At 58.6% G+C, this 266,891-nt stretch overlaps 20 protein-coding genes and 1 long non-coding RNA gene across 49 annotated transcripts; 13 read left to right on the top strand and 8 right to left on the bottom strand.

Moving 5' to 3' along the window:
- Positions 1–517: 517 nt before the first annotated feature.
- Positions 518–20,578, top strand: SPATC1 (spermatogenesis and centriole associated 1). Its single transcript, XM_059902265.1, has 5 exons — positions 518–728; positions 11,057–11,689; positions 11,819–12,334; positions 12,444–12,583; positions 20,249–20,578. Exons 1-5 carry the CDS (start codon positions 518–520, stop codon positions 20,576–20,578), a joined length of 1,830 nt encoding a protein of 609 aa, XP_059758248.1.
- Positions 20,579–21,482: 904 nt separating this feature from the next.
- LOC132352087 (sphingomyelin phosphodiesterase 5-like) lies at positions 21,483–41,032 on the top strand. The gene is given in 10 exon segments (XM_059902402.1): positions 21,483–21,543; positions 22,613–23,608; positions 23,611–23,675; positions 23,753–23,819; positions 24,100–24,240; positions 24,317–24,379; positions 24,447–24,689; positions 24,760–24,843; positions 38,489–38,695; positions 39,218–41,032. Coding segments are annotated over 9 exon segments (1,797 nt in total). The 3' UTR covers positions 38,566–38,695; positions 39,218–41,032.
- Positions 24,899–34,838, bottom strand: OPLAH (5-oxoprolinase, ATP-hydrolysing). 7 transcript variants are annotated; one of them, XM_059902261.1, is made up of 27 exons: positions 34,604–34,686; positions 33,891–34,114; positions 33,624–33,815; positions 33,021–33,120; positions 32,817–32,940; positions 32,536–32,731; positions 32,289–32,454; positions 32,043–32,181; positions 31,895–31,962; positions 31,501–31,766; positions 31,292–31,404; positions 31,030–31,200; positions 30,744–30,881; positions 30,514–30,652; positions 30,280–30,392; positions 29,937–30,088; positions 29,252–29,407; positions 28,826–29,000; positions 27,654–27,862; positions 26,989–27,173; positions 26,719–26,865; positions 26,500–26,634; positions 26,163–26,312; positions 25,878–26,035; positions 25,620–25,780; positions 25,358–25,455; positions 24,899–25,110 (listed from the first exon to the last, which is right to left on the bottom strand). In XM_059902261.1, the coding sequence occupies exons 2-27, from the start codon at positions 34,059–34,061 to the stop codon at positions 24,964–24,966; spliced, it is 3,969 nt and encodes a 1,322-aa protein (XP_059758244.1). In that variant the 5' UTR covers positions 34,062–34,114; positions 34,604–34,686; the 3' UTR covers positions 24,899–24,963. The 7 variants fall into 7 exon arrangements, with proteins under 7 accessions (XP_059758244.1, XP_059758243.1, XP_059758242.1 ...); XM_059902260.1 differs by lacking the exons at positions 27,654–27,862; positions 34,604–34,686 and adding an exon at positions 29,072–29,173 and having other exon boundaries at positions 29,252–29,412; positions 33,891–34,452; XM_059902259.1 differs by lacking the exon at positions 34,604–34,686 and having other exon boundaries at positions 33,891–34,452.
- Positions 41,033–46,425: 5,393 nt separating the features above from the next.
- Positions 46,426–48,369, top strand: EXOSC4 (exosome component 4). Its single transcript, XM_059901673.1, has 3 exons — positions 46,426–46,645; positions 47,641–47,847; positions 47,968–48,369. The coding sequence occupies exons 1-3, from the start codon at positions 46,475–46,477 to the stop codon at positions 48,325–48,327; spliced, it is 738 nt and encodes a 245-aa protein (XP_059757656.1). The 5' UTR covers positions 46,426–46,474; the 3' UTR covers positions 48,328–48,369.
- A 553-nt stretch (positions 48,370–48,922) lies between these two features.
- On the top strand, positions 48,923–53,113 carry GPAA1 (glycosylphosphatidylinositol anchor attachment 1). The gene is made up of 12 exons (XM_059901672.1): positions 48,923–49,746; positions 50,006–50,185; positions 50,271–50,382; positions 50,670–50,817; positions 50,898–50,999; positions 51,086–51,282; positions 51,355–51,551; positions 51,648–51,801; positions 51,966–52,061; positions 52,203–52,393; positions 52,475–52,645; positions 52,795–53,113. The coding sequence occupies exons 1-12, from the start codon at positions 49,673–49,675 to the stop codon at positions 53,036–53,038; spliced, it is 1,866 nt and encodes a 621-aa protein (XP_059757655.1). The 5' UTR covers positions 48,923–49,672; the 3' UTR covers positions 53,039–53,113.
- Positions 53,114–63,121: 10,008 nt separating this feature from the next.
- Positions 63,122–65,611, top strand: LOC132351488 (cytochrome c1, heme protein, mitochondrial). The gene is made up of 7 exons (XM_059901271.1): positions 63,122–63,289; positions 63,894–64,090; positions 64,173–64,299; positions 64,387–64,544; positions 64,631–64,791; positions 65,105–65,205; positions 65,308–65,611. The coding sequence occupies exons 1-7, from the start codon at positions 63,158–63,160 to the stop codon at positions 65,410–65,412; spliced, it is 981 nt and encodes a 326-aa protein (XP_059757254.1). The 5' UTR covers positions 63,122–63,157; the 3' UTR covers positions 65,413–65,611.
- A 1,133-nt stretch (positions 65,612–66,744) lies between these two features.
- Positions 66,745–70,702, bottom strand: SHARPIN (SHANK associated RH domain interactor). Its single transcript, XM_059901685.1, has 9 exons — positions 70,107–70,702; positions 69,634–69,808; positions 68,020–68,157; positions 67,806–67,947; positions 67,630–67,720; positions 67,411–67,564; positions 67,213–67,331; positions 66,997–67,125; positions 66,745–66,907 (listed from the first exon to the last, which is right to left on the bottom strand). Exons 1-9 carry the CDS (start codon positions 70,461–70,463, stop codon positions 66,824–66,826), a joined length of 1,389 nt encoding a protein of 462 aa, XP_059757668.1. The 5' UTR covers positions 70,464–70,702; the 3' UTR covers positions 66,745–66,823.
- Positions 70,703–70,943: 241 nt separating this feature from the next.
- On the top strand, positions 70,944–74,056 carry MAF1 (MAF1 homolog, negative regulator of RNA polymerase III). Its single transcript, XM_059901686.1, has 8 exons — positions 70,944–71,305; positions 72,043–72,168; positions 72,273–72,401; positions 72,476–72,641; positions 72,774–72,895; positions 72,983–73,102; positions 73,273–73,413; positions 73,540–74,056. Exons 2-8 carry the CDS (start codon positions 72,086–72,088, stop codon positions 73,559–73,561), a joined length of 783 nt encoding a protein of 260 aa, XP_059757669.1. The 5' UTR covers positions 70,944–71,305; positions 72,043–72,085; the 3' UTR covers positions 73,562–74,056.
- Positions 74,057–74,128: 72 nt separating this feature from the next.
- Positions 74,129–83,928, top strand: WDR97 (WD repeat domain 97). The gene is given in 21 exon segments (XM_059901687.1): positions 74,129–74,304; positions 74,509–75,427; positions 75,596–75,717; positions 75,910–76,615; positions 76,687–76,829; positions 76,909–77,145; positions 77,222–77,547; positions 77,638–77,967; positions 77,969–78,070; positions 78,242–78,391; positions 78,470–78,697; positions 78,779–78,904; positions 79,000–79,083; positions 80,066–80,464; positions 80,548–80,742; positions 80,845–81,042; positions 81,118–81,239; positions 81,319–81,481; positions 81,864–82,318; positions 82,415–82,476; positions 82,582–83,928. Coding segments are annotated over 21 exon segments (5,400 nt in total). The 5' UTR covers positions 74,129–74,174; the 3' UTR covers positions 82,785–83,928.
- LOC132351702 (uncharacterized) lies at positions 76,719–90,642 on the bottom strand. The gene is made up of 3 exons (XR_009498463.1): positions 90,451–90,642; positions 79,872–83,332; positions 76,719–76,806 (listed from the first exon to the last, which is right to left on the bottom strand). It is a non-coding gene; the product is annotated as an uncharacterized LOC132351702 (long non-coding RNA).
- A 121-nt stretch (positions 90,643–90,763) lies between these two features.
- On the top strand, positions 90,764–93,510 carry HGH1 (HGH1 homolog). Its single transcript, XM_059901444.1, has 6 exons — positions 90,764–91,451; positions 91,524–91,624; positions 91,723–91,821; positions 92,023–92,114; positions 92,210–92,332; positions 92,420–93,510. Exons 1-6 carry the CDS (start codon positions 90,826–90,828, stop codon positions 92,597–92,599), a joined length of 1,221 nt encoding a protein of 406 aa, XP_059757427.1. The 5' UTR covers positions 90,764–90,825; the 3' UTR covers positions 92,600–93,510.
- Positions 93,511–100,143: 6,633 nt separating this feature from the next.
- On the top strand, positions 100,144–168,566 carry MROH1 (maestro heat like repeat family member 1). 10 transcript variants are annotated; one of them, XM_059902356.1, is made up of 44 exons: positions 100,148–100,337; positions 111,749–111,851; positions 113,262–113,339; positions 114,276–114,421; positions 120,555–120,686; positions 121,094–121,256; positions 121,495–121,593; positions 126,429–126,580; positions 126,971–127,111; positions 127,356–127,448; positions 131,919–131,997; positions 132,224–132,337; positions 136,361–136,434; positions 137,967–138,089; positions 142,898–143,005; positions 143,140–143,284; positions 143,375–143,415; positions 143,730–143,871; positions 144,214–144,266; positions 144,772–144,879; positions 145,571–145,690; positions 145,901–146,023; positions 146,818–146,964; positions 147,057–147,083; positions 147,999–148,121; positions 148,252–148,331; positions 148,412–148,523; positions 148,604–148,699; positions 149,229–149,333; positions 151,292–151,427; positions 151,540–151,652; positions 152,727–152,879; positions 158,621–158,775; positions 161,786–161,951; positions 162,564–162,760; positions 165,526–165,663; positions 166,099–166,144; positions 166,460–166,606; positions 166,796–166,984; positions 167,161–167,316; positions 167,395–167,529; positions 167,605–167,707; positions 167,777–167,842; positions 168,288–168,566. In XM_059902356.1, exons 3-44 carry the CDS (start codon positions 113,318–113,320, stop codon positions 168,371–168,373), a joined length of 4,854 nt encoding a protein of 1,617 aa, XP_059758339.1. In that variant the 5' UTR covers positions 100,148–100,337; positions 111,749–111,851; positions 113,262–113,317; the 3' UTR covers positions 168,374–168,566. The 10 variants fall into 10 exon arrangements, 9 of the variants coding, with proteins under 9 accessions (XP_059758344.1, XP_059758346.1, XP_059758341.1 ...); XM_059902354.1 differs by having other exon boundaries at positions 166,030–166,144; XM_059902355.1 differs by lacking the exon at positions 147,057–147,083 and having other exon boundaries at positions 100,149–100,337; positions 166,030–166,144.
- LOC132351946 (putative proline-rich protein 21) lies at positions 127,715–130,511 on the top strand. The gene is made up of 3 exons (XM_059902073.1): positions 127,715–127,768; positions 128,352–129,174; positions 129,246–130,511. The coding sequence occupies exons 1-3, from the start codon at positions 127,715–127,717 to the stop codon at positions 129,581–129,583; spliced, it is 1,215 nt and encodes a 404-aa protein (XP_059758056.1). The 3' UTR covers positions 129,584–130,511.
- Positions 168,567–168,654: 88 nt separating the features above from the next.
- BOP1 (BOP1 ribosomal biogenesis factor) lies at positions 168,655–189,331 on the bottom strand. Its single transcript, XM_059902364.1, has 16 exons — positions 189,032–189,331; positions 187,364–187,561; positions 181,778–181,858; positions 171,404–171,558; positions 171,203–171,320; positions 171,023–171,124; positions 170,715–170,927; positions 170,480–170,641; positions 170,301–170,381; positions 170,158–170,227; positions 169,947–170,079; positions 169,688–169,868; positions 169,313–169,601; positions 169,156–169,240; positions 168,970–169,077; positions 168,655–168,888 (listed from the first exon to the last, which is right to left on the bottom strand). The coding sequence occupies exons 1-16, from the start codon at positions 189,314–189,316 to the stop codon at positions 168,735–168,737; spliced, it is 2,415 nt and encodes an 804-aa protein (XP_059758347.1). The 5' UTR covers positions 189,317–189,331; the 3' UTR covers positions 168,655–168,734.
- SCX (scleraxis bHLH transcription factor) lies at positions 173,147–175,075 on the top strand. Its single transcript, XM_059902372.1, has 2 exons — positions 173,147–173,825; positions 174,741–175,075. The coding sequence occupies exons 1-2, from the start codon at positions 173,250–173,252 to the stop codon at positions 174,777–174,779; spliced, it is 615 nt and encodes a 204-aa protein (XP_059758355.1). The 5' UTR covers positions 173,147–173,249; the 3' UTR covers positions 174,780–175,075.
- HSF1 (heat shock transcription factor 1) lies at positions 189,316–208,865 on the top strand. 6 transcript variants are annotated; one of them, XM_059902366.1, is made up of 14 exons: positions 189,316–189,566; positions 203,350–203,458; positions 203,766–203,902; positions 204,111–204,268; positions 205,752–205,827; positions 205,895–205,956; positions 206,045–206,141; positions 206,222–206,358; positions 206,439–206,708; positions 207,075–207,158; positions 207,891–207,996; positions 208,069–208,134; positions 208,237–208,282; positions 208,362–208,865. In XM_059902366.1, exons 1-14 carry the CDS (start codon positions 189,450–189,452, stop codon positions 208,565–208,567), a joined length of 1,671 nt encoding a protein of 556 aa, XP_059758349.1. In that variant the 5' UTR covers positions 189,316–189,449; the 3' UTR covers positions 208,568–208,865. The 6 variants fall into 6 exon arrangements, with proteins under 6 accessions (XP_059758349.1, XP_059758348.1, XP_059758350.1 ...); XM_059902365.1 differs by having other exon boundaries at positions 189,317–189,566; positions 208,213–208,282; XM_059902367.1 differs by having other exon boundaries at positions 189,318–189,566; positions 204,144–204,268; positions 208,213–208,282.
- Positions 208,866–210,314: 1,449 nt separating this feature from the next.
- On the bottom strand, positions 210,315–219,931 carry DGAT1 (diacylglycerol O-acyltransferase 1). 2 transcript variants are annotated; one of them, XM_059901490.1, is made up of 17 exons: positions 219,644–219,930; positions 215,368–215,455; positions 213,156–213,196; positions 212,978–213,063; positions 212,843–212,895; positions 212,504–212,609; positions 212,245–212,358; positions 212,067–212,141; positions 211,879–211,982; positions 211,753–211,791; positions 211,600–211,641; positions 211,481–211,525; positions 211,289–211,401; positions 211,139–211,204; positions 210,962–211,049; positions 210,815–210,877; positions 210,315–210,718 (listed from the first exon to the last, which is right to left on the bottom strand). In XM_059901490.1, the coding sequence occupies exons 1-17, from the start codon at positions 219,835–219,837 to the stop codon at positions 210,563–210,565; spliced, it is 1,473 nt and encodes a 490-aa protein (XP_059757473.1). In that variant the 5' UTR covers positions 219,838–219,930; the 3' UTR covers positions 210,315–210,562. The 2 variants fall into 2 exon arrangements, with proteins under 2 accessions (XP_059757473.1, XP_059757474.1); XM_059901491.1 differs by lacking the exon at positions 210,815–210,877 and having other exon boundaries at positions 219,644–219,931.
- Positions 219,932–226,359: 6,428 nt separating this feature from the next.
- SCRT1 (scratch family transcriptional repressor 1) lies at positions 226,360–229,453 on the bottom strand. Its single transcript, XM_059902089.1, has 2 exons — positions 229,339–229,453; positions 226,360–227,303 (listed from the first exon to the last, which is right to left on the bottom strand). The coding sequence occupies exons 1-2, from the start codon at positions 229,451–229,453 to the stop codon at positions 226,360–226,362; spliced, it is 1,059 nt and encodes a 352-aa protein (XP_059758072.1).
- Positions 229,454–246,964: 17,511 nt separating this feature from the next.
- Positions 246,965–249,397, bottom strand: TMEM249 (transmembrane protein 249). Its single transcript, XM_059901289.1, has 7 exons — positions 249,020–249,397; positions 248,733–248,886; positions 248,501–248,651; positions 248,148–248,242; positions 247,837–248,032; positions 247,546–247,631; positions 246,965–247,267 (listed from the first exon to the last, which is right to left on the bottom strand). The coding sequence occupies exons 2-7, from the start codon at positions 248,754–248,756 to the stop codon at positions 246,983–246,985; spliced, it is 837 nt and encodes a 278-aa protein (XP_059757272.1). The 5' UTR covers positions 248,757–248,886; positions 249,020–249,397; the 3' UTR covers positions 246,965–246,982.
- Positions 247,874–263,315, top strand: SLC52A2 (solute carrier family 52 member 2). Of its 8 annotated transcripts, none has more exons than XR_009498362.1 (6): positions 252,296–253,032; positions 253,363–253,554; positions 253,642–254,509; positions 254,598–254,721; positions 258,503–258,657; positions 263,003–263,315. XR_009498362.1 is itself a non-coding variant. In XM_059901285.1 (6 exons), exons 3-6 carry the CDS (start codon positions 253,425–253,427, stop codon positions 255,040–255,042), a joined length of 1,335 nt encoding a protein of 444 aa, XP_059757268.1. In that variant the 5' UTR covers positions 252,298–252,691; positions 252,963–253,032; positions 253,363–253,424; the 3' UTR covers positions 255,043–255,138. The 8 variants fall into 8 exon arrangements, 7 of the variants coding, with proteins under 7 accessions (XP_059757271.1, XP_059757270.1, XP_059757268.1 ...); XM_059901285.1 differs by lacking the exons at positions 258,503–258,657; positions 263,003–263,315 and adding an exon at positions 254,830–255,138 and having other exon boundaries at positions 252,298–252,691; positions 252,963–253,032; XM_059901288.1 differs by lacking the exons at positions 252,296–253,032; positions 258,503–258,657; positions 263,003–263,315 and adding exons at positions 247,874–248,222; positions 254,830–255,138.
- On the bottom strand, positions 249,420–252,980 carry FBXL6 (F-box and leucine rich repeat protein 6). The gene is made up of 9 exons (XM_059901281.1): positions 252,061–252,980; positions 251,646–251,804; positions 251,417–251,480; positions 250,977–251,108; positions 250,794–250,901; positions 250,589–250,702; positions 250,289–250,520; positions 249,954–250,200; positions 249,420–249,660 (listed from the first exon to the last, which is right to left on the bottom strand). Exons 1-9 carry the CDS (start codon positions 252,474–252,476, stop codon positions 249,477–249,479), a joined length of 1,656 nt encoding a protein of 551 aa, XP_059757264.1. The 5' UTR covers positions 252,477–252,980; the 3' UTR covers positions 249,420–249,476.
- Positions 263,316–266,891: the final 3,576 nt, after the last annotated feature.

Raw genomic sequence — 266,891 nt, 5'->3', positions numbered from 1 at the left:
AGGTGTGCCCAAGATGCCAAGGAAAGGGCACCCTCTCCAGGAAGGCAGGTGATGACCCTTCAATCAGCAGATGTTCACTGGTTACCTACCTACACGGCACCCGGCCCTTTGCTGGATGCTGGCGAGTCGCACAATCCTTGCCCGGGATGTGAAGTGAGTGAAACAGCGCTAGAGAGCTAACTGCACAGAGCCAGGTAAGGGCTGTGATGGAGGACACGCCTGCGGGGAAGCCTAGAGGGCGGCGGTTGGGAAGCTCCACAGAGGAAAGCCGGCTGGACAGAGAAGGGGTGGGAATGTTCCAGGCTGAAGCAGGGCCTGCGCTGAGAGCTGAGCCTGGTAGAGCAGAGAGGCCTGGAGGAGGTGCAGCCTCTGACCTCACAATACCCAGGCCCACGGGCCAGCCTTGCAACTTGCAGACTCTGGTGCCCTCTTCCAGCCCGGGCGAGGCCCCGGGCCCTGGGCAGCCTCCAGGTGCAGCGCCCTGCTGAGGGCCGCACCCTTCCCGCTGCCCTGGGGCATGTCTCTACTCACCAATTATGAGGGGCTTCGGCATCAGATCGAGAGGCTGGTGCGGGAAAACGAGGAACTGAAGAAGCTGGTGTGGCTCATTCGGGAGAATCACGAGCTCAAGTCGGCGATCAAGATGCAGGCGGGTGGCCTGGGCATCAGCGGGTTCAGCAGCAGGCTGGGCGAGGCAGCGACCGGCCCTCCTCAACACCAGGGTAACTGCAAGAGGCCTGAGTTCAAGAAAAGCGGGGAGGGAAGGGTGAGACTGCACCCGAGAGGAGAGACTCTGTGCTGGGGTCTCGGGAAATCGTGGAGAGAAGGGCGGAGATAGCAACAAACACCGGGTGAGGGGAGGGCGAGGACATAGGACAACCAGGATAAAAGGACAAAACTAGGCACCAGCCCCATTCACCTGATGGCAGGAGTCCCTGCCCACCCACGCACGCACGCCTCCCCTCAGGTGAACTTCCAAGCAGCTCCACAGACTGAGAATTTCCCAGCCCTGGAATCCAAAGGTGCTGCCCCACTGGACCCAATACGGCACCCATCCTCAGCTTCCCCCCCATCCCCCCCTCAGCACCCTCAGCCCCCTGCCCCGTCCCTCTCCACTCAGAGGTGGCCAGAAGGCAATTGACCGCCGGAGTCTAGAAACCAAGGAGAGAAACCAGGACTGAAGCTTGAGGTTTGAAATCATTAGTGTGTGACAGCCCTGGGGCTGGAGAGGAGGTATGGGGCAGGGTGAGACAGAAGAGTGGGCAAAGAAGTTAGAGGCGTTCACACAGAAGCTGGCCAGGACCAGCGCTCCCCAAGCCACCACATTCTGGCACAGAACTCCAGGGAGTACAAGAGTCCTAAAATCAAACCTGACCTTCCAGGTTGTTACAAAGGTTTATTTGTCAGGTAAGCAGATAGAACATAATTTAACAGTTCGTTAGCTTGACTGATAACTTTTAACTGACATATCATATGTAAGCCTCCACTTGTGCTCTTGGCCAGGGTGAACCTGGGAGAAGGAAATTCAGTCTTGGAGGAAGAGAACAAGTTGTACTTTGGACAAACTGACTCTAAGACGTTCTCACGACATCCACCTGGAGCATCCAGGAGGCAGTGGAGGTATGAGCCTGAGGCTCAAAGGAGAGGTCAGGGCTAGAGAGAAAAGATCGAAGAGTCATTGGTAACTGAAGCCGCAGGAAGGGTGAGACGATCTGGAAAGAGAGAGGAACAGTGAGAAGAGACTGGGGACAAGTCCTGAGTCAAGACAGGCAGAGAAGCTGGCAAAGGGGAACTCAGAGAGACAAGGGACACCTCAAAAGTGTAATGTCACAGAAGCCGAGGCAGCTTCGAAGGGGACAGAGTGTCAGCAAAATAAAGGCTGCCTGAGAGGTCGAGCAAGCGAAGTGCTAATGACCTGGCGTTAGTAACCTTGGCTAGAGCAGCTTCAACCCGACTGTAAGTAGGAAAGGCCCGCGGAGTGAGGTGAAGAGTGAGTGAGAAAATGGAGAGAATAGATGGCTGACACTTCGTTCATGAAGTAGGGCTTGGAGGGGGGCACTAGCTGGAGAGGAGTTTGGCATCCAGAGCTGCTTTTCCTGATGGCAGAGACCTGAATTTATTTCTATGGAAAGGGAAGATACGAAAGAGAAAAGGAATACTTTATAGAGCAGAGGCTGCCTTGACTGAAGGAAGAACATCTCCTCCACTGTCTGGGAAAGGAAGGAGGAAGGAAGGGTGAGTGAGAGTTGCCAGGTGGGAAGCTAAAAAAACTCCAGAACCATGGCTTCAGTTTTCTCTGGAAAAACGTCATGCTCTGAGAGTCAGGGTGGAGAGAAAAAGACGGGGAACGTCTGAAATAGAGTGAAGATGGCAGGAGGAACTGAGAGGGGAACCGGGGAGGTGTGTAACGGGCCCAAATGAAGCCGGCATGTGTGGACCATGAAGGCAGCAGCCACCAACCGTCTCCAGCAGCATTTGGCTGGCGGGGGTGGGGACCGACATGGGGAAGGCAGGCAGGGGGAGCTAAGGGCCAGTCAGCAAGAGCCTGGGCACATCGAAGAAGGAAGTGGACGCCAGCCGGGCTGTCACATGAGAAGAAAATACAGAGGTCAGCGTACCAGAGACCTGGAGAGGCTGGCAGTGATGGCAGACGGCACACCTCTGTGGTCAGAGCGGGTGACCTGCGCGGCAGGAAATCAGCAAACATTGGCTGTTGGCTGGATTCATTTCACAGGGGAGAAAGGCCATGAGGTTCAGGCGCTGGCCCTGTGAACACGGCAGGTGGCAGGTGGAGCCAGGATGGCTTAGGGCTGTAGGGCCTCCTGTTCCTGAGGGCTCAGGGACTCACTCGGGCCGTGCCGGGAAGTCTCGCAGCCGGAAGATGCGTGGGGAGTCGGGGCAGTTGGGGCAGAGAGGAAAGGAGGGCTGCGCTGAGGGCTCAAGCCACTAAAACAGGGACCGCCCCCCACGCTGGCTCCTCCCTGCAGAGGCGGCCAGGCTGGGAAAGGCTGTCAGGGCAGGTGGGCAGCAGGGCTTCTGTTGCCCTTTCTGCTGGGCACCCTCCCCCGCTGCCCCCTCCTTCCTCACCGAAGCCCACCCCCTCCCAGGCCGCCAGCCCTGCTGCCCGCTCTGTCTCCTCTTGGGGGCTGCAGGCTGGTGGAAGCTTCCTTAGGCAGGGAGCAGCCTTCTTCCTCTTTTCCGAAGGGCTTTTGCCAGCCCTGCGCCTCACCGCCTCCCTCCCCCTCCCCCCAATCCCAGAGCCTTCATTACCCCAGGGTCTGTTACCCCATCAGGGCCTCCTTCCTCCCCTCAGGAACTGTCCCCGCCTCAGGACCCATCCTCCCCCAAGTCCCAACCCCCACCCCGGACCCTACACCCCACCCCAGGGATTGACCCTAAGCCCCCTGGATCCATCCCTCGTGGGACCCCAGCCCTCCCTCAGGACTTGCCTTCCTCTTAGGACCCTGCTCCCCCCTCAGAACCCACCCCCCCGGGGACCCCATCCCCCCTCAAGACCCACCTTCCTTTTGGGACCCCTGTCCACCCTCAGAACCCACCCCCTCACAACCCTCCCCCCTCAGGACCCCATCCCGCCCTGCCTTTCTTTTAAGACCCTTGTCCCCCGTCGGAACCCGCCCCCATTACCCCCTCAGGACCCACCTTCCTTTTGGGACCTCTGTCCCCCCTCAGAACCCGCCTCCACCTCAGGGCCAGTCCCCTCCTCAGGACCTGTCACCATCCCCCCTCTCTTTCTCACCTCCCGCCGCCCCAGACCTCTTGGAACCCTGGGTTCTAGCGGCCTTTGCTCACTCGTCTCGCCTCCTCGAGCCCGGCCTTAAGCAACACCTTCCCGCCCAGACCCTCAGGCCCCGCCCCTCAGGGCAGCCCCGTTACGCTAGCTCCGCCCCTTGAGCGGCGCCGCAACTCTGGCCCCGCCCCTACGCTCGGGCTCCGCCCCGTCAGGGCCCTTCCTGGCGCCCCGCCTTCTCCGACCGCCAGGTTCGACCCCCGCCACGTTGACTGTCCCTCGCCTTCGTCCCCGCGTGGACCGGGGGGTCTCGGTGGCCGGGCCGCCCTTGCCCGGGTGTGGGCCCGGCCTGTCCCTCGCGGGGCCGACGTCCTCGCGGAGGGAGGGTTCCGAGGCCGGAGGGGCCACGGGCGGTGGGCAGGCCCGGGAGGGACCGCTGGGGAGGCTCTGCAGCCCGGAGCCCGAGGGCCGGCCAGGGAGAAGGCGCGAGGGCGCGGCCGAGTGCAGGACAGTGTGGCGGCCACGTCCTGACCGACGCGACGAGGGACGGGAGACCAGAGTGGGGCCCCTCCAGAGTCCCGCCCTCGGCCTCGGCGGGAAGGATGGAGCTGCCCCTGTGAGGAGCAGGCGGGAGGAAATCACAAGTTCACTTAAACGGTTAAAACATTGTAAACTGCATTTGTAGATCTAAGACATTTGCTTTTCTTTTTAGCTTCAGTAGTCTGATGTAACAAACAAACCTTCCTGGACCCAAATAATTCTTATGCATAAAGTAAACATATAGGGCTTCCCTGGTGGCTCAGTGGTTAAGAATCCGCCTGCCAATGCAGGGGACACCGGTTCGAGCCCTGGTCTGGGAAGATCGCACATGCCGCGGAGCAACTAAGCCGGTGCGCCACAACTACTGAGCCTGCGCTCTAGAGCCTGTGAGCCACAACTACTGAAGCCCGCGCGCCTAGAGTCCATGCTCCACAAGAGAAGCCACCACACGGAAGAGTGGCCCCCACTCACTGCAACTAGCGGAAGCCCACGCGCAGCAACGAAGACCCAACGCAGCCAAAAAATAATTAATTAATTATTTTAAAAAGCTAAAAAAAACCCATATAGATGCAGTGAATCTAAGTTCTCTTTTAAGTTTCTAATACTGTATGTAGTAAAGTACGTAGGAACATTTCAACTCATAAATCTAAATCAGCAAAATATAAATTATAAGGTTAAAACAATCACTTGCACATTTTGCATTACAATACAAAGCTATAGGACTGAAATCTCAAACCGAGGCTCGACCTGGGTTGGCTCAGAACACTCCTGTTCATGAGAATTCCCTGGAGGTCCAGTGGTTGGGCTGTGGCTCGCGGGCTCTAGAGCGCAGGCTCAGTAGTTGTGGCGAACGTGCTTAGTTGCTCCGTGTCACGTGGGATCTTCCCGGACCAGGGCTCAAACCTGTGTCCCCTTCATTGGCAGATGGATTCTTAACCACTGCACCACCAGGGAAGCCCTGAATCTCTTTTTAATTAACAACTTTATTAAGATATAATTCAAATACCATAAATTCGCTCCTTTAAAGTGTACAATTTTACGTTTTTTGGTATATTCACAGATATGTACAAACACCACCGCAATCAATTTTAGAACTCTTTCATCACCCCCAAAACAAACCCTCTAGCAATCACACTCCTACTGCCCAACCCTCCTCAACTCTAAGCAACCACTAATTTACTTTCTATTTTTATGTATTCGTTTGTTCTGGACAGTCCATATAATTGGATTCATATATAAGTGGCTTTTGTGGCTGGCTTCTTTCATTTAGCATAATGTCTTCAAGGTTTATCCATGCTGTAGATGAGTCAGTGCGTGTACGCGGGATGTGGGGAAGGTTGTTTTTATGGCTGAATAATATTCTGTTAACGGATTACCACATTTTGTTTATCCATTCATTGGTTCTTGGACTTTTGTTTCCTCCTTTCAGCTATTATGAATAATGATGCCATAAGCATTCATGTATCAGTTTTTGTGTGGATGTATGTTTCTATTTCTCTTGACTATATATCTAGGAGAGGAAGTGCTGCATCATATGCTAACTCTATGTTTACCTGTTTGAGGAGCTGCCAGATTGTTTTCCAGTGGGGCTACACAACCTTACGCTGCCACCGGCAACGTATGAGCATTCCAATTTCTCCACATCCTTGCCAATACTTATTTTTTTATTTTATTTTATTAGCGCATAATTGCTTTACAATGTTGTGTTAGTTTCTGCTGTAGAACAAAGTGAATCAGCTATATAAATAAATATATCCCCTCCCTCTTGAGCCTCCCTCCCACCCCTTGCCAATACGTATTAGCTGACTTTTTGATTATAGCCATCCTAGTGGATGTGAAGTGGTATATCATTGTGGTGTTGATTTGTATTTCCCTGATGACTAATGAGGCTGAGCAAATTTTCATGTGTTTTTTGGACATTTGTATATCATCTTTGGGAAATGTATGTTCAGACCTTTGGTCCATTTTTTTAAAAAATTTATTTTTGGCTGCGTTGGGTCATCGCTGCTGTGCACGGGCTTTCTCTAGTTGCAGCGAGCGGGGGTTACTCTTCATTGGGGTACATGGGCTTCTCATTGCAGTGGCTTCTCTTGTTGTGGAGCACGAGCTCTAGGCACTCAAGCTTCATTAGTTGTGGCTCGTGGGCTCTATAGCGCAGGCTCAGTAGTTGTGGCCCACGTGCTTAGTTGCTCCGTGGCATGTGGGATCTTCCCAGACCAGGGCTCGAACCTGTGTCCCCTGCATTGGCAGGCGGATTCTTAACCACTGCGCCACCAAGGAAGTCCCTGGTCCATTTTTTAATTGGACTATTTGTCTTTTTTTTATTATTGAGTTGTAAGAGTTCTTTATATATTCTGGATATAAGTCCCTCATCAAATATATGATTTGCAAATATTTTCTCCCATTCTGTCTTTTCATTTTCTTGATAGTGTCCTTTGAAACACAGAAACTTTTAATTTTGATGAAATCCAACTTATTGTTTCTTTTGTTGCTCATGGTTTTGATGTCATATCTAAGAATCCACTGCTAAATCCAAGGTCATGGAGATTTATCCCTATGTTTTCTTCTAAGAATTTTATAGTTTTAGCTCTTACATTTTGGCCTTTGATCTGTTTAGTTAACTTTTGTATAAGGTGTGAGGTAAGGATTCAATTTCATTCTTTTGCATGTGGATACCCAGTAGTCTCAGCACAATTTTTTAAAAAGGTTACTCTTTCCCCATTGAGCTTTCTTGGCACCCTTGTCGAAAATCAGTTGACTGTAAATACATGAGTTTGTTTCTGGACTCCCTATTCTACTCCATCGGTCTGTCTGTCTCTCCTTATCCCAGTGCCAAACAGTCTTGATTACTGTCGCTTTGTAGTAAGTATTGAAATCTGAAAGTTAGTTCTCCAACTTTCTTCTTTTTCTTTTCTTGCTTTTTTTTTAAATTGAAGTATAGTTGATTTTCAGTGTTGTGTTAATTTCTGGTGTACACTTTGGTGAGAGTTTTCTTTCTTCTTTTTCAATATTGCTTTGGCAATTCTGGGTCCCTTGCAATTCTCTACGAATTTTAGGATTGGCTTGCCAGTTTCTACAAAGATGCCAGCTTGGATTCTGATAGGGAGTTCACTGAATCTGTAGATCACTAGGGGAGTATTGCCATCTTCACAATATTAAGTCTTCCAATCCATAAACACAGGATGTGTTTCCATTTATTTAGATCTTCTTTCATTTCTTTCAACAATGCTTATAGTTTTCAGAGCATAAGTTTTGCATATCTTTTGTTAAATTTATTCCTAAATATTTTACTCTTTTTGATGCTATTAATTTCATTTTTAGATTGTTCATTGCAAGTGTATGGAAATACAATTGATTTTTGTAGACCCCGCCGATGAATCTTGCACTCTTTGTATTCTAAGGACCACGCAACTCCTTCAGATAGTTACCTGTTACCTGATTGAGTTTTGGATCTCACATGGCTGTCTCAGTGGTCACAGTTTATAAGGTCATTCTATGGATAATCCTATACTGACCTTTTTTAATCATCAAGTTTTATCTGTGCTCATATATACATCATGTTCTTCATATTTATTGAACACTTTCTGTGGCCCAAGTACTGTTCTAGGCACTGGGAAACAGCAGCAAACAGACAAAGCCCTGCCCTCACGGAGCTTCCATTCTAATTGAGGGAAACAGGACAAACCAATAAGTCAATGGAGAGTATCTTGGAGAGAGATAAGTGCTAAGGAGGAAATAGTCCAGAAGAAGGGGAAGGAACAGGTGGGGTGAAGGAAACTGGTGATTTGGGATGGAAGAGCTCATTGAAGAGGTCACAACTGAAAGGACGGGTGGAAGTACGCGACCAGCTGTGCACACGGGAAGAATGTTCCAGGCAGAAGGAACAGCAACGCAAAGACAGAGGCAAGAGCGTGCCGGAGCATTTGAGGAACAGCAAGGAGGTCCGAGGGGCTGAAGCAGAAGGTGCCAGGGGGAGACCAGGAGGACAAAGACAGAGAGATGAGGAGCCAGGCCACGGGGGACACGGAACAGCCTAGCGCTCAGAATGAGACGGTGAGCTAGCTGGTGGGCATTTTAACCAGAGGGGGACATTTTAACTGGAACAGTCTGGCTGATGTTTGAGGGGAAAGGCCAGAAACAGGCGGCAAGCCAGGGGGCTCCTGCAATAATCCAGGCAGGGTAATGTTGGTATGCACCGGAGTTGGGGGGAGCACACGTGCTGAATTCTGGATATACGTACTTGAAGGTGTTGCAGACGGATGGGATGCTCGGGGCTCCTGAAAGAGAAGTGTTGAGGCTGCACCATTTGAGGCCTGAGCCACTGAAAGAGCAAAGATGTCGGCTGCCGGCACGCCAGGGCGGCAGAGTCCCCAGCAGAGCCCCGGGAAGAAGGGGGTCAGTTCGCTGGGATGTGAGTCGGAGCGCAGCTGGAGAGGGAGCAGGCTGCGCCGGTCCCGAGCGTCTGAGCTGCATCAGCTCCTGAGAAGAAGCAGACTCTAGGTGGGCCTTGGGGCTGCCCCCAGGGCCAGAGGATGTGGGCCCAGAAGCACCTGGAGGAAGCCGGGTGACCGGGAACCTGGATGCCAAACCAAGACGGGATTTCAACAGGGAGGAACGTCCCGCCGCGTGGACACCACCCGCCACCTGCGAGAAGAGCCCCGTGGAGCGCGCGCTGGGTTCTGCAACGCGGGGTCACCGGCCCCTCGACCGGTGTTTGGGTGGAGGGACGGAGGAGGAGAAAATGGCCTGAGATGGTGAGCTGGTACAACGCCCAGGGACGTCTTCGAGGGACACTGAGGACACCAGTGGAGGTGGGGACATCAGTGAGATGGAAACCAGATCCCCTGGGTCTCAGAGACCATGAACACCTGGCCATGCAGGGACCGTCTTCTCTCCCAAGTCCTGAAGACGCTGCCCGAGTGGTCCTTTCCCATGTCATCCGGACCCTAGGCTCCGCCAAGAGGAGACAGCCTGAGAAGGACAAACGGCCCGGGCGGCTCTCCGTGCCCCGTCGCCCCTCTGTGCCACGCCGGCTGCTCCTTGCCTCATGCTGTTCCTCTCCGTGGGACACTTCCCTTTGGGCCACAGGCTTCACTGTCTCTTCAATCCTAAAGCAAAAATCCAAAAAAGCCAAAGTAAGAAATCATACAAGACTGGTTGATGTGATTCTGAAATTTTAAGTTATTTGTTTGGGAAAACATAACGAAACTTAAAACAAAAATAAATGGCAGGACATCCTGGCACACACTGTGCAGGGCAGCGTCAGTGTAACAAGTCCCGGACTTCTCAGGGAATGTCAGGTGTTTCTGAGGGGCCTTAAAGTGGATAGATTTAGCAGTGTGCATTAAGAACCTCTAAAATGTCTGTTTTCGGGGGGAAAGATAATAAAGATTTATATAGTAGAATTTTTGTCACTGGGAAAACTGGAAACAATTGATTCGCCCAACAGCTGAAATAGGCTCAATAAACAATGGCACGTGCACAAGACGGACACCACCGCAGCCACAATAAGCGCTGTTTTCCAAGAACGGTAATGCGGCAGGTAGCCATGGTGCAGGCCCAGTACGAAGAGGCGGGGCACGTAAGGACACGGGCAACATACACAGTCACCACACGTGTGTGCGTGGCCTGGGAGCTAGGAATGGATTTTACCTTTTTAAACAGCTGAGAGAAAATCAAAAGGAGAGTGCTATTTCACGACATGCACTAAGCCCATGAAATTCAAATATCAGCATCCGTAAGTACAGTTTTGTCGCCAAGCATCCACGTGTGTTTGTTTCCGTGCTGTCTGCGGCTGTTCGACAGCAGAGCGGAGCAGCTGCAGCAGAGGCCGGATGGCCAGGAAAGCTGGAGCTCTTTTCACCAGCTCTTTACAGAGGGGTTCGCCAGCCCCTGAGCGACATAAACACGTGGAGAAAGTCTTCAAGCCTTCGCGGAGCTTTGCTATGTGACGGACGGTGGGATAACAGGACCACCAGTGGTTTTCATCTTTTCTGACTTTTCTGTATTTCCATTCTTTCCCTATAATAAGCGTGTACTGCTTTTATTTTTTTTTAATGTGGACGTTTTCAATCAAACTGCACACTCACAGAAACCTTTCCTGCACCCTCCCTAGGGGCCTTCTCCCCCAAACAGCGGTCACTTGGTCATCCGAGGGCAGTCTCCTCAGGAACCCAAGGGCACACGGGCTCCCAGGCCCCACGCAGGGGAGAAGCAACACCCCTCCTGCGCCTGCATCCCCGGCGACAGGCAGGCAGGGGCGCTGTACCGGGGCCGGGCACACCCTGGGCTCCACGGGAGGCTCCCAGCAGCTTTGAGCTCTGGCCTCCCTGAGGGTCCGCCACGTGGTGAGGCTCAGCTGTCCCCAAGAGGACGGCAGTCAGGAGGCCCGGGCCCACTCCCCCACCACCTGGGAACAGAGGGGTCCACTTGGCGACCTACGTGTTGCAGACCCTCCTCTCCTCAGCGAGGGGTCAGCGGCTCAAGGCAGTGGGCTTGTCTGAGGGACAGGCAGCGTGGAAGGTCCTGGTGGCTGGGGGGCCGGCGTTTACAGAGGCGATCCTGGGAGGGACCGGGCTCCCTCGGAGGACAGGGATGAGGGGCCAGACCCTCACGTGGGGTCCACTGAGCAGCCCCACAGACGCCCGCCTAGAGGTGAGGCTCAGAGAGAGTCGGTCAGCTCATCAGAGGCGCATGGGCATCTCGGTCCAGGCCCTGCCACGGTGCGGAGAGAGCCTGGGGTCTCAGTGCTTTCTCTGTGTCCCCCAGGTGTCTTCCTGCCCCCGTCCCCGGCAGCAGCAAACGAACCCGTCCTGGAAGAAGTGGGGATTGTGGCTCTGGCGCCCCTGGCCGACGTGCTAAACAGCCCGCAGCCCAGCCCCGCGGCAGGCCCCGTCGTGAGCGCCCTGATGGGCCCTCTCAACACGCTGCTGCCCGGCCCGGGGCCCACCTCACAGAGCGGCCCACTCACCAGCCTCCTGACTGGCCCCCCGAGCAGCCACCTGGCCAGCCCCGTGGCAGTGCCCCCGGCGGGCACACCGGCCAGCTCCCTGAGCCTGCCCTCGACTGGCCCCCTGAATCCAAGCAGCCACCTGGCCAGCCCCGTGGCAGTGCCCCTGGCGGGCACACTGGCCAGCTCCCTGGGCCTGCCCTCGACTGGCTCCCTGGCTCCAAGCAGCCCCCTTACGGCCCCTATAACAGGCTCGGTGGTCCTCTCTCTGAGCAGCCCCCTGCTCCCCTCCACGGCTGCTCCCCTAGGTGTCTCTCAGAACCTTCCGGCCAATCCCATGAGCAATCTGGTGCTGTCGGAGGCCCCAAGGGTGTGGCTGGCAGAGCCGCTCCAAGGATGCCCCTCTGGATCCCATCCCTCAGCGGGTGGGGGACCTGCTGCCACCGCCGAAGGTAACCGGTGCAGGGGGGAGGGGCAGCGGGGGGCCCAGGGGGAGGGGGCTCCTGCCAGGCTAGTAGGCCCTGGCCCTGCCTCGCTCTAATCCTCCTCCTCTCCTTTCTGCCCCTCCCCCACGTCGCTAGTCCCACCCTCCGCTGAGCACCCCCAGCCCGCCCAGGAGCCGGAGCCCCTCAGCATGACATCTGTGGGTGCGCCCATCCAGACCTCCACGCCCGTCGGTCCCACGGGCACACCCGGCCCCGCGACAGCCTTCTCCTATGGCACCCCAGACGCCCGGACACAGCCTGGTGGCCCCCAGGGACAAGCGGTCTCTGCCTCTGTCCCTGCCTCGGCCACCTCCCACAGCATCACCGTCCTCGCCTCTGCCCCCACTCCCACCCCCCAAGCTGCCACCAGCTACAGGCCCTCAAGCACCCCGCACCCCTCCGCCCGCACGCACCGCTCCCCGACCCGGCCCTCGCCCACCCTCCACTGCCCTGCACACAACCCCCACTCCCCACCTCGAGTCTCGTCGTCCCCGGCTTCAGTCAACGACACCCGGGCTCCACGCGTGGCAGAGCCGTTTCGGAAAGGCATCCTGGAGTTGGAGCGGAAGCTAGCCCCCCGGAAGAGCGGCAAGCTCCCTGACAGCTCCCGAGGTCAGCACGAGTCTGGGGTCTCCTCGGCTGCCCTTGGAGACCTCCCAGGCACCCCCTGGGCTGCTGACCACGGTCACTGACCACTCCCTCCACCCCTTGTTGTCCCCAGAGTCGAAGCAGCTGGCCTGGGAGAGGCTGGTGGGGGAGATCGCCTTCCAGCTGGACCGCAGGATCCTGTCCAGCATCTTCCCCGAGCGTGTCCGGCTCTACGGCTTCACGGTCTCCAACATTCCGGAGAAGATCATCCAGGTGTGTTGTGCCTATCTGCCACTCACCGCCTGAGGGCCTGCCCCGCCACCTGCAGGGATGGGGACGGCCTTCTGGGGGCCCCTGCACTCCCGCTAGGCAGAGCGCATCAGAATCTGCGGGCACCCTGGGATGGAGGAAGCACCGCGCTTAGTCCAAGTGGCCAGCAGGTGTCCACGGCACCTGGCAGCAGGAGTCTGTGGTCCCAGCCACACGGGCGGCCTTCCCAGAGGGCAGAGCAGCAGAGGGGCCCCAGCACTGCCAGGCCTGTGAGCTCCCACTTTGCCCCTGCAATGGCCTCGGGTCTGCCAGGCCCCGCTCCCACGGGCCCTCCCCAGACTGGCAGAGCTGACGCCTTATGCGTCTCCCTCGCCCTGTCCAAGTCCTCAAGTGTCACTGGGGGGCGCAGGGGAGGCAGGTCTCAGAGCCTCTGAGCAGCGGGCCGCCAGGTGGCCGGGGTCTTCAGGCCGGGCTCGTTCCATGTTCCCAGCATGCCATCCACTGAGGGACACGGAGGGCGGTGTTTCCCAAACACGCTTGGGCGCGTCTCCTCGCCACCACGTGTAGGAGGCACGGAGGAGTGGGATCCGTCGGGGGCTTGGGCTGCGCGGGGGCAGGATGAGCTGGGGCGCCCTTCCCCACCGACACACCCACTCGGGTCGAGCGGGGGAGGGGGGACAGGGGGCGGGTGTCTGCGCCCTGGCCCTTCAGCCGTTTACTCCTCCCTCACGAAGTAGCCCTCGGTGCTCCCGGCCCCTTCCTCTCTGGCCGTCCTTATCCGTGGATAGACTGTGGCTCTGGGTCTGTGAGTGGGCAGGAGTCACGTTCAGTTACAGTGGGCTCATCTGTGTCCCGGTGTGAGCTTGCCTTCTCCTTTTGTTAAGGTGTCCTTTGGTTAGGTTTTTAATTTTGATGAGACCGAAATTATCCACCTTTTTTATCCACCTTTTCCTTTTTTCTTCTTCTTTTTTTTGGCCGCGCCACGCGGCATGCAGAATCTTAGTTTCCCGACTAGGGATGGAACCCGCGTCCCCTGCAGTGGAAGTGCGGAGTCTTAACCACTGGACCGCCAGGGAAGTCCCACGTTTTCCTTTTTTGTTTGTACTCTTCGAGTCCCATTTAAGGCTGGAGCTGCCAGCCCCGCCTCGGTCCCCTCTCCCGGTCCCACGAGTGTGGGCTCCAGGTCTGCAGGTCTGGCCCTGCCCAGGCGACAGCGTCCTAATCCTGGGAGGCCCAGGGAGCCTGGGCGTCTCTCCTTCCAGGTCGTCATCGCTCCTCTTGGCCCTTCGCTCTTCAATATTAACTTTAGGATCAGTCTGTCAAGTTCCAAGAAAAACCTAGTTCAAATTTTTAGTTTTTCATTGGTTTATAGGTTGAACTGGGGAAGTTTCCCATCTTTGCCACGTTGGCTATCCCTGTGTTGCTCGTGTCAGCGGGGCGAACTTTGGCCATGTTGGGTTTTACGACCCTTGACTCTTGTCCTGGACCACCGCCACCACTGCTGTGCCATGAGTGCAGCCTGGCAGCGGCTATTTAAAAATTGGCAGATGACGCGGGAGAAGCACAATATTTATGTCTCTAAAATGCTGCATCCGATATCTAGTTGGCAAAGACTACACTTAATCATAAGTGAAAGTCTAGTTGCCCACATAGAAGTTAGACATCAAACTGTGGCGAGAGGTTTCTGGTTGTTTGAAACTGCTGTTTATTCGGAGGATAAGACACACCTTCCGGGAGGGCGTGGGCTGTGCAAGCCCTCCCCTTCCACGCTGCTCTTCCCCTTGCCTGCGAGTTACTGCTTAGGCCGGAGAATTTAAGCCACGGCACTAAATGGCGACTCTTTAGAGAAGAGGCAGGAAATGGAAGCAGAATGTACGTAAGGCAAATTTTTTGGTATTTAAGGAGGTCGAGGAGCTTGGTGCCCCTGAGCCTGTGCTTCAGCCTTCACCTTGGCGGCCTCTGGGGAGCTGGCGGTTCTCACCACAACACTCATCTGGTCATTCTGCCCATTGGCCACCGTCACCAATTCCACAGCCTCTGGCCCCACTCGCCTTCCATCCAGCACTGACCAGAGCTGCCAGGGTCGTACACTTGCTGCCCTTGTTCCCAGGAAGCTGCGCCATTGCAGCCCACCCGCACAGAAGTTGTCTTCAGGATACCCCCCGGCTGGCCTTCTGTAGGGCCCACTGCAGGTTGACTGAGGTCTGGTCCCACCTGAGGATCCTAAAGATGCTTCCTGGTCTCGAGCCATCCTGCCTACTTGGCTGGATCATCTGTTGATTCCTATCTGCATTTAATTCCACTTTGCCCAGCCTTTTACTTCCCTTCATCAAGGCATCTTGTTTATTTCTCTGCACATTGAACTCCAGTGTTGGTGGTTGCTAGAACCCCTAAATTCTACCTAGATTCACCAAACCAGGTGAAACCTGGTGTCGTCCAACTGGGGTCCTTTGCTTCCCGAATGGTGTACAGCTTTAACGCTGAAAACTGTAATGGAACCCGATATTCGATAAGGACTCGCTGACTTTTTGCATAGAACGTGGCTATCTACTTTTTTGTAAGTTCGCAGACAGTTATGCCACCTTTTAAGCCCAACTGAAAGTTACCCCAGTGCTCATGCCTGTCAGTTCTACCCAAACACAAAGCTCTGCTCCATGGGAGATGCTCTGGCTCCCTTCCTTTCTGCACCCTTGTCCTAGGAGACCCTGAGTCCAGCTGCATCAGTGTGAGGGTGACTGAGGGTGGTACCTCAGTCCTGCCCATGGTCCCCCCTGGATGCTCTCTGGAGTCCAACTCATTGGCCTGCCCAGACATTTTTGATTTCTGTGTAATGATTTGTTATTTAGCTACCTTGCCAAACCCCCTCGCTAGTTCTGATAGCCTGCATATCATTTTGGCTTTCCTCTGTAGACAATCATATCATATAGCACTTAAAAAAATTTTTTTTTTATTTTGGCCGCGCTGGGTCTTAGTTGCGGCACACGGGATCTTTTAGTTGCGGCATGTGGACTTCTTAGTTGCGGCAGTCAAACTCAGTTGCGGCATGCATGTGGGATCTAGTTCCCCGGCCAGGGATCGAACCCGGGCCCCCTGCACTGGGAGCTCAGAGTCTTACCCACTGGACCATCAGGGAAGTCCCATATAGCACTTTTTAAAAGCAGATCGTAAGGCAACCTCATCTTGTTTCTGACTTGATTACAAACAAACACTTCTAGTCTTCCGGTTAAGTATGATGTGTGTTCCAGGCTTTTTGCCAGATCTTCTTTCGACAAATCAGTCAGAGTCCTTGGTTGCACATAACAGAATCCACACAAGCTGATATAAGCAGAAAGGGGTTTATTATAAATGTTTAGGCGTTCAGACAGGCTCCAGGAAGGACACCAAATTGGGCTTGCCTGCTATACAGCCAGTAAAAATGCCAGCACAGCAAGGGAGTCTCCTAGTGAACACGCCATTGTCATGCTGCCCCAGGAACAGCATGCAGACACCCAGTCGGATGCCTGCAGTTTGCTACAGCTGCCCCGAAGAACCGGCGCCACAGCCAGTGCACTCTCCAGAGAGCCCAGTCCCCTGCATGCACTGTCTCCTCCAGGAGACAAGGTCCACCCACCTGCACTTGCTGGGCAGAAACCCAGGTCAGAGGGGTACCTAAGCCACAGGGGAGTCTGGGATAGGTGATGTTTAGCGTCCAGCCTCTTAGAGTTCAGGAAGGTGCTGGAACGCACTGGGACAGAAGCCAGGTGAGCCACATTCAGCATCTGCCACATCAGGTGAAGAAGTTCCCTCTTCCTCCTTTGTTCAGAGTTGGGTTTTTTCTTACTCATGAACAAATACTGAGTTTTTTAGAATGCTGTTTCTCTCTCTCACTGAGATGATCACACAGTTTTCTTCCCCCTCCCTTTTCTGGTAACATATTGATACACACGAGAAGATGCTCCGCTCATAAACCACGCCGCATCCCTGTGTTTATAAATGCGCTGGGCTGCTCTGTTTGCTGTTTATGACTTCTGCAGCTTCGCTGCTTTTTTAGAGATCGTGCCAAGTTTCTGTGACAGAAATACATGGCTTCAATAAGCCAGAGGTTTATCTCTCCACAGGGGTGTCGGGCCCTGCTGACCGGCCCCTCGCACACGTCAGGGTCCCCAGGGTCCCCGCGTCCCGGGACTCGGCCTGGGGGGTGGTGCTCGAAGTCCGAGGCTTAGTGACGTCAGGTCCCCCTGCAGGATGGTGGGACACATGGTGGTCTCAGCTGGGCATTTCATTACCTAAAAGAAGGGGGAGGCGGTGCCCTGTTCAGCGGAGGGTGTGGGCTCTGCTCGTCCTGTTGGTCCTTCAGACTGTGTTTCCTCACCTCTGCTCTTTATTATTTCTTTCCTTCTCCTTCCTTTAGCTTTGCTTTATTTTTCTTTCTTGGGTTGAGCTCTTAAATCATTTTATTTTACATCTCTTTTGTTTCTACATTTGGGATAAGGAAGTTCCTTCTAGTCAGGGAGATATTCAAAATATTCAGCAACCGGTACCAGGGGAGCACCAGCCAGCGTGGATCCTGTTCCAGGGTCCAGGCAGAGCGGGAGGCTTCTGTTGTTTAAGGCTGGTTGGGAAAAGCCACAGCCTCCTGGCAGCCCCGGCTATGTCCGCCAAGGCTCCAGCCTGACTCTGGTGGCACTCTGGCTGCAGCCCTGCAGGCTAGAGGGGTGGGTGTGGGGCTGTTCAGGTCTGAATATCTCACGAACTGCATTGCATTTCCTCTCTAACCCCTGAGTCAGTCAGGACCACCATCTGAGGGGCGTTTGGCTGCATGTGAGTGTTGGCTTCTAACACACCTGCCCTGTGTTTGGAGAATGAGGGCCGTGCCACACTGATTCTCTGACATTTGCCGCCATTTCCCCTTTCACTGAGCACATGGTCGATGCTGCGTGTGGTCCAGGATGGAAAGACTGCGTGACGAGCACGTGTGCTGGGTCTCGCAGGTGTGAGTCTCTGTGCCTCCCCCCGCCCCCGCCCCCGCCCCCCACCGCATCCCCTCCAACACCAGGTCCTGCGGCTTCGCGCTGTAAAGATTCTTCCCATCCACTCTGATTTTCTCTACGTCCACATCCACATCTACGTTCTCTTCTCCTCCACTCCTACCCCGTGGTCCAAACTGCTGTCACCTTAACTGGTCCACAGCTAGCCTTGTTGCTCCACCTATTCAGGCCTGGCTAGTGTCAAGCATTCAGAATATGCCAAGCAGGCACCAGACACAGGCTGTGCCCTCGGGGAGCTCACTCTCCCCCTCGGAGGCCTTCAGTCGACAAGAAAAGCCGTCAGGAGCTCTGCCTCTCCTTCTTCTCCCCACCCAGACCTGGGCTCACCGGGGCCAACTTCACCGCCCTGGGCGCCCCTCCTTCCCTACTCCTACGCCTGTAGACGTGACCCCCCAGGCAGCAGAGCTGACCGGCCCGGGTGCTGTGCTCGACGCCCCCGGAGACGTTTCCTTTGTCCTCACAGCAGCGCTGTCGGGCGGTGCTGTGCTTCCTGCGGTCCCAGCGGGGAACACGAGGCTCACACGCAGGGTGGTGGCGGCCGTTGAACCCGACTCTCCCCGGGGGCCCTGCTCTGCACCCGGCGTCCTGGCACCTTCCAAGCCATGCATGCTGCTCCTCAGCCTGGAAGTTTCTTCCCTCCATTGTCCTTGTCCTTCAGGCCTCGGTCCAGCGACCTCTCCCTCCAGGACCCCCTCCCCAGTGGCAGCGCTCACAGTACCATCCCTCTCCTGGGCCGCGTCCTCACTGTAAGCTCTGAGGGCCTTTTGCTCACACGTGAACCGGGAGGGCTCGGAGGAGATGTGCAGAGTGAGGATGGATGGACGGAACCCTTCACCCTCTCTTGCCGGCTTCTGTCCAACCCCTGCCAGCGGTCAGCATGATCGCTTAAAACCACAAAGCCCACCAGGCGTCTCTGGCCCTTTCGGACAGGGCACTCCGCTCGCCCACCCACCCCAGCCCCGTGCTCTGCTCAGGCCTGCAGCTTCTCAGGGGAAGCCTGAGGGGACTGGGGCCGGGGACCCACACCCGCTGCTCCCGTGCTGTGGGGGTGCTCGTCCTGCTCTTCCCCCCTCCCTCCCCCTTGTCGCCCTCCACTCTCACGGGGTCACTTCCTGGGGGCAGCCCTGGCCTTGTCTCTCAGCGTAAATGTGCCCCCGTCGGACCCCTGCTCATGTCTTAAGCTCCATGTGCCCAGCCTGGCACACAGCAGGAGCCCAGCCACGGCCGGGGGTGAGCAGGTGACGGCTGTCGATGCCCCTGCGGGGGCCAAGGCTTAACGCTCTCCACCGGTTTGCTCCCTGGGTCGCCCTGGTGTGAGCAGCCGTGGGTCTGCTTGCTCACCCACAGATGCTGGCTGAGCTCCTGCAGTCTGTCCCACCGGGGCCTGGAAACAGGCAAATGGAAGAAGAAGACTCAGGTGCCCAGGTCAGGAAGACAGGCCTGTCCTAGTGTCACCAGACAGCAAAGGTGCTGAGCCTAGGGCTCGGGGTGCCCCTGCCAGAGGTCAGGGCTCACTTCGGCCGAGCCCAAGCATCAGCCTGGTGCTCTGCTCACATGACCATCCAGGGAGCAGACAGGGCGGCCTTCCTGGAGAAGGCGATGTCTGAGCAGGCTGTCGCGGCATCCCTAGCAGGTTGGGAGCCAGCCTGGTGGACGTCTAGGGAACTGCGGGAAGAGGGCGAGCAGGGCCAGATCCGGGCCTTGCGGCTGCGCCCTGGCCCTGGGAGTTGGAGCAGTGGAAACTGCAGGGGGGCTCTAGCGGGGAAAGACCCTGTCCCACTACGTACACTTCAGACCTTCGTTTTGCAGGCCTGGGGGCAGCGGTACCAGTGACAGATACCTAATTTGCAGGACCCAGTGCACACAAAAACACAGGGCTCCTTGTTCAAAATTATGAAGAACTTCAAGATGGCTACAGCAGAGACTAAGTTGAGGGCCCCAGAAGGCAGTGGAGGGAGGGACTGGGAAGAGGGATTGATGCTGCAGGATGCAGCGGGGAGGTCACAGGTGATGAAGACGTAGGCAAAGACAACCCGGTTGCTGGCAGACCCCGGGTCCAGGCGCTGGGAGCCGGCACCCGGTGGCAGCAGACCCCCAGCGCTGGGACTCAGGGCCCTGGCTCTGGGCCTGGGGTCGTCGGTGCAGCATGAGGGGTGGGAAGGGACTCCCGCAGGGGGGTGTGCAGGCCACGGGGTGCTGAGGAGGCAGCCTGGGGTGCTGGGACGGGGGGCCCGGAGGAAAGACTGAGAGGAGGCAGGGCAGGACCCAGGAGGCGGCGGTGTCTTCTGGGTCGGGCAACCCTGGGGGCTTTGGGAGGCCCCCTCGTCTTTCGTCACCCCCAGCCATGCTCTCTGTCCCCAGTTCCTTGTGGCCCCCACTCAGTCCGAATCCCTGGTGGTGGATGGAGCAGGTGATGGGGCGTCTGGAACCTCTCTGCTCAGGCTCAGCCCACAGGGCTCCCCTCACCCTAGAGCCCACAGGCGTCTCTCTCAGGGCCTCCAGGACACCTCCCTTGAGGACACTCCCTCTGATGGCGATCCTCCCACAACCACGCCCCTGGGCCTCCATCGCCCCTCACCGGCCTGCCTGCTTCTGTGCTGCGGTGGGGCGGGAGGGTCCCTGACGGCTGCTGTCCCCTCAGGCCTCCCTGAAGCCCAGCGACCACAAGCTGGACGAGGAGCTGTGCCAGACCCTCACACAGCGCTACACGAGCATCATGAACCGGCTGCAGAGCCTGGGCTACAACGGGCGGGTGCACCCGGCACTGACCGAGCAGCTGGTGAACGCCTACGGCATCCTGCGGGAGCGGCCCGAGCTGGCTGCGTCCGAGGGCGGCTCCTACACCGTGGATTTCCTGCAGCGTGTGCTGGTGGAGACCGTGCACCCCAGCATGCTCACTGACGCACTGCTGCTGCTCTCCTGCCTCAGCCAGCTGGCGCACGACGACGGCAAGCCCATGTTCATCTGGTGACGCTGGCTCGCCGTGGCCCGCACCTGGGCGCACAGCCATTAAAGCTCACCTCGGACGCTGGCCTCTGGGCCTGCGCTGGTACTTCTGGGTGGTGCTGCCTCCTCTGGGGGGCTCGCCAGCGCCCCCTCCCCAGCTCCCCTTCAGTCCTGCCTGCCCTGTGGGTTCATGCCCCTTCCGGGGCCCCTGGAGAGAGCCCCAAGACCAAAGCTCAGCAGCTGTCTTACCAAGGGGGATGTTCCAAAGGCCCCAAAGCTGGCCTGGCAGTGGGAGCACAGGAGCCCCTGAGTCCTGGAGGGGGAAGAGCAGGAAGCAGGAAGGAGCCGAGCTGGCGGGGAAGGGTCGTGGGTGTGCCAGCAGGCCTGGTGATGAGCATGGAACTGAGGCCTGGGCACAGAGCAGGAGGCAGAGGCGGGGTCAAGAGAAGGATGTGGGCCTGGGAGCTCCTCCCTCTGCACGAGGCAGCGACAAGGAGGGTGCGGACAAGTGTTTCTGGAACCTCACTGAGGGCAGGAGGACATTAAAGGGAGGGGAGCCAGGAGGAACCTGGGCACCGGGCAGCCCAGGGAGACGGGGTCCCTGCCAAAGGCACCCGCAGGAAGGGACCGGACTGGGAGAGCCAGAGCTGGCGAGGGCAGATCCCACCTACTGCAGGGGCAGAGCCGAGGAGCACAGGCCGGATGGAAAACCGAACAGAGCAGGGGAGAGCTGGAGTGGGGGTGGGGTGGGGTGGGATGGGATACCTGGAGGTGACCTGTAGACTCGGAGGGGGAAGCGCTCGTGGAGAGTGCGGGGTGCAGAGGGGTGTAGGCCAGGATGCTTGTCCCTTCAGGACGTGCATGAGGAGAGGAGAGCAGTGTGGGGCAGAGCAGAGGGCCTGCCTGAAGAAGGGGAGGAGGTGGTGGGGATGCGGACCCCAGCCAAGGAGGCTCTGGAAGCACCGCTGCCTGCCAGCCTGAGGACCGCAAGTGAACAGAGGAGCCCCTGGGTCTGGGTTCAAACAGGGGAATCATGTCAGCAACCAGCAAGGGGTGCAGAGGAGAGGGGGTGTAGGGCGTGCTGGGGTGCTCTGGCCCCAGAGCTCCCCGCCTTCTTGCTCCCCTCACTCCCAGGCCTGCTACTTCAGGAGATGAAGCCAGACCCCTGGGAAAGGCAGGGAAGGCCTCTGCGCACAGATATGTTAGAGAGCTATACATACAGACCTTCTAGCTCTGTCTGCTGAGAAGGCTTAGCAATATGACAAACCCGTAGCAACGAGCACACCCAGCACCAGATCTTGATTTGTAAAGGGGATCAGGGATTTCTGGAAAACTGGGGGCTGGCGGGGGAGAGCAGAAGCCCCTTCTCCTCCATGTCTGTAGGTGTGAAGGGCAGCCCTGGCCCAAACTTCAGGGCAATTTAAGAGACAACCTTAAGAGCTCTAGGAACTGGTTCACAGCTCGAATTAGGAAGGTGGAGGGCAGGGCAGCGCCTGAGCAAGCGTGAGGCAGCTCGGTCCTGGGATGCAACAGAGCGGGTGCAAGAGGGATCCGCCGGTGGGGAGCTGGCTTCCACCTGGCTCGCGTGCCCCGGTGGCCCGGCCTGCTGCGCAGAGCCGAACCAACGGCCCTTCCCCCAGCTTGGAAGCTTCTTGGGGAAGGGTCACAGAGCCGCCTCCACTGTGGGCTCTGCCGGGCGCTGAGCCGGTGGCTGGTTAGGCCTCTCCGAGTCCGCCCCTTCCTCGGACTGGGGGAAGCAGGTCGGGGTTGGGTAGATCCCGCAGTCTGGGCAGCGGGAGCGCCGGGGCCGTTTCACTCTGACCTGCGGGAGGAGGGAGAGGCGGGTGCAGCGCGCAGCGCGCTCCACTCCCTGTCGTTGCGCCGGCCCGCAATAAAAAGTGTCGCCCTCCACTTGGTGTGGGCTGCACCCAGAAGTTGCTCCCATCGGGTGGGTCTGGGGGTTCTCCCAGCGGCTCTCAGAGGAGGGCGGGGCGAGAAGGATCTGGGGCGGGACCAGGGTCTCTTTCGCTTTCCCTTTTGTTCTCCAACCGCCGCCGAGATTCCGCGCGGGTGAGGAGAGGGCGGTTTCCCGGGTGGCTCCGCCTGTGCCCATACCCCCACGCTCGCGGGGGCTCAGCGCCTTGCCGGCTCCGCGCACAAGTTGTGCCACGTGGCCCTGACCCCTGTGACTCCCCTGCAGCTCCCGGGCACGCACGAACGAGTCGACTCGCACGCTGGAAGCCAGTGAGTCGTCGGAGAGACTTGCTACCAAGAGCCCCGCGCGCCACGCCATCCCCGCCCGACTGGCCCCCGACGCCCTGCGCCCTACGGCCCTCGCCCTTCCCGCACCCTGTGCTGCACGCTCTCCCCGGCCTGGCCCGCGCGCTACTTTTCCCGGCCTACTGGGCCCTGGACCAGCTGCTGGGCTGCTGGGCGCCGGCCGCACGCCCAAGCGACCAGATCTGGCTGAGCGCCGCAGCGGGCGCCGGAGCGGCTCTGCTGCTGCTGCTGCTTCTTGTCGGCCCGCCTCTGGCGCTGCCGGACCTGCTGCTCTGGCTGCTGCTGCAAGCCTGGCGCCGTCCCTTCTACTACCAGCCCTCTCCGCAGTGCGGGGCGCCCCCCACGCCCTGGCGCCCCCCAGCTGAGCCCGCGCGCAGCTTCAGCTTCTTCAGCGCCAACCTGTGCCTGCTCCCCGACGGGCTGGCGCGCTTCAGCAACTTGCCGCACAGCCAGCGGCGGGCCGAGACCTTGGGCGCCGTGCTGCTCGCCGGCCTGCGGCATTCGCCCTATGGGGCTACCGGCTGCAGTTCGCCAGTGCAGGGGATGCCGTGCGGGGTGCTGATAGGCGCCATGCCAGCGAGTCTGGGCTTCACGTGCCTGCAGGAGCTGTTCGATCTTCGCGCAGAGCGACGCCTGGTGAGCCGCCTGGCACCCAATCTGGGCCCGGTGTCGTACGACGTGGGCACATTCGGCCTGCAGCCCGGGCTACACCTGAAGCTGCTGGGCAGCGGGCTGCTGCTGGCCTCGCGCTACCCGCTGCTACGCGCGGCCTTGCAGTCCTTCCTCACGCACGTCGCGAGGATGCGCTGGCCTCCAAGGGACTACTTTCTGCACAGGTGCCCGCCCACCGGCCGCGGCGCTCCGGCTCCCGGGAGGGGGCGGGGCATGGGGTCGAACGCGCGAAGATCCCCAAGCGCAGCTGGGCATCCCGGACGGGCGCCGCATCGTGGGCTTCCTGCACTCCATACATTTGCATGCGCCGAGCAGTGAGCCCGACTGGCTGCTCGTAGGCTCGTGGGCGGGCCGCCCCCTCTCACTCTCTCTGCGCAGAGTCCCAACCCTTGTCTGCGCCTCCCCTCCCCCCACCGTTTATTCACTGCCCCAGGCGCCGCCAGTCCCTTCGAGTGCCGGTGGGCTCACAGATCGGGACCGGGCGGGGCGGGGGAAGGTGCGGGCGCAGCTGGGTATCCAGGAGGCAGAATGGCACCTCGGACTGAGCCTTCCTTCCCTCCCCGTCCCTCCCCTCCAACCCACCCCGCCCCGCAGAGGACGGGCTCCTGCGCCGCAAACAGCTGACGCTGTTGCTGGACTGGGCCGAGCGGTCCTAGGTTGAGAGCCGCCAAAGTGACGAGGCCGTGGCCTTCAGTGTGCGCCTGGGTGACCTAAACTTCGACACCTGCTCGCTTAGCTGAGAGGAGGCTGCAGCGGGGGGAGCGGGGGGGGGGCGGGCGGCCCCGCCCACCGAGCGCCGGCCTCTCCGCAGACCACGCGCAGGAGCCGGCGCACCAGCAGTTCAGCCGCTTCCGGGACCCCTGCCGGCTGGGGACGCGCCGGGGCTGGGGGCGGGCGGACCTAGGGCGGGCTCGCGGGCCGAGGCTCCCACTGATACCGCCCTTGCCCGCCCTCCCCAGGAACGCGGCTGAGCACCTCCAATCCCCGCCACTCCGTGGCCTGCTCCGCGGAGATGCTGAGGGGAGTGGCCACCTGGGGGCCAGGCCACGCCCGGAAGGAGGGCTGCCCTGACCTTGCCGACGCCGCCACCCTCCTCAGGGCCTTGGAGCAGGGGGAAGGGCGCCGCCGGCGCCTGGACTACGTCACCTACCGGGGAGGGCCCGGGGGCATTCTGAGCCCAGGAAGTGCCAGAGCTCAGGGTGCTGGGCCTGCTGGCGCTGGGGGCGACTCCTCAGCCTGACTCCTGCCCCCAAGAGGTGGAACAGGTGACTTTCAGCACCGCCCTGGCGGGGCTTACGGACCACCTGGCTGTGCGACTTCCAAGCCCTCCTAAGGCAGGTACGGAGGAGACAGGTGCCAGCACGGGTGGAAAGACAGACAGGGACGCAGAACGTGAGCCTGGCCAGCCGCCACTGGAACAGGACGTCTTCAGGGATCTTTATTGTACGGGGCCCTCCCTCACACAGTCTCCTGGGCCCTGCGGTACTCATAGACGCTGCCCCGCTCAGGGAAGGCTTTGGGCTGCAGCAGCGACGCCGGCAGTGGGGCGGGGTCCTCTGGGTCCCCATAGCCCCCGCCGCCTGGTGTGCGGAGACAGAACACATCCTGTGGGGCAGAAGGGAGGTTCAGCCTGGGAGTGGGCTCTGCCTGTCCGCTGCCGCAGCCCCAGCCCCGGTGGGGCAGTGTACCCACAGCAGCCCGCTGGGACCCCAGAGAGCCGGCCTGCGGCCCCCATCCTTCAGGAGCCGGGTTAAACTCCGTCTCTAGTTACTTCTGCACTCCATTCACCCTGTGGGATGAGGGCGGCTGGGGGTGGGGGCGGGGATGGGACAGGCCAGGCCGCAATCCTTACCCCGGGGCACACGGGCACCGAGGTCTTCCCACCCAGATTCACTGTCCGGCCGTCCTTCCGGATCAGTAGGTTTAGGCCACGGGTTCCGGGCTCACCCCCTGCAAGGAGAGGCAAGGTGGGGGTGGCCCAGGAGGCAAGGAAGTGAGAGACATGGGGGGTTGGTGGGGGAACAGGGGGGTAGCTGGGACGGGAGGTGGGTGGGGAACTGATGGCCGTGATGGGGGAGACTGGGCTGGGGGGAGAGGGGAAGGGAGCCGCTTACCCATAAGGCCGTAAGGCTGGAAGGCGCGGCGCTCGGTCAGCACCGACAGTAGCGCCTCCTCACGAAAAAGCAGCTCGCGGATAACACCATCGCCGCCCCGGAAGCGGCCGCGCCCCCCAGACCCCAGTCTCAGCTCGAAGCGGCGCAGGATAACTGGGTACCTGCGCGGGGCCAGGGGCTCAGCCCAGCCCGCCCCGCCCCGCCCCGGCTCCACCCCAGGCCCCGCTCCTCAGCCCCACCCCTTCCTGCACCGCTCACCTGCTCTCCAGGATCTCGGGGTCGGTGATGCGCGTGTTGGTCATGTGGCTGTGCACGCCGCTGCGCCCATGCCAGCCGGGGCCCGCGCCCGCGCCGCCCGCCACCGTCTCGTAGTAGCCCATGTGGGCGTTGCCCAAGGTCACGTTGTTCATGCAGCCCTGGCAGGGGCAAGTGGCTGCTGCGCTGGCTGGGGGTGCGTCCCCTCTCTGCCGGTCGCAGCCCGCAGCCCTCCCCCCGCCCCCCGCCCCCAGCAGCCCCAGAGCTGTGCCCACCGGCCCACCACACCTGGGAAGCTGCGCAGGCCCCGAAGGCCCCCAGGATGACGTCCACCACCCGCTGCGACGTAAGCACGTTGCCGCCCACCACCGCCGCCTCTGGGGACGGGTCCAGGATGGAGCCCTTAGGGATCACAACACGCACCGGTGCCAGGCAGCCCTGTGGGGAGAGGGGCCAGCGCTCAAGAACAGTTGGGAGGTACACCACCCGCTTCCCCCAGGCCCACCTGGGGGATCAGTCCCTAGGATCAGTCCGACCTTGGGCTGACCTAGCCCCAGGCTCCCTCAGGGTGACATGGGGCTTGGGGTTGACCTGCTGTCCGTGTGCACAGCACACCCTCGCGCACCTGGTTGAGTGGGATGTCGCAGCCGACCAGACAGCGAAGGCAGTAGATGAGCGCAGACAGTGTGATGGCCCGAGGCGCGTTGAGGTTGCCGAACACCTCGGGCCCCGTGCCGCTGAAATCAAACACCGCGCTACCCTGCCCGCCAGAGAGGAGGGGAGAATCAGCAGCCAGGTGACCACGGCCCTGATGCCTGGGGAGATCCTTCCTCCCAAGACTGACCTGACTCAGGTTGATCTGCACTCGGAGTCGGATGGGAGAACCGTCGTCCATGTGGTCCTCTGCAGACACCTCCAGGGGCAGGCCTCGGGCCTGCCGGGAGGTTCCAAAGGCCCGAAGCATGTCTCGCACAGCTAGCTCAGCGTTTGCCTGGTGGGAAGTACGTTCAGTAACGGCCACGCCACCTTCCAGGTGGGCCAGGTGCCCCCCACCTCCGTCCACCTGCCTGGGGCAGGCGCAGAGCTGCCCGCTTGCTCCTTCCCCCAGGCCCACCTGAATATGGCCCATGTAGGCCTGCACCACATCCAGACCATACTGCCCAATGAGCTCGCCCACCAGCTGGATGCCCTTCTGGTTGGCTGCCACCTGGGCACGCAGATCTGACAGGTTGTCATGCAGGTTCCGTGTTCCGCTGCAGCCTGGAATCTTGCCTGGTGCCCGCAGGGCTTCAGTTACCGCTGAATGAATGGGATCGCCACTGAGCCACTCTCAAAGTCCCAGGGCCACCTGGTGCCCTGCTCCACACCTGCTGTACTTCTGCTGGGGCACTGCAGGGACCACATGTTGGCCCATCACTGGCTCCCCACTACCCTGCTGGCTCTCCCAGGTCCCTGAAAACCCCCAGCTTCCCCCCATCAGCTACTGAACCTTCTTCCCACACCCCAATCCCCCAGGGCACCCTAGGACGGGACAAGCAGCTTTGACCATGACCATGATCTCATGTGGGCTGGAGGTACCTGGGGCAGGGGGCAGGGCAGGGGGCAGGTTCCCTCAGCAAACTCTCCTCCCTCCTTCATTCCTCCTGCCCTACCTCCCCACCACCTGGCCCACACTCTCCAGCCTTTTCTGGGCCCCCCTCCCCTCTCCCAGCAGGAAAAACCACTTCCCTTAACCCTCCCACACTCACACTGCCCTCAGCCCTGGGGCCCCGAACTCACCGCCACAGCCAGTCGTTTTGAAAGAGCGCCAGCATGGCTGCCTGTGCGCCCCGCCACCGCCCCCAAAAGATCTGGACAAGGCCTCCACCTCGGGCAAGCAGTGCAGGTTCTGGACCCATGGACCACTCCCTGCTTCGGGAAAGCTCCCCTCCTGAGTCTGGATCAGGGTCCTCTCAGGCTCCCTGGCCACTGGGTCCTCTGCCACATGCCTGCACAGGTCCCTCAGTGATCCCTGCCCTCTGCCCCCACCCCATACTGACCAAGGGAGCAGCCAGGCCTCAGTCACTCTCTTCGTGTTCTCAGCACCCACAGCAGCCCATGGCTCTGCTCCCCCACCTTCCACCCCACCCACATCACCTATTCTCACTCTGGGATGCCCCCAAGGCTCTCAGACCCCTGCAGCCTCACACCAGCTGACCCTGACCCCCAGGTCCCACTGCAGCTTCTGCCCCACCTTCCTGGCAACTGCAGTGCCAGATCCTTCATCCTACAGCTGCCCAACTCCCACCAGTTACCAACCTCACCTCCAAAACACCCTCGCCGTTGCTTCCCGGTATGAGGCTCAGCATCATCCGGGGCGAGTGTAGCTGCCCCCACCCCACTCCCCCTGCCTGGCCTGCAGGACCCTCCATGCCCGGGACCCTCCATGTGCCCTGCACGTAGGCAGGGGACTTGCCTGGTGCACAGGCAGCTCAGGCCCAGCTGAAGCCCTTCACAGCTGCCCGGCCGCCCCACTGCCCAGTGACTGACCCAGGCCCAGGAAAGCTCTCCGAGAGCCTGCAGCCCCTGGCCGCTAGTGCTGCCGTGTCTCTGCAGCCCCCAGACCCAGCGCAAACCCAGTGCAAATCATAAACGCCATGAGCAGCCGCCCACCTTAAAATAGGCTCCTCCCCCTCCTGCACCCAATCCCTTGGGTATCCTGGCCAGCTCCCCACCCCCAAACCTTCCAGGCCTTCTTGGGCCCAGGCAGAGCTCAGCTCAGCTGGTCTGATCACCTCTGAGAGGCGATCTGCAACCACCCTGGGGGGTCACCGCCCGGCTCCCTCAGCCTGGAGGCCGGCCTAGGCCAGGGGGGAGGGGGTCAGTGGGGGCTGCATCCCCGTGTCCGGCCCAGCCTGGCTGCAGGAAGCGGCCAGGTGTTTCAGCCCCACCCCAGACCCGTTCCCACTCACCCTCCTCCTGGAAGACACCCGCCTGGACAAGTCTGAAGGACAGAAAGACGGCGCCCTCCTGCTGCAGGGTGGTGGAGTGGGGGGGCATGGAGCCCGGTGTGGTGCCCCCAATGTCCGCGTGGTGCCCGCGGCTGGCCACGTAGAACACAGGCCGCGTCTGACCCGGCCAAAACACCTAGGGGTGAGGGCAACGGTCAGGGGCGCCGGCAGCCCTACAACCAAAGGTACCTGGGCAGCGACCCTCACCGGTGTGATGACGGTCAGGTCTGGCAGGTGGCTGCCCCCCGCGCTGGGGTGATTGCTCAGCAGCACGTCGCCGGGATGGAGGTCAGCCCCCAAGTGCTGGATCTGAAGCCAGGAGACGGGTGCAGAGTCGGGAGAGGGCCGGCGCGAGGGGTGGGGGGCAGGGAGAGGGGCCCGCCGAACCTGGAACTGCACCGTCTCCTGCATGGCACCCAGGTGCACGGGGATGTGAGGGGCGTTGGAGACCAGCCCTCCGTCGGGCCCAAAGAGGGCACAGGAGAAGTCCAGGCGCTCCTTGATGTTGGTGGAGATGGCCGTGCGCTGCAGGATGCGGCCCATCTGCTCTGGGGACACAGAGTGACCAGATGCCCGCTGGCCCCACCCCATCCACAGAGCATTCCCGGGGTACGGAGAGGCAGGGTCCACCGCCTTCAAGGCCTCCGAGTCCCGGACCCAGGACCCGAAGCGGGTGATGGTCCACCTAGACACAGTGAGGCCATGGCCAAGCCACATCTTGCTCATGTGAAGGACACCCCCTTCCTCCCCAGCCCTGCCCGGCGCCCCCATCAACCCTACGCCCTGCTTCGTACGTTAAGAAACTGATGCGCGAGGCACAGGCTTCGGAGCCTGGGTTCACTGTGCAGAGCCCAGATCACACGGTGCTGGGAGGAGAAAAGCGCCCACCCTGCCCAAGGCCTGCAGTGCAGCGGGGCTGTGCCATCCCAGGGCCAGGGCCACACTGCCTGCACCACCGCAGGAGGGCTTCCGCTTCTGCCCCTTCCCCCGGGTCACGCTTTCTCTCTGCACACCCCTGCCGGGCACGCCGCAGGGAGCAGGGCGGGGGAGCAGGATGGTGGAAGCCACTCACCAGCGATGCTCATGAAGCGGTGGGAGAAGATGGACAGGTGGATGGGGTCGAGCTGGGCACCCACCGTGCTGGCGACCTCAGCCCCCACGGAGATGCGGATGTCCCCAGTCTCAGTCACCTCTGCCTGGCAGCCTGGCTCCACCAGGATGGTACTGGGGGCAGGGAGCAGAGGGGCTGCGGGAGCCCGGCCACACACCCCTCCCAACCAGGGACCCCCTGTGCCCAGGCGCAGAAACAGCCCAACCATGAAGGGACCCCAGAGTCCTTCAGACTCCTGCCGCCTGGGCCAGAGAACCCCCCGCCAGGGCCCCACAGGTCACCCCAGCCCCGGCCCTCACCCCACCTGTTGCTGTCAATGATGAGGCAGGGCCCCTGCAGCTTGTGCCCATCGCCCAGCTCGCCCAACAGGTACACGGGGGTCTCCTGGTAGCCCCCCTCGAAGTAGCAACGGGTCATCTGAGGAGGGTGTCAGGTGAGCGAAGTTCCTAGGGCCGGGGCCCTCCCTGCGTCTCCCCCTCCACACCTGTCCCCGTGTCCCAGTGGGTGTGGGCGGACGGGCACAGGCAGGGCCACCAACCTTGTCTACCCGGGGAGGCCCACTCTGGGCTTTCGGGACGAACTCGAGGCGAAGGCCACTGTGGCCAGTGCCCCTCACCCGCACGTCGTCCACCACCACTGGCCGCTCAGGGATGGTGAAGCCAAACTCCCTCATGTACCTGCGCACCCGGAGGTCCCGGAGAGCCGTCAGGGCGGGCAGCCAGGCCGGCGGACCCCGGCCAGGGCGCCCAAGACGCGGAGCTCACATACCTCTCGACGAAGCCTGCCCCAAAGTCGCCCGCTCTGGGTGAGCAGGCAGTGGCTGGGTGCTGGTGGGCGGACACCATCAGGGCGCAGTCCGTGCCCTGGTAGCGCAGGTGCAGGAAGCTCTCGGTGCTGATCTGGGCCCTGCAACGGTGACAGGCAGGGCACTCGCACAGGGTACCCTTGAGGACACCTAGTCCAGCCCTCCCTGACTGCCGCCGAAGAGGCCCCAAGTGAAGCGGCTAGGAGGCGGCAGGCCCTCCGCCTGGCCCGGCAGCCCCCGGAGCCCCACCTGGGGAAGCCCTGGGCCCGCAGAGCATCCACACACTGCTCCTCCAGGCGGCTCAGCCTCTGGTCCAGCTGCACAAAGGTCTCGGGAGCATAGGGCAGGGAGCAGGGCTCCTGCGCCTCGTGTACCACGTCTGCCAGGGCCAGCCCCAGTGCTGACAGCAGCCCACTATGCCTAGGGGGACAGGGACCGCACAGCGAAAGGGTGGGGTGCCTCCCAAAGTGGCCCCCCAGCCCCAGGACACACGCACCACACCCAGACACACCTATGAATGTGCACGGTGTCCATGCCCAGGGCCCGGGCAATGGCGCAAGCGTGCTGCCCACCAGCTCCCCCAAAGCAAGCCAGCACGTGGGCCGAGGGGTCGTGGCCTCGTGCCTGGAGAGCCAGAGGGGGATCAGTGGCCTACCCTGCCCCGCCTGGCCCTCCCCCATCCTGCCCCCCACCCCCGGGCGAGGGCGAAGGCGGCTGTACCTGCGTGAGCGCACGGATGGGCCGGCACATGGCCTCGTTGGCCACACGCACAAACCCCATGGCCACCTCCTCCAGGCTCAGTGGGGAGGCCGGACAAGGCCCGTTGGTCAGGAAGCTGTTGACCTCAGTGGCCACAGTCTCCAGGGCCTTTCGGGACGCCTCCAGGGACAGTGGCTGGTCCTCTCCCGGCCCAAAAATGCAGGGGAAGGAGGCAGGCAGCAGGCGACCCAGGACCAGATTAGCATCCGTCACGGTCACAGGGCCTCCTGGGAGGTGTGCACGGTGTGGGGCTGGAGGTGAGCGCCGGGAGCGGGCAGTGGGGGTGGGGCTGGAGGGGTCGGCTGGGCCTGGGCCGTGTGGGAAGGGGATTGGCAGAGCACGTGCCAGCTCTTACCTTTGCGGTAGCAGGCGGGGCCAGGGTGGGCTCCTGCAGACTCTGGCCCCACCACGAAGAGGCCTGACCTTTGGAGAGAGGAACTGGAGGTGGAGGTGGGTTGGGAGGCAGGGCTGGGGGTCCCGCCCAGGTGCGGGATGGGGCTGACCTGAAGAAGAGGCGGGAGCCCCCACCAGCTGCCACGGTGTTGATGTCCAGCTGGGGGGCCTGGAGGGTGACACCAGCTGTGCTGGCCTCGAAGACGTGCTCAAATTCGCCAGCATAGCGGCTCACGTCGGTAGACGTGCCTGGTGGGAGACGGGGTGGTAAGGAGTCATCCCACAGACCTGGATGCCTGACGTTGCCCAGCCTGGCATCTGAGGCTCCCCCGGACCCCACCCTCGGGCCCTCATACCTCCCATGTCAAAGCCGATGACAGGATGGCCACCCTCCACCCGGTAGGTGGTGGCTGAGTAACCAACCACGCCGCCAGCAGGGCCCGAGAGCACAGCGCGGGAGCCACTGAAGGAGTCCACGGGCGCCAGGCCACCATCGGAGCGCATGAACAGCACCTGCACGTCCTGTGGGCGGGCAGGGGGGCAGTGAGGGGCGGGGCGGCGCAGGGCGGGGATGGCCAGGGGCGGGCAGGCGGGGGGCCTCACCTTGAGCTGACCCTGGAAGCCACGGCGGAAGCCCTGCACGTAGCGCTGGATGGTGGGTGTGAGGTAGGCGTCAGCGCAGGCAGTGTGCCCCCGAGGCACGATGCGCACCATGGGCATGGCCTCCGAGGACAGCGACACGTGTGTGAAGCCCAGCTCCCGGGCCAGGGCGCCCACCTGCTGCTCGTGCTGGGCCCACCTACGATGACGTCCGAGTGCTGCTGAGCTACCCGCCCACCCGCTGGCCCACCCGCCGCCCGTGCCCCCAGCCAGCCCACACTCACGTGTATGAGTGCATGAGCACCACGGCCAGGCTGCGGATGCCTCGGGACAGGAGCCCCTCCAGCTTCCCTCGCAGGCCCCCCAGGTCCACAGGCTGCTGCACCTCCAGCAGGTCCCCTGTGCGGCCTGCAGGGAAGCCCGCCGCTGCCCCGTCAAAGGCCCATCTGGGCCTGCTGCCCTGCGCCCCAACACTCGGGCATCCGTACCTTTCACGGGCGTCCCAGCACCCGGCTCCCCTCGATACAGCACCACACGCTCGTCCACTTCCAGCACCTCCTCATACAGCATCTCGGGCATGGGCACGGCCTGAGGGCAGGCAGAGGCTCAGAGGAGGCCCAGGCCTGAGGGTCCCTGCTGGGGCCCTGCATGGGTGGGGCAATGCAAGTGAGGGGATATGTCCCAACAGGCCAGTCCACAGGCCCAGGAGACACAGTGAGACAGGGTGACACAGTCAGAGCGGGTGGCCCCAGGAAGGCCCACCCAGGGGGTGGCTCTCTGCCCCCAGGCCTCTGAGTGCAGCCAACTGCCCCACCCCCACAAAAGCCGCTCCTTCCCAGAACCCAGCAGTGGGGGTGAGGGTCAGGGTCCAAGACAGGGCGGAGCGGCAGACAGGCACAGGACAGCACGTGACCAGTCAGGGCTAGGGGGACGCAGCGTCCCACTACGAGTGCCCGGAGCCTCCTCTCTATCAGCTGGTGGCCTTGGGCTGGCACTGACCCTTCCAAGGACCGCTCTCCCTGAGGGGCCACAGCACTCCAGGGAAAACGTGCGCTGCAGAGCTGGCCGCCTGCTGGCGTGGATGAACTCACCAGGTCAAAGAGGTCTTCACGGGCCTGGGTGCCCACATGCAGCAGGTCTCGGAAGCCGCGAGTCACCAGCAGTGCCACCCGCTCCCCGCGCCGTTCCAGCAGTGCATTGGTAGCTACCGTGGTGCCCATGCGGATGCTGGCGATGCGACTGGTGTCCAGCGGCCGGTCCCGCGGCAACAGCATGCCCCCCTCCTGGGAACCACGTGGTCAGCCATCAGGCCTCTGGCCCCAAGTTTCCTCCCCACCCCACCACTCTGCCCTGGCCACCTGCTCCAGGATGCGGCGGATGCCCTCGGTGGGTGCGTCCACATAGTTGGCGGGGTCTTCTGAGAGCAGCTTTAAGACCCTCACGTGCCCCCCTGGGCACTGGGCAAAGACATCTGTGAAGGTGCCTCCACGGTCAATGGCAAAATGGAAGCGCCCCTCCGGGCTGCCCATGGTGATGGGGCTGGAGTCCAGCAGCGACTCTTCAGCCGGCAGTCCTGGGAGCACTGGACAGAGGCAGTGGGTCAGCAGGGAGGCCTGGGGGTCATCCACAGGCGGGCAGCCCTGGGCAGAGCTGGGATGGGGAGAAGACAGGGATTCCATGCCCATGAGGGGCCCTGGGTGGAGCCAGAGCTGGGCAAGTCCGGCAGGGCCTAATGACCCCCACTCCCCCGTTCCAGTGCGCAGGCTTGCAAGGGACCCCAGGGCCTGGAGCAGGCCTTTCAAAGGAGGAGGCGTGGTGGGAGCCCTCGGGCTGGGGTTTCTGGGCCCTTCAGCACGAAGAGGCACGTGGGTTGGGGGCAGGTGAGGAAAGGCCCACTTCCCAACGGCTCGACCTTGGAGCAGAGGCCGAGAGGGACACGGGGACGGGGCGGAGCCTGTGCAGACGACGGGGCGGGGCCGGGGCCGGGAGGCGAAGGGGAGCGGGCGGTGGGGGCGAGTGGGGGCCGTGGGTGCGGACAGGGGAGCGGGGAGGATCCTGGCGCGGGACCCACCTGGCCTGTCGGCTCCGGTCGCTCGCCGTCCGTTCGGCCGCACTAGCTCCGGGCCCTGCCCGCGCCCGCCCCCAGCCCGGAAGCGGCGCCCGCCCCGGAGCTAGTGCGACCGGTCCCGGCGCGCCGGGCTCTCCGGTTGCGTCAGGCTCGGGTGGCCCGGAGCCGCCCCCTCCCTCGGCCGCGAGCTGCCCGGAGGACTGCGGGGCGGGGCCGGAGCTGGGCCGCGGGCGGCAGGCGTCTCCATCCTGATCCCCGGCGGGGCGGCGCTGTGCCGGCGCAGCCCCACCCCGCGGCCCGGCCCCCGGGCACCTGGGGTCTGCGGCCGCCCGGCCCTGCGCCGGTCCGGAGCTCGCTGAGCGCGGGCGCCCCGGGTACCCTCCTCCAGGTGCCCCGGGGCAGGCGGAGCCGGCTGCCCAGACGACCTCGGACCGCGCCCGCCAGCGTGCGGCGGTTGTGACGGCCCGGGGTGGGGGGTGGGTGACGCGGGAGGGCAGAACTGAGTGGCCCGGCCGGGGGCGGGGGGCAGGGGGAGCCCTGGAGAAACCCCTCACTCCCCGTGGGCGCGCCAGGCGCTGTGGGCTGGGGGCCCTCCACACCGCCCTCCCAGGCCGACCGCGCGACGCTCGGGCTGATATCGCCGGACACTGTGGTCAGTCTCGGGACCACGGGGCGGGTGGCTGCTCTTCCCCGGCCTGTTTCCCCCGCCAGCTGAAAGCTTCCCCGGGTGCCTGCCCAGGCCTCAGGTGGGCTGGAGCTGTGAGGGGCTCCCGCAGAGGAACGGTGGGGGACAGGGGGCTTCCCGAGCAGAGGAACAGCAGGTGAAGGGGCCACCTCACCTCACGGGCCAGGCAGACGGATGGCCAGGCAGGCAGGGACACTGTGCATGCCCTGGCCCCATCCCACCCCAGGCTCTCCCGCTTCCTTGAGCCTTGCTGGCCCTTGAAGCCCGCTTGGTCCCAGGAGGAGAGAGGGAGGTGGGCTGCTGTGAGAGCACAGGGTCTGGGCCGCAACCCAGGCTGCAGCAGGGCTCCCCACGGACTGGTGGCCTCTGGCCGCTTCACATCCTCTGTATGATGGGGGATTAAAGGGCAGCCTCACGGCTCCCTCACTTCAGTCCAGCGCTGCTCTGAGGTCACTCTCTCAGAGATGTCACCTTCTCCCTGCTGCACCCCTAAAAGAGCCCCCCGACTCCATTCCTCGCCCCTTCCTCCACAGCACCTGTCAGCACCTGACAGGACACGGCCCCACGGGAGCAGGGGTTTCTCCCACTTTTCGCTGTCCTGCACGGCTCAGTGAGTGCAGCCTGTGGGTCCCTGAGGAGACCCCCACGGCCCTGGCCCACGCACCTCTTTCAGCATCCTTGAACTTGATGGTTCTGCGCCGGGGCAAGCGGGGGCTGGCGGTCACCTCGGCCAGGAGCCCGGAGCTGCAGAAGCTCAGGCTGCTGCCCCGGTTCCTGAGCACCAGCTTCAGCTCCTGGTTCTCCTGGATGAGCTGCACCAGCCGCCGCAGCTCTTGGTTCTCCTGTGCCAGCCGCTGGATCTCCTGCCGCAGGCCCTCGTAGCTGCTGAGGAGGGACATGCCCGGCAGTGGTGGGCGGCAGCTGCCGGCAGCCGGCGGGCTGGCGAGGGGCAGCGGACCCTGCCATTGTGAGGTCAGCGCTGCCCCTCCCCCCAGGCCTCAGCCGCATTCCAGGGCTTCAGAGCCAGGGCCCAGCGGTTCCCAGCACCTGGAGCAGGGCGAACTTGACCTCTGACCTCTGGCCCCCTGAGGGTTGAATGACTAGAGGAGCCCAGACCTGCCCCAGGCCTGGAGTCCCCCTAGGAAGCCCCTCCTGGAGGACAGAAGCTTCTGCATCCCAGCCTAGGATGGCGGTGTTGCAGGTAGCGGGGTGCGAGATTCAGGCATCCTTCCCCACCCATCTGGCCACCCACTGGCCACCAGCTGCCCGTGCCAGGTTGTGGGGCTGGCTGACTGGGCACAGTCCCAGAGGCGGTCGTGGCCAGCACAGCATCTGAAGGGGTCAGGAGGGTGGATGTTTGAGCTGCCCTGAGGGAGGCGGCATGTCTGGCCCAACAGCAAGGGGGAGCTGGACTGCAGAGACTAAGGTGGGTCAGAGCTTGGGGGCGTGGGGTAAGCCAATGAGCACCTTAGGGCACGGCTGGAGGCAAAGGTGGTCCTGCTGTTGAGGTGGCAGGGAGTGTCATTGTCACATGGAGGACGAGGCACCACATTCAGGGCCACAAGCTCAGGGAATGGTGGCGGGGAGGGCAGGGAGCAGGGAGGCCCCAGGAGACACTGAGGACAGCAGGTTCCTGGGGACAGGGGAGCCACCTCAAGGACAACAATTGGGTTTACACTTAAGATCATATAAAGGACTTCTTTCCTTCACCCAATGTGCCTTCTAATGGGACGGCTCTGTGCAGTTGCCATTATTTTGTGTCATTTTTTCCATTATGATTATTGTTTATTTCACATCATCGTTTCCTTTTTGCGGGTCTGCTGTTTCCAGTTGTTAACCAGTAGTTTTCCTGGGATTTGCATGTCCTTTCCCCACTGCTCCAGGGTGGCACACTGGCAGGAAGTTCTCACCGGTGCTGAGCGTCCGGGGACAGTCCTGAGAGTGGTGTTCCGGGAGACTGGGGAGCAGCCACACTTAATCTCGATGGAAGTGATGTCAATTGTAATAGTTTCCATAAGTGGGAAATAATCCTCATTCTAAGGATTATGAAGTAGAGTGTTTACGACAGAACTAGAGATCTTACCCCCAAACAACGACAGGCTCAGGGCAGTCAACTTCCAACTCAGACACTCTCTGGAGGCCAGAGGGTGGACCGTGGTAGGCAGCATTCTAAGAAGGCCCCCAGGTTTTCCTGCCCTGGCGCACACGCCCTGCATACTTCCAGGACTGTGAGTGCAATGGCTTTTACACCCATGATCGTGTCGTGTCACGTGACACAGCTGAGGTATAAAGGGATATTATCCTGGGCGAACCTGGCTTAATCAGGAGATCCCATATAAGGACAGTTTTCTTCCTGGAGGAAGGATGCAAAGCTCCAGAGAGATTCACGCAAGGGAGATTCTCCACTGCTGGGGGGCCATGAGGCAGGACATGTGGGAAGCCCCTAGGACCTGATATATCATAGCCAAAGTATTGAAAGACAAAAAGAAAACTTCAAAAGTCACAAAATAAAAATAACTCATCACATACAAATAAATACCATAAAATTCACACCTAACTTCTCATCAGAAACAATGAAGGCCAGGAGACAATGGGATGACAAACTCAAGTCATTAAAAAACTCAAGCAAGAATCCAATATTTTGGAAAATGATCTTTTGTAAATTAAGGTGAAATAAAGACAGTCCAAAATAAACAAAGAGAGAATCTGTTGTTAGCAGACCTACCTTACAAGAAATACTAAAGAAAGTTCTTCAAGCTGAAAGGAAGTCACATGAAATAGTCATTCAAGTCCAATTGCCCAAATGCAGCCATGCTGCACCCAGACTTGTGACCTACAGAGCTGTGAGTTTACAAGCGGATGTAGTTTTAAGCCACTGCATTTGCAGCAACCTATTACATAGCAGTGGAAACTAACACAGCCTCCTGTGTTGAAGGAAACACAGGAGCCGATTATACAAGTAGCTGGGTTGCAAAGGAAATGGCATGTGCGCTGTCCCGGGGCAGAATCAGCCTTGAGACCTGGGATGGGAACTTTGAGCGGATACACTTGAATCTTAGGCTGCCAAACTCCCATGAGCCCCTTCCCGGCAGAAGCAGCCCCTCCTTCCTCTCTGGAGGAGCGGGGAGTGGCCTCCCCTGGGCACTAGGGGGCCGCCGACCACTGCTGCCACTGCAAGTGCACGTGCTGTCTCCCCTCAACAGGTGCATCCAGTTCTCAGTCCTTGGACTCTGAACTGGCCTTCTGCCTTATTTTGACCGGAAGAGCGTGGTGGAAGTGACAGTGTTCCTGTGCGGAGCCGTGACCTTGAGAAGCCTGTCAGGGGCAGGAGTTCCGGGAGTGACCCTGTCACTCTGGAGATTGTCACTCTGGGCTTGCAGCAGTTATTCGTGGAGGTCTACTACTTCTTGGTAAGAAGAGCGGGACCTGCCCCTCCCCGCCCTGCTCTGCACCATGACAGCTCGTCTCCGAGAGGCTGTGGCCAAGAGCACGGGGCACCCCGTGCTCAGCTCCAGCCGAAGGCAGAGGAAGCTGGGAAAGAGGAGGCCTCCCCTGCAACACCCGCGGGTCGGGGCATCTCTGGGAGGGGCAGGCTCCCACCCGCCCCAGCTCCCCCGGGCCCCGCCCAGCGGTGAGGAGGCGAGGCGGAAGGACTCGTGGCCGAGCAGCTTCCTCGGACGCTGAGTGTGGGGTTGGGGAGGACGGCGGAGACCCTAGTGGTGAGGAATTACTAAGGAGCCCAAACGGAACTTCCCTGGCCGTCCAGTGGTTAAGACTCCCTGCTTCCAATGCAGAGGGCGTGGGTTCAATCCCTGGTCAGGGAGCTAAGATCCCACATGCTGCACTGAGCAGCCAAAAAAAAAAAAAAAAAAGCTCAAACACGTTACCACAAACCCGAAGGCTTAAAACAACAGACATTTATTCTCTTCCAGTTCTAAGGGCCAGAAGTCCAAACTGAGTCATTTGGGCTAAAATCAAGATGTCAGCCAGGACAGTGCCTTCTGGAGGATCCGGGGGGAACCCGTTCCTTGCTGCAGCCAGCAGTCAGCGCTCCGTGGCTTGTGGCTGCATCACTCCAATCTGCCTCCAAGGTCACCTCTCCTCCTCCTCTGCTTCTGCAGCCGAATACCCCTCTGCTTCTACCTTAAAAGGATACTCATGATTACATGTAGGGCCCACCTGGATACTCTAGGACACTCTCTCCTTCTCAAGACCCTTAGCTTAATCATACCTGCAAAGTTCCTTTTGCCATAGAAGGTGACATTCACAGCCTTTGGGAATTAGGACCTGGCTATTCTTCAGCCTGTTACACTGGCTGGACGTGGGGCAGACTTGAAAGTGTTCCTCAGCCGCTGATTCATCAGCAAAGGGCAGCACGTCACCGGCTTGGGAGCTGAAGCACAGCCTTTGCCCAGCCGGTGGCTGAACCCTAAGCTCTGCGGACTCGGGTGCAACTTCTGGGCAACCAGGCTTAAGTATAAGAAGGGGGAGGGGGCTTCCCTGGTGGCGCAGTGGTTAAGAATCCGCCTGCCAATGCAGGGGACACGGGTTCGAGCCCTGGTCCGGGAAGATCCCACATGCCGCGGAGCAACTAAGCCTGTGAGCCACGGCTACTGAGCCTGCGCTCTAGAGCCCGTGCGCCACAACTACTGAAGCCCACGTGCCTAGAGCCTGTGCTCCGCAACAAGAGAAGCCACCGCAATGAGAAGCCCACGCAGCGCAACGAAGAGTAGCCCCCGCTCGCCGCAACTAGAGAAAGCCCGCGCGCGGCAACGAAGACCCAGCGCAGCCAAAAATAAATAAATAAATAAATTTATTTTTTAAAAAAAAGAAGGGAGGGGGGAGGGGGCCTGAGTAGTGACATCATAAGCTGCACACTGTGGAGGAACAGACTTCACAGAACTGCTGCAGACAAGCCACTGGACTAATTAACAGCCAACAGCAACAAGCCCAAGGAGGGGCCAGCTAAACATAACCCAGAGTTACTGCAACAGATCATTTAAAACGTCCAGTTTTCAGCAAAACACCCTGAGACGTGCAGAGAAACAGGACAGGGTGATGGTTGCACAGGAGAGGGACGCAGCAGTCACTGCCCTTGAAGGGCCAGGTTTTGGATTCGTAGACAGAGACATCAAAGCTTCGCTTACACAAAGGCCCATGAAAGGGGTGGCTGCAGTGGCAGGTGGTGGCAGGCCCCTCTGCCACTGCAAATACCCCGCCGGCAGCAGCAGAGACCCACAACCTCACTCGCACCCCTTCCACCTGGAGGGGCAGTTATTTGTTCTGCCCCAAACCAGCCCCTATTCTGGACACGGCTTTGCCCTCCCTGACAGCTCCTCTCCCAGCACCTTCCTCCCAGGCTTGCCAAACGCCTTACCTCCCGCTGGATGCTGCTGCACACCAAGGACCCATCTGAGAGCCAACGGCCCATGGCAATGAGCTCACGACCCCGGGACTCACTGGTCTTCCCAGGTTCCCCATCGGCCTAACAGAATGGAGACAGTCTGTTGAAGGCCCTGCCATGCTTCCAACTGGCTGTTGACCCCTCTTGGGATGGGATGCTTGCTGCTGAGATGCATCTGTGCTGCCTAAGGGGTCTGGGGTCTGGGGACAGATTCACTGCGAAGTCATGAGGCTCAGCTCGGGACTCTTCCAGACCAGGGCCCCAGCAAAGTGTTCACAGGGTCGCACATTTTGTAAAATTTGCAAAAGTACATAATTTAATCACAGTCGGTTAATGCTGTCTCTTCCCACTGCAACCCGCTTTGGTTCATTTCCTCCCCTGCCGCACGGAACGGGGTGGGGGGGCGTCGCGGGCTCCACTCAGGGAGGCTGAGTCGGGAGAGCTTTAGTGTGGTTCTGGGGGAACATTCACTTCCTGGTGTAGTTCAGTTATTGCTCTCATTCTGGTGTAGAAGTGGCTGCTGCCAGGAACACACCCGCCCTCTGTGCTCTGTGTCACTACACATCAAGCTAATGGAATTGGCTAAGGAGTGTCGTCAGTTCGAAAACCATCTAAGTTAGTCACAGACAAGGGCCCCCAAAGGCCCTGAAATCTTAGGGCTCATATGTAAAAGAAATTTGATAGAGGTTTTCTCAAATTTAATAATTCTAAAAATTATTTACACAATATTAGCTAAAGGTGCTGTTACCTGAAAACAACTTTTCTCCTAAGCTGTAAGTTATAAAAATAAACTTTGATGGGACTTCCTTGATGGTCCAGTGGGTAAGACTCTGCACTCCCAGTGCAGGGGGCCCAGGTTCGATCCCTGGTCGGGGAACTAGATCCCGCATGCATGCTGCAACTAAGAAGTCAGCATGCTGCAACTAAGAAGCCCGCATGCTGCAACTGAAAAGATCCCATGTGCCACAACGAAGACCCGGCGCAGCCAAAATAAATAAATAAAAATAAATATATTAAATAAAGTAAACTTTGATTAAGCATGTTTGTTAGAGGGGAGACTAAATTATCCTCTATATATAGAAGGTGACATCATGAAAGTGTCATCATCTTAAGAGGTGACAGATTTTGCGTCTGAAAAGCACAGGGGAAACATGTTAGGGAAATACGTCAGGAAGTTAATTGATGACATTATGTTTGTTTCCTGTGTTTTGTGATGTTTGTGATATCAGTCGACTTTAAAAATTTGTGTTGCATGTTGGGATTTCTTTCCTCTATTCACTTAATTTTGTATATATGATTTTGTCCTCTGTTTCTTTTTTTTTAAAAATATTTATTTATTTATTAATAAAATTAGTTGCGGCACATGGGATCTTCATTGTGGCATGTGGGATCTTTAGCTGTGGCATGCGGGATCTAGTTCCCTCACCAGGGATTGAACCTGGGCCCCCTGCATTGGGAGCACAGAGTCTTAACCACTGGACCACCAGGGAAATCCCTGTCCTCTGTTTCTTAAAGAGGGCCCTGAGACTGCTCTCCTTCAGACGATGTTTGCAAAGTTGTGGCGTCTGGGAACCTAGGTTTCAGAAGGGTTCCTACCATTCCCCGATAAGAGTGGCTCACTGAACCTAAACTCTTTGTACAAACAAATATGGTTTATGCTAAACTCCTGCTTTCCTCCCAGGACTCTGGGTACATACCAGGCAGGGGTGCCTACATGACCGTGACCAGCCCCCTATGAAAGCCATAGGCCCTGAGTCTCCAGTGAGCTTCCCTGGTGGCCAGCATTTCACACACATTGTTGCAACTTGTTCCTGGGGGGATGGAGTGTGTCCTGAGCGGTTTCTCAGGGAGAGGGCTCTGGAAGCTGGGGCCTGGTTTCCTCTTACTTTGCCCCACCCGTCTTTTCCCTTTGCTGATTTTGATTAACATCCTTTCCCTTGGATCTTGGTCATGAGTACAACTGTATGTGCCGAATTCTATGAGTCCTAGTAAATCACTGAATCCAGGGCTGGTCTTGGGGATCCTCAACACAGCTCCCAAATGTGTATAAGCTTTAGGCCCCCAAACGTGAATCCACCCATGTGTGTACCCTGTGGCTAGAACACAAGGGCCAGAGAACCAAGCGGTTCTCATTCCTGAACAGCCCATCCCCTAAACCAGAGATGCTGCCAGGTTGGAGATCTTAGTTCCTGGGGTGGGGGGACACTTCCACAAGGGGACACAGTAAGGTTTGCACTGATCTGGAAGGAAAAGCCGCCCCCCAGTCACTCTGGGCTCCTTAGGCCCAGAACCAACATTATCCTAATTATCCTGAGCTGCTAGGGCCAACCATGCAATGAGGGCGGGGCACCCGGGGGGCTTCCACCTGCGTCAATGGACTACAGCAATCTTGACCTAGTAAGAACTGGGACAGTAAGAGCCCACACTGCTGAGGGAAGAAGGCCTGCTCAGTCCAGCTGAAGAGTCAAGGGTGAGGGGATGGGGGATGGCTAGTGGCAGAGAATGACGGCCATCATTCACGGCCTTCGACCAGGCACAGTGGCAGGGCCTCATGCCCCAGTATTCTAGGAGACCACCACCTTGGAGGGGACGCTCTGCCTAGGACTTAGGCCCAAGCCCACCACAGTACGTCCATTCCACCTGCTCTTCTCATGGCTTGACGCTGAACTGCTCCTATGGCGGGGGTGGGCATGTCCCCTCCCCTTGAGCCTGGCAGACCTTTGTGACTGCCTTGACCCAGAATTTGGCGAGAGTGCCACTACGTGACTTCTGAGGCTAGGTCTTAGAACACCATGCAGGACTTCCCTGGTGGCACAGTGGTTAAGAATCCACCTGCCGGGCTTCCCTGGTGGCGCAGTGGTTGAGAATCTGCCTGCCGATGCAGGGGACACGGGTTCGTGCCCCGGTCCGGGAGGATCCCACATGCCGCGGAGCGGCTAGGCCCGTGAGCCACAACTACTGAGCCTGCGCGTCTGGAGCCTGTGCTCCGCAACGGGAGAGGCCACGACAGTGAGAGGCCCGCGCACTGCGATGAAGAGTGGCCCCCGCTCGCCGCAACTGGAGAAAGCCCTTGCACAGAAACTAAGACCCAACACATCCAAAAAAATAAAAAAATAAAAATAAAAATAAATTTTTTAAAAAATAAAAAAATAAATTAAAAAAAAGAATCCACCTGCCAATGCACGGGACACAGATTCAATCCCTGGTCCAGGAAGATCCCACATGCCGCGGAGCAACAGCTACTGAGCCTGTGCTCTAGAGCCCATGTGCCACAACGACTGAGCCCACGCGCCTAGAGCCCATGCTCCTTAGCAAGAGAAGCCACCGCAGTGAGAAGCCCGCACACCACAAAAAAGAGTAGCCACAACTAGAGAACGCTAGCACGCAGCAACAAAGACCCAACGCAGCCAAATAAATAAATAAACAAATAGACAAAGGCTATAAAACAGACACAGAGTTTATTAGAAGCACAGCACATGTGGGAGAGTGCACAGAGAAGCAGTTTATTTAAGAGAGAAGCAAAGCAAAGTTACACATCCAGGGAAGAAGATGTGTGGGTGTCCTCCCTAATGAGGAGCGCACCAAAGAGGCAGTTAAATCATTTCTATAGGGGCGGTTTTTCCGGGTCTTTCTTTCCTCTGGCCAACCATCTTGCTTCATTTCCCACAACTGATTGGACCAGGGCCCTCCCCAACATATGCGTGCATCTTTTAGCCAAGATGGATTCCAGCATGAGGGTCTCTGGGAGATTGACAGCACCTATTATGGGATAGTGCCCCCTCCCTTTCTGACCCCTGAAGAGCCTTTCTGTGCATGGGCAGTTGGGGAGGTCTCCTGGACCTCAAGAATGATAGATGTGGTCATCTTGTCTCTTTACTCCAGCAGAGCTCAACTCCTCTCTGCTCCTGCCATTAACTTTTTCCTTGAAAATGTCAGGGGAAGACAAACTCCAATTTACTCAGCTTGACAAATTCCAGCTGCTCAGCCCAGGGGCCCATCTACCTCCTACCTCAATAATATATTTATTTTTTGTTATTTGAAGGCACTAAGGCCATGCATCAAGAGACAGACAGACACACAATCCCATACAATTCCCTTCTGGAAAGGGTGAGGATCTCTTCACTCTCAAATGGAAAAAGGAGGCCCATTTTATTGCATGTGGGAGCTGGATGTAATGGGGGAGCATGAGAGGACCTGAAAGACACTACGTGCAGGCGGTGCTGGGACACAGGCCTGTGCCCTTTCCTAGGCCCCTGTGAATGTCACCTCCTCTTGGTGAGTGTTGTAACCCTGCTGGTTCATCCTTCCACGTTCAAATCTGAAGAATGCAATCTGGCTTCCTAAGCACTGCAGAGGGGCTGAATAATGCAGCTGGTGGGAGTGGGGAGCAGTGGCGAGGGGGATGAACTCCCTGATGGTAACCTTGACCACCGAGAAACAGAGGTACCTGGAAACAGGAGGCAGCTAGGGAGAAAAGCATCTCATTTCTCCCTTCTGTAGACCCCTCAACAGTTCCAGGGGACTTGACCGACACAAGATGTTGGAATACATCAGGCAAAGAAATGCAAGAGTGATTACAGCATGTCAATAACACTCTGCAGGTTGGCAAGGATTATGTAAAAACTGTAACACTTTTTCTTGGTGGGAAAGGAGGGAAAATGTAACCCACACTTACAGCCTTCACCCAGTTAGTCCCTACCCTGGGGTTCCATCTCCCAAGCCCCTGGACACACACCCACTGCCCACAGTGGGGCAGTAGATGGGTAAATTCTGGTACATCCACCCCATGAGTATCAAGCAAAAAATTAATAGAGTTCCACAGGATTATCTGGACAGATTTCACTACATATTTTTTAGTGAGAAACAGAAAAGTGTGTATGAAATACCATTAAAAAAAATAACCAGAGTTCCAACAGCCCCTATATATCTGTACAACTGCACATTTGTTGTGACTTGTATGTAATTATGTGAGTGTGGAGAAAAACATAAAACCAGTATTTAAGCTACGGCAGATGCTGGGGGGCGTGGGGTCGTACGGAGTGAAGGAAATTAAAACTGCTCTAAAAAATACAACCACGTGTATGTACAGTATAAACTATGTGGTGTTTTTTTTTTTAATGGACAATTGTTAAAACTAAACGGTAAAAAACAAGAGAACAGAGAATGTGTCTCAGCTTGGGAAAACGAATGCATTTACGAGCGCGGAAGAACAGAAGCCGTCAGACAAAACGATGCTATCATTCTAGCAGTCGCGGCTCTCACCCGCGAACCTCGAGGAAGACGCCTGGCGTCAAAGAGAAGCAGAGGCGCACCGGATGCGCGGAGTCCGAGCGGGGCTCGGCCGCAGATGGAGAGGGAGAGGCGGAGGCGCGGCAGGGCCGGCGGGTCGCGGGCGCAGTGGGAGGCCCAGGACCCTGGGTCCGGGAGAAGGCGCGCGCCGGCGGCGACCAGGGCGACGCAGGGCGGGTAGGCCCCGAAGGTCGTGGGAACCGCCCCCACGACAAACCCGGGGGGAAACGACATAGGGATTCCACGCCCAGCGGGTCTCCAACCCTGGCAGCCGCGGGACAGTCATCCCAAACGGCCGCAGCCCCACCTCCCCGCGGACCGGAAGTGCGGAAAGTGGCGCCGCCGGGAACCCTGGGAGAACCGTAGTTCTCCGGCACCGGAAATGGGAGGCGGCGCTCCGGAAACCGTAAGACCCCGGAGGTCGGAAGTGGGGCATCCGGACCGCCGGGAACTGTAGTTCTCCAGAGAGCGGAAACGGGGCTAGCGGCCGGGCGGCATGGCGGGGCTGGAGCTCCTTTCGGACCAGGGCTACCGGGTGGACGGGCGGCGCGCCGGGGAGCTGCGTAAGATCCAGGCGCGGATGGGTGTATTCGCGCAGGCCGACGGCTCGGCCTACATCGAGCAGGGCAACACCAAGGCGCTAGCGGTGGTCTACGGGCCTCACGAGGCGAGTGGGCGCGCGCGAGCCGGGCTTCCTCTGGGGCGGGCAGAGAAATCCGGCGGCGGCAACTGCGGGGTGCGCGGGGCCGCCAGGCTGAGCAGAGGCTCGGGAGGTGAGGCCGGCGCGCGCCTCCGTGTGGGGCCGCGGCCAGAGTCCTAACAGCGTGATGCACGATGGTCCCTGCCTTTCTCATCGGCCACTGTCCCCTGCACCCTCCACTCCTCTTTGCTATTCCTAAACCCGCCAGGTGCGCTCCCCCTCGCTCCCTCACCACTCAGCTCTACTCCGACGTCACCCTCCGGTGACACTTTCCCAGATCACCTTACTCACCTGTCAGATTCCCTCCCCTACATCCACACACTTCCCTGCTTTTCTGCACCCGCCTCCTCAGACATCAGTTTAACTTATTTCTCACCGTTTGTCTCCCCACTGGAACAAACTCCGTGAGGACAGGAACTGTAAATAAAGCCGCCTGGGTATATTGCCACCCCAGCGCTGGAGGCGTAAGGCCGAAGGGGAGGAAGAGTAAGCATGACACGCCTGCAGATCAGAAAGGCTGATGGTGGGGAGGATGGGGAGTATTTCCAAATGAGATTGAGGAATTTGTAGAACAGGGAAAAGATTTAGGATTTTGGTCTCATACGTGGTGGGAAGCCTTTAAAGGTAAGTAGTATATGTATTGCCTAGAGAAGGCAGAATCAGACTTGATATTTGTAAACAGACTCTGATACAAACAGAGAGTGGGTTGGGAGAAGATGAGTCAAGGATGGAAACAGGGAGGCCTGTTAGGAGAGAGATGAGATCCAGAGGTGATGGTAGCTTGGGTGGCCCTCCCCCAGGCTATGTTTTGGAGGTAAAGTAGTTGCTTGTTGAGACGCTGCAGATAGAGGGAGGGGAGGGAGGGAGGCCAAGGCTCAGGGCAAGAGCCAGAGGAAGGGGTGGGTAGTGTGAGCTGGGAGGAGTGGGCCTGGCTCACGTGTCCTCCCCCAACCCTCCCCCAGATCCGGGGCTCCCGGGCACGAGCCCTGCCTGACAGGGCCCTGGTGAACTGTCAGTACAGTTCTGCGACCTTCAGCACAGGCGAGCGCAAGCGGCGGCCACATGGGGACCGTAAATCCTGCGAGATGGGCCTGCAGCTGCGTCAAACCTTCGAGGCAGCCGTCCTTACGCAGCTGCATCCACGCTCCCAGATTGATATCTATGTGCAGGTGAACAGACAGCAGCCCTCAACCCAGGGAGGGGAGAGAGGAGGAGGGTGTGTGGGGGGTGGGGGTGGGGATGGGGTCAGCAGCCTAATGGACTGATGCCACTTGGGGGGGTCCCTGCAGGTGCTGCAGGCAGATGGTGGGACCTACGCGGCTTGCGTGAATGCAGCCACGCTGGCAGTGTTGGATGCAGGGATTCCCATGCGGGACTTTGTGTGTGCCTGCTCAGCTGGCTTTGTGGATGGAACAGCCCTGGCAGACCTCAGCCACGTGGAGGAAGCAGCTGGTGGCCCCCAGCTGGCCCTGGCCCTGCTACCGTCCTCAGGCCAGATTGCACTGCTTGAGATGGATGCCAGGCTGCACGAGGACCACCTGGAGCAGGTGCTAGAGGCTGCTGCCCACGCTGCCCGAGACGTACATACCCTACTGGACCGTGTGGTCCGGCAGCACGTCCAAGAGGCCTCTATCTTGCTGGGGGACTGAGCACATGGCCACCCAGAGCCAGAATAAAACCCACGCACACTCCACTGTACTTTGATCTCTCCCCGCAGCACTTGCATGCCCTCAGAGCCTGGCCTGGTGCTGGCTCCAGGGGTGACTAAGGATGCTCCCCCACACATGAACTGCGTACCCCTTGCAGCCTCAGGAGTCAAAGCCTGAAGAAGGAGGGGATGTCCCTGGGTGAGGAGAGCAGCTTGGGCCAGGAAGGGATCAAGGCAGCTGAGCAGTGAGACATGGCCTGGTGTAACGAGCCAAGCCCTGAGACCGTGGAGTCTGTCATTCTCACCCCGGCACATCCAGGGCCCTGAGCACAAGTGCTGAGGGAGAACTCAGCTGGCTGTGGTATCCCCCGTGGTGATGTAAGGGCCCATATCCCACATCCTCTGGATTATGGCTTAGACTGAATGCTCTCTTTCCCCCGAGGAATCCCCTGGGCCTGTCCTGCTACTTACCTTGGGCTCCAAAAGTACAACAGACACATGATCTAGCCTGGAGTCTTCTCAGCTCTGATCCTTTCTCAGTCAGACACAGACACTGCCTGCTGCCCCACCACTGCCCCTCCCTCTTCAGACTCCCCTTCTCCCACCTCCTGCCCTCAGACCTGCCCGAGCCCCTGCAGCCTACCCAGGGGCTGCTTCTCCTCCAATATCCCAGGCACCTCCTGGCCTGGACAGGGGTGCGCCCCACTTTCTACTTAACACACCCCAGCTCCTTTGACACCCCTTTGGCCAGTAGTATCACGCACCTTCCTCCCTGTGGTCATCTGACCCCAATGACCTCGGTTCTGGGCACACGCTGTGATTCCACTCGGCTGTTTTTGGTGACCGACACCCATAGGAAAGGGTCCGCCAATGCCTTGGTCTCTCAGCCCACGGAAGCCCCCTCACTTCCCACCACGGCATTCACACCTGTCACTGCCAGTGGCAGCACCTTCGGGAATCTTCCGGCGTCTATGCTCTGGTCGCCGCTTCCGGATTTCCTCCCACCTGCCCTACTCTGATTCCCCTTCGAGCCGAGCTTTCTCCAGCGGCCCGTCGTCTTCATTGCCCTCCGGCGTTGCACAGTGCCGGCGGCCTGCCTGGAGGACGCCCTCCGCAGGCGGGGAAACCCAGACCCGGGTCCCGCTCCCTCCACAGCGGCTCTGCTCTGGGCATGCGCGGCGGCGGTGCGGGGTGACTAGGGGGACGGCGCAGGCGCAGCGGCGTGAGGGCTGTCGGGACCGGAAGTGGGGGCCGGCGTGCAGCCCCGGGTCTGACAGGAGAGGCGTGCCTGGCCGGCGGCCGTACCTGACAGCGGGAGCGCGGTCCCGGAGCCGCCCGGCCCTGGGATGGGCCTCCTGTCGGACCCGGTGCGCCGGCGCGCGCTTGCCCGCCTCGTGCTGCGCCTCAACGCGCCGCTCTGGTGAGGGCGGGGCCCGGGGGGCGGGGAAGGGGGCCCCCCCTCCGGCAGCGCGTGCCGGTCTCCTCCGGCATCACTCGGGGCCTCAGGCCTGGGGCTCAGCTCTCCCGTCCGGCGTCCCAGGTACCGGGACTCTGGGTCCAGGTCCCAGAATCCGCCCGCAGACATGCCTCCTCCACCCCTAGTGCAGAGGTAGAGGCTGCGGGCCGGGGTGCCACGGCCCGCTAACGCTCTGGTGGTCCCTCCGTCCCTCTCCCCGCAGCGTGCTGAGCTACGTGGCGGGCATCGCCTGGTTCCTGGCGCTGGCTTTCCCGCCGCTGACCCAGCGCACTTACATGTCGGAGAACGCCATGGGCTCCACCATGGTGGAGGAGCAGTTTGCGGGCGGAGACCGTGCCCGAAGCTTTGCCCGGGACTTCGCTGCCCACCGCAGGAAGTCGGGGTGAGCGACAGAGCCGTGGGTATGGGGGAAGCAATGCCAGTCAAGGCCAGAGAGCTCCGCTCAGAAGCTCTTTTTGTGTTTCCAGGGCTCTGCCAGTAGCTTGGCTGGAGCGGACGATGCGGTCAGTGGGGCTGGAGGTCTACACACAGAGTTTCTCCCGGAAACTGCCCTTTCCAGATGAGACTCACGAGCGCTATGTACTGGGGGGTGGGGGGGTTAGGAGGGTGGGAGGGGGGTGTGCCTGCGACCAAAAAGCACTTTAAGGGGGTGGCCTTGGGGCCAGGAAGCTCATTGGGGGCGGGGGGTGTCTTGGGGCCAGGAAGCTCATTGGGGGCGGGGGGTGCCTTGGGGCCAGGAAGCTCATTGGGGGCGGGGGGTGTCTTGGGGCCAGAGAAGTCACTGGTGGGCGTTCTAGGGCTGAAAGCGAGGGGTTTCAGCCATCTAGAGTGGGGCCGTGCTGAGGCTTCCCCAATACCGCATGCAGATGGTGTCGGGCATCAACGTGTACGGCATCCTTCGGGCACCGCGCGCTGCCAGCACTGAGTCCCTGGTGCTCACCGTGCCCTGTGGCCCTGAGTCTACCAACAGCCAGGCTGTGGGGCTGATGCTGGCACTTGCTGCCCACTTCCGGGGTGAGGCTCAGGGGCTACTGCTGGCAAGGGAGGGTTTGGCCACCGCCTCAGGCTTTGCTGACCCTGCTTTTGGTCTTTAGGGCAGATTTACTGGGCCAAAGACATCATCTTCTTGGTGACAGAACACGACCTTCTGGGCTCTGAGGCTTGGCTTGAAGCCTACCACGACGTCAATGTCACTGGTGGGTGTTCTTGCCCTGCCCTGGCCCCCACAGGGCCACTGTCCTCACCAGCCCCGTATTGGCAGCTCATTCACCTGCTTCTACAGGTATGCAGTCATCCCCTCTGCAGGGCCGGGCTGGGGCCATCCAGGCAGCCGTGGCCCTGGAGCTGAGCAGTGATGTGGTCACTAGCCTCGACGTGGCTGTGGAGGGACTCAACGGACAGCTGCCCAACCTGGACCTGCTCAACCTCTTCCAGACCTTCTGCCAGAAAGGGGGGCTCCTGTGCACGCTGCAGGGCAAGGTAGGGCCACCTGCCTGGGGAGCACGGGGCCTGTGTGCAGGGTTTGTCTGACCTTGTCTCAACCTCTCTAAGCTGCAGGCCCAGGACTGGCCGTCAGTGGACGGGCCGCTGCAGGGTGTGCAAACGCTGCTGCTCATGGTTCTGCAGCAGGCCTCTGGCCACCCCCACGGCGCCCACGGCCTCTTCCTGCGCTACCGCGTGGAAGCCCTAACACTCCGTGGCATCAATAGCTTCCGCCAGTATAAGTATGACCTGGTGGCAGTAGGCAAGTAAGTGTCTTCTGGTCTCCCCTTTGCATACTCGGGGCGGGGTTGTGGGTGCCTGGGGGTGTCTGGCCAGCCGTGACCCCAGCCCACGCCCGGCAGGGCTCTGGAGGGCATGTTCCGCAAACTCAACCACCTCCTGGAGCGCCTGCACCAGTCCTTCTTCTTCTACCTGCTCCCTGCGCTCTCCCGCTTCGTCTCCATCGGCCTCTACATGCCTGCCGCCGGCTTTTTGCTCCTGGTCCTCGGTCTCAAGATATCCTCTGCTGCCCGCTGTCCGTTTGTGGCCAGCCTCAGGTCCCCCCCACTCTAGGCTGGGGAGAGCTCTCCAACCTCGGGGCGGGGGAGTGGGAGTGAGCCCTGGGTCCCCCACTGGGCAGAGCCCATCACACCCCTTGTCAGGGTCCTTGACTCAGCCACGCTCTGGAACTGTGGATGCAGCTGCATGAGGCTGGAGTGGGTCCTGAGCAGGCTGGGGGGACCTCTGGGTCCAGTCCTCCCCTCCCTGCAACACAGGTGATGGGCCCCCCCTCCTGCTGTTGGGGCCCCGGGTGGTGGTTACTGCTGCCGCTCAGTCTCAGCTGGTGGAGGGATGGTGAGGATCCCTGGGACGCCCCTGGCCCGGGATCTGTCTCCAAGTGCCCGTGTGCCCTGCAGCGCGTGGGGCTGGCCTCGCTCGTGGCTCCCTTGCTGATCGCCCAGGCTGTGGGCCTGGCCCTCTACGCCCTCCCAGTGCTGGGTCATCGCGTGGCTGCCCAGCACTTCCCCGTGGCCGAGGCGGAGGCCGCGGTGCTGACGCTGCTGGCCGTCTATGCAGCCGGCCTGGCCCTTCCACACGGCGCCCACGGGTGAGGAGCTGGGCGGGATGGGCACGGGCAGGGTGCACCCTGGACACGCAGGCGGCTGCCCCTGAGCCCCTTGCCTTGCAGGGTGGCGAGCACACAGGCCCCGGACAGGAGCTGGATGGCGCTGAAGCTGGTGGCCCTGATCTACCTGGCACTACAGCTGGCCTGCATCACCCTCACCAACTTCTCCCTGGGCTTTCTGCTGGCTGCCACCATGGTGCCCGGCGCTGCACTCACCAAGCCCTCCGGGCCCCGGTATGTTCTGGTCAGTCCCCACCACAGAGCCCGCCGTGGCGTGCCCACCCCGTCCAGGGCCTCTGCCCCTCGCCACAGACTCCCCCTCACGCGTCAGTCCTCCTCCTCCCCCACCTCAGAGGCCCCCTTGACCTTGCTTCTCCACCCAGGCCGCTGTGTGCTGCCCTGCTGGTGCTGACAAGCCCAGCAGCCACACTCCTGGGCGGCCTGTTCCTGTGGCAGCAGCTGCAGGAGGCACCGCTTTCCGCGGCCGAGGGCTGGCGGCTCTTCCTGGCCGCGCTGGCTCAGGGCGTGCTGGAACACCACACCTACGGTGCCCTGCTCTTCCCGCTGCTGGCGCTGGGCCTCTACCCCTGCTGGCTGCTCTTCTGGAATGTGCTCTTCTGGAAGTGATGAAGGCAGGTGGGAATCCCCCACACGTCCCACGTTCTTTCTTTCCTGGGAAATAAACAGTTCTGTTTAGCTGCCCTTCGGGCTCCTGGTCACATTGTCTGCTGTGTATGTGGGGCCCCGGGGCCTGTAGCAAGAGGCTCTGCCTGCAGGGTTAGACACCCTGCTCAGCCCCTTCTGGTCCACTTCCTGATGGCAGGAGGGAGGGCCGCAGCTGCATCAGCCTTGGGAAGAGGTCCTTGGATGGATGCTCGGGGTGTGGAAGTGGCACAGGCAGGCCTGGCCGCAGCCCCAGGTGCGCTCGCCCAGCCTCGGAGGTCTCTGCGCGTCGTGGTCCAGCGCTGTGCGAGAGGAGACGCAACAGGCAGGGCTGGGGGCCTGACAGGAGCTGAGACACCCAGAGACCACACAGCACGGTCTTCAGCGCTGGAGCTGAGAGGGCGAAGGAGCTGGAGCTGGCTCCCTCCAGAGGAGGAGAATGGCGCCCCAGCCAAGGCCAGAACCTTGTGTGGGCTTGGGATGGAGCAGGAGGAGCCCCCGGCCCGGCTTCCTGGGTGCCAAACCAGCCCAGGCCGGGTGCCCACCCAGCACCACCCAGAGCAGACAGGCCACGGAACAGGGACCACCTGAGCCCCGGGGGTTGGGGGGGTCACTGATGGGCTGGTACACAGAGAGGTCACTGGTTGTACCAAGACCCCTGAAAGGGACTGGGGTGTCCAGTGTCCATTTGGGAGGGGAGAAAAGCAAAGTGTAGCCCTCTGGTGATGCCACGGCCACATGTGGCTAAGAGACCTCACGGGAGGGCCAAGGTGGCCCTGCCAGCGCCCCACAGGGCAGCGAGGCCGGTACCACCTCCTGCAGGCCTCAGAGCTGGAAGGGAGGCAGAGATGCAGTGCCTGGAGCATCAGCTCAGGACCAGCCTCCCTCCCTTCGGGACCGCGTCCCGGGACGGGGTGGCCGGAAAGTCTCAGGCAGGAAGCTTCGCCCCCGGCCCCCGCCCAGGCCCGCCTCTGTGGTGGGGCTCATCTTCCTGGGGGGCTCCCCTCAACAGCTGGGGCTCCCTGACTCCACAGTGGGGGGCAGCACCTGGAGGGGTTCACTTTGGGGCCTCTTACTGCTGAAGGGCACGTGTGCTCTGTGTCCAGAGTGTTAGGGATGGGGTGGGGCAAGGGTGCTGGAGGCCCACCGTGTCTAGCAGCCTGTCTTTGGTCTGCTTGTCTTCTAGGCATTTTGAGGCCAGAGGAGGACTTGCAGCCCCACACCCTGCACCCCCAGAAGTGCCTCCAGACTGGCCTCTCTCGGAAGCCTCCCCTGATAAGGCAGGCACCGCCTGCCTGTGGCTTCCCATCTTCCAAGGCGCATAGAGGTCTCTGCTCTGCTGTGGTCTCCTGTCGTCTCTGTCTTTGTGGACTGGCGTCTAATACAAAATCCCTTCCACACATTTTACCTGCACTTTGGCGCCAGTCAGTCATTTTTAACTGGACTTAGGCAGCCACTTAAAACGCAAATAATGAAAATACCTTACATCATGAAACATACAAGTGGGGACAAAAGCTATCCGATCATCAGTTGTTTTGGGCTTACCCACACACAAGAGGTGGAGGGGAGCCTTGGGAGTTTTGAAGCTGATATGTCGGGGAAGCGGAATTTCTGCTCTGATTTTCATTGATGTCGCTTGTGCAATACATTTTAAAACGAAAGGAAACGTCAGGCTGTAAAGGTACAGATGAGATGTACAGGGGGTGAGTATAAGGCCCCGCAGGCTTTACTCTGAGGGTGCTTGCTGCTGGCCCCCATGTCCCTTCTCCTTAGTCATGGCACCCTACTTTTGACATGAGCACAGGCACACTGCCAGACTCTGTGCAGCTTGGTGTGGTCGTGTGACGGCTGTGGCCCACAGGACCTGAGCAGAAGCTTCGAGGGTGAATTCCATGCAGAGACTTCAAACAGAGGATGGCCCTCTGAGCCACTTCTCTCTCCTGCCCGGGGCCATGTGGAACCAGAAGCACGTCTGGGACGTGAGCTCCAGCCCAGGCTTGGGGTGGAGATGAGGAGGGGCTCCCTGACCCTCCAAAGCCCTTGCTAAACTGGGGTTAGCCGTCGCCCAGGGTTGCTAAACTGGGCTTCATTTGCAAGAAAGAAACAAACTTCTACTGTCCTTAAGTCGTTGTTATTGGAGTTTTCTGACACCTCAGTCTAGTTCATGCAAGAGGGACTATTGCTGAGCCCAGCTCACATGGGGCTCTCAGGCGGTGAGCAACCGGGTGCATCTAGAAGTGTGTGTGTCTATTGTGTTGGTAGTAAGTGCTCATTCCTTGGTCGCTTGCCTCCCATGCCCCAGAAGAGCAGCTCTATGGCACAGGCTTTGTCTTTCTTCCTGCCTCTTTTCCAGCACAGAGCCAGGGACGTGGTGGAATATTCATACGTATTTCTTGAATGAAAGAAGGAAAGAATCAGAGGGAGCCCTTCTGGAGGTCCAGAAGGAAGTCCAGGGAGCAGACCTTTTGGCTTCCACAGGGACTCCTGTCTTATGGTATGGGGTGAGGGCCCGGGAGTTTAGGGTGCAAGACTGGGGAGGTCCTGAGCCAGGCAGGACCCACCTCAGGACACCCAGCAGCTTCCTCACGACCCGACCCTCTGCAGACGTCCTCCTGCAATTGGCTGGCTGTCCCAGGTTTCCTCTGTGCTTCTCTCAGACCCTTTGCCAAGTCACCCCATGCCACCTCGGGCTTCAAGGTGGGGCTCCAGGGCTGCCCTGGGGGCCTTTCTCTGTGAGCCGCCCCTGCAGGCTCCAGCTGCCCTCATGCCTGCCCTCAGATCCTGTCTTTCCTCTAGACCTCTGCCCTGAGGCCACGTCCTGTCACCTCCGCCTCCTGGCTGTGCCATGGTCACCTTTAAGTCATCTCTTCCCAACCTGAACACCTCCCACCCCGCGTGCATCTCCTCCCCTGGTGCCCTCACCCAATCCTGGCCCTGCGGTCCACCTTGTCTCTCTTCAGGAGATGCCTATCGCCTCCAGGATAAAATCAAGCTTCCTTACCTTGGTCTCCAAGGCCTGCCTGGCCAACTCCTGCCTTGTTCTTCAGAACATTTTTATTGCCCCCCAGAAGGAACCCTGTACCCCACTTCCCCCTCCCCTTCCAGCCCCTGGCACCGTTAACCTACTTTCTGCCGCTATAGATTTGCCGAATCTGGACTTTCAAATGAATGGATTCATGCAGTACAGTAGTACCCCTTACCTTCAGGGCTTGTGTTCCAAGACTCCCAGGGGATGCCTGAAACCCTGGATAGTACTGAATCCTATCTGTTCGTGTCTTCCACCCACAAACTTAATGCTTTTTCCATTTTAACCAAATTCTTATCATGCACTGCGGCCATAACTTTTGCAGTTTTTGAGGTGCACCAGCAAAACTAGCACGAATTTCTTTTTCCTTCACAGTTTCACGGATAGAAGATTGGTTCCTAGCATAGATCTTAGCAACCTCAGCATACAATTTTTTTCCTTTCCTTATTAAGTTGAGGACTTTCACCTTTTCGCTTAAAGGAAGCACTTCACTTCACTTAAAGGCTTCTCTTTGGTGTACCTGAATCACAAGCATCCCTACTCTTGCACTCTGAAGCCATTCTTAAGTAAAATAAGGGTCACTAAATGTAAAACAGCTAGCTAGTGGGAAGCAGCCGCATTGCACAGGGAGATCAGCTCCGTGCTGTGTGACCACCTAGAGGGGTGGGATAGGGAGTGTGGGAGGGTGACGCAAGGGGGAAGGGATATGGGGATATATGTGTGTGTATAGCTGATTTACTTTGTTATACAGCAGAAACTGACACAACATTGTAAAGCAATTATACTCCAATAAAGATGTGAAAAAACAAATAAATAAAATAAAAGGGTCACTTAGACACTGTGATGCCTCCGCAGTTGATCTGATGACCCAGATGGCTACTAAGTGACTAATGGGCAGGATATACTGGACAAAGGGATCATTTGTGTCCCAGGCAAGACAGAGGGGCGGGTGCAAGATTTCATCACTCTACTCAGTATGGGAAGTATTAACATGTGAGCAATATTAAGACTTCCAACCTGTGAACACAGGATGTCCTTACATTTATTTAGGTCTTCTTTAATTTCTTTCAGTAATGTTTTATAATTTTCAGTGTACAAAGGTTGTTAAATTTATTCTTAAGTATTTAATTTTTTCTTTTAATTTATTTTTGGCTGCATTGGGTCTTCGTTGCTGCACGCAGGCTTTCTCTAGTTGTAGCGAGCGGGGACTACTCTTTGTTGTGGTGCGTGGGCTGCTCATTGCGGTGGCTTCTCTTGTTGTGGAGCACGGGCTCTAGGCGCACGGGGTTCAGTAGTTGCAGCACGCGGAACTGCAGATACAGAGGGCTGACTGTAGAGTTATAGGTGGATTTTCAACTTTGCAGAGGGTCGGGCGCCCCTAACCCCTGCGTTGTTCAAGGGTCAGCTGTGAAACAGTAGTTGTGGCTTGCGGGCTTAGTTGCTCCGCAGCGTGTGGGATCTTCCCAGACCAGGGATCGAACCCATGTCCCCTGCATTGGCAGGCGGATTCTTAACCACTGCGCCACCAGGGAAGTCCCCTAAGTATTTAATTTTTTGATGCTATTGTAAATATAATTAGTTTCTTAATTTCATTTTCAGTTTGTTCATTGCTGGTGTATAGAAACACAACTGATTTCTGTATATTGATCTTCAATCAAACTTGATGAACTCATCCATTACCTCTAATATCAATAGTTTGTGTGTTCCTTAGGATTTCACAGTTGACCCTTGAACAATGCAGGGGTTAGGGGCGCCGACCCTCTGCAAAGTTGAAAATCCACCTATAACACTACAGTCAGCCCTCCGTATCTGCAGTTCCGAATCTTCAGATTCAACCAACTGCAGATGGTGTAGTACTGTAGTGTGTATTTAGCAAAAAAATCTGAGTATGAGTGGACCTGCGCAGTTCAAACCCATGTTGTTCATGGGTCAATTGTATGTAATTCATGTTATCTGCAAATATAATTTCATTTCTTCCTTTCAAATTTAGATGCTTTTTATTTCATATTCCTGCCTAATTGCCCTGGATAGACCCTCCTATATAATGCTGAATAGAAGTGGCAAGAACCAACATCCTTCTCTTCCTTCTAATCTTACTAGGAAAGCTTTCAGTCTTGCACCATTGAGTATATTAGCCATGAGGTTTTCATAGATGTCCTTTATCAGGTTGAGGAAGTTACCCTGTATTCCTGCTTTTTTGAGGTTTTTATCACGAAAATGTGTTGGATTTTTTTTTCAAAAGCTTTTTCTGTGTCTATTGTAATGATAAAATGTGGTCCTTTTCCCTTTATTACTATTATGTGTTATATTGAGTGTTTTTTTATACATTGATTGATGTTTGCATTGATTTATCTTTACATTACTGAGAGAAATCCCACCGGGAAAAAGATGTACTGCATTTTTCAAGCATTGGGTTGAGTTTGCTAATATTTTGTTGAGGATTTTTGTATCTATATTCATATAGGATATTGGCCTGTAGCTTTCTTTCTTATGATATTTTGTCTAGTTTTAGTGTCAGGGTAATACTGATCTCAAATAATGAGTTGGGAAGTATTCCCTCATCTTCTATTTTTTGGAAGAGTTTGTGAAGTATTGGAGTTAAGTCTTCCTTAATTTTGGTAGAATTCGCCAGTGAAGCCATCTCATCCTGGGCTTTTCTTTCTGGGAAGTTTTTGTTGTTGTTGTTGTTATTATTTAATTACTAGTTCAGTTTCTTGTTATCGGTCTATTTAGATTTTCTACTTCTTCTTGAGTCAGTTTTGGCAGTTTGTGTCTTTCTAGGAATCTGGCCATTTCATATAGGTCATCTAATTTGGGGGCATAAATTATTTATGGTGTTCCCTTATAATCATTTTTATTTCAGTAAGGTTGGTAGTAATGTCACTTTTTTCATTTCTAATTTTAGCAATTTGAGTCTTCTCTTTTTATCGTAGTGAGTCAAGCTACAGGTGTGTCATTTTTGTTGATCTTTTTAAAGAATCAACTTTTAGTTTATTTTCTCTGTTGTTTTTCTATTCTCTATTTCAATTGTTTCTGCTCTAATCTTTATTATTTCCTTCCTTCTGCTTACTTTGGGTTTAGATTGTCTACTTTTTGTAGTTTTTAAAGTTAGAATGTTAGGTTATTTATTTAAGATCTTATTATTTTTTTAAAGCTCTAAATTTCCCTCTTAGCAGCTCTCTTGATGGTGCTAAGTTTTAGTATGTTGTGTTTTTGTTTTTATTCATCTCAGAGTATTTTCTAATTTTCCCTGTGATTTTTTTTTTTTTATTTAATTTTTACTTTTGGCTGTGTTGGGTCTTCATTGCTGCACACGGGCTTTTCTCTAGTTGTTGTGAGCAGGGGCTACTCTTCATTGCAGTGCGCGGCTTCTCATTGCCTTGGCTTTTCTTGTTGCAGAGCACAGGCTCTAGGCGCGTGGGCTTCAGTAGTCGTGACCCATGGGCTCTAGAGCACAGGCTCAGTAGTTGTGGCTCACAGGCTTAGTTGCTCTGCAGCATGTGGAATCTTCCTGGGCCAGGGATCGAACCCATGTCCTCTGCATTGGCAGGCAGATTCTAAACCACTGAGCCACCAGGGAAGTCCCTCCCTGTTATTTCTTCTTTGACTAATTGTTTATTTTGGAGTATGTCATTTAATTTTCACATACTCATGAATTTCCCTACTCTCCTTCTGTTATTGATTTCTAATTTCATCCTGTTGTAGTCAGAAAACATACTTTGTATGCTTTTACTACTCTTAAATTTATTGAGACTTGTTTTATTGCCTAACATATGATCTATCCTGAAGAGTATTCCATGTGCACTTGGGAAGAATATGTACTCTTCTGTTGTTGGAGTGTTTCATTGCTGCCCATTACGTCTAGTTGGCTTATTGTGTTGTTCAAGTCTTCTCTTTCCCTGCTGATATTCTGTCTAGCTGTTCTATCCATTACTGAAAGTGGGGTACTGAAGTCTCCAACTCTTATGTTAAATTTTCTATTTCTCCTTTCAATTCTGTCCAGTTTTGCTTCATGTATTTTGGGGCTCTGTTAGGCAAATATATCTTTATAGCTGTCATTTCTTCTTGATGAATTGATCCTTTTTTCATTATAAAATGTCCTTCTTTAACTCTAATATAAACATTTGTCATAAAGTTTATATTGTCTGATATTAGTATAGCCCCTCCAGCTCTGTTTTGGTTACTGTTGGTGTGGTGTCCTTTTTTCCAAATTTTACTTTCTATTTGTGTCTTTGAATATAAAGTGTGTTTCTTATAGGCATTATATAGTTGGATCATGACTTTAAAAAGAAAAATCCACTGTGCCAATCTCTGCCCTTTAACTGGAGACTTTAATCCATTTACATTTAATGTAATTAATGATACAGTACAATTTATATCTGCTCTCTTGATATTTGCTCTCTATGTTTCTTATATCTTTTTCCCTCCCAATTTCTTCATTATTGTCTTTGTGTGTGTGTGTGTTATTTTCCAGTGTACAACTTTAATTCCTTTGTTATTTCTTTGACTATATTTTTTGAGTTATTTTCTTAGTGGTTACCCTTGGGATTACAACTGACATCTTAATTTGTTAACAATCTGATTTAGATTAACATTACATTAATTTTAACTGTATTAAAAGATGTTGCTCCTGTATAGCTGTTTCCCCCTTATTTATTGCCACATATTCCACCTCATATATTCTGTGTCTATACCCATAGATTTGTGTTTTTTTGGCCCCACCACACAGCTTATGAGATCCTAGTTGTGGCACATGGGCTTAGTTGCCCCGTGGCAAGTGAGATCTTCCTGGACCAGGGCTTGAACCCATGTCCCCTGAATTGGCAGGCAGATCCTTAACCACTGCGCCACCAAGGAAGTCCCTGCCCCCTTGTTTTGAGAGATGATTTTGCCAGATATAGAATTCGTGGTTGGCAAGTTTATTCTTTCAGCACTTGGAATATGTCATACCACTGCCTTCTGGCCTCCATGGCTTCTGGTATGAAATCTTCTGTTAATTTTATTGAGGACCACTTATATGTGATGAGTCACTTCTCTCTTGCTGCTTTCAAGATTCCTTTTCTTTGCTTTTCAACAATGTATAATGTGTACAGGTGTGGACCTCTTTTACTTCATCCTGCTTGGAGTTTTTTAACTTCCTGGATGTGTAGATCCATGTTTTTCATCAAATTTTGAAAGTTTTCAGTCACAATTTCTTCAAATATTCTTTTTGCCCCTCTTTCTCCTCTGCTCCTGAGAATTATGTATAGGTTGGTATGCTTAATGGTGTCCCACAGGTCTCTGAGGCTCTGTTAATTTTTCTCTCTCTCTATTTTTTTTTTCTGTTTTGCAGACCAGACAATCTCAACTGACCTAACTACAAGTTTGCTAATCCCTTCTTCTACCTGCTCAAATCTGCAGTAGAACCCCATAAGTAAAAATTTTCAATTCCATTATTGTACATTTCAACTCCATAATTTCCATTTGGAGCCTGTTTATAATTTTTTTTTACTGACAGTCTCTATTTGATGAGATATTATTCTCATACTTTCCTCTAGTTCTTTAGACATAATGGTTTCCTTTAGCTCTTTGAACATATTTTAAAATTTAATTTAGTTTTTTATTAAAATGTTTTATTACTTTTAAATTTTTATTGGAGTATAGTTGATTTACAATATTGTGTTAGTTTCTGCTGCACAGCAAAGTGAATCAGTTATACATATACACATATCCACTCTTTTTTAGATTCTTTTCCCATATAGGTCATTACAGAGTATTGAATAGAGTTCTCTGTGCTATACAGTAGGTCCTCAGTCCTCATTAATTATCTATTTTATACATAGTAGTATGTATATGTCAATTTCAATCTTCCAATTTATCCCCCCCAAACATATTTAAATAGTTAAGATTCCCCAGGGATAGTTTCTATTGATTGGTTCTTTTTTTCCCTATTTATAGGCCAGACCTTCTTGTTTCTTTGGATGTCTCATAATATTTTGTTGAAAACTAGACATTTTAAATGATATAATGTGGCATTTCTGGAAATCAGATTCCAGGTTTTGTTGCTGTTGCTGCTATGGTAGTTGTATTTGTGTATTGGCTTTTCTGAACTAATTCTGTCAAGTCTATTATTTGTCATGGGTAGCCACTGAAGTCTCTACCTGGTTAGCTTAGTGGTCAGATAAATGATTGGACAGAAATTTCCTTACGTGTCTGGAACCAATAAATCTCTGTCATTCCCAAGTGGCTCTGTGTGTATGTGGGACATGCTTTCGGAATTCAGCCAGGCAGTTTACAACTCTACTTTAGGCTTCACCTGTGCACAGAGACTCAAGGTCAGCCAGAAGTGAGCACTTAGGGCTTTTTCAGGTCTTTCATGAGTATATGCACAGCCCTACTTATGTTTTTGACCATCTGTATTCCGGAAATTTGTAGGGCTTTTCAACGCCCCTGTGGACAATGTAATCCCCAGTTCTTCCTTTTAAACTTTTTGGTTAGTCTGTTATTTGCCCCAGCTGTTCTCCATTGCTTCAGGGAGATTACAGCTTTGAAACTACAACACTTGCCCGTAATTGCCTTCAACAGCCTCGGGGAATAGGCTACTAGCACTGGGCAAGTTGAGTGGGCTCGGCAAGAGGGGCCTTCCAGGGGGTCATCTGACTGGTTAAATAATATCACTGCTTTGCAGTGAGGGTGTTCTGCCACCGCGCCAGGTCTGGAAATGTTGCTGGACGAAAGCGTGCGATGGCTTCGAAAAGCGGTGGATCCCGGGTTGGGGGCGTCCGGGCGTGGGGGGCGCAGCACCGCTGAGCCCCGGAGACCAGCGGCGGGATCAGGGAAACCAGGGTTGTTGGGAGTTGTCACGGCAACAGAGAGACGCAACGAGGACCCGCCCAACCGCTGGTTTCCACGACGTCCGGAGAAGCGCGGCGAGGCGGTGCGCGGCCCTGACGGACAGAGCCCCGCCTCGCCCCCGCCCCGCCCCGCCCCCTCCCTCACTCCCCGGTTCTCGCGAGATTTAAGCTCTTTTGGCGGCGCAGAGGCCCACGGTAGCGGTGGCCGCGCTGAAGGGGGCTAATATGGCGGCAGCGGCGGTGGCTTCGCTTCGCGGGTTGGTGCTGGGCCCGCGGGGCGCGGGGCTGCCGGGCGCGCGGGCCCGGGGTCTGCTGAGCGGTGCGCGGCCCGGGCAGCTCCCACTGCGGACACCCCAGGTGAGAGCTGGTCCTAACCCTGGCCGCCGCGCGGCCCCGCAGCCCAGTGAAGGTCACTGCTGGGAGGCTCCGGGCGCGGGCCAGGCAGCGCGAGAGCAGCCTCCGCACCCGGGCCCCCGCCCCGGCCGGACCCCCGCTGCCTGCCGACCTTGGGAGCAGGGCTGGGCTCCCACCCCTCCGAGCAGCACAGGCACCTGGTGCCGAGCGTGGGGGGCGGCGGGGCGGGCTCGCTGCCGGCTCGGGACTGGGCGCTTCCCCGGGGGGCGCGCCCAGGCCCGCTCCCGCTGCGGCCTTCCAGACTGGGCCCGCGTCCTAAAGTGACCTCAGCCTGATCTCGGCCAGCTGCTTGTGACCTTGGCCTGCCCCAGCACCCTTGCTCACTTCGGCCCGATTCCTGGCCCAGGATCTAAGAACACGCCTCACAAACTCCCCCCTTCAGGGCCGAATTCCGGTCAAGGGGTCCGCAGCGGGGAGGGTGGGGAGGGCAGTGGCGCGGGAGGTGGCCGGTGCTGGGTGCCTGAGTTGGGAGAGGTAGGCGCTGAGAGTCAGATCCCCAGGTAGGGCTGGGTGGTGTTCTGGCAGGCGCTGAGCGGGACTCTTGCAGGCAGTGTCCCTGTCGACGAAGTCTGGCCCGTCCCGGGGCCGGAAAGTGATTCTGTCAGCGCTGGGCATGCTGGCGGCAGGGGGTGCAGGGCTGGCTGTGGCTCTGCATTCTGCGGTGAGTGCCAGTGACCTGGAGTTGCACCCCCCCAGCTATCCGTGGTCCCACCGCGGCCTCCTCTCCTCCCTGGACCACACCAGGTGTGTGGCCGGCTGGGGGAGTTTCTGGGTGGGCCGGGTGGGGTGGAATCCTCGGCGCCCTTAACCCTTTCTATGTCTCTAGCATCCGGAGGGGTTTCCAGGTGTACAAGCAGGTGTGCTCCTCCTGCCACAGCATGGACTACGTGGCTTACCGCCACCTGGTGGGCGTGTGCTACACAGAGGATGAAGCTAAGGCGCTGGCTGAGGAGGTGGGGACGTGGGGACGCGGAGGACCCCACAGATGGGGGCTCCTGCTGTGCTGGACAGCAGGGTTGTGATGGGGCTCTTGGTGGCAGGTGGAGGTTCAGGACGGCCCCAACGAGAACGGGGAGATGTTCATGCGGCCGGGTAAGCTGTCTGACTACTTCCCCAAACCATACCCCAACCCTGAGGCTGCGCGAGCGGCCAACAACGGAGCACTGCCCCCTGACCTCAGCTACGTCGTGCGAGCTAGGTACTGGCCTGCGGTGGGGGGGTGGGTGCTGGGGGAGGAAGGGCTGCCTCATGCCAGGGGCTGAGGAGACCCCGATCTGGTCCCAGGCACGGTGGTGAGGACTACGTCTTCTCCCTACTCACGGGCTACTGTGAGCCACCCACTGGGGTGCCGCTGCGAGAAGGCCTCTACTTCAACCCCTATTTTCCCGGCCAGGCCATTGGCATGGCGCCTCCCATCTACAACGAAGTCCTGGAGTTTGACGACGGTGAGAGGCCCCCACGCTGGGGGTGGGCAAGCTGGGTCCTACTTTCCCCACTGCCAGGGATGCGCTCCTTGTGTTCTTGGCCCAAGAGTGCCTGCACCTTCCTCGGCTGGGACACTGTCTGTCTGTTTCTGAGGAGGCTCATGGGCAGCCTTGAGGCCATCTGTGTGCTGGGTGGTGGTAGGGGTGGGTCCCATCCCTTTTGAAGCTGTGGGCAGGAACCCGTCTCTGCCCCATGGTGGAGGATGGTCTTTGGGCTACCCCACATTGGGCAGGGACACCCACGGGCAGCTCGTACCACTTGTCCTTGGCCCAGGCACCCCAGCTACCATGTCCCAGGTAGCCAAGGATGTGTGTACCTTCCTGCGCTGGACATCTGAACCAGAACACGACCATCGCAAACGCATGGGGCTCAAGGTGAAAGGGCTGGGCGGAGGGGCACAGTGGGCCTGGGGGAGGGGCTGGGAGCTGGGCAGGGGTCCTTTCCGCCTCCCTCCTCTGAGCCTGCCTCCTCCCCAGATGTTGATGATGATGGGCTTGCTTTTGCCCCTGGTTTATGCCATGAAGCGGCATAAGTGGTCAGTCCTGAAGAGCCGGAAGCTGGCGTATCGGCCACCTAAGTGACCCTGCGCAGTGTCTGCTTGCTGTCCTGCCTGAATGGGTCCTCAAGCCAAGGAGCCACCCTGGGCCTGTTCAGGTCCCAGCTGGCCCTCCTGGCCAAGCCCCTCTTCCTCTGGGACAAGGGGGGAAGGGGCAGGAGACGGGGTTCCAGCTCCAGATCGTTCAGCGCCCATCATGGAAATAAATTAAGTTTCTCAACATACCCATTTGAGCGACTGTGTGATGGGAACACAGGTTTGCAGAGGACTCTGGGACTAAGACCCTTGCCCCCAGGGCCCCCAGGGGCGTCCAGTGCAGCGTGGCCAACATTGTCCTGCGTGCTGGGAGTCCAGTCAGCCCTGAACGTGGGACAGGAAGCGGAGACCTAGCTATTAGAGGAAGTGGCAGCACTGACTGGAGCGGAGAACCTGGTTACAGGTGGAAAGGGCTTCGCTTGGCTGGACACAGCCCAGGGGCCCAGGGCCCTGCTGCAGTAACCCACCCGTGTCCATGTATTGAACCACTTGGCCTTCATCCTGAAGGCGGCAGAGAGCCCTGTGTAGCATTTCAACCAGGGAGAGGCTGGCCTAAAGTAGGAGCTGCAGGAGCTGTTCCTGGGGCTCAGGGGCAGGCAGGGCTGGGCGGTGGCCGGGAGAGGAGGGGCAGCGCTCAACCTCTCCAAGGAAGCAGAGAGGCAGGTGGAGGCCACCCGGAAGGTGCTTCTGGTCTCTTGGCTGGGCAGCTGGAGGCGCTGTTGACTCAAGGGTCACGGTCTTTGTGAGGGGACGGTACCTCCTCGCAGTCTACAGGGCGGCTGGGAGTGGGTTCAGGCCACACGGCCAGACAGTGGCCAGGCTCACACAGCCGTGGACCTGTCAGTGGCAGGAGGCCCATGGCGGTGTTTTCTTAGTAGTGGCCCTGGGCCCTGGCTCAGGGCTCTTATCTTGAGCTGTTTTTGTTCCCAAGCAGGGAATGTAAGAGGCAGCCTGGCGGGAATAGCCCAGAGGAGTGGGGACCAGCGTGGGGAGGGCAAGAGCAGAGAGGAGAAAGGCAGAGGGAGGGTGTGTACCTGAAAGGCTCTGGTTGGAAAACGAGGACCAGTCAGCTGAGGGCTGGGTGGGGCTCAGAGGGCCCAGCCCAGTGGTCAGCAGGCAGGGGGTGTCCTAAGCACCCTTGGGGCCTGGGAGATTTCAGGGGACTTGCGTCCCAAGTATGCTCTTCAGTAGCCAGCTGGGCCCAGCTGGGGAGCCGCCACCCCTGCCTCTCTGCCAAGTTTCATCTGAGTGGGGCTGTGCCCTGCTCTCCATTCTGCCAGCAGCCCAGTCTGCACAAGGGCACAGTGAAGGGGCACCCAGCTGGCTCACAAGTGTATTTAATGACTCCAGCTCACAGCCCCTCCCCAGCAACCCCGGCTTTGTCCCCAGCGAGCGGTCAGTCAGCGGAGGCTCCCCGAGAGGCTCAGGAGGGGGTCCGGGGGCCTTGGGCCTGGAAGAGAAGGGCCATCCTCTCTTCTTGTGACCTGGGGGCAGGGGGAGAAGATGGGTCGTTCTGCTTGTTTTGCCCCCCTGTCCCCATGCCCTCCCCTGCCTCTGCCTCTGCCCCTGGTACCTTTGGTAGCTGCTGGGTGGAGGCTGTGGGAAGGGGGTCCCAAGCACAGGGCCTCTGGGTGCTGCACATCTCACAGCCGGGTCGGCTTGGGGCATTGATGAAGGTGCAGGAAGGGCAGGGCCAGCCGGGCTGGGGAGGTGAGGACACAGTCACTGCTTACCCATTCCTTCGATGCCCACAGCCTCCTAAGCCCTCCCTGCCCAGTCCCTTGCCCACCTGAAGGGGGTTGGGCAGGCTGGAGCCAGCTGGCTGAGGGGCTTGGGGCAGCCCCAGTGACTGAGGAAACAGGCGGCCTAGTTCCCCATCCATCTTCTGGGGGCGCTGAGGATTGCGTCCTGCCATAGAGGGGATGAGACTCAGGACCATGTCAGGCTGCACCCCACCGTCCTCATCCCACTGCAATCAAGGACTGACCTGGGGCCTCTCGAGGGGCTGAGAGCAGGTAGAGGAAAGCAGGGTCCCCATCCCGCCGGACCCCATAGAAAGCAAGGCTGTATTCGGGGACACACAGGCACCTCCCGATGACCCAGCGCTGCACAGCCGGCGGGAAGCCAAACTCCGAGAATACCTGGGGCCAGAGTGTCGGAATGTCACCCAGGTCCCCCCAGCAGGGTCCCCAGACCCCGTGCTCACCTGCTCCTGGAGGGCCGCGATGGTGGAGTGGGGGTGGGCTGGCAGCGAGACGTGGGCGGAGGATGCAGCGTCTTCAACTGTAACCTGCAGCCTGGGCCAGAATGTAGGTCAGCGGTAAGGACCGGGGACCGGAGAGGTCCGGGAGGTCAGGGAGAGACAGAAGTCCCAGGCCTTACCTGATGGGGCCAGGAGGGAAGCAGGCCTCCTGGAGCTGGATGCTGAGGGCCACGTGATGCTGGGCCAGGATGGCTGCTGCTTGGGCTGCCCGCTTCTCATCCCCACTCTCTATGGCCCGGGTCAGGTGCCCTGCTAGGTCCTCTGCAGGGGAGAGAGGGCCGTCACAGCCCCCCGCGGGCTGCCCCCCCAGCCCCTCCAGCCCCCTGCCTTTACCTTTCTCCATCAAGTCTCCAGGGCGCCACGGAAGATCCACCTTGGGCTGGGGGGCCTTGGTTGCAGGCACTTCAAGGAGACTGGGCGGGGAAACAGGGCACGTTTCTGAGCCTAGGGCTGGGGTCTGGCTGTCACTGCCTAGGAGGGAAGATGTGGGGTGGGCTGGTGGTCTCCTGAGATCTAGCCCCCAGCTGAGTACTCACCCAGGCCTCTGCTCTCTGACCTCAGGTTTCCGGTACCTTCGTCTCCTCCCTCCTCACCTCAGCCCCTGCCTGGGCCCCACCTTGGCCACACTTCAAGCCAGGCCTTTTCCCCAGCCTTGGCCCTTGCAAACCCCAGAGGTCCCGGCTGACTCCACTCAGAGCTGCACTTGGCTCTTCCTTGGGCTCTGGAGTCCTTTTGGTCCCTTCTGCTGACCAGTCCCACCCGTGCCCCTCCTCCACAGAGGCATACTCAAGGCATGCATACTCTTGCCTTGGGGCTTTTGTACCTGCTGCTCCCAGGCCACATCATTCACCCCATGATCTTTAAATTTCACTCAAGGGTCACCTTAATGAGGATTTCCCTGCCACCCTATTTTAAATTGCAAACCCTTCCCTTCCAGCGCTCCCATCCTTTCCACCATCTCACAGAATTTATTTTACTTATTTTATACGTCTGTCTCTTCTCTGGAAATGCCAGCTCCAAGAGAGCAGAGATTTAAAGTTTTATTCATGCTAAATCTCTAAGACCTTAAAAGAGTGCTTACTACAGGTGCTGAACACACATTTGGTGAACCAACGGACAAACGAATGAACGAAAGAAAAAGGCCTTTCTTTCTCTGCAGATGCTGTTGTCTGGACCTCTCTTCCATCTCAGTGTGTGGTTTTCTTCTCATCCCTCTGACAGCTGTTCTGATGCATCTGTGGACTCTCCCTGATGCACTGTGTGTGTCTGCCTTCCAGACCCTCTTCTCTTCCCACTTCTCTCTCCTGGTGACCTTGGTTGACCTTTTCTACCCCCAACCTTTACCTCTTTAGAGCCCCAGCTCCAGTCCAGATCCACCTCCCTCCCTTCCCTCCCACATGTTTAAGAACTTGACCACCTCTATGCCCTCCCAAAAAGGCCCTCTATCTGGGAGCTCCCCAGTGTCTGTTCCTTGCAGCTTTCTGTCTCAACCACTCACTCTTCCATTTAAACCTCAAGGAAATCAGCCAATTCCATCTCTTAAGCATCTCTGGAAACATCCTTCCTCTCTCCGGCCCTATCTGCACCACCCACACGAATGCAGGTCTCAACCAGTCTTCAGTAGCTCGAATCTGAGCCTGTCACTCTCGCACTGAATACCTTCCCATAGCTTTCCACAGAGTCCGTCTTCTCACCCAGGTCCTGAGGGCCTGCGTGCTCTGCCCCTCCACACTTGTCTGGCACTCCAGGCTCCAGCTCTTCGGTCTCTGTTCCTTTTCTCTACTTCCTCCCTCCTGGGAGTCCTCCCAGAACCCCAGCAGTGGGTAAGGTGGGCTCAGCTTTCCCCACTACTCCCCCCATCCAGACCTGGGGGGTGGGGCTACCCCTGTTCTCTCGCAGAACTAACACTGCCCCAGTCACAGTGAACCTTCACGCCAGGGCACTGACCATTCTGTCCTTCCACGGTGGCACCTCGGACCAGGGCTGCCCACCGCTGAGCTTCCTGAGGGTTGGCGAAGTGCAGGCTGAGAGTCCCAGGCCCTCCCGGTGGAGGCTGCAGCTCATGCTGGCTGGGGCCTCGGACGGTGTAGGAGACGGACTCCAGGGGCCACTCCAAACTGATCTGAGGAAGGGGAGAGTCCGGGCTCAGTGCCTCCCCCCAGCACATGCTGCATGAAGATCAAAGGAACACGAGGTAACATTTGTAGGCCACTTACACTGTCCTAAGCCCTTTACACGTATTACCTTATGAAACCCTCACACTAGTCCTACGAAGGGAGGTACCAGCATTATCCCCATTTTACACACGAGGAAACAGAAGCAAAGAAAAGGTAACTGCTCAAGAGCACGCAGCTGGCGAATGGAAGGGCATGGCCTCGGGTTCAGCGGCCAGGCCGCGCGCCCCCGCCGCCCCCACTCACCGCCCCGGGCCCCGCGCCAAGCAGCTCCAGCCGGAAGCGCCCTGGTCGCTCGGGGTCCGCGCTCAGCTGCAGCCTCCGCAGCTGCGCCTCTGCGTCCGGCCCCGCGCCCAGCGGCCTCACCGCGGCGTGCACGGCCAGGAGCACCGCGGCCGAGCCGGAGTCCGAGGCCGCAGCCGCGCCGCCCGCCGGCGGCGCCATCTCCGATCCGGTCCCGGCCCGGCCCCACGAGCCCGCTTCCGTGGCCTCGGGCCGCTGAGCGCCTCCACCGGCCGGAAACTGGAGCCGCGAGCCTGGGGTTCCGGACGCCGCCCTAGCGTTGGAGCCGTCTGACCCTCCCGCTTCGCCCACGATGGACATGGCCAGAGGGTCTTCGGACTCCGGCGGGCGAGGCTGGGCTTGGAGGCCTGTACTCTGGGCAAAGCGTCAGGGACTGAAGCACCGGCCACGACTGGAAGGCCCTAGAGGCTCGGGTGGGAGCTGCAGCCCAGCGGCCCTTGTCGACCCCCGCGTCCGGCGGGAGCCGGACGCGCCCCCAGGCTCCTTCTGGGCCGCCGCCCGCCTCTCGCCGCCCACCGAACACTCTGTTACCCCCTCCAGCCCACACCTCGATAGTCCGCTACTCCCTCCGGGGAACCCGGACAGCACCCGGGGCGGAGCCGGCGAGGGGCCGCGACCAATGAGCGCCAGGGAGGAAGGCGGGTTCGCACGGCCGAGAAGATGACGGACAGGCGCCACAGCCAGTAGGAGTGCAAGACAGGACTGAGCGGCGGGTACTGTCCCCAATTGCTCTGCGCGCTCCCGGTCCCGGCGGCTGGAGCGGGCCATTCAGACGCGTGGGGCCGGACCTGGCGGACGCTTGTTGTTGTCCGGCCCGGGGAGGTAGAGGTCGTTTGCTCGCTTGCTCGGGCCTTCTGTGGCGGTCGGCGGGCAGGTCGGTCGCGATAGTCGGGCGCCGTGCACGGGCGAGGCTATGTCGCGGTGGCAGCCCGGATGGGCCGGCGGGGCCGGGAGTAACGGGACGTCGCTGCGGAGCTTCTTTCCCCGGATACAGTGCGGCCCGAGCGGAGGCCGCGGCGCCGCACTCCGGTCCTGAGGCGTCCGCGCTGCCCGGGGCCTGCACTGCCTTCTCACCCGCACCGACGCCAATCGACCTGACCCTGCCTGGTCCGGCCCGGCCCGATTGAGCGCAGAGTAAGCAGGTAGGTAGGTGTACGCCCTGTGCCCGGCGCCGACTCGGGCCCTCCAGAACTACGACCCCCAGCAGGCTTCGCGCTGGAGCGCACGCGCGCCTCCCAAGGCGCACGGCTTCCTGGGACTTGTAGTTCGCGCGGCTTGGCTGGGGTTCCCCTTAGACTCGGCGGACGCTGCAGCGCCCTAGCTGCCCGGCTGACAGGCCCTTCGGGGGTCGCGGGGCCTCCCTCCGCTCCCTGTCGTACTTTCGGAGAAAAACGGAGGAGCTCACTAGAAAGCAGCCTGTAGAACAGGAAAGAGCGCCGCGTCCAGGTGACGGCAGGGCCGAGCCCCGGGTTCCCTGGTTCCTAACTGGGTGCGGGTTCTTAGCCGGGCTGAGGATCCCGGCCGGAGGGGCACTACAGGAGTCACGTCCCTGCGCGGGCTCACGGGGCCCCCCTTGGTGGGTAGGGCTCTTGTGTCGGGACGGGGGGTGTTGAGGGAGAGACTAACCCAGCAGCCCCGGGGTTAGCAGGATCCCCGGTGGGTCCCCCAGCCTGGCCCAAGAACTCCTGTGAGGTGCAAGAGGTGTGGCTGATCTGGGGCCTGGACATGCCGCTCTCATCACCTCTCCAGCCAGTGCTCAAGGCCTGGGAGCAGGCTGCAGGAGGGACCCAGGTTGTTTACAGCGGCGCCACTTACTGGGAGGAGGGCTGAAGGTGGAGCCCCAAGGGCCAGACACCCATGGACTGACCTCCATCCTCAGGCAGCACTAGCCCTTCGGAGCACAGGACCTCCTCCCCGAGGACATGAAGCTGTTGGAGAACTCCAGCTTCGAGGCCATCAACTCGCAGCTGACCGTGGAGACAGGAGATGCCCACATCATTGGCAGGTGAGGCCGGGGCTCTGGGGCTGGCGTCTCAGAGGTCACTCTGCCCTGTCTCTGGGTTGAGCCTGAGGCGGGTGGCATCTTCATGGTCCTGCCTGCGTCTCTAGGATTGAGAGCTACTCGTGTAAGATGGCGGGCGACGACAAGCACATGTTCAAGCAGTTCTGCCAGGAGGGCCAGCCACATGTCCTGGAGGCACTGTCCCCACCCCAGACCTCGGGCCTCAGCCCCAGCAGGTGAGCCGGGCAGGGCCTGCCCACTGTGGACTGGCAAGCGGGGCAGTGCCAGGCTGACGCTTCTCTCTGTGCAGACTGAGTAAGAGCCAAGGCGGCGAGGATGAGGGCCCTCTCAGCGACAAGTGCAGCCGCAAGACCCTCTTCTACCTGATTGCCACGCTCAACGAGTCCTTCCGGCCGGACTATGACTTCAGCACAGCCCGGAGCCACGAGTTCAGCCGGGAGCCCAGCCTCAGCTGGGTGAGGGTCGGGTCGGGGAAGGGACCTGCAGGCCCACAACCATCCCCAGTGTCCTCCCTAACTTACTGGGGCTCGGCCCAGTTCACGCCTGCTGTCCTGGGTCCTAGTCAGCCCTGACTGTGACCATCCTAGGTGGTGAACGCAGTCAACTGCAGTCTGTTCTCGGCTGTCCGCGAGGACTTCAAGGCCCTGAAGCCGCAGCTGTGGAACGCGGTGGATGAGGAGATCTGCTTGGCTGAGTGCGACATCTACAGGTGAGCTGGCATCCCTGCAGGTGGGGTGGGTCCTGGGTCTGTGTGGCACTTGGGACCTCACACCACATCTCGCCCCGCACTCCCCAGCTATAACCCAGACTTGGACTCAGACCCCTTTGGGGAAGATGGCAGCCTCTGGTCCTTCAACTACTTCTTCTACAACAAGCGGCTGAAACGGATTGTGTTTTTCAGCTGCCGCTCTATCAGGTTGGCTGGCACCTGTCCACCTCCCTTCCTTTACCTCCCTGTTTGGCCCACATACCGTTTCCCCAGCTTGGCCCACCCCATTCCTAACTTTGTTCTCCCCGGACACCCTCCCTGGGGTTAGCAGCAGGCTGGGGGTAGGCGGTTTTAAGACTGGTCCCTCCCACCCCCAGTGGATCCACCTACACTCCCTCGGAGGCAGGCAATGAGCTGGACATGGAGCTCGGGGAAGAGGAGGAGGAGGAGGAGGAAGAGAGTGGAGGTGGAGGCCGCGAGGGCGGCCCCGAGGAGACCAGCACCATGGAAGAGGACAGGTGTGTGACGGTTGCAGCGGCCTCCCTCCCTGGAGCCTGGGGTGTGCAGGGCAGGGTGGGGCCCCCTCTCCCTGGTCTCCTGAGTGTGGGCTCCTCAGAACTCACCATGTGCCACCCTTTGCCCAGGGTCCCGGTGATCTGTATGTGAAGAGGCGGAACAGAGGCCCTAGCTTCACCCAGCTTCAAACAGTGCCTGGACCTGCCCACCTGAGGGGCCCCAGGGCCTCCACAGCTGCTGGCCAGATCCTGGCGCTGCCACAGCACCAGCGCCACTCCAGGCCACACCTGCCTAGCCCTTTGGCTGTAGCCTGTGGATGTCCCCTCAGCCCCACAGACTCCCGCTGCCCACGCTGTGGCTGGACTGGACAGCAACGGCACAGGGCCTGGTGGGAAGAGCCACTGCCCCGCCCAAACGAACTGACACAGGCAGGGACAGCTGGACCACAGAGTTTATTTTTGTATTTTGTGCAGGGTCAGGCCTGGACCTGCACACTCCAGCCCAAAGGGCCGGAGACCCAGCAGGCGGTCCCCAGGGGTCATCCGCCCACCTGTACTCCCCACCTTGCCCATCGGGCAGCGTGCACTGAGTGTCACTTTGCTGCAGCTGGTTTGCTTCCAATAAAAGTTTCTGTGACTCAGTGTGGACGGAGGCTCACGAGGTGTGAGGGCGGGGGCCTGCGTCGGGCGGGGCCTGTTGCGTCCGGTATCCTAGCAACGGTCCTAGCGGGCTGTTGAGCCGCCTGGACCCCGCAGCTCCTGAAATGGAGCCAGAAGTGTTGGATGCAAGCAACCCCTTTACCGTAGAAGGCGACCACCTGATTCCAGACCTGGACCTGTATGATGCCGACATCTACGACGTCCCGGACCCGGGACTGCTCAACGAAGAGGATGGTGAGGTGGCCGGGCCTCGACCCCCAGACGGCCCGCTTGGCCGCAGGCCTCACTCAAGCTGCTGGTTCTGTCCTCTGGGAATGCAGCACTCCCCGGGCAGTCCCCTAACCTGGCAGGGCCCTCAGGAGGGGCCTTGGCTGCCCATGACCTCCAGGGTTAGGGGCCCAAGGCCACAGTGACAGGGCTTCCGCTGCCGGTTCGCAGAGTCATCGTTTAAGGAGCCGGCCCCACGGCTTTTTACCGGCAACTCTCGGTGGCAGAACGTGACCCCGAGCGCCCGTGCCCGCCAGCTGTGGCTGCTCCTGCGTACAGGCCTCCAGACTTTTGTGGAAAAGGTGCGGCTTGCCCATGGCATCTGTCTCAAGGCCTCTTTCCGGCCTGGCTCTTCCCCTAGGGGTCCCCTGCAGGACCCCAGCCCGGATCCTCTTGGCTCCCCTAGGTGGGTGCTGCCTACAACCCCTTCCCCCGCCCCAACCGCTGGTCCCGGTCCGCAGGAAAAGAGAGCTGAGCTGCGCGTGGCGCGCTTGACGCACGGGCTAGAGCCGCTGCGCCGCCTGGAGGTGGCAGCCGGGCTGTGTTCGGTGGCACAGGACCCCGTGGGCAGACGCTTCGTGGTGCTGGACGGTGCGGGCCGCCTGCACGTGCGCAGAGAGGATGGCTGGGCGCAAGAGAAGCTGCTGGCTCCGGTCGCGCTTACAGGGCTGGTGGCAGTGCTGGGCGAGCTGGGCACTGTGGGCCGCTTTGTGGGCTGGGGCCCAGCGGGGCTGGCCATCCTAAGGTCCGACCTCAGCCTGCTGTGGCAGAGTAAGCCAGTGGAGCGCAGGGTGCCGGGCCACGAGCCAGTCTGCTGCCTGCCGGTGCCCGACCCCGGGCTGCTGCTGGTGGCGGAGGCGGGCGGAAGCCTGGCGCTCTGGAAGTTCCGTGCAGGGGGTCGCTGCCTGGTTCCCCATGGGTCCCCTCTGCGGCTGCCGCCAAGCCTCTCGGGTGCGCTTGCGCGCCTGGCTCTGGGGCCTCGGCATCCCCCTCACGTCCCACGCTGCTGCGCAGCCTACGGCTCGGCCGTGCTCACCTTTGATCTGCACACCTGGGCTCTCACAGATGTGCGTCAGGATCTGCACAAAACGTGAGGAGGGGCCCAGGGGCTGGTGGGAGAGGGGAGAATCATGAGGTAAGTCCGCGACAGAAATCCGGTCGTGGCAGGGGTGCCGGCGCGTGCACACACACACACACACACACACACACACATACACACTGCAGTCCTGAGTCCACGGGCCTCCCTCTCACCCCTCAGCACCATCTCCGACCTGGCGTACTGTAGAGAGGTGGGGGCCATGGTGACAGCTTCCCGGGACAGCACGGTGAAGGTGTGGGAGGCTGACTGGCAGATCCGGATGGTGTTCGTGGGACACACAGGTGCGCCGTGCCACGGTGGCTATTGAGGCCTGGTCTCCCCTCACCCTGGGCACAGCCCTGCCTTCGAGAGCTCCGGGCACAGGATCTCCACGGGCTCCTGGCCAAGCTTCTCCGCCCTGGTCATGACCCTGACCGACGGCTCCCCTTCCCTCAGTCCCTGGTGTGCAGGAGTGACCCGCGCCCCTCCCGCAGGCCCGGTGACTGCGGTGGCCGTTCTCCCGAACACTGCCCTTGTGCTGTCGGCCTCGCAAGACGGGACGCTGCGCACGTGGGACCTGCAGGCAGCGGCGCAGGTGGGTGAGGTGGCGCTGAGCCCCTGGGGCCCGAGCATGCCGTCGGAGACCGTGAGCCATCTGCTGGCTCCCGCCGGCCCCGGCTGGCCCTTGCTCTCCTTGCGCGCCCACAGCGTGGAGCTGTGGCGCATGCGGGAGCTCTATTCGCCATTGGCCCAGCTGTCGGCGCCGGTGCTCCACCTGCAGGTGGCGCCGGCGCTGCCCTCGCCCACGGCCCCGCAAGCGCAGCTGCCCACGCGCCTCGTGTGCGCCTGCGCCGACGGCTCGGTCTACCTGGTGTCGGTCTCCAGCGGACGCACCGTGAGCGTGCTTCTGCTGGAGCCCGAGGACTGCGCGGCCGCCGTGGCCTACTGCCTGCCCCGCGAGGTGCTGTGGCTGCTGACGCGCGCCGGGCACCTGCTCTGCGCCAACGCAGCATGCTGCCCCATGCGCGTGCTGCACCGCCTGTGCCCGCCGCCGCCCCCGGCGCCCCGGCCCTGCTGCCTGCACCTCTACAGCCACCTCACGGACCCCGGTAGTGCGTTCGCCACCTGGGAGATAGTGCGCCAGTACAAGGGCGAGCTGTGCCGCAGTGACGTGGCCTGGGCCTGGAAGGACAAGAACCGGTTGGTGCCGGAGCCAGCCAGGGCTGGGCAAGGCGGCCGAGCCCACACCAACAGGCTGTGGTCACCCATAGGTACCTGCTCATGGTGGGGCACACTGATGGCACTCTGTCCGTACTCGAGTTGTGCTCCTCGAAGACGGTCTTCCGTACGGAGGCGCACGGCCCAGGCCCCGTCACCGCCATTGCGTCCACCTGGAACAGCATCGTGTCCTCGGGTGGGTACCTCTCCCTCCACGGCCGGCCTGGGAACCCCTTCCCTCCCCAAAGGCCCCACCGTGGCTCCCGCCCCCACAGGGGCAGACTTGACCGTGAAGATGTGGCGCGTCTTCCCGTATGCCGAGGAGAGCCTGAGCCTCCTGCGCACCTTCTCCTGCTGCCACCCGGCGGTGGTGCTCTGCGCCCTCGGGAATCGCATCACCGTGGGCTTCGAGGACCGGAACAGCGCCACCTATGGCTTGGTGCAGTTTGGCCTGGGCAACAGCCCACGCTTTGATCACCGGCCCCAGGACGACCCCACGGACCACATCACCGGTGAGCGCGCAGGGCAGAGGTGAAGTCCGGGCCACCAGATGGCTCTGGCCCCTGACCCTGAGTCCTCGCCCCCCAGGCCTGTGCTGCTGTCCCACGCTCAAGCTGTACGCCTGCTCCAGCCTGGACGGCACTATCCGCATCTGGACCGCGGAGAACCGCCTGCTGCGGTGGGCTGGGGGTAGGGGAGGGGTGGGGGCTTGCCTCTGCTGCTGCCTCCGTGTTCTGTTCCGAGGAGCAGGGCCGGACTGTCGGTCTGAACAACTCTCCAGGCTCCTGCAGCTGAACGGTGCCCCTCAGGCCCTGAGCTTCTGTAGTAACAGTGGGGACCTGGCGCTGGCCCTGGGCTCCTGCCTCTGCCTGGTGGCCCACAGGCTCTACCTGCCCACGTCTTACCTGATTAAGGTGTGCACTGAGCACAGGTAGGCGGGGTGGGGCTGTGGTGGGCAGACAAGCCGCCGAGGCCAGGGCTCCAGGCTCCCTTCCCCTGCTCAGAAGCTGTGCCAGGATGCCCCTGACGTGGATGCCCCTGCACTGCCGCTGACCAGCCAGGAGTCGCTGACCTCAGCCCAGCTGCAGAGGCTCGCCAGCCTGCGTGGGGTGCCCAGCCTCAGGTCTGCCGGCAGGCCCAGCCGAGCCGTCCCGGAGGCCCCGGCCTGGCTCCCCTGGGTCAGGGCCTGGCCGAGCGCTCCCAGGCCCCTTGGCCACCCACCGCAAGCCCGTCCCAGTCCCGGCCTTCCCACTCCTGGCTGTTCGTGGTTCCCCACCAGGGGCCTGGCCACCACCCCTGGGTCCCTGTCTCAGCCTCTGCCCTGTCCCACTGGTAATGCCACCCAGCGTCCCACCCGTGTCCCTCCCTGTCTGCAGCGCAGCCTCGTCCTTCATCCATCGCCAGGCGGCCACACCTCAGCAGCCAGTGGTGGAGAAGGTGGGGTGGCTCCTGACCCCCTCTCCACTGCAGTGCCCCAGCCCTGCCCCCCGACCCCGGCTCAGGCCCTTCCCCTTCAGTCCCCGGGGCAGGCCTGGGATCCCTGTGCTTGTCTAGGGGCACGCAGCAAGGCTCAAGGAAGAATGCGCTGACCCCTGACCCTCACCCCAGGACTTGGAAGCCTTCATTGCCCGGGACCAAGACCTTCAGCAGCTGAAACTGGGGCTGGTGGGCCCTGCCGCCCGGCCCCCACCCTCCTGGCGGCAGTGCCAGGAGGCCTTTGACAACTACCTCCGTCTGATTTACGGCCCTGGTCTGCTGGTGAGTGTGGGGCCTCCCCAGTCCCTCCCTCCACCCGGGGCCGCTGACACTGCCCGTCTGCCCTGCCCTCCCTGCCAGGGCAAGCATTCCGGAGGAGAGTCCCAGCGGCGGAGCACCGAGGCCCTGACGGTGGAGAGACAGACCTGGGACGTGTGCGCCCTGCCCACAGATGTCCCCGATTTCGGGGGCATTGAAGCTTCGCCACCACAGGACCTTGGGACCCTGGGCCAGCGCTTTGCCCGCCCTCCCCGAGTCCCCTTGCCTCCCCCCACCACCCACCGGAGGTTGCCCAGCAGAGCATCCCAGGTGAGGCTTACCACCACTCCCACCCCTCTGCCTTCACCTCATGGTTCCTGCCCCACCCCCTGACTCCTCCTTCCACCCCAGCTGCTGGCCCGCTCCTCCCCGAGCCACGAACTGGGCCTTAGTTTGCACCTGCAGCTGCAGTTGGAGCGGCTCCATGGGGAGAAGCTTGTGGGCCCGGATCCACTGTCCTCCCACCTGCAGCGCAGGGTGAGGGGCCCAGGCGGGTGGAGGCTGCCGCCCGAAGGCATTACTGCAGGGACACTGGAGTCCAAACTTGGCTCTGAGCCCTGTCCCATCCCCAGATCCCCCTGCTGCTGAAGAGGCGGCCCCAGGAGCGTTCCTCCAACCTCAGGGGCTTCTTCCCTGCCGCTGTTCAGCCCTATAAGGTGAGAGCCCCTCGCTGTCCTGAGGCCCTTCCCTCCCCGGGGGGGCCCTTCTTATGCACCCCACCTTCCCTTTGCTGTAAGCCTTTGTGCCCAACTCTGGCCCAAGGGCCAGGCCCACCTGCGCCCCTCACCCCTGGGCCCAGTTTTGCTGCGGCTGCTCTCTGTGTGCCCTGACCCCTCGCTCCCTGGGAACTGGCTGCCAGAGGGCCAGGGACTTCAGAGCAGGAGCCAGGCAAAGCCAGAGCCTCTGCCAGCGCTCGCTCCCGCAGCCGCTCCCTGGCGCAAGGGTTGGGAGGCTGGGGCCTCTGTGGACTTTGGGAGACCAGAGTCCCCTCCCGTGAGGGGAGCAGAGTCAGTGCGAGCCAGCCTTCCCACTCTCTCCCCCTCCAGATGCCCAGACAGGCCCAGCCCCTTCTCCCCACACATCTGGCACTCTTACCTTCCCAGGTGGGTAACGGAGCCTTCCAGCTGCTACTCCATCTACCCAAGCCACCAATAGCCCCCCTCGAGCTCCTATTGTCCCCCCTTTTTTTTTTTTGGCCGCGCTGTGCGGCTTGTGGAATCTTAGTTCCCCGACCGGGGATTGAACCCCGGCCAGCAGCGAAAGCACGGAGTCCTAACCAGTGGACCGCCAGGGAAGTCCCTCCTACTGCCCCCTTCTTATCAGCGTCTCTGCTCCAGGACCGGGGGCTGAGTCCTGTGGAGACCATGTGGGTGTCAGGGCTCCCCAAAGGCCAGCTGTTACCCAGATTTCCCTCCTCAGTTACCACAGCTGATGCCACACTCACTGCCTGCCCTTCGGCCTGATTTCTAGAGATTCTCTCTTCTTGTCTGTGTGTCGTGGGCAGGGCGTGTGAGCCCAACTCAGCTCTTGGACATCGGGCGGGCAGAGCTGGGCTGGTGGCCGGGTGCCCTGCCAGCGTGGTCTCTGGGGCAGGTGGAGTCCAGGCCCTCAACCTGCCCCGCTGTGCTCCACCTGCAGTACTGGCAGCGGCCCATCCGCTTCCCGGGCTGCGTGCCCAACTCCGCGGTGCTGCAGCAGATGTGGCAGCCTGTGGAGGTCAGCGGCCTCGGAGCCCTAGGCCCGCTCGGGCGCCGCTGCGAGAGCAAGGCAAGGGGCGGGGCGGGGCTGGGCGGGGTCTGCGGGGGGCGGGGCCGGCTCCAAGCCGCGCCCGTGGCCACGGCCTCGCTCTCCACTTCGCAGCCAGGCGGGAGCCAGGACGACCTGTGGCTGCCGCGGCAGCGCGCCAAGCGGCGGGAGAAGCTGATCCAGTCGTTGGGAGAGGAGGGGGAGGAGGATCTGGACGGGGCCTCGGATTCGCTGGGCCCCTACAGGCAGCTCTCTGACCAGCTGCTGGAGTCCGAGGAGCAGGAGGCGCAGGTGGGCGTCCGGGGCTGGGCTGGGCAGCGGCGCAGGAGCTGCGTGGGGAGGGCAGGGTCTGCAGCTGCTGCCGCTGCCCCTAGAGCCCCGAGTGTCTCATCCCGAAGCCCATGGGCTCCCGCGAGGACACCGCCAGGGCCGAGACCGGTCTTCACTGCCCCCAGTTCCACTATGGGCACTCGCTCTGGGAAGAGCGCTACGGGCATCTGCCTAGGTTCCTGCATTTTTTCGTCGGCCAGAACTGGTTCAAAAAGCTCTTCCCCATCTTCACTCTGCAGGTTCGGGGGAGTTTTGGAAGCACAGGCTCAGGTATGGGAGGGGGAGGCTGGAGCGCCCGGGTGCGGCGCAGGGGGCCAGGCCTCAGCACCAGATCCCTGCAGGCATACCCCGAGGTGGGCACGGTGGAGGGCCTGGCCTTGCTGTTCATGGACCTGCTGGACGAGGCCTCTTGGGCAGACCGCGTGCACATTCTGCACGCGCTGCTGAGGCTGCTGCCCGACGTCAGCAGAGACCTCTGTAGCCGGCTGCAGGGCATCCTCGTGCGCTTGCTCAACCTGGACCGGCCCCCCAGCCTCCAGGTGAGCCCCTAGTCCCGCGAGCGGCCCCGCCCCGCCCCAGGCCTCGGGCCGCAGTGTCGCTCCCCCTGCGCTCAGGACGGGATGCAGAAGCGGTTTGTGATGCTGGCGCTGCAGCTGCTCCTGGCCTGCTCTCTGGAGTCCCGCGAGGTGGTGCTGGAGCTCCTGTGCTACTTCCTTTACTCGCCAGCCTCCTGCCGGTGAGTCCTGCTCCCTTCCCCTCCCCCCTCCCCGCTGCTGCCGGGGAGGCCGCCCAGGAGCCTCCCACACCTGTCCCAGGCCGGAGCTCAGGAAGCTGCTGGATGGACTCGGCCTTCAGGACCCGCAGGGCTTCCTGTTCAAGGAGATGATGACCTGGGTCCAGGGCCCGGACCTCGACTCCAAGGCCGCACTGCGCAAGCGCTGCTGCCAGAAGCTGGAGGAAATGATCTGGCAGCTGAAGGTCTGGGCGGGCGCGGGAGTGGGGGCGGGGCGGGGGCGGGGGCGGGCCACCTGCCCGCAGAGCCTCTTGCCTTCTCCCCAGGCTTTTCCCAAGTGCAGAGCGGAGAGCCAGGTGAGGCCAGCAGTCTCCTTGCCCCGCTCTGGCTCTGCGCCTCTTCCATCCTCCCCCATCTCTCACCCCTTCCCCATCTCCTGGGATCTTCCTGCGCCTCCCCAGGAGGGAGTCTGGGGTGGGGTCTCAGGCTTGGAGCCAAGGGCAGCACCTCTCCGGCCTCCACTGGCCAACTCCCCAGCAGATGGAAACTGTGCCGCCGCCGGTAGCCAAGTTGTCAGAGATGCTGCCCGAGGTCTCAGAGACCTCAGCACTTCACCCTCCTTCGAAGGAGGCCCTGTCGCAGATTTCCATGGTCTCTGGGGCAACTGTTCATATCTCTGTGATGCCCTCAAGCATCTCCCGGACGCCCTCACCGGTGGTCTCACCCGGAGAGCCGGACTCGGCCGCCCTGGAGTCACAGGCCCAGCAGACGCTCGCACAGATGCGCTTTGGGCGGACCCGACGTGCACTGTCTGAAACACTGACGCACTTCTGCCCCTTGCCTGAGGCCCACTTGCGATCCTCCGCGCCAGCCGCACTGCCTGATGAGCTGCTGCCTCTGGAGCAGACGAACTGGTCACAGTCAAAAATGCTGGACCTGGGGCCCATCGACGCACTCAACTTCTTCTGCGAGAAGCAGCGGGCTCGGCAGCAGGGCCCCCTGCAGGAGGAGCCCAAGACCCTGCCCCCTTGCCCGCCCCCACGGAGGCCCAGCATGGTGGTGCCACAGCCCCGGGAACCCCGGTGAGCACGCCACGGGTCCCTGGAAGAGGCTGGGGCAGAGCCTGTGTGGAACAGCTGAGGCGTGGGCTCAGCCAAACCTGCCTCCTTACCCTCCAGGCACTACTCCATCCTCCGGCTTCAGGAGGCCAAGGTCCAGAGGTCTCCAATGAAACTGAGGGGTGAGTAGGGGCAGGGGTAGAAATCGGACCCTGACGTCCACCCCACCCCAGTTCCCGCGGAGCATTCACCCCACCCCAAGGTCTCACTATACTGCTGGCCCCCAGGCCGAATGCTGTCCCGGCTCTGGGCGGGCCGCACCCTGGATGGCGCCATCCGGATGCTGAAGCTGCCACTGCCCCGGGTGGAACTGCAGCCTTTCCCCCCAGACTGGCCCAGGCCTGCCCATCCGCTGTCCCCGCAGCTCCTGCAGCCTGCCCTGCAACGCTATTTTCTGCCAGATGACACGGACCCTGACAGCTACAGCTGACCTGGCTGGTGACCCTGGCCTGACCCTGCCTCCCCCTCTTCCCTCCAGCATGGAGTCAGGACATGGCTCTCCAGCCGGCTGTTCACCCCAGCCAAGGCCCAGGGCTGGAATAAAGTCCAGAGGCCACGGCCAGCACACTGGATGCCACCTTCACCTTTGGGGGCCACTGATGTGGGCAGGGGGGGGGGGTCTGGCTGGTGTGTCACGAACCTGCTGGTGGCCAGCTGCATGTGTGAGGCAGGAGCTGGGGGACCGGTGGGGTCTGGGATGGGACAGGGTCTGGGCTCGGGTCAGCACGTGGTGGGGCAGTGTTCTCGGTGGGGGAGGGCCTGTCTGCCCAGAGAGGGAACCCGCCGCATGGGCGTGGCCCTGCTCAGGCACTCAGCCACGGTGCTCAGTTAATTACTGGGGTCAGGAGGGGAGGGGGAGACTAACGGGTGGGCCGGGGAGAGGGGAGGGTCTGGGTGGTCGCAGGTGTGTGTGGGAGAACTTGCAGTCATTTGATGCAGGTGAAACCAGGAGTCCGACGGAGCTTTGCTACCTTTAGGCTGGAAAGGAGAAAAATTAATGAAGAGGCCCCGTGTGCTTTATCCAAGAAGCAGTAAAGGGGCAGTGTTCTTTGGACCTTTCAACCTAAAAGTCACCGGGAGATTGACCTTGTCTGTGAAGCACAGGGTCTCGGGGCCTCGGCCTTCTTCTGAACTGCCATGACCTCAAAGGGCACTGACCCAACCACACGTGGAGCCCACGTGCGCGCTGGCTATTAGGAAGGCTTTTGTGACGGGCCTGTTCTAGCTTTCTATAGCCTGCTGCTGGGTTGCCTGAGCAGCGATTTCTTTCCTGTATTTTCAGCCTCTGACTTTAGACATTTCTGCTCAATGGCTTTGTGGTTAAAATTGGTCTCCCACACCTTTCCCACAGCCCCTAACCTGTGCAGGGGCTCTTGTTACAGGGCTGCTGCGTGGTCAGCTCTTTCCTAGGCCAAGGAGGGCCAGAAGTGCCAGGTCCAGATAACTGAAAGACTTGACATTTTTATAAAAGGAACTGCACCTGCTAAAACAAGGACCGTGAGGCCCGTAGTAGTCTGCACCTACTGGTGTTTCTATGTTTGGAATTACAGAAGCAATAAATGCTTTAAAAAATACAGACATGGGAATTCCCTGGCAGTCCAGTGGTTAGGACTCCACGCTTTTACTGCCGAGGGTTCAGGTTCGATCCCTGGTTGGGGAACTAAGATTCCGCAAGCCATGCGGTGCGGCCAAAAAAAAACACTAACATACAAACATGAGAAAGTAGGGCAAAAGTTTAAACAGGTCAAAATCCCCACTAATCATAAAGGAAAACACTAATATATTTATTAATACATATTAATATATAACTATTTTAAAATTAGGAAATATATTAATCAAAATATACCATTAAGAGAGTAAAAAGTCAGGCCACAGAGTGGGAGAACATATTTGAAATACATGTAACTAAAAATGGCTTATCTCCAAAATATATAAAGAAGTTCTACAAATTAATAACAATAAAAAAAAATCACACAACCCAATTAAGTGTACAAAAAGCTAGAATGGGATTTCCACTATAGATGTTGAAATACCAAATATATATATAGCAAACATAAATATATATATTTTTCCACTTCCTGACTGTGTGACATTAAGCAAGTTATCTAAGTTCTCTAAGCCTCAGTTTCCAATCTATGAAATGTGGACAATAATGCTATGATACCTCACAGGACTGCTGTGAGGATTAAGTGAATTGTTATATCTAAAGCACTTAGGAACAGTGCTGAGCACAGCATAGGTAGATAGAAAACAAAGCCGGAACCCTTCCTCACATCATTTATGAGAGTAATTTTCAGATGAGTTGAAGATTGGAATGTAGAAAATAAAACTATAAATATATCAGAAGGTAATTTAGAAAAATAATTAACTTAGAAAACTCAGAAAAGACATATATTTGCTGATTTAAAAAAAAATTTTATGGCAAAGGACACCATAAAATTAAAGACAAAACTCAAAGCAGATCATACATGTAAATGTAAAATTATAAAAATTTAGGAAGAAAACATAAATCCTTTGGACCTAGCAATTGACGAAGAAGAGTCTTAGACATAACGCCCAAGGCACCATATGTAAAAGAAAACAAATCAATAAATTGGACTTTATCAAATTTTAAGGAAAGGCCTTGTTAATAAGATGAAAAGACAATCTACATACAGACTGGGAGAAAAATATCTGCAGATGACATATCCACAAAGGACACATACCCAGAATATATAGGCAACTCTCAAAATTAACTGTAAAAACCAAACAATCTCATTAGACAACAGGCAAAAGAAACAAAACAGACATTTCACCCAAGAGGAGATGAAGATGGCAAATGAGCACATGAGAAGATGCTCCACATCACCATCCATTAGGGTAGTGTAAATTAAGAATGGCTCAAATTTAAAAAGTGACGCCACCAAATGCTGGAGAAGATGTGGAGCAACTGGATCTGTGTACGATGCTGGCGGGAATGTAAATGGTCCAGACACTGGAAAGCAATTTGGCAATTTCTTGAAAACCAGGACTCAGCAATCATACTGCTGGGCATTTATCCCAGAGAAATGAGGACTTACGTCCACACAAAACCATACTATGCACCAATGTTTATAGCAGCTTTATTTGTAACAGCCCCAAACTGGCAATGACACAAAGGTCCTTCAACAGGTGAATGGCTAATCAAACTGTGGCACAGACACACCATGGAATACTTCTCAGCGATAAAAATAAATTATTAACACAACAACCTGGATGAATCTCCAGATAATTATGCTGAGTGAAAAAAGCCAATCTCAAAACATTCCATTTAAATAACATTCTTGAGGTGACAAAATTATAGAGGTGAAGAACAGATTAGTGGTTGCCTGGGGTTAAGGATGGGCAGGAGAAGGCAGAGCAGGAGGGAGATCTTTGTGGTGATGAAACTATTCTCTACTTTGACTGTGATATTGGTTACACGAATCTACACAGGGGATAAAGAGGCATGGAAGGACTTCCCTGGTGGTCCAGTGGTAAAGAATCCGCCTTACAATGCGGGGAACGTGGGTTTGACCCCTGGTCAGGGAACTAAGATCCCACATGCCGCAGGGCAGCTAAGCCCGTGCACCACAACTACTGAGCTCGCGCGCCTCAACTAGAGCCCGCGTGCCGCAAACTACAGAGCCCGTGCACCCTGGAGCCTGCGTGCCACAACTAGAGAAAACCCACATGCCACAACTAGAGAGAAGCCAGCACACCACAACGAACAGCCCGTGTGCCACGATAAAAGGGCCCGCGTGCTGCAACTAAGACCCGATGCAGCCAAAAATAAATAAAATAATTAAATAATAAATCTTAAAAAGAAAAAAGAGGCACGGATCTACACACACAATTTCATTTTGACACTGTATTATAGCCTCATAAGAGTAACCACTGAAGAACCTGTAACAGGCAGCTTTGTAGAGACAGAAAATAGCCATGAGGTCACTGCAGGGGGGTTGAGAGGTTAGAGTTTCTGCTGCGGGGGGTGAAAATGTTTTGGAAATACACAGTGGGGATGGTGGCAGAGTGTTGTGGGTGTGATTAATGCCACTAATTATACACTTAAAAATAATTAAATGGGGGAATTCCCTGTTGGTCCAGTGGTTAGGACTTGGCGCTCTCACTGCCGAGGGCAAGGGTTCAATCCCTGGTTGGGGAACTAAGATCCCACAAGCTGCGCAGCGCAGCCAAAAAAATGGTCAATTTTGTTACATGTATTTTACAACCATTTACAACAGTTAATGTAACACACCAGAAACCACTGAACTTAAATGGATGATCTGTACTGTATGTGGATTATATCTCAATATGTTACCAAACGGAACCTGGGTCTGCTCGCCTGATGCACAGCGAAGCCAATCTGCTGACACCGGGCTGTAGTGAAGGAGGATACAGCGTTTATTGCAGGCGCCAATCAAGAAGAACTGGCAGCTCATATTCAAAAGACCTGAACTCCCCAGTGGCTTTCAGGGAATGGCTTTTAAAGACAGTGTGAGGGAGAGGGTCATGGGTTTCGTGATCATCTCGTGCACAGTTCTCTGGTTGGTTGATGGTGAGGTAACAGGGTACTAGGTATTTCGGAAATCTCAATTATCAGTTTTCTGGGGTCTAAGTGCTGGTGGTCAGCATGCAGTTAACTTCTTCCACCTGCTGGGGGCTTTAGTATCTGCAAAATCACTCAAGGATATGGCTCAGGATATTATCTATAGCCTTCAAGTAGAACTAAAGGTCCTTGACTTTGTTTTATGGATAAACTATTATTACTTTGTCTAGACTGCTCTCCCGTTTTTGCTACGTTTTCCCACTTCTCTGATTCAATTTGCTCTTTGGAACTCAGGGACGGCCTAGGAGGCTAAAGCTCTTCTACAAACAAGAGGTGGGGGACGTGGCGGTGGGAGGGGGTGTCTGTCCCCAGGAAGGCCCTGCAGGGTCCTGTTTGGTTTCAAATAAAGCTATTTTTAAAAACACACAGAAGGGACTTCCCTGGTGGCGCCGTGGTTAAGAATCCGCCTGCCAATGCAGGGGACACGGGTTTGAGCCCTGGTCCCGGAAGATCCCACATGCCGCGTTGCAGCTAAGCCTGTGCACCACAACTACTGAGCCTGCGCTCTAGAGCCCACAAGCCACAACTACTGAGCCCACGTGCCACAACTACTGAAGCCTGTGTGCCTAGAGCCCGTGTTCCGCAACAAGAGAAGCCACCGCAATGAGAAGGCTGCACACCGCAACAAAGAGTAGCCCCTGCTCACCACAACTAGAGAAAGCTCGTGCACAGCAACGAAGACCCAATGCAGCCAAAAATAAATAAATAAATAAATTTTAAAAATAAATAAATAAATAAAAACACATGGGAGCCTCCTTAAAGGGGCTTCCACTGACCAAACTGAGGATCAAAATAATGACAGTAAAGTATTATATTTCTTTGAATAAACTAGGAATCCATGAGACTTCATTGACATAAATAGGTAAAGAGAAAGCTTTTTTCCCTACAATAAATGATAAAATTAGAAAATAGCCATTTGGTAACCATCACGGTAATAACTAATTCAGAGAAAAAAACAATACATGCAAAAACTAGGGAGTGAAAGGTGGATGAGGAATGGAGTGCTAACATAGCCTCAAAGTATCCCCCCATAAAATACTTATTAAATACAAAAAGAAAAAGAGTAACCTGACAGGGAAGAAGCTTGGGCCACTCGACCTTAATTAAATCATCAAAATAAGCCTCTCCCGCGCTGAGACAAACTGACATTGTGCCACCTGATCAGACAGGATGAAAAGAACCCAGGATTTCCTCCAGAGCATTCATGCCAAAAATGCACAACCTGAATCTAATCAGGAGACAACCAGACAAATGCAAATCGAGGAACATGCTACACAATAGCTGGCTGGTGGTCTGTGTCAAGGGCATGAAGAGCTGTTCCCACCTGAAGGACACAAGAGGTGAGACAAAGGTCATTACTGGGGTGACCTGGGAATTTGACTGAGGTCTCTGGGTCAAGGCTATATGGGGGTTCTTTGTACAGTTCTTGTACCTTTAACTTTGAAATCACTTCCCAACACTTTGGATCTTTTAACTCACCGTGGGCATATTTAAGGCTCCCTAGCTGGTGATTACTGTAAACACTTCCTTGATCCAGTCAAATCACGGGCCTGCTCATTAGTCCTCTGCTCACGCCAGTGGGCCGTGAAGGTGCACGTTTTTGTCTCAGTCAAAAGTACCCACCAGAGGGCATCATTTCCCTAGGTTATCCACAATATTCTAATTCCATACCTTGAGGAATTTTCAACTCTTATGGCCTGGCCGGGATCTGTGTGTCCCGAGCATGTGGTTGCCTTGGAGAGGTGGCACGTGCTTGGACTCATCCATCCTCTTCCTCAATTTCCATGGGACTTTCAGGAAAGTTTAGATTGGGATTGAGGCTATGGGTCTCAGGCGGGGCAAATCCCGGCTCTTGGACCTTATGACCTCCTGACTTCAGGGGCGTATTTTTCCCTGTAAGTGGCTCTTCTGGGCATCACTGCCCCTAGAGGCTTCGTCCTAGCCCTTAGTGTGAAACAAAAATAGTATCAATCTATTAAGGGGCTTATAACCTATGTAAAAGTAAAGTACATAACAAATAGCCCATGAGTCAGGTAATAAGTGGGGGGAAACCCCTATATTAGAAAAGAAGAAAGGTCTCAAATCAATGACCTCAGCTTCTACCTTAAGAAACTAGAAAAAGAACAGCAAATTAAACTCAAAGTAAGCAGAAGAAAGGAAACAGTAAGGTCAAAGTAGAAATCAATAAACTTGAAAAACAATAAAGAAATGAATCCAAAAGGTGGTTCTTTAAGAAGACCAATAAGGGCTTCCGTGGTGGCACAGTGGTTAAGAATCCGCCTGCCAACGCAGGGGACACGGGTTCAAGCCCTAGTCCGGGAAGATCCCACATGCCGCGGAGCAACTAAGCCTGTGCGCCACAACTACTGAGCCTGCATTCTAGAGCCCGCGAGCCACAACTACTGAAGCCCACGCACCTAGAGCCCATGCTCCGCAACAAGAGAAGCCACTGCAGTGAGAAGCCTGCGCACCACAACGAAGGGTAGCCCCCGCTCGCCACAACTAGAGAAAGCCTGTGCGCAGCAACAAAGACCCAACTCAGCCAAAAATAAATAAATAAATTTATTTTTTAAAAAAAAAGATCAGTAAAACTGACAAACCTCTGGCAAGACAAAAGGAGAACGCAAATTACCAATATCAGAGACGAGAGAGCTGACACCCCGACAGATTCTACATTTAGTAAAAGGATAATAAGGGAATATTATGAACAACTTTATAACAATTAACTCAACAATTTAGAAGAAATGGACTAATTCCTTAAAAGACACAAACTACCAAAAGTAGCCCAAGAAGAAAATGACAACCTGAATAGCCATGTTTCTATTACAGGAACTAAATTTGTAATTGAAAAACCTTCCCAGAAAGAAAATTTCAGGCCCAGATGTTCTTTTTTAAATTAATTAATTAATTAATTAATTTAGGCTGTGCAGGGTCTTAGAAGTAGTACTAGTTTTACAAACTCTTCCAGAAAATTCATAAGGAAAGAATACTTTCCCCAATCCTCTGAAGCCAATACTACCCAACTCCAGACAAAGACATCATGAGGAAAGAAAACTACAGACCAATATTCCTCATAGACTGAGATGCAAAAATTCGAAACAAAACTTTCACAAACCGGGACTCCCCTGGTGGCGCAGAAGTTAAGAATACGCCTGCCAATGCAGGGGACACGGGTTCGAGCCCTGGTCTGGGAAGATCCCACATGCTGCAGAGCAACTAAGCCCGTGCGCCACAACTACTGAGCCTGCGCTCTAGAGCCCGCGAGCCGCAACTACTGAGCCCGCGCGCCTAGAGCCCGTGCTCCGCAAGGAGAAGCCATCGCAATGAGAAGCCCGCGCACCGGGACGAAGAGTAGCCCCCGCGCGCAGCAACAAAGACCCAACACAGCCAAAAATTAAAAAAAAAAAAAATTTCGCAAACTGAATACAACCATATATAAAAACGAAAATATATCACGATCAAACGGAGATTATGCCAGGAATACACTCACTGTAATTGATCCTGCTTTTCCTCCCGCGAAGATGGATGTCTGCCAATAACGGAGGAAGAGGGAATGTAATCGGTCCGCTATCAGCGGCTGGCAGGACCCCCAAGGGACGGTGCCATGCCGGGGCCCAAAGCTTGTCCCTGCACGACCCCCACCACCGCGCAGAACCCGGAATCCCCAGCTTCCGGGCGGCACCCAATCCCACAATCCCCCGGGCCTCGGCGTGGCCCCGCCTCCGCGCGCCGGTCCCGCCCCTTGCGCAGAGTCGGTAGCCTCGGATTGGTCGCCGTGGCTTCCGGTACCCTGGTGGGCGGAGCCGCTGCCCACCTGTAGGCGCATCGCATAGCTGAGCTTGCGTAGCGGAGCACGCCGAGCGGCATGCGGGAGGACGAAGGGGACGTGGGCGGGTCAGCCGGTGGCCTCGCCTCCGTAGGGTCGCCGATGCTGGAGGCCGGCCCGAAGGCGGAGGCGGCGAAGCTGCTGCCCTTCCTGGCGCTCGGGGCGCGGGCTGACCTGCAGGCGGCGGCGGCGCAGCATGTGCTGGCGCTGACCGGCTCGGGGCCCGGCCGCACGCTGCTGGCCGGCCAGGCGGCACTGCTGCGGGCTCTGGTCGAGCTGGCGGTGGCCCCTGCTCCCGCCCCGGCCCGAGACGCCGCTCGCGCGCTAGTCAATCTGTCCGCCGACCCCGGCCTGCACGAGCCGCTGCTGGCGGCCGAGCCCGGACTACCTGCCCGCCTGCTGGGCTGCGCGTTGGACCCACAGTGGCCCTGGGCCGAGGAGGCGGCCGCCGTGCTGGCTAACCTCAGCCGCGAGCCGGTGCCATGTACTGCGCTGATGGCGGCGCTGGCGGCCGCTGAGCCCGGGGAGTCGGGCCTGGAGCGGCTGGTGCGCGCGCTGTGCACTCCCGGCTACAACGCCCGCGCGCCCCTGCACTACTTGGGGCCAGTGCTCTCCAACCTCAGCCAGCGTCCTGCGACGCGCGCTTTCCTGCTGGACCCCGACAGGTGAAGCCCAGGGCGCTCGCGGGGAGGGGGTGGAAGTGAGCAGGGACGGCACTGAGTGGTCTTTCCCTCCAGGTGCGTGGTCCAGCGGCTGCTGCCCCTTACCCAATACCCGGACTCCTCGGTGCGCAGGGGCGGGGTGGTGGGGACACTGCGAAACTGCTGCTTCGAGCACCGTGAGTGGTGGTGGAGAAGTTGTCGTGTCGGGGAATGGGAGGAATAGACTGGACCCCGGGACCCCTCTGGACTGGCCTCCATTCCTGTTTCTCCCCAGGACACCATGAGTGGTTGCTTGGGCCTGAGGTGGACATTCTCCCCTTCTTGCTACTGCCCCTGGCTGGGCCTGAGGACTTCTCCGAGGAGGAGATGGAGCGTGAGTGGCTTGGGTCGAGCCTCAGGGTTGGTCTGGCAGGAGGGGAGGCCAGTGGGGGGAGAGGCAGAAGGAGGTGTCCAGATCAGGGCCCCTCTGAAACCTTCTAGCAGGGAGTTGCTGAGCACAGATGGGCCTTACAATGGCAGGGTCTTGCCTAGCAGTCCAGGGGCCAGCATAGGGACCCAGTGAATTCACCCCTAGGGCTGCCCGTTGACCTGCAATACCTGCCACAAGACAAGCAGCGAGATCCTGATGCCGACATCCGCAAGATGCTCATTGAGGCCATCATGCTGGTGAGCAGGAGTACTGCTACATTAACGTCACCCCCCCCACACACACACTTATATATTGGCACACTGATGTCTGGATAACCTCTGCCCTCTCCCAGCTGACGGCCACGGCACCTGGTCGGAAGCAGGTGAGGGACCAGGGAGCCTACTTGATCCTGCGCGAGCTGCACAACTGGGAGCCAGAGCCCGATGTGCGGGTGACTTGTGAGAAACTCATCCAGGTGGGTGCAGGGTTGGGGGAGTGGTGGATGTCCACAGCGTGCCAGCCAGCTGCTCACCTGTTTCCCCTGCCTCTGCCCTGCTGGCAGGTTCTTATTGGGGATGAGCCAGAGCATGGCATGGAAAACCTGCTGGAGGTGCAAGTACCTGAGGATGTTGAGCGACAGCTGCAGCAGCAGGACCGCCAGGAGCAGGAACAGTGCGAGCGGGTGCAGCAGGCGCTGGAGCTGGCCCCAGAGACACAGGCAGAGGTAGCCGCACCCACCTGAGGCCTGTGAAGCCTGCCACCAGCTCCGGGCCCACCTTTGCTCGCCATCCGTCCAGGCCTCCCCGACCAGGTCTGCCTGCAGCCGCCGGCAGGCCTCTGGGTCCCCTTGCTCTGAGGGTGTGCCCTGCTGAGAAGCAGAGCTGTTCTTAAGCGCCAGGTCTTTGCTGAGGGTTGAGGGCACCTCCCTGTGCCCTGTTGGCTCCAGCAAGAATGCTGGTTGCTCAGAGGAGGACTGTTCAGCCAGAGCTGGCCCAACCCTATGACTTGCTCAGGTATCTCCAGGGGGATGGCCAGCAGGGCTGGACAGAAAAACACTGCAAGCCCGAGGGGCTAGCTGGAGCTTCCCAGTCCCAAGGGTGCTACAGGGGTCTGGGCATAGGGGGGCACCCAGGTGCTTGCAGTGCCCCTTGGTACCAGTCCCACACCAGGCCTCTCCATCCTGGGGCCCTGCCTGAGACCCAGCCTCAAAGGGCTCACCTACTGAGATTTTCACCAGCCACACCCTGTCCTCGGAGCACTTGCTGGGTGTCGCCTCCCCTTCATGCTCCCCACCTTTCCACCTGTGCCCAAACCTACCCTCAGTTCTTTGCACGCTCCTCAAGTCCCGTTTCCCAGTCTTGGACTGACCTGATGCCCTCGCTCTCCCCCACTAGCTAGGCCCTCTCCCTGGTCGGCTTGCCTGAGCCTCAGCTCCCCAGAACCTCTCGCCTACCAAGCTGAGAGCCTCCCTGATGTGCCTGCAGCCTTGCCCTTGGCTCAAGTCTTTCCCCTGACCACCCTCCAAAGCTGGAGGCAGCTTCACTGGCGCGCCCATCAGGGCTGGCTTCTTCATGGGTGCCGGGTGTCTCCCTCCTCTGCGGTCTCCTCTCTATTCCCCCGCTCCCCCCAAACAAATTAAAGCTCTGGCCTGGAGGTATGTGGACTGTTTTCCAGATGCCCCAAGGCCCGCGGCCCTCTTCCTGCATTGAGAAGCCCACACCGTTGGCTCCACAGAATAAACGCTCTATTTGACCTTGCCCCCACCCTCCCGCCCGCCCTCAGTTAACCAAGTAGTGCCCAGGCACGCTCCGGATGGCAGACACGGAGCAAAGCGACAGCGGACGCCTGGAGGGGCCCACCGCGCAACTGGCCGTCTCCGTGCTCCAGAGTCCCAGCGCGGCAGAGTCGCACCTCGTCTCGGGGGAGACTCCCTGGGCTCGGGCGCCGGACCACAGGCGCTCTCAAGGGGGGGGTGCCCTGTTGCTGGGGTCGCCGCAGGTGCAGGAGCGGCCTTGGGGGATCTGAGTCCGCGCTGGGCTGCACGTTGTCTGGGGACGTTGGGAGCTGGGACTCCTCAGGCTTCTCTGCAACCGACCGCAGTGGGAGGGTCACGTGGGGCGCTGAGGAGCCGCCCACCTGCCCACACTGGTGGGCATGCAGCACCTGGAGTGACGCCGCCGAGCACTGTGCGGGAAGAGCGCATGCGCGGCGGGCAGCATCCAGTGGTGCGCGGCCACCTGCTGCAGGCGCAGGCCTCGGATCAGGTCCTGGCACTCTGCGGGTGAGGGCTCAAGGATGCGGCCTACAGATGCCACTGCCCCCCCCCCGCCCCTCTCGCACCCCAGCCCGCGGCCATCACGGCCAACAATGCCGGCAGCTTGGAGGGGTCGTCCCATTCTGTCTTCCCAAACGGCCGGAGGGTGTCCGTGTTTCACACGTAGGGAGACAGGCAGAGAGAGGTGAGGCGGCCTGCCCTGGGCTAGTGCAAGGTTCAAGCTTAGCGGGGCCGCCAACCCATTTCCCCCCCTCCGGACCCAGCTCTCTCTTGCCGCCCACCTGGGTGCGGGCTGGGACGGGGGAGGGACGCAGGGTGGAGGCGCTCACCTGGGGACAGGCCTGGCCGTAAGGTGGGGCCCCGGCGCATCAGGTACAGCATGCGGTGGGGCTGGTGCTCCTTGAAGGGCAGCTTCCCGGTCACCGTGGCGTAGAGGATGACACCTCTGGGGGCATGGGCTTCTCAGGGCGTGCCCCCTCCCCACCCCGCCCCTCCCTAGGGGTCCTGGAGCCCGTGAGGTGGCGCTCACAGGCTCCACGGGCAGCCTGCCCCCCGCTGTACTTCTTGCTCGTGAGGACCTCCAGGGCTGTGTCGGCCACAAGCCGCAGAAGGTGCTCAGCAGCGAGTTCTATAGCCCCGACCGATTGGCAGAGCCGAAGTCTGCAGGGCGCATACAGGGAGGGCGGGGTGGCGGGTGAGGGGCAGGGTGTAAGAGAGTGGGCTCCTGCGGGATGGCTGTGTGGTGGACATGGGGCGTGAGGGGTGACTGCAAGTGTGGCTCTGGGCGAGGGTGGGGTGTAGGCCTCCTAGGGGGATTGAAGGACAAGGCAGACTGGGGCCAGAAGTCTGGAGCAAGCCAGTGTAGACGCTGGGTGCCTGGCTGGGGCAAGAGTGGGGTATGTGTGACCCGCAGAAGTTGACGACCTCGGTCAGAGTTGGCGCAGGCTGGGGGCAGGGTTGGGGTCTGGGCCGCAGGCTCGCCGCTCAGCTTTAGGAAGCCTCGGTCATCTAGCAGGATGTTCTCACACTTTAGGTCCCTGCGTGGGGAAGCGGAGGTGAGGCTGGGCCTGAGCTCAGGCGGGTCTCTCCATGCGGTGGGTGGGTGGGCTGGGCGGCGCCCTCAACTGCCATGCCTCAGTTGTGGCAGTGCGCCACGGCACTGACCAGCGGCCAGAACAGCCTGCGGGCCCCCTCCTGCTCCAGCCCCGGGCAGCGGTAGTGGTCGGACACGGCATTGATGTGCTCCAGCAGGTCACCACGGGCCGCCAGCTCCAGCACCAAGTAGGCGCGCCAGCTGTTCTGGTAGGTCTCGTAGAGCTGCACCTACTGGATCCCGCCTGCCTGCCATCAGCCCGAGGAGGGGCCATCAGGCACACTGGATTGGGGTCTCAGGATGGGGCTGGGCTCGAGCGGAAGGGTCCCAGGAGGGGAAGGGGGCAGGCCTGCGCTGGGCAGGAGGGGGCCAGGATGTCTTGGGGTCTCTGCCCACCACGTTCAGGTGCTTGTAGGTAGCATTGAGTGACGAGATCTCACGGGGCAGGAACTTGCAGGAGAACTCCACAGAGGCCTCAGCGGTGGAGACCATCTTGATAGCCACCTGCGGGGATGGCGGGTGGCCACCGTGCGAAGCCCACAGCCCCTCGGGGGCGGGATGTGGCAGAACAGGCCCTGTGGCCTTTGTGCACGTTGCTGAACTTGGCCGGGGCAAGGCGCGGTGAGCAGCGTCCTCGGGGGGCAGCTCTGGTCTTCCTGCCCACTCCTGTCCCAGGCACTTAGGTGTTCAAGGGGTCCAGGAACTGGGAGCGATCAGCCTGCCCGAGCTTTGGCCTTTAGGGAGGATGCAGGACCAGGAGGGAGCCAGAGCACCTGGGAAGTGCCTGAATGGGGTCAGGACAGGGGCCTCAGGGCTGGGCTGGAGGGTGAACCACGGATCCCCCACCCCATGGGGAGGAGGCGGCCTGCCTCACCGTGGTGTGGCGCTTGCCCCGCAGGTCAGAGGCCAGCTTGGAGTTGTGCTGTATGCGCTCCTGCATGGCATAGGCCAGGTAGACTTTGGAGAAGGCCCCAGAGCCGATCTTCTTGGAGGAAGGCAGGTAGCCGTTGTCCCTGCATTCGCATACCTGCTCCATGAAGGCTCTCTGGTCCATGAAGGTCTGGCCTGACCTTCTGGAGGTCAGGGCACTGCGGAAGGGGTTGGGGCCATCCAGCTCACCGCAGGGCCTTGGGGATGGGGGACAGGAGGCACGGCTGAGGCCTGACATGTGTTAGCGGGATAGGGGTGATGGGGCTGCAGGAGGCCAGCTGGGACCTGCGCCCCCTCAAGGCTGCAGCCAAGTTTCTGAAGTCTTGCTGAGACTGGGGCAGAGACAGGGGAGGGACCAGGGCTGAGAGCCCGGGGTGGGAGGCTTACACAGCTGCACAACCATGGACTGGCATGGGGGAAGGCAGGCTCTGGGATAGCAGGGGCAGATTCTAGAATGGAAGGTTCTAGAGCTGTACCTGCATTGTGCCCTGGAAGGGGGTGTCCTATCCCCCAGGACTTGCTTGCCCTAAGAACATCTTGCTGGAACCAGCCCTGCCCTGCGTGAGGCCCATTCTCTGGGGTGAGAACCAGAGGCCTTTTTTTGGCGGTGCTGTGAGGCTTGCAGGATCTTATTTCCCTGACCAGGGATTGAACCCAGGCCTTTGGCAGTGAAAGTGCCAAGTCACATCCACTGGCCTGGGGACTTCTCTGGTGGCACAGCAGTTAAGAATCCGCCTGCCAATGCAGGAGACCCCGGTTCAATCCCTGGTCCAGGAAGATCCCACATGCCATGGAGCAACTAAGCCCGTGTGCCATAACTACTGAGCCTGTGTTCTAGAGCCCATGAGCCACAACTACTGAAGCCCACGCGCCTGGAGTCTGTTCCACAATTAGAGAAGCTACCGGAATGAGAAGCCCACACACTGCAGCGAAGTGTAGTCCCTGCTCGCCGCACCTAGAGAAAGCCCACGCACAACAGTGAAGACCCAACGCAGCCAAAAAACAAAAACAAACAAACAAACAAAACACTGGCCAGCCAGAGAATTCCCAAAGCCACCCAACCTTCCTCTGCTGAGGCCTGGAAGCTTCTGCTCAGGCCAAGACCTGCTGCAGAGGCCTTTCCCCCAGAGCTCTCTACACACTTGATGACACGTTCCCAAGCAAGCAAGTAACCCTCGCCCCCGCCTGGGTCCACCTCAAACCCCCAGCTCCAGGAGAGATGAGCCAACACAGTCCCTCCCTTCTCCTGGCCCCTGGCGTCTTCTGTGAGTGCTTTTACCGTGGGGAGTAGCAGCCAGTGTTTCCTGAGTGCCTGCTGTGAGCCAGGTGCTGTTCTAAGCTGCAACTACCAGCTCCCAGAGTCCTGCTCCTGTGCACAGACCACGCCCAACATGCCTGTCCTGCGGTAGGCAGTTCACAGCCAGGATTTCAAATCTGAGCACCACCAAGCAATGCCCCCTTTCCAGACGACACAGCTGAGGCCCAAGTCGTCGTCTCTCTTCTGTGAGCTGGATGGCACAGTGGCTGGGGGCTGCCGTCCTGGCAGTGTCTGTGGACTGGACTTGTCCCCACTGGGATCCAGTCCATGGGGTGCTCCCACTGCAGGAAGAGCCTTAGAATGCTTGGAATTGAACTGCTGCGACACATTTTGTCATCCCTGTCGGACTGTGAGCTGCTTGAGAACAAGGCTGGTGTTTGACATTCCCTTGCTCACCCACAACCCTTGTCTAGCAAACTGCCTGGATTATAGAAAATATGGACAAACTAACTGGTTTGCTACTGACCTGGGGGTTAGGAAAAGAGAAGCTGCTCCAGGTATTTCAAGGGGAGGGTAACGTTATATTTGTCTTTCTCTTTCTGACTTAACTTCATTTAGCATCATAATCTCTAGGTCCATCCATGTCCCTGCAAATGGCATTATTTCATTCTTTTTTATGGTTGAGTAGTATTCCATTGTATATATGTGCCACATCTTCTTTATCCATTCATCTGTCAGTGGACACTTAGGATGCTTCCATGTCTTGGCTGTTGTAAATAGTGCTGCTGTTAACACTGGGGTGCGTGTATCTTTTCAACTTATAGTTTACTCCAGGTATATGCCCAAGAGTGGGATTGCTGGCTCATATGGCAACTCTATTTTGGATTTTTTGAGGAACCCCCATACTGTTTGCCATAGTGGCTGCACCACTTCACATTCACACCAACAGTGTAGGAGGGTTCCCTTTTCTTCACACCCTCTCCAGCATTTGTTATTTGTAGACTTTTTAATGATGGCCATTCTGACTGGTGTCAGGTGGTACCTTATTATAGTTTTGATTTGCATTTCTCTAATAATTAGCAATGTTGAGTATCTTTTCATGTGCCTATTGGCCATCTGTATGTCTTCTTTGGAGAAACGTCTTCTGTGCATTTTTTAAAAAATAAATTTATTTATTTTATTTATTTTATTTTTGACTGAGTTGGGTCTTCATTGCTGCATGCAGGCTTTCTCTAGTTGTGGTGAGCCGGGGCTACTCTTCGTTGCAGTGCATGGGCTTCTCATTGCAGTGGCTTCTCTTATTGCAGAGCATGGGCTCTAGGCATGCTGGCTTCAGTAGTTGTGGCACGTGGGCTCAGTAGTTGTGGCGCACAGGCTTAGTTGCTCCGCAGCATGTGGGATCTTCCCGGATCAAGGCTCAAACCCGTGTCCCCTGCAATGGCAGGCGGATTCTTAACCACTGTGCCACCAGGGATGTCCCTTCTGTGCATTTTTCGATTGGTTTTTTTTTTTTTATTGAGTTCTATGAGCTGTTTGTATGTTTTGGAAATAAAGCCCTTGTTGGTCGCATCATTTGCAAATATTTTCTCCCATTCCATAGGTTGTCTTTTTGTTTTGTTTATGGTTTCCTTTGCTGTGCTAAAGCTTTTAAGTTTGATTAGGTCCCATTTATTTATTTTTGCTTTTACTTTTATTGCCTTGGAAGACTGACCTAAGAAAACATTGGTACGATTTATGTCAGAGAATGTTTTGCCTATGTTCTCTTCTAGGAGTTTTTTTTTTTTTAGGAGTTTTATTTATTTTTAAATTTTATTTTATTTTTTAATAAATTTATTTATTTATTTAAATTTATTTATTTATTTTTGGCTGCGCTGGGTCTTTGTTGCTGGGCCTGGGCTTTTCTCTAGTTGTGGGGAGCGAGGGCTACTCTTGGTTGTGGTGCGCAGGCTTCTCACTGCGGTGGCTTCTCTTTGTTGCGGAGCACAGGCTCTAGGTGCGTGGGCTTCAGTAGTTGCAGCTCGCGGGCTCAGTAGTTGTGACTCGCGGGCTCTGGAGCGCAGGCTCAGTAGTTGTGGTGCACGGGCTTAGTTGCTCCGCGGCATGTGGGATCTTCCCGGATCAGGGCTCAAACCCGGAACCCGTGTCTCCTGCACTGGCAGGTGGGTTCTTAACCACTGGGCCACCGGGGAAGTCCCTAGCAGTTTCACTGATGCCTGCTCATCTTGATTCCCACGGTCTGTTGGCATACTGGACGTGCGCCTCCAGTTTGCGTGTGTGTACCTGTTTGCGGAGGGTTCCTCGGCCCTGGGGTCTCTGGGGTGTTGGTTGGGTTTTCAGTGTGTGTTCATGTGTGAGAGATATACGGCATGACAGTGCCTGTGTGTGTCCAGGTCAGGCCCACGTGGCGTGTGTACCTGGACAGGTATGTGGTTGTGAGAGGACCGGCTTTGGGCGCACTGACGCGCCGAGCCGGCGTCGCCGATGCCTCTCCCGGTATGTGGGGCGGTGTCTGTGTGCCGAGATCATCGCGGTGTAAACGTCGTACGAGGACACAGCAGAGTGGGAAGGGAAGCCGGGTCCCGCGCCTGCGCAGTGGCCGGCGGCACGCCCTGAGGCCGACAGGGCGGCCCTACTGGCGCCCAAGTCAGGTGTGGCGGTCACGGGGCGGCCGGGGGCGGGGCCTAGCGGGAGGCGGAGTTTGCGCACTCTGACTCTCTGGGGTTCGGGGGGCGCCGGGTGGAGAGGGCGAGAGGGACGCACCTCCGACCAGTGAGCGCAGAGGTCGCTTGGGGGCGGAGCCGGGCTGCCGCGCGCCAGGCCACGGTTGGCGGGGGGGGCGGTGGGCTCGCCGCGTGGCCCCGCCCACTCCGGTCAGCGGCAGGCGGGAGGGCGGCGCCCGGGCTGCGGCTGCCGCGGCTCCTCAGGTAAACGGGGTCGGGCCGGGGATCGGGGCTGGCGGCGGTCACTCGGCGAGGCGCCCCTCGGGGAAGCCTGGGCTGCGCACTCTCGGGCCGCCCCTGGGCCAGCCCGCCGCGGGAAACCGAGTCAGGGGGAGCCTCTCCAAGGTCACCGGGCGAGCGCGGAAAGGGTCCCGGGCGTCGCGGGGCCGAGACCACCCCCTTCCCCGGGCTCAGGTGCGCCCAGCCCCGCGCGGAGCCGGATTTGCCGCGTCACAACCCGGAAGAGGGCCCTGGGAGGCGAGCCGCTCACATTCTTCCTCGCAACGGCATGGGGAGCCCGGCCCCCGTGCCCGTCCCCTCCCAGGGTGGGACTCGGGGTACCTGGTCTCTGTGCCCGTCTCCTCCCTGGGGGGCGCTCGGTCCCCAGTCCTAGCGCCTGTCGCCCCGGAGGCGTGTGGTCCACGTCCTTGCTTCCCCGGGGGGGAAAACGGGGTCCTCTCTGTGGGAAGCTAAGCCTAAACCCGAAGAGTCCCAACGCGCAGGGGCCGTTGTATTCGTTCCATTTTCTCTTTGACTGTCGAGCAGGGAGGTACTTTGTCCACAGTCCTGAGGATTACTGGCCATGTAAGGTAGGCGTGAAGCTGGAGGGCTGCAGGAAGTCCCGCTGGCAATCCGGGTGAGAGCTAGGTGGTGCTAGGCCAGGGCTGGCTCCCAGTCCCTGGGCTCTTAGGCCCAGTTTGGGGTTCTGGTTTTCCTGGAGCGCCAGCACAGCTAGGGCCTGAGGTTCCCCTTTGCCGGCCCAGCCGGGGTGGGGGCGGGGCTGACTGGTAAGCTCAAGGGCAGTGAGGCACAAAGGGGTGTGGGGGGCAGAGGGGGCGGGTGTGGGGATGTAAGCGGGGGCGGCTGCCTGGTGGGGGGGCAGGTGGGGTTGGGGTGGAGGCTGGCTTGAGGGGACCACTCTGGAAAGGGATGGTGGTAGAGGTGGGGAAGAAGGTGGTCAGTGAGTCACCGAAGGGTGTGGGGAGGGAGATGGAGGAACAGGAGGGGGTGATGCTGACCTCTGACCCACGTAGCTGAGTGCATGATGACACAGGAAAAGAGGCAGGTGAGGTGGGGGTCGGGGAGAAGTCGGGGTGACGATGGTGTTAGAGCTGTTGAGTGTGCGTGGCGATGGTGGTCCAGATGGAGATGGCCAGCAGGCGCTGGGCCCCAGGAGACCCAAGCGGGAATCATCAGTGTGGGACACTTGAGTGGTGGCATGATTGTGACGTCGTTGCCCCTATGGTCCTGGCAGCCAAAGGGCCTGGGGATGCTGTTGTCAGCAGGGTCAAGTGAGCACGCGTCTCTCGTCTCTCTTTGGTGTCAGAATAGCATCACCTGGAGTTGAGCTGTCTTGGTTACCTTGAAACCGACGTCCACGCTGCGGTGGATTGTTTGGACCTGCGTCTTGCTGTTTCTCACTCCTCCAAGGCTGTTTGCTGCCTGCTGAGGGCCCTCAGTGGATCAGAGGTGGAACCCGTGGGTGCTTGCCTGCTCCCTCGCCTTCACAGCTGTCGCCTGTGCCTGGAAGCAGGTGTCTGTGCTTAGTTCAGACCCAGGGTCCCCCCAGGCCCAGGTGAACAGCCGGGTCGCTGCTGGTCTGTGATCAGCAGCCCCAGACCTCGTGAGCCCCTTCATGGAGCCGAGTTACTTGATCTTCTTGAGGTAGGGCCTCCAGGAAAGCTCCTGCTCAGTGCTCAAGGAATGTTGGCTACTGGGCGTCATGAGAAATGCGCTTTCTCCACTGAGCTGGAGGGCCGCCCAGTTTCGGGGGTGACACTGCCGGGCATGGCTTGTGCTGAGAAACAGTGTTCTCAAGGGACTGTTTCCTGGGTCATCTGCCCCGGTTCTTGTCGGTGACTGTGGAAGTTGATTCCTTCTCTAGCTCCTGTGCTAAGAGGGGAAGACCCTGGGCCTTGTGCATGGGTGGGGGTGGGGTGTTCCCGTGGCCCCCCAGGGCCTCCTGATTTCCCAGTCTCCCCTCACACACCTATCCTCCAGACCAGCTCCTGGCTGCCTCTGGGCTGGGCTGTGTGTGGCCTCCTTGGCCTCCCACACCCACTTCTGAACCCCCTCCGGCTCAGCAAAGTTGGATCAGCACCTCTGTTAGCGTGTGCCAGTTCGTGTGGCAGCCATGATACAAGTGGGCATCTTTCAGGCCAGGGGCTCTGTGGGTGGGGGCAGCACCTGGTGGGCATTACTAAATGCCATTGAATGAATGCTGAGTACAGGTGAGCTAGGAGGAGGGGTGGGAGGGGGAGGAGGGAGCTGCTTCTGCGCTCACCCACAGCGTGTCCAGCATGGGAAGGAGGACCCTGTTGGCCCTGCTCCGTGCCCTGTGCTGGGAGCATCTGGGCAGGTGTGGAGGGCAGTGCAGGAGCCAGTCCTGGCGGGCAGTCCCGCCCCATTGCTGACCAGCTGCTGACAGCACGTCCCTCGCAGACCTGCTTGGCCGTGCAGATTAAAGGAGATGGTGCCTCGTCGGTGCATCCCGTGGGACTCAGGAAGCCTCCCAGACCCTTCCCTGTCTCTGCACCCCCTTCCCCTGCAGCGTGTTCACCTTGATTTGCCATCAGCTCTGTGCTCACAGGTCTGTCTGCTGCACAGACCTCCTGGCCTTGGGGCAGGGGCAGCAGGTGGAAACTCACAAAACCGGTCAGGCCCGGCTCATCCACCAGCCAGGTAGTTTATACTTACTTGGCTACCACCTTTTTCCAGTGCTTGTTTTTTAAAAAGTCTAACCAGATCCCTGATTGACATATGTGTGTTTTCTAACACTCTGTACTCACGGGAGGGCTTCTGTAGACGGATGTCGAGAGGTGGATGATCCCGTCACGCAGTGCGACCATTTGGGCTTGTGGGGGACACTCCACGGGCTCTGCTGGTTGTACGCACCTGTGTGGTGGCCACAGCACTGACAACGTCTGGTGCTGGCGGAGCGCAGCTGTGTGCAGGCCTCACTCCCAGCCGCTCACTCGTGACGTGGGGAGAGCCCAGTGCTGGACTGGCCGTCTGCCTGCCGCCCGCCTTCTTGTTTGTCTTGTTGATGCGGATGAGCTCCTTTGCATGTTAATATTAGACAGATTAGCCTCTTGTCATACCTGTTATGAATGGTTTGACTTGTTTCGTCTTGTATTTACTTTATACTCCACTGAGGATGGGGTGAGTTGTGAGAGTGTAGGGTTGTGGGCATAGGTGTATGGATATGGATATGGTCTTCAATTTATGTATGTTTTTGACTTTCAGAAATTAAAAAATTTTATATAGTCAACTGAACAACATTCATCAAGGTGTGTGGGTTTTTGTGTCTGGCTTAGAAAGTCCTTTCCTACTCCAAGACTATAAAATGTGTACTTGTATTTTCTACTTAGGACTTAACATGTCATTTTTACATGTAACACTTGTATCCATCTAGCATTTATTTTGGGGTAAGGAAAGATGTAGGGAAGACTTATTTTTTTCCCTAAGTGCCCAACTAGCTGTTCCAACACTATTGGCTAATCTGTCTTCATTATTTAAAATCCTCCCTTTCTTTTTCTTCCTTATTGGTGTTTATTTCTGGACTTTCTATACAGTTCTGTTGATTTGTGCACCTCTTCTTAGAACAATAGCATAGTTTTAATTACGGTAGCCTTTTAATACGTTTTAACATAACATAGGACAAATCCTTTTCACATACTTTTCAAAATTTAGTTGGCTACTCTTGTACGTTGATTCTTCCATATGAACTTTGGAACCATTTTATCAAGCACCCTCCAGTAGCCTGAATCACATATTTGTAGATGAAGGAAAATTGACAGTTTTATAATATTGAGTCTTATGGAAGGATTTTGGGTCTTTTCCTTCAATGAACAGCTTTTGTTTGTTTTTTGAAATTGCATGCATACTAAGGATATAAACCACAACTCTTCTCCCCACTCACAGTGTGCTGGAGCAGACTGGCACACACAACTGTCACTGTTTGGAACTGATGCCACAGTCCCCGTAGGAGCCAGGGCTGCAGGAACACTGGGTCACCCGCTGGAGGGGTGCGCTAAGGCACTGGCCCTTGAGGAATGAGTGGGTTTCCCGGGGTGGAGGGGGCAGGGCGGGGCAGGGTGCTAGTAGGGACCAGCAGAAGCAGAGGCGCGAGAGCCGAAGCCCTGGCCCACGGCGTTCAGGTGCTGGACACCTGCAGCGTGAGGGGCGAGAGAGAAGTAGAGAGGGGCTTGGGTCTAGGTTGCGACAGCCCTCGTTGAAGGTGTTGGTTTGATTCTGTGGGCAACAGTGAAGATCAGTGAGAAGCGGTGTGACGTGATGTGACCTGCGTTTGACAAAGGCCAGCACTCAGCGTGGAGGAAGTGGCCAAAGGCAGGGTTAGGTGAGATGGCCACCAGGGATCAGCTCTCAGAGAAGGAGCAGGGCACCTGCTGCCTGATGTGCAGGGTGGGGGTGGAGTGAGGAGGTTGGGGGGGGCCACTGACGTTGATCATGGCATGTCTGTCACTGAGTGGCGGCCTTAGAGGTGTTCGCCCGTTCAGTTGCCACTCCCTTAGCAGCATATTCAAAGAGCAGTGCTTGGACAATTTCAGTTTATCAAGTTTTTCTTTTATAGATTTTGCTTTTGGTGTCAGTCATGGAGATTTTCTTCTGTTTCTTTCCAGAAGTTTTATAGTTTTAAGTTTCACATTTAGGTCTGTGAGTCATTTGGAGTTTTTGTGTGTGGTGTGAGGTATAGATTGGAGTTTACTTATTGTATGTGGGTGTCCAGTTGTTCAGTACTGTTTGTTGAAAGACTATCTCTTCTCCACTCAGTTGCCTTTGTACCTTTGTACCTTTGTTGAAAACTGGGCATATAAGTCCAGAAGTCAGGTAGTGTAAGTTCTCCAATTTTGTTTTGGTTTTGTTTTTTCAGAGTTGTCTTGGCTATTCTAGGTCCTTTGCATTTCCATATGAATTTAGAATCAGTCTGTCAATTTCTACAAAAAACATTCTGGGATTTTGATTGGGAATGCCTTCAATCCATAGATCCATTTGCAAAAAATTGATATCCTTGTACCGTATTTCTCTCCATTTATTTAAGTTTTCTTTAATATCTCTCAGCAGGTCCATCTTTTGTCAAATTTATCCCTAAATGTTTCATATAATTTTTGCTCAGTGGCAAATGATGTGGCTTTTTCAATTTTTGTTTATTGTTAGTATATGGAAATACAGTTGCTTTTTTTTTGTTAATTTTTTAAAAATTTATTTATTTTTGGCTGTGTTGGGTCCTCGTTGCTGCGTGTGGGCTTTCTCTAGTTGAGACGAGCGGGGGCTACTCTTCATTACGGTGTGCAGGCTCCTCACTGCGGTGGCTTTTCTTGTTGCGGAGCACGGGCTCTAGGTGCGTGGGCTTCAGTAGTTGTGGCACGTGGGCTCAGTAGTTGTGGCATGTGGGCTCAGTAGTTGTGGCACGTGGGCTCAGTAGTTGTGGCTTGTGGACTCTAGAATGCAGGCTCAGTAGTTGAGGTGCACAGGCTTAATTACTCTGTGACATGTGGGATCTTCCCGGACCAGGGATCAAAGCCGTGTCCCCTGCATTGGCAGGGGGATTCTTAACCACTGCGCCACCAAGGAAGCCCCATACGGTTGCTTTCTTAATGTTAATTTTATATCCTGTGATCTTGCTAGCTGACTTATTGATCTGGTTCCACTTGTAGATTCTGTAGGATTTTCTGCATAGACGGCCACATCATCTGTGAATAAAAACAGTTTTACTTCTTTTTCAATTTGGATGCCTTATATTATTTTTTTCCTTGCCTTGTTGCATAGGCTAAAGCCTGATAGTGAATAGAATGGGTGAGAGCAGACATCCTTGCCTTGTCCCCCATCTTACGGGGATCGCATTTAGTCTTTTACCATTAAGGATGTTCTTATAGGTTTCCCTTAGGTGCTCTTTGTCAGGTTGTGGAAGTTCCCTTCTACTCCTGTTTGTTGATAATTTTTATTATAAGTGGATGTTGGATTGTGGCAAATGCTTTTTCTGCATTTATTGAGATGATTATATGGTTTTTATTTTTTGGTCTGTTAATGTGACTTACATTGGCTGCACTTAAAAATACTCAACCAACCTTGCATTCATAGGATAAACCCAATTTAGTCATGATGTATTATCCTTTTTACATGTTGGATATGATTTGATAAAATATTGTCAAGAAATTTTGTGTCTATGAGGGATATTGGTCTATAGTTTTCATTATTTGTAGTATCTGTGTCTGGTTTTGTTATCAGAGTTATGCTGGCCTCAGAGAATCAGTTGGTAAGTGTTTTTATTTACTTATTTAGTTAGTTAGTTTTGGCTGCATTGAGTCCTCGTTGCTGGGCGTGGGCTTTTCTCTAGTTGCGGAGAGCGGGGGCTACTCTTTGTTGCGGTGCACGGGCTTCTCATTGCAGTGGCTTCTCTTGTTGCAGAGCACGAGCCCTAGGTGCGTGGGCTCAGTAGTTGTGGCTCGTGGGCTCTAGAGCGCAGGCTCAGTAGTGGTGGTGCACGGGCTTAGTTGCTCTGTGGCATGTGGAATCTTCCCGGACCAGGGCTCGAACCCGTGTGCCCTGCATTGGCAGGTGGATTCTTAACCACTGCGCCACCAGGGAAGTCCTGGTAAGAGCTTTTTATTTTCAGTTTTCCTGGAAGAATTTGTGTATAGTTGGTATTGTTTCTTCCTTAAATGTTTGACAGAATTCCCCAGGGGAGTCATCTAGGCCTAGAGTTTTCTCTGTGGGAAGGCTTTTAACTACAAGTTCAATTTCTTTATTAGATATAGGGCTATTTAGGTTATCTGTCTTTTCTTGAGTGAGCTTTGATAGTCTGTCTTTCAAGGAACTTGTCTATTTCTCTTATTTTTTAAATTTTTATAATTTTTTATTGAGGTATAATTGACTTGTCTATTTCTTTTAAGTTGTCCAATTTACTGGCAAAAAGTTATTCAGAATATATTCTTACTATCCTTTTAATATCTATAGAATCTGTAGTGATGTCACTGTTCTCATTCTTAAGATTGGTAATTTGTGTTTTCTCTCTTTTTCCTGATCAGTCAGGCTGGAGGTTATCAAATTTATTGATCTTCTCAAATAACTAGCCTTTGGTACTTTGATTTTTTTTCTATTCTCTGTTTTTATTTCTTTGATTTATATACTGATACTTATTATTTCCTTTTGCTTCTTTTGAGTGTCTAGTTTCTTAAGGTGGAATTTTTTTTTTAATTAATTAATTAATTTATTTATTTGGCTGTGTTGTGTCTTCGTTGCTGCACGTGGGTTTTCTCTAGTTGCGGTGAGCGGGGGCTACTCTTCGTTGCTGCACACAGGCTTCTCATTGCAGTGGCTTCTCTTGTTGTGGAGCACAGGGTCTAGGCACACGGGCTTCAGTAGTTGCAGCACGCGGGCTTAGTAGTTGTGACTCGCTGGCTCTAGAGCGCAGGCTCAGTAGTTGTGGCGCACGGGCTTAGTTGCTCCATGGCATGTGGGATCTTCCCGGACCAGGGCTCGAACTCGTGTCCCCTGCATTGGCAGGCAGATTCTCAACCACTTCGCCACCAGGGGAGTCCCTTAAGGTGGAATTTGATGTTGTTGACCTTAAAACTAAAACAGCCAGTTATTTCACCAGCAAAATATGTTTATTTGGGAATAACAGAGAATTGCAACCATGCTATAGCAAAAACTATAGGCTAGTCCAGCAAACAAAGGAGAGGAAGTTACTTTACAGAGAAAAAGGAGGAATTTGGGAGGGGCTGCTCTGAAGGAAAGTCCCCAGGAGGGAAGGGAGAGTTCAGCATGGTGATGGCTTTCCACTGCCTGAGCAGAGAGGGTTCCCATCTGCTGGGCTTGTTGCTGGGCAAGGAGAGATCTTCCTTCCTCTTGCCGGGGTCCTAAAGTAGAGACATCTTCCTGCTGGGAATGCAAGTCATGACTCTTCCTGTTGGGTCTGTGATTCACCTGGAGTGGTAGTGCACAGGAGCTCCCACTCTGGCCTCCACACTCCCTGCTAAATGAGGTTTCTTTTATTCAAAATCACAAAGTCATTCTTCTTTTCTAATACAGACATTTAGTGCTATACATTTCCCACAAATTTTGATGTCTTCATTTTCATTCACTTCAAAATGCTTTCTAATTTCATTTTTGATTTCTTTTTTGACTCATGCATTATTTTGAAGCATATTAAGTAGTTTCTAAATACTTGGGGATTTCTCAGATAGCTTTCTCTTATTGATTTCAAATTTAACTCCATGTGGTCAGAGAACGTACTTCATATGACTCGAATTCTTTTAGGTTTATTGAGACTTGTTTTATTGCTCAGAATATGGTCAGTCTTGGTAAATGTTTCATGTGATTTTGGAAAAACTACATATTCTACTGTTAATGAATAGAGTGTTCTATAAATACTACTTAAGTTGGTTGACGGTATTGTTCAGGTCTTCTGTATCTTTAGCGATTTTCTGTATACTTGTTCTAACAATTACAGATAGAGGGGTGCTGAATTTCTACTATATTTTGGATTTGTCTATTTCTCCTTGCATTTTTATTAGGTTTGATTTTGTGTATTTTGAAGCTCTGTTATTAGGTGCATAAATGTTGAGAATTGTTATGTCTCTGTAATCCACTTTGTCTAATATTAATATAGTCACTCCAGCGTTTTTATGACTAGTTGTCAGCCTTGTTTTTCTTTTCCCATTCTTTTACTTTAGCCTCTTTGTGTTAACATATTCAGTGTTTCCTGTGGTTTCTTGAATATATGAAATGCAATTATAATCTAAATGTCCTTAACTACTAATTCTTTCCTCTGCATCATTTCTGGGTCAGTGTCTATTGATTGATTCATCCTCATTATGGGTTGAGTTTTCTTGCCTGTTTGCATGCCTGGTAATTTTTTTTTTTTAATAAATTTATTTATTTATTTACTTTTGGCTGTGTTGGGTCTGCATTGCTCTGCGCGGGCTTTCTCTAGTTGCAGTGAGTGGGGGCTACTCTTCGTTGCGGTGCATGGGCTTCTCATTGCGGTGGCTTCTCTTGTTGCGGAGCACAGGCTCTAGGCGTGCAGGCTTCGGTAGTTGTGGCATGCAGGCTCAGTAGTTGTGGTGCACCAGCTTAGCTGCTCTGCGGCATGTGGGATCTTCCCGGACCAGGGATCGAACCCGTGTCCCCTGCATTGGCAGGCAGATTCTTAACCACTGCACCACCAGGGAAGTCCCTGCCTGGTAATTTTTGATTGGATGACAGACATTGTAATTTTACTTTGTTAGTGCTAGATGTTTTTGTGTTCCTATTATTATTCTCAAGCTTTGTGCTGGGTTGTGGCTAAGTTATTTGGGAACAGTTTGATCCTTTCAGGTCTTGCTTTTAGCTTTGTTAGGTGAAACCAGAATGGCATTTAGCGTCGGGCTAATTTTACTTTTTTCTTTTCTTTGTCTTTTTTTGGCTGCATGGCACAGCTTGCGGGATCTCACTTCCCGACCAGGGATGGAACCCGGGCCGCGGCAGTGAAAGCCTGGAATCCTAACCACTGGGCCATCAAGGAACTCCCTAATTTTACTTCTTTACTGAGCTGAAATCTTTTTTAGTGCCCTTCCCAGAACCCTGTGAGTTGTGATGTTTCCCCCGATTGCTGGGAGCAGGCCCATTCCTGCCTCATTGTGAGCTCCGGGGATTATTTGCTGCTAATCCTTTTGGGTGGCTCTTTTCCAGGCCTTGCGTAATTTCTTCTTCTTTTTTTTTTTTCCCAATAAATTTATTTATTTATTTTTGGCTGCATTGGGTCTTCGTTGCTGCGCGCAGCTTTCTCTAGTTGAGGCGAGCGGGGGCTACTCTTCGTTGCAGTGCACGGGCTTCTCATTGCAGTGGCTTCTCTTGTTGCAGAGCTCGGGCTCTAGGCACGTGGGCTTCAGTAGTTGTGGCTCGTGGGCTCTAGAGCACAGGCTCAGTAGTTGTGGTGCACGGGCTTAGTTGCTCCGTGTGGCATGTGGGATCTTCCCGGACCAGGGCTCGAACCCGTGTGCCCTGCATTGGCAGGCGGATTCTTAACCACTGCGCCACCAGGGAAGCCCCCGTAATTTCTTCTTAAACATGGTGCTTGTATTGGTTTTCTATTGCTGTTGTAACAAATTACTACAAACTTAGTGGCTTAAACAACACATATTCATTATCTTAAAGTTCTTAAGGTCAGAAGGCTGACATGGATCTCATGGGGCTAAAATTGGGTTGCTAGGGCTGTGCTCCTTTCTGGGGACTCTGGGGAGGATCTGTTTCCTGCTGTTTCAGATTGTTGGCAGAATTTGGTTCTTTATGCCTGTAGGACCAAAGGCCGTGTCTTCTTGCTGACTGTAAGCTGAGGGTTGTTCCCAGCTTCTATAGGTGCCCACATTCGTTGGCTCAGAGCCTCCTTCCTCCATCTTCAAAGCCAGCCATGGTGGGTTTTCTTCCCATGCTTTGATTTTCTCCCCCTTTTTCCATCTCATCTCTCTGACACAGCTGGGAAAGGTTCTCTGCTTTTAAGAACTTAGGCTGGTCTCACCCACATAATCCAGGGTAATTTCTCCACCTCAAGGTCTGTACCCTTAATCCCATCTGCTAAGTCCCTTTGCCAGATAAGGTAACATATTTACATTCTGGGGATGAGGGCATGGGCATCTTTGGGGACATTATTCTGTTGCCCCTGTGCTGGCCAGTAAGTCAACTGAGTGACCAGGAGACCCTCTGCAGGTCGCTGGACTTCTCTCTAGTACTAGACCTGCAAACTCCAGCAAGACTCAGGCCTCTCAAGATGCTCCCCGTCCTAACTCTGGGCCTTCCTGAGTGTCCTGAGCTGGATGTGCCCTATAGGTGATGAGCTGGAGTGACTCAGGGTTCCCTGCCCTTCGTTTCCTGTTGCCCAACAGCCTGAGAACTATGGCTTCACATGTTTTGTTCAGTTTCTTAGTTGTTTTGGTTGAGATGGCAAACTGGTCCATCCCTCCCAGGTGGGCTGGGGGCTGACGTCTCTTATGCTTGTTTGCGTTTGCTGCTGCTTGAGTCGAGTGAGCACATCTGTCTGCACTTTTGTGAAGGATGTTCCAGCTGGAGCTGGTTAGCCCCTTTTCTCTGAGGCGTGGACATAGCTGTAGCTTTTCACAGGGCAAAGCCTCTGCCCCAGGAACTGGCTGCTTGCCTTGTAAACTCAGACCGGCTCTGGGAACTCAGGATGTGGGTTCCATGTGCGGGGGTGCCTGCCTCTGAGAAGTGTCCTGTGGGCTTTCTGAAGCCCGTGGCCAGTGCACCTCATACCTGCCTGCCAGCTGTGGCACTTTCCGCCTTTCAGCTTTTCAGGGTGTGGGGTTTCTCTGCCACCTTCTTGCTCTGCTGCCAATGGAATATGTGTTTTTATTTCTTGTTTTCCTTGTTATTTTCAGATGCTTTCCAGGAAGAAAGGGGAAACACCTTGCTGATGCCACCAGCTTCAAACCAGTCCTCTCCATCTGCTTTCTGTCTGCCTGGGATTCCTGGAAGCTTCTGGTCTGCTAATTTTATCTTTTCTTGTTTTCTAGTGCTCTTGTGGGTTTGTTCTTTTAAAACATGCATCTTTTCTGTCATTTCACTGAGGTTTTGGTGGGATGGGTGAATGCTTAGGACCAGTGTGCCTTCTTGATCTAGAATTCTCACTTATTTTTTTAAAATTAATTAATTAATTAATTAATTTTTGGTTGCGTTGGGTCTTCGTTGCTGTGCACGGGATTTCTCTAGTTGCAGAGAGCAGGGGCTACTCTTCATTGTGGTGCATGGGCTTCTCATTGCAGTGGCTTCTCTCCTTGCGGAGCACGGGCTCTAGGCGCGCAGGCTAAGTAGTTGCAGCATGCAGGCTCAGTAGTTGTGGCTCATGGGCTCTAGAGCGCAGGCTCAGTAGTTGTGGCGCACGGGCTTAGTTGCTCTGCGGCATGTGGGATCTTCCCAGACCAGGGATCGAACCTGTGTCCCCTGCATTGGCAGGCAGATTCTTAACCACTGCGCCACCAGAGAAGCCCTAGAATTCTCACTCATTTTTAATTCCACCCCCTAACCCCGTCCCCGCATTAGGTGACTTCTCACTGCCCCCTTCCCATGTGGCCACAGCCAAATGAGCATATCCTCCCTGCTCGGGAGCAGGTCAAGGCATCTCTCCTTTGCTACCTCCACCTTCACCCTTTTCTGGATGGGTGGTGACTGGGGAATGAAGGGTGGTGACCAGCAAGTCGAGGACACTAGTGTGAGAAAGCACCGTACAGGTCCTCGGAGAGTGTGCCATAGGGCAGAGCATGTGACCACGTGGTGAAGTGGGGAGCCGCTCGCGTATTTCATGGGCTTTATCCTTTGGGTCCACCTGTTGCAAGCGGCGCTTCGAGGCGTGTGCTGTTTGGATCCCGTGTGCTGTTTGGATGGTTGGTTTCAGGCGCCAGGGAGCCCACCAGATCCCTGTGCTGCCCGCCCAGTCTCTCGGCCAGCAGGAGGCTCATTTAACACCGTGCTAGGATCTCAGGCGTGGCGAGTCCCGGCCCCGCAGCCACCAAGGCAGTTGCTCTCGGCTCTCGGGGAGGGTGTGCCTGCTCCGCACAGACCGCCAGCGACACCAGGCCTGACGTGCACGGGGTGAAGGGAGATGCTGTAGCTGGAGGTGGTCACACACTTGCCCGGGCCACCGTGGGCCAATCAGGACGAGCCCTGACGGGCCGGCCATGCGTCGGCGGGGCTGACAGCTGCTGGGGTGGAGGAGAGCCGGTGACCATTGAGGGGACGGTGCCTCCTGTCCTCCGCACGCCTTTCAGCCAAACTGTGGCAGAGACAGTTCCCCCAGGACGAAATTGTTTAAATCTTGTGTTTTACACAAGCACAGTAACTGCTCGTAAACTGAGGAGGCTTGTGACTTAAATGCTGCACGTCTGGTTGCTCCAGGTTTGAAGAGAGCTGTCCCTGTGCACACCGGGCGAGAGGAAGCCACGGCCGCAGCAATGAGCGAGGCATACGTGAAGAGTGAGTGTGTGGGGCTCCTGGCAGGCCTCCGTGTCATGCCTGCCGGTTTCTGAGTTTGGGACACAGAGGAGCCCGTGGCATTGAGTAAACGTGCTTGGAAGGAATGACGCTTGCACGAACACACTTTCTCTAAGTTTTCATTAAAAAAAAAAAAAAAGAAAACAAAGCTCTTGTCTCTGCAGATGCTGATGCAGAGGTCCAGATTTGGCCACAGGCTCAGTCTGGTGTGGGGGACGGCGTTTGCCTGGCACAGAGGGCTTCGTGCTCCGTGTGGGAGGGTCCCTGTGCCTTCGTCCCTTCCTACAAAAGCCCCAGGGCCAGCATCCGCTCTGGCTGGCTACTCTGCCTGCCGCCAGGGCCGGCTGTTTGCTGAGGGCATGGCCCAGGGCGGGGCAGAGGCTGGGAATGGTGTTCCTGCCCCACAGGTTCCATCCCCGGGGTGAGGGTCTGCGAACCGCTGGCAGGCACATGGAGCTCTCGGGGCACTGAGGATGGGGGTCCTGTCTGTGGGGTGGAGGCCTGGATCTGAGTGTGGGGAGTTGCCAGGGTGAGGAGTCAGCGAGAGCAGCTGGTGGGACTGGGGTGCCGCCCGGCAAGCACAGGGCACAGTGTGGGCCAGAGGGCCGCCTGGGGCAGCTTCCGAAGGGGCCCTGAGCCTGCACCGCCTGCCTTTTATAGGAGCTCGGATCCAGCGGGGCCGGAGACGTGGAGCAGACACGGCCTGGGCTGGAAGGTCGAGGTACAGGTGGCCAGAGTGACCTCAGAGCAGGCGGCCAGTGGGTCCCAGAGATCCCGGCCAGCGCAGTGGAGGCTGCAGAGCGGCCAGGCCGGTGCGGCGGTCTCCTCCAGCTCCGGGGCCGAGTCCTCAGAGGCTGAGCGCAGCGGCGGTGGGGTCGGGGCCGGGCCTGACCACGCCACTGGGCTTTGTCACGGCAGGGCTGTTCGCCATTCTGCTGGACGCTGTCACCGACAAGGACCCTCAGGTGCAGGAGCAGGTGTGTGGCGCCCTGTGTGCCCTCGGAGAGTCGCAGCCTGTGGAGGCTCTCCGCGCCTGCGAGGAGCACCTGCGGCTGCACGAGAAGGTATTGCTGCTCCTGCGGGGCGGGGCCTGCGGGATGGGGCGGGGTCTGCGGGGGCCGGGCTTCGGGTTGGGGCCTGAGGGAAGGGGCCTGTGGGGCGGGGCCTGCGGGATGGGGCGGGGTCTGCGGGGGCCGGGCTGCGGGATGGGGCCTGCGGGGCGGGGCCTGCGGGATGGGGCGGGGTCTGCGGGGGCCGGGCTGCGGGTTGGGGCCTGAGGGAAGGGGCCTGTGGGGCGGGGTCTGTGCCGGGGATCTGCCGGCTGGCCGGCTGGGTCGGGAGTGCAGAGCCGTGCTGCTGTGGGTAGAAAATCATACCTGCAAGTCCGACCCTCTTTGCCTCGTGGCCTGTGGGTTGATCCTGTCGTGGAGGGACGGGGTGGTAAGCACTGCAGCGTCCAGCCGCTCACTCGCAGGCCCGGTGCCGCCGTCCCCTTTCGCTGACCCGCTGGAGCCTGGACAGCCGTCCTCGCCAACGAGAGAGGGCAGCTCGCGTCCACCGCGGTAACGGGAACACGTGGACGGGCCTTGGAGAGGGGCTGTGGCTGGGTGGGCGTGCCGACTGGACTCTGAAGAGATGGCTCAAGGCCCGCCGACTACAACAGAAGGGGCTCTGCCAGCTCCCCCTCTCCTGGGTCTCGGCTGCACGGTTCTGTGACGCTCTCGGCTCCCTGCGGTGGGAAGTTATTTCAGTTTTCCCCAGTGCGTGTTTTAGGCTCATTCCTGGGAGTTAGACTTTCGGTCTCAAAAGACCATTTTTCTTTTTGTTTTTGACATTTGATCAGTAAAAGAGGATCCCTATACAATATGAGTTATTTCTCTCTCTTATCTGTCAACTGCCGTTTCCTGGGGGAAATAGCCGAGTCCTGCTGAGTGGCTGCTGGGTGGCTTGTGCTGCGGCTTGATGACCTCTCCTCTCGTGGGGAGGGGCCCCTGCCCCTGCCCCGCTGTCCTAGCTGTTCTGGGCCTTTTACGTGTTCGTGGACTGCTGTTGGGACTGGGGGCAGATAGGACGGGAAGGGCACCCTCATGCTTGGGCACGTGTGTGTCTACCCAGGCTCTTCGGCTCATGGAGCTTCACGGTGGTGCATGCTGGGTGTCAGGACCCTTCTCTTCGTGGCTGAAAGGCTCCATCATCGTGACCTGCTGAATTCAGCGTCTGATTGTTAGACAAAGATTAGGGCTGCCCTGGCTATTTGAGGAAATGGCCGAAGAGTACTAAAGGTGGCTAAAAAGCCTTTGTTATTTTTAACAATTCATAGCAAAATTTAAGTGTGCTTCATACTTGTCATTTTCTAGCTCACTTACGATTTTACCCCTTTTCTAGCCTTTTTAGTTTCTTCAACCAACTTTAAAAACCAACTTCCTTCACAGTGGCCCTTTATAGTAAGCGTGTCTGAAGTTGGAAGCTCTGCCCCTCGCAGTGGAGCCCTTCCTAGTGCCTCTCCACCCCCAGCCACCACCATTGCCTCGTCCACACCGTGCTGCTAGCAGCTTTGTGCCACTCACTCGTGTTTCTTCACAATCAGACTTTATTGGGCTGCATCTTAGCATGTACATTTCGAATCCCCTTGATTCTCTCTCCAAAAAGATGTGGGATAGCAGAAGAAAGGTGTACAGCACTATCGAGTCATCGTAGGTCAGTGCAGCATTTTGAGATGCATGCGATACTTTGTAGATATCAGCTTCTAGAGGCTTCAGTGTGCCGGGGGCACTGGGGCATGTTTGCCGCTCCACCAGCTGGTCCTGGTCTGTGTTCCTGGACGGTGGTGGGCCGCACAATTTTAGACAGATCCAGTCTCCTTCTTGTTGACCAAGTCTCAGCATAGGAAAGGTGAACCCAGGGACAAGCAGGCTCCTTCACAAGGGCTGTCAGGCCAGTGGGCAGGGAAGTGATTTGGGGAAGAGAGGCAAGAATAGTTGTCTTAGTCCCCTCTGGCTCCTATGACAAAATGCCACAGACTAGGTGGCTTTTAGACAGCAGACTTGTGTCTCCCACAGTTCTGGAGGCTGGAGGTCTTAAGATCAAGGTGCTGGCAGATTCAGTGCCTGGTGAGCGCTTGCTTCTTGGTTTATAGATGGATGTTTCCTCCCTTTGTCCTCACCTGGCAGAAGGGATGAGGGAGCTCTCTGGGGTCTCTCTCTCTTTTTTTTTTTTTTTTAATTTATTTATGGCTGTGTTGGGTCTTCGTTTCTGTGCGAGGGCTTTCTCTAGTTGTGGCAAGCGGGGGCCACTCTTCATCGCGGTGCACGGGCCTCTCACTGTCGCGGCCTCTCCTGTTGCGGAGCACAGGCTCCAGACGCGCAGGCTCAGTAATTGCGGCTCACGGGCCCAGTTGCTCCGCGGCATGTGGGATCTTCCCAGACCAGGGCACGAACCCGTGTCCCCTGCATTGGCAGGCAGATTCTCAACCACTGCGCCACCAGGGAAGCCCTGGGGTCTCTTTTATAGGGGCACAAATTCCATTCATGAGGGCTCCACCCTCGTGGCCTAATCACATCCCAAAGGCCCTGCCTCCTAACGTCGTCCTGCCCGCAGATAGCCTGGTCATCCAGTTCATCCATTTAGTGGACTCAGTCAGTTCTGGGGGTGGGGGAAGGGCAGCAGGGGTGATGGGCTCATTGGCCACCCACCAACACGTCAGAATGGTTGAGCCGGAAATCTCACACACACCTGCCAAAGGCAGGTATCATCAGCAAGCTGCCCCCCCAACCCCGTTCCGTTCCCAGTGTGCTACCTGACAGGGGGCTGTGGCTACATCGTTCTGCATGAGGGCCTGGGCGAAAACCCCGCCCTCAGAGGGAGTGCTCCACATCTTCTTTTGCTGTGGTTACTGTTCTGCTCATTGAACTCTCAAGAGCAACATAAAGTGGAAATAAAATCTTGAAAAATAAGCAGCTGTTGCAACTTTGTAGAAATAGAAAAACCCATCCTAAAATTCATAGGGAATCTCAAGGGATCCTGAATAGCCAAAACATTCCTAAAAAAGAAAAACAAAGCTGGAGGACTCACAATTCCTGATTTCAGAATTTACTAGAAAGCTACAATAACCAAGCCAGTGTGGCACTGGCATAGAGACAGACACATAGACCAATGGAGTAGAATAGAGCCTAGCAATAAACTCTCACATCTATGGTCAAATGATTTTCAACAGGGGTGCCAAGACAATTGAATGCGGAAAGGATAGTCTTTTCAACAAATGATGCTGGGAAAACTGGATATCCATTTGCAAAAGAATGAAGTTGGACCCCTACCTCACATCATACACAAAAATTAACTCAAGGGGTCAGAGACCTAAACGTAAAACCTAAAACTGTAAAACTCTTAGAAGAAAACATAGGACAGAAGCTCCTGGACATTGGACTTAGCAATGATTTCTTGGATATGACACCAAAGGAACAAGCAACCAGAAGAAAAAATAGACGAATTGGACTTCATGAAAATTTTAATAATTTGTACATCAAAAGACACTATCCACAGAGTAAAAAGGCAACCCACAGCATGGGAGAAAATATTTGCAAATCATATATCCAATAAGGAATTAATATCCAGGATATATAGAGAACTCTGAAAACTGAACAACAAAATACCAAACTACTCAATTCAAAAATGGGCAAAGGACTTGAATAGACATTTCTCCAAAAAAGATATACAAATGGCCAATAAGAACATGAAAAGATGGTCAGCATCACTAATCATTAGGGAAATGCAAGTCAAAACTACAGTGAAATACCACCTCACATCCATCACAATGGATACTATCAAAAAAAGAAAACAAGTGTTGGTGAAAATGTGCAGAAACTGGAAACCTTGTGCAATGGTGGTGGGAGTGTTAAATGGTGCAGTGGCTATGGAAAACATTATGGAGGTTCCTCAAAAAATAAAAATAGAATTATCATATGACCCAGCAGTTCCACTTCTGGGTATATACCCAAAAGATTGAAAGCAGAGTCTCAGAGATATTTGCACACCTTTGTTCATAGCAGCATTAATCACATTAGTCAAAAGGTGGAGGCAACCCAAGTGCCCATCAGTGGATGATGGATAAGCCAGATGTGGTCCATCCACACAACGGAATATTCAGCCTTATAAAGGAAGTGAATTCTGGAAATTCCTTGGTGGTCCTGTGGTTAGGACTCAGCCCTGTCACTGCCAAGCGCCCAGGTTCAATCCCTGGTCGGGGAACTAAGATCCCACAGGCCGTGGTGCTGCCAAAAAAAAAAAAAGGGAATTCTGACACATGCTACAACATGGATGAACCTCTTTTTTTTTTTTTTTTAATATTTTGATCTAAGGATACATAGGACTTTCAAAAAATAAATTTATTTTATTTTATTTATTGTTTTTGGCTGCGTTGGGTCTTTGTTGCTGTGTGCAGGCTTTCTCTAGTTGTGGCGAGCGGGGGCTACTCTTTGTTGTGGTGTGCGGTCTTCTCATTGCGGTGGCTTCTCTTGTTGCGGAGCATGGGCTCTAGGCACGCGGGCTTCAGTAGTTGTGGCTCGTGGGCTCTAGAGCACAGGCTCAGTAGTTATGGCGCACGGGCTTAGGTGCTCCGCGGCATGTGGGATCTTCCCGGACCAGGGCTTGAACCCGTATCCCCTGCATTGGCAGGCAGATTCCCAACCACTGCGCCACCAGGGAAGCCCCTGGATGAGCCTCCTTGAGGACATTTTGCTCAGTGAAATAAGCCAGTCACAAAAGGACAAATACTGTATACTTCTACTTATATGAAGTGTCTAGAATAGTCAAATTCAGATACAGAAAGTAGAAAGGTGGGTGGCAGGGGCTGGGGGGATGGGAATGGAGAGTTAGGGTTTAATGGGGACAGGGTTTCAGTTTTATAAGATGGAAAGAGCTATGGGGAGGGATGGTGCTGATGGCCACACCACAAGCTGAATGTATTTAATACCACTGCACTGCATGCTTGAGAATGGTTAAGATGGTAAACTTTGTTATGTGTATTTTAACACAATTTAAAAAAGCGAAAAACAGAACAAAACAAACCAGTAGGGCTTCCCTGGTGGCACAGTGGTTGAGAATCCGCCTGCCAATGCAGGGGACACAGGTTCGAGCCCTGGTCTGGGAAGATCCCACATGCCGTGGAGCAACTAAGCCCGTGCACCACAATTACTGAGCCTGCGCTCTAGAGCCCGCGAGCCACGACTACTGAAGCCCGCGCGCCTAGAGCCCGTGCTCTGCAACAAGAGAAGCCACCGCAATGAGAAGCACATGCACCGCAACAAAGAGGAGCCCCCGCTCGCCGCAACTAGAGAAAGCCCGCGCACAACAACGAAGACCCAATGCAGCCAAAGATAAATAAATAAATAAAATTTAAAAACCCAGCAGCTGTGAATGACCCCATCAGTAGGACACTGGTACTTTCCCCAGATATAAGCTGTATGTTTCTACTTGAAATAGAGGGGTTCCTGCCCTCCCCTCTCGCCTGCAGGGCTGAGTGACCGGGTAGTGCGGGCCACCCCCGTGAGGGCTGCCAGCGGCCTCTGCAGGAGGGAGCGTGGTGGGGACGTCGTTGGCGGGGGGCTCTCGCCCGAGGGTCACGAGCGCCTTTTCTCAGGCCTGAGCAGCTCTGCAGAGTGCAGCCAGCCTGAGTCGCACCCTTTCTTGCCCTCTTTCCTCCTATCACGTGGCCTGGGCACTCCAGCTGCACTGAGGTTGTGCCCCCTGGTCTGCACCCCCTGTCTGGATGCTCCATTCGCGGGGTGAGGGGGGAGGGTCCTCAGGGAGCAGCGGGTCTTGGTCTTTCCTGGCTCCCTGAGTATTTCCTGCCCTCACCGCCGGTCTCCGTGACGCCCGGGACTCCGGCAGGATGAAGCCCTTCCCTTGGCTGGGCTCTGCTCATGTCGCGGGGTTTTCTGTCATCACCGTGACATGCCCTCCACCTGTCACAGCCTCCGCTGTGGTCTGCGTGTCCTCACTGAAGGCGAGGACGACGCGTGCTGGACGGGGGCGCTGCAGGGAGGTGGCTGAGGAGGGGGCTGCGCCAGGACATACGGAGAGCTCCCCAGGAGGCGGGCCACCCAGAGCGATGCTGTCAGGAGACCGGGGCTTTCTCAAGCTCAGGGAGGAGCCGTGAGAGACAAGCAAGTCCTGGTCCTCCCTCCATGGTTCTCTCCTCAGCTGGCGCATCCGTACCGGACGATGATCCTGAGGGTCATGGAGACGGTCGTGTGCAGTCACGTCGGCGAGCTGGACGAGGACGTGGCCAGGGCCAGCATCCTCCTGGCCTCCAGCGAGATGACCAGAGTGAAGGTCTGTGGGGCTGACCAGGCCCCGGCTTGGGAGGGAAGCTGCTTTCCGAGGCCTTTCCTCCCAAGTGCCTTTAGGGTGTGGGTTTGTGCCCGGCTGCCTCGGGCTTGGCCCCTGGGGTCCTGTGCACTGACTGCCCTCCTGGGGTGGGCAGGGTCACCCCACAATCTCCGATGGAAACTGAAGCAGAGAGCAAACTTCCCAAACCCTCAGGGCAAACGTAGGGGCAGCGGTGCCCGGTGTGTGGGGGCGCTGGGCTCAGCAGGGAGCCCTGCTCGCAGCAGCACCGCGTCCCGAAGACGGGCAGCCTATCCCCTGGCGTGACGGAGGGCGGAGTGTCTCGTTTCGCTTCCTGGGCGGTTTCTGCCTCCTCCGGTCTGGGTGCCAGTTCAGATCTTCTGTGGGGGTAGGAGTTGGTCTGTGATTGGCAGCAGGCTGCCAGCAACGTCCTGGTGGCGGTGGGAAAGCGTTTCATCAGCAGCGTGATGGAGGAGATGCTGAGCAAGTTCCAGCCCGGGGTCCTGCCACACCATTTTGTCGTGCAGACGCTCGCCAACCTCTCAGTTTCCAATGGTAGGTGGCAGCCCGGCCCCCTTCGGCCCGTGCTCTCAGCGGTCGTGAGGACCTCTGAAAGCCCGCCGGCCTCGGTTCCTTGTGTCCCAGCAGCTCCACCGTGAGCCCCAGGCTGTGCAGAAGGAGCTCAAGGCATGTGGCCGGGGTGCCCTCTGCCTCCCCTGGGGCACAGGGCCCGAGGGAAGGACAGGCTGGGTGGGGATGGCAGTGGGGCCCCCGTGACGTACCCCTCTTGCAGTGTTCGGCATGGTGCCCTTCCTGACGTCCATCCTGAACACCATGGTGCCCATGCTGAGTGCAGCCAAGCCCGACTCGATGAGGGTGGCGTTCTGCTGTGGTAAGGGGGGGCCTCTGCGGCGGGGGGGGCTCTGCGGGCGGGTGGTGTTCTGCTGTGGTAAGGTGGGGCCTCTGTGGCGGGGGGGCCTCTGCGGGCGGGGGGTGTTCTGCTGTGGTAAGGGGGGGCCTCTGCGGGCGGGGGGGCCTCTGCAGGCGGGGGGTGTTCTGCTGTGGTAAGATGGGGCCTCTGCGGGCGGGTGGTGTTCTGCTGTGGTAAGGTGGGGCCTCTGCGGGCGGGTGGGTCTCTGCGGGTGGGTGGGTCTCTGCGGTCGGGGGGGCCTCTGCTGTGGTAAGGTGGGGCCTCTGCGGGCGGGGGGGCCTCTGCGGGCGGGTGGGCCTCTGCGGGGCAGGGGCTGGGCGCAGCCTGTCCACTCCTGGACCTTTTGTCTCCAGTGCCCCTTCGTGGGGCTGCGGGTCCTCCAGGCTGCAGGAGGAGGGCGGGACATTTAGAGGAAGGGTGACTGCAGGCGTGGGCTGGGTGGGCACTGCTGCAGGTAGAGACCTGGCCTCTGCCATCTGACTGCTTTTCTCTGCTGCTGGGGACCCCCCTGCCCAGGACTTTACACTGCAGTCCCTGAGCCCTGGACGCTTGATGCGGGGCGGGAAGAGACTTACCCAAAGCTGCAGCTGCTTCCCATTTCTCTCCCTGCTCCGTGCTGGGAGAGTGACCATTCCATGGGCATCTTGGGACGGGGTATTCACTCTCCCACCTTCTGTGTGCAGCCCTCTGCGTGCCTGGGCAGGGGAACGGTGCCTCGCGGCGTGACTCTTGATGGGAGGGGAGGGCACTCATGTGGGAGGGAAGCAGAGGGTCCTGAAACACGGGGGCTGAGGGGGCCTGGGCCTCTTCTAGCAGCCACCACGTTGCCCTTGTCCTTCAGCTTCCTGGTGACCCTAGTGTCCCCACCAGTCTCAGGAAGACTGCTGGCTGGTACTGAGGGGAGGGAGAGGGAGCGCCTGGGCCATCTGAGGCCCCCACGAGGACAGGACCCTTTTTAATCCGAAGCCCAGCCTGTTAGCAGGTGCTGGGCTTCCACCCCAGGCTGCCAGCTACGGAGCATGTGGTGAGGGCGTGGCCACACTGGGCAGGGCTCAGGGTTGGGGTTGGGGGCTGGTAGCTAGAGCATTGGTGTTTGGGGAGGGTTCCTAGGGAAGCTGCGTATCTTGCACACACCTGGGGACTTTCCTAGCCGGGGCCTAGAGCTTTGGGCCCCAGCCCTCGCTGTTCACAGTGGCTTTGGGTTCAGGGTTCCCCTGCTTTCAGGGGGCCCTAGGAGGGGCTCCAGCCCCTGCCAGCCCTCCTCACAGCCCCTGCGTTCCCCATTCTCTCCGTTCCCTGCCACGGTCTCTTTGGTGCCTTCCTCTTGCAGGCTCCTCCCACCTGTGTGTGATTGGCAGGCTGCTTGGGCTGAAGGGCAGAAACCCTCCTTGACCTAGTTTTGGCTGAAAAGGGAATTTGTGACAGGATCCCCAAGCAGCTGGGCCGGGAATCACCGCTGAGCTGGGAATGCAGGAGCAGGACACAGAAGGGACCGAGGCAGAGCTGAGGGGCTGGGGCTGTACCTCGGGTGCGCTGCAAACGGGGAGAAGACCAGCCTAGGACAGCCTGCGTCCAGGCCGGTGGGGGAACAAGAAGAGCCCGTGTCGGAGCCGAGGGCTTAGTTACTGGCCCCGGACAGCTCCTCTGGGAAGTACTGGCCTCACTCCGGGAAGCGCGGGGCCCTGCACAGAGAGCTGACCCGCAGTTCTCAAGAGCTCTGGTCCCTGCCCTTTCCAGGCCAAAGGCCCCTGCAGTTCTCACCTTGTTGGTATGTCACGTATGAAGCAAGTGCATGGGCCAAGAGACCTGCCCGCAGGCCTCCCTCCTGCTGAGGTGTGCGCTCCTCACCACAGATAGAACGTTCAGGGTCTGCAGTTGGAGGGAAGAGTGGCCCTGCCTACTGGAGTGGCCTCAGTCGGGCCAGGAGGGTCCACATGAGCCCATTAGTGGCCTGGGTGGGCCACGAGAGGGCTGGGGCCTCCTGTCCTTCCAGACAGCCTCTGGTTCTGGGCAGATGTCTGTGTCCACTGCAGGAAGGCGGCACAAGTGGGCAGCGGCGCTGGGCCAAGAACAGGAGCACGTGCACACTTGAAGGTGCTTGTCCAGTTTGCAGGAGGCTGTGGCCAGGCAGGGGAAGAGTGGGGAGGGAGACCCAGAGACCGTGTTGACATGTCCCAGATAGCAGGGTGCACGGCTGGCCTGGCCACACTGTCCAGCACCAATAGGCGGCCAAAAATCACTGCCCACAAGGAAAGTCTCTGATAGGAAAGGTGGCAGCAGAATAAACAGAAACCGAGACTTGGGGAAAGCAGACAGTTCAGGGAGGAGAAAACAGGCAGGAAAGGAAATCTGGGGTTAATATTCTCAGGGAGTTAAGAGAAGATGCATTCAGGAAACAAGCGTGTTGCTATGAAGAAGCTACGTTCGGAGAATAAAATTAAGCTTTTGGGAATTAAAAACATGATGAAAATGGAAGGCAGAAATGGAAGAGAAAGTTGAGGAAATCCTCCAGAAAATAGAGCAAAAATGCAAATATATGGAAAATAAGAGAGAAAGAAAAGAATTAGCAGGCTAGGCCATGAAGCCAGCATTCGAATAAGACACCCTGGAAAGAACGAACAGAGAGAGTGGAGTGGGGGAGTCGTGCAGTAATCCCCGAACCTGCCCTGGAGCAGGAGCTGTTCCTGATGGAGAGGCCCTCCAAGCACCACACCAGGAAGACTTTGTGGCGGGGTGGGGCAGGGATGGTCCAAGGGGAAGCTGAGGAAATAGGTGTCCTTGCCTTCTCCCGTTCAAGGGAGAGCGTCAGAAAGCTCCAGTGGAAGGCACCCTCTGAGAATCAGAACCCTGCCCAGATGCTACTTGAGCAGGAGGGTAAAGACTCTTTTGGAGAAGCAAGGATCAGGAAGGGTGCGGTCCCCCATGGCGGGGCCAAGGGAGCCCCAGGGTGTGCGGCAAGAGATGTGGAGGTTGCCTTAGTGACTCGTGCCTGGAGAGCCAAGGAGACTCAAACCGCAGGTGGTCGGTTACTCTGGGAAACAAAGCTGCTCATGGAGGGAGTGGGTGGGCTCTGGCAGCGCGGGTCTGGAGGGATGGATGGAAAGGACTGGCCCTGGCCTTGGGGGGAGTAGGTGAGGAACATTGTGGACGCGTTAATTTATCGAGAGATCCAAACCCCATGTTTGCTTCTGGAGAAAGGGAAATTGGGCTGGCAGAGGGTGTATGAGAATTGCTCTTTTACCTTATGCCTGTGTGTATACCTGATGAAAAACTCAAACCTAGTAACAGATTCAAGGGTGGGTTTCTGCTTCTGGCCATATAGTAGCCTGTTATCCTGAAAGACCTTCCCATGCAAAATACCTAGGATCCCTGATCAGTTTGACCAACAGCCTGACTGAACAGCTCAAGGAGGCAAAGGAGGAGGGGGGACGAAGGGGGCGTGGAGGAGCGGGGGGTTGAGAGAGGAGCTGAGGGTTCTCGGGGCACCGGAAGCCTTGGTTTTAGCAGCCATGTGGCGGGTAGGGGACCAGAGCCCACCTCACCAGACCCTCCAGGGGCCCATCCTCAGTGGAAGGGCTGCCCATGACACAGAAACCTTCCCCCAGGAGGTAGTTTTCTTTCAGAATTTCTTTATGTTCTCTCTTGAGCACGTGTGAACATGGCTGCCCTCCTGTAGATGGAGGGTTAGGGTTAGTCTTTCTGCTGGGCTGCAAAGCCCAAGGTAAGAAATTAGCCTTACAAGTGGGCCAGGTTTGAGGTTGTGAGCTGGGGCAAGTAAAGACCCCCGGGGCAGCTGCTGCAGCCCCTGCCTGGGCGCCGGGCTCTGCCCTCGGGATCCCCGGCCGGGAGCCGCCGCCTCTCTGGGCCATTCCGTCCTCATCTCCCCCTCCACTGCCCAGGCCCCATGGCCAGGTCCTGGCCTCCGACTCTCCTTTGTGGCCCCATCGTCTCCCTTGACCCAGGGTCCAGGCCCTGCTGACCACTCGCAGGTCTGCACCAAAGCGAGTCCCGCCTGGTGGCCACAGCACAGTCCCTTCCACGGACACAGCCCCCCAGGCCAGCGCTCCCCACTCTCGGCACCCCGCCACCGTGCCCCCAGGTCTTCTTCCTACACGTGTCCTGGGGGGCCCACGCCTGCCCGGCACAGCGGCCCTTGAAAGCGCGTGGCATGCGTCTCTGTGAGGGGAGAGGTGGGCACAGCAGACTGGAGCGGGCCAGGCGTGGTGGCCTGGGGGCATTTTGGGGAGGTTGGTGCCTGTACTGGTTTCCTTGGACCACCTTAACGAAGGACCACAAATTGGGGGGTTAAAACAACAGAAATGTGTTCTCTAAGGCTCAGGAGGCCAGGATTCCGAGAGCAGGGTGTTGGCAGGGCCGTGCGCCCTCTGCGGCTCTGGAGAGAAACCTTCCAGGCCCCCTGGCGTCTGGAGGTGCCCGTGCATCCTGGTGCGTTGGCTCGAGGCTGCAGCAGTGCAGCTGTGCCTCCGTTGTCCCCGCGTGTCTATCTCTCTTCTTGTGAGGACACGGTCCTGTTGTAGTGGCATCCCCCACACTGTGACCTCATCTTGACTCATTGCATCTGCAAAGACCCTATTTCCGAAAAAGGTCACGTTCTGAGCTTCTGCGAAGCACACGAGTTGGGGGACCCTTCACGCCCGCACAGCGCTTTGGTCCCGAGCTTGGCCGGGTGCTCGGAGGGTGTCTCGCGGGTGGTGTGGCATGTTACAAGGGGCAGGTGTCGCGCAGAGCCTGTGCGGCCATGGGCCGGCCGCCGCTTACCGCTTGGGTCGCCACAGCTCTGCAGCGCTTCAGTGAGAGCACCCTGGAGTACCTGGCCGACCTGGACCAGGCCCCCGACCCCACGGTCAGGAAGGACGCCTTCGCCACTGACATCTTCAGCGCCTACGACATCCTCTTCCACCACTGGCTGCAGAGCCGGGAAGCCAAGGTATGCGCGGCCTGTAGGGACCTGTGCCCTCGCCTAGCTGGCTTTCCTCTCCCACCCCCAGCCTGGAGGTACTGCTCCAGTCACCTGGGCCTCTTCTGCTGTCCTGCGGGTTCTCTGGGGGTGGGGGGGGTAGATCTGTCTACACGTGCCCCTCCCTCCCCCGCCCCGCAGGTCCTCACAGAGTAGGGCTAGTTTTCTGCGGCCCCAGCGCTGGACCTCTCCCCCTGGGCCCACTCCCTCCGCCCCTTTAGGACCCCCGCTCGTGGTAACCCGGGTCTTCGAGTCCGGCTGTGGGGTCCTTGGTGGAGGGCTCTTTGCACACCTCTGCCCCGGGCTGACGGGCGTTGCCGGCCGTTCTGCACGTGAGCGCCTGTCCCTGTGTCCCCCCAGCTGCGGCTCGCTGTGGTGGAGGCCCTGGGGCCCATGAGCCACCTGCTGCCCAGCGAGAAGCTGGAGGAGCAGCTCCCCAAGCTCCTGCCTGGCCTCCTCGGCCTCTACAAGAAGCACGCCGAGACCGTCCACGTGTCCAAGGTGCGTTCAGGAGTTTAGCTGCAGGGGGCGCGGGGTCGGGGTGGGAGGCCCCCGAGGCAGTCGGCCTCAGCGGGGGGCGCGGACGGGAGCCGGGAAGCAGGCCCACCTGGCCTCGCCGCGCGCCCCCGTCCCGGCCCTCCCCTGCGAGCGCTAGGGCGGAGGGCTGGGAGACTCCCGCAGCCAGCAGGGGTGGGGCTGGGACAGGAGGAGGCCCTGACGGCCCCTCTCCTCCCTCCTCGAGCAGAGCCTGGGCCAGATCCTCGAGGCGGCCGCGAGCGTGGGCAGCCGCACGCTGGACGTCCAGCTTGACTCGCTCCTGGCTGCCCTGCACGCTCAGGTGGGCTGGGGGCGCGGGGGGGGGGGCCTGCTGAGGGCTAGGGGGCGGGAGGTGGGGCCGGAGTGCAGGCTTCCCTCGGGGCTAGGCCCCCTGTTGTCTGCCCAGCGCGGGGGCTCGGGCCGCGTGACACAGGACGGCCCCGGCGTGTGGGGACCGGAGCAGGCGGCCAGCAGGCCAGGGGCAGCTCTGGGGCCATCTGCACTGGCCGTGCGTCCCGAGGACCTGGGCTCAGGTGGAGACCCCCTTCAGGGGTCCTGAAGGCTCTGATGGAGAAGGGGCTTCGAGGAGGCTCCTCAGCCGTGCACACCCTGCCCCCCCAGGTCAGATGAGGAGCGTGGAGGTCACGGGGAGCTCTGGTGGGGACATTGCGTCCATGGGACTTTCTGAGTGGGAGAGAAGAGGGGCGGAAAACTAGAGAGAGCGTGGGCAGGCGGCTCTTTGAGAAAGAGAAGCAGGGAGAGTGGACTGACTTCTTTGCTCCCCCACCCCCTGGGGCATCTCTGGGCCTGCTCCACTCCCACACCTGCTGGCATGCCAGCCTGGCCCCCCGGACCCGCTGGCCTGAGCCCTCACCTGCCACACACACGGACGGCTCCCAGCGAGGGCCGGGGGTCTGGCTATGGTAGAGAGATTAAATAGTAATTTTAGTGTGTGAGCAATGGTAATGAACCTGAAAAACTGTATGAAGTGGATAGATTCCTAGAAAAGTCTTAAAAATGTCAAAATTGGCAGAGAAGAAATAGAAAACTTGACTAAACCAAGAAAGAAATGGAAACAACATTCCAAGCCCTTCCTTTCTGAAAGCAAACCCAGGACCCACGTGGTTTGAAGGTTGCGTTCTTCCAAACTTTTGAGGGACAGCTAATTTCCACCCTACACAGGTGGGCTTGGAAATGAGAAAAGGATATCCAGAGCTGCCTGATAGATTCTTTGAGGCTGGTCTTGATTCCAAATCCAAATCAGGACCACACAGAAAAATCTAGGTCTACTACTGTGAGGCTAGATGTGAGGATCGTGTGCTCAGTGAAGGGAATTGCCCTGAACTGTGATCCCAGCATTGCACCCTCAGCACCGTATCCTCAGCACTGCACCCTCAGCACTGTACCCTCAGCACTGCACCCTCAGCTCTGCTCTCCCAGCACTTCACCCTCAGCACTGTACCCTCAGCACTGCGCTCCCAGCACTTCACCCTCAGCACTGCTCTCCCAGCACTGCACCCTCAGCACTGCACCCTCAGCACTGCGCTCCCAGCACTTCACCCTCAGCACTGCTCTCCCAGCACTGCACCCTCAGCACTGTACCCTCAGCACTGCGCTCCCAGCACTTCACCCTCAGCACTGCTCTCCCAGCACTGTACCCTCAGCACTGCTCTCCCAGCACTGCACCCTCAGCACTGTACCCTCAGCACTGCTCTCCCAGCACTGTACCCTCAGCACTTCACCCTCAGCACTGATCTCCCAGCACTGCACCCTCAGCACTGCTCTCCCAGCACTGCACCCTCAGCACTGTACCCTCAGCACTGCTCTCCCAGCACTGCACCCTCAGCACTGTACCCTCAGCACTGCTCTCCCAGCACTGTACCCTCAGCACTTCACCCTCAGCACTGCTCTCCCAGCACTGCACCCTCAGCACTGCTCTCCCAGCACTGCACCCTCAGCACTGCACCCTCAGCACTGCGCTCCCAGCACTGCACCCTCAGCACTGCTCTCCCAGCACTGCACCCTCAGCACTGCTCTCCCAGCACTGCACCCTCAGCACTGCACCCTCAGCACTGCTCTCCCAGCACTGCACACTCAGCACTGCGCTCCCAGCACTGCACCCTCAGCACTGCTCTCCCAGCACTGCACCCTCAGCACTGCACCCTCAGCACTGCTCTCCCAGCACTGCATACTCAGCACTGCGCTCCCAGCACTGCACCCTCAGCACTGCTCTCCCAGCACTGCACCCTCAGCACTGCACCCTCAGCACTGCGCTCCCAGCACTTCACCCTCAGCACTGCTCTCCCAGCACTGCACCCTCAGCACTGCTCTCCCAGCACTGCACCCTCAGCACTGCACCCTCAGCACTGCTCTCCCAGCACTGTACCCTCAGCACTGCACCCTCAGCACTGCTCTCCCAGTACACGAGGGGTGTAGGGCCCAGCCAGGGGGGCTGCACGGCACTGAGGCCTGTCAGCTCACCTCATCATGGAACGAGATTCCTGAAAATATTCTCTGATACCAATCAATGCAGAAAAAGCTTTTGATAAAGTTCAACACCTATTTGTCGTTAAAGCTCTTAGCAACCAGGATCAGAAAGGAACTTCTCTAACTTGATGAAGTTTAAATACCCAAACCCTCCGCATACATCATAGTGAATGGGAGACAGGTACGTTTCCTCTAGTGTCAGGAGCAGGAAGGAGCCCCACTCTCAGTTTTAATGGGGAAAGGAACAGAAATGGGGGTAACGAGGACAGACCTGTCGTTCCTCTTCTCCCGGCCACCCACCCTCCGTCCTGGTCCCCGCTTTGCCTTTCCCGAGTCCCCGAGCTCCTCTTAATACACTCAGCAATGGGTGGGTTGCCACTCGGGTCTCCCCAGCGAGAAGGCACAGGCGTGGGGGGGAGGGTTTGCTCTGTTCTGTTCCCTGCTGTCCCAGCACCGGTCTGTGTTAACTCGTGAGCACTCAGTAGATGTTTGTTTTATGGATGGTTGATTTATTCATCCAGAAATGCACTCATATATGAACTGAATCGGTTCACAAATACTAGAACTAAGTTCAGCAAGGTTGCCAGTTACAAGACCACCCTGTAAAAATCAGGAGCTTTCTTCTCCATCAGTAGTGACCAACTAGAAAGTACAAAAAAATGATCATTTACAATAGCAACAGAAACTTATCGTAAGGTATCTGGGAATTCACCTAACGAAGAATGCCTAAGATCTCTATGGAGAAAAAGTTTACAACTCTGAAAAAAGTGAGGAAAAAAATGAGAGATGTAGCACAATATCATTTACTTAATATAAAAGTGATTGCATAAAACTGTAAAAACAAACAATGATTATCTATGGGATGGGGGTGGGGTTTAAACGGGAAATATAAATATATAAAAGCTGAAAAGGCAGAAAAAATGTGATATTTCCTTTTCTTAGAGCTTTCCATTCATGTCTTTTGTTTTTCTATTGGTTTTTAGGGGTTTTTTTTCATATTGATCTGTAGCAGTTATTTATAGTCTCATATCATGTATGTATAAATGTTTGTTTCTACTTTGTCCGTTATCTGTGGCTCTGTTTATGGTATTTTTTGCCATGCAAAATTATTTAGTTTTTACACCATCATTTATCCATCTTTTATGTTACAGTTCAGCTTTTGCTATACTTGGAAAAGGCTTTCGAGTTCTGCAATTAATTTTTAGCTTCTCTCATTTTCCCCTATACTTTTACTGTTTAATCCGTCTGGAGTTTATTTTAGGGAAAGAGTGAGAATCTAGTTTTATCTTTTTTCCAGATGACTACCCATTTGCACTAGTTACCTATTGCCCTTTGACCGATCACTCCAAAACTTAGCATGTGAAAACAGCAGCGGTTTACTCTCTCCAAGTCACTGCGGAGTCCTGAGCAGCTCAGGCTCGCGCGTGGTCACGTCACGCATCTTCCGAAGGCTCCCCGGGGGGTGGGGGGTTCTGCTTCCAAGCCGGCTCCCTGCTCCTGGGCTGCTTGAGCATCCTCAGAGCTGGCAGCTGAGTGAGCCCGGGAGCAGGCAGGAAGCCGCGGTGCCTTTTATGGCCAGGTTAGGTCTTTGCAGTGGAAGTGACAAGGAGCACCCTGGGGGCCTGGAGCAGAGCCCAGCCGCCTGGCATTCACCTGGTCCTGCACCGCTGGTCACTTCTCACCTTAGAGCCCTGTGCCCGGAGGCCCTGCGGGTGTCCTTTGTTGTGACCTTGAGGGGTTGAGTGGGTACTGGGGTGCCACCCAGAGCTCAGCCCCCGGTGAGTGTCACCCGCTGAGGTGCAGTGGAGCCCAGAGACACATCTGCCAACAGCCTCTGTTTTTGCTTTTACTAGTGCAGCTTCTTTTTCTTTTACAATTTTGAACGAATGGACTCCAGGTATTTTGGTTTCCAGTGCTTTCTGTATTCTAGAGGTCCGTGGTTTCCAGCGCAGGGTGTCATGCCCAGGAAAGCGGGAAACTGTCTCCTTTCTCATCAAGGAATGTGTCTTGGGAATTTGTTTCCTGGCTGGTGGTGGGAAGGGTGGGGTGTAGAAGGAGCCAGGACTCTTTTCCCTTGAGAGGGCCAACTATAAGCTGTGGGCTGAGGTCCCCAGGGCGCTTCTGGTCACAGGCAAGGGGCTCCTGCACCCAGGTGAGAGAGCGCCTGAGGGACCTGCACCTGCGCGGTGGCTGGGGTGGGGCCTGGGCCCAGCATCTTCAGGGGACCTGTCCCTCCCGCGGCCTTGCTGGGCCCCTGTGACTGTGCCCTCTGTTCCCGGAGCAGGTCTGCGTGCCCGTCGAGTCCTCGAGCCCTCTGGTGGTGAGCAACCAGAAGGAGGTGCTGCGCTGCTTCACGGTGCTGGGTATGAGGCCGCGGCCTGGCTGCTCTGGGGGGCGGGGGGCCCCTTGTCTAGTGTGCTGCCCGCCTGTGTCTCTGGGGAGCATACAGCCAAGGCCTGGCTGGGCCGCAGCCCCGAGCGTCCGGCCTCGCTGGCCGCCGGGCCTTGCTTGTCTTGGAGGTGCAGACAGCCAGCAGGGGGCGAAGGACAGCTCGTTACGAACAGTTTTTGACGAGCGCTTGCCCTACAGCCTGCTGTTCGCCTGACCGCCTGCTGGCCTTCCTGCTGCCCAGGCTGGACACCAGCAACGAGAGGACCCGTGTGGGCACCCTCCAGGTCGTGAGGCACGTCATCAACTCGGCCGGTAAGTGCCCTTGGTGGCGCAGAGATGGAAAAGGCAGACATTGTCCAGCTTTTAGGTGAAAAGGAACATCTTGCTTTGAATTCTTTAAATATTTTCCCCAACTTTCTATTTTGTAAAACTCCAAACTTTTTGCAAAGTTGCAGCAATAGTGCTCATCTGCCCCCCAGCAGGTGTCCGTCACTGACATTTGCTCTGGCCAGCTGGCTGCAGGCAGTGGGGCACAGCGCCCCTGATCTGGGCCCGGCAGCTGCCACGTGCCCGCTGCTGTGGTGGCTCAGGGTCCCGCTGACCTGTCACGCTGTCTGCCGCGGCTGCCGCTCAGTGTGGGGTCTGTGCACAGGCATATGTTGCTTAGTTGTGTCTTAGATGTGGACCTTTGAGAAGAGCTGAGGCCAGTTCTGTAGACAGTCCCTCGATTTCCATGTGTCTGATGGTTTCCTCACAATTGGATGGAAGAATTCAGGTTTCTTGCTTTTAAGGCTAATTTAATCAGCAATAAGCTTGAACAGTTTTCACACTTAAGTCTGTTTTTTTCCGGTGAGTCTTGGTTGCTAAACCGTGGCCATGGCCGTGGGCCACATCAGGCCTGCAGCCTGCTTTTGTACAGCCCGTGAGCCGAGAGTGGTTTTCACATGGCAACGGGTTGTACAAGCAAACAAAGAAGAATGTGACGGAGACCACTTGTGGCCCTGGAAGCCTAAGTGTTCTCTGTCTGACCCTCTGTGGAACAAGCGTGTGGACCAGGTGGCGCCTGTGCACTTGGCAGCTCTCGGGTTTGGGGAGTGAGGGGGCAGCACTTGGTGGGCGGGGCCGGGTCCTGCCGTGAGCCCAGGAGCACGTGGCTGGTGGCCTGCTGGCTCCCTGGGGAAGGGTGTTGCTGGGACAGAGAGCAAGGCCTCTCACCCGCCACAGCGCCCTCGGGAGCCCAGGTGCCTGCGGGCCTCGTCTGGGCCTCGGCCGGGCCTTCGCTTCCTCTCTGATCTGCTGTTCGTGGTCATTAGTGGCGCTGAACGTTTTTTACGCAGTCAGCCTCGCTTGCCTTTCCTTTGTTAATTCTTCTCTCGCGATGATGTTCCAAAGTCACTTCATATCCACTTGTCTTTCATTTTTTCCTTTAAGTTCTTTCTCTGGCCGTAAGTGTAGATACGTATATATGGTTAGGACTCGGTGCTCTCACTGCCCAGGCCCCGGGTTTAATCCCTGCTCAGGGAACTAAGATGCTGCAAGCCACGCAGCGTGGCCAAAAGAAAGACGTGGTACATATAAAAAATGGAATGCTACTCGGCCATAAAAAGAATGAAATAATGCCATTGCAGCAACATGGATGGACCTAGAGATTATCATATTAAGTGAAGTAAGTCAGAAAGAAGAAGACATATGCAATATATCACTTTTATGTGGAATCTAAAATATGACACAAATGAACTTATTTACAAAATAGAAACATACAGACAGAAAATAAACTTGTTACCAAAGGGGAAAATTGGGGGGAAGAGATAAATTAGGAGTTTGGGATTAACAGATACATACTACTATATATAAAATAGATAAACAACAAGGTCCTACTGTATAGCACAGGGAACTATACTCAGTATCTTGTCATAAACTATAATGGAAAACAATCTGAAAAAGAATAGATACATAGGGCTTCCCTGGTGGCACAGTGGTTAAGAACCCGCCTGCCGATGCAGGGGACACGGGTTCGAGCCCTGGTCCGGGAAGATCCCACGTGCTGCGGAGCAACTAAGCCCGTGCACCACAACTACTGAGCCTGCGCTCTAGAGGCCGCGAGCCACAACTACTGAAGCCCACACACCTAGAGCCCGTGCTCCACAACAAGAGAAGCCACTGCAATGAGAAGCCCGTGCACCGCAGGGAAGAGTAGCCCCTGATCACCACAGCTAGAGAAAGCCTGCGCGCAGCAACGAACGCAATGCAGTCAAAAAAAAAAAAAAAAAGATACGTATATGTATAACTGAATCACTTTGCTGAACACCAGCAACACTGTAAGTAAACTCTACTTCAGGAAAAAAGTAAAATTTTTAAAAATTATATATATATACATATTTAAATCTCTCCCTTTTGGGGGGCTTGGCCCTTGGTGGTTTCATTTGCTTGTTTACAATTGTGGTAAAATACACATAACATAAAATTTTCCATGCTCATCGTTGTAGGTGTGCACTCAGCAGCGTTAAGGACATTCACATCGCTGTGCAGCCGCCTCCAGGACCCTTTTCATCCTGCAAACCTGAAACTCTGTCCCCACTAAACAACACTCCCCACATTTCAGTCCCTTTTAAACCGCAGGTTTCCTGTGCTCTTTTCTTTCTCTTGTAATTTATCCGTGGAAGAGCCTAGGCCATTGGACCTGTGGAGTTTCACACGGTCAGCTTGGCGGGCTGTGTTCTTGAGGTGCAGATTGAGGTTTTCTCGTCCGTCTGGATTTCTTGCAAATTGGCAAGAACTCAGACTCCAGTCGAGTCCCTTTGGCAAGGCTGTAGGGGGCACAGTGTGTACCGGGCGGCCTCGGCAGCACTGACGCTCGCCGCCTGGGGCACGGCTGGTGCTGCGCCGGTTCGCTGGGTGCCTTGATGAAGAGATGCTCTTCACCTGCCACTCAGCCACGCAGAAGTGTGGCTCATGTAGGAACTGCAGGCTCAGCTGTTGGCTCCTTTGTTTGGTCAGTTTTCAAGATAATACACTGGTCCCCTATCATCTTCTAAAGGTGACCATTGCTCTTTAAAAATATCATAGGGACTCATGAATTCAAACATGTTCGAGAAATTTCAGTTCATTGCAGTTATTACCATTATTTTTTAAATTAATTTTTATTGGAGTATAGTTGATTTACAGTGTCATTTTAGATTCTGCTGTACAGCAAAGTGAATCAGCCACACGTATCCGTATATCCCCTATTTTTTAGATTATATTCCCATCTAGGTCACCACAGAGCACTGAGTAGAGTTCCCTGTGCTAGACAGTAGGTCCTTATTTGTTATCTATAGTTATTACCATTATTGGAGCTCAAATTGTGTCATCTCCGGGGAGTGGGGAGACTTCTTCAAGTTCTAAGTCCTTTGATGATGAACTAAGCTCATGGTGTATATTTCTTGCCCCAGCCTCCAGTTCCCCGTGAGAGGTGGGATCAGGACACACCCCTCCCCTGGGGCTGGCCTTGGAATGACAGCGCCATCACTGTGCTCCCAGTCTCTGTTTTCATTAAAAAAAATTTTTTTTGACCACGCCATGTGGCTTGCAGGATCTTAGTTCCCAACCAGGGATCAAACCCGGGCCCTCAGCAGTGAGAGCATGGAGTCCTAACTGCTGGTCCGCCAGGGAGGTCCCTCTTTGTATTTATTTTTATTAATCTCATGACCACTTCTTGATAGTCACTTTTCACCCCCATTTAAATATCTGAATGCGACTTCCCCGGCGGTCCAGTGGTTAGGACTCCGCGCCCTCACTGCCGAGGGTCCAGGTTCGATCCCTGGTCGGGGAACCAAGATCCCACATGCGGCGTGGTGCAGGCCCCCCCCTCAAAAAAATTAAATAAGTATCAGGAAAGGAAGGGTTATACTGCTGGTTCTCAAAGTGGGGTCCTCAGACCGGCAGCGCCAGCTCACCGGGGAGTGTGTGAAAAGTGAATGCCTGAGCCCACCCGGGCCTGCAGGTTGGAGTGGGGAGAGGGGACGGCGGCTGGTGGTGCTTAACGAGCCTGCTGTGATTCTGATGCCCCAGGAGACCCCCTGACCCTTGCACTTGAACTGGGATACCTGCTCAGCCCGCTCTTTCTCTGCTGCCCTAAACCACCAACCTCCTAGCTTTTTAATTGGGTGAAATAATGTTATTTGCTGAAAAAGGTCATTTCCCCCTCCCGCCCGCCGGAGAGAAATGGGTGGGCTTGTGCGTGTGCGGTCTCCTCCTCCTGCCACGTGGAGGGCCACACTGAGGCCAGAACCCCGGCAATGTGGTCTTGGGCCTTGTGGTGGGGGGCAGACTGAGCCATCTGTCTGTTTCCTGCAGCTGCTCAGATGGAAGTCAAGCAACCCTTTATTCTCTCCTCCATGAAGCTTCCTCTTCTGGATACCAATAGCAAGGTAAGTCAGCGGGCAGCCCTAGCTCCGCCGTGAGCAGCTGCGGGCAGTGTGGCCGCCACTGACCCGGCAGCCACCTCTCAGCCAGGCCAGACCTCAGTGGGCGCGTGCAGGCCTGGGCACCTGCCAAGCTGTGTGTCTGGGACCCCCAGCTTCCTCCTGATGCAGTTAACCAAGTATGAAGTTAGGAAGCGGTCCCCCAAACCACCCTGGGGTTCAATCGTTCTCTAGAAGAACCCCCAAGCGCACAAGAGTCGTCATACCCACGTTATGGTTTATTACACCAAAAAGACGCAGACTAACCTCAGCCACAGAAGAGGCACAAGGGGCAGGCCCAGGAGGCTCCAAAGTCGGACCGCTGTTCTCCTCTCCCTGCGGAGCCGTGGGCAGCCTGGGCTCCCTGGCAGTGCTGTGCCAGCTGCCCCCCAGGGAAGCCCCCAGCCTCGTGTCTGGGGTCTCTGTTGGTCCTCTGTCACGGAGACCTCAGCGTCCAGCCCCTCCTGGCCCGAAGCCCCCACCCTCAACCATCACATGGTTAGGTGATTCAGCGTGGCCGAAGCCTCAGGGAAACGAGGACCCGGGGCTCAGCGGGGACATCCAAGGGCTTGGGGGCGACGCCCAGAGCCGAGGGCAGGGCTGATCCTCCCTCCTCGGGCTCAGCGGCAGCAGGGCCCCTCAGCTGTGTCCTGGGGCTGCCCCGGCCTTTGCGCTCATCCTGGCACCCTGTTCTTGGGACCTTCTGTGAGAGTTTTAGAAGCTACTGAAATGGACCCCAAACCACCTGCATCTGTTTCAGGGCCCCCGTGCCCTGGGTCACCCCCAGGGGGCCACACCGCGTGCCGTCAACAGTGTCCGTGGCCAGACGCACTCAGCCTGAGCGGCCCTCGTGCTCCCACATCGCTCACTCCCTCCAGACCTGTCAGCCCCACGGTCACTCAGAACACACGTGTAGTTGGGGGCACAGGGCAGCGATGTGCGACCTGAGATCCGGGGGCGGAGAGGCGTCACCGGGACACAGGGGAGGGTCCCCAAGGAGGGGCATCGGGCCGCTGTCTGGATGCGGCGTGGGAGCGGGAGGCCCTGGAGGAGGCGCCGCCCCGGGGAGAGGGCGCTGTTTCCGGCTGCGGCGGCACAGCCATTCCTTGGAGCCGCCAGACAGAGTTCTCAAAGGGGCTGGACAGCAGGCTCAGAACTCTCAGGAGTGTTTGGGTGACAAGTGCAGACTCGGGGACCTTGCCCAGAAGGGCAAAACGGGGTCGGGAGATGCCCAAGGAGGCGCCGGCCCGCGTCGGGAGCCAGAGAGCAGCAGGGCTGGTGCCCGGGAGGGGAGGGGCTGGGGGAAAGAGGAGGAAGAGGCCTTCCCCTGGGGATGTGAGCGTGGCCGCAGGCTGGCCTTCGTAGCAGGGGTCTGGGGAGAAGGTGGGGGCAGGTACAGGCGCAGGCAGAGGGAAGGGTGAGATTCCATCGCCCAGCTGGGTCGTCGTGCTGTCCGGCGCTCCTCTGAGGCCCTTGCCGCTCTCCCTCGGTCCGGGCAGGTGAAGCGGGCCGTGGTGCAGGTGATCAGTGCCATGGCCCATCACGGCTACCTGGAGCAGCCTGGAGGCGAGGCCATGATCGAGTACATCGTGCAGCAGTGCGCGCTGCCCCCCGAGGCGGAGGTAAGGGCGCCGCCTCACCCTCCTGCTCCTGGGCCCCTCATTCCCCACCTCCGTCGGGGGCGTTGTCACATGTGCCAGTGATTTGTTGTCTTACCGCTGAGTAGCATTCCGTGGTATGGACGTGCCAGTCTGTTATCCACTCTCTAGAGGAAGGAGACTCTAGTTGTTTGCAGTGTGGCAGTTACGAAAAAAGCCACTGTGACCGTGTGGGTACAGGTTTCTGTGGGAGCATGCGTTTGTACACCTGGGTAAGCACGAATGGAAAGTGTGCATTTAATTTCATAAGAAATTTCCAAACGGTTTTCTGAAGCGGCTGTGCCATCTCATGGCCCCAGCAGCAGCACATGAGAGGCCCTGTGGGCACTTGCAGGCTCGGGTCCGGGCTGTTTGTTTCTCAAGCTGTCCTGACAGGCTGGCATCTCACCAACGACCAATGTTTGCCATCCCCATGTCTTCCTCAAGTGTCTGTTCACAGCTTTTGCCTATTTTTGAGTTGTTTACTTTCTTATTATTGAGTACGGAGTGTTCTTTATATATTTTGGATGCAAGTCCTTTATCAGATTTATGGTTTGTAAATATTTTCTGACAAGTCTGTTGCGTCATACTTATCTTTTTATTTTCTTAACAATGTCTTTCAAAAAGCAGATGTTTTAATATTTTAGAAGTCCACTTTATCAGGTTTTTATTTATAGCTCTTGCTTTTGGTGTTCTAGCTAGTAAATCCTCTCTCAACCAAAGGTCACAAAGATGTTCTCCTGTGTTTTCTTCTAGAAGTTTTAACTTCGAGGTTTTACATATAGATTTGTGATCCATTTTAAGTTAATTTTATTTAATGTGAGGTGTGGTTGTTCAGGCTCATTATTTTGCACGTGGATGTGCAGTTGTCCTAGCACCATCTGCTGAAAAGACTCTTCTTTCCACGTGGATGAGTTGCCTTTGCATCTTTGTCAAAATCAAGTGACTTTGTGGACTCTGTTTTGCTCCACTGGTCTGCGTCTGTCCTTTTGTCGGGACCACACTGTCTTGCCTGAAGCTTTACAGTAAATTCTGGAGCAAAGTAGCATGAGTCCTCTAACTTCAGTCTTCTTTTCTAATTCTTTTGGCTATTATAGTTCCTTCACTTATCCATATACATTTTAGAATCATCTTGTTGATTTCTACAAAAATAAACCTATTAGAATTTTATTTATTTGTTTTTATTTTTGGCTGTGTTGGGTCTTCATTGCTGCACGCGGGCTTTCTCTAGTTGCGGCGAGTGGGGGCTACTCTTCGTTGCGGTGCACGGGCTTCTCATTGCAGTGGCTTCTCATTGCAGAGCACGGGCTCTAGGCGCGCGGGCTTCAGTAGTTGTGGCGCGCGGGCTTCAGTAGTTTTGGCGCACGGGCTTAGGAGTTGTGGCTCACAGGCTCTAAAGCGCAGGCTCAGTAGCTGTGGTGCACGGGCTTAGTTGCTTCACGGCATGTGGGATCTTCCCAGACCAGGGCTCGAACCCGTGTCCCCTGCATTGGCAGGCGGATTCTTAACCACTGTGCCACCAGGGAAGCCCACCTACTATAATTTTGACTGGGATTGTGTTGAATCTGTAGACTCTTTGGGAAGAATTGATATCTTTTGATGAATTGATGTTGTCTTCCCATCTATGAAAATGGTGCATTACATTTACTTAGGTCATCTTTGATTTCTTTCGTCAGTACTTCGTAATTTTAAGCATATAGATTCTGCACATATTTTGTTAGATCTGTAACTATGTTTTTAGTGCTATTGTAATAGTATAGTTTTGTTAATTTCAATTTCCAATTGTTCATTGCTAGTGTGTAGAAATACAGTTGATTTTTACATGTTGACCTTGTATCTTGTGTCCTTACTTTTTATAGATTCTTTGAGATCTTCTACATGGAATGTCATGTTTTCCAATAGACAGCTCAATCTTCCTTTCCAATCTGAATGGCTTTTATTTCTTTTTCTGGCCTTATTGCCTTGGTTAGAATCTCCATTACAATGCTGAATACAAGTGATGAGCGCAGACATCCTTGCTTTGTTTCCATTCTAAGGGGAACACATTCAGTCTTTTAATATTAAAGATTCTGCTTTCAATTCTTTTGAATTTGAAATGGACATAAATGATTGCTTTTTAGGTATTGAATTCCTTGCACTGCCAAGATAAATGACACTTGGTCATGATTTATAATGCTTTTAATATATTGCTGGATTTGATTTCCTGATACTTTGTTGAGAGATTTTGCACCTCTTCAAGAGGGTTATTGGCCTATACTTTCCTGTAATGTCTCTCTCTGGTGATCCTTCATTAGGTGAGTTTGGACATGTCCCCTCCTCTTCTAACTTATGGAAGAGTTTGTGAAGATTTGGTATTTTTTCCTTAAATCTTTGGTAGAATCCGTCAGTGGAACTACATAGGCCTGGAGGTTTCTTTGTTGAAAACCTTTTAACCGTGAATTGTTTCATAGACAAAGAACTATTTAGGTTATCTGTTTTCTTGAGTAAGCTTTGATGGTTTGTCTCTGGGTAAAGGGTCCTAAGGCCACCTGCATGCTTGGTGCTTCACTAGAAGGACTTGTAGGACTCAGAGGTAACTGTACTCGCAGCTAAAATCCATGTGCACGTTTCCTGTGTGCTCCCGGGAGGGGCCACACAGAGCACACTCCCTCCTGCATCAGAGAGGTGCAGCCCAGGGAAGCCCATCTGACAGCCTGAGTCAAGCTTGTTACTGGAGGTAGGCATCTTCTGCCACAGCCAGCAAAATACCAGACTCCCAGGGGAGCCCGTGTTCAGTGCTCAGGCAGCCAAAACAGTCTTACTTCTCACTTAGGGAAGTTTCAAAAGACGAGTTCCCAGATGTAAAATGTTTCAGGTGCTGTGGAAGAGAGTATGGCGGGTCTTCAAACAATTAAAAACAGAGTTACCATATGATCTGGCAATTCCACTTCTGGGTATTTACCCAAAAGAAATGAAAACGGGATCTTGAAGAGATACTTGCACACCCATGTTTGTAGCAGCGTCATTCACGATAGCCAAGAGGTAGAAGCAGCCCAAGTGTCCATCAAGGGATGACTGGGTAAACACAGTCTGCTCTACCTATATAGTAGAATGTCACTCAACCTTAAAAAGGAGGGAGATTTGGACACATGTTACAACATGTGTAAACTTTGATAACTTGCTGATCAAAGTTTTCCCTACCAGTTTTAGCATCAGTTGTTCATTTTCTAACTCCATTAATTTTCTATACTTATTTTTTTGGCCTTTTGTTGTGACAAAGAGCTTTTTGCTATTTTTATGTTCATATATAACATCTCAGTGTGGATTCATGGGTTACTCTTTCATGCATTTCTGTCATTGGTTTTGGTGGTCAAATTGTTCTGAGTTTGGCCTGTGGGAGCCCCTGTGGAGGGGGTTCCTGTGTCCTTGAGGCGAGGCACGTCTCCATCATTTTTTGAGTGAGCCTTTCCTTGTTTTCTGGCACAAGAAGATGTTCCAGGCTCACCTGACCTGTCCTTACCTCTAGCTCTGTGGACACTTTTCAGATGAGCTCTTTTTATCTTTTATTTCTGAGGGGAATTTGTCTCCTTTATCTCTTTAATTTTTTCTTGCTCTCCATTTTTATCTCTCTCATTCCAGCGCTTCTGTTATCTGAATGTTAGCACTTCTTTAATATCTTTCTTTTTCGTTTCCTTGAAGTCTTCAATCTGTTCTTCCAAGTCAGTAATTTCTTTCTTAACAGCAACCATTTCACTATTAATTTCTTGAATCAAATTCTGTATTTAACTGTTACACTCTTTCACATGTTTTTCTTGTTCTTGGTTCATATTACTATTTTCCCACCTATAGTATGTTTTTCAGGTTAAGTTTATGTTCTTGGTCTATGTGTCCTAATAGTTCTGCTTTTGTTGGGCTTTGTATGTGTCCTCAGTGTTTACTATTGGATAGTTTGCAGTTTCTGTGTGGATTCTTTATTAACCCAAAGTTTCTTTTAGGATTTTTAAAGTTTTCTAGGTGATTTGCTTTTCGTGGCTACTGTGGGTTTGTAATTTTATTGCGTTCTCTACATTGAATCTGGCCAGGTTTATTTTTGCTTCTAAGAGTTTGTTGAGATCTTCTTTTTAGCCTAATAGGTGGTCAGACTTTAAAAGTTGTTTGTGTGTATTTGGTATTAAGACTTATCTGTATTTTTAGAGCATGCTTTAAAAATTGCTGTTTAGGCCCTATTAAATACCTCTATTTTTTCTACTCCATCTTTGATTTCTCAGGGAGAGGTGTTAAATGTCTCCTACAGTCATTGCAGTTTTCCCAGTTTCTCTTGGTTTTCAGTGTTTGCTGTTTGGTATTTCAGAGCATGAGTTGAAGACTCAGAGTGTTTGGAGAGCAGAGTCCTTTTCCGCATGGAAGGTTCCCAGGGAGCCGGGCCCTGGAGCACTGTCTCCTCAGGTCTGAGAGAAGCCACTGGCCCATCGGGTTCCAGAGCTTGTCTCTGTTCTTTGTAGAAAATGCCGTTTTCTCGCCGATTATCAGGTCCACAAAGGGCCTCCGGTTTCTGGGGACATCGGCATTGCCCATCAGGACGGAGTCACGGTTCCCTCTGTTCTGGTGGCTGAACCAAGCCTGCTGAGCCGGCTTCCTTGGGCGATTTTAGTGCAGAGTGAGCTTCCTGCCCGTGACGGGTGACATGGGCGTCCCCTCAGTGAGGGCTGGGCAGGGTCTGTCCTGCTTCGCTCAGGCCGTCTCCTCAGGGCCGGAGCCCACGACGGTGTAACCTGGAGAGCAGAGAGCACACACTCCGCCCTCCCCTCCGGCAGCCTCAGAAGCTGGGCGCCGACAGCGAGGCCCCGGCGGCAGACAGCGTGCGGGCCATCAGTGTCAGCACCCTCTACCTGATCAGCACCACCGTGGACAGGATGGGCGACGTGAGTGCCGCCCACCCCCTGGGACCCACCGCGCCCCTCCTGAGCCCTCGGCCTGGGGGTCTGCTGCCCGCACACCCAGGAGCGGGTGCAGGGAGGCTGCGTGTGCCTGCAGACCCCCGTGCTGCTGCCCCCAGGTCCTCTGGCCGTACCTGCTCGAGTTCCTCGTCCCCGTGCGCTTCACCGGGGCGCTGACCCCGCTCTGCAGGAGCCTCGTGCACCTGGCCCAGAAGAGGCAGGAGGCGGGGGCCCACGCCCTCCTCATTCAGTACAACGGCAACGGTGCGCCCCCGGCCCTGGCCCGGACCCCCAGCCCACCTTGACCCCAGGGCGCGGGCGGCCCTGAGTGTTGCACGTCTGTCTCCCCCGCAGCGACCCTTCCATCTCCCTACGCCATGACCACCAGGCTCCTGGTAAGCAGTGCGCTGGGGGGCGTGCTTTCCCAGAAGCACCACCTCCCCAGGCAGGTGGCCGCTGGGCAGCCGCGCACGCCGGGGATGTCGGGGAGGAGTGGGCCCTCTCCTTTGTCCCCGTCCTCACCCTGTCACTGCTGTGAGAAGGACACTGTCTCGCAGTGGGGACTGTCAGGTGCTCCAGGCGGGGTTTTGGGGAGCTGCGTCTCTGGGGGCTTCTTGCCCCACCTGGGTGGCCGTGCTTGGCCTCGTGTGGGGCGTTGGGGCGCTGTGGCCCTGGGCGCCGGTGGAGAACCCACTTCTGGCTCCTCCAGGCCGTGTCTTCCAGCCCCTACCTGGGGGACGGTCGCGGGGCGGCCTCGCTGCGCCTCCTGAGCGTCCTTCGCCGGGACATCCATCCAGTGCTGGGTCAGCGGTGGGCGACCGCCATCCCCCTGCTGCTGGAGCACCTGGACGGTGAGGCCCAGAGGTGGGCGGCGCCGGTCCTCCTCTGATGCCGTGTTTTCAGCCAGTCGGCACCAAGCCCGGCCAGTGGGGACCAGGGTTTTGAAAGTTGGAAGAAATGGCCTCTGCTGTGGTTCAGGAAAGGGCCTGGACAGTGGGGCTGACAAGATGCTCCCTGCTGGTTGTCACCTGGGAGCACACTGGACGTGGGTGCAGCCCTTCCTTCCGCTGTGCTAGAGTTGACGGGGCCAGGCGGGGGGCGGTGCGGGGGGCGGTGCTCTGAGCACTGCACTCCTGCCTGTGGGCGTGGGTCTGTCTGCTGGGCTGAGCGGATGACTGGTCTGGTCGTTTCAGGATATACGGAGGAAACCCTGTCACGGAAAGAATGGGAGGAGAAGCTGCTGACGGTGAGAGAAGGGAGAGGAGGCGAGAGCGTAGCCTGTCTTGGACCCAGGGGCCTTTTCTGGCCCGGGTGGGGAGAGCTTGGGGCAGCAGATGCTAGGGGAACTGCACCTCCCCAGGGTTGCGATGTTTGCCTTGACCTAGCGGTGTGGCTGGGGGAGGGGCAGAGGGATAGGTGGGTGTCTCTGGGGGTGAGCACTGCCTACTGACCTCACAGATTGTCACCCTGCTGTGACAGAGTCACATTACAGGGGCTTTGAGCTGCTCTGGCCACTGGAGCCTTCTCTCCTCTCCCCTGCTTGGCTCAGAGCTGTCTGTGCCCCCTTGTGGTGCGTGCCTGACCACCCAGAATTTGTTTTGTCTGGGCTCGAAAGTGATCTAGCTATTCAGAGCCATGGCACAGGACCCTGAGGTCCCTGCCTGTGACACCCCCAGGCATTGGGTCCCTCCCCAGCCAGCCCAGTGAAAGGCCGAGCTCCGGCCCCTCATTGGTAGAGCTCCTGCCCGCAGTTCCTTCGGGACACTCTGGCTGTTGTGTCTGACAACACATGGATTTGCCAGCTGAGCCTGGAGATGTGCAAGCAGCTACCCAACTACAACGGGACGCCCCTGGAGAAGGTGCAGGGCGAGGGGGGAACGCCCAGGGAGGAGGTGCAGGGCGAGGGGGGAACGCCCCGGGAGGAGGTGCAGGGCGAGGGGGGAACGCCCCGGGAGGAGGTGCAGGGCGAGGGGGACCCCCTGCTAGGAGGAGGTGCAGGGCGAGGGGGGAACACCCCAGGAGGAAGTGCAGGGCGAGGGGGACCCCCTGCTAGGAAGAGGTGAAGGGCGAGGGGGGAACGCCCCAGGAGGAGGTGCAGGGGGAGGGGGACCCCCTGCTAGGAGGAGGTGCAGGGCAAGGGGGGAACGCCCCAGGAGGAGGTGCAGGGCGAGGGGGACCCCCTGCTAGGAAGAGGTGTGGGAGGACAACCTGCCGGGGTGTTGTGGGCATGGTCCTCAGTTCCTGTTCCTTGGTTCCGTGTCACTTGCTCCCTGAGCCTGTCTCTGGTGGCCCCTGTGGTCCTGGCAGAGGCTGGGCGAGAAGGCCTGCGAGCCCCCTCGTAGTGGCTGACGGCGGGGCGGTGCAGCGGCTCCGCACCCCCTCCTGCTCCTCACACGCCGCCCAGGACGCCTCTGGTCCTTGCGGTGGTCAGTGTCGTGGGCTCCCGCGTCCGCTGGCAGCGCGGGCACCACCAGGGGCAGCGCTTTGGTAGTGCTGGGCGTCCCTCTACTCGGGAGCCAGGCACAACCCTGTTCTCTGACTTCGTTGCAGAACTTCCTGTATAAATGCATAGGAACTACCCTGGGTGCTGCTTCAAGTAAGGAGGTGGTGAGAAAACATCTGCAGGAGCTGCTGGAAACCGCCAGATACCAGGAGGAGAGCGAGCGTGAGGTGGCCGCCCCTTCCCCACGGGAGGCCCGGATGCCCGCAGGCTTGCTGGCAGTGGTCACTCTCTGTCCTCTCAGACGTGCAGCCAGCGTGTGTACCTGTGTGTATGTGTGTGTGGTGTGCACAGACGCACTGGATGGTGTGCGCATGCATGTGTACTCCTCTCCGTCCCCGACCTTGCCCAGGTGTGAGTGCACCTGTGTACCTCCCCAGGGCCTTGCCTGTTGCTTTGGGATCTGTGCCAGCTCCCACCTGGATGACACCCTGGCCCAGCTGGAGGACTTTGTAAAGTCAGATGTGTTCAGAAAATCTGCCGGCATTTTCAACATTTTTAAGGTACAAAGGTCAGGCTGACAGCTGAAGGGGAGGTCTGGGGTGGGCCTGGCCTGTGATTTTGTCTTAGCCGTGGTACCCTGCATTTTGAGGTTCTGTGGGGTGGAGGGTTGGTCCTGGCGCCTCCTGGGCTTTGGTGCCTCGCACGTTGGGGGTGGGTCAGGGAGCTGGCATCCGGTCGTGGGCGGGGCTGGCGGATGAGGGCTCCCTCCCAGCTGGTGACTGGGGCAGTGAGAGGGGGCTCTGGGCAGCAGGGATGGGGGCGGCCACCTTCCTCTCCCACCGCCTATCTGTGCATCCTCTGCCCCCTGGTGGCCAGTGGAGGCTGCGTGCTCGCTGAAGCCCCACTGGGGGCTGGACCCCCGCTGTAGGCCTCCACCCCAGCCCTGCCCCTAGGTTTTCAGTCTCCCTGTGCCTGGGTCAGCCGGTGACAGAATCTCAGGGCTGTGTAGTGTGAACAGGCCCTGAGGACGGAGGGGGGCTCCTGGGCAGCCACCAAGCGAAGGCAGGGACCCCACCTCTGGCCCTTCCCTTGCTCTCAGCCCCCCAGCTCTTCCTCCTGCTTGCCCCTCCCACCTTGGTCCCCTGCTGCGTCCTTTCCCCTCTGCCCCTTGGTCCCCAGCAGGCCCGAGCCTGCCCAGTCCTATCCCGTCCTGCTGTTCCCGACCTTGGGGCTCTCTTCCTCCCGACCAGCTGTGCCCTTCTTCCCACACACGTGGGGTCGGAGTGCTCGGCTGCTGGCGGGGGTGGGGGGGTGATTGTGTCACAGAGCCCTGCTGAAGCCTCCGGCCTCTCAGGATCGGAGTGAGAACGAGGTGGAGAAAGTGAAGAGCACGCTGATCCTGTGCTACGGGCACGTGGCAGCGCGGGCCCCCCGCGAGCTGCTGCTGGCCAGGGTGGAGTCGGACATCTTCCGGAACATGTCCCAGTGCTTCAGCACCAAGGTGGGTGCCCGGCCGTGTCGCGGGGAGGGAGAGAGGGAGGGGTGCCGCCACTGGGGCCTCACGCGCTAACTCATGTCACCTCTGTCGTTCAGGTTCTGGGGATAAAGGTAGAGACCAAGGTACAGTGTGCAGGAGTGGAGTGGGAGCTCTGCTTTCCTCTCGCCTTCGGGCGGGGCCGTGAGCTTCCGGGGCGGCAGCCAGGGGTGCTCACTGGGGCTTCCTGGTCCCAGTCCAAGGGCAGAGCATTCGGGACACCCCTCCGGGGCCTGTCCCCACCGCCTCGGAGCAGAACGGGGGCCCAGGAGCTCCTTCTCTGGCCCAGGCCCCGGACGGCGGGTGGGAAGGAGGGGGAGGTGAGGGCTCGCAGGCTGGGCGCGGGGCCTCGGCCGCAGCCCCTCTCCTGGCTCTGCTCCCTGACGCTCACGGCTGCCCTCTTGGCCAGCGCCGGGGAGGGGTGAGTTCTGCAGCCAGTGACAGTGGCCTCTGGCCTCACTAACGTGTTTCCCTCTGGACTCTGCGGCACTAACCTGGCAGCCCCCTCTGGAGCGGCTGGGTCTCCCCTGAAGGAGCAGCCCCTCCGCCCCGGCTCCCCTGCGCCAGCCGGGCGGCGGGGCTGTGCTGAGAGGGGTCGCTCTGACTGAGTGGGGGGCAGCCCCCCGCTGCCGGGGCTCTTCTTGGGCAGCAGGTTCCCCTCCACCTTGGGGGCACCTCCAGCCACCCCACTGGTGGATGGAGCGGGCGTCTGCCTACGGCGTCTGCCCGGGGCTGTGACCCGGGGCCCCCCAGGCCCAGGCCGGGCACACAGCCGAGGGCCCCGGGTTCCCTCACAGACCCTCCGTGGCCCATGTGGAGGGCTGGCCAAGAGCCCCAGAGTGGAGGGGGGCGTTTCTGGCTTTGGCGGGAAGAGCGGGCCGGTGGTCTGGCCTCGCTGCTGTGGGCAGCCCCCGTCCTGGCTCAGCCCCACGGGCCTAGAGGGAGCGGCTGCCGCCTCGGGCCTTGGTGCCTCCCCGCAGCCCCGCCCCGCGTCCCCGCAGGACCCGGCCCTGAGGCTGTGCCTCGCGCGGAGCGTGTGCATGGCCAGCCAGGCCATCTGCAGCAGCTCCCGCGGCAGCTCGTTCCAGCTGTTGAGGAAGCCGGAGCTGGTGGCTCAGATGATGGTGAGCGCCGGCGGGGCCTGGGCAGGGGCCTGCGTGCCCGAGCGGGCTGAGGGGCGGTGGCTGAGCGGGCGGCTGGCTGGGAGGCAAGCTGGTGCTGTGGCCAAGGGCCATCCGGCGGCTGCTCCCCCAGGAGTTCATCAAGGCCGAGCCCCCGGACTCCCTGAGGACGCACATTCGGAAGAAGGCCATGCTCGCCTGCACTTACCTGGTGTATCCTTTCCTCCGGCGGCTGGGGGGCCCGGCCGGGGGGCCCCTCTGCGTGAGCGCTGGGCCCTTAACTCGAGGCTCAGCTCCCTGGAGCCGGCGCTGGAGGGGCAGGCGCAGGCGGACCTGATCCACAGCTGCCTGCATGGCGTTATGGCCGTGCTGCCTGAGCCCGAGGGGGTGGACGGCCACCAGGAGGTAAGAGCGTGGCCCCGGCTGCAGGTGCCCGTGCGCGGGTGGCAGGGTCACGGCGGGACCGGCCGCTTCTCTCGTTCCAGCCCCTGTACCTGGACACCGTGCAGGCCCTCAAGGACTTACTGACAAGCCTCCTTCAGCGAAACATGACCCCCCAGGGCCTGCAGGTCATGGTGGAGGTGTGCGGTGGGTGTGCGCTTTCCCGGGGCAGGGGCGCCATGGGGACAGTGTGGTGCACTATGCAAGGAGGGGGGGCGGTCTGTGAGCGGCGGGGGGACCCCCTCCTGCCTGGGCAGGTATGCAGATGGGTGCGGTCCCCGACCCAGATGGGGGCCCCGAGCTGGTTCTCCCCTCCCCTCCATCACATGGTGCCGGGATGGAGAGACCCTGAGGTGCCCCAGACATGCACTCCTGACCTTCTGGGGCCATCGCAATGGCAGACTGGCCTGCAGTGGCCTGCGGCATGGCTTCCTGCCCTTGCAGCACCGCAGTGGGCTGGGGCAGGACCAACCCACTCCTAGGAACACCCTGTCCCTCTGTATGCCTGGCTTGTTCTGGGTGGCCATGGCCGTGAGCCAGGCCAGCAGGACGGAGTGACGGGGCAGGGTGCACTGCACAGGGGGCTTGCTCTGACCTGGCACACTGGCCCCCACACCCAGAAGGGTGGCTGTAGGCAGGGCACCTATATGAAGCCCCCCTCTTCCCCAGCACCTGAGCCCATGGATCAAGTCCCCGAGGGGCCACGAGCGGGTGCGGGCGCTTGGCCTGAGCGCCTGCCTGCTGCAGTACTTCCTGAAGCACCTGCACATCAGCGTGAGTACCCAGGTGGCGACCCGCATGGCCACTCCCTTGCCCTGTCCCCATTCCTGGCCCCTCGGCTTGGGCACCACTGCCTGGGGCCCTTGCGTCTCTGAGTGCCAGCACGCTCTCTGCCCTTCGCCCAGCTGCTGCCTGGGCTCATCCCGCATCCCAGCGAGTGCCACCGTCCTCTTTCTGGGCCGTGGACGGAGGACCATGAGGGCCAGGAATTGTCCTCAGGGCTGGCCTTTGTGTCGATCCGATGGGCACCCTCATCCTTGGGAGCGGGAGCATGGGCCGGGACTAACGCATGATGTGCTCCCCAGAGGAGGGAAAGGGTGACGGGGACCTGGGTGTGAAAGGAGAAAAGGAGGGCGTTCGCGGCAGAAGCAGCAGTTTGGGCAAAGGCAGGGGGACCTGAACCCACGAAATGCTGCGGAAAACGCAAGTATTATTCGGTGGTTGGAGTGGGTGGGAAGGAGCTTGGTCCAAGAACCGCGCAGTTATTATGCATTTTAATATTTGCTAAGAGTAAGCAGCTCCTTTTCACGTTTTCAGAATTTCACAGTTCTTTCAAGGCCATTAATCAGGTGGTTTTAGGGTAGATTGGACACAGTCCTCAAATGCTCCCAGCACGGCTTTATGGGGGCATGCACCCCACATTTTCGTGTGTTGAGCAGTAACATCTTTTAATAATGGGCCTTTCCATCCAGGTCCCTCTGGGTCCCTCAGAAGCAGGTTCTGGGTCACAGGTTCTGTTGCTGTTGTCAGCGTGACTTTTTCTCCCACTGTATTTAATAATTTGCTTATTGCTGGTAGGCAGGAAAACTATGGATTATTGGGTATTAAGGAACTGGGTAGTTTATAAGATTCCGTTGTTATTTCTAATGAATTTTTGATTAATTCTCTGTGCTCTTCAGATACAGTCATCATAGTTTACAAATGCCGCGAGTTTGGCCTTTCTCTCCCGATATTGATGCATGTTAGTTCGTGCTGCCGTTAGCAGGAAGGTGAAAGCTGGCGGCAGCCCCAAGCCTTTACGGTCTCACTCTTAAGCGCGATGTTTGATTTGGTTGGCAGTATTTATTTTTCGTCGTGTTCCAGAAGCATCTGTTTGTTTGCTCGCTTAGACGGCTTTTCCCACCCAGGTTCTCCTGTGGCCTGTTTTTCATGTAACCCTGGTCCAACCAGAGTTCACGTTTGTTTGTGATGAGACAGAGCTCTGCCCTCACTAAGAGGAACAGCAGCTGGTGGTCCTCTGTCCGACGCTCCCGCCTTCCCGCCTTCCGGAAGTCCCCTCTGGTGACTCCCAGCAGCCTGGGAGCCTTACACGTCCTTGAGGAGCCTGTGCAGGACAGGGGCGGGGCAGGGTGCTTCCCTGGGGAGGCCTCTCGTGTGGGGGGCTGACAGCCTGCTGGTGGAGCCACGAAGGCCGAGGGCTGTGTGATGGCGGGGGCGGTAGTTGACGTCCCCGTGTCCAGGGCGTAGGAAGCAAGGCCCTTTGCTAAGAGCAGGGTCGGGAAGGCTTAGTATTTGAGGAGAGCAGAAAAGGCTCTGAAAGATGGGACCAGGACCCAATTAGGAGGAGAGGGGTCTCATGCAGCAGCCCCCTTACCTGATGGGGGGTTTGCCTTCTGGGGCGGGGGTTTGCCTTCTGGGGCGGGGACTTCCCATGTGTCTGCTGAGGCAGCAGAGCCTGACCGTCCCTCTGCCTGCACACACCTACTCGCCCAGCCCTCCTCCCCTCTTGGGGACCCGCACTTGGAGGGTGAGGGTCGCCATGCAGGAGGAGGAGCTTGACAAGGGGCCATGCTGGCCAAAGGGATGGACAGGGGCTGCCCTTCTGGTCACACCCCTGCCCATATCTGGGTGCAGGTGGCACCTGCCCACCGCAGCATCTCCTGAGCTCCAGCCCCCATCTCTGGCCATCTGCCCCCCGTGCCCCTACAGCACCCGCACATCTGCCTCTCCAGGCCCTGGTGCCCTTCCACAACCTGGGCCTCCTGCTCGGCCTCTTCTCCCCACGGTGCGCGGACCTACGGCCTGCCACCCGCCAGGAGGCTGTGAGCTGTGTCTACTCCCTGCTCTACCTCCAGCTGGGCTACGAGGGTGAGCCCCTGGCTGGGCAGAGGTGCAGGGGGTGTGGTGAGGGAGCAGAGTCGGGGCCTCCGGAGGCCGGGGAGGCCTCCCCCAAGCCCTGCGCTCCCTCCCGCCTCTGCAGGCTTCTCCCGCGATTACCGGGACGATGCGGTTGAGCAGCTCCTCGCCCTCAGAGACGGCCTGGGGCACCCTGAGCCCTCCATCCTCTTCCACACCTGCCACAGCGTAGCCCAGGTACCTGCCAGGGCCTCTGCGAGGGAAGGAGGGGCCGCACCGTCAGGGCCCAGAGGGCCTCTGCAGCACCTCCTGTCCCCCACGGGCTCCACGGGTGCCGGGCCGGGCTGGGCACGGGACGGGTCTCACTCAGAGAGTTCGGTGTCAGCACCGCCTCCCGCCCCCTCCTGTGCTTGCTGGGTTCCCCCCTCCCTCTGAGGCCCAGCGGGGAGGGTGTGGGCGGGAGCTCAGCTCCTGGCTCCAAAGGGTTGAGAAAGCTGCCCCTAGCCCACCCCGTGAGCCCCCAAGCCAGGGCGGTGCTGTTGTTCCATTTGGTGACTGGAAATGGCCCTCAGGGGTCAGGAGGCTTTCTCTCCTGCCGAAGAAGGAAGGGAAGGGGGTCAACAGGGCCCTTTGTTGGGGGTGGGGGGTGGCGGGCTCAGACACTGGGAAGCAAAGACCCCGCCCTGGGCGAGTCCGGGCAGAGCGGAACTTTATGTTTGGGATCAGACTTCTTGGATATTCAAGCACTTTTATTTCTTCTTTGTACAAAGTTTATCTGCTTTAACTTCTGGTTGCTCTTTCATGTGGAGGGAGGGACAGGGGCTGCAGGGGGAGCTGAGGGTCCATAGAGTCTTGGTGGCCAGGCCGTCCAGGGTAGAACATGCCACCATCTGCCCTTGACTCTCTGTATTCTGGAGAGTTCTAGAGAGGCTGCACCACCAGGGCCACTCCCAGCCCACCCCACTGGGCAGGAGGAGCCTCAGGGAGGGCACACTGACCTGGGCCCTGCAGCTGCCCAGGAACCCCCCTTCCAGGGGCCTGGGCCTGGAGGCCCTGGAGGCTGCCTCCTGGACCCGGCCAGGCTTCAGTCTGGGGATGGGGGCTCCTGTGCATGGGCCACCCCACCCTTGCACCGGCAGGAGCTCCCGAAGTCTTACAGGGCTTGCAAGAGGGTGGGAAAGGCTGGAGGAGGGATTTGAGAGGCGGAAATGTTGTCAGCCCTTCCCCGGAAACTCGAGCCCCTGGGATGTTACGCCTGGAAGGTGTGCTGACCCTGTGCTCTCAGTCTTCCTGACGCAACTGTCCTCCTAGATTATTGGCAAGCGCCTCCCGCCAGATCAACTCATCAGCCTCTTGCTAACCCTGTTTGAGGGCCTGGGAGACCCCGACAAGAACTGCTCCCGAGCCGCTACAGTGATAATCAACTGCCTGCTGAAGGAGCGGGCCAACGTGCTCCTGGAGAAGGTGGGGCCGGGCGAGGCTGGGGCGGGGATTGGCAGGGGTCGGGCATGGGCGTGGCCAGGGCCGGGGCGGGGCTCGTCAGGGGCCGGGTGTGGGCGTGGTCTTGTCTGGGACAGGCCAAGAGTGTGGGTGGGCGGGGCTGGGTAACTTGGGGCGCCCCACCCCACTCCCTCACCCCCAACACCTGCTCCGTTGAGGTTTGGCCCTCAGTGTTCCGCTCCTTTTCCCTGTGGGCCTGATTTGGACAAATCTTTCTCTTCTCTTTGAAGACAGAATTAAGTGAAAGTAACTGCTGAGAACTTAAGAGTAGAAAAGGCAATTGAGAGGGAAATGCCAGTGCCAGGGGCTATCACTTGGCACCGAGCCAGCACTGGCTGAGCTCCCTGGTCACATTGCTGGTGAAGACGCAGGTCCAGAGGGTCCCCAGGTGCCTGCACAGAGGGTTCCGTGGCGGGTCTGGCCCAGAGCAGAGGTGCCCGGGACACTCGGGTGCTGCCTTGCCTATCGCCTCTGAGTCCTCCTGGCCGTGAGCTCACGTGGCTGTCCACGTAGTTCCCAGACATGCATCGGCAGCCACCGTGACAGACGTGCCCAGGTCCTCGTAGGTGTAGGTCTGAGGCAGGCTCCAAGGGTCAGGGGATTTCTAGAATGCGTGTCCGTGAATCCTGGAGAGCCGATGGCCTGGCAGGTAGGGTCCCATGTGCCTAGAGGGAGAGTTAAGCTCCCCATTAAAGTGAAGCATAGCAGTAAAAAAGGGGGTTTGTCCTAAGCGCACGGCCTTGGGGGCTCGCACAGGCAGGAGCAAAGGGCCTTCCGACTCCAGAGTCCCTTATACCCCGCAGACGCCCTGCAGCACAGAGCGCGCCTCGGCACGCACCTTACGTAGAGCGGCCGCGTGTCTGCCCCGCATGGCGGCAGCCTGTGAGCCGGCGCGTCTCCTGGCCTGGCCCGAGCACTGCTCCTTCCCGCTGTGAGGGCCACGTCACTCACCCACCCACCTCCGTGAGCGCTTGGGGAGCTCCCACTCTGAGCAGCGAGAGTGCTGCCAGAGTGCGGGTCCTTCGGACCTGAGGGTACATTTTGGTTGGAGACACACCCAGGAGAGCGACTGGGGCCTGCAGGAGAGGCCCCCGTGCAGCTGTCCCAGGGCTGTCAGATGGCGCTCCAGGCCGTTCAGCTCCCACCAGCACCGCCTGCAGCTCCCGCATGCCACGCCCCTGCCAACGCCGTTTCTGTCCTTTCCAGTGGGTGTGTAACGGCTTCATGGTCGAGTTTTGTTTGCGTTTCTCTGGTGGCTTATGAAGTGGAACACTTTTGCACATTTCCTGGCTATTCAGACGTCCTCTTCTGTGAGGACCCCAGTCTTACCCATTTTTCTTCTGGATTGTCTGTGCTTTTCTCATTGATTTGCAGAAGTACTTTGTATATTCTGGATACAGGTCCTGTATTGGATGGATATATCACAAATATCATCCCAGGGAGGGTGGGAGGGGCAGGAGTTGCCGGCGGAGGAGCCGCATGCCAAGGCAGCAGTGTGTGGTGTGGTGCCTGGAGGGGAACATGTGCCATCGTGGCCACTCCTCCTGGGAGTGGAAGGGGGCTGGGGAAGGAGGAGGGAGGCGCAGGGCACAGCAGTGAGTCCTAGTCGGGGTTTGATGCGCCAAGGTTTGGATCTTATTTTGCATTCAGTGGGGCTTCCAGGTCAGATTGGAGTGGTAGAAAGGTGCCCTGGTGGCTCTGTGTGGGGGGAGGGGACAGACCAGGCCGCAGGCAGTGGCCACTGGTGGTTCTGGTGTGTGTATACACACGGCACATTTTGTTTGCTTTTTCATCTGTGGATGGACACTTGGGTTGCTTTCACCTCTTGGCTACTGTGAATAATGCTGCTATGAACATGGGTGTAATACATATCTCTTCAAGATCCTGTTTTCTTTTGGGTAAATACCCAGAAGTGGATTTGCAGGATCATATGGTAGTTCTATTTTGAATTTTTTGAGGAACTGCCATACTGTTTTCCTTAGTGGCTGCACCAGTTTACGTTTCCACCAACAGCACACAGGGGTTCCAATTTCTCCACATCCTCACCAGTACTTGTTAATACCTGTTTTCTTTTTTTTAATGTTTTATATGTGTGTATATATATATATATATATATTTTACATAATGAAAGTTCTTCAGGAATGGACATTTTCCCCTAAGCCTCAGAAGTACAATATGGCATATTATTTTAATTAGCTAAAAGAGGAAATTAACAGACCTCTATAATTATTAATATTGGTAATATTCTTTCATTTAATATTTTTGTATATCAAGTGTCTCTATGTTAACTTGTATTCTGTTTCTCTAATCATGGTTTCCTTTAAATACCTTTTTTTTTATAGTAGCCACCCTGATGGGTGTGAGGTGGTATGTCATGTTGGTTTTGACTTGCACTTCCCACGTAATTAGTGTCGTTGAGCATCTTTTGATATGCTTGTTGGCCATTTGTATGTCTTCTTTGGAGAAGTTTGCGTCCTTTGCCCATTTTTAAATCAGGTTATTTGATTTTTTTGTTGTTGTTGAATTGTAGGAGTTCTTTATATATTCTGGATATTAACCCATTATCGGATATATGATTTGCAGATATTTTTCCCATTCCATAGGTTGTCTTTTCACACTCTTGACTGTGTCCTTTGATGCATAAAAGTTTTAAAGTTTGATATAGTTCCACATGCCTGTGTTTGCTTTTGTTGCCTGTGCTTTGGGTGTCACATCCAAGAAATCATTGCCAAGCCTAATGTCCTGAAGATTTCCCCCTGTTTTCTTCCAGGAGTTCCTTAATAGTTTCGGGTCCCACCCGTCCTTGATAAATCCAGGTGCCTCTCCCTGGGCCCAGCACACCGAGCCTGCTGCTGGCCTCTCAGGGAGCTGCTGGGCTGTCTCCTCCTGGCTCAGGCTCCCAGACACACTCAGCACACCCACCCCAGGTGCTGTGTTCCTGACTCACACCTTCAGCCTGTCTGCAACGTGCCACCTCTGTCTCATGTGACATGGCCACTGGCATCAGTACCCATGGGGGCCGTGGCGGGCCACCGTTTTCTTTCCTACCCTGAGAGCCTGGCAGGGGGACCCCCTAGAGACACCCGGACACTGTTGGACTTTGAGTTTGTCTGACACTAAATCAGAAAACGTGGTCCTAGCAAGTGACCCGTGACCGGGCCGAGCCCCTCTGCCAGCAAAGCCAGGCTGGTCAGGTGGAGGGCGGGACGGGCATGCCGGGAAAGACCAGAGCCCTCTCAATAAACAGCGGGCATGGGAAGTGAAGCCGCTGCTGCAGAGACGCCCGGCAGGCGGTAAACACAGAGGCGCCGCCCAACCCAGCAGTTCCACTCCTAGGCGTGTACCCGGGAGAGGCGGGCCCATGCCCATGGGAACCTGTACGGACACGCGCCTGGCAGCCCAACCATGGCAACAACGCAGACGCCCATCAGTTAGTAGCTGGATCTGTCCGTTCAGTGAAGCACTACTCAGCAGCAGGAAGGAGTGACGGGCTGATTCCTGCCGCAGCATGGAGGAGCCTGGAAAACACTTGGCAAAGTGAAAGAAACTGGTCACAAAAGGCCCCGTAGAGTGTGATTCCATTTCTCTGAAATGTTCAGAAGAGGCAAATCCAGACACAGAAAGTGGATTCGTGGTTGCCAGGGGTGGGGCGGGGGAACTGGGGAGTGACTGCTCGTGGAAATGAGGTTTCTTTTCAGGTGATGGAAATATTCTAAAATTGATGGCTGCACAACGCTGTGAATATACGAAAAACCACTGACTTGTACACTTAAAATGGGCGAAGTACGTGGTGCGCAATTATAGCTCCGTGAGGCTATTGTGAGGAAACAGTCTAGACCAGGTGTGAGGGAAGGTTAAAGGGCCCCCGCGGGGCTTGCCACCAAGAGGCGCGGGAGCAGGGCTGGTGAAGGTAAGTCTGGAGCAGCCCTGCAGGCCTAGGGTGTGGCCCCGGCTCACCAGTCCTGGGAAGCCTAGAACCCGGTGCCGATGCAGCCCCAGAGCCCGCCACGCCGGAGCACCTGGGCGCTGCCATCACGGTTCGCCAGAAGCAGATTCAAGCTGCTCACAGGCGCCAACGGGTACAGCTGCTGAAAAGAAAAGAATATGCAACAGCAAAGACGACATTAGAGAAGAAGATAGATAAGCCCAGTGAAACAATTAGGAATAAAGCTCTGCCAAGACAAGCCACAGAAAGAGAACCAACATCCAAGAAAGCAAAGTGAGAAAGGGGAAAACATATACATAAGAGATTCGACATACGATGAAGCATATCTACGGGCCACTATGGTCCAATGCACCTGAGAACCTGGGGTGACGGGGACAGGCTTCCGCAGGAAGGCCGCTCTCACCCGCGTCTGTGCAGGAGGCACACAAGTGCCTGAGTCCGCCAGGCCTGCACACCTTCAGGGGACCAGTGCCCCTTGTGGCCAAGAAAGCCCAGGAGCCTGGAGAGGAGCCGTGCCCCTCGCCCCGTTTCAGTGGCAGCCGTGGCCTGGAAGGTCCCAGCGCGTCTGTCTGCGAACGTCGCTGCGCCCACGGCTAACGGGCGGCACTGGCCCAGCGGCTGTGAAGGCTGCTCCAGCAAAGCACCACCTTCCCGCCCAGGTCCCCAGGCAGGAACACGGGGAGGCTATTTAGCGTGGCGGCCTGTCTTGTCAGGGAGACGCAGCTGGGCCGGCCGAGGGTCTGGGCAGGCGGGCGGGGGCAAAGCAAAGAGGTTCAGGTCTTTAGAAGGAGGTGCGGATGCCTGTGAGTTGGGCTATCAACCTTCTGGACTCGAGGTCATAAAAAGAAAACAGCCTCATTATGCTTACAAGTCCTTTGAGAAATGGCGGCGGCAGTGCCTCTCCCTGAGGCCCAGGCAGCACTGGACATGCAGCGCCGCCTCCCCTGCCGGGCGCCACGCCCCGTGCCCCCGCACCGGTCCCTCCCGCTGCTCCTGCGGCCCAGGCCCCCGGGCGGGTTCCTCACCAGCCCTGCCCAGGAGCCCAGGGTTGGCGGAGCCCACGGACTGCCAGCTGCCCGTCCCGGGGACCGTGTCCCTGGGGCCGTGTCCAGTGCTCTGTCGTCAGCTTTCACCTTGCACCAGGGTGCTTCCCAGCTGCGCAGCCCACACCGTGGTGGGCGGCACCCCCGTGGCGCGGGGCCCACGATGGCGACCGTGCCCTGGTTGCCCGTCTGCGGCCTCTGCAGCAGCTGCAGCCCATGAAGCCTGCCTGAGGCTGCCGGCCCTCTCCCAGCCCAGCCGTGGCCTCAGTCTGGGCACAGGGCTCCACGCCCCTGTCCCTGTTCCAGCACACTGCACGGGAGGTGGTGTGGGAGCAGCGCAGCCCGCGTGTGTCCTGCCTCCAGGGACAGGCTGGGTCCCCCTGTCAGCCTCAGCGCGCACCCCGGTGGCCTTCCCCTCCCGCCCTGCCCTGCACACGCCTGTGTGTGTCTCAGCGCCTCCTCCCAGCAGGCCCCTCTTGGGTCCCTGTCACTTCCCGTGTGGAATGTGGGATTGCCTCCCTCGGCCCCGAGGGCTCTGGGCTCCTGCTCTCCATCGGGCGCCGGCAGCAGGGAGCTCTGATCTCACAGGACTTGCCTCCCCTCCCCTCGGCCAGCCAGCCTCCCCGGGGCCCCTGCGCCCTGGCCATGGGGGACTGGCCCCTGGTGTGGGTGTGTCCCCGCTGCAGGCCTCACCGCGGCTGCTTGCCCGCCCGCAGGTGCCCGAGATCGTGAGCGTGCTGCGCTCCAAGCTGCAGGAGACCCGCGGGGAGCACGTCCTGCAGGCCGCACAGCACAGCGTGTACGTCCTGGCGGCCCGGCACCACGCCGCCGTGGTGTCCAGCCTTCTGGGAAGCCCCCTGCCCTTTGACAGGTACGTGGTGCCCACTAGCCTGCGGGGGTGGACGGGGCTCCAGCCACCTGAGCTCCACGTTCCGGGGTCACTCCCACCCTGGTGTGGTGTTCACGGGCCCCAGCCCCTCTGCGTGGGAGCCTGGAGACCCCGGCCCCAGACTGGGTGGAGACAGGCTCACTCTCATGGGCTGTGCTGGCCAGTCCTCAGGGCTGGTTCTCTGGAGGGCGTCCACCATCATCTGTGAGCAGACCCCTGGGGCCAGGCCCCCTCCTGGGTGGGGGAGATTCGTGGGGGGAAGGGGGGATGCGTGGTTGCCAGGGGCGGGGCAACGTATGGGAGCTCTGATCCGTCCCACACTTGCACCCCAGCCCCTGAGCTGCCATCAGTGACCCTCAAGTTGCCAACCTCGGGCTCTCAGGGCGGGACTTCTCCGCGCCAGGGCCTGTGCCCGGCCCTGTCTGTGCACCGCAGCCCCTGGGGTCCCCTCCCCTCGGTGGCCGTTGCTGTGGCCCCAGCGCTTCCAGAGCTCAGGGCCCGCTGCTCCTGCCTTTGCTGTCCACGGCCCGGGTGGAGGCCGGCACCCATGGCCTCCTGGAGGCCCCCGTGCGGGGAGGCACCACAGCCCTTCCCCGTGGCCACGGCCCGAGTGGCCGGACGCGCCTGCACCTGCCGTCAAGACGCGGGCTCGCGCGGCCTGCTCTGCTCTCACTTAGATGCCGGCGCCGCTCGGGGTCCCCGCTTCCAACGTGTGCGGCTTCTCCCCAGGTCACGTCTGTCAGCGTTTGCCGCCGTCGCCTCTCCTGGCCCGTCACTGTCAGCCTTTCTTTGCCCTCGCAGTTTAGGTGTGTTCCTTTTCCAGGGTAAATAGACGCTCTTGGTTGCTGACGTAGTTGGGGTTAAACCCACTGTCTTATTTTTTGTCTTCTCTGGGTCTTTTTTTTTATCTTCTTCATTGTCCTTTTTAGATTGACAGGGTCTTTTTCACAATTTCATCTTCCAATCAATTAGTTTGGAAGTTGCACACTCTGTGTTCTCCAACGGTGGCCCTGAGAACGACCGCGTGGGCACAGCGTCCCTGGGCAGTGCAGGCCTCTGCAGGGGCGGCCCCCCGCCCTGCCCGTCATTGTCACGGCTGCTCTGTGCAGGCAGTGTGTCTGCCCACGCACCCGCCCCTCGGCTCTGCGTCCCTGCCTTTCACGGGTGCAGCTCACGCAGAGGAGCACGCACACTGCCGCAGGCCCTGGGGGCCTCAGCCGCGCGCAGAGGGAGACGGGGCAGGCATCCAGCCCCCGCTAGGCTCCGTGCCCGCTCGGTCGAAACTCCCTGAAAGGTCGCCACCGTCTGACGGCTGTTGCCAGAGGTGTGCTTTGCCTGATCTTGAACGTGGTGGCAGTGGCGCCCTCAGGACTTTCTCCTGCTGCTTTTGCTGTCCTCGGGGCGCCGGGCGCTGCTGCCCCTCCTCTCCTGCTGTGCCAGCGCTTTGCGTGTTCATAGGAGCGGGGTCGTCAGGGCGGGGCGGGCACAGTGCGGCCAGGGCCGAATCTGCCCACCACCCGCTTGCCTCTGAGCCAACGATGGGCTTTACACTTATAAACGGTTGGGGAAAAGTCAAAAGAATTATATTTCATGTCCGGAAAGTCATATGCAACTGGAATGTCCGTGTCCGTGGCGGCGTTCCGGGAGCGAGCACACCTTCGTTTCCTCGTCCATGCCCGTGGCTGCCGTCGCCGCGTCACAGCAGAGCTGCCTGGTGTGCACAGACCAGGCGGCGAAGGGCCCTGGCGCCCTCCCACTGGAATGCACCCTCCAGAGCCCCATGCGGCTCCTGGGGGCGACAAGCCCCACTTCTGTGCGTCTGAACACGCATTTATTCAGCTGTCCTTCTCGGAGGTTGTTTGCCAGAGTCTGGGACTCGAGCTGGGCGCATGCTTTCTTGGAGTCTGAGTAAGAGGACGTGTCCTTTTCTGGCTCCTGTGAGTCCAGGTGGTGCCGAGGTCGCGCGGGACATGCACCAGGCGCCCCTTGTCTATGGCGCTCTGCACCTTTGGGGGGTGGGGGGCGTGGGTGTCCATTCCTCATCCCGCCAGGCGGCTGCCGGGCTTCCTGAGCCTGTGAGCTGGTGTCTGTCATCAGCTCTGACCGGTTTTCAGCCCTCCTCTTCAGACACTCTCTCGAATGTCTGCCAGACCTTTTCGTCCCACCCCCTACATGTCTGGTTCTGAATTTCCGCCGTGATTGTTCTCTGCTGGGTTCTGGGTAACTCCCTCCGTTTATCTTCCAGTTCATTGTTTCTCTCTCCTGCTGTATCCAGGCTGGTGCCAAATATGTCACTGAGTGCAGGGTTAGGTGTCTCAATTCTTTTTTTTTTTTTGTCTTTTTGGCCACACCACGTAGCATGTGGGATCTAGTCCCCCGACCAGGGATCGACCCCGGGCCCCCTGCGTTGGGAGCACGGAGTCTTGGCCACTGGGCCGCCAGGGACGTCCCGGTGTCTCATTTCTAAAGGGCTGTTGGTCGGCTTCCAAATGTGCTCCATTTTTAGAATTTCTGGGTCCGGTTAGCTATCTGGAGGCTGTCACTTCTCTCTGTAAACGTGTGACGCACAGCCGCCTCCCCGTGTCTGAGCACCCGGGGTCTGCAGGCTGCTCGGGCCTCCTGCAGCCTCCGCCTGGCCTCGCTCACATGCCTGCCTGCCTTGGCCACGTGCTGCTCATTGCGGGAAAAGTGACTTGTAGGTGCCCCCGAGGCCTGGGGTGGCGCTGCCCCCTCTAAGGAAGCCCAGTGTCTGCTTCTGGCAGCGCCCAGGGGACGCCTCCTCTCCCTGCCCCCGTACCAGTGAGATCTTCTGCCCTTTATTGCCAGCTCTGCTCACCCCCGGGCCGCCTGATTACAGGCCACTGGGTCAGAGGAAGGGGTGAGTTCGGGTCTGAGGTCAGGGTGCCACTCGTGGCCTGGCTGGAGCTGAGGCTGGTGGCACGACAGGGGCCGGCAGTGGCCTCGGGGTGACCATCCTCCTGCCCCGCTCCAGCCACACCTGCACCCTGTGGAGGGCGCTGGCCGTGGAGCCCGGCCTCGCCACACAGGTCCTGGGGCTGCTCCTGGAGAAGATGAGCAGGGACGTGCCGTTCAAGGAGAGCCGGGCCTTCCTGCTGAGCAGCGCACCTGACCGCGTGGCCACCCTGCCGCCCCTTGCGGTGAGTGGGCTGTAGGGCGGCACGCCTGGCCCGTCCTCCCTTCCCCCTGCTGGTCCAGGAGGCTGGTAAGGGGCCGCGTGGCCGCTGCAGGAGGGCCCCTCGGGGGGCCTGGGTGGCACCCCGCAGGCACCTGGCGGCTGACTGGGGCACCGGAGCAGGCGAGCTTGGAGCCCAGGCTTGTAAAGGCCCCGCAGGTGTTGGTCCCCAAGGGAGCGCACTCTGTTTCATCCTGCGGAAAAAAAATAAACCCAGCTTGGCAACGTTTCCACAGTAAAGCAGCTGTGAGAGTTTCCTCCTCCTCCCGCTAAAGCACCGAGAGCAGATGCTGGGAGCCCGTCCCCCGGCGGCCACACTGCCCTGGGCCTGCCTCCTGCCCCCGAGGACCAAGCTGGGCAGGGCTGAGCTCCTCGTCCCGCCCACCCGGCCGCCCCTCAGGCGCCTCCTCCTCCTCCCAGGGCCCAAGACCTCTGGGGACATGGGGTACCTGCTAAGGAAGTGGGGCTTCAGGCTAGTTTGGGTGCTGGGGTGCAGGGTCCAGCCTTCGCTGTGGCCGGCCTCGTTAGACCTGGCCCGGGGCGGGGAGGGCTGAGGCTGAGGTGGCACCGTCCCCAGGCCACCTGTGCGCTGTACGAGGTCGCGTCTGCCCCGGCGTCTGGGCCGGCGGTGCTGGAGCTCTACCCCCAGCTGTTTGCAGCGCTCCTGCTGCGGGTCAGCTGCACCGTGGGTGTCCAGCTGCCCAGGAACCTGCAGGCCAAGGAGAGGAAGAGCGCCAGCTCAGGCCTGGCCTCGCGGAGCCTCGAGCCCTGCAGGTAAGCGGGCCCCACCTGCGCCCCTGGCACCCTCGTCTGTGGGCAGCTGTCCCTGCTGGGAGTGCAGCTTCCCTGGGCTGCAGGAGGGATAGGGACAGTCGGGGCGGGGCTTCCTGGGGACATCAGACGGGTCGCGAACTGCGCCTTCTTTGGGAGGGCGGAGCGTGAGGAATGCTTGGGCACAGCAGGGCCTGCGTGAGCCGCTCTGTGTCCGCGGTCTCAGTCTTCGGCTCCAAGTTCCGGCTCCTCCTACGCTTGACTGGGGCCCCCCACCTTCGGACAGAAGCTCTGCAGCAGCCTCCCTGCCTCCCCTGAGCGGCCTCTCACCTGGGTTGGCCCCGGCCCCCAGCCCTGTTGGGGAGGGCCCAGCTGCCACACGGGTGATGCCGGGTTGGCTCAGAGCCAGGCCCTTGGTGCCACTGGCCTATGCGGGCACCTTCCCCTTGCCTCTCGTTGGGGTTTGGGGCCCTGGGTCCTGGGGCAGGAGCCTGGGGACGGCGGGGTGGAGCTGTTTCCGCTCCTGGGGACATTCCTGGTCCCCCTGGTGGCTCTTCAGGGCTCCAGACAGCTGTCTGGGGCCACAGGATGAGCAGAGGAAGCTGACGCCCCAGGGCCACTGGAGCCTGAGTGGCTGTCGGCCTGGCCACCTCCCCGCCCTTCCCCAGTGTCTGGCTGGGGACACCCGAGGGACAGTCAGCTTGCCCCGCCCCACTGCGGGGCCGCCCCACCGCAGAACTGACGCGTCCACTCCAGCGAAGGCCGTGTGTCAGGCCTGGCCTGACTGCGCAGACCCGGTGGAAATGTGAACGGCCCAGCGGACGTGGCCCAAGCAACCCCGGGCCTAGCACACCGGCTCCAGCGCCGTGGTCTGAGCTGTGGGGCCTACAGCACCATGGCCCAACCAGGGGTTCTGGGGGGGGGCCACCCATGAGCCGGGATGTGTGCAGTGCCGGGCACAGGCCTCGGCTCTGACGGAGGCCACTAGCCAGCAAGTCAGACCCTTGCAAACGCCACACCCCCAGAAAGCCTGGGCAGTAGGGCGAACAGGCAGGGGAGGCACCTCATCTGAATTGTCGACCTGCTCCTCGGCCAGACCTGCCCCTCACCACTGCCCGTTCGCTGTAGCCAGGTGGCACCTCTTTTGGGCCTTGAGGCCTGGAGCAGGGTGTGGAGCCAGGGGCAGAGCTGCTGGGCCCTAGCTGTGGCCCAGCCCTGCCCACACCGTGCGGGACTCCTTGGCGGGCACCGTGGGCATCTGCCCGGTGACCGCATGGCTGGAATGGTTTTCTGTGCCTGCGGTCGGTGTGGGCGCCCCACATCCAGGGGCCCCCCAGTGTCTGGGCCTCCGCTGGGATTGCAGAGCTCCTGTGACAGTGGGAGCCACCTTCTAGTGTCTTCCCTGGGGCCGGGACCCAGCTGGGTATAGTCTGTGGACACACAGCCAGGGAGCTTGTCCAGCTGTCGTGGACACCAGACCCCGCCCCCCCCCCCCACCAGGGACATCCCCACAGCCCTCATTCCACCCCGGGATGACCATGAGGATGGAGCTGGGCCGAGGTGGGGGCAGTGGGTTGTGTGCATACTGCTGGGCTCGGGGGAGTCTACCAGCATCTGCTTCCTGGGCTGCCAGGACCCCTGGACCAGGACCAGTCACGGGGCCTCCAAAAGCACGTCAGATTCCCCCACGCTCACCCCGCCCCTCCCCAGATGTGAGGCCTGTACTGTGCAGTTGGCAAGACCTGGCCCTCACGCTCCAAGCGCCTAGGCCCCCGGCTGCCCCCTGCACTGAGCCATCGAGGTCACGGGAAGACCCCGTGCAGCTGACGCCTGACAGCCCCGTGGAGGGTCCAGCGCACTGCCCTGGGGGTGGGCACGTGCCCTTGGGCCAGGAGCCCCAGGGACGGCTCCTACATTGACGCGCACTCACGTCTGAGGGCCCACGCGGGGCCTGACATGTGAGGCGGTCGATGTCAGGAGAGGGGATCAGCACAGGGGTGGGGGCTGAGGACGCCCTGGGGACCCTGATGTGCTGTCTCTCCGGGCCGCAGGCTGTGGTGTGAGTCTCTGCCAGGTCCAGGCTGGGCCAGCACTGCTGTCCCCAGTCCTGTCTGTGGGGTCCTGCCCCTGCTGCCTGCTCACTGGCAGCCCCGCACCCTCTGCCTGAGCTGGGGAAGGGTTCATCAAATGAGGAGGCCGGACGCGCAATTCCAGCTGGTTTCTGCCTCCTTGGGCCCCTCCTACAGGAGAGAGGGCCAGCTGGGCGTGGCAGACAGAGCTGCCTGGCCCAGGCAGGAGTCAGATCCTGATTTGCCTTTTGAGTTCATTTTTATGAAGGGTTTTCTCCATTTTCTTTTTCGTGTTTTTTTTTTTTTTTAATTAAATGAAGGTCTTTAAGGCAGGTGTAAAGAGCAGCTGATTGTTATCCTAAAATTAATCTGAGGGCCTTGCCTGCTCCAGAGGGCCTTGGGGACACTACCTGCAGAGCCCCCAACTGCCCCTCATGGGGGTTGGGGAGACAGGAGCAGTCTGCCTGAGACCAGAGGGTCCACAGTGGTGCCCAGATGAGGGGGAGGGGAGAGCCCAGAGCCTGCGCCCCATAGGATGTTGCTGGTAGGGAGCAGGCTGGGTAGTCCCGGGACGTGTCTGCCGACAGCACAGAGGGAGGGGTGTGGGGGTGTGTGTGTGTATGCACGCGTGCGTGTCTGCGCGTGTGGGGCGCGGAGCTGGGAGCCCTGCCAGCCACAGCCGCACCCGTGTCTCCGCAGCTCCGCAGTGGAAGCGCTGCAGGCCGTGCTGCTCCGCGGCGGCAACGACGATGTGGTGCAACACGTGGAGCTGGAGGGGGGCTGGCAGCTGCTCAGGACCTCGGCCGGGCACGAGGAGGGGGTCACCCGGCTGGCCAGGTGAGCAGGCCGGGCCCGCGCACCCCAGCTCTGGTGCTGGCTGGGCTCTAACAGGCCAGGTCCCGTTCAGGTACCATCCGGGGGCCCCCAGTGGCACCTGGGAGGGGCCCAGCATGAGGAGCAGGTGCGTGGGGGCAGCGGGGAGGCCGTGAAGGCAGCTGTGGTCTCCAGGCGCGGCGGGCTGGGAGGGGCACATCTGGAGGGGGAGGACGTGCAGGGCCCGGCAGCCGGGTGGGGGGCTCACGGGCTGGAGGGCACAGACAGTGCAGGTTGGGAGGCAGAAGTGCCCCCAGGTCCACATGGGAGTGGGAGGTGCTCGGGGAAGGCCTGAGGCCCCAGCCCTGCCCAGTGTAGCCTCCTTCCCAGCGCCATGGCCAAGTTCGCGGGCCCCCGGCTGCCCCTGATGATGAAGGCGCTCTTCGCCACACAGAGCAGTGTGTACGAGATCCAGAGGGTCAGCTCCACAGCCTTCCTGGCCGAGGTAGGAGCCACGTGCTCTGGATCACGCATAGGGGCCTGGCGGGGCAGCGGGGAGCCCTCCCCCACAGGCAGGCTCAGGCCTCCCCCTGGGAAACCTGCCCCAGGCCATGGCAGCGGGGGCCAGGGTGGGGCTGGGTCAGGAGTTCCGGGGAGGCCAGGAGCCCAGGCTTGGCATACAGGCCTCAGCTGGCCTTTGCCACGCCCACTCCTCAGAGTGACCTGCGACTGGGAGGGCTGCCCAGTGCAGTGGAGGGGAGGGGGCGGGGCGAGCCTGGGGTTAGTGGGGCAAGGGTAGTCAGAGCACCTCTGCCCCCAGCTGCTTAGCAGCAACATGGTGAACGACCTGATGCTCCTGGAGTCCCTGCTGGACAACCTGCTGGCGCGGCAGAAGGACACGTGCGCCCGTGTGCGAAGGCTGGTACTCCGGGGCCTGGCCAACATTGCCTCGGGCTCCCCGGATAAGGTGAGGGGCTGGCCAAGCCCTCTGGGGCCCTGTCCCCGGGAGAGAGACAGCAGAGCTGCAGCCAGTGAGGAGACCCAGGTGGACACGGTGCAGGCGGTGGGCATGGGCATGGAGATGGCACCGGGAGGGTGGGGGGCTGGGCCATTCCACGGCATGACCTGGGCACACAGGTGTGTGTGGCATCCCCAGGTACGGGCCCATGGCCCCCAACTCCTGACGGCCATGATCGGTGGGCTGGACGACGGTGATGACCCGCACAGCCTGGTGGCCCTGGAGGCCATGGTGGGCCTCGCGAGGCTGCTGGACCTGGTGGAGGCCTGGGACCTGCGCGCGGTGCTGCTGCACGTTGCCATCCGCATCCGGCCCTTCTTCGACAGCGTAGGCCCCGCCAGCCCCGCCCCTGGCCATGCCAGCCTGGCTCCTGCCCTTTCCTCTCCAAGCCCCGCGAGCCGTGTCACCACCGCACCCTCGGGGCCGGGCCCCTGGGTCGACGGATGGGCAGTTCTGGGGAGGGCCCCATGGGGTGACACCTGCTGCCCACCACCCCGCCCCAGGAAAAGATGGAGTTCCGTTCTGCGTCCATCCGCCTCTTCGGGCACCTCAACAAAGCCTGCCAGGGGGACTGCGAGGATGTCTTCCTGGAGCAGGTTGTTGGCGGGCTGGCACCCCTGCTGCTGCACCTGCAGGACCCCCAGCCCCCAGTGGCTGCTGTGAGTAGCCAGGGGGGATGGGCAGGCCGGGCCAGACTCACTCACTCAGGGACTCAGAGCTCAGCCTGTGCCCTGCAGGCCTGCAGGTTCGCCTTGCGCATGTGCGGCCCCAACCTGGAGTGTGAGGAGCTGGCAGCCATCTTCCAGAAGCACCTGCAGGAGGGCCGGGGCCTGCACTTCGGAGAGTTCCTCAACACCACCTGCAAGCACCTGGTGAGGGGCGGGGCGGCAGGGCAGGGGCGGGGCGGCAGGGCTGGGGCGGGCCCTGAGACTGAGGGCCTCTTGCAGATGCACCACTTCCCCGACCTGCTGGGCCGCCTGCTGAGCACCAGCCTGTTCTACTTCAAGAGCAGCTGGGAGGACATCCGCGCTGCGGCCCCCATGCTCACAGGTGAGGCGGCCCTGGGCCCCCCTCCCGCTGCCCGCCACGCAGACCCTGACCCCGGCCCCGCCCCCACAGGGTTCCTGGTGCTGCACGTGGAGGCTGAGCGCCGGCCGCAGGTGGACCTGGAGCAGCTCCTGGCGGGTGAGCCCCAGTCCTGGGGGCCCCGCCCCCCACGGCGCGCTGGGCCGCGCTGACCCTGTGGGCACCGGGGGGACTAAGTGATTTTCCTGGATTTCAAGGATTTTTTCCCTGTCACTGGTGACCTCATCGTCTCTAGTAATTCACGGAAACTTCTTAACTGTTCCAAAAGAGCTTAAAAAACACTAAAAAAGGAAAAACTATCTTTCCGTTGGCTCCTGAGCCCTCCCGGCAGAGGCCTGTCTTACGAGGGCGGTGGGCGGGCGGCCCCCACGCACAGGGTGGGGTGTGAGCCTCGGGGTCCTGGCCCCCAGGCTCAGCGCGCCAAGAAAGGGGGGTTCAGCCTTAGCCGCAGCTGCTAGCGGGGTGTGGGCGGGACCACGGGCTCAGACTTTTAGTTCTCAGAGGGCCGCAGAGGAGCCCCCAGCAGCGGCTCCCTGTCCCCCAGCGCTCCAGCTCCTGCTCAAGGACCCGGCCCCCGCGGTGCGCGTGAAAGCTGCTGAGACTCTGGGCCGCCTGGTGAAGTTCGCCTGAGGCTCCCGTGGCACCGCTGCCCCTACACGCAATACCGGCCTCGCTGGCCCGAACCGAACCTCTGAGATGGGGCCCTAAGGAGCCCCCTGCCCGAGGGGAGCCCCCGGGCCCACACAGCAAGGGAGGGCTGGGGCCACGAGGGTGGGCAAGTCGCTGTCCCCCCCTTCCCAATAAAGCCATTTGCTGCTCAGCAGGTGCCGCCATGACGTGGCCTCTCCTTCTGGGCAGGTCAGCAGGCCCCCTCCCCCGTTAGGCATCCTGACTCAGAGAAGGTCACGCCAGCAGGAGAAACGCCTCTATTGAGTGTCCTGAGCACACACACAGCCCAGCCCCACCTGCCCCGCCCGGGAAGCAGGGCCACCTAGGTGAAGAGGCAGAGGGTGCCGTCAGCCCCGGCGGAGAAGACCCACGGCTGGGTGGGGTGGAAGGCCACGTCCAGCACCCCCAGGTCCTTGGTCAGGGTGTGCCCCTTGAGCACCTTCACAGGCACCAGCAGCGGGTTCTGCAGCAGGTCGCTGTGGGGAAGGGAGAGGCTCAGGACGTGGGCAGCACAGGCCCCACGGGGTGCGGGCGGGCGGGCGGGCACCGGCACTCACTTGTACACCATCCCGTGGCAGACGATGACACTGCCGTCGTCGGAGCCAGATGCAAAGAGCGGGTACCGGGGGTGGAAGGCCACGGCCCGGAGGGCCTTCTTGTGGTGCCTGAGTGGGGGGGGACCAGGTTGAGGGGGGCGGGGGGGCAGCGAGTAGGCAGCAGCCCGCCACCCGCCAGCACCTCACCTCAGCACTCTGTACGGCTTGGTGGAGAGGTCCAGGTCAAACCACACCAGCTTGCTGTCGTAGCTGCCACAGATGACGTTGTCGCCTGGCGGAAGAGGCGGTGGTAGGGACCTGGTGGCCCCCTCACCTGCCCCCCCCAACCAGGGCGGCCCCTCACCTGCCGGGTGCACTGCCAGGCTGGACACCCACTTGCAGTTGGGCGTCAGCTTCTTGGTGAGCTCCTGGCGCAGCAGGTGGTAGAGGCGGACGCTGCGCTGGGAAGCCACGAGCAGAAAGGGCCGCACGGGGTGGAAGGCCACGCACTGCACCTGACCGCGGCCGCGGCGGAAAGGGCTCTGGCTGCGGCGCCGGCTCAACTGGTGGATTAGCACCTGGGTGTGGCCCGGGGTGGCCAGCACCACGGCCATGTAGTCGCCACGACCGTGCCAGGTCACCTGCGTCACTGGCTGCAGGAAGGCGAGGTGGGCTGAGCCGCCCCACCCCGCCCCGCCGCCCCGCCCCTCCGCCCCGCCCTCCCCCATAGCCCCCACACCTTGCCGTGGCAGATGCGCAGCCGCAGGCCGCCCCGGCGCTCCTCCTCTGAGGCTTCCAGCCAGTGGGCGGGCTGCGCAGCGGGCTCCGCGGGCGGGGTGAAGGCGCTCAGCAGCTGGTCCGTGCTGCCCACCACCAGCCGGTCCCCCAGGGCCGGGTTCAGCAGCAGCACTGCGTCCTCCCTGCGGCCAGAGCCCGGTGAAGGCCCCCAGGCAGAGGACCGCCCCCACCGGCCCGGGCACCCCGGGCCTCATACTCACACTGCCACGGCCACCAGGCAGACGGTAGGGCAGGGGTTCCAGGCCACACTCTTCACCACGCCCCCCGCGGGCACAGTCCTCACGCAGCGGGCGGAGGCCACCTCCCAGAGCCGCACCGAGCCATCGTCTGAGCCTGGGCACAGCGGATGGGCTCTCAGCACCCGGCCCCCCGCCCAGCCCCCATGGCAGGGCTGCCCCACCCGAGGCCCACCTGATGCCAGCCACTGGCCACCCGGGGAGACACTGAGGCAGCGGACGAGGTCGCTGTGGCCCCTGTAGACCTGCAAAGAAGGGGCGGTGAGGGACGGAGCCCCGGAGCTGTGCGCTCCCGGCCGCCCCGCCCTGTCTGCTCACCAGGGCCTGGCACGTGGGGAAAGGCTGCAGGTCGCGTGGCCGGGGCAGTCTGGGGATGAGGTCCTCAGGGTCCACGTTCACCTGGGAGAGGAGCACGCGGGGTCAGCTGCGTCCACCCCCCACTCCCCGCCCCCGCCCGGGAGCCCCCCCAGGAGCCCCCCCCCCCAGCCCCCGCACACCCTCATCTTGCGCTGCCGTGGGCACAGGTAGAGGTCAAGGCAGCGCTCGAAGCGCTCCTGGATGAAGCGGCCGTACGCGGGCACAGCCCGCAGGTTCGGGAACCGGCGCGGCAGGAAGTTGCGCCTCCTCTCGTCGGGCTCCTGCTGCTCCCAGGCCATGCGCTGTGAAGGCAGGAGTGAGCCCGGAGCGCGGGGCGGGCGGGGGCAGGCAGACCCCAGCCTGCACCAGGCTCACCTCCTCCTCGCTGGGCAGGTACTCGGGAGGTGGGTTGTAGGACTCCGCGTGGCCCGGCAGGGCCAGCTTGGGTGCAGGCACGTGCATTTTGTGGCGGCCCAGCACAGCGTCGGGGTCCTCTTGGGCCCACAGGTCGTAGAAGCTGGGGGTGGAGTCCCGAGGACGGCGAGGCTGAATCCAGCCCATCTTAATGGCGTGCACCATGCGGGAGACCTGCAGAGGCGGCAGGGTCAGGGTGGGGGTGGGGGTGGGGGTGGGGGCGGGGGCGGGTGGCCGGGGGCGGACCGGAGGATGGGGCCCGCACCCACCTTCTCCTTCTCCACCAGGGACGGGATAAAGCTGCGCTTGTCAGCAGGCCGGTTGGTGACCGGGTGGATCATGAGGTCCCCACTGAAGAAGTCCACAGCCGGCTGGGGGGACGAGCAGAGGGGTGTGGGCCCGGGCCCTGCAGGTGCCCCCAGACCCTGGGGCCAGCGGCTGCCCCTTACCTCATACGGGTTGAAGCTCACATCCCCAAACTGGCCCCTCTGCAGTCGCCGCACCAGGGCCACCTGTTCATCTGTCAGCTGCACGCTGTGCCCTGTCATCCGGTCCTGCACCGTACGCCTAGGGGCTGCCCGTCAGAGCCGAGGCCCCGCCCCAGCCCACCGGCCCTGTCCCACCCCACAGTCCCCGCCCCACGCCCGCACCAGTAGTCAGGGTTGTCCATCTTGTCCAGAAACTGGTCCAGCTCGTCCGGGGTGCGCAGGGGCTTATAGATGCGCCTGCCGTCCAGGTCGTAGCCCACGTGGGGGAAGTCATCGTACCACTCCAAGGGCACATTGCCCACCGTGTTCCGGATGTCCTGGGGCAGGAGGTCAGCGTATCGGCACTGGACACCCACTGTGCCCACCCGTCCCTCCAAGCCCCCCAAAAGATACAGACGAGGGGGAAAGGTGAGAGCAAAGGGACTGGCTTCAAGGCTAGCCAGGGGCAGCACCCGGGCACCCTGACTCGTGCCTTCTCCCTGGGGTGTGACGTGGCAGGGCGGCCAGCACTGTCCCCCACCACCCCCCTGACCCTCAGAGGCGCCGGAGCTGTACCTTCACATTTTCCACTGAAGTGGTGCCAACCCCAGAGCCTCCCCCCTGGATTCCTTGGCCAGGGCTCTGGGCAGCCACAGGCAAGGGTGACCTCATCGCCCGTGGGCTCCCTCCCCTGGCGGGGGGCCTTAGGCAAAACCGGGTAGCCACGGGCAGGGACTCAGGGAAGACCCCACCAACCCACTACAAAGGGAGGCCGAACCCACCGCATTGTGACCTGCAAGCGTTCAGGGACTCCCCAGCCCCCCAGCCCTGTCCCCCACCCCACCCTCAGCGGGCAGAGCAGCCACATTCCTGGACACACATTCCTGGTCGAGGCCCCTGCCAGCCGCCACCCTCCCTCCACCCAGCACGGAGACTGCTGCCCAGGCGGCCGCTTCCTGCAACAGTAGCCACGGGAGGAGTGGCCCCGATGAGACAGCACGGCCGGGAGCCTGGGAACCCCTCCCCCTTACAGCAGGACAGGACCCTCTGGGAGCTGCCCCTCTGCACCTGCCCCCAACCCCCAACCTGCCGACTTTAGTTCTCCCAGCTTGCCCATCCTCCAGGTGTGCCCTCGTGTCCCTGCCGTTGCTAGGAATGCCCTTCCTTCTCCTGTGACCCCCAAGTCTACACAGCCATCCCTGAATTGGACAGACTGGAGTTGGGGGGTCGGTGGCCCAGACAAAAGGCCCACGGGAGCACTCAGTAGGGGAACGGGGTGCTGGTGGGGGGTTCTCCAGAGCAGGAGCACAGGCAGGAGCCGGTAAAGAGGGCACACACAGCCTGGGCCAGACCTGGAGATTGATGCCAGGAGGGGGCAGGTGCAGGAGAGACAGGCTGTGTCATCAGGCGACCCCAGGCACAAAGCTGAGGGGGGGCGGCCGAGGGAGCTGGGGCTGAACTCCAGCCCCTCAAAGCTGTTCTCTGCCCCCTCCTCCGGGCACAGAAGGCCCAAGTGTACATGGGAGGGAGAGACAGACAGGGTGTGGCCAGGCGCTGGGGCCAGGGCAGCTGGGTTAACTTGGTCATGCCAAGCGAGAAGGCCCGGGTCATGGGTCCTGCTTGACCCTCCTGCCCCCCGCAAAGAGGGAGGAGAGGAGGCGGCACAGCCCTGGTACCACCCAGAAGGGGGCTCCCACTTCCCCCGCATCCCCCAAAGACAGCAAGATGCTCCAGGCCCCTTCACCGTGGCGCGAGAAGGCAGAAGGCAGAGGGACGGAGGGCCCCTGCTCCAAGCGGCCTCCAGGGGCTGGGAGGCGGGGAGGAGGGCGGGTCGGCGCGGGGGAGGGGCCGCCTCGGCTATAAAGGCCCGGCCCGCGGCCCTGCTCCAGCCCGGGACGCACACGTGCGCGCGGCGCCGCAGCCGCCACCGCGGGAGCCCTGAGACCCCGCGCCCCCCTGGCCTGGGCGGCGGCGGCGGCGGCGGCGGCATGCACGGCGCGCGGCGGAGCTGACGGCGGCCGCCGGCCCCATGTCTTTCGCGATGCTGCGCTCGGCACCGCCCGGCCGCTACCTGTACCCCGAGGTGAGCCCGCTGTCGGAGGACGAGGACCGCGGCAGCGAGAGTTCGGGCTCCGACGAGAAGCCCTGCCGCGTGCACGCGGCGCGCTGCGGCCTCCAGGGCGCCCGGAGACGGGCCGGGGGCCGGCGGGCGGGGGGCGGCGGCCCGGGGCCTGGGGGGCGGCCGGGCCGCGAGCCCCGACAGCGGCACACGGCGAACGCGCGCGAGCGGGACCGGACGAACAGCGTGAACACGGCCTTCACGGCGCTGCGCACGCTCATCCCCACCGAGCCGGCCGACCGCAAGCTCTCCAAGATCGAGACCCTGCGCCTGGCCTCCAGCTACATCTCGCACCTGGGCAACGTGTTGCTGGTGGGTGAGGCCTGCGGCGACGGGCAACCCTGCCACTCGGGGCCCGCCTTCTTCCACGCGGCGCGCTCGGGCAGCCCTCCGCCGCCGCCGCCGCCCCCGCCCCCCGCCCGCGACGGCGAGAACGCGCAGCCCAAACAGATCTGCACCTTCTGCCTCAGCAACCAGAGAAAGTTGGTGAGTGTTGGCCGCAGGTCGTCCCCAGAAAGGGAGGCGAGGAGGATGGGGCGCCCCCCACCTCCAAACCACCCGTGCAACCCACACCTGCCTGGCAGAGAGGGCGGGGCCAGAGGCAGGCAGCGCGCCCCAGCAGCACCTGTTAACCCAGGCGCAGCCCGAGCCCAGGGAGGGAGGAGCACGAGGGGGAGGGCGCAGCGGGAGCAGGCGGGGCTGGGCGTTCTCCCCACGAGTCCCCTGGACACAGGCTCCCACGGGGACCAGAGCAGGCCACCCAGGGCCAGATGGGGGAAGAGACCAAGGCAGGGCTGGCACCAACTTGGAAGCTAGGGGACCAAACCAGGGCTGGACCAAGCAACTCTGGCCACCCACCCTGCCCCCAGGGGAAGGAGACTCAGGGGCAGTGGGGCAGTAAGGAGACCCCTCTGGGATCCACTTGCTCTGCCACTGGCCTAAGGCTTACCGGGCACCTACCTGCCCTCCCCTGGCCCCTGCCCCTGGGGCTGCCCACTCAGACACCAGTGCAGCTGTGGGACCCGCTGGCAGGAGACTCGGGGGCTGGGGGAGAGGCCCCACGCTGGCTGGCTGTGATTTACAGCTCCTGCTGTGCTTGGTGGCACCGGAAAAGCAGGGTGAGCAGGGAGAAAATACGGCGCGGCTTTCCCCAATCCCCATTTCCTCTCCAGACGGCACGCGCGAGCTCCTGGGGCCTGAACATCTGGGAAATTTAATTTTACAATTTCGGCTGTGCAGCAGCGTACTCTCCTCCCCAAGCCGCTTGGGGAAGCTGGGCTGAGCGTGGAAGGGGGGCGCTTTCAGCACCCACCACCCGAGACAGCACCCAGTGGGGAAGCCCAGAGGTGCAGGCTGGCACTGGTCTCTGCGCGCGCCCTGACGCTGCCCTCCCCTCTGCAGAGCAAGGACCGAGACAGAAAGACGGCGATTCGGAGTTAGAGGCGGATGCCACTGGGCCATCCACGGAGAGCCCCCCCGGACCTGACTCGGGCACAGGCCTCCCTGAGGGCACCCCCCAGGCCAGCCCTGCCCCAGCTGTGAGCGGGGCCGATGGACAGACAGGCGGTGGGACTCGGAGCTGGCCCAGCACTTGCCCAGCCCCACTGGAACTTTCCGTGCTGGCTCCCAACCTGATTTTCTTCTGGTCACTATGTGCTGGCGTCTTGTGTCTTTGATATGATAATATAAAGTCTGGAAACTTTGTATAATTAAAAACAAAACAATTATCTTCTAAACACGGACGCACTGTCCTCTCCAGCAGTTCAGAATCCACCCTGAGCCGGAGCCCGAGCCCACCCTCCCACCCCTCAGCGCTCCGTGGGCCAAGGTACCCAGTTCTCGGGGAAGGCCCCCCACTTTCCAGGGCTCAGGGCCGGCGCACCCAGCACCCACGACCAGGGGACTATGGCGTGGGGTCCGAAGGAGACCTGTGAGGGGAGAGGAGAGCGAGGGACAGAGCAGGACACAGGCAGCCCGGGCCTGGGAGCAGTCTCGCCCCACCCCCGCTCCGAGAGCCTGCCAGGTGTCCCGGTGCCCTGAAGGGTCCTCTGTGCTTGTGGCATGCAACTTGCTCGTCGGTCTTCAGGGCCTCGGCACCTCAGCCTCTGCCCACGGAGCCCCACGAAGTGGGCATGTAGGGGAGGGTAAGCGAGGGGCACTGTCTGGCAGAGCGAGTCCCCAGGCCTGAGGGCAAGGACCAGGTGGCAGCTGCCTGTGTGTACCCCTGGGGCCCACCCCTGCCCCCAGCCCTGCCCACCCAACTCCCCCAAAGGCCCCACCTGCCCATGAGGAGGGCAATTCAAGCCTCTCCCCGAGCTGTGCACAGCTGGCGGGCCATTAAAATCTTGCAGGTGACAATTATAGACTAGTGGCGTGAGCTCCACGGGCACAGCAGAGAAGAGAGACGGGGGCGGCTCTGTGCAGGCCACCCCAGCACCCCCAGGCTGGCCAGCAGCCTGACTTCTGGCCAGTGGGCGGGGAATGGCCAAGAGTGCCAGGTGCCGGCCCCGGGCCCTGCTAGCCCTCAGCGCAGGCTCAGGGACCCCGGGAGAGGGCAGGTGCCGAGGCCCACGTGGGCACCCCAACAGGGCAGGGCTAGAGCTGCCCCCTCCTCTGAACAGACGGGCTCCAGGGAACCGAGAAACCGGAAGCGATGGTGTAATTTTGGAGGAAATTCTCAAAGCCAGAGCCATTAAGGACTAGAAGGGGGCTGTGTCCAATCTGATAGAAATATAACAGGATAAAAAGTCACAACGGCAGGTTCCACTCAGAGAGAAACCCAACCCCAAATTTCCTCTCCTTAATCCTGCAAGAGCCTACAGCTGGCCGGCTGAAAGGGGGAAGAGGGCACGCTCGGTCACCCCCGCCCGCCTGCCTGGAGAGCCAGGACCCAGGAGGAACGTGGGGGTCCACCTGGGGGATGAGAAAGGCACCCCTTCCGCCCCGGGGCACTGAGGACACTGCGAGAACGCAACCCGCGGAGGGGCACGCGGGCAAGCAGGGAGGCCCCCCAGGGTCTCCGGCCTGCCTCCCCTGCTCCCCGGGGCACCAGTGCAGTTCTGTGGGGACGGTCTGTGGCCCACCTGCCGCTCACCCACCGGCCTCACCTCTCCATACCTGGGCTGGGTGGGAGTGCACCCTCCCTCACAAATCCTCCCGAAGACGATGGGCGGCAGGGGGCAGGGGGCAGGGGGCCGCATGCCCTGCACAAAGGCCTGAGAGAAGACTGCGGGGCGAGGGGGACAGGCAGGGCGAGGCCGGAGGGGCATGGGTGTCAGGGACCCTTGGAGCCGGTGCAGGAGAGGGGAAGGGGCTGAGGAAGCCTCAGAGATGCCAAGTCGGTAGGAGAGGACAGGCCGTTGGGACGGTCCCCAGGGGCCGCAGGTCCTGGCACAGGGCGCGCGGGCCAGGCCCTCGGCTGCTGGGCCTGTGACTCCGACAGCGGCTGCAGCTTGGCCAGCCTCGGGCCCGGGCAGTGGGCCCGGTCGCTCCCTGAGCTGCACCGGTAGCAGCAGAGGCTGAGGGCCTGGCCCGCCAGCCAGCAGGAGAGGGAGGGGAGGGGGCGGGGAGGAGCACGCCGTCACCCTCCACCGCTCCAGAAATTCAAACCAGACTGGGGGTGGCGGGCCGGCCCGAGCCCTTGCGGCCCCACGGGAGTCCACTCGGCTACTCACGGCCGCCGCCGGGCCCCCGTCCACCACAAACCCCACTTCCTCCCCAGGACGCCAGCCTCGCCCTCCACCGAGCCTCCGTGTGCCAGTGCCCCACAGAGGCGGCCCGAAAGGAGGGCCCAGCCCGCACCCTGGGCCAGCAGCCGCCTCTGCGGGCCAAGCAGGGCTGGAAATGCTCTGATGGCCATCAGGGCCAGGCTGTCAGCTCCCTGTCCCCAGCCTGGGGAACGAGCTGCTGGCGGCACCACGTGATCCATCGCCAGGCCGCCTGCGCCCGCAGGCCAGCCGGCCCCCACCCTGCGCGGCACCTGCGGGCTGCCAGGAAGCACATGTGACCCCGTGGGGGCGGGAGCCCGCCGACCCCTCCAGGGCCCAGACAGCCCCCAGCCTGCACTCTCCCAGGGGGCCGCCATGCCCCAAGGACGAGCCTTCGGGCGGCAGGGGTCCCCCACCCCCCAGGCTGCACCGGACACAGGCGGCCACCGGCTGATGTGTCGGCTGGGATTTTTCCGCTCTCGCAGAACCCCCCCCTCTCCTCCCCCTCCCCAAAGTGGCTGCAGCTGTCAGGACCGCAGATTGGAACTGCAGGTACGGCGCTGGCCCGCTGCCCACCTCCCTCCCGTGTCTGTCTGAGAGAAAGGAAGCCGGCCCACCTCTGGAATCCTTCACTCTCTCCTCGTTTGCCTCTCCCACCTGTCCCCGGGGAGCGCGGGGTCAGCCGCCCTCGCTCGGGCTCTCTCTTCCCCTTGCCCCTCTCCGATTACAATGCCGGCAGTGTTCCCTCAGCTCCCCCGACACGGAGCCCCCCCCGCCCCCCGCCTTCCTGAGCCTCCTCTCTCCTGCACTCCATGGCGGGAGGAGGACAGGCCACGTGCCCCAGGCCACCTGCTGCAGCTGAACCCACACAAGGTGCTGGCAGGATGAGTCCTGGTCGATGGGCCCAAGGGGAGAAAGCCAGGTCCCGCTCGGCCTCTTCCTGCCCCAAAGGCCAAAGCCAGCTGAGGGGATCCCGGCAGGGCTCGGGGTCAGGAGCAGGGCCCACCAGCTGTAGCCAGCCAGGCCAGGGTGGGGCGGGCGAGAAACTCGGAACCCCCTTCCCAAACCTTCTCCATCAGACTATCCCTTCCAGTTGCCATCCTCACAAAAGCGCTGCTGGCCCGACCCACCCCTGAGCCATCGGACGTTGTGTGGGCACAGGGCCCCTCCAAGGCCACTCCTTGACCCCTGACCAGTGCCTCCACGGCTGCTGGGGTAGAGGGAAGCAAGTCCACTCCCCGGCCAAGGGGCCCATGGGGGAGGGGAAGAGGGCACCGAGGTTGCTTGCCCCTGCTCCTGGGTCCTCAGATACCCAAGACCCCCCACCCATCTGCCCCTCCCCCTCCTGGGGTTGGCCAGGGTCCAGTGGGCACTCCCACGTGGGACACCCGAATCTCGGCTCCCTGCAGGCAAGGGCTCCCAGAAACTCCTCTGGGAATGCTGGAGGTAGGCACAGGCCTGGGACCCCACTGCTAAGTGCCAAAGGCCCACTCTGCTGCTTCACATCCCAGCCCCAGCCCCTCCAGGACCTCATTCGGGAGGACTCGCCCCGAGCCCCTGCCCATACACGGCCAGCCCCCCACCCCCTGACCCCTGTCCTCAGCAAGACAGCCCCTCAACCACCTTTCCTACAGAATTTGCGCCCCACAAGCCTGCCCAGCCAGCCCCGGGTCTACTGCCCCACCTCCAGCCCTAGGGCGACACCCACCCCACCCCCGCCCCGCCCCAGGCCCAGCACCCTCCCTCCCACCCGCCTGCCAGTCCACCTGGGTTCCTGCTGCCTGGGACACTGGCTCCAGTGGGCACAGGGCAGGCCAGGGCCTCTACCTCCCACGTGCCCCAGTGAAAGGCAGGGTGCTGCTGTGAAGGAGCCCCCCCGTCACCCGCTGCTGCCGCGGCACAGCTCCTGAGCCCCCAGGCCCTGCTACCCTCCAACACTCTCCGCCGCCCACCCCGCCCTCCCCACGGGGAACCCTGTCTCCCAAGTGTGACAAGTGGACCCAGGGCGGGCGGCGCTGGCGGGAGGGCACCCCCCACACACCCAAACGCAGCGGGCCTGGCTGAGAGGTGGTGCCTGGCACAGGCAGCCAGGGGCGCCCTGAGGTCACAGTCGCCGCACCCACCGCCCCCCACGGCCACCTGCGAGGCCACGGGCCACGGTGTCATCGGGCCCCTCCCAGGCCAGGCGGCCGGGGCGACCCGAGGGGCTGTCGGAGCCTGGCCGCGGGGATGGGGGCCCGCCAGGGAGGCCGGCGGCCCGCGAGGCCGAGACGCACGCTCTGCACAACAGCTCGAAACCCGAGCCGCGGCTGCGCTGCCAGCAGCGAGCGAGCGCCGAGGGCCGAGGGCCGCGCCGGGGGCCGGGGCCGGGGGCGGGGCCCGGAGGAGGCGGCTGCCGCTCAGTAGCCGGGAGGCCATTAGCGGCGCCTGGCGGGAGAGCTGAGAGGACCGCAGCCCGGACGCAGATGCGCCCGCCGCCCGCCCACCCTTGCAGGGCCGGGACCCCGGGGCTCGCAGCCCCGCCCCCACCCCGCCCGCCCAAGGCCTCAGCTTCTCCCAGCTTCTCCCAGGCCAGAGACAGGGTGGGGGAACCCCGCTGCTGCGAAGGCCGCCCACCCCCCGCCCCCGCCCCTCCTCCCGGGGCGGCAGCTGGATGAGATCACGTCTGTGGGGGAGGGGTGCAGTGGACTTGTGGGAGAGGGGCTCCCCCCACTCACGGTGGCCAGGACCCCCGCCACGCATGGCCTGGCAGCACGTCCAGGGGCTGCAGCCCTGTTGCTGCCTGGGATGGGAGCTGGGGGGAAGGTACGGAGAAGGCCAAGGTACGGAAACAGGACCCAGGTCTCCCGAGAAGGAGAACCGTCGCCCACCAGTCAGTGCCTGGGGCGGGGGTCCCCCAAAGCCAGGCCCAGCAGAGGCCAGCGGTCAGAGGGCCTAACTCCCCCCCCCCCCCCCCCCCCGCCTGGGACCTCAAGCCCAGGCCTGAGGGGTGGGCAGGACAGGGACTGGGGAGGGGGAGGCTGGGCACTGCCACACCGCAGGTTCTCCCCCGGGAGCACGCCTTGTCAGGACACCACTGCTGGAAGCTGGCCAAGGCCTGAGTGGAGTCCTGGCACCACCGGCCACCTCCAAGGACGCTGCGTGGAGGAGGCGCTGCCCGACACGATGCGACCAAGTGTTCGCGGACGGGGGCCCCTCCCAGGTGCCAACCACCCAGGGCACAGCCCCGGGGTGGGGGAGGCTCCTGTGCCCCTCGCGTGCTCTCGCCCCTTGGGCCCCCGACAGGACGGCTCGCCACCCCACCTCTCAAGCCTCTTCCCTGAAGCCCACCCTGCTTTGCACAGACGGCAGAGACGCGGCGACAAGTGTGTGTGTGTCGGGGGGGGGGGGGGCGGGGGGGGCGGGGGCAGCACTTCTCAGGGAGGAGAGCATCTGTCAGGCCAGCCTGGTCCCTGAAAGCCGAGCTCTGCCGCCCCCTCGAGCCACAGCCGGCTGTGCTGGCAGAAGCACGGCTCCCTGTCACTCAGGCGACATATGGGATAGTCATCGCCGGAGGAAGCAGCCCCCACCCCGGCGGCTCCGGCACAGCCCGGGCTGGGAGGAGCGCCTCCCCGCGGGCGGGCCGAAGCCCCTCCCCCGGTCTCTGCACTCCATTTACAATCATCATCGATTTCTCAAAATACCGAATATAAAAAAGTAGCCGACAGGATGTGGCTGCCGACAGCCAGAGCCCCTGGGAGGGGGGGAGACAGGCCGGGAGCCGCGCTGCACCGGCCCCCCTTCGCCGAGCACGCCCGCTGCTCCGGCCAGGAAACCAATTTATTTTGTTTTGTCTCTGTTCTCTGAACGCACAGAGACCGGATCGGGCGGGCAGCCAAGGCTCCTGCAGCCGCTGCCAAGAGAGCGGAGGATGGGGGTGGAAGCTGTGCAGGGGAGGGGGCGCGTGTCTCCCCAGCCGGGGACAGCCCCTGGCAGGCGGCAGGAAGAGCCACCGGGGGGCGGGGACCGCTGTCTCTGCAGGCCCCCCCAGCCCGAGGAGGCACTCACCCGGAGGGCTCACACCAGGGCAGTGGGCATGGGGGCCGCAGCCCCGGCCAGTGGCCAGGACACATCAGGGAGGCGGCGGCGGGGCGAGCAGCGCGGCCACGTCTACCTGGGAGCTCCTCAGCCCCAGCGCCCCCCAGAACCCACGGGCAGCTCTGGGCAGCTGAGCCACGGCAGCCTCTGGCCAGACCGAGCACGCCTGGCCTGGGAGCAAGCTTTCCCCTTGAGAGCGTAAATGTGGGAAGGACGACCAGATTCACTGAGGGCCCCAGCGGCCCAGGCCTCCAGGATGCCAGGGAGGAAAGGGGCAGAGAACCGGGGCTGCCCGTCTCCTGCCCTCAGTGCCCAGTGCAGGTGCCAGCGGGGCCTGTCACTGCACCCTCACCCCCGGGGACCAGCCCAGGCCGGCTGGTGTCGGGGAAGCCTCCCCGGGCCTGTCGGTGCCTGCCAGCCCCGCCGCCCACCCCCCAGGGCCCAGGGGTGGCTGCGAGGTGCCCAGTGCCCTCCCCTCCCCGCGATGACACACACTCCTGCAGTCACGTGTCCCCGACCCTGAAATCGCTCTTCCAGACGGGGACTGGGGCCCCAGGCCAGGACGCCCACTCAGGCCTCGCTGTGGACTGACCCACCTCTGCCCAGGCAGTGCAGCCCACCCTGCGAGCGAGCAGGCCGCGGCCCCAGCCCTACCTCCTCGTCAGAGCTGTCCTCCACGTACTCGTCCTCGTCCGGCACGCTCGCCACCTCCATCCTCGGGGAAGGGGTCCCGGCCTGGGAAGGGAAGGGGAGAGCAGTTATGTCAGGACACTGACGCCCTGTGCCTGGGGCAGATCGCGGGTCCAGGACGCCCGCCCCCTCCTGCCAACGCGGAGGCCTAGGTTCCCACACCCCAGTCTCTAAGCGGCTCCAACCTGGTCCCGGCGCCAAGACAAGACTGGGGACACCGCAGGTCTAAGTGGGCCTTTCAGGGAGGGGGGTCCCACCCAGGGTCATCCTCTGTCAAGGGCTGGACCCATCATAACGTCCAAGCTCTGGGGGAGGACCCCAGGGAGGGGCTGACACCTGGAAAAGGAGCACTTAGCCACCCCCGCACTCCTTAATGAAAAAAACGGCTGCCGGGCTCCTGGCCCAAAGGCCCAGCCGAGCCCAGAGCCAGCCTGGGGTCAGGGGGCAAGGCGCCTCAGCAGCCGCAGGTGAGGGCTGGTCCCCCGAGGGGAAGGCCATGGTACTCGCTCTTGGCCACCGGCAGAGGGGCCACAGCCGACCCACTCCCAGGGCCAGACCCTTGCCCCGAGGAGGCCACATTCAGCGCAGCTGGCCAAGGGCCCGGAGAGGCACCCACACTCTCAGAATGCCAGGAGGCCCCGGCCCCAGGCTGAGCCCGCCCACCGGGCCAGTGAGTGGTGCCACTGGGCATTCACACCCCAACCCGGAAACCAGATTCTCCCCTTGCGGGGCGGGGGGACCTGGTGTACCGGAACTGGGATTGATGGGGAGAACAGCCCGTCTCTCCCCCCGACTCCAGAGGCAGTAAAGTGTAGCAGGGGCCCCCCACCCCAAGCACAGGCGCCCCGCCCAGAGCCCCGTTCCCCCTGCCCGGGCAAGAGCCAAAGGCCCGCAAGGCAGCTCTCCCTCCCGCCTGTTTTTCCCTCGGTGTAAGGAGGGTGGGAGAGTAACTTTTTTTCCAGGCCAGGAAAAGGCGAGATTCGGTTTCCACGTCTCTCCCACCCCTTGCTCCCCGAGCTGTGCGCTGCGGGAGCCCTGCCCGCTGAAAGTGGGTCAGCACTGCCTGGGGGCGGGGGCAAGCGGGGGGCGCAGAGGGCCAGCCTGGGGCCCAAACCTTTCCTGCCGTCCTCACCCATAGCAGCAACCAGCGGACACACCTGCCCCAGGCCCTGGGCTGGCAGGACCCCAGTCCAGGCCACTTGCAAGTCTCTCAACAGCCCCCTGATGCCAGCCCGTGGCTGACGGGCCACTGGTTGCAGCAGGGTCGGCAGTGCAGGCCATGGTGCTCCAAGGCTGCCAACCGCCAGCCAGTCTGATGACCCCCACCAGGCACCGGACCCCGGGAGCCCCGCACCACCTGCACGACAGGCCACCATCCCGGGGCCCTGGCCAGCCCCAGTGATGCCTGGGGAGCCAGACACAGGCGGGACCTCAGCGAGGGGAGGGGACACCCAGCAGCGGGGCTGTGAGTTCCTGGGCAAAGGAGCTGGACGCCGGCAAGGAGGGCCCTCCCTCACGGCACCAGGGCTCTGAAGCCACATCCTCCCTCCAGAGGTGACGCTGCAAGGCAGACGGTGGCCACCAGGGGGCTGCCGTGATGCGGGGCGTGGCCCAGCTCCTGGGACCAGGAGGACCTAACAAACCCCGCCCCTTCAAAGTCTAGAGGCACTGTAGCTGGGCAGTGGCCACCGGAAAAAAGGGAGAACTTGCACAGCGCCGTCCTCTCTCTCCTCTTTCTCACGCGGCCCAGCCCCGGCCCTCGACATCCTCAGGCACAGGCACCAGCTGGCAAGGGGCTGCCCAGAGCCACCAGCGCCCACCCCAAGACGGGCTCAACACCACGTGCTGCGGGCTCCCAAACGTGCCCATGTGGATGGCTGGGGGCCCACAGGCAGGACCAGATGGAAGTGGGGTTCTGTAGGCAAATGTCCCAGACCAGGGGACCGAGGGAGGCAGGACGGGCCTCTCCTGGGAGGGGCTGCAGCCTCGCATCCTGACCGGCAGCCCCACAGCCAGGCTGCCGCTGCACGGCTTGCTCTTGGAGCCCCGAGTCCCGAGAGAGGGCACAGGCAGGCAGAGGTGAGCTGCCCAGTGAGAGCCAGCCACTCAGGTCACCCCACCCAGACGTGTGAGTGAACCCCAGAACACGGGGTGTGATCCGAGGGACCACCCTCCGAGGGCAGAACATACCAGAAACCTGGGGAGGGTACAGGAGAAGCTGATGTGCTTCACAGCTGAGGGGGGCTGTGGGATCTCCCAAACCCACTGATCATGTCACCCTAGATGCAAAACCACCCACCTGCCCTGAACTCTGATCCCCAGAAATAAGAGTGTCTGACACTGGGCCACGGCCGGGGCTCTCTGGGACAGGCCCGGGCACGTCCTGCCTGAGGTGGCCTCCACTGAGTGGGCCCGCTCCCTCCCCAGGAGCCAACGCCCAGACCCCACAGTGCACAGGCCTGGGACTCACAGCCACCACCGGTCTCCTGGCGGCCCTGCCCACCACTCCCCAGAGCTGAGCTGAGACCCAGATGGGCTCCTCCTGCCCAAGGGTTTGCGGTAAGCTCCGTGCACAGACGGTACAGGCAGGACTCTTAAGTTATCTGGGAGATGCTGGTTGCACATTAGGCATCGCTCCTAGGTCTTTTGTTACATTCTTGAACGTGGCAAGCAGATTGAACTAGTGAAGATGGGAACTTCTGTACAAAAGAATAAGAAAACAAAATACGGGAAAACCCACACAAATGAGAAAGGACCAAACCAAACAGGACAAGCAGGAAAAAAACAGATCTAAGCAAGCACAAAAAGGAAGAAATGGCCGTCAGCACCTAAATCCACTCAAGGTGAGAAATCAAGAGGAGGCCCAGCAACGCGAGACCTATGGGACCGGAAAAGCCCGCCCAAAAGCACCACCAAGTGCTACTGGGGGGACACAGGGAAGCAAGAGGCCCTGGGTGACTGGGGTGCCCGGCGGCAGGAGCCACCACCTGAGGGTGGAAACAGGAGGGGTATGGGCGGCCAGTGGGGGAGCGGGAGCGGGGCTCGGGGCTCCTCTCCAGCTTGCTCGCAGGGCTTCCTGGTGTGACACGGGACCACCCACGGGCTGCGGCAGGTGAAGGCGGGTCGGCAGACCCTCGAGAGGGCCCTGAACTAGCGGAACCCCCAGCGTGGTAGGAAAGCCCTGCAGTAGCCGCAGGATGAGAGGAACAGGCTGACTCGGGGGGCCCCGATGCACAGCATGACGGGGCTGTCACGGGGGGCCACTCCTGGGTGTCTCGTGTGGCCAGGCTCGGGGGGAGACAGGAGAACACACAGGAAGCACTGACCGGCCTGTTTGTGAACAGGAGACGTGGAGAATCGCCGGCTCCACCAGGCGGAGCGGTGGATGGCTTTGGAGGAATGGGTGGAAGAAAAGGGGAGATCGGGGCATTTCCACCAGGAGTCAGGAGTACACCCACCTCTTCAATTCCCTCTCTTGGTCTGGACGAATTCCAACCCGTACTGAGGTCCCCGCTTTAGAAGAAAATACTCCAACACCCCTCAGCTAAAGCACGAAGAAGCCAGAGACGTGAGTGCCCAGGCCAAGCAGGTTCTGGGGAAGCTGGCAGGGCTCCAGGACGACCCACAGGAGATGCGGATGGGCCCCAAGAGCCTGCGCATGCACGGGGAGCGGAGCCCAGCGGAGCCCAGTGGAGCACGGAAGGGAGGGCCCGAGGGCCTGGCTGCCAGTGGGAGACACCTGGGGAGGGTGCAGAGCCACAGGCAGCCTCACCCCCTCTGAGGACGCCCCCACCCAGGTGGCCTGGGCCGACTTCCTCAGACAGAGGGCTCAGAGGGCACCCCGGAGGGCCAAGGGCCAGGGGCGAGGACAGCTCCCCGCCCTCTGGAGAGGGTGGGCGTGGAGTCTCTCCTGAGCTGCAGCTCGGCACCCGCTGAGCCGGCCGCCAGCAGACCCAGGACAGCGGCACAGGTACCTCCGCGGAGCAGCACGAGCCCAGCGGCTCGCGGGGCACAGGTGGTCAGCCTCGAGATGCCTGTACGCAGTACCTCCCCTAGAGAATTTCAACTAAAAATTCTTTTTATTAAAAAAAGTTATTTAACTTTTAAAAATCATTCCTAAAATTTTGTTTAAAAAAGAGGGTAAAAATCCTATTCTAAAGGAAAAAACTTAAGCATGTGGATCCTTAATTTTAAAAGAGGAGGAAAAGATCCAGGAAGATAATTTAACCATGAACTGTGCTCACCAAGGAGACTGAAGGCAGCGAATGGAAACGTCCTTTACTGAACAGTGTTGATCTAAGATTTAACTTTTTGTCAAGGAGGGAATATTTTGTAAATTTAAAAAGTTAAGGGACTTCCCTGGTGGTCCAGTGGTAAAGAATCCGCCTTCCAATGAAGGGGACGCAGGTCCGATCCCCGGTCAGGGAACTAAGATCCCACGTGCTGCGGGGCAACTAAGCCCACGTGCTGCAAACCACAGAGCCCAGTGCTCTGGAGCCCACGCGCCACAACTAGAGAGAAAACCCGCACGGCACAACTAGAGAGAAGCCTGTGCGCCACAACGAAAGAGCCCGTGTGCCGCAACTAAGACCCCATGCAGCCAAAAATAAAATAACTAACTAACTAACTAAATAAATAAATAATGAATCTTTAAAAAAAAAAAAGTTAAAAAGGAGAAAAACATCTGCCCATAAGCCCACAAACCACGGGCAAGGCAGTCTGTGGACCATCTTCTCTTTGTGCACCAGCGCTACAATTAAAGCTTGAATGGGTGAGGGTTTAAATCTGATTTAAAATCTTTTCTTCCTAGGAAATAGATCAAATAAGTGCGGCTTTTGGTTTCCATCACGGTCCTAACCTCCAGAACACCACGGCAATTGAAAGTATAAATAGTTACAAGAGCGTTTTTAGGATGGTCTGAACAACCAGTGTTGTGCTTTAGCTAAATTAAGCGTTTCTGTCATTTTCCTCACTTAAGAGCGGGGTTTGCCTTTCCCCATCGTCACAGCAACAGGCAGGACGGCAAAGCCTCACGCGGCAGCCAGCTGGCTCCTGCGCCCCCGAGACCAGGCCAGGTGGATGGAGCTCCACTCACTCCCGTAAGTGCGGGGCCACCAGCTCCCCCCAGGCAGGCCCCTGCAAACAAATCCCACCTTGGGCTTTGCCCCTAGGAAACCCAGCCTACAGCTGAGTCTAGCAAAGTGGCCCGAGCCTCAAGAGAAGTGACATGAGAATCACTGAGGTGGGGGGTGGGGGGGCCCAGGCAGGTAGATTTTTGGGGTTCCTATGAACAGAGCACATGACTATGCTTGAAAACTGGTGCCCTAGAGCTCAGAGCACCTCAGCTCCAAGTAAGCGTCCTACCCAGCCCCCACCAGCAACAGCCACCCCCCTCCCCCGTCCCGCTGCACCAGAGGAGGGACAAGGGCCTTGGGGTTCCCAAGGAACGGGAGAAAGTACTGCCCCCAGAGAGCCCGATGCCTGGCAGGCACTTTGCTGGCCATGGTCATCCAGGGGGAGAGCCCACTAGGAGGCTCCTTGCTTACCCACCTGCTGCCTGGGGGTCTTCTCCGTACTGCTGTGCTGCTCAGCGCCGCTGGCCCCATCCTCCTCCTCAGCCACAGTGTCGGCCTCACTACTGTCACTGCCGGAATCTTCCAGGCCTGAGAACACACTCTCCTCGCTGTCGGAGAGGCCAGGATCGCTGCCAGGCCCGAGGCTGGGAGCAGGAGCGCCGAGGAGAGAAGGCTAAAAGAAGCACGGCGTCAATGAGCCCACAGCCCACCCACCAGGCACCGTGCGCTGACCCACAGCTCTGTGTGGCCAGCCTCCAAGGCTACAGCCCTCAGGCCACAAGCCTCCACCTCCACCAAAACCACCCACCCGACCCAGGCCTCCCTCACCACCCACCTCCGCCAGCAGGCCGCGTGCCCTCGGAAGAGACATTCAACTCCTAGCATCTCACAAGGGAAGGACTTTTCAAGGAGCTCAGTTCCCATCACATCACCCACACCGGCCCCCTATCCTCCACACCCCACCCTGGCACTCACAGCCCCACAGCTATGAGGGCACTAGGGCAGGGTCTGGGGCAGGCAGAGGACCACAACCTGAGGGGCTTTTCCCACCTGAAGCAGAAGACTCTGTATCCAACCAGATTGGGACCGACAGTTGATCAGTAAATTGTAAAGGTTGGTTGAAAAGACATAAAAACTACACAAGCTTTACTTAAAAGCAAGTGTTTCCATTCACCCCCTCAAGGGGTAGGACCAGAGCTTCCTCCGAGCAGAGCTCTGCTGACCAGACACTACCCGGTCCCTAAGTCTACAGGACACAGTGCACAGTGTGTGGACCTTTTAGAAGTGGAACAAGAACTTGCAGACTTCTAACAAGCATTTATTTGAATGGAGAATTCGCTGCTTTTCAATTGTTAACAAGTCTCTCACCTAATTGGACAGCCTGCACTCACCAATTTCTTGGCAGCACTCAACTCAGCTTCCACAGAAACGACTCTGACACCCACTAACTACTCCAACACTTAGTAAGCCACACAATTGAAACAGCCAATGAAAATGGCATAAATGATTTGGGCACAAGCACAAATGGCTGCTGATGGGTACAGAGCCAAGAGGACTTGTCGCAAGTTGAGCGCGCAGCCTGGCAACCCAGCAACGTGGAGTCCCGGCGCAGAGAGGCGCGACTGTACAAGCCTTCGGCGGCTTTCTACCACGGAGATTTGATGACACCCCACAACCCAGGTGGGGTCCAGCTGGAAAGCAGGAGTGGCCATAAGTCCAGTTGAAACGATGCGTCCAGTGCAGCAGGCACTGCCTTACTATTCTCGTACCCTCTTTTACAATGTATGCGACGTATTAGTAACGTATCAACAGGCAAGTAGTTACTGCACGCTCAAACCCCTTTAACGCAGGAAGCACAATTCAAAGGGCTAGGGAGGCTGCCGCACAGGATGCCAGCTCTCCTTCCTAGCTCTCTCCGGCCCAGACGTTCTTCCAACCGCAGAACAGCCCAGCCCCGCACAGGCTACCCCTCGCGCAGGGGGTGCTCCCTGCCCAGGACGCCCCCACAAGGCCACCGCTAGCAGAGGACAGGCGACCCTCCTCTCCGCTTTCCCCGGCCTGGCTCCCCGGGGCCGGCGGCCGAGGAGCCGCCACGTGCGGCCCAGATGCACCTCCCCGTCCCACTCGCGCAGCCCGCGGTCACCTCCTCCGGCTCCGGCTCCGGCTCCGGCGGCCGCTTCCCCTGCAGCGCCCTCGCCGCCGCCGCCTCGCGCCCCACGCCCCGCGTGCCCGCCATGCTCCAGGCCAGCCCCGACCCGCGCCGCCACTTCCGGCAGCGACACGACCGCGTGGGCCTGGGGGCGGGGCCCGCAGGGTCAGAGGGCGTGGGGCGGCCCCTGGGTGGGGCGGGGCCGGCGTGCGCGCGCCGTGGGGACGCGGGCGGGCGGCGCCGGCGGGAGCGTGCCCGTCGCAAGATGGCGGCGGCCATGCTAGGGCTTGGGGCCGTGTGTGCGCAGCGAGCGGCGGCGGCGCGGCCCGCGCGGGAGGCGCGGCGGCGGCGCTAGCCCGGCCCTCAGCCCCTCCTCGCGATCGCCACCTCCGTTTCTCCCGCCTCGCCCGCTATGGATCTGCCCGTGGGCCCGGGCGCGGCGGGGCCCAGCAACGTCCCGGCCTTCCTGACCAAGCTGTGGACCCTCGTGAGCGACCCGGACACGGACGCGCTTATCTGCTGGAGCCCGGTGAGGGGCTGGGCGCGCCGGCCCGGGGCTTTTGGGGGCGGGCAGCAGGGCGTCGGGAAAGAGCGTCCGAGGCCGCCCCTCGTCGCTCCTGCCGCGCGCTCCCCTGGGCTGGGCAGGAAGGGCCTCTCCTCCTCGGTCTCGCGCCGACTATGTGCGGGACAACTGCGGAAGCGCGTCTGGCCTTAGGGCAGCGCCCAGTTTCGCTGGCGAGCGTTGTGCCCAGGTGGCCCCCGTAGCTTCTCAGATGAGTTACCAGGGTGGTGGGGTCAGCAGCCTTCGGGAAGAAATCAGGACTTGGCGCAGGAATTGGAGAGCGTTACTCTAGTGGAAAAGGAAAAGGAGCGAAAACAGAAAGCAAAACGTCATAAAGTTCCGGTGGGTCTCGAGCCCGTGTCCGGAGACCAGAGCTGGGTTTCCCAAGAGCGACTTTGTTTTTCGTTCCTCTCGGGACGTCTTCATTCGCGTCCCTGCCTCCAGTTGCCTGGCAGCAGGCTCGTTTCCGTGGTCTGACCTTGCAGACCGGACAATTCAGGCTTGCAGAGGTACAGCAGAGACTGTCTGGAGTTGCGGCTGAGAATCTGCCGTTCACGTCCGGACTGTGACGTCGTGTCCGGGGAAGGCCGGAGCCATAAGCTCAGGCCCGGCAGATGGGTGGCCTAGGCCGCCCTGGGCTGCGGAGCCTCTGGGCGCCTCCAGACATGCTTGCTCTCTTGAGGGCCCAGACGCTGGCTTTCTCAGACTCTCCTAAGTACTCCTCTTTCACAGCCTTAAGCCCTTAGGAACGAAGAACAGTCAGGGCTGAAGCGAGCCCTGAACTGGAGGCTGGGTCCTCTCGTTCCTGGGTTGTCTGTTTGCTGAAGTTCTGCCTCAAGACGGGGAGAGGGAGTAAAGAGACTAGAAATCCTGCAGCGTCCTTGTGGGGGACACTTTGTGTTGGTCCCAGTCACACATCCATGTGGCACTCCCCATTCCCACTGCTTGTTTCCGTAATGGTGGGCAGCATTCCCGAAGAGGGGGCCGTGCTTTCCTGCAGGCTGTCCTGTTACCACCATCCCTTCGTTGCAGGACTTGAACTTTGCTGAGCCAAGGAAATGACCCCATGCTTCTGTCATTATCCTTCTTTCTTCCTCTTTCCCCTTTCCCTTAACTCCCAGGCAGCACTCTTACCCGGTTTGGGGAGGGGCATCAGAGATCTTTTGGGATGTTCCGAGCTTAGTCCTACTGGGGTGATCGCCCCACCTCTTGACCTGCTTACTGCTTCTGCTTAAAGATCATGAGGCAGCGGGTGAAGCCCCACGAGCGAGTTCTCCAGGTCCCACTGCCTGTGCTCTGGGCAAGGCCTTGGAGCAGGAAAGCGGGAACCATCAAGCCTGAGACAGCCTCGCTCACAGTGGCTGCACCACCCGCCGGCCCTGCTGGCACTTTCTCCCCGGGGGGTGGAGGGGTGCTGGCTGGAGCCTGTGCATTTGAGCCCCCCTGGTCTGTCCACAGGCCGAGCAGGGCGTGCTTGGTGCAGGAGGCAGTGGGCGGGCTGGCACTGCCAGGCAGGACAGAAACGGAGCCCTTTGCTGGGTTGGGCAGGGGCTGCAGAGCTGCCCAGCCCTGAGAAAGGAGACAGCCCCCTGCCTCAGTGATGCCCACACAAGCCCCGGGCCTCTGTCAGAAAGTCCTCATGGAGACTTCTGCAGACTTGCAGCCCAAAGTCCAACTTCCAGAGACCTTGGAAGGTTCTGGCGTCTGTGCTCTCGGTGCCTTCCCCCTTGTGCTGGAAGTTTTCTCCCCATTCTGCCAAGAGGACCCTGCGTTTGACCCGGGGGACCAGGGAAAGGCGGTAGTGGGGTGGCTGACCCTCAAGGCTGAGTAATAGGGGGCGTGGGGGTTGGCTTCCAGCCCCAGAAACTCTGGCCGGGGGGCCAGTCCGGCAGTGTCGTGCGTCCTCTGCACAGCCCAGGGGACGGCCAGCAGGTCGCTGCCCGGAGAGTCGTGTTGGCTTCGCCCCCTTCCAGACCCCTTGCCAGTTACCGATGCGCTTGGGGTGGAGCCACTGCCGAAGAGGCCGGGGCTGCCCTGCGGGGCCCGAGGCCCCGCCGCCCTCGGGAGGGAAGCTGGCGAGCGCAGCGGCTCTCCTGACCCCACTCCCACGGGACAGGGTGGGGGGAGGGAGCGCGTAGGTGAAGGAGGCTCGTCTTTCTAGGCTGCGGGCGCTTCGAGTCCCTAAGAGCGAGGGCCTCCTTCGCCTAGGATGGCCCGTGTGAGCACCGGCAGTCAGAGGGTCAGAGGGTCCCCCTGGAGAGCAGTGCCTGCAGTCAGGTCGCCAGCTCCCTGTGGGACCCTTCGAGGAGGGTCCTGGTCGCACCTGGCCACTCTGAGCTGGCCGAGGACCGTTTTCGGGGCTCCCGCGACAGGCAGGGCTGCTCCTCCTCCTGGCCCGGGAGCCATGTAGGCCCCAGCAGGCCCTCCGGCCCGCCCTCGGGGATGGGCAGTGGCCCCGAAAGGCCGGAGGCGCACCCGGTGCAGGCTGTGAGGGGCGCTGGGGGCCTGGAGGCTCCTGGTGCCCCCTGCACCTGCCAAACAGGACATGGCCGTCCCTATCCAGTCCCTGTGCGCAGCGGGAGGCCCAGCCCCTTGGGTATCGGTTCCCCTCCTTCCACAGCCCCACGTGGAGGTGACAGCCGGCCTTTTAGAGACACAGGAACTGAGTCCCAGAGACATCAGGAAACAGACGAAGAGCTGGGGGACGGCTGAGCAGGACCCGAAGTCCACGGTCTCTCGCTCACCTCTGGAGCCAGAGGCGTCCAGCTCTGGCTCACGCCTGCCCTCGCCACACTCCACGTCTCCCGGGTAGAGGGCAGCACGAGGCCTCCACCTGTGGGGTCCGGGCTCCGGCTCCACCCCACCTGCTTCCTTGCTTGCTTTTTTTTTTTTTTTAAATAAATAAATTTATTTATTTATTTATTTATTTTTGGCTGCCTTGGGTCTTCGTTGCTGCGTGCGGGCTTTCTCTAGTTGTGGCGAGCGGGGGCTACTCTTTGTTGTGGTGCACGGGCTTCTCATTGTCGTGGCTTCTCTTGTTAGGGAGCACAGGCTCTAGGCACACGGGCTCAGTAGTTGTGGCGCACGGGCTTAGTTGCTCCGCGGCATGTGGGATCTTCCTGGACCAGGGCTCGAACTTGTGTCCCCTGCATCGGCAGGTGGGTTCTTAACCACTGCGCCGCCAGGGAAGCCCCTACCTGCTTTCTTAGCTTGACCTCAGCCCCACTTGGACTGACCACTACTTGGTCCTCATAGAATTGTAGTTTGTATTTTTACACGAGAGTCCCCCCTTTCCCCTTCCGTAGAGATGTATAGGTATATGTATAGATGGATGGATGGATGGACGAGTCGGGCAGAGATCTATAAACGGTGGGCTATGTGTGTGGCCTCCTGTCTATTTCCTCCCTCCGCGGTCCTGGGGTGGGCGAGGGGTGGTGAGGAGGGGCACAGGGGTCTCAGAAGGGGCTGGAGGGAGGGTAGATGGGCACAGCACGCCTGAGCCTGAGCCTGCCTGGCTCCACTGGGCCGTGTGTGCTCAGAATTCTTTATTAAAGGACCAGGAAGGGGTCAGCAGGGTCCACAGGACCCACCCTGGAATGAGCGGTCAGCTCCCATCAGATATCACAGGCGCCGGGCTAAAGACCCCAGAGCCTGCACCTTTGGCTGCAGGGTTTCCTTGAGATCTGCAGGGCTAGCAGAGGCTGGCCTCGCAGGCCGTGGAAGGAGGGAGGCCGGCTCCCTGAATGCTTCCCGATCCTGGAGGTGCTGGCAGCTGCCCCACAGTCTCCTGCCACTGGGAGGCCCCGGCAGTTACTGAGTCAGCAGTCACCCGTGTGCAGATGTTCAGCTGGGCCTGGAGACCCGAGCATGGGGCCAGCGGCTGGACATGAGCGGGGATGCTTTGGTCCTGGGGCCTGTGCTGCGACCCTGAGCAGAAATAAGAAAATGACATGAAGACAGTGCAGATGGTCCTCTTCTCGGTTGCGGACAAGACGAGGGCCGGGGAGGGGACCGAAAGCGAGCTCCCCTCTGCACCCCGCCTTGTGCCTCCCGTGTCCTCCCGCCAGGCTGCGTTTCTCTGCTGCCACGTCCACGCGGCTCTAGTGGTCACACTGCACATGGGTGCCAGCCGCACGCCCACTGCTCCCGGAGCACATCACACGCACCAGTCTCTTGGGCTGGGGGACTAAAACGGGCCTTTTCTTCTGGGAATATACTTGAAAAGTACAGGTAGGCCTCTCATGGAATTACCATGGATGTTAATCCTGTTGAGTTGTGGGTGCTTTGAGAAAATATTCAAAGACAGAGATCCTCCCTCTGTAAAAATGTACTTAGTTGCAAAACTTTGTATACGTTTCAGGTTGTTCACAGTTGTGTAGGAAATAGGGCCACAGTCTCTGAATTTACAGTAAGACTTGATATTTACTAAGAACTGCATCTCAGGGGCAAGGGCACTGCTCGCCAGCCAGCAGCTGGACAACATCTTCTCCCCGGTCCTGCCGTATTTCCCATCACTGGTTTCCGTTATATCCAAGGGTAAGCCAAGACTTCCTGCAAGAATTGCACGTGGTCAGCAGAGGAGGAGGAGACATCGGGTTCTGCAATGGACTCACCAGAAGGCCTTCTCAGACTTCTAACAGACCTTAAGGTCAGGCTGGCAGGACACATTCAACATGGACTCAACCCACCAACAGTGTTCAGGATTGTTAAACAGGAGGGACAGGTGAGCCCTCCAGGTGCCTAGGCTTTCTATCTGGAGGCAGCGTTCAGACTCCGAGAGCCTGGCCTTCGGAGAAGCTGAGACAGCCAGAATTTGCAAGGCCTGGTACCAGAGAGGAGGAGCCGCACGTGAGCCCCTGTGGATCTTGGTCGAGTGCTGCTTCGCCCGTCCGTGTGGGGAGCCTGGGAAGCCGCCCGAGAACTTCCAGGGAAGGAGCAGCCACTGAGGAGCCGTGTGGTGCGCGACCTCCAGGCTCACCTAGAGTTGGCCGAGTCATCGATTCCTCACAGCCAGAGCGGAGAGACCACTCTAACATACAGAGCCCTGCACGGACCTCAGAACAGCCACGGCTTGAACGTGGGGCTGGATTAGCCCCAGAGAAAAAGGCTACCCAAATGCGGTGTAAACGAGCTTAAAAACAAGCCTTAAAAGGATCTGGCTGATCCTTTCCTGCAGAACTGAGGGTGCAGTACTCTTGAAAGGAAGACAACTAAACTCAGACACAATGTAGTAAAATTCTTCGTGTCCAGGATCTAGTCAAAACTAATAGATGATCCACTTGGCATGAGAATGTGACCTGTAACAAAGAAGAGAAAAGTCATAGTAACAGATCCAGGTGTGATGGAAGTGGCGAGCAAGGACATTAAAAGAGTTATTAAAATGCTCTGTGTGCTCAAAGAAGTAGAGAGAAAACATTAAGACAGAGAAATGGAAGATATAAAAAGGAAGGAAATTGAACAAAATATCTCTGGAACAAGTGTCCCATGCAGAAGAATTCCAAATTATTTCTGTTGACTCCCTTCAAAGAGGTAACACATAATTCCCACCCTTCAGTGTTGGCTGCACACAGACTTCCTTCTGAGGAGTACAGGAGCGGGTGAGGGGAGAGACTGTACAGTGGAGATGCCTGACAGGCCTCTGCCAGCAGTGATGAGTCACGTTGACGGGTGTGCCCTGACGTGCTGTGATGGGCAGGGCAAGCCACCTCTGTGGTCTTCCTCTCCAAAAACTTATGTAACCCCAACTCATCATGAGGGAAAAACATCCGATGAATCCAAGTTGAGCAACATTCTACACAATACCAGCCTAGTCCTCCTCAGAACTGTCAAGGGCATCAGAAACCAGGAAAGTCTGAGACTGTCAAGAATGACGTAAGAAGACGAGAATGTAATGTCTCGGATGATGTCCTGGAATAGAAAGACATTAGGTAAAAACTAAGGAAATCTGAACAAAATGGGGACTTTGGTTAAAAATAAACTATCAGTATATTGATTCGTTACTTGTGGCATATGCACTAATGCAGGGTGTTAATAATAGGGAAACTGGGCGTGGGATGTGTGGGAACTCTGTACTGTCTAGCTTTTCTGTAAATCTAACTTTCTAAAATTTAAAGCTTGTTTTTATAAGTCACTGGAGGGGATTAAACAGCAGATTAGAAACTGCAGAAGAAAAGATCACCGAACACTAGACTAGCAAAAGAAACTATGCAGTGATCACAGAGAGGAAAAAAAGACTGAAAAAAGTGAGCAGAGCCTTATGGGGATAATGTCACGTGGTCTGACACACAATTTAAGTTCCAGAGTAAAGGAGGGAGGAGAATTTTAGAAATACTGGTTGAAATTTTCCCCAGTTTTTTTTTTCTTTGAAAGCTGTAAACCCACAGATCCAAGAATTTCAATGATTCCCAAGGAGGATAAAGCACCAAAAAAAATGATAACCAATGCACATCACAATCAAATTGCTGAAAGCAAGTGGTGAAGAGAAAATCTTAAAAGCAGCCAGAAAAAGAAAGGAAATTGCACACGGAAGAATAGGATAAGAATGAGACTGACTTTCGATCAGAGACAGCATGAGGCCTGGGACTGGAAGGGGCCCTGTAGGTGGAAGTCTGGTCAACACTCAAGACCTAGTGTAACTCACCACATCAACAGAACGGGGAAGAAAAGCCACATGATCTTCTCAACAGAGGCAGAAGCATTTGACAAAATTCAATATCCATTTCATGATAAAAACTCAGCAAGGGACTTCCCTGAGTGGCGCAGTGGTTAAGAATCCACCTGCCAGTGCAGGGGACACGGGTTCGATCCCTGGTCTGGGAAGATCCCACATGCTGCGGAGCAACTAAGTCCGTGTGCCACAACTACTGAGCCTGCGCTCTAGAGCCCGCAAGCCACAACTACTGAAGCCCGCGCGCCTAGAGCCCGTGCTCCGCAACAAGAGAAGCCACCACAATGAGAAGCCCACGCAGCGCAACGAAGAGTAGCCCTCACTCGCCACAACTAGAGAAAGCCTGTGTGCAGCAACGAAGACCCAACACAGCCCTAAATAAATAAATAAATAAATAAATAAATTTTTTTTAAAAGCTCAGCAAACTAGGAAGGGAAATTCGTCGATCTCATAAAAAGCTTCTACCAAAAAAACCCTACTGCTAACATTATACTTAATGGTGAAAAACTGATACTTTCCCCCAAGACTGGAAAAGAAGGCAAGGATGTCTGCTCTTACTGCTTTTCCTTAATATCTATTGGATGCCCTGGTCAGGCAATATGGCAAATACATAAATAAAGGACATCAAGATTGAAATGCAAGAAATAAAACTCTCTATTCATAGAAAACATTATTGTTTACTTAGCAAATCCCAAAGAATCTACAGAAAAGTTATTAGAACTAATGAATGAGTTTCGTGAGGTCACAGGATTCAAGGCCAATATACAGAAATGGAATATATTTCTATGTACTAGTAACGAACTGTTGAAAATGGAAATATTTACAGTGCTACAAAAACCACAGAACGCTTACTGGTTGTATTATCTATGGCTGTGTAACCAGTCACCTCCAAACTAACTGCCTAAAACAACAAACCCTTGTTACCTCCCAGTGTCTGAGAGCCGTGAGCTGGCTGCCTCAGGATCTCTTGTGAGGGTGCAGCCATCTCAAGACTCAGCTGGGGGGACTTTCTTGGTGGTCCAGTGGTTAAGACTTCGCCTTCCAATGCAGGGGGTGTGGGTTCGATCCCTGGTCAGGGAGCCAAGGTCCCACATGCCTCTCAGCCAAAAAACCAAAAGATAAAACAGAATTAATACTGTAACAAATTCAATGAAGACCTTGAAAGTGGTCCACATAAAAAAAATCTTAAAAAAAAAAAAAGACTCAGCTGGGTGCTGGCAGCCTCAGTTCCTCACCATGTGGACCTCTCCTTAGGGCTGCTTTCAGCATGTCACCTTGCCTCTCCCAGGGCAAGCGATCTGAGAGAGCAAGAGCCCAAGGTGGGCTTGTAATGTGTTCTCAAATACCATCGTGTCTGTTGGATGCTGTTGGTCATAGAGAACATTCCTGGTAGATCATGGAAGGGGACAGCACAAGCTGTGAACTCCTGGAGGTGGAGATCCTTGGAGGCCATCTGTAGACTAGTTATCATGGGGTAAATCTTGCAAAATGTGTGTGTGTGTGTGTATGTGTATATATATATATATATATATATATATATATATATATACATACACACACACACACATACACACACAAACACATATATATACGTGTATAATTTATTCATTGAAAACTATAAAACATGGCTGAGAAAAAGACGTAAGTAGGTTCCACACAATCCCAGTGAAATCCAAGCAGAAATTTTTGTGTGCACTAACCTTCAGTTTATAAATTTTTTTTTTTTTTAACTTTGGGTTTTATTTATTTATTTATTTATTTATGGCTGTGTTGGGTCTTCGTTTCTGTGCGAGGGCTTTCGCTAGTTGCGGCAAGTGGGGGCCACTCTTCATCGCGGTGCGTGGGCCTCATTATCGCGGCCTCTCTTGTTGCGGAGCACAGGCTCCAGATGCGCAGGCTCAGTAATTGTGGCTCACGGGCCTAGTTGCTCCGTGGCACGTGGGATCCTCCCAGACCAGGGCTCGAACCCGTGTCCCCTGCATTGGCAGGCAGATTCTCAACCACTGCGCCACCAGGGAAGCCTAACCTTCAGTTTATATGAAAAAGCAAAGGACAGAGAATAGTCAAACTTTTTTTTTTTTTTTTTAAGGAGAACAAAGTTAGAAGACTCACACTATCCGATATCAAGACATACTGAAAAGCTATAATAATCAGTACTGAGTGATATTGGCATATCTATAAACATACAAATAAGTGGAACAGACTAGAGAGTCCAGAAGTAGGCCCACCCATTCAAGGTTATTTGATTTTTGACAAAGATGCCACTGTAATTCAATAGAGGAAGAACTGTCTTTTCAACAAATGATGCTGGAATAATTGGACTTCCACAAGCACAAATGTGAGCCTGTCCTGTGCTTAATACTATATACAAAAATTAAACATAGATTGAAATATAAGAGCTAAAACTATATAACTTCTAGAAGGAAAAAACCCGGACACAAATGTTCATAGCACTTATTTATAATAGCAAAAAACAGGACACAACCCAAATGTCCATTAACTGGTGAGTGGAAGACAAACTGTGGGACATCCCTACAATGGAATACTACTCAGCATTTAAAAGGAACAAACAGCTTACCCTTGCAATACTATGGCTGCATCTCAAAGGCATTATGCTAAGTGAGAGACTACATACAAACACAAAAGGCTACATACCCTGTGATTCCATTTATATGACATTCCAGAAAAGGCAAAACTATGGGGACAAAAGATCAGTGGTTGCCTGGGGATGAGGGAGGGGGTTGACTGCCAAGGGACGTAGGGGTGATTTGGGGGGTAGATGGAAATGTTCTGTATTCCTCACTTGTGCGAGTAAACAGCTGTGTGTCAGAAATGGAGAGCTGTTCATTTAAAATGGTAAACTGTACATAGATTATAGCTTCCTTTTCAGAGATATGGAGGTACGTCCCAGACGGCCAGCCATGTGGAGACACCCAATCAGTCAGCAAGGGTAGAGCTCAGCAAGCAGTCTGGCGTGGGGTGAGACAGGATGTGCTTGAGGTCGTGTGGGTGAATGGTAGATGCCACGTGGGGAGACTGAGGCACAGTGGCAGCCTGCAGATGCCACCATCAAGACTTGCAAGAGTGCAGCCTCCAGAGGAGCCCTGTTTTCTTCCCTCATTTTCCATCTGACAGGATATCCACCTCCTGTGCCACAGGCATTCCCCAGCAGCCCACCAAACTCTTCCTGTCTGAAAATGTGTGAGATCCACATAAAGCAGTGCTGAAAGGGAAATAAGAATGGCTTCTGAGCTTCCACATTAAAGTAAAAAAGAGCAAAGTAAGCCCAAAGCAAGCAGAAGGAAAGAAATAATAAAGACAACAAAAATCAATGAAATTGAAAACAGTAAAACATGATAAATGAATTCAAAAGCTGAATGTTTCAAAAGATTGAGATCGGTAACTTGTGGAATGACTGACAGAAGAAAAAAGGTAAATTACTAATATCAGGAATCACAGAGGATATATCACTACAGATGCCACAGGTGGCAAGAGGATAATAAGGAAGTACTACAAACAACTCTATGCATGTAAAGTTGATAAAATGGACCAATTCCTTGAAAAGCACAAACGGCCAAAACTCACCCAAGGTGAAACATAACTATTAGTGGTCCTGAGTCTATTAAAGAAATAGAATTCCTAGTCATAAACCTTCCTAAAAAGAGATTTTCAGGCCCAAATGATTAGACAAAAAACAGTCCAAGAAAATTACAGACCAATATGCTTCATAATGTCTTCTATAAAATTTTAGCAAATCAAATTTGGCAGTACATAAAAAGAATAATGTCACAACAAATGGGATTTATCCCAGGAATGCAAGGATGGTTCAAGATTTTTAAATCAATATAATCCACCATGTTAACAATCTAAAGAAGAAGAACCACATGATCATATTATTTGATTCAGAAAAAGCATTTGACAAAATTTGATGTTCGTGATATTAAAAAAAAAAAAAAAATCCTTCCAGAAACTAGGAAAACTAGGGCTAGCAGGGACCTTCCTCAGCTTGATACAAAAGGATCTTTAAAAAAAAAACAACACACACACAAAAAAAATCCTACACCTAATATCATACATAATGGTAAGACACTGAAAGCTTTGCTCATAAGATCAGAACAAAGCACAAAGTCTGTTTTCACCAGTTCTAGCTAATAGTGTACTGGAAGTCCTACCCAGTACATTAAGACAAGAAAAAGAAATTAAAGGCTAACTGGGGTGAGGGTAATTGAAGCCCCAGTATTCTCAGCCTGCCATGCCTGGGGTAGAGCCTCCATTCTATAGGTGGGGGCAAAATGGAGAAGAGGACCCTCAACCTCTTGGCTGCAATCACCAGGAATTTAGCCTCTTCACCTTCAAGTTGGACAAGATGAGAAATGCTGGTGGCCTGCCCCTCAGTAAGATACAGAAAGCTTTGGTTGTAAACTGAGGGGAGAGGAATCCCCACCTCTAGGCCATAGCCTCCCAGAGTGTCATATCAATCCAGGTGAACTGGTGTGAGGAGGACGGAATAAGTTATGGCTAAAATGTTACAGACTCACTGTTCATACTGAGTTTTAGGTTTTCTTGAATAAATGTCTCTTCATTTGTTATATGCCTTTAGGACAATTTCCAGAGACTTTAGATGACTTAAATAAGCTTCGTTTTTTTCTTCTTGGAGTGGTTCGCTGGATCTCCTTAGCTGCCTTCACAGACAGAGAAACCTTGCCTTTATCTTCAAAGGATAGTTTTGCTGGATATAGAATTCTTGGCTGACAGGTTTTTTTTCTTTCAGCACTTTTGGTATGTCGTCCCACTGGCTTCTGGCCTGCATGGTTTCTGATGACAAATTAGCTGTTATTAGGGATTCCTTGTACATGATGGGTCTATTCTCTCTTACTGCTTTCAAGATTCTTCCTTGGTCTTTTGCTTTCTTCAGTTTGATTATGGATATCTAGATGTGAATCTCTTTGAGTTTATCCTTGGAATTTGTTTAGCTTCTTGGATATTTTTCATCAAACTTGCGAAGTTTTCTGCCATTATTTCTTCAGATATTCTTTCTGTCCCTTTCTCTCCTCTCCTTTATGCATATGTTGGTCTTTGGTGGTGTACCACATTGTCTCTGAGGCCTGTTCACTTTCTTCATTCTTTTCTCTTTCTGTCTCTCAGCCTAGGTAATCTCAGTTGAATATCTTCCTTCACGTTTGCTGATTCTTTCTTATTCCTGCTTGGATCTGCTCTTGAGCCCTCTAGTGAATTTTAAATCTGAGTTGTTACACTTTTCAACTCCAGGATTTTTTTTTGTGCATATTTATAACTTCTATTTTTATTGTTATTCTTTGTTCTAAGAGATATCATTCTTATGCTTTCCTTTATTTCTTTAGATGCCATTTTGTTTTGTTCTTCGAACATATTTCAAATACCTGATTTTAAAGTCTTTGTCTAGTAAGTCCAACATCTGAGCTTCCTTAGGGACAGTTTCTTTCGGTTGCTTTTTTCCCATGTATGGGTCATACCTTGTTTCTTTGCATGTTTCGTAATTTTTTGTTGAATGTTGGACTTTCCATTAATATAATGTGGCATGTGTTGAACTCAGTATCAGATTTTCTCCGCTCGCCAGGATTTGTCGCTGTTTTCTTGTCGTTGCTGTTTGTTTAGTGACTTTTCTGAACTAATTCTGGGCAGTTTGTGTTCTTTGTTGTGTGTGGTCACTGAGTTCTCTGCCCAGTTAGCTCATTGGTCAGGGAGTAAAGGGAGCAGGAATGTCCTTCAATGCCTGGAGACAATAACCCTCCCAGCCTCTGCAGGGGACTCTGTATGTGCTGGGCGTGCCTTCACCTCCCAGCCAGGTAGTTGACACCTTGACTTTCTCCTCCACTTCCTGCTTATGCAGAGCCTCAGTCAGCCAGAGGTGAGAGGGCCTTCTCAGGTCTGTCTCAGGTGTGCACACAGCTCTACATGTGCATGTGACTTCTAGATCCCCTGGAATATTTTGGAGCTTTTCAAAGCTCCTCTTGATATCTCATTCCCCAGCTCTTCCTTTTAAGTTTTCTGGTTAGCTTGTTTTTCCCCGTCTGTTGTCCACTTCTTAGGCAGCCACAAGTTTTAAAATTGCCTCTAGATGTTTTCAACAAACATCCCTAGGGAAAGGCTTTTTATACTAAGAGAGCTTCCAGTCAAATCAAACAAAAACAGCCTTGCAAGGGGAACCTTCCAGGGAGTTGCCATACAGGCCTTGAAGGAGCCCCAGCCCCATTCTCACCCTGTGGCTGCCGGAATGCTGGCTCCCCCACGATTTCAGCTGTTGGTTTTCACAGCTACGGGAAAGGAGGTGGGAACAGGGCGAGTTTGAATGCCACAGCTCACTGATCTTACTGAGATTCAACCGTTTCTTGAATAAATTCTCCCCATGTTGCTGCAGTCCTTTGGGTGAGTTTCAGGGTTCTGAAGAAGTTGACTAAACATTTTTTTGCTAGTTTTCTTATTGCTTCTTTGGAGGAAAAAAGCTTTAGAGGTCTCTCTTCCACCATTTCTCCTCACCTCACACTTACATCTGTTTATTGTCATGTCTGTGTCTGTGTTGAGAAGCGTTGCTGCGTCCTGGTCACTGCCATGGGGATCTTCCGGCTCTTCCCTGTCCCTCGTCCCAGGGGAGGACTGCGCCCGCCCCCGGGCCCTGCCAGCACAGAGGGCTGCCTTGTCGCCCTCCCAGTAGCTTTTGGACTGAGGTCAGGAAAGAAATGGAAGAGCAGCGTAGCAGTTTTTTCATCTCTGTTTTTTGTCTCTGTTGCCAAAAGAAAAACAAAGCTGCGTTTCTGAACGTGACTGTGTTGTTTTCCTCCAGAGTAACTGAAATCAGGTTCCTGTTTTCTTGGCTGCCTCCGTTTGGGGTCTTGGCTGTTCTTAGGGGAAATTTGCTGATTAAAGCTAGCACGAGGCCCCCTGAGGGAGGGGCCTGCAGTGCTCTGAGGTGCTTCTTGAACGGTCCTCTGCAGCCCGGGTGAGCGGGCCTCGGCAAGGGTGCTGGGTCCCAGGGCGACCTCCACCCTGGGTGGGGGCACAGCCCCTGCACGGAGGCGGCTGCATGACCCCTGCGTCTCCTGGCAGAGTGGGAACAGCTTCCACGTGCTGGACCAGGGCCAGTTCGCCAAGGAGGTGCTGCCCAAGTACTTCAAGCACAGCAACATGGCCAGCTTTGTGCGGCAGCTCAACATGTGTGAGTGCGCTGCCCCGGGGCCCCGCTCGCTGGCCTGGTGCAGCCCCCAGGCTCTGACCCCTGGGTAGCCCGGGGGCATGGCCCGGAGCCCGCGCACCTGCGGGGGGAGGGGGTGTCACGGGGGGTGTGGAGGCTCCCTGGGACCGAGACCACCCAGCCACCTCAGGCAGGGCTCCCAAGGGGGCAGTGCTGGGCGTTTCCCCACCCCCCAGCCTCCCTCGTCCTCCAGCGGGGCGGTGGCCGTGCTGGAGTGAGGGGCTGGGTCCCCAGCCCTGAGGCAGCACTGCCCCCACCCCGTCGCACGCAGATGGCTTCCGGAAGGTGGTCCACATTGAGCAGGGCGGCCTGGTCAAGCCAGAGAGGGACGACACCGAGTTCCAGCACCCGTGCTTCTTGCGCGGCCAGGAGCAGCTCCTCGAGAACATCAAGAGGAAAGTGACCAGCGTGAGTAGCCATCCTCCCTCCCCCACGTCCTCGGACCTCCCTCCAGGCCGTCAGCAGGAGCGGCGCCCACTCCCTGCCCTGCTGGCCTGGCCTGGCTGCGCCGAGCCCTCTTCCTGCTGGCAGCCCCTCCTCCATCGGCCACCACAGCGAAGGCCCCTCCAGACCGGCAGCCCCTTGGCCCTTTCTGCTGTATCCCACCCCCCCCCAGGCCATCTCAGTGACTGCTCCCCTGGGGACCCAGGTGTCCACCCTGAGGAGCGAGGACATAAAGATTCACCAGGACAGTGTCACCAAGCTGCTGACCGACGTGCAGCTGATGAAGGGGAAGCAGGAGAGCATGGACTCCAAGCTGCTGGCCATGAAGCAGTAGGTGCCGGGGCGCCGGGCAGGGGGGCTGCTGGGACCAGGAGGCCTCCTGGGGAGCGAGCGCAGGAGGGGGAGGGGGCGCCAGCGGAGGGCCTCTGCCCCCAGTCCTGCCCCGCAGGCTCCGAGACAGATGCTTCAGGTCTTCCACTCTCCAGACGGGACTAGGTTCTGGCTTGCACAGCCTCCCACCCTGCCAGGTTGAACTCATTTCCAGAAGGTGGGGTGGGACCCGGTTCCCATGGCAGCAAGCAGAGCTGGGCCCGGAGCAGCGGCCACGCCCTCGGGCTCCTCACACAACCCCTGAGTGGGCGCCTGGCATCACTCGGCACGGGTGTCGCCTCTCCTCAGGCCTGGGGAGCAGGAAGCACTCTGGGTTCTTTCTGGAACCCCTGCCCCTGGGGCATGTGTGGCCACTGCAGAACCAGCTCTAGGCTCCCCCCAGCCTCACATGTTTCTGGCTCCCCAAGTTGCAAATTCAGCTGTTTGTCTGTCTCTCATGCTACCCGGATTGTGCTCCAAATGTTGGGGGAAAGGATGCTATATATTGGGTTCCTTCAAACTCCATCACCCTCCTCGCCCAATGCCAATCATCATAATTGATCACAGAGAATGTGTAATAAGGCCTCTCTTCCTCAGCCAGGACCCCTGTGGAGGCTGGCTTAGGTCTCCTCCCATGTAATTGGGGCCCTGGGGACCTCAGGAACCCCAGCCCGGGGTGGCTGTCCATGTCTCGGTGTGGCCTCAAAGCCGCTCAGAGGGCCGGCCGTCGTGCCCCCCAGACCATGGAGGTTGCTCCTGGGCCCCGACTACTCACATCAGGGCCCAGCAGAAGCCCCTGGCTGGGTGACACCTGGAGGTGGGACCAGGCGAACGTGGCCTCCGGGACATGGACACCTCTCAGGGTGAAGCCAGGAGGGTCTCTCGCACGTCAACGGGACATGCCGGGGGCTGAGCAGGGCTGGCCCCTTGGAGCGGCAGACCGTGGGCTGCTCCGGTGGCCCTTTCTGCCCCTCGAGGCCACCTCTGATCCCCTAAAGGCACAGGACAACCCCCCCATATGCCTCCCTGTGGCCTGAAAGCCGTACTGCCCCCTTCCCCTGGGCTCCCCTCCCATTCTCAGCCGCAGTCTAGGGAGAGACGGCCAAGGGTGGGGGCCGCCCTCAAGGCTCTGCCACCTCGACCGTGACCGAGAAGGCCCTAGGGGTCTCGGCCCAGATCCTGGGGCGCACCAGCCGGCCCTGCCCAGGTCTCCACCGCAGCCCCGCTGCCCCCGCACCTGGCACCCCCGCGCGTCCTCCCCCCGCAGCGCAACAGCGTGAGGAGGGGCGGGGGCCCTGGCCTGGCCCCCAGACCGTCCCACAGCCTGTGCTCGGGTGGGGTGGGGATGGGCCGGCAGCTGGGCTTGTGGCGAGACGCAGTCCCCCACCGCCCCGCTCCTGCCCGGGTTGGGTGGAGTGTCCTGACGGCGCCTGGTCTGTCGCAGCGAGAACGAGGCCCTGTGGCGGGAGGTGGCCAGCCTGCGGCAGAAGCACGCCCAACAGCAGAAAGTCGTCAACAAGGTGCGACGCCGGCCGGCGGGGGGCGGGGTCCCTGTCCGCAGCCAGGCTGACCACCTCTCCCCTGCAGCTCATCCAGTTCCTCATCTCGCTGGTGCAGTCGAACCGGATCCTGGGGGTGAAGAGAAAGATGTGAGGCGCTGGGCATGCCCACCTCCTGTTGGCTGCGTCCTGGGGGCCGCCGAGGCCGGGGACGCAGCTAACCTGCCCCTCCCCACAGCCCGCTGATGCTGAATGACGGCAGCTCTGCACATTCCATGCCCAAGTACGGCCGGCAGTACTCCCTGGAGCACATCCACGGCTCGGGGCCCTACTCGGTGAGCGGCGGGCGCCGCGGGGGGGCGGGGGGGCGATGCGGCGGCAGGCGCTGCATGTGGTCACCTCCCTCTGGTGGCAGGCTCCGTCCCCGGCCTATAGCGGCTCCAGCCTCTACCCCCCAGACGCTGTTGCCAGCTCCGGACCCATCATCTCCGACATCACCGAGCTGGCCCCCGGCAGCCCCTTGGCCTCCGCGGGCGGGAGCGTAGCTGAGAGGTGGGCCAGGCGCCTTCCCGGCAGGCGGGAGCGGGTGGGGCTGGCGGAGGCGCCTGCTGACACGTGCGCCCCCTGTGCAGGCCTCTGTCCAGCAGCCCCCTGGTTCGAGTCAAGGAGGAGCCCCCCAGCCCACCTCGGAGCCCCCAGGCAGAGGATGCCAGTCCCAGCCAGCCGTCCTCCATGGTGGAGACGCCCCTGTCCCCGACCGCCCTCATTGATTCCATCCTGCGGGAGAGCGAGCCTACGCCGGCCGCCTCGGCCCCGGCCCTCGCCGATGCCGGGGGCCGCCCCCCGTCGCCCCGGCCTGCCTCGGCCCCTGAGAAGTGCCTCAGCGTAGCCTGCCTGGACAAGTGAGTGCCGGCCGCTCACCCGCCGGCCGCTGGAAGCACGGCCGGGCCTCTGACGGGGGCCGTCTGCGGGGCTGGACACGGGCGGCCCTCAGGCCTGCGGCTTCGGGCTTGCTGGGCATGAGCTCTCGGACCTGGCCCTGAGCACAAAACTCAGGGCTGGGGAGGGAGGGAGATGCCAACCAGGTGATCCCACGGCCCTTCCGCCGCAGGAGCCCAGGCGTGTGGCCAGGCCGCCCTCTCCTGCAGCAGGCTGCTGGGTCCCTGTGTCCGTCCTGTCGCCCCAGAGGTGGGCAGGCGAGGGTGGGGGCTGGGAGTCTGCCTGGCCCCCACCTGCAATCGGGGGGCTCTTGTCTTTCTATCTTGCAGTTTGGCTCGCGCTCCACAGATGTCTGGGGTCGCCCGCCTCTTTCCCTGCCCCTCCTCCTCTCTGCATGGCCGAGTCCCGCCAGGGTTAGCGCTCTCCCACCGGGGAGGGAGGAGGGCTCTGCGGAGCTCGGGCCCCTCCTCAGCCGCGGACCGGAGCCCAGCCCGGCTGGGAGCACTCAGCCCTGCCTGGTGAACGGGCACCCCGGGCCCTCTGCGGCAGGGACTGGCCCCCGGGCTCCGGGGCCCAAGCCGGCACCCCGAGTTGCTGACTGACAGAGGACGGCCCAGGTGCTGTGCTGACTGGCCTCCTCTAAGGAGAGGGCAGGGCGTTTTTGTTCGCAGCCGCAGGCCCGGTCTCTTTCCTGGCAGGCACGGGGGAGAGGCTGGCCCACCCAACGCCGAGCACGGCTCCTCTCCTCCTCCTGCGGTCTTCCGGTGCAAAGGCCCAAGCTTATCGAGCCTGAAAATCTGGGCCCCCGCCCCATTCTGAGCACTGAACTCCTCCTTGGCCCTCCTGCCATCTTGGCCCAGCCTAAAATGCTGCCAGAGGCCTTACGGGGCCTCACGGTGACCGGTGACGGCGGGGCCTGAGCCACTCCCCCCGGTGGCCAAGGATCCTGGCTCGCACACTGCCCCACCGGGCCCGGGCTGGCAGCGCAGAGGGGCCCTACCTTGGAGGGCCTCCCGTGAGCCCGAGCAGGGTGGGTGGTGGCCGAGGGGAGCCCTTCTCTGGCAGGTGGGCGTGAGCGCTGGCAGGAAGGCGCCTGGGTGGGGACGCCGGAGTGCCGCTTCACCCGATTGCCTCCCTCTGGCCAGGACCGAGCTCAGCGACCACCTGGATGCCATGGACTCGAACCTGGACAGCTTGCAGACCATGCTGACGAGCCACGGCTTCAGCGTGGACACCAGCACCCTGCTGGACGTGAGTCCCGGCCCCGCCCGCCCCGCCCGCCCCGCCCACAGGCACGGCCTGACCGCCCTCCCTTCCCTGCAGTTGTTCAGCCCTTCGGTGACAGTGCCTGACATGAGCCTGCCCGACCTTGACAGCAGCCTGGCCAGCGTGCGTAGGGTGTGGGGGTGGCGGGGTGGCGGGGGAGAAGATCCGGGAGCCCTCACCACGCTCCCTCCGCCCCAGCAGATCCAGGAGCTCCTCTCTCCCCAGGAGCCCCCCAGGCCTCTTGAAGCAGAGAGCAGCAGCCCTGACTCAGGTGAGCTGAGCCTGCCCGCCCCCGCCCCTGCCCCGTGCCCTCGCGCCAGCACCCTGACCTGCTCGGTCCCCGCCCCCAGGGAAGCAGCTGGTGCACTACACGGCCCAGCCCCTGCTCCTGCTGGACCCGGGCTCCGTGGACGTCGGGGGCAGCGACCTGCCGGTGCTCTTCGAGCTGGGAGAGGGCTCCTACTTCTCCGAGGGAGATGACTACGCAGACGACCCCACCATCTCCCTGCTGACGGGCTCTGAGCCCCCCAAAGCCAAGGACCCCGCTGTCTCCTAGAGGCCCCAGGAGGAGGGCCGGCCTGCGCCCCCCCCCCCCTTCCCCCCCCCCACCCCAGTGCAGGGCTGGTCTCAGTAGTACCGGGCCGGCTGGGCGGGCATGGCCCCAGTCAGCAGCGAGGGCCCAGCCCCACGAGCAGTGGCCTCGGACTGACCGGTACACGGGTGCTCATAGAAGTGTATTTTGGATTTTTACACGAGAGTCCCCCCTTTCCCCTTCTGTAGAGATATACAGGCATATACACGGACGGACGGACAGACGAGACAGAGATCTATAAACGACGGGCTGTGCGTGTGGCCTCCCTGTCTGTTTCCTCCCGCGGGGGTCCTGGGGTGGGCGGGGGGTGGTGAGGAGGGGCACAGGGGTCTCAGAAGGGGCTGGAGGGAGGGTAGATGGGCACAGCACGCCTGAGCCTGAGCCTGCCTGGCTCCACTGGGCCGTGTGCACGCAGAAGTCTTTATTAAAGGACCGGGGAGGGGTCAGAGGGCCCCTAGGAACGCCACTGCCAGCTCTGCACCAGGTGGGACACAGGTGGGTGCGCCGTTGTGTATCTGCCCAGCAGAGCCACCTCCACTGCGCTCATGTCACGAGGGGCCGGGCTGGCTTTGGCAAAAGGGAGGCGCGGGGTCTGGCAGAGGAGGGAGGGAGCGGAGCACAGCACTGCCCCTGGGTCAGGCGGCCGCGGGTGAGCACGTGCGCGCGCGGTACGGGGGGGCAGGCCAGGGCAGCCCACCCGCTGTCCGGCCCCACCCGGCTCACGCGCTGCTTGCCATTCTCCCGGCAGCCGCCCAGGAGGCAGGGGGGCAGGGAGATGCGGCCTGTAACCCCTTGGACTCAAAGGGCACCCCCAGGAGGCCTCCCTCTCCCAAAAACACCACCGTGACCCAGAGGCGGCGAGGACTTGGGGCTGAGCAGCTTCTGACTGGGGCAGGGGCAGCGTGGCTCTGAGACCAGCGCCCGGTCACCTCCTCACACACCCACCTTGTTGGGCTGTGGCTGTACGTCAGGGCACACCTGGCCCGGCACAGCCTCGGGGTTCCACCAGAGGTGGGAACAGGAGCCCGGGGGTGCCCCCACCTCCCTGGCAAGCTCTGAGCGGCAAGCTCTGGGAGCAAGGTATCCCGAGGGCCACACTCAGGATGTATCAAGTGGACCATCCAGCCCAGTCAGTGCCAGGAAAACAGGGCAGGGCTGGGAAGGGGCCAGGGAGGCCTCAAGCCAGCAGTATCAGGGGGGCCACTGAGAGGGAAGCGCTGGATGAGGGTTGGGTCAGGCCACCTGCCTCATCCCAGAGGCCCAGGGCCCGCCCCAGGTGGGCACCCCAGCACATGGCTGCCCCTCCCCAGTGGCCTGTGGACTCGGCCTTTGTGTCCTCCGCAGCCTTGCCTTGGAGTCTGTTGGCCCCTCGAGTCAGTCCTGATTCTCGACCCTCTCGGCCTCGGGCCCCACCCCAAGCTGAAGTCCACTTCTGGGCAGCCCTCAGGCACACGGGGCCTGGGAGTTCTGAGGCCCCACCTTGCAGAACAAGAAGTCTTGGGAGGCAGGGAGGTTGCCTCCTACGCCACGGCCCGCCCCGCCCCGCCCCCCCCCCCCCCCACCCAGCCACAGCCGGGCAGCTGCTCCAGGCCCTGGGACGCCGAGGGGACCCAGATCCCCCTCCCACGGTCCAGCCCAAGGGAGGCCGCCCCCGCGGGACTGGGACGGCCACCACCTCCCAGCAGCCCCGTGCCCTGGAGGCTGAGGGAGCTCACTGTGGACAGCGCTTTATTGACACATTCAGACCCCTGGGCAGGATCGGCACAGCTCCCGGAGTGCTGGCACCTCCCACGGGCCCAGTCTGCCATCCCTGAGGGGGCAGGAGGGTGCCCCATAGGGGCAGAGAGGCAGCATCGACCAGCCAGGCCTCTCCCCAGCACACAGGTCGGGGGCCGGCTCCAGCCGCGGGCAGTGAGGCAAGGCAGGCAGCCGCAGCAAGGAGGGCGGGCCTGGAGCGGCTCAGGCCCCGGCCGTCGGGGCCTCGTAGTTGAGCACGTAGTAGTCGTGGACATACATGAGCACCGCCACAGGCTGCCCGATGATGAGCGTCAGCCACACGGCCGCGTTCCCGTAGTTGCCACGGAAGAAGCGGCCCACTACCCAGGCCAGGGGGATCTGGGGACACGGGAGGGGCCCCGGTTAGCAGGCCTCAGCGACCACGGGGCTGGCTCCCGGGCCCAGGGAGGGTGCCAGGCCACGTGGGGTGCTCACCTGAGCCATCATGCCCGTGAAGGCCCAGAGGCGGAACATGCGCAGAGGGATGCTCACCAGGTACTGGGTGGGGGTGAGAGGGGCGTCAGCTGACCCCTTGGCAACCCCCGCCCGAGGTGGGACAGGATGCACCCACAGGGCACTGACCTCGTGGAAGAAGGCCGAAGCCAGGAACACCCCCATCCTGGCTGCCCACTTGCTGCTGCCTCTCCGGAGCATGGGCTTGTAGAAGTGTCTGCAGAAGGAAGCGGCCGTGGGGCGGGCGCCCGGGCCACGTGCCGGCCACCCGTCCGCCCGCCCGCCGGCTGCAGCACCCACACCCACCTTAGGCACCACTTGTGTACGGGGATGTTCCAGTTCTGCCAGAAGTAGGTGACGGACTCAGAGTTCCTGGGGGTCGGGAGACGGCGGGTGACCGGGCTGCGCCACGGCCCTCCCCCCCCAGCCCCCGGCCCCACACCCAAGGCCACCCACCACCAGTCCCGATAGAACTCGCGGTCTCCGAAGTGCATGAGCTCGGCCACGGCGTTCAGGCAGGAGTGGAACAGCCAGTAGAAGAAGATGAGCCAGATGAGGTGGTTGGGGACCTGCGGGGAGGCGTGTGCCAGGTTCCAGACCACCACCACCACCACCCCCCCACGTGCCCCCACCCACCAGGCTGCTCACCGCCAGCTTCAGGAGGCGCTCGATGATGCGCGAGTAGTCCATGTCCTGCAGAGACAGGGTGCAGCTGGCTCCCTCGGTCCCGCCCTCAGACCCCACCCCGCCAGGGCCTGCCTGCTCACCTTGAAGGGCTTCATGGAGTTCTGGATGGTGGGGACCATCCACTGCAAAGAGGGCAGGGCGTCAGCTCCCTGGCCACCCGAGCTACCCCCTCCTCCAGCAACTCCCCCCCCCCCCGCCCCCGCCCAGCACAGCCCCCAGCCCAGCCCGCGTACCTGCTGAATCAGCCCCACCATGAGCTGCGTGAGGAACAGCTGGAGGAGGAAGCAGAGAACAGCGGGCTGAGCCCCCCAGTGCCCGGTGGCCCCCCAGCCCGCGAGGCCCCCAGCCTCCAGCCTCACCATCTCAAGGAGCCGCCGCAGCAGGAAACGCTTTCGGATGCGGGCGGAGCGGGGGAAGTTGAGCTCGTAACACAGGGTGGGGGCAAAGAGGAAGTAGTACAAATCTGCAACGGGAGGGTGGGGCTAGCAGGCCGAGGAGGCCCGGCCCCCAGCAGCCCCCCTCCCCCAGGCCCCGGCAGGGTTCTCACCACGGTAGGTCAGGTTGTCAGGGTAGCTCACGGTGCACTGGGCAGCTCCCCCGTTGGCCTTCTTACCCGCAGCAGCTACGAGCAAGTGGCAGGGCAGGGTGAGGCTGCGATGCTGCCCGGGTCCAGCCCCACAGCAGGTGGCAGCCCCGGGTGGCCCCAGCCCCAGGCAGCCCCTCACCAGCCTTGGCCTTGGCCCTAGCCCTGCGCTCTCGGCACCACAGGTTGACATCCCGGTAGGAGCACAGCTTGAGGAAGAGGATGGTGTGCACCATCAGAGCCAGCACGGAGCCCACTGCAGGAGAGGCAAGCTCAGGCCATGCGCCTCCCACACTGCCCACAGGAGAGCCACGGCCACAGGGGCAGCCCCTGTGGCTCGCCTAGGTCTCTCCCACGGGCCCCAGAGACAGGTTGGGACGGGGGTGAGACGGGTGGCCCACCTGGAGTGATGGACGCAAGCAGGAAGGCCACAGCCGCCGGGAAGCAGAGAATGGTGGCCAAGTTGACCACGTGCAGCAGCAGCCCCGCCTGCTCCGTCAGGGCGCCCTGGGGTGGGTGGGGGAGCACACCGCTCAGCCGGGGGCCCCCACTCCCTGGCCAGAGGGTCTCCCTAGGGCATGGCCGCCAGGCCCCGAGGTGCAGCCCCTCCCGGGAAAGCCGCACACAGCCCCACACCCTGAATGAAACACAGTGGGACGGGCTGCTGGCCCGCCCTAAGTTCGGCTGGTGAGGAGCAGACCTCCGGGCAGGGCAAGGGTGGGCGTGAGGGCGCTGCTTACCACAGCCAGGCGCTTCTCCACCTGGAACGCAGCCACAGCAAAGACGTTGGCCACTGAGGACAGAAGCGCCACAGGGCAGGTTCAGGCCCGGGTCAGCCCTGTCCCCACCCGAGGCCTCCTGGGCACTCAGCTCACCAATAACCAGGCACAGAGCGGGCCAGCTGTAGGGATCCTTCAGAAACAGAGACACCACCTGGATGGGATCCACCAGGATGCCGTACCTGCGGATGGGCAGGTGGGGGATGAGGGTCTGAGTGGGTGAGGGGCGGGGCCTGAGCTGGCAGTGGGTGGGGCAGGGCCAGGGCCCACTCACTTGATGAGGTTCTCTAAAAATAACCGTGCATTGCTCAAGATCTGCAAGAAAGAGAGAGGGACACAACCCTGTCATCTCTGGCCCTGGAGCAGCCACCCCAGCTCCTCCCGGCACCCGCAGGTCCGAGCAGCGGCCTCCGTCCTGCAGGCCCAGCCCTGTCTGACCTCACGCCAAGCTCCGAGACTCGCAACCCACCCCGCGGGCACCAGTGCAGGGACGGGAAGCCCCTCGGCGCTGCCCCCGGCACGCCAGTGAGAAGGAGCCGACCCCGACACCAGGCACTTCCCAGATGCCTGTGTCTTTGGCAGGAGAAAGAGACCCGCGCCGTCCAGCAGCCCGCCTCCATCCCACTGAGCTGGTGAGGGCCCCGAGGCCACAGCAACAGTCCCAAAGTCCAAGCCTGCCAGACGGAGCTGCCACCCACGCCCAGGGCACCGCCCTGCCAGTCAGGCCAGTCCTCGCAGCGCCGGGCCGTGTGGCAGGCGCTGCACCGGGAGCGCCCACGCCCTGTGTGGGGTGGTGGGAAGAAGCAGGCCAGGGCGCTGAGGGGCCGGGGAAAGCTGGGCCTGGAGCGCCACGCTGTAACTCACGCCCCTGCCCGCCTCGGCCGTTCCTGCAGCACCAGCAGCCGAGGATGGAGCCCCCGTCACGACAAGCTCTTGCCTTTAGCCGGTGGCTGGGTGCCTGGCCTTCCTCTGCAGGCACAGGGACCTCCTGCCCCAGCCCACAAGGCACAGGCCCCAGGCAGGGTACGGAAGGTTCTGCAGAAAAGTGATGCTTCTCCAGGGGACACTGGTGGGGTCCCTTACCTGGCAAGTTTCACGAGGAGGTGACAAGCTCAGAGATGCAGGGGCCACCTGCCACACCCTCTCCCAGTCAAACGCCTGACCGGCCAGCTTACCAGGACACACGCGGTCCTACAATGTCACCCCACCTGGCGGTGGCCTGTCCTGAGAGCTCACAGCAGGCGAGAGCTGGAGCTGCAAATAGGCAGCACCCACCTGGAGGCCCAGGCTGCAGAGGGAACGCAGCTCGGGATGCGCGTCTCCTACGGGGGGGTGTGGCAGAGGTACCAGAAGCAGGGGGAAGGCTTTGGGGCGGCACCAAAGGGCCAGGCAGGCCCAGGGGCTGCAGGAGAGCAGGCAGTGCCGCCCAGGCAGCTGAGGGCCCGCCCCGCACGACCCCCTCTTCACAAACCCAGCCTCGGCCAGCAACGGCCTCCAGAGACCAGGGACACATCATCTCCTGGGTCTGGGCTGGCCTACGGCCCACTCTCGCCTTGCCCAGCCAGCTTCTCGCCCACCAGGCTGCATGGCACCCCACAGCTCCCCAGGGAGCCTCCTGGGGCCACAGACAGGGAAGGTGTGGGAGCCCCTTGTACACGGGCAGCCGCGGGAGCCACACCCAAGACAGGCAGACACGTTGGGTGGAGGGTCAAGGGCGTCGCGCCACATGGCCCTGAGTGGCGGGGGCAGGGCCCAGAGAGGCCCCTGCCCCCTGCCCCGCCCGAAGGCTGCGTCCTGGAGCTCTGGACTCCAGCTGCTTGTGGGCCAGAGCTGCTGGCCCAGCCCCGCCAAGTGCCGGGGGAGCGGGGCCCCTGAAGCAGCGGCCTCGACCAGGCCGCAGCGCGAGGCAGGCGCAGGGCTCCCCGCACTCACCCTCCTGAGACTGGGGGAGGGGGGCCAGCGGCCCGCAGAGCTGGGGCCCGGGGCTGCAGGGCTGAGCCAAGGAACCGTATTCTCACCCCTGCTCCCCCAAGTCCGGGCCTGCCTGGGGGCTCCAGGCCCACGAGGGCCATTTGGAACAGAAGAGGAAACTCTTCACGGACCCCCAAGACCACTCACACGTGCTGCCAGGAGGCCCTGCACCCACAGCGCCCCTTCCACAGCCCCGAGGCCCAGCAGCCTGTCTCCTCCTTCCTGCCCCCGCGCCAAGCCACAGAAGCCCCTCCGGAGAGCCCGGTGCCCCTCGGGCACAGCCCACGGCACAAAGGCTCCCACGCTAGCCCTGCAGGCGTCTCCTGGGATCCAACAGGGACAAGGGTTGAGTGTGTGCCCTCTGGGAGCCCAGTATACGGCCGCTGCAGGGACCACCACCGCGATCCCTCTCCACTCAGCCCAGCCACAAAAGCTCTGGCCACCCGCCCCAGGGGGCAGAGCCCGTGCCCCACCTGGTCACAGCGACACCTGCTCCAAGACGCCACCCTACTTACCAGCATCACCACACACCAATTCAGGATGCCACGGTAGTTGTTGAAGCCACTGTCGGAGCTGAACAGAGAATCCTGCAGGCGGTGGCACCTGGAAAGCAGGAGTGGGCACCCGCAGAGCCCCAGGCAGTGAGAACCTCAGGCAAGGCCAAAAGCAGGCCCACGCCTCCCAGCCCTGGCAGACACCTGGGAACCTGGCCACGCCCAGCCCCTCACTCTGGGCAGCTCACACCCATCTGCCCACACATCCTACTCCCCATGTATCACCAGAGAGGGGCCAGGCCATGCCAAGCTCTCAGGAACACCCAGAGGCCTGACGCTCCACGCTGCAGGTGGGCGGGGGCACGCCACAGACAGGAGCTGGCTACGCGGGGCCGGAGTCCCCAAGGCTGGGAGCCCACCTCCCTCCGCAGATGCCTCTGGCTGCCGCCACACTCGCTGGCTAAGGAGTGGTGATGGGCCCACAGGAAGAGTCCACCCCAGGGGTCCGGGGGCCCATCCGGCAATGCTGGACAGATGATGGGGTGGGGAGCGAATCTGCCTTTGCAGTCGGCCCAGCCCACCAACCAGTGAGCCAAGGGCCCCACTCCAACCGCCTCCTCCCTCCATTTGGCCCACACAGGTCCCAGCGGGCACCGGCACCCAGGCGCTGGGCGCCTGAGGGCAGGGAGGTCTACAGCAGAAGCCAGCAGAGGCACTTTCGGTGCCCCCCGCCCATGAGCTCTCGCACCCAGTGCCAGGGTTGGGGGACACAGACGCAGAGCCTCACGTCCCTGCCTGATCCTCAGGGCGAGGCAGAGGTGGAGGGGCCACAGCACGGCGGGGCAAGGCTCAGCCCTGGTGCCGGTCCTTGGCTGCAGCCCCGCCTCACCCCAAGTGCCCTGCCACCAGGAGGCCTTCCACGGCGTTGAGCAAGGCCTCCGGTTTTGTAAGAGGAGAAGCCAGGGCCTCCCCTTCCCTCCCCTGGACACAGCTCCACCTCAAGAGGCAGCTGGGGCACAGGGGAAGAGAGGGCCTCCGGGGGTGGCCCTGCCTCTGTGGCAGGCCTGGCTATGGCCGGGGTCAGCACTCAGACGGCCGCACCCAGGAGCTGAAGGGCCAGGGAGGACGAGACGCCAATCAGCATCTTCAGCCAGGGCAGTGCTGACAGTCTGACCTCTGCCTTCCCAGGCCGAGGTCTGCCCACACCTGGCCCACCCGCCTCTCCCAGTCACAGGCCTGGCCTCCTTGCACCTGCCCTCCAGCGCCATGCCGGACCGCGCACAGTGGGGCTGTGCGCTCCACCCCAGGCCCTCTTCTTCCTGAGTTTCTGTACCTGCCTCTCGGAGAGGCAAGCAGAGCTCCAAGGCCCAGCTCCCCAGAGAGGACAGTCTCTGGGCCTCTCCACTGGATGGGCTTGCCCAGAACCCTCCCCCAAATTCAAGCCCATTCGCTTTTACTGGAATCGTCCCAAAGCCACCTCATGCCACAACCTGCCAACCGCCATCTGCATGTCCACGCCCGGCTCGACACGCCCAGGGGACTGTTTCACAACAGCGTGACCCCTGCCCGCTTTGGGCCACTGAGAAGACCACACTGACTTTATTTGCAGCAATCTCTAAGATGAAAATGGGGGTGGGGGAAGGGCAGCGTTTTCCAAACCTGACAACAAATAACATTATAAAAGCTCTTCCAGATTCCTCCTGTCAGGTTCCTAGGCCTTCCCCAAGCCACCCACACCCGCCCCTCAGGTCCCTCCACCAGCCTTCTGACCATCCCCAACCCAGGCAGCTCCCTGCCCCGAGGTCAGAGGGCCCAACCCAGGGAAGGAAGCCCACCACCCACCAATCCCCCCAGAAGTCCAGCCTTGCCGATGCAGTCAGCTGCAGTGGACCAGAGGCCACCAGGCATGGTTGGCATGGACGCGGGGCCTGGCCGCCTTGCCCAGAGCTCTGTCACCCTCTCCCCTACTGCAGGCGCTGCCCACGCCTCTGTGCCCTCCAGCGGCCCGCCCACCTGCTCCCAAGTCCCACCCAGCCAGCAGGGCCATTCTAACTCATCACAGGTACCACCTCTTTCACCACCTCACACCAGCACTGGAAGGCGGGCACACGGGGAAACTGAGGCTCACCGAGGTTCAAAGCTTGCCCAGAGGCACAGCCCCAAGTGCGGACCACACATGCAGGACCACATGGTCCAGCTCCCGGGCCAGTTAGAACAAGGAGGGGGCAGGGTGCCAGCTCGCCTCCCAGCTGCCACCCCCTTGGCGCTTCCTCCAGTTGGGTGGGCAGTTGGGTGGGCTCCCCGTGTCCTCAGTCCCTGCTAGAGAGGGAGAAACAGAGGACACCCTAGAGACAAGCCCCTGGGAGAGCCCCACGACAAGAAGGCGCTGCCTGGAGGGCCCAGGAACCAAGGGCTGGAGGGCGCACAGGGCAGTGCGGTGCCCCTGAAAGGAAGGAGCCGAGCGGCAGGGCACAAGGGGCGGCCCTCCCTCCTTCCGGCCCCACCCAGAGCCTGACCGGGCCTGCCAGGCCAAGGTGAGCAGGAAGTGTCGGGAGGGGAGGGAGGAAGAAGGGGGCGGAACAAGCAGGGAGGAGGGGCGGGCAGAGGCCAGACGCCAAGAGGGCAGACACAGCAAGGCCTGGTTCTGCCCCAGGAGACCCCAAACCCTGCGGCGTCTGGCATGAGGGACAAGCACACGCAGCCTGCGTGTCCTGTGGATCAGAGGGGACTGCTGTGGCCCATCCCTGCCACCGGCTCCTCTTCCCAAGGGTCCAGACCTCGAGGGTGGCGAGTCAGCGCGGCTGCTCACTCAGCCCAGCGAGCGGGAGTGCAGGAGAGGCTGCTGGCCACCTGGCCTGTGGAGCAGGAAAGCGACTGCCCACCCAGGGTGACCGCTTGGCCCGAAGCTGGCACCCCCCATCTCATACAAAATGACCCCAAATCCCACCCCCTCCAGAGGGAGATCGAGCCAGCCACGCCCCGGCCTCCCGGAGAGGACAACGTGGGGAGTTAGCAGAGGGGACTCTAGGACACTCCTATCCTTCGCATCCTCCCTCAGTCCCACCTCAGGCCCACAGGAAGCCAGCACCCCCCAGTAGAGCCGCCCTCCTCCCCCACGGTGCCATCATGAACTCTGCGCCAGACCTTTGCTCAGAACGCTCAGTGCTGAGATTATCTTATCTCCCAGGTGAACTGCGCGCACCCCAAGGGCAAGGACAGTGCCTGCGCCGCAGCTGCCCCTGCCCATCCCCTCCCCACAGTACCCAGTGAAGGAAGCCTCGGTTCTTCTTTAATGAGAGAGCAAATCCTTGCCAACCCACTGACAGGTTGCCCACTTCCTCCTTGATAATCTCTAGCTCTGGAGCTGCTTCCAAAGCCAGAGTCCCTGAGGGCCCCTTGGCCAGGATGAAGGCTACGGTGGGCGGAGGGGGCACAGCTGCAGGACTTAGCCAGTGCCCAGGTGGGCCAGGTCCTCCCCATCAGCCACAGCTTGCTCCCCACCCCCTTCCCATCAGTCCTTCAGCTAAGCAGGGAGACCACCTGTGGGTGTGCCCACTTCAAACCCCTCTCCTGTACCCCAGCCAGCGGTGAGAGTCCCAATACAGGACCCGTCTCTGACCCTAGAGCAGGCATTTGTGCTGGTAATATAAGCAGGACCCCAGGCCAATCACTGGGTAAAGGATGAGAGACCTTTGTGAAGACCATTCTTGGGAGGGTCTGCAAGGGATGAGAAATCCTCTCGCACTGCCCCCTGCCCCTTTCCTCAGGCAGTCCCAAGCTCCTGCTGGCCCACTCCCCAGCCAGCCCACCCTCCTCTGGGAGCCGTATCTACCCACAAGGCACCCCTCATAGCCCTCAGGAGGGACCCCCTTCATCACACACCGCCAGACGCCATCCATCTCCTTCCAGGAAGAGAACAGTATGGGTGGCTGGAACCAGCCCACCTAGGGCTCCAGGCTCTGGGCTCACCCTGGGAAAGAGCCTCAGGACCCACCTAAAGATGTGCAGAGGGAGGGGCGTCTGGAAGCTGGGCCGCTGCCGGCTCCCCTCGGCGCCCCCAACTGTGTGACCTTGTCAGGCGACCCTCCACCCCTAACCTACCCCTAAGTTTCCCCGCCGAGGCCCAAGGGGCACACCTATCCACGCAAAGTCCGGAAGCCAGGCTCTCGGACTCGGAGCCCAAGCGCCAGGCTCTCGGGCTCGGAATCCGAGCTGCGGCGGACACGCCTGGGGGAACAGCGAGGGTCGCGCAGGCCCCCGGTCGGGGTCAAAGGTTAGGGGTCAGGCGCACCGCTACCTCAAATCCCACTGGCCGCTGCCCACGTCGACGTCTCCGTCCTTGTCCTTCTCCGGGGCAGGCGCGTCCCCCCCGGCGCCCACGTCCCGTACCTCCTCTTCCGCCGCCGCCGCGGGCCCGCTGCCGCCCTGGCTCGAGGGCCGCGACCCCGTCCTCCGGCGCCGGGAGCCGCTCGCGCCGCTGCGGTCGCCCATGGCCTCAGCCCGCACCCTGCCGCGGCGGAGTCGTGGCCCACCGGGCTCGCAGCGCCCGAGGCCCGAGGCCCCGCCTCCGGACTCTCGGCCAGCGGCCGCCACCGCCCCCTGTCGGCCGCCGTAGCCCGCGCCGCCAATCAGCTCGCACCTGCCGGGTCCTCCCCGAGCCCGCGGCAGCGTCGCTCCCGGAGCTGCTAACAGGCCCGTGGCCGCGGCGCCCGTCCATTTGTAGTCCGCTGGCGCGCGGGGCACGCTGGGAGTTGTAGTCTCATGGCGCGAGCCGGAGCGCAGAGGCAGGCGGGCGCGCAGCCAGGGGCGGACGCTGCTCCCCAGAGGGCCTCGGCGGAAAACGCGCGGCTTCCTGGCAGCTGGAAGCCCCTCCTGACCGCTGCCTGACCCCTGTCCCGCTCTTTAAACACAGGGTTTCCTCATGCCTCAGCCCAGGCGCGGGGTGTGGGGTTGTAGGTTATTTATGAAATGCCTCGTGCGTTACTGTCAGACAGACACCTAGCGCGTTGATGCTCCGCGAGCCCTCTAGTTACTACCGTAGGCCCCCGCTTTTCCTCCGCTTGGGTTGTTCAGACAAGCACCAGGCCAAAGGATGGAGCGAGAGAAAGGCCCCAGGCCCCGCGTCCCGGGTACCTCCGCCTGGCCCACCTACTCCCAGGGCAGCACCTCTCCCCTGCCGGCCCAGGACGGGGCGGGGCAAGGGTGCTGCCCTCGCCCCCACAATGGGCACGCCCGGCCCGCCTCTCCACCCGGCCCCCTTCTGCCCTCGTCCGCAGACTTGCAGAGCTTCCCGCGTTTCGCACCCGGGCCAGGTTTGCCAGGGCGGGGGGATCCTGAAGTGCCAATTCGCGGCGGCCCAGAGGCTTCTGTGTCATTGCACAGTCTGCAGTCATCCAGTCGTTAAATGAAGCAACTGATACACCATAACAACTGCACGGTGAGAACCGTGGGCGGGCAAGTCCGGTCCCACTTGGCTTGACTTGCATTTTGCAAAGAGCATGAAGCGTGAGCATCCTGGATTTCCGGATGCGAGGGTTCATGGGGGGCTCAGGCCTGGTTTACCCAAGAAACACCCCTAGCCGCAGAACCCACTCCATTCACTCCCCTGAGGTAAGCAAGGCTGAGAAGATCACCTCTCTGAAAGCAAATAAACCCAGAGGCTCAGCCTGAGGTCAGCCCTCCTTCCCGCCGGGCTTGCTCTGGATCCATCACCTCCACGGACAGGCACCTGGGCCCCCTGGTGACACGTTCTTCTGCCATCGGACCATTTGCCGCTGATACCAGCCTGGCATCCCTTCCTGGCAGGCTGAGGCTACCTTGCAGGTGTTTTCGAGTAGCCTGCTAAAGGGGTCGCCCTCACTGGGCGCCAGAACCCCTCCCGCATGCCCACATGGCCCAGCCTCGGTGGGTCAGGACCAGCCCCGTCTCCTATCCAGTGTGCAAGAACGTTCGTCTGTTCCTAGGCAGACCTGAGCCAGGGGGAGCTAGGCCTTTCTGAGTACTGATCCCAAGGGAGGTCGGACGCAGGAGAGGGTCCTCTCGGGAGCCCTCAGCGTAGGGGTGAGCCCTGGGAGCTCTGCCCCTCCCTCCCCATGCCCTCTCCCAGGCAGCTAGTGGTAAGCTCCCCACCCACGCCCACGTGTCTCCGAGCGCCTTCTGGCCATGCCATCCTCCAATACAGAGCCAAGACTAGAGGGCCGGCCCGGACTGGCACGCTGATTGGTAGAGGAGAAGATCGACGGCTCAGGCTGCCAGTAGGCCCAGAGAGGCTGAGCACAGTAGCCAACGAGGAGTGAAGGGCCGTGTTAGAAGCGGCTTGCCTGTGTCCGCGTCCAGGCTCCAAGTCGTCGGCAGACAAGAAGCAGTAGGAGTGAGGGGACCAGGGTGAACTGGGGGCCGCCAGAAAGGACCGATCTGACCGGGGGCTGTGGGGGAACCAAGGGTTCCACCACCGAAGTTGAGAGCAAGATCAAGGCCTCGAGCCAATGGGAAGGCATGGGCTGTGAAGGCACCAATAAGGAAGAGCCCCTGTACCAGCGGGGGGTAGGGCCTGTCTGAGGGAGGCGGAGGCCTGTGGTTGACAGTGGGCGGGACCTCTAGGAGGGAGGTGGGGCCTACACCAGCCCCGCCCACAGCCCCAGCACCTCGGGATCCTGGGTGAGGTGCGGCCCAGAGCCACAGGGGAGAGGGAAAAGGTCAAGGTAGGTGGGGTTGTTTGGGGACAAATGTGTGCATGAGGAGTTGTCGAAGAAAGCTCAGTGGGGAGTCTCCCTGCTGGTGGAAGCAACACCTGGCCCGGGGTGAGGAACCTACAGGTCTGGCCGAATAAAGGGCTGGAAGGGTTTTGGGGTTTAGAAAGGGCCTCGGGCTGACACTAGGTTGGAGGCGCCGCGGGCAGGCCAAGGAAGCCTGTGAGGGAAGACACTGGACATGGTGATCAGCAGCCTGTGCCGCCTGTTCTCTGGAATGCAAAGTTCTGTCCATAGACACCTGTGGAGACAAGGGTGGGCTCGTCCCAGGCACCGGGGAGGCAGCCTCCATCCTTCCACCCCCACTGCCCCTTAGAGTCTTGGAGAAGCAGAAACAGTCAGTCCAGACCCCGAAGCTGAGGAGCACTGGGGAGGAGTGGACCTCTAAGAGCCTTCCTCCCTGCCATTGGTGCCCACCCAGGTGTGAATCTGAGTTTAGGATGGGTGGGGTATTGGGCAGGGCTTAAGTCAAAGGCAGCCCTTGGACAAGTTGTTTCTCTCCCTGAGGCTCGGAATCTTCATATGCAAATTAGGCAATGATTCCTACCTAACCTCTACCAACACTGGGGGCTTTCCTGAGGTTGTTAAGGCTGAAAGTGCTCCCCAGAAGGGGGCGCCCACCTCCAGGTGAGCCCCACCCTGAGCAGCAGGCCCACAGGCTATGGTCTGTTGCAGGTCAGTCTCCCCTGCTGTCCATACCAGTGGAGTCTGGGTGGGCCTGTCCCCTGCCAGGGTGCAGACAGCTGCTCTGGCCCTGGGCTGACCTGGTTTGACCACATGTCTCCAAAGATGTGGGACCTCTCAGCTCATGCCTACCTACCTGGGTGCCGAGGGCATTTGCTGGGGTAGGGGTCCATGTCCCTGGGCTCTCTGAGCCCAGCACAGCCCTGCCCCTCATCTCCTCAACATGACATCCTGTCTAGAGCCCGAGGGCTGTGGGTGGCTGTGGGAACTCCTATGACCCCTGGGCACCTCCTCCCCGGAGCCAGCCTGGTCCAGCTACCTATGGAGGGCTCCTCAGTGTGGGAACATACCCCCTGAGTCTGGGAGTCAGGATGCGGACAGCAGGCTGCAGGAAGGGGTCAGACCCCACACCCCCTGCTGTCCCCATTTTCTCCAATGGCATCGAGGAAGGCTCGCTGGTGGCTGTCAGGCCTGTAGGGACACCAGGAGCCCCTACAGGAAGAGTGGGGGTACCCCAGGCCACAGGATTACAGGCCCTGCTGTACCTACTCTGGCCATTCTAGATCAGTCCTGGGCTAGAGCTGACTGTAGCCTCCCCCAGTTCCTGGCACAGAGCGGATTCACCTGCCACAGGAGAAATGCTACCTGCCCTGCCTTCAGGGGTGTGCTTTTGCCTTTGGTCTGACAAGCCGGCCCTCCAGGGTGGAAGACTGCCTTCTCGCAAAAGAAGACACGGGCGCACCCCAGCAAAAGGCAGCGGCGCGACTCCAAGGCTGCGTGGGTAGGATGCCGCTCCCAGCGCTGGGCCTGCGCCTGCCAGACCTCTGAGGTGCGGCAGGACCGGGAAGACGCCCCCTAGATGACCCCAGCGCCCCCTGCTGCGCGGGCCCAGCCCTGTATACATCAGCCCGACACTCCAAGTTCTATCAAGAGTGGCATTTATTCTCCTCGTGGAGGTGCGGTGCTCCGGGGAGCTGGTGCTATTGTGCTTAGGAAGGAGGTCTGTCCGTCCGTCCGTCTGTCCGGCCGGCCCGGCCCCAAATGGGGGCGGAAGAGGGGCGCGGCCCGAGTAAAAATCCCGGCCTGTTCCGGGTGGGAGTATGTACAAGGCGGCGGGGCGCAGGCGGGGGTGGGGGCGGGGCGGGCCGGCGGCCGCAGCCCCCACCCGAGGGCCCCCGCATCTCGGGCCCTACTCGTAGAATCAGTACAAAATAGGTGCTACCTAAACGTTCCTTCTACCTGAATTCGCTAAGTCGGTTATTGTGCTGCTTAGTTATGGGGGCGGGAAGGGGCCCATGGCTTTCCACGGCGGCGGGGTGTGGGGAGAAGCGGGAGACCCTGGCCGGCCCACAGCCCTCTGGGCCTTCTCCTTAGGTAGGTAGATAGGCATGTGGGGTAGGGTGGGGTGCCTGTGTGTGCGTGTACATGCGGGTGTGCCCAGCGCAAGCGGGGCAGGCCCCCGCTTGGGAGCTGTGTGAACACCAAGCTGGGATGTAGGGGTCTTGGACGTGGGCCCTGCTATGCTGGCCTCTCAGGTCCGGGTCCACCCCTGCGGGAGCAGCTGAGTAGCAGCCGGGCTTGGTACCCACGGGGATGGGGCTAGCCAGGTCAAATGCTCCATCGTGCACCTTTTCTTCTGGCCTGGAGCCCTGGACTGACGTGACAGAGCCGCCATTGCCAGGGGATGGAAGGAATGGGATTCGGTATGGGTGGCCCTGGTGGCGCTGGGCCTTGGGGCCCTCGGTCTGTGCCACCTGAGCTGAGAACCCAGGCCCAAAGGCAGAGCCCCACTGCCCCCAGCACTGGCTCGGCACTGGGGCGGGGAGGAGTGAGGGGCCCACGGTTAGGTCTAGGGACCGCGGCTCTCTCTGCACCTGCGGCCATCCCTGGCCCATCCAAGCCCGTTGGGCCCGTCACAAACATGCACCCCCCCCCCCCTCTGCAGGTCGCCGCATCCCTAGCGGACTCAGAAGGGGGCCTGGAACATAGTTGGTGCCTAATGAAGGATTGGTGGGTGATGGACGACTGAAGGAGGGGTCTTGGGGGGCAACCACCCCGCCCCGCCCCTGAAACCATTACACCCGCCGGCCTCTGCCGTGGGGGGGGGGGGGGGAGGAGGAGGGAGGAGGAAGGGGAAGAAAGTCTGCGCGTCCGGCCCCGCGCAGTGTCCCTGATCTAGGGGCCTATGGGGTGGGTAGGGCAGGGGGATACCTGATTCTTAGTAACTCTAGAGGCGGCGGCAGCTTCGCATGCAGTGCGCATTATTGCTCTATAGTCGGCTTCGGACTAACTAAGAGGGACAGGGAGCGGGCAGCCCCGGGAAGGGACGGGAGGTGGGTTGGGGCTGCATGCAGTGACGTCACAAAGGCGGCGGCCAATGGGGCGGGCCCTTGGGGCGGGGTCGCCGCCGAGGCTTTGGCATAGACGGGCGTAAGTTGGCAACAGAGTGAGGGCGGGGCCTGGGGTTCCAGGGAGGGGACCGGCCTCTGAGAGGCGTGGCCTGAGGCTCCCAAGAGGCGGAGCCCGGGTGGGGCGGGGTTCAGGGGCGGGGAAAGTGATCCCGGACATCCCAAGCCCCTGGCGTCGGCGGGAAGGATAGGGGCCGCAGCGCCCCTCCCCTGACCCGAGTGCAATCCGTTCATAAATATAACGTACAAATACAGAAAGAAAGAAACCCGACGCATCCGCAACCCCCCCCCCAGGGGGCTTTACCCGCAAAGCGAACACAGAGAGGTGTGTAGAGGGCTGTGCCCAGGCCTGCCTGCCGGGCCCCAGAAATCCGTCCTCCAACACCGAATGCCCGGGTACGAGGGAGGGGGCCCCGGGGCAGGGCGGGAGCGGGTTCTGAGGAGGTCGGATAAGTCCATGCGATTTGATATGCGTCATTATTATTCGTTATGGAGGACAGAGCCCGGGAAGCTGGGCTGGAAGAATTCGGATTTGGCAGGGGATGCGAGGCGAGGGTAGGAGAGCGGCTCGGACTGAGGCCCCAGAAGGAACCCAAGGGAGAGAGGTGCCGCCATCCGCCCCCCTCCCCGATCCCCAACGCGTCTAACACTCCTGGGGTTCAACGAACACTGAGGAGTAGGGACGCCTCTGCAGCCCCCCATCCTGCTCCTCCCCCGCCTGCTGCTGGGGAGGGACCGGCTCCCTGGACGTCTAGGCCGCAGGCCTGGCCCTGGAAGGCTTGGGAAGGGGTGGGGAAGACCTGAGTCTCTGCGACACGATCCAGGGGCGCAGAAGAGGGAGGAAGGGGCGCTCCCTACCTCACCCCACCCCGGTCTTCAGAGACCTAACTCGGAGATGAGGTTCGGTTCTGGGTCTCCTCGACCCTATTGCTGGGAAAAAGCCTGGGGCACCCTGGAGGGGAAGGGAGGGGGCTGGGGTGGGTCTCCCCTCGGGACCCTATTGCTTGAAGGGGCCGGCAAGGCCCCTGGCGGGCGGGGCGGGGCCGGGCCCCCTCCCCCTATTGCTGTGAGGAGGGGCCCGCCCTCCGGCCCCTCCGCCTGTTCGCCGGCGGAGACCTCCCTGGGGGCCCGTATTGCTGAGAGCCGACCCGGCTGGCGGAGGCACCGCCGCCCTAGGCCTGCACAGGGCTGAGCTGCGGCGACGCGGCGGGCGCCGGGGCCGGGGGGCCGCCAGCGGCGGCGCCCTTGAAGCAGGCCGACTCGTAGTGCTTGTTGAGATAGGACTTGAGCGCGAAGCTCTTCTTGCAGCGCTTGCACTGGAAGTGCTTGAAGGCCGAGTGCGTCTGCATGTGCGCGCGCAGGTTGGAGCGGTCGGCGAAGGCCTTGCCGCAGTGCGCGCAGCCGAAGGGTTTCTCGCCGGTGTGGGAGCGCATGTGGCCCTGCAGCAGCCAGGGCCTGGAGAAGGCCTTGCCGCACACGCCGCACTTGTGGCGCAGGTCGTGCGTGAGCAGGTGCATGGCCATGGCCGGCATGGACACGTACACCTTGCCGCACGTCGGGCAGCGCCGCGCCAGCTGACTGTCCAGGCTGCGGTGCGTCTGCTTGTGGCGGCTCAGGTTCGACGACGTGGCGTACGTTTTGCCGCACTCGCCGCACGCGTGCCGGCCTCCCGCGCTGCCGGCCCCAGGCCCCGCGCGCGCCTCGGTGCTCGCCCCCGCGCGCGCGCCGCCCCGACCCCCGGCCCCCGATCCCGCACCGCGCGTGCCTGCCCCGACCCCGCCTCCGCCGTCGCCGTCGGGGGCCGCCGCCGAGGCCGTGGAGGGGGCGGCGGCGGCATTGGCGTTGGCGGCCTTACGGCGGGAGCGCCCGTCGGTGATGAAGAAGGCGTCAGCAGCGTAGCCCTCGCTGACCGCCGCATCGCCGTTGATGTAGCCACCCGCGGCTGTGGCCAGCTCCGGGCGCGGGGTGGGCGGCGGCGCCGAGCCCGCAGCCGCCGGGCCCAGCTCTCCCCGCACGGCCGCAGCGTACATGGGCTCCGGGGACGGCCCTTTGAGCAGGGCCGCCTCGGCGTCGCCATCGTAGACAGAGGCAGGCCCCGCGTAGTCGTTGAGGTATCCTAAGGGCCGAGGCGGACAGACAGGGAGACAGCGGGAGGGGAACCGGGCAGCGGGCGAGACACACACGGGAGGGCGGCGGGAGACAGCGGGGTCCGGGAAGAAGGAAACAAGGAGGACAAAGAATAAGGGGCCGAGGGACCGCGGGGCAGGGAGGATGGAGACGGCAGGGAGGGGAAGAGAGTAGAGGAGAGATGAGACAGGGCCCGGCCCGGCCCCGCCCCACCCTCGCAGGAGGAGGAAAAGAGTCGCATCTTCGGGCGCGGCTCCCCCCACCCCCACCTTCTGCGGAGCTTCAAGGTCAGGGGGGAGGGGCGGCGCTTCCCTCGCCCTCCTTCCCCTCCTCCCCCCCTCCTCCCCCTCCCCCTCTCCCTCCCCCTCGGGTTCTCCCCACTTCAGCAGTTTTCCCTGATTATGCAACACACTGCAGACCCGCAGCGCACAAAGCCAGGACCGCCTGTCCAGGGACTCCGTCGCTCCCGCTCTCATGGCTCCCAGCGGCTTTTCCACTGTGCTGAGAACCCGCGCCCAGCCTTGATGCTGACCCTCTCCGGTGCTCGAGGTCTCCCCACAAGCCCTGGAGAATTCTACCTCCCGCAGACCCTCTAGCACCTCCCTTTCATCTCCCAGGTCTCCCACTACTCACTAGATTTGACCAGCTTCAGCTCCAGCCCTATCTCCCTCCATCCACTCTGCTTCTGCCCCCACTCCCTTCAGTCATCCTGCAGCCTTGGGTTCTACCTTGTTCCGCATTGCCCTCTTCCCCCAGGCCCTAATCCTTTATGGGGGGCCTTCCTCAGCCCCAGGACAGATGACCAGGAAGACGCTGCATTGGAGACAGTGCCAGGGCATCCACCAGGGGACACCTTCACAGGGACAAACTGCAGGCAGGCAGCATTATTCATGCCGGTAACTGCAGCTGTTCTCAAGGCATGAGATGGATCTCACAACCTCAAAGTCACAAATGCACACCCCACACAATACAGGCTCTGGCTTCTTCAGGGTTACGCTCAGCCTCTCAGACACTGTCAATCCTGGAGTCCCATCAGGGTGGGCTGCATGCTGACCCAGGCCTGTGCCACCTACTCATGCAGGGTCAGACATGCAGCCACCCAGAGCCACCCAGACATTCTCAGTTAGGGTCACCAGTCACATGGGCGCAAAGCAGCCTCAGAGTCACATGGTCCCATGTAGTGGCACACAGGCAGGCACACACTCATACAGGGTCACACACAAGCGCACACAGTCACATGGCCACACGCAGTCACATGGGCACACACAGGCTCGCACACAGGCTTATGCTTCTTCAGGTCACACTTGTTTTACCACCCCAGGCTGCTGGCACTCTCAGGACCCTTGCCTGCATGCTAACAGTTGTCCTTGAATTTGGGCGCCCTTACACAAAGAGCCTCCCCCTGCCTCCAGCACTTTGGACTTCCCTGCCCACAGCCCACCTGCCCACACCCTTCTCCCTGACCCTGGATTCAGGGAAGAAGACACTGCTGCTGCCTCGGCTGGGACCTTTGCCCTGACAGGTGGGCCGCCCCCACTGGACCACATGGCCAGTCCCTGGAGCTCATAGCACTTCCCTGATGGCCCTAGCAGGGGGTCCTGGAGGTGTAGCCAAAGAAGAGAAGAGGGCTCTGAAGCAGGCTCAGTTTTCTGTGTGTGGGTTTGCATGCATCGCTAAGTCCTGTCATGTCAGCAGGTGTCCATGCTGTGTTGGTCAGGGTGTGGGTCAGTGTGTACCTTCAGGTACCTCCTGTTCCTGACCCCTGTTCCCCACATTCTCTCCTGCATTGACACTCTCCCTGCCCAGCCTTAGCTCCGTTCTGGCCTACCTCTGCCTTCCCCTCTCCCTACCCCCCATCTCCATCCCCTCCAAGTCCCGCTCCAGCCACTGCCTCCTGCTGGTTCTGGTTCCCTCGGGTCTATTTCCTGGGGCTCCTGCTCCCTGCAGCCCCACACTCTGGCCCTCTACCCCTTCCGGCCCTGCCCTGGGCCCCTCGCCACCCCCAGCCTCATCCCAGCTCACACCTTTCTCCTGCAGTCGCTCGCCGAGGTCGCTTCGGGCGCGCCCGTAGGAGCTCTCGAGGTCTGCCGAGGAGAACGTGTCAAGTTTGACCTTCTTGACCAGGAAGGATCTGGGCATGATTCCTGCGGGGCTCCGGCGCTGTGGGCCTGCGGAGCCGGGACGCGGGGGGGCTGCGGCCGCGGCGGGGCCCCGTCACCATCCGAGGAGCGGCGGAAGCAGCGCGGGTCCCCACTCTGGCCTTTGGATGCCGCCGCACGAGTGCCGTCCTCTCTTCTGCCCGCCTGTCCTGCGTTTCCTCCTCTGCTCCTCCGGATCCCTCTTCGTCTCCTTCCTTCCTTCTCTTCTCTTCTTCTATTCTCTTCTCCTCTCTTCTCCTCTTCTCTTCTCTCTTCTCTTCCTTCCTTCCTTCCTTTCCTCCTCTGGTCCCGGCTTCCCAGCCCGCAGTGCCGCCCCTGGACAGGCGGGGGAGGAGGCTGGGAGGGCGGGGAGGGGGGGAGCGGCTCCGTCCCGGGCCCGGAGGCTGCGAGTGGGTGCAGGGCTGGCCCGGCTCCGCGGCCCCCTTCCCCTCCCCCCCGCCACCGCGGCGGAGCCTCAGTCAGCGACCCCCCATGCCCCCGGAGGTGGCGGCGCCGGGCCCGGAGAACGGGGCGGCGGCGGGAGTGCCGGCAGCTTCAGCACCGCGGCCAGCGCCGGCCCGGCCAGCACCTCGGCCAGCGACCGGGCGGGTAAAGCCGGCGCGAGCTGCGAGGGGCGGGCCGCGGGGGCTCGGCCGCCGGGCGGGGGTCCTCGGCGGGGGTCTCTGGGAGGCTTGCTTTATTGTTCTGCAGCCGGAGCGAGCGGCGGCGGCGGCGGCGGCGGCGGGCGGCGGGCGGCGGGCGGCGGGCGGCGGGCGGGGGTCCTCGGGGGGAGGGGTGCGCTGGGAGGGCGGGCCGAGGGAAGGCGGGAGGGAGGGACGGGGGCTACGGGGGCGGGGCTCGGCCCTCCGACAGCTCCTGGGCCCGGCCTCCTGCACCCGCGGCCGCCTCTGCCTGCGGCCCGGCCCAGCCTCCGGCTTTTAAAGCCCAGGAGCTGCGGGAGGGGGTGGGAGGAGTGGGGGAGAGAGGACGGCGGAAATGGCTGCGCTGGACCGGGCCCCCGCCAGGATCTCCTGGGAGGGGTCTTGGGGATGCCGCGGCCCCGCTTGTGTGGAGTTCCCCCGAGAGACTCCAGGAACGGAGGCCCAGCTGTCCGCAGCATTGTGGGGCGTGGGGGGAGAGGTGGAAACAGGCCTGGGACCCACGAGCCCGGACTTGGGATCTTTGGGGGAGGAACGCAGGGCGGACCCCAGAATGGTCCGGCCAGTCTAGCTCTCGGGTGTGGAGGCGAGGGATCTGCGGGGGCAGGTGGGGGAGGCGGGAGGCGAAGGAGCGAATGCTGAGGCAGCGAAAGTGCAGTGTGGAAGTGCTGCGCGCGCCCTGTGCCGCAGTGGCTCCCTGCCACTCGGTCACCCGGGCTGACCCCGCGCCCGCTGGAGAGGCCTCCTCCACCCCCGCCTTCCTCCCAAGGGGCGGAGGTCGAGCGCAGCGGCGACGCAGCGAGCGGGATGTGAAGGGGGAGAGGGGCTGCTTTGCCCTTGCTCCAGAAATTCGGTTTCACTGGTGGTTTTCCGCCCTCCCGCGCGCCTGCAGCTCCTCCACGCGGCCCCGCAACCAGGCGGATAACCCTTCCCCCGGCCGCCCGCCCCGAGTTTGCAGCCCCCATGACGTCAGGCCCAGCAGCCAATGGCTGGCGCCGGGGTGCGGGGAGTTCCGGGCCGCACAATGGCCGCGCGCGAGGACATATGTCCCCAGTTAGGGCCCGGCGCCGCCATTGTCCCCTCAGCCTCCCCCGCCCGGAGGTTCGGGTCTCCACGCTCCGAGCGCTCCCCAACGCGGCCCCCCCGTCTCTGGGGACCAAGGTCGCAGGGGGTGGCTCCGGGAGTATCCGGGCGCGTCCGAGCCGGGAGCGCGTGCGCCCCCGTCGCAGAGAGCGGTGACCTTGTGCGGGGCGGCACGGCGGTCCCGCGGACACCTGCCGGGAGCGCGCGGCGGGAGGGCCGCACCGGGGGCGCGCGTTCGGGGGCGTGCCGGGCGTGCTGAGCTCAGCGCCCCGCCGCCTGCCCGGCTCTCCGGTTCCTCCCGCATCTCAGCCCAGGAGCCGAGTGAGCGTGGCTGTGAGCGGGCCAGCCCGGCGCGGGGGCGCGGCGGAGACCACAGGCCCGCTTTGTGGCGGCGGCCCAGGCCGCGGCAGTGGCGGGATATTCATCTTGCGTGGCAGTTGCTCCCAAGGGGCGGGGGCGGGGCGCGGCTGCCCCCTTATCGCAGAGCCGCAGCCGGCGGGGCCCGCAGTGGGGGCGGGGACGGGGATCCCCCTCGGCCGAGCCGGCCGAGCCGCTCGTCCCTGCCCCCTCCCAGGGGGGCCAGGCAGAGGCGCAGCCGGAGGCGCGGGCCCAATTAGCATTTTGATTGCGGGACTGGGGGGCCCATCTGGACCGAGGCCTAATTACCGGGCTAACCCTCGGGGCGCCAGCGGGACGGGCCAGGCGCACTCCCTCCACCCTGGGCTCCCCGCCTCCCGAACAGTCCGCCCCAATACTGCTCTCGGACCGTGTCCCTGTCCCCCTCCGTTATCCCAGTCGCCCTGTCGCTCTGTCCGTGTACTTTTGCTCCTCCACCCCTTCCCTCATTCTTCCACTCCCCTACCCCGTCCTTTGTCCCTCCCTCTGCACCTGTTTCCTCAGTCCCATTCCTCCATCGCCCCTCGCTTTTCCCACATTTCTGTTCCTTCATCCAGCTTCTCGATTCTTCCATTCCTGGCTCGCTGTCCCAGTCCCTGCCTGTCAATTTCCCCGTCCCCGAGGCTCCCAACCCTCTTGACCGACCGGGCGTCAGAGCACCGACACATGTGTCCTACGGCCCGGGCGCTCTCGAGGGGATCATTTAGGCCGCCCTCGCTCGCACTCGCTCGGGGTAGAGCCTGCAGCCCCTCGGGGCGCCCAGCGGGGAGGGGCAGCTGGACCTAGGCCTTGGCCATCAGTCCGAAAAGGCCAGGTTGCGGAGCACACATGCGGCTCGGAAGCAATTACTTAGTCCTCTCCACCCCACCTCCTTTCAAGCACCCTGAGGTCGAGGTCACTGTGTTGCAGGAAAGGGGACGCCTCCCAGGGCCTGAGAGCGTGCTCTTGTCTAACACTCAGAAATGAACTGTCCGAGGAGACACACGTGCTGACAAAGCAAGAGACTTTATTGGGAAGGGGCGCCAGGCGGAGAGCAGGAGAGTGAGGGACCCCAGGAGGACTGGTCTGCCGCGTGGTTCGCAGTGTTGGGTTTTATGGTGATGGGGTTACTTTCTGGGTTACTATCTGGCTGATCATTTTGACTCAGGGAACTTTCTGGTGGCACATGCAACCGCTCAGCCAAGATGGATTCCAGCGAGGAGGATTCTGGGAGGTTGGTAGGACATGTGGACTGGCGTCTCCTCTCTCCTTTTGACCTTTCCTGTATTCTTCCGGTCAGTGGTGGCTTGATAGTTCCTGGTGTTCCTTACCAGGATCTCCTGTCGTAAAATAACTCATGCAAACTGTTACTGTCTTTGCCTGGCCATGGCAGGCGGTTTCAGTCAGTGTTTCCCCTAACAACTACCCCCTGAGAGACTTCGTACTCAAGATACTTCTTGGGAATTGGGGCAGAGGTCTCTTTCTTCTGTAACTACTTCCTGCTGAGAGTGGGCATAGTCCTGCCTCATAGAGTAGAAGTCTCTCTCCACCTGATCAAAATTTGGGGTGAGGGCTGCAGGATGTGTGACTTTCAGCAATACAAGGACTTGTCTGAAATCACACCCATAGTGTCACCTAGTTATTTCCTTGGATGTCTGAACCATAGCTACTCCATTTTGACTTTTTTTTTTTAAATCCATTTTGACTTTTAATTGTAATTTTCTCCTTACTAGCCAAAGCAGATGTCACCATTAATGATGTTAGTGTTTCTCTAGGTATGAGAAGATGCAAGAGTTTGGACTCATAAAATCTTCTCCTGAAAATATCTCACTATCTGAAAGCCTGTCCTGCCAGGTTTTCTCAGAGCACAGAGTGCCTCATTCCTGATCTCCAGCCTGAATTCCTTTCAGGGGGTGTTGAAGCTCAGTGGCTGTAGTGGCCATTGACTTAATCCTTGCAGAGGCAGACGGCAATTTTCAGTTGGCAGAGCCCCTTCAGGGTCATAAATTTCAGCATGGTTTGGGGGGCATTTCGTGACCATTTCATCCCACGGTGCTAGGAATGCTTATTCCCAGATCTGGTGAAGATTTCACTGACAGGCCACTCAGTGTGCTGCTATTATTGGACTAGGCCTTACGAGTAGCGAAAAAGTCTCTGGACCACCTGTCTAGTCTAGTCTCTTATGGTGCAGGACAATATTCCCTCTTGTTGCTTCTTCCCATATCTAGACTTACACTATTACCGTCATTGATCTTATGTGGAACTATATATGATCATTTTGTCAGAGGCTCAGTCACACATTTGGTAATGCAAGAAACAACAATTTTGTAAAACAGGCAATATACAAAAATTATATAGCTAGCAGATTAGTAAGGTCATAAGCAAGAATATAAGTCAAGAACTTCCATCAGGTGTAGCCCCGTATATCCCAGGTCGTCTGACTCAGTCTGTTCTGTACCAGTCCTTATCTTTAAGGGAAGTTATATATTGGCATTGTCCATAAGGCACCCAGGACAGTTTCCTAGTGTTACTAGACTGATTATCCTTCGTATGATTTAATTGTTCCCAACATAGAGGAGCCTTTAAACTTAAATTACCATAGCCTGGTGTTAACTACATAAATCCATCCCATGATTGTGGGAGGTCTTATTCCTTGGCTGAAACTGCTTGTTGCTCTGATTGAGCTTGAGTAATAGAAGAAAACTCATGTTTATGGCCAGGGTCAGAGCAGGCATTATTAATTGGCCAGGTGAAGGGATTCTACCTAGTAATATCAATAGTTACCTGAACATGACTATAATTTTTCTTTTAAAGTAAATTTCCAGGCTTCCCTGGTGGCGCAGTGGTTAAGAATCCGCCTGCCAATTCAGGGAACATGGGTTCGAGCCCTGGTCTGGGAAGATCCCACATGCCGTAGAGCAAATAAGCCCATGCGCCACAACTACTGAGCTACTGAGCCTGCACTCTAGAGCCCGCAAGCCACAACTACTGAGCCCCTGTGCCACAACTACTGAAGGCCACGCGCCTAGAGCCCATGCTCCGCAACAAGAGAAGCCACTGCAATGAGAAGCCTGCGCACCGCAACAAAGAGTAGCCCCCGCTCACCACAACCAGAGAAAAGCCTGCACACAGCAACGAAGACCCCCACGCAGCCAAAAATAAAAATAAATAAAAATAAAATGAAATAAATTTTTAAAAATTAAAAAAAAAAATAAAGTAAATTTCCTCAGGGCCAACCAATGGTCCTTGGAGTGGAGAAATTCACCAAGGTAACCCAGAAGTACTAGACACAGGTAATTGGTCACAAACCCAACAATTGGACTGATTTTTAAAACTAGCATAGGATCGTGCCCGTGATAGGAAAACATTTGATTCATATCCAAGGGTCCAAGAAGTCAGGAAAACATTATGAATGATCATACGAGTCAGGTCAAGGATCTTGGGCAATCTGTCTACTTCTGATGTTGTCTTCTTCTTGTCCTAGCGTGAGTGTAGTTTCTCCTCTGAGCATTGTTTTAAGGTGAGTTTGAGGTCAGCCGTCCTCTCTATAGGCCAGTCCAGTGCAGGGACCCTTTATGAGTGGAAATTAATCCGAGTCAATTCCCTTCAGTTTCACTGTGCATGAGCTAGTTAAGAGTACCTGCTAAGGGTCCTTCCGTCCAGGTTGGAGATAGTTTTTTAAATTATGTCTTTTCCGGTATGCATAATCCCCCGGTTGCAGGTCGTGGTGCATCTGCTCTTCATCCAACGATAGATTACTGAGATATGCTTCAGAAACAAACTTAGAGTGTCCTTCAATTAAATTTTACATTAATATAACCTAACAGCAAAGAACTATCTGGGAGGTGAGTCTTAGTAAATACAGATCTCCATTAACAAAACTGGGATTTAACATTCATTGAAACATAATCTTTTTCTCTCTAAAATTACCCTGTTTTCTACCAAATGTAACCAAATTCAGACTAATTTGTTTGCAGAATAAGTCTGGTCTCAATACTTGGCCTGATGATTTATATAACTGTAATTGATCACATAGACTTGCTGAAATTTTTATAAGGAGTCTCAGACTGGACTTTTAAAAGACCTCTCAGGGCTAGGAAAGTCATGCCAAGGGCTTATCACAGATTTTTGCCTAACAAATATAGGTGAATTCCTCCCTTTTCGAGGTCTCCAAAATACCTTGGGATTTCTGTACCTGCTAGTGAGGTAGCCTTCCTAATTTATCTGACAAAGCTGCTGGGAACCTAAGAGTTTCCAATCTCTGGAGGGAGCAGATAGAGAGAAAAAGATAAATGTTTCAATTCTGCTTACAAAAGTATAATTTACCAAATTTCTGTAAGTCATAATGAGATTGAGGGGAAGGTTTCTGTATACTTGGAAAACACAGATTTAAACCAGTAATTTTTCAGATAAAAACCATAAAAATTAAACCATATTCACCAGTTCACTCAGTTCCATGTAACTAATCCTTTTCGTTAACAGCTTTATGAAGCCATCAGGTTTTTCATTAGAATTCTTCAATTTCTTACCCAGTTCAGCATTATGGTCTGAAAGTCAGAAACCTGTATTTATCCAAAAGTCCTTCCTACAAATCTTCTTGAAGAGGAAGCATTTTTGCAAAGGCATTCGAGTGAAACCGTAACTGTCTATAATGACAAAAGACTTAAGAAGGCACGTTTAAATCTGATTACAATGCAATTGACAAAGAAACTTGGTTACTGCTGTGACATACAACACTTTAGGATAATAACTAGAATTATGACTGATAACATTTTACCAGGACATATCAGAATTTTAGGAACTGCCTATAATGTCTAGGATATCTATATTAGTAACATTTACCATACAATATAACCTAAGAAGATTTATTACTCATTTGACAATACTTCCCATGTAACTTAACATACCAGATGAACTTAATTAGTTTAATATTTTTCTTTGGGATGTTTCAAGGGCCCTTTGAAGCATCCCAAAGTTAGCTAGAGGTAAAAAAAGGACTTCATTAGAATTTGATTTAGGAAGTTTTGTCAAAAAAAAATTAAAAAGGGTTTAGAACACTCAGTCACGAAGGATGAAAGGTCACTGTGAAACAATAGTTATTCTCTTAGCCAAAGTAACAATAAAGATTTCAAAGGCAAATACAGAACAGATCACTTAAAAGGTAAAGAAACTTGAAATCTGTTATCAAACGCAGTTCAACATTTTAAGAAATCTTGTCCTCTTAAGAGAGAGAAAAGCCATATTCAAGTTTTGCACCCACTTACATTTAAAATTCATTTACTCAATTTATTTTAAACTTAGTCAATCCTGACCACGCACAGAACTCTTTTCTTGGGGTCCACTTTCCACAAAGCTTTTTACCACTTTCTGTGTCCATCACTTTATTTTCCCATCCAGAAACAGCTACCTGTAAGTCAGACCTACTTCCTTTTCCCTTAATAAAATGCAATTCCATTCCTCATCCCTTCTTTACTAAAAACACACATCCTATTTTCCTTAAGCAACTATGAACTATCCTTTATATCAACACTCTGTAGATTGGTAAACATAAATCCCAATAATTTCTTGAAAAATGTGCTTTCTTATAGAAAATTTCTCAGTGTGGCACTAAACGTATCTATTGATAGTCCTAAACTTTCTGTTTCTCTGTAAAAGAAAGCCAATGTTCAGTAATTAATGTTTCAGTATCTTATTTTATTCCTAAAAAGTTCATCCAAAGCTCTTATCTCATTGGAATTTTCTTTCCTTAAAAGTTTCTTCACACTGAGTTACTTTCCTTGCTGACAAATTTGCAACACATATAATAAGAACTTTTTTTTTTTTAATGATGTTGATGTTAGTATGTATGTATGTATTTATTTATTTACTTGTTTGTTTATTTATTTATGGCTGTGTTGGGTCTTCGTTTCTGTGCGAGGGCTTTCTCTAGTTGCAGCAAGTGGGGGCCACTCTTCATCGCGGTGCGCGGGCCTCTCATTATCGCGGCCTCTCTTGTTGCGGAGCACAGGCTCCAGACGCGCAGGCTCAGTAGTTGTGGCTCACGGACCTAGTTGCTCCGTGGCATGTGGGATCTTCTCAGACCAGGGCTCGAACCCGTGTCCCCTGCATTGGCAGGCAGATTCTCAACCACTGCGCCACCAGGGAAGCCCAATAAGATCTTATTTAACTCCTATTAAACCTAGGTGCAATAAAAGTATTATACTTAATGTTGGTAACGCTAAAGACATGTCTATATTAATTAGATCAACAAACTTAAACATTAATACCAGGTATTAATTTAATACTGAATATTTCCCAGTTCAGTTACCTTAATTTCTCTTGTGTTTAGAATTGTTTGATTTGTAAGCTCTTACTTTTCTTTAAGCCAATTAAATAGAGCTCATTTACAAATTAACCTCAGCAATATTATCCAAAGACAGGGATACACACTGAGACATACATATATCCAGCCAGACACAATGAGAAATCTAGCTTCATTTTCTAAACTTAGTCATGAATCAGATATCACAATATAAAATTCACTAGTTTATAAATAACAGTTGGAATAAGTAAAATTTTTAAAGGCTTCTTCCCGTTTTTCCCTCGACCTCAGGACTTAGAGATGGTCTAGATAAGATAAGTGTTCCTGAGAGCCCTGGTCTTGAGGCACAGGGAGAGAAAATCAAGTTCTCCTAGTAGGATGTGTTCCCTCGGACTCAGAATTCTGAAAAGACGTCTGATCAAGCTTTTTTTACTAAATGTATATGCAAAAAGAACCAGTTTTGGAACCAGTTTTCAAGAGTTTTACCTAAACCAACTTTCTCTGGAGTCTAAACAATATGGTGGCCACACAAGGTTATCCCATTTCACAAGGCAGAATGGCCATCACACATCACAGCACAGAACACAAAGTATAAACCACACACAGGCCCGGCCATTCTAATCAGACACTCCCTTAAATACAAGATTGAAGACTCTCAGAAAACCTCCTATGGAGACACAGAACTTCAGATCCGAGTACTAACAGAGTAAATGGAAATATCTCAGCTCTTCAAAGATTTCAAAGGGAGGAAAGGAGGCCAGGTTGAAAGAGGAGGGGAAGGAGGGGGGACAAAAGGGGTGGCCTTACAGACGTCTCCTGCCACCTGCAGACATCCAAGCATTACGGGACTTTTCCCTGGGCTTCCAGGAAGGGAGGACGGGAACTTGGCCCTACCCGAAACCAGAGACCAGACCACACCAGAGCCAGAATTCGAGTTCTCTGCCCACCGGAGGTGATCGGGCTCCGACACTCAGATCAGGCTGAAGCCCCTCAACCAGACTCCTGCGTCCAGGACCAGGACAGAAGGAAAAAGGGTAGGATAGGAGGGGTTGAAAGAGGAAAGAGAGGGGGTAGGGGAAAGAGGTCAATAAAGTCTGTTGCTCCTTACCCGGTCGGAGCACTCTGGCCAGTCGTCCGCGTCAGGAGGAGACCAGGAACAAAAGGGTCCCAGTTGCGTCCGCTGGGTCTGGTCCATCTGCAGGCGAGCTGGTCCCCGAGTACCCCGAGTGATCAGGATGTCAGTCGTAGCGAAGAAGGGATCCCACCAGAGTTGCCATTTGTTGCAGGAAGGGGGACCCCTCCCAGGGCCCGAGAGCGGGCTCTTGTCTAACACTCAGAAATGAACTGTCCGAGGAGACACACGTGCTGACAGAGCAAGAGACTTTATTGGGAAGGGCCGCCCAGGTGGGGAGCAGGAGGGTAATGGACCCCAGGAGGACTGGTCGGCCATGTGGCTCGCAGTCTTGGGTTTTATGGTGATGGGGTTACTTTCTGGGTTGTTTCTGGCCAATCATTCTGACTCAGGGAACTTTCTGGTGTCACATGCAACCGCTCAGCCAAGATGGATTCCAGCAAGGAGGATTCTGGGAGGTTGGTAGGACATGTGGACTGGCGTCTCCTCTCTCCTTTTAACCTTTCCTGTATTCTTCTGGTTGGTGGTGGCTTGTTAGTTCCATGTTCCTTACCAGGATCTCCTGTCATAAAATAACTCATGCAAACTGTTACTGTCTTTGCCTGGCCAGGGCAGGCGGTTTCAGTCAGTGTTTCCCCTAACAACCGTGCCCCAGGGTGGGGTCCAGCTAGGAGAGGCTGGGAAAGGACAGCTGGAGATACTAGCCCCTTTGGAAAGTTTCAGCCCTCTTGCACCGGAGGCCACCATGAGTCTCTCCCACTGAGAGCTGAGGTATAGGGGGCTTTGTTGCAGAAGAGGAGAGTGGGTCCCAAGGCAAGGCCACTTAGGCCTCCAGCGGACCCAGTGGGTTGCAGGGCACTGCAGCACTCGAGGCCCTTGCAGGGACCGTACCCCGAAGAGCCTCTTGGCCTCAGGGCCTCTGTCCACCAGCCCCACCCTGCCCAGTTTCACACTGCAGCAGCTGGGCCCAGCCCCTTATCCATGTCGAACGGGAAGGATTTGGTGTTGGTTCTATGTTGCCTTCCTCTGCTTCTGTGTGTGCCACTTCCAGGCCTGGCAGGTCTCATGTTACTGAAGAGCCAGACTTTAAGTGGGGACTCCCAGTGTTGTATCCCCAGCACCGTGCCCCCAGCAGAGCCAGGAGCCCTGTGTGTGCCCACCCATGGGCCCGTGGTCACCTTCTCACCCCCCTCTGCCCTACTCTCTGCCCCAGTGGGTGTATCTGGAACCACTTCTGCCTTCACCCCACTAACCTATATTGAACGTCAATCTGTGCTCTGAAGCAGGGGCAGCAGGCACTGATCTCTGTGCTCCTAGAGCCCACAGTGCAGCCCAGGAAACAGAGGCGAACCAGTGAAAGCTTGGACGATGAGAGCAGGACGGGGAAGGACTGGGAGGAGACAAGCAGTGGAGGGCTACTGAGACCGAATAGTACTGGGGGAAACAACCCGTGCAAAGGTCCTGAGGCCACAGTGGGAGGAGTGTGGGCAGAAACCCTAGGCCAGAGAAGGGCAGGTGCATGAGGGAGAGCAGTAACAAGTTGAAGACGGAGAGGAAGGGGGCAGAGACTAAGCCTGTGAGGTGGTTATGGGCTTTGGCCTCTATTCCAGAGGTGATGGGATTCTGTGTCTTTCAGGAACAGCAGGGAGGCCAGTGAGGGTAAGCAGAGGGGTTGAGTTTATCCAGGTGAGCTACTACTGAGAGAGGCATGTGAATCAAGGGGCGTGCAAGGGAGGGGTGACAATGATTGTGGAATCTAAACCAGATGAGGAGAGGGTGAGGACACATCATCCTGGGGCTCTGGGGCGCTGGAGTCAGCAGTGAGCTGGGAGGGGTGATGGGCAGGGAACCAGGTGTTGAACCGAGATGCCGGGGCGGGGTTGGGGGGTTACTGGAGGTGACAGGGTCCAGGGTGTCATTGAGGCAGAGGATGAGGTCACTGGCAGGAAGAAGAGGTCAACACCGAGGGGCAGGGAGTTGAAGGGTGGTCCACGGGACTATCGAGACCACCAGGAATTCAGGCCTGATGCAGCGATGCGGCGACGCCCTCGGCAAGGGCTGGGGTGGGTGGTCGGTGCGGCCGATGGACGATGGACGCGTCAGGACTCTTGGGGGAGGAGAGGGAAGGGGCTGCAGGCTGCAGCAGGAAGAGGGGTCGTGGCACTTCCAGGCCTGGGGGGAGGCGGGGAGAGAAAAAGCAGCCCCCGGAGAAGGCTGGCGGGAAGGGAGCAGGGTGGAGGGGCCGCGGTCCAGGGGAGAGCAAAGGCTGAGTGACGGGGGCTGAGAGCGTGGGAGGTTGCTGGAGCCTGGCCCCGGGGGAGGGTGTCAGGACTGGGGGGCTTTACTCCTAAACAAGTGCTGTGTGCTGGGAGGGGCTCATGGGAACAAGGGCTTGAGGCAGACCTGCTGGGGCGGGAGGTCAGAGCCGCAGCAGGGAGGCCAGACCACGAGGCAACTGAAACCGGCTGCCTGAAAAAGACCAGGAAAAACAAAGGGTGAACATCAAGGTAGTAGAAAACGAGTGCAGTAAATATAGCAATGGTTACTATTCTGACAGCAGGAACAAGTAGTATTAGGTGAACTTGTACAGAACGGAAATGCTGATACTCCCAAGGGGTTAACAGGAGATTTACTACACAAGAAATGAGGCCTTGCCAGAAAAGTCATGCAAATTAAACAATGAAAATGTAAATTCAGGGTTTTCGGGGGGGGGTTTTTTTTTACATTTTATTATAGAAAATATCAGACATGCACAAAAGTGTAGAGAGTCAGACCATGTGACTGTCACCACCACCACCTAAGACCAGTTCATGGCCAGACTGGTTTCCTTTTTGCCCTCCCCCCATCACAAAGCGCCACTCTTCTCTTAGGAACTAAACAAAGACAGCAGAGCAGGTGGCCTGGCTGTGGTGTGAGGCAGCCCCAGCCTCCTGCTCTGAGCCCGGCCAGCCCTACCTGGGGGCGCCAGAGGTATGACTGGGGGGGCCCTGCCCCCTTCCGGTTTGGGGCAGGGTGTCCCCTTAGCCTCCTGCGTCCAGGGTCTCCAGCTGGCTCTCTGAGAGGCCAGCTGCCCCAAAGTGGCCCAGATCCCTCCTCAGTCCAAGGGATCCAACTGCCCGACTTGCTCACAGCCTTGGTCTCATTCAGCCTGAGCCTGAGCTGGAACTCCCATACGCTTCAGACACCTCCGTGTTCCCGTGTCAACACAGGCGTCTGCCCTATCCAGACACAGGCCACTAGTGTCCCCTACAGGACTGTTCTTTGGGGACTTTTAAAGGAGACACGGTACGGGGTGGGGGTGGGGGGGCAGGAGGGTGAGCTCTGGGGAGGAGGAGGAAGGGGGGAGAAGGTGACCAGAGGGACGGCAGGGCAGGGCTACCACCAAGGGGTAGGCTCTGGCAGCAGGCGGGGGACTGCCATCCCTCTGCCGCTCCACAGAAGCTTGGCATGTGGTGGCCTGGCAGCCCCGCACTTCCTGATACAGTGTGGCCCTCCGTACCCTCACTTCCCTGACCTCTCCATGGGGTTGCCACTTTCATTCAACCTTTCCTCTGGAACATCACGCCCCCATGGCTCCCTCCCCAACACCCCCACCCCAGCTCTGCCCCAGAGAGAGGACCACGCTCACTACCTCCTCTCTGCTGTCCGTCCACCGTCCACCTTCTCACTCTCACAGCAACCTGGCCCCCTGAGGACCACACTTCCTCAGCAAGGGCAGCGGGTCATTCTTCTAAACACTAGCTGGCTTACTTCCCGTCCCGTTGCCACTCCTAGGACTTTTCTCTGTGGTGCACACGTGACGCATTGCCCTGATCGTCTTCCCAGGAAGGACTCTGGCCCCATTGCCTGCAGGCGACACCTTCAGCTGTCAGAGGCTCCAGGGGTTGCCCCTGGCCTCATGTCCCAGCCCCTCTGGTCACCAGAGCTGTATGCTCTAGGGCTGCCCTCTGTGTGGGCTGCAAGGGTCCTTCTGTTGCGTCAGGACCTGCTACTGTGGGCACATTGGTAGATGGGGCTGGCCCCTGGCCCAGTTGGCTGCCAGACCTTGCCTCATGCAGAGGGTGCAGGCTCACTGGTGGGTGGGGCTGGCTGTGGGGCACAGGGAATCCCAGGTCTGGTGCCAACCTGCTGGTGGGGCTGGATCCCTACACAGCTGGCTGTTCAGCCTACTGGCTGGTGGGCAGGTAAGCCCCCGGCATTAATAGGCCAGAGGGAGGACTTCAGAGTGGTGCTTGTCAGCACCTGTGTCCTTGTTGTAGAATGAGCTCCCCAGAATGGCTGCCACCAGCATCTATGTCCCCAGGGGGAATCCCAGTGGTCTCCTGACTCTCCAGTATGCTAAGATGAGCAAATGGGTCTAATTCAGGCTCCTTTCAAATAACTGCCTCTGCATTGGGTCTTGGAGCATGTGCGATTTTGTGCACAGCTGTTAGTAGTGGAGACTGTTTCCTACAGCCCTCTGGCTCTCTCATACGAAAGCCCCACTGGTCTTCAAAGCCAGCCATCTTGGTGGCTCATCTTCCTGGTGCAGAACCCCCGTGCTGGGGAGCCTGATGTGGGGCTCAGACCCTTTATTACTTGGGGACAATCTCTGCAATTGTGATTATCCTTCCATGTGTGGGTCGCCCACCTCGGAGTGTGGGTCTTGACTATACTGTATCTCTGCCCCACGTACCCATCTTGTTGTGGTTCCTTCTTTATATCTTTAGTTGTAGATCTTTTCTGCTAGTCTTCAGGTCATTCTCATCAATAGCTGCCCTGTAAATAGTTGGAGTTGTGGTGTGCCTGAGGGAGGAGGTGAGCTCGGGTTCTTCCTGCTCTGCCATCTTGGCCACACCCCCTCTGTCTACACAAGATGATTCTTCTATTGCATTGGCTAGGATTTAGTCTCAAGCAATTATCTATCTGAACCAGAGTCTGAGAAATGCAGTCCTTATTCTATGGGATCATATGCCTAGCTAAACACCAGGGGGCTCTTTTCTAAAGAACAAGTGGAGGATGGGCAAGAGATCCTGCTCCCCATCCCAACTGTGTCCCCAATCCCCTCCTCTCTGCCCAACCAAGAATGTTTTTCCTGCAAATGTCCCTTGTCACCTGCTTCCTAATAAACATCTCTCGGTTGGGCCATTCCCACTTGCAGAACAATATGCCTTTAAAAGTATACAAGAAGGGACTTCTCTGGTGGTCCAGTGGTTAAGACTCAGCACTCCCAATACAGGGGGCTCGGGTTCAATCCCTGGTCAGGGAACTAGATCCCGCATGCTGCAACTAAAGATCCTGCACGCTGCAAGGAAGATCTCGCACGTGGCAACAAAGATCCTGCGTGCAGCAACCAAGACCTGGGGCAGCTTAATTAATTAATTAATTAATTATAAAAATGAAGGGCTTCGCTGGTGGCGCAGTGGTTAAAAATCCACCTGCCAATGCAAGGGACACGGCTTCGAGCCCTGGTCTGGGAAGATCCCACATACCACGAAGCAACTGAGCCCATGTGCCACAACTACTGAGCCTGCGAGCCACAACTCCTGAGCCCGTGTGCCACAATTACTGAAGCCTGCACGCCTAGAGCCCGTGCTCTGTAACAAGAGAAGCCACCGCAGTGAGAAGCCCACACACCGCAACGAAGAGTAGCCCTCACTTGCCGCAACTAGAGAAAGCCCGCACGCAGCAACGAAAACCCAACGCAGCCAAAAATAATTAATTAATTAATTTTTTAAAAACTAGTGAACAGGACCTCCCTCCCATACGCAGCTTTCTTGCCTCTCTGCTCGTGGCAGTGACACTCCCTGTGTGACCTCTCCCTGCCTCCCCCCTCCCTCCCCATCCTACCCACCCCCACCCCCACTCCTGCAGTGCTGCTCAGCCCCCTCCCTGAGGCTGTTCCTGGGGGGTCCTCCCACCCCTGGTGAGCCCTCATCTCAGTGGACACGGGTTTCGCCCCTTCCCTCTCCAATTGTCTTGTCCCTCTCCCTCTGTGGGCCTGTCCTCTGCCCATCCTTTGTGTGTCAGGTGCCAGGATTCCATCCTCAGGGTCTTGCCCTTCTCTAACCACTGTTCTGCCAGGGAACATAAGGGCCTTGGCCTGAGGCACCTCCTGCGGGATGATGGCTACAGATCTATGCTTCCTGCTCCTCTCCTTTCTCCCCTGGGCCTCCCTGCCTTCTCAAATCTCCCCTAGCTCAGAACCCCTGATTCCTCGATCTCTCCTCCCCATGATCCCCCAGCACCAATGCCCAGGCCAGAAACCCTGTAGTCCTTTCCAGCCTGCGTCCAGCCTGCCAGCAAATCCTGTCCGCTGTGCCCTCAAAAGGGAGCTCAGACCTGCCCACGATCCTCTCTGTTCCCCTCTGCCCCATCAGGGTCCCAGCTGCCCTTCCTTCCTTGCACAGTGCCTGCAACCTCCCAGCCCTTCCCCACTCCCTCCTCGGATTGTAGTGCATCTGTGCTTACAGCTCCCAAGCGGTTTCCCGCTCCCTGGTCCTCTTCCTCTGCTCGGCCCATCTCCTTGTGGCTTCTCCATCACGTCCAGCTCAGTCCTGCATCGCACCCTCACACTCCCTGGCCCCGCTTCCCAGAAATCTCTCCCCCTAGACCTCATTATGATCTCAGCTCCTCGTATCAGCTCAGATGCTGAATCCTTGGAAAGCCCTGACCCCCTAGCTGGAGGGACCCCACACCCTTCCAGCCACTTTGCCAGCAAAGAAGTCAGCACTTCAATCTGGGTCACCCTTAGGTCATCAGCTCCAGGAGGGCAGAGGCCTTGCCTGCCTTGCCTGCAACCGAAGCCCACCCTGAAGCCTTGCTGACCGACCGAGCAGCCTCCTGGAGCCCAAGCGGCTGGCGTGCCCTTCCAACTCCTGTCCACGCCCGACAGGCAGCCTGGGCACTCCTCACCTCCCCCCGCTGCACTGACCCCCAACCTATCCCAGGCCCTCCACTGCCGGGTTCTGCCCGCCCCCTTGAGCCCTTCCCCTGGTAGAAGCTGGGCACTGTCACTCTGAGGACAACTTGGGCCCCATCTTCCGAGGAGCAGGGAACCCTGCCCTTGTGCCATGAGCAACAGTTGCTGCCTGGGATTGCCTAAAGCAGTCCCCGCAGCCTCTGGACCCTGCTCCAACCGTGAGTGACGATGAGCCAGGGCTCCAGGCAGGGCCAGCGTCACGGGCATGTGACCTGAGCAGTTGCACTGGGCCCCAAGGTCCGAGAACCTGCACTTGGTTTAATGTTCTAGTGCTGCCATCTGGAAATTCTTAACACCTTTTTAACAAGGACCTCTGCATTTTCAGTTTGCATGGGGCCCTGCAAATTATGCAGCTGGTCCTGGTTCCAGGGACACTCAGCTGATACAATGCACAAAGACCTGGGTCGTGAGCATGGCCCTGAGGAAAAATGCTGACGGGGAGACCCAGGTGCCTTCTCTGCTCCCACAGCAGCTTCCAGCACCCAGGAGGCAAGAACACCCGCTGGACAGGGAACATGGGACTGGGGTTCCAGCAGGCAGGCAGGAGCACGCTCCAGGGATATGGTGGGTCTACTCCTCTGCAGGCCTTGAGCTCTGGCCTAGAGCTCCGCAGGAGCAACTCCACTAGTGTCCAGTGCGGGGTCCACCCGTAGGCACAGTGCTGGACCTTCGGGGGTGCCCCCCATCCCATTGCTGATTGGACTAGGACAGCACCTGACCCAGACTGGACCAATCAGATTCTGACTCCTGGATTCTGCTCATTGGTCAGCACTTCTGAAGCCTGGTAGGACCAGTTCAGCGCTACTGACCAAGAGAGGCAGTGTGTCCCACACATGTTCTAGAGGCCTGGCTACTAGTCACCCTCAGTCCCACTGCGACCCCCATCTTCCAACCCAAACTCCGGGGCTGCTCCCTGAAAGGTTCCCTGAGGCCCTGCGAGGTGTGCACCACGGGAGGGCCCTGGGGCGGCAGCCCCCACCGCGCGGAGGAAATGAGCAGGCTTGAAGCAGGAGGTCGCTTTATTGAGAAGGCCAGTGGTCGGGTGGAGGTGGGAGATTGGAGGGGAAGGGAGAATGCAGTCCCGGGGTGGGGGAGGGGTGGGCGCCAGCTGGCAGCATCACAGGTCCTGGGCGGACTGAGAGTTCCGCTTGTCCTAGGCACCGGTCTTGCGCAGCAGGATGCCCGGGCTGACGGCGGCCCCCCGGCGGCCACTGGCGGACCACGTGCCGGTACGACGTGGCCAGGCAGTCGAAGTAGTTAATGTTGAGCTTCCGGGCAATATGACGGCCGAGGTATTCCATTTGCTGTGCGAGCGGATGGTGGTCAGCTCTTGCCCGAACAAGAGCTGCGCCCGAGGCGTCCCCTCCCCTTGGCCAGACCGCACCTCCAGCCCTGCCCGTCAGCCCCGGCGCCCTCTCCGCCGGCTCCCAGCTTGAGGGCCTGGGCCAGGACCCCGTTGTATGCACTCTCCACCTGCGAAATGGCCCTATCTTAAGACCCTAAACAGTGGCTGGCGTCATGTTGAACCGAGGAGGGGAAGGGAGCGTGTCTGGGACCCCATGGTGGGCTGGGCGGGACCCACCTCGTAGCGCTCCGACAGCTGCACCAGCACCAGCGGCTCCAGCTTGTGGCCGCACAGAACCAGCTGGAAGAAGCACCTTCCGTAGGCTGGCAAGGGGCAAGCCGCTCAGCCCCAGGTCTCTGGAGAGCCGGGGGCGGGGGCTCCGGGGGCGGGGGCTCCGGGGGCGGGGGCTCCGGGGGCGGGGGCTCCGGGGGCGGGGGCTTGGGCCAGTTGTTCGCTCCTCCCCTCTCCACATGGCTTCCCCTTCCCCTGCACGCCATCCCCCAGTCCGCGGCCCGCCCCGTGCGTCACCGTCGGAGCTGAGCGCCATGCGCACGTAGACCAGGTGCATGGGGCCCTGACACACGGTGCGGCCCCGGATGGAGAAGTGGTACACGCCGCGCACGTGGTTCAGCACCAGGCGGCGCCGCGGCAGCGACGAGATCATGAGCCACAGGCCCACGCCCGCGCCGTAGGCTGGGAAGCCCCAAGTCTCCTGCTTCTGCACCTGTGGGCGCCGCGGGGACTTCCTGAGCCGCCGCGGGACCCGGGGGCGGGGCACCGAGTGGGGGTCCGGCCCCCAGGGTAGGGAGGCCGTGGGGGGCGGGCCCAGGAGCTCAGACCTCGCTCACAAGCCCGAAGCTGACGAGGAAGAAGCAGACGATGAAGAGCAGTGTCCCCTTCCACAGCGTGTCCAGGTAGTACTCGAGCACGAAGACTGGGGGCGGCGCGGCGGGGGCGCGTGAGGATACCGGGCCCCTGCTCGCAGCCCGAGGTGGAAGTGCCAGGGCTTGGGCCCGGAACAGCCCGCCGCCCGCAGGGCCCGGGGCCGCCGTCCGGGCCCAGCCGGCGGTTCCAGCGCCCACGCAGGCCGCAGCCGGCCCGGCCCCGCCCCGCCCCGTTCAGATTCCAGTCCCCGCCCCGCGTCCCCGCTCCGCCGGGTTCTGGTCCCCCCGCAACTGAGTGTCGCCCTCACCGTTGGGCTGCTGCTGCGTGAACGGGTAGAAACTGTTGTTCTTGAGGCGCTTGGCCAGGTTGCGCTCGGTGCAGAAGAGTCCTTGGGCCCAGAGCTGGAAGGGCTTGCTGCCGGAGGTCGCAGGCAGGCCGCTGAGCCGGCCCTTGGGGGCCTGGGTCGGGTACAGACCGTCAGTTGTGCGGCTCGTCCGTTGCCACTGCCCACTGCCCACTGCCCACAGCCACACTCATACCTGGGAGAATAAAGCCACACTCATAACTGGGAGAATAAAGCCCTCAGAGTTGCGGTCCAGGAAGGAGCAGTTCTCAGGCGAAGGCGGGGGAGCAACACCAAGTGGCGGTCTAGGCTGGGCTACGCCGGGTTCTAGAAGCTCTGGGCGGCGGGTTCTAGAAGGGACCGTCCTGTTGATCATCCCTTCTCCAGGGAGTCGCCCGGCCCGGCCCTGCGGTGGGCGTGCACTTCCCCGCTAGGCCCCACCCCACTGGACGCCCCCTGTACAGCCTGGTGCACAGTCCTCACCTGAAGGGTGGGATAGTGGGACATCCCAGGCCTGAGCTGGAGAGGAATCTGTAGGCAGGTGCCCCACCACGAGCCCCATGGCTGAGCGTGGCCTCCCCTTCTCCATTGCCGCCTCTGCCCGGGTCGGAGCCTCATATACAATCACAGACAGCTCGCCTTAGTGTCCCTGAGGGTGGAAAGCACCCCCCCACACACACACACATTCACTCACACTCACACTCAGTCCAAAATTTGAGCCCAGGATTGAGCAGGAAAGGCACGGCCACAGGCTGACTCAGGAGCCCTGGGGGGGCTGCCCCCAACGCCACAACACACAGGTTCTGGGCCAGTTCTAGCCCCAAGTAGTTCCCTCAGAGACAACCCCTAGCCTCTCACTGGGATCCCAAAGACCACACACGAGTTCCTAAAAATGTTTTATTGTAACAAAATGCTCAAACATCCAAAAATGGGAAAGGGGTCAGGGCAGGGCTGGCTGGCTGGAGCTGCCTAGCTGGGAGGGGGGGGGCAGGCTGGCGAGCAGCTGCTGCAGGCACCGCTGGACTTCCTCTGGGCCCCTGTAGGCCCGCTTCAGGCCCCGGGGAAGGCAGCGGCAGGACTCCAGGTTGAGGTACAGCAGACCTGGGCAGTTGCTGATCACAGAGCTGTGGGAGCAGTGTAGGCCAAGGGAGGTTGAGCCACTGGCCCCAAGAAGACCCAGGCACAGCATGGCTGAGCCAGTCTAAGGAGCCCTCTCTACCCTTGCACCGCAGCTGGCTCTGCCACCTACAGCCATCAAGGCCCAAGCCCAGTACCCTTGGTGTCCCTAAGGCCAACCCCAAGCAGGGGCTGGGCCAGTATGGGCTCCGTTTGCAGACCCCTGGAGCTGGCAAGTCAGGCAGGACAGGGGATCAAGCCATACTGGCTCCAAGGACCTGGCGGGGGTGGGGATGCTGACCTGACCGTGCCTGGTGTGACCCGGGTGCCCCGGAGGTTGAGGGAGCACAGTGCCAGATGCGAGCCCCCAGGGGTGCCTGAGAAGGCAGCTAAGGCCTGCTCCAGGTCCTTCTCACTGAAGCCCTGGCCACTCAAGTCCAGCTCCTGCAGAGTGTGGCACCACTTCTGCGTTAACAGAAGGCTGCCCTCCTTGGCTAGAGTCAGCCGGTCCGACATGCCATACAGGCCCAGGTGAAGCTGCTCCAGCTCTGGAGGTGAGAGGAATGGGCATGAGCTGTGGGGTGGGCAAGAATCCCCACATCCCACCTGCCCAGCCACCACCCGGGGAGTGCTGACCCTGACATGGCAGATCATGCAGGCCAGCAGGTGTGATTCGAGCACAGCCACGGAGATCCAGCAAGCGCAGGTGAGGGGAGCCGTGGAGCAGGCGGTCCAGGACCTCGTTGCTCACAAAGTTGCAAGTGGAGCTGGCGAGGCAGAGCTCCTCAAGGCGGGGGAAGCCTGGGCCGGGAGTCATCGCTCGCCCGGAAGGCTTGGGCAGCCACATCAGGTTCAGCAGCCGCAGCACCTGGGAGCGAGGCCCAGGCTGCAGGTGGGGAGGGGGGTGACAGGTGGAAGAGGTGGGGCGGCAGGTACCTGCAGCTGGGGGCAGCCTTTCTGCAGGGCCTCGACGGGCAGCTGGAGGGGAGTGCTGTTGTGGTTGAGGCCAGTGCTCACCTCCAGGAGCTGGAGCTGCGGGCAGCAGCTGCCCTGGAGAGGTGGCAGAGAACACAGGGTCGGAGGCCTGGCAGTCCCTGGCTCGGCACCCAGCTCTGCTCCTGCCCATCCATGACCAACCTACCAGCAGTGCACCCAAGACGGCTGTCGTCTGGGAGCTGTAGGTCAGCCACAGCTTCCGCATTCGGGGCCCCGCCTCCTCCAAGAAGCTTATCACAGCCGTGGACTCCACCTGGAGACCCAGCACAGAGGCACCGGTCAACTCAGCCCAGGCTTCCTTGGGGCCCCTGGGGACTCCGGGGCTCACCATGGAGTGCTGTATGTCCAGGCTGTGGAGCTGGGGGCAGGCTTTGGCTAGCATGATCAGAGTGTCAGGGGTCACACCGTGGCAATCGGAAAGCTTGAGGAAGGTGAGCCGGGGACAGGACTCGCTAACCAGCTGTGGAAGACAGAGAGCCAGTTGGGGTTGGGGGAGGGCAGGCTGTGGTCCACAAGGCAAAGAGACCAATGGCTGGTGCCAGCCGCACTTTACTGCCTCAGCAATGGTCTCCTTTCTGGCCATGCCAGGCCTACCTGGGTGCTCCCACCTCTCACACCTCCCTGCTGGAAGACACGCCAGGAAAGGAGAACCAAGCAGGCATCTTCATGGGGCATCGTTGGGCCCCACGGTACCTGACCCACTCCCTGGAAGTACTGGGTAACCCCAGAGTGTCATGGCTGGCGTGCAGGGCAGCCTCGAGCTCTCACCTTCAACACAGGGTGTACCTGGGACTTCCAGTGGATGAGAGTCAGCCTCTGGAGCTGTGAGAACCTGGGCCGACAGCAGAGGCAGAGCTGCACAGTGTTCCCACGCTGCCCCTTCTGCCAGCCTTCTCCCCACCCATCACCTTCGTGCAGGGATGCAGGAGGGGGCCTGGGGCTTATCCCACAACACACAAATGGAGTGAGGGGATAAGAAACAAATGGAACTGCTCACCGACTGGGCATAAGCCACTCCAGGGAAGCAAGGAGCTTCTTCTCAGTCTTGGTCCCACTCTTGGCGGGGCGGCCAACCAGCGGGGGTGACAGGGTGAGAGTGTGCCAGAGCGCGGGCTGGGAGGCGGCCTCGTGCCAGCGGCGGCACACGCGTGCAGCCCTGGGAGAAAATCTCTGCTGAGGGGCCGGGCCATCTGTGGTCGATCGCTATGGGGTTTTCTAAGAGGAGGGACCTGCCCCCCGCCAACTCTCACAACGCTGCGGACCCCTCAGTTCAAAGTCGGGCCCCTGGGGTTCCAACTGGACGCCCTGAGAGACTGCGCTCTCTGGGACGCGTGTGTGGGCGCTCAGCCACCCGCTGAGTGCCTAAGAGGTCAGCCTGAGACCCGGCGCTGTACGCGATGGTCCTGGGGTACCTGCCAAGGAAGGGTATAGGCCCATCCGCCGCCACCAGCAGCCCGAAAATCTGCAGCAGGATTTCCAAGGGAATGCGGTCGCCCCAGCCCGGGTCGGGCTCCTGCTGCGGTGCGGGCGCGGGCGCGGGCGCGGGCGCGGGTGCGGTCCTGGGCTTGGCCTTGGCCTCAGCGGCGCGGGCCCCGCGGAGCCGCAGCAGCTGAGCACGGCGGGCGGCGCGCCTCTGCGCGCGGGGGCGGGCGGGCCCCGGGCCTGGCAACACCAGCAGCATGCTGTCCGACTGCAGCAGGTGGTAACCGGAGCCGCTCGGCGCCAGCCGATCCCACCACCAGTCCTCCGCCGAGCGGCTCTGCGCCCCGGCCAGCGGCAAGATCCGGACCCTTTGCCGCGCCCGCCTGCGGGCCACAACCGGCGCCATAGCCACTCGCTGCGTTCCGGGTTCCGCCCAGGGAGAGCGGAAAAGGCGGCTCCTGTGGCGGAAGGGGTGGGGCCGGCGGAGGCGCGGCTTGCCGCGGGGGGCGGGGTCAGGGCCACGGGCAGGCCCTCCCGGCCCCCGAACTCCCCACTCGATTTCCGGAGCGGGATATCAGGCGCTGGGGCGCGCCGGCGGGTGGTTTCTCCGAGTCCCGGCGGGTGAGTTGGAGTCCTCGCTCCCTCTCGGCTGCGTTTTCCGGCCCCACCGGTTCTGGGCTGGAGCCTCGACCCTGGGCCGGAGGCAGCGCCCTCGAAGTGTGGCGGGACGGCCGGTCGCCGGGTCAGGGAGCGCGCGGGTTCAGGACCGGGAGGCGCAGGCACCCCAGAGCACCGGTCGGCTCTCCGCCCCCCCGCTGACGCAGCGAGGGGCGGTGCCCGCCGCGGCCACACCCCCAGCCCCGACTTGGCTCCGCTGTCCGGGGTCTCGCAGAAGCCGCGGAGGTGTGCTTGGCGCCTGAGAGGTGGACCTGTCCAGGAGTCCTTGTCCCGTATCCGTGGGGGTGAGTGCTCTGGCGGCCTCGGTGACTCACACCCGAAGATCATCTCCCTCTTTCGTCATCCTTCCCTGGGCTTCGGCGCCTTCTTGCTTCCCTGCTTGCCGGCCTTTGCTGTGTCGTGATCCCGGCACACGCTGCCGGTGTGCTTGGTCCCTTCTCCTCCCCATCCCCCACCCCCGGCATCCCCCCAGCTTCCCTGGTCTTGGCCGTCTGGTCCTCTCCTGACAATGGTTCTGTGTCTCTCCCTTGTAATTCTGCGTGCATGTCTCTTTCCTTCAAGCTAGACGAAGTTTTCAGTGCCCGGAGGAGCTGAAGCGTCTTTTTTGGACTTAGGTGGGGAAAGAAGAGCTGGCTGTGACCTTTGCCCTGTCTTGGAGGCTCCAGCCTTGGGCTAAATGGCAGCACCCCCGCTGGGCCGTCTGGTGCTGACCCACGTGCTGGTAGCCCTCTTTGGCATGGGCTCATGGGCTACCATCAACGGGATCTGGGTGGAGCTGCCTGTGGTGGTGAAAGACCTCCCCGAGGGTGAGTCGATGTGGGCAGGGGGCGAGGCTGCTCTCTGGTCCTGCGCATCCTGCCCCTGACACGGCTGCCTCCTTTTTTCCCTTGCAGGTTGGAGTCTCCCCTCCTACCTCTCTGTGCTTGTGGCGTTGGGGAACCTGGGTGTGCTGGCGGTGACCCTGTGGAGGCGGCTGGCCCCGGACAAGGGCGAGCGGACCCCCATCCAAGTGGTGCAGGCGCTGAGCGTGGTGGGCACGGCCCTGTTGGCCCCTCTGTGGCCCCACGTGGCGACAGTGGCGGGGCAGGAGCACTCCGTGGCCTTCCTTGCTCTCTCCTTCGTGCTGGCGCTGGCCTGTTGTGCTTCGAATGTCACTTTCCTGCCCTTCCTGAGCCGCTTGCCGCCTTCCTTCTTGCGGTCCTTCTTCCTAGGTCAGGGCCTCAGTGCCCTGCTGCCCTGTGTGCTGGCCCTAGTGCAGGGTGTGGGTCGCCTCGAGTGCCCACCAACCCCCACCAATGGCACTCCTGGGCCCCCCATTGACTTCCCAGAGCGTTTTCCTGCCAGCACTTTTTTTGGGGTCTTGTCCGCCTTATTAGTCGTTTCAGCTGCCGCCTTTCAGGGTCTTCTGGTGCTATTGCCGTCAGCACCGTCTGTACCTACAGGAGGCCCAGGGCCTGGCCTGCAGGTGGGAGCCCCAGGAGTGGAGGAAGAGGAAGAGGCCTCACCCCTGCAGGAGTCTTCCAGCAAGGCGGCAGGCACCACCCGCAGCCCAGAACCTGTGGCCCATCGGCTGCTCTCCACCCGTGGTGTCTGCCTGCTGGGCCTGCTGGCCGTCACCAACGCTCTGACCAATGGCGTGTTGCCTGCTGTGCAGAGCTACTCCTGCTTGCCCTATGGGCGCCCAGCCTACCACTTGGCTGTGGTGCTGGGCAGTGCCGCCAACCCCCTCGCCTGCTTCCTGGCCATGGGTGTTCTATGCAGGTATATGCAGGCAGCCCAGGCCACTCAGGGTGGGACTTACGGGTGAGAGCCTGGGCCTGAGCCCTGAGTTTTTGCTCACCCCTGGCAGGTCCCTGGCAGGGCTGGGCAGTCTCTCCTTGCTGGGCATGCTCTTTGGGGCCTACTTGATGGCGCTGGCAATCCTGAGCCCCTGCCCACCTCTGGTGGGCACCTCTGCAGGGGTGGTCCTTGTGGTAAGTATGTCGGGGGACAGTGAAGCAAAGAGGGTGGCAGTAGGGAGGGGGTTCGCCCTAGAGTAGGGGCATCTCACGCTCAGCCTGCTACTGTGTCCACCTTCCCAGGTGGTGTCGTGGGTTCTGTGTCTCGGCGTGTTCTCATACGTGAAGGTGGCTTCCAGCTCCCTGCTGCATGGGGGCGGCCAGCAGTCGTTGCTGGCAGCTGGCGTGGCCATCCAGGTGGGCTCTCTGCTCGGCGCCATGGCCATGTTCCCTCCCACCAGCATCTACCATGTGTTCCGCAGCGGGAAGGACTGTGTGGACCCCTGTGGCCCCTAAGCCTGAGCAGGTGGGGACTCCGCTCCACTCCACTTGTCTTCAGGTTGGGGTTGCCACAGTGCCTGCGTGCCCACAGCCCAGGGAGGCCCACCCCACAAGCAGCTTGCTCACGGATGCCTGCGTACTCCACCGGAGAACCTGGCACTGCGGGCCAGGGTTGGGACCACAGAGCAGGCTCGGAGCAAGGGCTCGGCTGGGGATGTGGATTTGGCCCAGGCCCAGGGCCTGTGTGGGATTTGTACAATAAAGCATGTTTATTCCATGAGTTGGAGCTAATCCCAGGAACAACTCTTGCTGTGTAGATAGACCTCCTCTGAGCTAGAGCGGTAGCCTGACCTGTTCAGCAGGGGCCTGCCCCACTCCCTGGGGCACTCTCACAGATCCTGGGGGTCATGGAACCTGCTCCTAAACACAGATACACATACAAAACTGCCCGGAGGGAGGGTGAAGGCCAGCCCCCGGGGCCTGGAGTGTAGGCCAAGGACCCACACAGGCTACGGCAGTCAGAGGTGGTGTGGTGGGCCGAGCCAGCCAGGCACGAGGGTCAGGCCGCATGGGCTGCCGCGTAGTCGCTGCCTTTGTGGCCTGGGTGTGGCACACTTACCCGCTGCTTTATGGGAGGATCCTACCGGGGGATTTGTGCCAGGGGCTTGTTGCCAGGTCCTGGCACAGAAAGGGCTCAGCGAGTGGGACTTAGAAGAGACTGGGGTGTGAGGGTCCAGCCAATCTTGGGATTCTTCTGCCCAAGGACGTGGTCCCCTCCCCCAAACCACCAGCCTCGTTTGTAGCTCCAGTGATCAAACCTGCAAAGGCTCCAAACCCTTTAGTCACACAGACGCGACAGTGGCTGCCTTCTCCTGGGGCTGCTGGCAGATGGCCCTGGCTCTGAGCAGCCCATGCTCTGTCCCCGCCCTGGGACAGCAGTCCAGGCCTTTGCTTGTTGGTGTCTGCAGGGAGCTCAGCACCAAACGCAGGCTGTCCTGCACCGGGGGCCCCCACGCACGGGGCTGCTGGGGACTGGAGTGCGCCCGAGCCAGGAGGGCCGGGAGGGTCTGAGGGGATTCAGACGGAGGCTGCCGCGGGGCCGGGGCCTGGGCTTCTGCTGCCGCCTCTGTGCCTCCTGGGCAGGTGGGGAGCAGAGGCCCGGGGGGGCACACAGGCTCCCCAGGGGGCAGGACACCTGAGTCGTGAGCCGGTGTGTCTGGCGTGGTACTGAGAGCCCATCCTCACAGACAAGGTGCCTTGCTTCCGCAGGGGGCCCTGCAGCCCCCAGGGGCCGGGCCTGGGCAGTGGTCGGAGCGGCTCCTGCCCTGCTGGCCAGCCCTCTCCGGATGCCCTTTCTAAGCTTCTGAAGCCTGTCCTTGACTCGGGCTGCGCCGAGGCTTCTCAAGGTCTTCCTCCCCGGCCTGGTCCTGCTCGGACAGCTGAGCTGAGGGACTTCCTGGCGGGAGGGAGAGATCCCCAGGCCTTGACCCGCCATCAGGCATGTGGTGGGACCAGGCTCCCACGTGGCCCAGACACAGCCCAGCCCTTAAAGCAGAAGGCCACCGCCCTCCAGGGTGCTAACCACCCGGGCCCCTGACCTGATAGGGCTGGGGAGGGGGCACCGGCAGGCGGGTGTGAGCTGTGGAAGCCAGCCCTGGAGAGTCGGAGGGGGGAGGCCGAGGGCGTGACGGGCGTGGTGCGGCCCCCAGCCTCCGCCTGCCCTCCCCTCGCCTCTGACGCTGCCCTCACCCCGCCCCTGCCCACCCTGGGGCCCCTCCTCCCAGTTCCTTCCTGCCTCCCCTCACGCTGGGCATCTGTGGAGCCTCCCTGCCGGCGTGTGTCTGCGCCACGTGTGCCAGGCGCCAGGGCCCCGGGAAGCAAGGCACAGTCTCCCGAAGCGGGTGGGTGGCCTTGAGCCCCGGAGGCCAGGACTGCAGGGGTGGCTTGAGGGAGCCCCTGCCCTTCGGCGTCTCCAGGGCATCCGGTCAGCTCCCCGAAGGGAACAAGGCGGGAGCCCAAACAACCAGGGGAGGAAGACGCCTCGGGGCCACGTCCTGGAGAGCCGCTCGGCACACCCTTCCCGTCGCGGCGTCCAGGCGTGCGGCCAGTGGCCGGGAAGCAGGGCGGCCCACCACGCCAGCCCCTCAGAGCTGAGCGTCCCCCCAGGGCCCTATCCGGGCACCCACGCCTCCAGCTAGACGGCAGGTGGCCAGCCGCTCAAGCTCACAGCCCTGCCCAGAGGGTCTCTCAGGCCCGGGGCGGTGAGGAACTTGAAGGAGACCCCAGAAGGGAGGCGGTGTCCAAGGCAGGACCGAAGGCACCGTCCCCTGTGTGAGAACAGAGCTGAGCCACGGGCCCTCTGTGGTCTGTGGCTCAGGTTCTCTCGAAACCAGAGAAGAGCCAGCCAGGGTGTGCCCTACCACACCAGCCCCTCCGCGGGTGTGCGGCCGCTCCCCCAAGGCGGAGAGGGGCGAGGCTCACCGGCTCTGGTTGAGCAGGTAGAGGTGGGGCCTTCACCTTCCTTCAGTCCTGGGTTCGTCAGCCCACCGGGGTCCCTAGGCAGGTGTGGGTTCCGACGCGGGCATGAGTGTGACAACACCTGGGTGAGGGGAAGGTCACACCCCTCATCTGCGCCAGCTCAGAGGCCCACTGCCTGACTTGGGGACAAGGGATGAGTCCTTTCAGGGGCTCCCTCCCCTCCATGGATTCAGAGGGACCTCCTCACTTCCGTGGGGAATGGGGCCAGTGGATGGGAGTGTGGGAGTGACTGGGCCTCTGGTGAGGGAGCGGGTGCAGGTCATCAGCAATTCCAGAATCGGCCACTCTCGGACCAGGCCCACACTGTCTTGGGGTGCTGCCCACCTCAGTGGGGCCACGTGCTCTCCACTGCACTTTGCAGGGGCTCAGAGGCCCCTGTCGTTCTAGTGGGCTGTCAGTCCCAGGCCCCTGCCTTCCACCCTTTGGCTGGGTGGGTGCCCCGGCTAATCCAGCTGTGGTGCCCATCCTCCTGCCCGTGGTGATGGAACTGGGAGCCCTGGCCCTGTGGAGCAAGTCAGGATCCAATAGAGATTTGTCTCGGCGGTGTCAGTCATCCCAAGAGCTATAAAAAATACCCAAACTACTCAGGGTGCACACCAGAGAATGAAGGCATCCCAGAGGCAAGCAGAGCGAGGGGTGGAGAGAGGCAGAACTCCGAGAGCATTCTGGGATCTCCTGGATCCAGCTGTACCCGAAACTAAACCCCTTGGACTTGCAAGTTATGTGGGCCCACAGTTTCTTGCTTAAGTTGAGTTGGTTCTTGTCTGTCACAGCTGCAGGCGTTGTGAAATCCTCTTTCGTCTCCTCTCTGAAGCATTTAGGACTGTTCAGACTTTGCACGCCCAGCACTGGTTAATCTTTCCTTGCCTGGGGGAGAGTCGGTCATTCTCTTGGAGACTCTCCCTGTCGTACTCCCCATGACCCTTCCGTCTCCCAGGCCCCCACCTCCAGCTCCTGAGCAGGGCGCTTCCCTGACCCACTTCCAACCTGCGTAGAAGAGTCTCCTGGACGTCTGACCCTCTCAGAAAACCTCAAGCCAGGCCAGTGGGGGAAGAAGGCAGGACCTTCCTCGGCAGGACCACCCAGGAGGAGGTAGGTTTCTGTCTGCGTAACTGTATGAGCTAAATGAAAGGCAGGTGGCAAACCAGCCTGGAAATTCCCCTCGTTTTGCAAGAGAGGCAGGAAAGCCGAGCTCTTTAGAAAGCAGATTGCAAAAGATTCCCTACCTGATCCCTCGTTGACACCCCCGAGCCAGCCCTTGATATTCCCTTTGAAAAACATTCTGTGGACAGCACCCTCTGAGAGCGCTGAGCCGGAGCACTGAGCGGGTACGTGTTGTGGCCGGGAGACCAGGGCGCCAATTCTCTAAAGGCAAGTCGTGGGGAAGGCAGCTCCGCAGCGCCCCGCCCCCCACTGCCGGTGTCCATGCCGCCCATGCCCCCCGCTACCCCACCCCCACGCTGACTTAAGCCAGAGGGATGCGAAGAGATGCTGAGGCCAGGGTGCTCGGGCTCCAGGGCCAGTTAGCACGCGGCCTTGAGCATCCAGAGAGGAAAAGCAGGCAGATCCACAAACAAAGGTGTCTGCTCTCTATTGCGCTGCAGGTCCTGGCAAGGGTAATTAGGCAGGAAGAAGAAATAAAAGGCATCCAGATTGGAGAAGAAGTAAAACTATCTCTATTCTCAGATGATGTGATTTTTTTTTAACTGATTTTCTTTCTCTTTTTCTTTTTTTTATATTTATTTATTTATTTGGCTGCGCCGGGTCTTAGTTGTGGCACGTGAACTCTTAGTTGCGGCACGTGGGATCTAGTTCCCTGACCAGGGATCGAACCTGGGCCCCCTGCATTGGGAGGGCGGAGTCTTAGGCACTGAACCACCAGGGACGTCCCTCAGATGACACAATTCTATGTTTAGAAACTCATAAGGAGGGGCTTCCCCAGTGGCGCAGTGGTTAAGACTCCGCACGCCCAGGGCAGGGGAGCCAGGTTCGATCCCTGGTCAAGGAACGAGATCCCACACGCACACCACAGCTAAGAGTTTGCATGCCACAACTAAGGAGCCCACGTGCCGCAACTAAGGAGCCTGCTTGCCTCAACTAAGACCCAGCACAACCAAATAAATAAATAAATGTCTTAAAAAAGGAAAGAAAGAAACTCATAAGGAATCCACAAAAAACTATCAGGACTAAAAAATTCAACCAAATTTTGCAGATTACAACATCGATATACAGAAATCAGTTGTATCTTTATATACTAGAAGCAAAAAATCTGAAAATGAAATTAAGAAAAAATTTTCATTTACAATAGCATCAAAAGAATAAAATACTTAGAAATAAATTTAACAAAAGAAAAGCAAGCCTTTTACATGGAAAACTACAAAACTGTTGAAAAAAATTAAAGATGCGAGTAAATATTCATGGATCAGAAGACTTAGGTTGTTAACGTGGCAGAACTCTGCACACTGATCCAGAGATTCAAGTGATGCCTATCAAATTCCAGCTGGCCTTTTGCAAAAGCTTAACAAACGAATCCTAATACTCATAACAAAATGCAGGAGACCCAGAATAGCCAAAACAATCCTTTTTTTTTTTTGACCACGCTGCTTGTGGGATCTTAGTTCCCCAACGAGGGATTGAACCCGGGCCCTCGGCAGTGAAAGCGCTGAGTCCTAACCACGGGACCGCCAGTTCCCCAAAACAATCTTTAAAAAGAATAAAATTAGCTACAAAGCTACAGTAATCAAGACAGACACATAGATCAGTGGAACAGAATAGAGAGCCCAGAAATAAACCCACACACTTATGGTCAATTAATCTACAACAAAAGAGGTGAGAATATACAAAGGGGAAAAGACAGCCTCTTCAATACATGATGTTGGGAAAACTGGACAGCTACATGCATAAGAATCACACTGGACTACTTCCTCACACCATATACAAAAATAAACTAAAAATGGATTAAAGACTTACATGTAAGACCTGAAGCCATAAATCTCCTAGAAGAAAACATTGGCAGTACGCTCTTTGTCGTCAGTCTTAGCAATTTTTTTTTTTTTTTTTTTTTTTGGCTATGTCTCCTCAGGCAAGAGAAACAAAAGCAAAAATAAATAAATGGGACTACATCAACCTAAAAAGTTGTTGCACTTTTACTTGATAGTAAAGGAAACTATCAACAAAATGAAAAAGCAGCCTATTGAATGGAAGAAGATATGTGCAAAGGTTATATCCAACAAGGGATTAATATCCAAAATATTCAAAGAACTCATATGATGCAACCTCAGGAAAACAAACAACCCAGTTAAAAAAATGGGTAGGGGCTTCCCTGCTGGCGCAGTGGTTGAGAATCTGCCTGCCAATGCAGGGGACACGGGTTCGAGCCCTGGTCTGGGAAGATCCCACATGCCGCGGAGCAACTGGGCCCGTGAGCCACAACTACTGAGCCTGCGCGTCTGGAGCCTGTGCTCCGCAACAGGAGAGGCCGCGATAGTGAGAGGCCCGCGCACCGCAATGAAGAGTGGCCCCCGCTCGCCGCAACTAGAGAAAGCCCTCGCACAGAAACGAAGACCCAACACAGCCAAAATAAATAAATAAATAAATTTATTTTAAAAAATGGGTAGAAGACCTAAATAGACATTTTTCTAAAGAAGACATACATCCAGCCAGCAGGCGCGTGAAAAGATGCTCAGCATCATTAATCATAAGAGAAATGCAAATCAAAACCACAATGAGATAGCACCTCACACCTGTCAGAATGGCCATCATAAAAAGGCAACAAATAACAAGTGTTGGTGAGGATGTGGAGAAAAGCAAATCCTCGTGCACTGTTGGTGGGAACGTAGATTGGTTCAGCCACTATGGGAAACAGTATGGAGGTTCCTCAAAAAATTAAAATAGAGCTACCATATGATCCAGCAATTTCACTTCTGAGTATTTGTCTGAAAAAAACAACACTAATTAGAAAAGATATATGCACCCCTATGTTTATTGCAGCATTATTTACGATAGCCAAGATATGGAAACAACCTATCGGCAGATGAATGGATAAAGAAGATGTGCTACATATATACAATGGAGTATTACTCAGCCATAGAAAAGAATGAAATCTTGCCATTTGTGACAACATGGATGGATTTTTTTTTTTTTTTTTTTGGCTGTGTTGGGTCTTCGTTGCTGCGTGCGGGCTTTCTCTAGTTGCGGCGAGCGGGGGCTACTCTTCATTGCAGTGCGTGGGCTTATTGTGGTGGCTCCTCTTGTTGTGGGGCACGGGCTCTAGGCGCATGGGCTTCAGTAGTTGCAGCACGCGGACTCAGTAGTTGCGGCACATGGGCCCTGGAGGGCACGGGCTTCAGTGGTTGTGGCACATGGGCTCAGTAGTTGTGGCTCGTGGCCTCTAGAACGAGGCTCAACAGTTGTGGCTCATGGGCTTAGTTGCTCTGCAGCATGTGGGAGTTTCCTGGACCAGGGCTCAAACCCGTGTCCCCTGCATTGGCAGGCGGATTCTTAACCACTGTGCCACCAGGGAAGCCCCGACTTTTTTTTGTTTGTTTTTAGATTTTATTATTTTGGGCTGTGTTCGGTCTTAATTGCGGCATGCGGGATCTTCGTTGAGGCATGTGAGATCTTTTGTTGTGGCATGCAGGCTTCTCTCTAGTTGTGGCGTGCAGGTTTTCTCTCTCTAGTTGCGGCGCATGGGGTCCAGGGAGCATGGGCTCTCTAGTTGAGGCGGGCAAGCTCAGTAATTGTGGCACGCGGGCTTAGTTGCCCCGCGGCATGTAGGATCTTAGTTCCCTGACCAGGGATCGAACCCACGTCCCCTGCATTGCAAGGCGGATTCCTTACCACTGGACCACCAGGGAAGTCCCAACATGGATGGACTTAGAGGTTATCATGCTGAGTGGAATAAGTCAGACAGTGAAAGACAAATACTGTGCGATTTCACTTATATGTGGAATAAAAAGCAAAACAAAAGAACAAATGTATCGAAGCAGAAACAGACTCATAGATGCAGAGAACAAACTGGTGGTGGCCAGAGAGGAGAGGGGTGGGGGATGAGTGAAATAGGTGAGGGAGATTAAGAGGTACAAATGTCCAGTTACAAAATAAATGAGTCACAGGTATGAAATATACAGTGTTGGGAATATAGTCAATAATATTGTAATAACTTTGTGTGGTGATGAAACGGAGCACGACCCTATGGTCCTTGCCCCCTATGTCCTCAGCCTGCCTTTTGTCTGTGGAAAAACTTTAGCCAAAGAATAAGTTTAATCAGAGAGAAGTGAGAAAATGCAGAAAAAAAGGAAACAGTCAAAGGAGACCAAATAATAATAGTTTAGTCATTAAGCAGAGTCAAATTCCTTTAGTTCCTTCTCAAGGGCTATAGATCATATTCTGAGCCGTATCCTGTGAGCTGTCTTGTTGATACTGAAACCCCTGCCAGGTGGAAGAAGTTAACTGCATGATGACCAGGCTGTAGCCATGACAGAAGCTGCCGCAATTCCAAGAACTGGCCTCAAAGAAAAGGGAACAAACAGACCCTGGAACTGAAGATTAACTGTACTTAAAACAATCAAGATGATGCTGGTCAGACGACCAAAGACTAATTTCAAGATGACTGTCAGAGTTGACTGTGCTGTTTCTACACGTAGCCCCCTCCGTCTGTCTATAAAAGCTCTTGCCCCCGATTGCAGGGGGCGGGGGCAGTTGGCCTTTGGACAGGTGTCACCCCCCCACCAGTTGCTGGCATCCAAAATAAAGAAACTTTCCTTTCCACCACGTTGCCTCTTTATTGGCTTTTGAGCAGGGTGCAGCTGGACCCCACTTTTGGTTACAGTGACCGATGGTAACTAGACTTACCCTGGGGATCATTTTGTAATGTATAGAAATACTGAATCACTATGTTGTTCACCTGGAACTAACCTAGTGTTGTAGGTCAATTATACATCGAAAACAAACTCATAGGAAAAGATCAGATTTGTGGTCACCAGAGGCAAGGGGTGGGGGGAGGGGGAATTGAATGAAGGTGGTCAAAAGGTACAAACTTCCAGTTATAAGTACTAGGGATGTAGTGTACAACATGATTAATATAATTAACTGCTGAATGTTATATATGAAAGTTGTTAAGAGTAAATCCTAAGAGTTCTCAGTATAAGGAAAAAAACTTTTTTTCCTTTTTTATTTTGTATCTATGTGAGATGATGGATGTTCAATAAACGTAGTGCGGTCATCATTTCACGTTGTATGAGAGTCTAATCATTATGCTGCACTCCTTAAACTTACACAGTGCAAACATCAATTACATCTCAATAAAACCGGAAGAAAAGAAGAGCATTTGCTTTCAAAGCATATATGTATGTATGATAATATAAAAATATGTGGTCATATATTTCATATAATATATAGAGATGCAATAAAATATTAAACGCACTAAAAAAAAAAAATAAAGTTGGAGGAATCTCTCACAGTTCCCAATTACAAAACTTATTACAAAGCTACGCTAATTGAGGCAAGGTGGTGCTGGATGTTCAAGACACATGGATCGATGAAATAGAATCACGGGTTCAGGATGAAACTCTTACATTTATGGTTAATGGATTTTTGGCAAGGTGCCAAGACAATTCAATGTTGAAAGAATAATCTTTTATACAACTGAATATCCACATGCAAAAGAATGATGTTTGACCCCTACATCACACCATATACAAAAATTAACTCAAAAGTGGATCATAGACAAATTTAAGAGTTAAAACTATGAAATTCTTGGAAGAAAACGTAGGATTAAATCTTAACAATCTAAAAACATAAGCAACAAAAGGAAAATTAGGTAAATTGGACTTTATCAAAGTTAAAGACTTCTGTGCTTCAAAGGACATTATCAGGAAACTGAAAGGACAATCCATGGAATAGGGGAAAATGTTTGCAAATCATCTATCTGATAAGGGACTTGTATCCAGAATATATAAAGCACTCTTACAGCTTTACAATAAAGTGACAAATAACCCAATTTAAAATGGGCAAAATATTGAGTGGACATTTTGTAACCGAGCAGGACCCTACGGGATCTTCTTGGAACAGACCCCCGCCACACACACACTCATGTCCTCTGCCTGCCTCTTGTCTGTAGAAAAACTTCAGCCTCCTAATCCTTCCCTGAGTTCTAAAGAGTAAATTTAATCAGAGAAGTGATAAAATGCAGAAAGAAAGGAAAACAGTCAAGCAAGACAATAATAGTTTAGCCATTAAAGTCAAGGACCTTTAGTTCCTCCTCAAGGGCTAGAGAGACTATTCTGAGCCATGTCCTTGAGCTGATCTGCAGATGCTGAAACCCACACCAACTGGAAGAAGTTAACTGTCTGCTGCCCACAAGCCCGTAGACCTCAGACCGGTTGGAACCAGAAAGTTGATGATGTTGACTCCCGGTTACTTCACCACCAGCCAATCAGGAGAATGTCCACAGCTGACCAGTCACCGCACAACCCTGTCCCTCACCCTGTTTTTAAAAACTTTTCCCTGGGGATCGCGCGGTCGGCGTGCAAGATGGCGCTGAAGAAAGACAGGAAGCCTAAGACGTCAACCTGGAAGTTTAATTTGGACCTTACTCATCCAGTAGAAGATGGAATTTTTGATTCTGGAAATTTTGGTACCTTCCCTAGTGAATATCTAGGGTTTTCTTCCCTAGTGTGGCATTTTTTCTGTTTTAAAATAGGAACAGTTTCTACGGGAGAAGGTTAAAGTGAATGGAAAAACTGGAAATCTTGGGAATGTCGTTCACATTGAACGCTTCAAGAATAAAATCACAGTTGTTTCTGAGAAACAGTTCTCTAAAAGGTATTTGAAATACCTTACCAAGAAATACCTTAAAAAGAACAATCTTCGTGATTGGCTTCGTGTGGTTGCATCTGACAAGGAGACTTATGAACTTCGTTACTTCCAGATTAGTCAAGATGAAGATGGATCCGAGTCTGAGGACTAGATGAAGCCATCCCTTTCAGGGCTTTGCTTGCTAATAAAACAAATGAAGTATACAAGAGAAACATCTTGAAAAGGACCTTTAGTATATCAGTGAATAAAAAATATTACTCTGTTAAGCATTCATCTCTTTGATTTAACTATATGCTGTTCATAGTGCTGGCTTTCCTTTAATACTTTTTTTAAAAAATTTTTATTGGAGTATAGTTGATTTACAATGTTGTGTTAGTTTCAGGTGTACAGCAAAGTGAATCAGTTACACACATGCACTCCTTTTTTTTTTAAGATTCTTTTCCCATATAGGCCATTACAGAGTAATGAGTAGAGTTCCCTGTGCTATACAGCAGGTTCTTATTAGTTATCTGTTTTATGTATAGTAGTATGTACATGTCAGTCCCAATCTCCCAATTTATCCCCCCCCCCGCCCTTATCCCCTGGTGACCATAAGTTTGTTTTCTACATCTGTTACTCTACTCCCGTTTTGTAAATAAGTTCATTTGTACTCCCCTGTTTTTTTTTTTTTTTTAATACTTTCTGTAAGCAGTATTTAAATAGCCTGTAGCTAGTGGAATTTCTTCCAGGATTTCTGAAGTGTACTGCTTTTACAAATGTCCTCGAGTTAAAGTATATAGTGAAAAAATGAAGCACAATTTTGGGTATAACTTTATATAATAAAATATTTAAATTCTCTTAAAAAAAAAAAAACAAAAAACTTTTCCCTGAAAACCTTCGGGGAGTTTGGGCCTTTTAAGCACTAGCTGCCTGGGCTCTTTGCTTGGCGCCTGCATGAACTCTTTGTCTAAGTTTTTTAAAAATTGGTTTTACTGGGGACTTCCCTGGCAGTCCAGTGGTTGAGGCTCCGTGCTTACGATGCAGGGGGTATGGGTTCGATCCCTGGTCAGGGAACGAAGATTGCATGTGCCACACAGCCAAAAACATTTTTTTAATTTGTTTTACTATCTTTGCATGTCACAGAAACAACCAATTTTTTTTGTCAGTTGCATCATTCTTATTTTGACCCTCATCAGACCTCTTACATTTGAAAATGTTAGGTAGTAAATTAGCCATACCCACTGAGTCTCTCATCTTTTGTTTCACCTGAGGCTCTGCCATCAGCCACAGGAGGGAGACTGAGCCTTCAATGGAGGATAGCCCCAGAGTCCCTGAGAAAAGGTTGGGACCATGTCCTTCAAACTATTGACCTATCTGAGGATGGACATTCGGATGACCTTTGGATACCTCGAGGTGGGTTCCCCATTTCCAGCCTCTCATGGAGAAGAAGCCCGTGCCTTGGACTGCTCACCCCAAACCCAGCTAACCAGAAACTGATAAGACAGCATGAGCAGGTGAGGGAAATGCTT

Source organism: Balaenoptera ricei, chromosome 17, assembly GCF_028023285.1.
Source record: "Balaenoptera ricei isolate mBalRic1 chromosome 17, mBalRic1.hap2, whole genome shotgun sequence".
Lineage (NCBI taxonomy): Eukaryota > Metazoa > Chordata > Mammalia > Artiodactyla > Balaenopteridae > Balaenoptera > Balaenoptera ricei.
The sequence above is the reverse complement of the archived record's forward strand: the minus strand, read 5'-3'. Positions and strand labels throughout refer to the sequence as shown.

Excerpts from the sequence above, each read along its gene's own strand:
- SPATC1 (XM_059902265.1), top strand. The coding sequence starts at position 518 with ATGTCTCTACTCACCAATTATGAGGGGCTTCGGCATCAGATCGAGAGG. Across the intron at positions 729-11,056 it reads TCCTCAACACCAGGGTAACT|GTGTCTTCCTGCCCCCGTCC; the intron begins GCAAGAGGCCTG and ends TGTGTCCCCCAG. Across the intron at positions 12,335-12,443 it reads GCTCCCTGACAGCTCCCGAG|AGTCGAAGCAGCTGGCCTGG; the intron begins GTCAGCACGAGT and ends TGTTGTCCCCAG.
- OPLAH (XM_059902258.1), bottom strand. The coding sequence starts at position 34,217 with ATGGGCATGGAATCCCTGTCTTCTCCCCATCCCAGCTCTGCCCAGGGC. Across the intron at positions 31,201-31,291 it reads GACACCGTGCACATTCATAG|GCATAGTGGGCTGCTGTCAG; the intron begins GTGTGTCTGGGT and ends CTGTCCCCCTAG. Across the intron at positions 26,313-26,499 it reads GCGACATCCCACTCAACCAG|GGCTGCCTGGCACCGGTGCG; the intron begins GTGCGCGAGGGT and ends CTCTCCCCACAG.
- EXOSC4 (XM_059901673.1), top strand. The coding sequence starts at position 46,475 with ATGGCGGGGCTGGAGCTCCTTTCGGACCAGGGCTACCGGGTGGACGGG. Across the intron at positions 46,646-47,640 it reads TGGTCTACGGGCCTCACGAG|ATCCGGGGCTCCCGGGCACG; the intron begins GCGAGTGGGCGC and ends ACCCTCCCCCAG. Across the intron at positions 47,848-47,967 it reads AGATTGATATCTATGTGCAG|GTGCTGCAGGCAGATGGTGG; the intron begins GTGAACAGACAG and ends GGGTCCCTGCAG.
- GPAA1 (XM_059901672.1), top strand. The coding sequence starts at position 49,673 with ATGGGCCTCCTGTCGGACCCGGTGCGCCGGCGCGCGCTTGCCCGCCTC. Across the intron at positions 51,000-51,085 it reads CCACGACGTCAATGTCACTG|GTATGCAGTCATCCCCTCTG; the intron begins GTGGGTGTTCTT and ends CTGCTTCTACAG. Across the intron at positions 52,062-52,202 it reads CTCCCCTCCCTGCAACACAG|CGCGTGGGGCTGGCCTCGCT; the intron begins GTGATGGGCCCC and ends TGTGCCCTGCAG.
- LOC132351488 (XM_059901271.1), top strand. The coding sequence starts at position 63,158 with ATGGCGGCAGCGGCGGTGGCTTCGCTTCGCGGGTTGGTGCTGGGCCCG. Across the intron at positions 63,290-63,893 it reads TCCCACTGCGGACACCCCAG|GCAGTGTCCCTGTCGACGAA; the intron begins GTGAGAGCTGGT and ends GGACTCTTGCAG. Across the intron at positions 64,300-64,386 it reads CTAAGGCGCTGGCTGAGGAG|GTGGAGGTTCAGGACGGCCC; the intron begins GTGGGGACGTGG and ends TCTTGGTGGCAG.
- SHARPIN (XM_059901685.1), bottom strand. The coding sequence starts at position 70,463 with ATGTCCATCGTGGGCGAAGCGGGAGGGTCAGACGGCTCCAACGCTAGG. Across the intron at positions 67,565-67,629 it reads TCGCGGCCCTCCAGGAGCAG|GTATTCTCGGAGTTTGGCTT; the intron begins GTGAGCACGGGG and ends CTCTGGCCCCAG. Across the intron at positions 67,126-67,212 it reads GCCTGCCCAACCCCCTTCAG|CCCGGCTGGCCCTGCCCTTC; the intron begins GTGGGCAAGGGA and ends TCACCTCCCCAG.
- MAF1 (XM_059901686.1), top strand. The coding sequence starts at position 72,086 with ATGAAGCTGTTGGAGAACTCCAGCTTCGAGGCCATCAACTCGCAGCTG. Across the intron at positions 72,169-72,272 it reads GATGCCCACATCATTGGCAG|GATTGAGAGCTACTCGTGTA; the intron begins GTGAGGCCGGGG and ends CTGCGTCTCTAG. Across the intron at positions 73,103-73,272 it reads TTCAGCTGCCGCTCTATCAG|TGGATCCACCTACACTCCCT; the intron begins GTTGGCTGGCAC and ends TCCCACCCCCAG.
- HGH1 (XM_059901444.1), top strand. The coding sequence starts at position 90,826 with ATGCGGGAGGACGAAGGGGACGTGGGCGGGTCAGCCGGTGGCCTCGCC. Across the intron at positions 91,452-91,523 it reads TTCCTGCTGGACCCCGACAG|GTGCGTGGTCCAGCGGCTGC; the intron begins GTGAAGCCCAGG and ends CTTTCCCTCCAG. Across the intron at positions 91,625-91,722 it reads AAACTGCTGCTTCGAGCACC|GACACCATGAGTGGTTGCTT; the intron begins GTGAGTGGTGGT and ends GTTTCTCCCCAG.
- MROH1 (XM_059902354.1), top strand. The coding sequence starts at position 113,318 with ATGAGCGAGGCATACGTGAAGA. Across the intron at positions 132,338-136,360 it reads GCACGTCATCAACTCGGCCG|CTGCTCAGATGGAAGTCAAG; the intron begins GTAAGTGCCCTT and ends TGTTTCCTGCAG. Across the intron at positions 148,122-148,251 it reads AGCTGGTGGCTCAGATGATG|GAGTTCATCAAGGCCGAGCC; the intron begins GTGAGCGCCGGC and ends CTGCTCCCCCAG.
- LOC132351946 (XM_059902073.1), top strand. The coding sequence starts at position 127,715 with ATGGAGAAGGGGCTTCGAGGAGGCTCCTCAGCCGTGCACACCCTGCCC. Across the intron at positions 127,769-128,351 it reads TGCACACCCTGCCCCCCCAG|GATATCCAGAGCTGCCTGAT; the intron begins GTCAGATGAGGA and ends AAATGAGAAAAG. Across the intron at positions 129,175-129,245 it reads CTCCCAGCACTGCACCCTCA|CACTGCGCTCCCAGCACTGC; the intron begins GCACTGCTCTCC and ends CTGCACACTCAG.
- SCX (XM_059902372.1), top strand. The coding sequence starts at position 173,250 with ATGTCTTTCGCGATGCTGCGCTCGGCACCGCCCGGCCGCTACCTGTAC. Across the intron at positions 173,826-174,740 it reads TCAGCAACCAGAGAAAGTTG|AGCAAGGACCGAGACAGAAA; the intron begins GTGAGTGTTGGC and ends TCCCCTCTGCAG.
- BOP1 (XM_059902364.1), bottom strand. The coding sequence starts at position 189,316 with ATGGCCGCCGCCATCTTGCGACGGGCACGCTCCCGCCGGCGCCGCCCG. Across the intron at positions 187,562-189,031 it reads CGGAGCCGGAGCCGGAGGAG|CCTTCTCTCCTCGGCGCTCC; the intron begins GTGACCGCGGGC and ends TGCTTCTTTTAG. Across the intron at positions 168,889-168,969 it reads TGCCACGGGATGGTGTACAA|CGACCTGCTGCAGAACCCGC; the intron begins GTGAGTGCCGGT and ends CCTTCCCCACAG.
- HSF1 (XM_059902365.1), top strand. The coding sequence starts at position 189,450 with ATGGATCTGCCCGTGGGCCCGGGCGCGGCGGGGCCCAGCAACGTCCCG. Across the intron at positions 206,359-206,438 it reads GGCGGGAGCGTAGCTGAGAG|GCCTCTGTCCAGCAGCCCCC; the intron begins GTGGGCCAGGCG and ends CCCCCTGTGCAG. Across the intron at positions 207,159-207,890 it reads CATGGCCGAGTCCCGCCAGG|GACCGAGCTCAGCGACCACC; the intron begins GTTAGCGCTCTC and ends CCCTCTGGCCAG.
- DGAT1 (XM_059901490.1), bottom strand. The coding sequence starts at position 219,837 with ATGGGCGACCGCAGCGGCGCGAGCGGCTCCCGGCGCCGGAGGACGGGG. Across the intron at positions 212,896-212,977 it reads CGCTCTGTGCCTGGTTATTG|TGGCCAACGTCTTTGCTGTG; the intron begins GTGAGCTGAGTG and ends TTCTGTCCTCAG. Across the intron at positions 211,983-212,066 it reads TGACAACCTGACCTACCGTG|ATTTGTACTACTTCCTCTTT; the intron begins GTGAGAACCCTG and ends CTCCCGTTGCAG.
- SCRT1 (XM_059902089.1), bottom strand. The coding sequence starts at position 229,453 with ATGCCCAGATCCTTCCTGGTCAAGAAGGTCAAACTTGACACGTTCTCC. Across the intron at positions 227,304-229,338 it reads CGAGCGACTGCAGGAGAAAG|GATACCTCAACGACTACGCG; the intron begins GTGTGAGCTGGG and ends CTCGGCCCTTAG.
- TMEM249 (XM_059901289.1), bottom strand. The coding sequence starts at position 248,756 with ATGAGTGTGGCTTTATTCTCCCAG. Across the intron at positions 248,243-248,500 it reads CACGCAGCAGCAGCCCAACG|TCTTCGTGCTCGAGTACTAC; the intron begins GTGAGGGCGACA and ends CGCCGCCCCCAG. Across the intron at positions 247,632-247,836 it reads CATGGCGCTCAGCTCCGACG|CCTACGGAAGGTGCTTCTTC; the intron begins GTGACGCACGGG and ends GCCCCTTGCCAG.
- FBXL6 (XM_059901281.1), bottom strand. The coding sequence starts at position 252,476 with ATGGCGCCGGTTGTGGCCCGCAGGCGGGCGCGGCAAAGGGTCCGGATC. Across the intron at positions 251,481-251,645 it reads GAGTGGCTTATGCCCAGTCG|GTTCTCACAGCTCCAGAGGC; the intron begins GTGAGCAGTTCC and ends CTGTCGGCCCAG. Across the intron at positions 250,521-250,588 it reads AAGGCTGCCCCCAGCTGCAG|GTGCTGCGGCTGCTGAACCT; the intron begins GTACCTGCCGCC and ends CCTCGCTCCCAG.
- SLC52A2 (XM_059901288.1), top strand. The coding sequence starts at position 253,425 with ATGGCAGCACCCCCGCTGGGCCGTCTGGTGCTGACCCACGTGCTGGTA. Across the intron at positions 253,555-253,641 it reads GGTGAAAGACCTCCCCGAGG|GTTGGAGTCTCCCCTCCTAC; the intron begins GTGAGTCGATGT and ends TTTCCCTTGCAG. Across the intron at positions 254,510-254,597 it reads GCCATGGGTGTTCTATGCAG|GTCCCTGGCAGGGCTGGGCA; the intron begins GTATATGCAGGC and ends CACCCCTGGCAG.